We start from the raw sequence: 281,635 nt of genomic DNA, 5'->3' as shown, positions 1-281,635 counted from the left end.
GGGGAGGGGGAGAGACTGACTGCGGGGTGGGGGAGGGGGAGAGACTGACTGCGGGGTGGGGGAGGGGGAGAGACTGACTGCGGGGTGGGGGAGGGGGAGAGACTGACTGCGGGGTGGGGGAGGGGGAGAGACTGACTGCGGGGTGGGGGAGGGGGAGAGACTGACTGCGGGGTGGGGGGAGGGGGAGAGGACTGACTGCGGGGTGGGGGAGGGGGAGAGACTGACTGCGGGTGGGGGAGGGGGAGAGACTGACTGCGGGGTGGGGGAGGGGGCGAGACAGACTGCGGGGTGGGGGAGGGGGCGAGACAGACTGCGGGGTGGGGGAGGGGGCGAGACTGACTGCGGGGTGGGGAGGGGGCGAGACTGACTGCGGGGTGGGGGAGGGGGCGAGACTGACTGCGGGGTGGGGGAGGGGGCGAGACTGACTGCGGGGTGGGGGAGGGGGCGAGACTGACTGCGGGGTGGGGGAGGGGGCGAGACTGACTGCGGGGTGGGGGAGGGGGCGAGACTGACTGCGGGGTGGGGGAGGGGGCGAGACTGACTGCGGGGTGGGGGAGGGGGCGAGACTGACTGCGGGGTGGGGGAGGGGGCGAGACTGACTGCGGGGTGGGGGAGGGGGCGAGACTGACTGCGGGGTGGGGGAGGGGGCGAGACTGACTGCGGGGTGGGGGAGGGGGCGAGACTGACTGCGGTGTGGGGGAGGGGGCGAGACTGACTGCGGGGTGGGGGAGGGGGCGAGACTGACTGCGGGGTGGGGGAGGGGGCGAGACTGACTGCGGGGTGGGGGAGGGGGCAAGACTGACTGCGGGGTGGGGGAGGGGGCAAGACTGACTGCGCGGTTGGGGGAGGGGGGCAAGACTGACTGCGGGGTTGGGGGAGGGGGGCAAGACTGACTGCGGGGTTGGGGGGGGCGAGACTGACTGCGGGGTTGGGGGGGGGCGAGACTGACTGCGGGGTTGGGGGGGGGCGAGACTGACTGCGGGGTTGGGGGTGGGGGGCAAGACTGACTGCGGGGTTGGGGGAGGGGGGCAAGACTGACTGCGTGGTTGGGGGGGGCAGGACTGACTGCGGGGTTGGGGAGGCAGGACTGACTGCGGGGTTGGAGTGGGGGCGAGATTGACTGCGGGGCGGGGGGGCGAGATTGACTGCGGGGCGGGGGGGCGAGACTGACTGCGGGGTTGGGGGAGGGGGAGCGAGACTGACTGCAGGGTTGGGGGAGGGGGGGCGAGACTGACTGCAGGGTTGGGGGAGGGGGGGCGAGACTGACTGCAGGGTTGGGGGAGGGGGGGCGAGACTGACTGCAGGGTTGGGGGAGGGGGGGCGAGACTGGCTGCAGGGTTGGGGGGGCAGGACTGACTGTGGGGTTGGGGGAGGGGTGTGAGACTGACTTCAGGGTTGGAGTGGGGGCGAGACTGACTTCAGGGTTGGAGTGGGGGCGAGAGCGACTGCAGGATTTGGGGTTGGGGTGAGACTGATTGCGGGTTTTGGTGGGGATAAGACTGACTTCAGGGTTGGGGTGGGAAGACCAACTCTTGAGGGGGAGGCGTGGGAGAGAGTCTGACTGCAGGGAGGGGGTGGCCAAAGCGGAGGAGAGAGCCATTCTGGTTGGAAGGGGGGTGGGGTGGTGAGCATGACCAACAAGGAGAGGGGGTCGGGGTTGACCAACTGGGTGATCGTGTTGGGAATCATGTGGCAATGGCCGCTGACTTTTGGCACCAGTAGTTATTGCCTTGCTGAACCACAAAGCTCAGTCTGCTGCTGTTCCCATCTAATTGGCAGCCTCACAGAAAAGCAGCTCTACCCATATAGAACCTCTGGTGCCATCTACAGTGCTCCTGCTCAAACTTCTGTACCATTGCCTAAAAGACCGGTTCATCTTTGTCTCATTGTGCAACGTCATCACCCCTGGAAAAGTGAATTATACAGCATCGGTTTTCAACCTACTCACCCCCATGAACTCATTGGACTTTTAATTCTGGACTGTGGAACCCACGTGAACCAATTTTTCCCTGCTCTCTGGACTGTTAATCCTTCTTTTCTCCACCTCTCTCTTTACTGTCTGAGTGTGGAGGCAACATTGTGATGCCTCCTCCTGCAGTTTGAGTGGGTGCAAGAGTTCATCCCATCTCGAGTTTGTCGTGGAGTTATTATTAGAAAATCGGATCACACAAAAATCTGAAGGGTTGGGAAATACGCCACCACCTATAGAGAGGGAAACAAATCAAAATACCTTTCTGCTTATGGACAGGTTGTGAGGGGAGACAAGAGTGCAGTTTAAATTAAGCCCCTCCCCCCATCGCAATAATCTATATACTGGTATTGTGAACATTATACAGCGCATTTTTCAGGTCTATAGCGGAGGCTTTATGTTTGTGTTTCCTAGCTTGTGATTTTCATTCATTTTAAAGCGATACAAAGCTTTGCCAATCTCAAATCTTTAGCTCCAAAATCTCAAGTACCAACATAGAATATCAGCTGATCCTGGAGCAAATGAAAAATGAAGACATTCATACAGAAAATGTCACATTTAATTAAAAAAATACATTTCTGCCTATTGAGATATTGTACAGCGATGTATTATTACTAAAATGTAATTATAATTGGCAGGTAAAAATTATAACTGCTTTGGACGAGAATAAACTACACATTACAAGTTGCTGCACATTTAAATTAAGTAAATTACAATTGCATATAAATGGAAGAAAACCTCGTATTGTGACAAATTAATTTGGATTAAGTAAATTAATTCTGAAATAATGCAATTTATCCCCAAGTGTTGGGAACACAGAACATTTTCACAACTTGCTCTGATGTTCGAGATGCTTTCGCAGAAATGTCTGAATCTTTGGCCATAGGTCCAGCTGGGCTAATGCGTGAGGCTTCATTTCCCCTCCCCATACCACCGGCTGGCCCACAAGTCGATGAACAGAGGCATAGCAGAATGGAAAATAGGAGGGCTCCAGCAGATGTCCCGCCTCAGGGTAAGTGATAAGTTCGTAGTTCTCTTTGCCGTTTTCTTTCAGTTTCTCGATAGCCTGCTGAGCATAGAGTGGAGTTTTCCAATTCTTGTCATCCTCTCCGACCACAAACAGAAAATGCCCCTCAGCCTTTTCTATTGGGATAATACAGTCATTGTTAGCTCCATCCATTGGGTTATGCATCACCTCAGAGATATCAACCAACGTGGATTCGAGAAATTTGATTCTGTCTATGGATACGCTCAGGCCGGGAAGAGTTATATTTTTGTAGTGCAGGTTACCCAACGTGTTTGCATTGCATCCTCCGATACTAACTACTGCTATCACGTGTGGTAGAAATGCGGCCATCGATAAAACTAGGTCTCCTCCCTTTGATATTCCTATTGCACCAATTCCAGGACCAAGAACCTTCAAAAATGAATACACAAAAATGTAACAATTCAACAACTGCACTGTACGTGCCTCAAACAAATAAAGCAAAAGTAAATGTTTAGTCGCATCTAATTTCTTTCAAAAATAGAACAGGCCTTAAGCGGAACAAATTACTCCTGTTCCTATGCAACTAGGACGGCACGGCAGCACAGTGGTTAGCACTGCTGCTTCACAGCTCCAGGGACTTGGGTTCGATTCCCGGCTTGGGTCACTGTCTGTGTGGAGTTTGCACATTCTCCTCGTGTCTGCGTGGGTTTCCTCCGGGTGCTCCGGTTTCCTCCCACAGTCCAAAGATGTGCGGGTTAGGTTGATTGGCCAGGTTAAAAATTGCCCCTTAGAGTCCTGAGATGCGTATGTTAGAGGGATTAGCGGGTAAATATGTGGATATGTAGGGGTAGGGCCTGGGTGGGATTGTGGTCGGTGTAGACTCGATGGGCCGAATGGCCTCCTTCTGCACTGTAGGATTTCTATGATAACTAATTCCAAAGTCCAGCATAAAACTCTGCTTTAATCCATTGTCGTGCTGAATTTGGACATCTGATCCAGATGCTAGAATCTGAAACAAAAACAGTAAATGCTGGAAAACCTCGGCAGGCCTAACAGCATCTGTGGAGAGAGAAGAGAGCCAAGGTTTCGGGTCTGGATGACCCTCTGCAGTGTTCATTGGTTTTAATGTGACCTCTGGGATTACTGACTGGAGCTTGATTGGGATGATTGACAGTTTATGACATGTGGCTAGGGACAGCTCTGCTTCACAGAGAAGTCCAGTTTTAGTTTTGTTTTACTTATTGCCAGAAGCTGATGGAAGGCGGCAGAGACTCTCTCTCTCTCTCTCTCTCCTGAGACTTTCAGGAGAGTTCCAAGACTGGGGAGCCTCAGAGATTTAATCCAACATTCAAAGGACCAATTCACAGCAGCTGTTAAAAGCTGAAGATCCAGCAAGACATGAGAATACTTGCTTTTTGTGTTAAGTCTGAAGGAGGGTGTATGTCCATGGGATAGGTGGCATGGTGGCACAGTGGTTAGCACTGCTGCCTCACAGCAACAGGGTGACTGGGTGGATTTTTCACATTCTCCCCATGTCTGTGTGGGTTTTGTCCCACAGTCCAAAGATGTGCAAATTAGGTTGATAGTCCATGTTAAATTGTCACTTAGTGTCCCAAGATGCATAGGTTAGGGAAATTAGCAGGATAAATATGTAGGGTTACAGGGCTATGCTCTGTCGGGGAGTTGGTGCAGATTTGATGGGCTAAACGGTCTCCTTCTGCACTGTAGGGATTCTATGATTCTAACTTGGAATAACATGGATAGCTAGCTGTTACGAATCATGGAATCCTATAGTGCAGAAGGAGGCCAATTGGGTCATCAAGTCTGCACCGACCACAACCCCACCCAGGCCCTATCCCCATAACCGCACTTATCTACCCTACAAATCCCCCTGACACTAAGAGGCAATTTAGCGTGGCCAATCAAACCTAACCCGCACATCTCTGGAGTGTGGGAAGAAACCGCAGTACTGGAGGAAACCCACACAGACACGGGGAGAACGTGCAAGTTCCACACAATGACCCAAGGCTGGAACTGAATCCATACATGTACTGTGTTCTTGAATAAACTTTGTTTGATAAAAACTTCCTAGAGGGTCATTTGAATCATACCTGGCGTGAAACACCTTAGACTCACCTGTGCCAAAATCAAAGGTAAAACGTAGGATCTAGGCTAACTTCACAAAGTACCTTGGAGTTTCTGGCCTAGCTCTTAACAAACTGCATCCATATCAACGACTGCATTTTGTTGAATTGCCTTCAGGGATTTGAAAGGATGCTCTGGGAATTAGCTGAAGTTTTTCTTGTATGCCTCTCCCATGAGATTGTTTGACTGTGGGGTGGGGGTGGTGGTTGGACATGGGGTACGAAATGGTGTATACATTGCATTGTGTGAGAATGGGACTCGCCTTATGGACCAGTTGGTCTTTCCCTCTACTTTCTCATAGATTCTGTTGCATTCGTTTAGCACCTTACCTTTGGATGCTGTCCCAAGAAGTTCACAGCTTCTTCAAAATATTCCAGATCAAGATTGTTAAAATCATTTGGAAGGTCATCAAACCCAAAATATCCTAAAGCCAAAGTCAGAAATCCATGGTTTGCCAAGAGACTAGCTCGATGTTCCACCATCCCACCGACTGACCCATATAGATCAATGATCCCAGGAAATGGACCAGTGCCTGTAAAATTCAAACATTCAAATTGATTCTGTACTGCAAAGTGCCACAGAGATAAGGCTATTTGTTGACCAATTGAATACTTCTAGAAACGTTATTATTCAAAGCCCAGGAAGAACAAAATCATAGAATCCTACAGTGCAGAAGGAGGCCATTTGGTCAATCGCGTCTGCACCGACCACAATCCCACCCAGGCCCTATCCCCGTAACCCCACATATTAACCCCAGTTAGTCCTCCTGACACTAACGGGCAATTTAGCATGGCCAATCAACCTAACCCGCACATCTTTGGACTGTGGGAGGAAACCGGAGCACCCGGAGGAAACCCACGCAGACACAAGGCGAATGTGCAGACTCCACACAGACAGTGACCCAAGCTGGGAATCGAACCCAGGTCGCTGGCGCTGTGAGGCAGCAGTGCTAACCACTGTGCCACCCCCATAAAAATATAACTTGCATTTTTACAGCAGCTTCAACATTCAGTAGCACTTCACAGGAGGTTAACAAGATAAAACTTGACACTGAGTTAAAGGAGGAGCTGTTAAGACGTGATTAAAAGCTTGGTCAGAGGTTTTAAGTGTCTTCAAAGGAGAGTTGACAAGGTTCAGGGAGGGAATTTGAGAACTTGGGCCTAGATCGTTGAAGGCATGACTGGCGCGTGAAGGAAGTGGGGTTTGGAACAAGAGCTCAGATTTGGAGGAACGCAGAGTTCTCAATGGAGAGGCAGAGACAAGGAGGGGAAAGGCGGTGAAGGGATTTGAATGCAAGGGGAAAATTTATGGCATTCGGGAGCCATGAACTGCTGAGGTCAGTGAGAATATGGATGATATGCACACTGATACGCGGAGAATGTATCTTTAACTAAACTCAGAAAATTATAGATAATGGATCATTCATGCCAAATTGCCCCTTGGTGTTCAATGATGTGTATGTTACAGGGGATTAGCGGGGTAAATGTACATGGTTACGGGGTAAGATGCTCTGTTGGAGAGACGGTGCAGAGTTGATGGGCCAAATGACCTCCTTCTGCACTGCAGGGATTCTACGATGATGGGTGAATAGTTCTTGGTGCAACTTAGAATTCAGGCAACAGAATTCCTGATGAATTTAACTTTACAGTAGCTGAAAGATGGGTTGCTGGTTAGGAGTTGCAATAGAACAGTAAAGATGGATGCAAAGGCATCTTGTATTTTGTACTAGAATGTTTGGCTCCCCATTGAATTAAGTTGTTGGTGGAGCCTCCTGTCCTATTTACCTATCATCACCATTTATGATTGGATGTAGCATGACTGCAGAGGTTAAGAACATAAGATCTAGGAGCAGGAGGAGGCCATCTGGCCCCTCGAGGCTGCTCCACCAGTGAATAAGATCATGGCTGATCTTTTTGTGGACTCAGCTCCACTTACCCGCCCGCTCACCATAACCCTTAATTCCTTTACTGTTCAAAAATTTATCTATCCTTGCCTTAAAAACATTCAATGAGGTAGCCTCAATTGCTTCACTGGGCAGGGAATTCCACAGATTCACAACCGTTTGTGTGAAGAAGTTCCTCTCCAACTCAGTCCTAAATCTGCTCCCCCTTACTTTGAGGCCATGCCCCCTAGTTCTAGTTTCACCCACCAGTGGAAACAACTTCCCTGCTTCTATCTTATCTATTCCCTTCATAATCTTATACGGGCGGCACGGTAGCACAGTGGTTAGCACTGCTGCTTCACAGCTCCAGGGACCTGGGTTCGATTCCTGGCTTGGGTCAATGTCTGTGTGGAGTTTGCACATTCTCCTCGTGTCTGTGTGGGTTTCCTCCCACAGTCCAAAGATGTGCGGGTTAGGTTGATTGGCCATGCTAAAATTGCCCCTTAGTGTCCTGAGATGCGTAGGTTCGAGGGATTAGCGGGTAAATATGTAGGGATATGTGGGTAGGGCCTGGGTGGGATTGTGGTCGGTGCAGACTCGATGGGCCAAATGGCCTCTTTCTGCACTGTAGGGTTTCTATGATTATATGTTTCGATAAGATCTCCCCTCATTCTTCTGAATTCCATCGAGTTTGGCCCCAGTCCACTCAGTCTCTCCTCATAAGCCAACCCTCTCAACTCCGGAATCAACCTCGTGAATCTCCTCTGCACCCCCTCCAGGTTTGAGCTGATCTGGTGATTTGGGTTCCTTTAGTCTAAAGGACACTACTTCTACTGTTCAGATTTCAGTTTGAGGACAATTTGATGGGAAATCACTGGTTTCTGCTAAAACTTGGGTGAGCCTCCAATATACTGTGTGGCAAACTTGTTTTTCAAGATAGTGCTATCAGGTTGAACAAAGCCATAGTATTTAGAGATGAAACGTGTGTTTGACATGAAGGAACAGACCTTGAGAATTACACAGGTTTGATAAGGAGGAAGACAGCATCCCAACTGATGAAGCCTTACTGAATGAAGTGTAAAGAAGATTGACAGTCAGATGGGCTTTCTCAAACAAATAGCTCAGCATATAATTTTGCTTAAAAATGAACATTCATTGGACCATAGGTTACTGTCTTGTTCTTCCCCAGAACTAAACGTGGTCAATGATGCCCTCACTATGAGGGTGGTACTTTATCTCTACAAGGACCATATTATGGACAGAAACATCTGCAGCAAGTTGACAAGTGAATAAAAGTAGATAAAGGGAAAATAATTCCACTGGTGGAAGGGTTGAGTACCAGAGGACGTAGCTTTAAGATTACTGACAAAAGAACCAAAGGTGACACAAGAAGAACTGCTTTACGTGCGGGCGGCACGGTAGCACAGTGGTTAGCATTGCTGCCTCACAGCACCTGGGACTTGGGTTCAATTCTAGCCTCAGGTCACTGTCTGTGCGGAGTCTGCACGTTCTCCCCGTGTCTGCGTGGGTTTCCTCCGGGTGCTCCGGTTTCCTCCCACAGTCCAAAAGACGTTAGGTGGATTGGCCATGTTAAATTGCCCCTTAGCGTCAGGGGGATTAGCAGGGTAAAAAAATATTCTGGAAATTTATCAGTTCAGGCTGCATCTGTGGAGAGAAACAGAGCTTACATTTCATGGGGATGATGCAGGTTCGACCAGCCATACGGCTGTTATAATCACCATATGGACACAGGTTGAAGCACTAAACTCCATTAGTTTGTCACTACACACTAAATTGGAAGTCACGCTTAGGAAATCCCTCACCCACAGTAACAAACAGAACAATCAATACCAAAAACAATGTCAATAATCTGTATTGAGTAAGTTAGCTGACATACCGTTCTGGACAAAAGCAAACACAAATACACAAAAACAAACTGACGCAAACCAATAATTTGTACACATTGCCAAGAACACCAGCTACAGCATCTGCTGCCTTACCTCCTCGCTCCCCTAATGGTAACTGCAAGACTATATTCTGCACCCTATCCTTTCCTTCTCCCCAATGTACTCTATGAACATTATGCTTTGTCTGTATAGCGTGCAAATTCTGGATGGTGCCAGAGTGTGACAACGTCTTGCGAGCTATCCCTCTAATTCTATCTTTTACTCTCATTCTATGCTTTTAAAACTGTACTCTAACTCTTTCAAACTCTTGGATAGTATTCTACGCATCCCACTGCCTCGGAAAAGTAGCCAGCATAATCAGGGACTGCATGCACTCTGGACATACTCTTTTCCACCTTCATCCGTCAGGAAGAAGATACAAAAGTCAGGTCACCTACCAACCGAATCAAGAACAACTTCTTCCCTGCTGCCATTAGACTTTTGAATGGATCTACCTTATATTATAGATCTTTCTCTACACCCTAGCTATGACTGTAACACTATATTGTGCACCCTCTCCTTTCCTTCTCCCCCATGTATTCTATGAACAGTATGTTTTGTCTGTATAGCGTGGAAGAAATAATACTTTTCACTGTATCCCAGTACGTGACAATAATGAATCAAATCAAATATTCTATGACTGTTACACTATATTCCACACCTCATCTTTTCCTTCTCCGCTACGTACTCTATGAACGGTATGGTTTGTCTGCATAGCATGCAATAAACAATACTTTTCACTGTATCCCAAACCAATACTGGCAGCACGGTGGTTGGCACTGCTGCCTCACAGCACCAGGGACCTGGGTTTGATTCCCGGCTTGGGTGACTGTGTAGAGTTTGCACGTTCTCCCCGTGTTTGCATGGGTTTTCCTCGAGGTGCTCTGGTTTCCTCCCACAGTCAGAAAGACATGTTGGCTTGGTGAATTGGCCATACTAAATTTTCCCTCAGTGTACCCAAACAGGCACCAGATTGTGGCGACTAGGGCATTTTCACAGTAACTTTATTACAGTGTTAATGTAAGCCTACTTGTGACACATAAATAAACTTTAAAATTTGACAAAGGGTCATCTGGATTCGAAACGCAGCTGTTTTTTCTTTCCTTACAGATGCTGCCAGACTGCTGGATTTTGCAGCATTTTCTCTTTTCGAATAAGCTTTAAAACGTTTCAGTTTATTTATTAATCACAAGCAAGGCTTACATTAACACTGCAATTAAGTTACTGTAAAATTCCCCGAGTCGCCACAAAGCAGTGTCTGTTTGAATCAATCCACCTAACTCGCACATCTTTCGGAATGTGGGAGGAAACCGGAGCACCTGGAGGAAACCCACGCAGACACGGGGAGAATGTGCAGACTCCACACAGTGACCCAAGCCGGGAATCGAACCCAGGTCCATAGAGCTGTGAGGCAGCAGTGCTAATCACTATGCTGCCCACCATGCCACCCTATCTGTAACTGCAACAGTATATTCTGCACTCTCTCCTTTCCTTCTCCCCTATGTACTCTATGGACAATAAAGTTTATTTATTAGTTAGTCACAAGTAGGCTTACATTAACACTGCAATGAAGTTACTGGGAAAATCCCCTGGTCGCCACACTCCGGCACCTGTTCGGGTACACTGAGGGAGAATTTAGCACGGCCAATGCACCTAACCCGCACGTCTTTGGAAGTGTGGGAGGAAACCGGAGCACCCGGAGGAAACCCACGCAGACAAGGGGAGAACGTGCAGACTCCACACAGACAGTGACCCAAGCTGGGAATCAAACCCAGGTCACTGGCACCGTGAGGCAGCAGTGCTAACCACTGTGCCACCTTATTCATTTAATAATGAATTGATTACCCGGTGGGATGAAGAGGGTGCCTCGGACCCTGCCCTCTCTGACTGGGATCCTGCTAACCCCTTCCTTCATGAACCAGCGTTGGTTGGTGGCGGTGGCCAAAGGCTGGTGAGTGAGCTGCTCCAGGCTGCAGTGTCCATCAAACACCTGGATGTGGACAGAGAGGGGGGAAGAGGCCACGTCCCTCTTGACCAGGCGAGTGAAGGGGGTTTGGGGGCTGAGTGACCAGAGGAGCCCCATGGGCTGGATGCCGGTGTAGTGTCCCCCCAGGGAGGGGGAGTGAGCCGGGTCCAGCTCGCCCTCGCCGTCCGCCCGGTACAGGGCCGCCGACTGGAACAGCTGCCCCTTCTGGTCGCGGAGCCAGGCCTTCATGGTGACCGGCTGCAGCGGGGAGAGGCCGCTCACCCGCATCCGCAACGGCTCGTCGAACAGGGAGTCGGGGCTGGGCTGGACCCCGATGCTCACCGCCATCCCGGCTCGGTGAGGCAGGCGCTCCGGGCGACTCAGGACAGACCGGGAGCCGCTCATCGCCCTGAGCGAAGTCCGCATCAACATGGCAACCACACCGAACCACGCCCCCACCCACTGCGCATGCTCCTGACCCTGCCCTGAACCCCGGTGCAGCGGCACCTAGCGACCGCTCCAGAGAATGCAGCTCTGACCTTCCCTCCTCACCCAACACAGAGAACCCACTCTAATCTTCACCCAACACAAAGAACCCACTCTAATCTTCACCCAACACAGAGAACCCACCCTGATTTTCAGCCAACACAGATAATCCACACTGATCTTCACCCAACACAGAGAACCCACCTAATCTTCACCCAACACAGAGAACCCACTCTAATCTTCACCCAACACAGAGAACCCACTCTAATCTTCACCCAACACAGAGAACCCACTCTAATCTTCACCCAACACAGAACCCACTCTAATCTTCACCCAACACCCAACACAGTTAACCCACCCTAATCTTTACCCAACACCGAGAACCCTACAAAGATAGGTGGAGGGGCAGGTAGTTACAAAGATAGGTGGAGGGGCAGGTAGTATTGAGGAGGTGGGGAGGCTGCAGAAAGATTTAGACAGTTTAGGACAGTGGTCCAAGAAGTGGCTGATGAAATTCAACGTGGGCAAGTGCGAGGTCGTACACTTTGGAAAAAAGAATAGAGGCATGGACTATTTTCTAAATGGTGACAAAATTCATAATGCTAAAGTGCAAAGGGACTTGGGAGTCCTAGTCCAGGATTCTCTAAAGGTAAACTTGCAGGTTGAGTCCGTAATTAAGAAAGCAAATGTAATGTTGTCATTTATCTCAAGAGGCTTGGAATACAAAAGCAGGGATGTACTTCTGAGGCTTTATAAAGCACTGGTTAGGCCCCATTTGGAGTACTGTGGGCAATTTTGGGCCCCACACCTCAGGAAGGACATACTGGCACTGGAGCGGGTCCAGCGGAGATTCACACGGATGATCCCAGGAATGGTAGGCCTGACATACGATGAACGTCTGAGGATCGTGGGATTATATTCATTGGAGTTTAGGAGGTTGAGGGGAGATCTGATAGAAACTTACAAGATAATGAACGGCTTAGATAGGATGGACGTAGGGAAGTTGTTTCCATTAACAGGGGAGACTAGGACGCGGGGGCACAGCCTTAGAATAAAAGGGAGTCACTTTAGAACAGAGATGAGGAGAAATTTCTTCAGCCAGAGAGTGGCGGGTCTGTGGAATTCATTGCCACAGAGGGCTGTGGAGGCCGAGACGTTGAGCGTCTTCAAGACAGAAATTGATAAATTCTTGATTTCTCGAGGAATTAAGAGCTATGGGGAGAGAGCGGGTAAATGGAGTTGAAATCAACCATGATTGAATGGTGGAGTGGACTCGATGGGCCGAATGGCCTTACTTCCGCTCCTATGTCTTATGGTCTAACCCACCTAATCTTCACCCAACACAGAACCCACTCTAATCTTCACCCAACACCCAACACAGTTAACCCACTCTAATCTTCACCCAACACAGAGAACCCACTCTAATATTCACCCAACACAGAACCCACTCTAATCTTCACCCAACACCCAACACAGTTAACCCACTCTAATCTTCACCCAACACAGAGAACCCACTCTAATCTTCACCCAACACAGAGAACCCACTCTAATATTCACCCAACACAGTTAACCCACTCTAATCTTCACCCAACACAGAGAACCCACTCTAATCTTCACCCAACACAGAACCCACTCTAATCTTCACCCAACACCCAACACAGTTAACCCACCCTAATCTTCACCCAACACCGAGAACCCACTCTAATCTTCACCCAACATAGAGAACCCACCCTGTTCTTCACCCAACACAGAGAACCCACTCTAATCTTCACCCAACACAGAGAACCCACCCTAATCTTCACCCAACACAGAGAACCCACCCTAATCTTCACCCAACACCCAACACAGAGAACCCACCCTAATCTTCACCCAACACCCAACACAGAGAAACCACCCTGATCTTCACCCAACACCCAACACAGAGAAACCACCCTGATCTTCAACCAACACAGAGAATCCATCCTGATCTTTGCTCCTCACCCAAAACCAAATCACAGAAAATCTAATCTGATCTTCACTCAAAACCAACTCACAGAGAATCTAACCCAATTGTTACTCTTCACTGAGAACCAAATCATAGAGAATCTAACCTCATAGTTTCCACCAGCCATACATCTGATTCGTCCTCCTCCTGTTTTGATGCAGGATCACTTGTATCTTTAAATAGTTCCAATAGTTAGACTTAGTTTTAATTTAGTTAGTTTTAACACTGCCCCCTTCTGGGCAGGCAGTTCTCCATCTTTTGCTGAGTGAATTCCCGGTTACGGACTTTAAGAATCTCGTTAAGGTTACATTGGTGGTCAGACAAAAAAAATCCCTTTCAATTAGCTAATTAATTCTTTTAAACTTCTGTTGTTTTTCAATTTTCCACCCAGCGTTTGCTTTGTCCAATTATTTTCTCAAAAGTACTAAAGCTTTGTCATTCTGCAGTATTGTAAGAGGCCTCACAACACCAGGTCAAAGTCCAACAAGTTTATTTGGAATCTCGAGCTTTCGGAGCAGCGCTCTGAAAGCTCATGATTCCAAACAAACCTGTTGGACTTTAACCTGGTGTTGTGAGACTTCTTACTGTGCCCACCCCAGTCCAATGTCTGCATTTCCACATTCTGAAGTATTAATTTTAATTCAAGAACACAAATCCTTCCACATACCTCCATAGCACACATATTGATAGTATCTGAGACTCACTGTTTCAAGGCATTACACCTTTTGTTCCATAATTCGCTTGGAATACTGCTGTTCTGATACCTGTTGGTTAGATTCAGTCTAGAGGTTTAATTGGGATACTTCAAAGGTCTATGGCTGCTATTAATTCTCTGTTGTTAGTTTGATGTCCCAACGTCCCTTTAGCATCATCGGTCTGAGATTCTGACTCTTTTTTAGTAGGAGCAGTAACTTTCACAAAAGAATTACAGATAGTCATGGACAGTCATGGATTTTTATACATTATTTACTCAGGAGCATAGGAATTAGGAACAGAAGTAGGCAAATTCAGCCCTTTGAGCCTGCTCCACCATTCAATCAGATCATGGCTATTTGTTTTCTCTTGTATATTTTTAATTACAGCACCATCGAAATATTATATTTAAAACACCCAGATAACTAGCTTACCATGTGCAGTACAAGTAATATTCTCCCCATTTTTGTCACATTTCATCATTAACCATCGTGTCTTCGCAACATCGTAATGTTTAATAAGTCACGCCTAATCTCATGACATTTAGGATTCAAAGTTCAGTTTGCCTGAGTACCAAGTGGCACGGTGGTTAGCGCTGCTGCCTCACAGCACCAGGGACCCGGGTTCGATTCTCGGTTTGGGTCACTGTCTGTGTGGAGTATGCACGTTCTCCCCGTGTCTGCGTGGGTTTCCTCCGGGCGCTCTGGTTTCCTCCCACAGTCCAAAGATGTGGGGGTTAGGTGGATTGGCCATGCTAAATTGCCCCTTAGTGTCAGGGGGAATAGCTAGGGTAAATGCATGGGGTTATGGGGATAGGGCCTGGGTGGGATTGCGGTCGGTGCAGACTCGATGGGCCGAATGGCCTCCTTCTGCACTGTAGGATTTTATGATCCTATGTGCTCCAGTTTCCTCCTGCAGTCCAAAGATGTGCAGTTTAGGTGGATTGATCATGCTAAATTGTCCCTTAGTGTCCCAAGATGTGTAGCTTAGATTGATTAGCCATGGGATATGTGTGGGGTTGTAGGGGATAGGGCCTGGGTAAGATACTCTGTCAGAGAGTTGATACAGACTCGATGGGCCGAACGACCTCTTCTGCATTTGTAAGGATTCTATGCTTCTATGAACAAAATCACTGGACTTGACTGACAATGCCGGAGAGGGCAACACTTTATATCCAGTCTGGTCATTGCCTAATAGAAAATCAGCACTGAAGTGGGAAGTTTCGAATCAGTTAATAAGGTACATAACAAAATACATTTAGACACTGACAAGACTACCAGCAAAGAGTTAAATGATCCTTGAAACTAAGCTAATGAGACAAATAGTTTACACATATGTGAATACAGTAAGAAAATTAAACAAATCATTATGATTTTAAAATATATATTGCTATTTTAAGTATTGTATGAATCATTGCTCACTTCATCCGAAAGCAGGTTACCGTAAGGGATGATGGTAAAGGGGAAGAGTTCAGAGCCAAAGGCCTGGGAACCTGTGATTAATGAAATTCTTATCAGAAAGTTTCCGGTGAGGGAACAGATCTTGCAACATTATGAATAGGCTCAATTCATTGTCTAGACTAAAGATAAGAACATGCCTGGACACAAGACCACGTGTTCATCCTGGTTTGCAACATTCCGTTGGGAACATCCATTCTGACTCTTGTAGCAAATGTCTAGGGTAACCAGATAGCCAGGAAGTGACTTTAGTCAAGATGGGAGTTAGCGTCCGGATTAAATGGACAAATAAGTTACCACTATACTGGATGCTAGAATGCATTTGGTTGCGATGAATGTCAGAGATTATTATTGATGTGTGTATACTAAATGTAATTGATTTTAAACTAATGTAAGGCAGGAATAATTGATAAGAAAAACTATAATTGATCTGTTTTTGATTGTAAATGTTAGGTTCAATTCTGTTGCTCTACTCCAGAGCTACTTAACTCTTTTAGTGATCTCCCAACAGCTGCTTGTTGTGTTTTTGTTAAATAAATGTTACGTCGTTATACAGAGATATCTGCCTCGTGAGTTTTGTATTGTCTGTGGTTGAAGACAGTACCATCTCAATTTACCCCACAACAAACACCATTAATGGATGACTTTGACATAATTCCCACAACCATAATATTGGAAATTTAACCACATTTTAAATTAACTTTATGCAATGGAAAAGTTAAACAAATTCCTTATTTTTTAGCGAACCTTCTGAAGGGAGATTTTCATCACCTACCACCATGTGAACGGACCCTACATCTCAAAGGATATTAATTTTTCTGCCTACTTTACCGAATACGATTGTGGAGTCTTAACCCTTGAACATCAAACTTTCCTAATCCTCTGTGCTCTGTTTTTTTTCCAATAGTAAATTGTTTTGAAAGTTGCTTGTTTGGTACAAGCTCCCACTACTTGTATAGGACTTCAAAGAACAAAGAACAGTACAGCACAGGAACAGACCCTTCGGCCCTCCAAGCCTGCGCCGATTACATTGTCCTATCTAGACCAACCGCCAGTATCGCTCTAAACCCCGCCTGTTCATGTGTCTATCCAGGTAAATCTTAAATGTCGCTAACGTGTCTGCCTCAACCACCTCACTGGGCAATGCATTCCAGGCCCGCACCACCCTCTGTGTAAAAAACTTCCCCGCACCTTTCCACTGAACCTTTCCCCCCTTATCTTGAACATGTGCCCCCTTGTATTGTTATTTCTGGGAACCCTGGGAAAAAGCTTCCAACTGTTTAGCCTCCCTATACCCCTCATAATTTTATAAACTTCTATCAGGTTGCCCCTCAATCTCCATCTTTCCAGGGAGAACAATCCCAGTTTATTCAATTTCTCCTCATAACTAATACCGTCCATACCAGGCAACATCCTGGTAAACCTTTTCTGTACCCTTTCCAAAGCCTCCACATCCTTCTGGTAGTGTGGTAACCAGAATTGGACATAGTTTTCCTGGGCAGAATTCACCCAGAAAATGACCAAGTATCATCTCAGGTGGGAGAAGTGGTGAGATTGTGATCCTATTCTGTGACTGAACCCCCTGACTGCCAGCTTCATCCAGTGTCGAGCCTATCCAAAATCCTAGTTTTGACCCACTCCACCCAGCCTCATTTGCCCCAATGGGCACATATGTCCCTCAAGGGCTACTTTCACCCACACCAATTCTCCTTTAACAGATTTACAGATGCACCAAACTTTTATAGATGCACCATAGAAAGTATTCTTTCTGGTTGTATCACAGCTTGGAATGGCTCCTGCTCTGCCCAAGACCGCAAGGAACTACAAAATGTCGTGAATGTAGCCCAGTCCATCACGCAAACCAGCCTCCCATCCATTGACTCCGTCTACACTTCCCGCCGCCTCGGAAAAGCAGCCAGCATAATTAAGGACTCCACGCACCCCGGACATTCTCTCTTCCACCTTCTTCCGTCGGGAAAAAGATACAAAAGTCTGAGATCACGTACCAACTGACTCAAGAACAGCTCCCATTCCCATTCCCACTCTCATTCTCTCCCACTATCTTCTCCTTCCAGTTCTGATGCCTCCCACCTTCATATCCTCGCCCCCTTCCCCTCACTTTGTATTACTTTTAAACCATTTTCTCCTGCCTTCTTTCCATTACTATATTTTGGGTGGGGCATGAGACCAAAGAACCTACGACTCTCACCAAGCTTTGCAGATGCACCATAGAAAGCATTCTTTCTGGTTGTATCACAGCTTGGTATGGCTCCTGCTCTGACCAAGACTGCAAGAAACTACAAAAGGTCGTGAATGTAACCCAATCCATCACTCAAACCAGCCTCCCATCCACTGACTCTGTCTACACTTCCCACTGCCTTGGAAAAGCAGCCGGCATAACTAAGGACCCCACGCACCCCGGACATTCTCTCTTCCACCTTCTTCCATCGGTAAAAAGATACAAAAGTCTGAGGTCACCAACCGACTCAAGAACAGCTTCTTCCCTGATCAAAAAACCATCTGCCTTCTTTCGGGGGAGGGGGATGGTGGTGTTGGGAGGCAGAAGGTTCACAAAAGACTGTGACACTAATTAAGAGAAGGACGGGAATTCTGTCCAATGTCTTGGGCAGGATCTATCCCTTAAACAACCTCTCTAAAATAAATGATTTGGTTGTTATCACATTGCTGCTTGTGGGATCTTGCTGTGGGCACATTGGCTGCTGGACCTTCTACTTGACAATAGCAACCATGCTTTGAAAAGCACTTAATTGGCTGCAAAACACACTAGGACATTGTGAGGCCAGCCAAGGAGCTGTATAAATAAAAACTCCTTTATAGGGCAACATCAGTGGAGAGTGAAGCAGAGTTAATCGTTTGGGTCAATGATCCCTCATCAGCACCTGTGATGAAAGCTCACTGACCTGAAACTTTGGGGGCGATCTTACTGGCTCGCTCCGCCCATCGACCGGTGTGACGAGCGTTAAGGTCGCATGAGAGGCAAAAAATCAGGTTTGCGCCCAGTTTCTCACCTCTCGCAATGTTACCAGCACTGGATTGTCGGTGTGATCAGTCTCACTCCCAGGAAGGGCATCAAGCTGATTTCAATATTTACAGTCGAATTTAAGTATTATTAGTGAGCAGGAGTCGGAATTGTTCTGGGCTCACTTGCCTTAACAGTCTCGGTAGGGTGCCTGACAGATCTCTCGCTGTTCTGTTGAATAGAACAGAGAGAGAAAGAGATTGGCACATTCACGATAGCACTCTCTAGTGTGAGCAGCCGGCTTTCCAGTGAGAATAGACTCTGTCCACTCCCTCTACTGGCGGGAATCAGATTGTGCATCATTTTTTACACTTAGTGGCGTAAGATTTAATTTGTGGCCTCACGAAGAAAAATGGATCTAAAACTCATTCGACACTTAGAATCCTTTTGGTAAGATCGCCCCCGTTAACTTTGCTTCACCCTCCATAGATTCTGACAGACGTGCTGAGTATTTCCCACACTTTCTGTTCTTATTTCATGTTTCCAGCATCTGCAGTATTTTGCTTTGACTTTCTTGACAAGACATCAACTCATGTTAAACAAATTTGCCAATACAGAATGTGAACTTCAGTCTGAGAGTAAATATTTAACTGCCCACAGAGATTAAACTATCATGTGGGCATGTGATTTAGTAATCCAAAATACAGTGGCAGGATTTGGTTGCAGAGTCTTGTAACAGCCCTAGAAGGTAGGGTATGGTATGTGTGCTTTGTCCAAAGGCAAGCCCTTGGCATGTTCCACCCTGTGCTGTTTTCTTGGCAGTTTTTGTCAGTGGTGGTTTTCCATTGCTTTCTACCCTTGGGAATAGGGCAAGGAGGCAAATTCCAAGCCTACCTCAGCAAGAACAAGAAGTGAACCTGCGCTGTTGACATTACTTTGAACCACATGCTATCCACCGAGCCAACTGAACTAACCAACCCCTCCTCCCCCCACCCCCCACCCCAACTACTTGGATATTGAGCAGAGAAGTGTCAAATTGGACATTAGATAAACTTACAGGACTGGTCTTCAATGGTGGATCCTGTAATGACTTTAACAAGATAGCGGCACGGTAGCACAGTGGTTAGCGCTGCTGTTTCACAGCTCCAGGGACCTGGGTTCGATTCCCGGTTTGGGTCACTGTGTGGAGTTTGCACATCCTCCTCGTGTCTGCGTGGGTTTCCTCCGGGTGCTCTGGTTTCCTCCCACAGTCCAAAGATGTGCGGGTTAGGTTGATTGGCCATTCTAAATTGCCCCTTAGTGTCCTGGGATGCTTAGATTAGAGGGATTAGTGGGTAAATATGTAGGGATATGGGGGTAGGGCCTGGGTGGGATTGTGGTCAGTGCAGACTCGATGGGCCGAATGGCCTCTTTCTGTACTGTAGGGTTTCTATGATTTCTATGACAAGACCCACAATGTGGGTCACTTAGAATACGAGCTCCCTGATTAAGGCTGTCCAATCAGGGAGCCCTGCAGATGCGCATAATGTGGAGTGTCAGGGTTACTGGGACTCTGGGATTATACTCTGTACGAGGAAGTACCTGTCTGAGTGTTGCTAACTTTGCAAATATATAAATCCAAATTTGGTGAAGGTACACTGGCCTCAGGCGAATTATCGCAAACCCTGTAATGTCCCAAAAATGTAATAAACACCTCTGGACTTTGTTTCTTGCATAAAAAGTTCAATGCTGCATAAATCAACATCTTACACAGGTATTTGAAGCCAGCTACCGATACCTTTTCTTTCAAATCATACCCTCCCCCCAACAGGGTGGCACGGTGCCACAGTGGTTAGTATTGCTGCCTCACAGCACCAGGGACCTGGGTTCTATTCCTGACTTGGGTCACTCTCTGTGCGGAGTCTGCATGTTCTCCCCGTGTCTGCAAGGGTTTCCTCCGGGTGCTCCGGTTTCCTCCTACAGTCCGAAAGACGTGCTGGTTAGCTACCTTGGCCATGCTAAATTCTCCCTCAGTGTACCCGAACAGGTGCCAGAGCATGGTGATTAGGGGATTTTCACAGTAACTTCATTGCAGTGTCAATGTAAGCCGACTTCTGACACTAATAAATAAACTTTAAACTTACAACAAAAGCTATTACACTTAACACCAATATACCCTTTTACCTTAGTTCAATTCCTGGCTTGGATTATTGTCTGTGTGGAGTTGCACATTCTCCCCGTGTCTGTGTGGATTTCCTCTGGGTGCTCCGGTTTCCTCCCACAGTCCAAAAGACGTGCTGGTTAGGTGCATTGGCCTTGCTAAATTCTCCCTCAGTGTACCCAAACAGGTGCTGGAGTGTGGCGACTAGGGGATTTTCACAGTAAAGTAAAAGTAAAGTTTATTTATTAGTCACAAGTAGGCTTACATTAACACTGCAATGAAGTTATTGTGAAAATCCCCTAGTCGTCACATTCCGGCGCCTGTTAAGGTATACTGTAACTTCATTGCAGTGTTAACGTAAGCCTGCATGTGACCCCTAATAAATAAACTTTAAACTCAAGCCTTCTTAAAGAAGTCCCTTACTCAACCTTATGACAGTTGAAGATCAGTCTGAGTTCCAGTTTCAGCCCCTCGCACCATGCCTCACAATGGTATCAAATATGTGCTTGGAGGTATGGAGCGGGTAACAGTTAGTGATTCATGGCTTTGCGTTTGACAGCCTTGACTCAGAAGGGGTCACATGTGGAGCTTTAGTTCTCCGAAGATAAAAGCAACTGGTGGAAAAATAAATGACAGTGGAAGAAAATTTTAGACTTTCTTTACAACTCCGACCCGCAATTAAAACTTCACAAAACTCACAGCTGTGTGTTTGAGCCGTTAGATAGGTCTGGTTCAGTAAATCAAAAGCACTGCCTGTCTACCTCTGTGTATCAATTTCATACCCGCACTGCTGTTTCAACCAAATAAGAGGTACATTCACATCATTCAGGTTAACTTGCAACAAAAGGCAAGCATTCCAAATACCCAACTTTAATTTGACCTGTGCCGTTTGTGTATCATAAGACATAAGAACATAAGAACTAGGAGCAGGAGTAGGCCATCTGGCCTCTTGAGCCTGCTCCGCCATTCAATAAGATCATGGCTGATCTTTTCGTGGACTCAGCTCCACTTGCCCGCCCGTTCACCATAACACTTCCATTACTGTTCAAAAATTTATCTATTCATGCCTGAAAAACATTCAATGAGGTAGCCTCAACTAATTCACTGGGCAGGGAATTCCACAGATTCATAACCCTTTGGGTGAAGAGGTTCCTCCTCAACTCAGTCCTAAATCTGCTCCCCGTAATTTTGAGGCCATGCCCCCTAGTTCTAGTTCCACCTGTCAGTGGAAACAACCTCCTTGCTTCTATTTTATCGATTCCCTTCATAACCTTATATGTTTCTATAAGATCTGCCCTCATTCTTCCGAATTCCAATGAGTATAGCCCCAGTCTACTCAGTTTCTCCTCATAAGCCAACCCTCTCAACTCCGGAATCTTTTCTGGAGAAAAATAATTTCAATAAAAACAGAGAGGTCTGTATCAAACTGTAGATAGAACACACTTGGAATACTGTGAAGAATTATGCCCTCCCCAGGTTTATAGGGACACTGAGGAAGGTGCAAGAAATATTTATGAGTGTTAGGGCGCAGATCAGAGACTCCAAGGTAAGTTATGAAGTTAGCCTGGCCCTTAGCTCTTTTTGATTTTGGCATTAGTGTGAACATAAGATGTTTCACTCCAGGTATGATTCTATTGACCCACTAGGGAGCTTTTATTAAAACAAACTTTATTTAACAACACAGTTAAAATATAACAAGAAGAATCAGCATAACCTTTACCAATTGAGAGACTTAAACATGACAAGGTATAATTCTTAATACCTAGCTATCTCTATAGCTCCAATGTAAGCAATATCCCCATAGATATAAATCCCTCTTCAGGCTAAGTTAGCACAAAAAAAACATTGGCCGGGATTCCCTCCAAAAATTCTAACTTCCCAACATGTGGGAAAACAGGAGTAACTCCCGCTGGGTTTTTTTTTAGCATGATTTACAGAATGAATCTCTGGCACTATGTGCATCACGGATTACCCTAGCGGGATTCCCTCTGGAAAGTGGTGGGCAGCGGCTATTCCCGCCTGAGAATCGGCAGCTATCGTTGAACGGGCCACTGTGCATGCACCGATCTGTCAGCACGGAGATCGGCACATGCGCAGTGCACCCCCCCCCCCCCCCCCCCACCACCATTGCAGGCCAGTAAATCGCTGGCCAACCCTGCAACCCATCATCACTGGCCTTCCGACCCACCCCCCCAACCCCCTGATTGCTGGCACCCCGGAATGGGAATCCAGGAGAAATTGTTCTGCTCAGAGTATGTAGAATTTGGAACTTGCTACCATAGGAACCAGTCGCGACAAATAGCATAGGCACTTTCCAAGCTAGATAAACAAATGATAGTAAAAGGTGTAGAAGGATATGCTGATCAGGTTATATAAAAATGAGTGGAAGGAGACTAAGGTAGAGCGCAAAAACAGTAGCATAGTGGTTAGCACTGCTGCCTCACAGCGCCAAGGACCCCAGTTCGATTCCCGGCTTGGGTCACTCTCTGTGTGGAGTCTGCACGTTCTCCCATATCTACGTGGGTTTCCTCTGGGTGCTCGGGTTTCCTCCTGCAGTCCGAAAGACATGCTGGTTAGGTGAATTGGCCATGCTAAATTCTCCCTTAGTGCACCCGAACAGGTGCCGGAGTGTGGTGGCTCGGGGATTTTCACAGTAACTTCATTGCAGTGTTAATGTAAGCCTACTTGTGACACTAATTAATAAACTTCAAAAGAACTTAAAAAACTTTGAAAAATAGCATGGATCGAATGCCCTTTTTCTATATTGTAAATATATACGGCATGGTAGCACAGTAGTTAACACTGCTGCCTCAAGCGCCGGGGAACCAAGTTCAATTCCTCGGGCCACTGTCTGTGTGGAGTTTGCATGTTCTCCCTGTATCTGCGTGGGTTTCCTCTGGGTGCTCCGGTTTCCTCCCCCAGTCCGAAAGATGTGCGGGTTAGGATGATTGGTGCTAAATTGACCTTAGTGTCAGGGGGATTAGCAGGGTAAATGTGTGAGGTTATGGGAATAGGGCATGGGTGGGTTTGTGGTCAGTGCAGACTCAATGGGCCGAATGGCCTCGTTCTGTATTGTAGGGATTCTATAATAATACCTTACAGAGAGAGAAAAATTGCAAGCAGGGTCAGTTCTGGAGTACCAGAATATGGTCACAATCTCAGACTTTCTGACAGATTGAGGAATAATTGTGCCCTTGAATCTGTTCAAAACTCTGTTGACAATGAACTGGCACCACTCATTGCAAACAAGACTCCTCAACATTATTTCAGGGTAGTTTTGCCCAGTATAATGGTTGCCCGGGCACAGGAAACTCACTGAACCATATTATACGTGGCCAAGCATGATCATTTTTCCACGCTGGCTAAAACCATTCAGAGTAGCTTCTTCTCGCCGGATTCTCTGACATCCCTTGAGGTGGGTGTAGCTGGCTTCTGGCTGCTCTTCTCCAAATCCTGACGGCTCCCAAATCGTTGGCAGACAATTGGTATCAGAAATGGCCCAACGCAACCACAAGCACTGACAGCAATTGAGCAGCTAAGGGTTCATAAAGGAGCCTGGTTAAGAAGCTCTTCCAGAGAGTCAGTGCAGACTCGATGGGTTGAATGGCTTCCATCTGCACTTCCTCCCAGCACATCTTTGGGACTGTGGGAGGAAACCGGAGCACCCGGAGGAAACCACACAGACACGGGAGAACATGCAGACTCCACACAGACAGTGACCCAAGCTGGGAATTGAACCCAAGTCCCTGGCGCTGTGAGGCAGCAGTGCCAACTACTGTGCCACCATACTGCCCTAGTCCAAAACCCCTTTATTTACAAGTCTGACAACAGCGTACAGAATGCTTTCAGTTAGCAGCCTACCCTAGGAGTCCCATGCTGCCTCGGCAAAGCAGCCAGCATAATTAAGGACCCCACGCACCCCGGACATTCTCTCTTCCACTTTCTTCTGTTGGGAAAAAGATACAAAAGTCTGAGGTCACGTACCAACTGACTCAAGAACAGCTTCTTCCCTGCTGCTGTCAGACTTTTGAATAGAGCTACCTTGCATTAAGTTCATCTTTCTCTGCACCTTAGCTATGACTGTAACACTACATTCTGCACTCTCTCCTTTCCTTCTCTATGAACGGTATGTTTTGTCTGTATAGTGTGCAAGAAACAATGCTTTTCACTGTATGTTAATACGTGTGACAATAATAAATCAAATCAAATCACATCAGTGACCCAAGCCAGGAATTAAACCCAGGTCCCTGGCTCTGTGAGGCAGCAGTGCTAACCATTGTGCCACCGTGCCACCCTAGTCCTCGGAGGCAGAAGTCCCTTCACCAAAATCCCTTTATTTACAAGTCTGACAACAGCACACAGACTGCTTTCAGTTAGTAGCCTGCCCTAGGAGTCCCAGAGGAACTGACATGCCTGGTTAAGTACCAAGCAATAGGCTCCCTGATTGGCTCAAGAATTTGGCCCTTAATCAGGGAGTTCATATTCTAACAGGCCCACCTCAATTGCCTGATTAAAGTGGTTACAGATTCAATGGTTAGAGTTGAGTCGTTTGATGAAGAGCCTGGTAGGGGTCCATGGTCAGTGTCCTCTCCTGAACCTATTCTTCCTTCAAACAGCTCAACAGGCAGCCTCAGTGGACAATATTTGAACCATAACAAGAAACGGACACAGTTTCTGGTACATTCTGTGGATCAAGTGCATGGGCGGAGGAAAATTGGCCCCATCTGTTTTGTTTCTACCAACCAATATGTGTCAAAAGAACACTAGGTCAGGAGAAGGGGATATGCAGCGGGGTTAGGTGGACCCTGAGTGCAGGCTTCCAATTGCAGGGGAAGCGTGGCTGGCTTATCATTATCGGTAGCTGATTTCAAGTACAGGTGTACCTGCATGATAGAACTTATGGAGGGTGTTAGGAGATTACATCTGGACTCTGCTAGAAGTCGTAAATCGTATGATATTGTAAAACTACCTGTATTTAATCATTAGGTGGAAGTTAATTGCCATCAAGTGGAACAGAAAGCAAGACCACAACGGACAAGCTGTGCTCCATATTACAACTGCTGATGTCTCCTCCACCTGAGATTAGTGTCAAACTGTGTGATAGGCCAGAGAGCCTGCAAGGTTTAATGGAAACTACTGATAGTTCCTACTGATAGTTGGATTTCATAGCCCTGGAGTTCCCAGGCCCGGGAGAGCAATGTCAGGCAGGAATATATTCTAGAATGTTTTGGAATTCCTACAGTGCAAAAGGAGGCCATTCAGCCCATTGAGTCAGCACCAGCTTTCTGACAAAGCATCTTACCCAGACCCTCTCCCCTGCCCTATCCCCATATCCCCACTCATTTACCACAGCGAATCCACCTAACCTGCAGATCTTTGGACACTAAGGGGCAATTTACCATGGCCAATCCACCTAACCTACATATCTTTAGACACTAAGGAACAATTTAGCATGGCCAATCCACCTAACCTGCAGATCTTTGGACACTAAGGGGCAATTTACCATGGCCAATCCACCTAACCTGCACATCTTTGGACACTAAGGGGCAATTTAGCATGGCCAATCCACCGAAACCTACACATCTTTGGACACTAAGGGGCAATTTAGCAATGCCAATCCACGGAAACTTACACGTTTTGGACACTAAGGGCCAATTTAGCATGGCTAATCCACCTAACCTGCACATCTTTGGGCCGTTGGAGGAAACCGGAGCACCCGGAGGAAACCCACACAGAAACGGAGTGAATGTGCAAACTCCATTCAGACAGTCACCCAAAGCTGGAATTGAACCCAGGTCCCTGGCGCTGTGAGGCAGCAGTGCTAACCACTGTGCCACCGTGCTGCCCTTTTAAAAAATCTATCTCAGCCTTGAATATATTGAATGACAGCCTCACTGTACAGATGGCGTTGGAGCGAGGCGACTTCTTGCAAGCTGTGCTCAGCATACCTTCTAATTCTATCTCTTACTCTCGTTCTATGCTTCTAAAACTTCATTCTAACTCTTTTAAACTCTCTAACAATGTTTTAATGCAATTTCTTACTTTATCTGCACCCTAGCTATGAGCGTAACGCTACATTCTACACTCGCTCGTTTCCTTCTCTATGAACGGTATGTTTTGTCCGTATAGCGCGCAAGAAACAATACTTTTCAGTGTATGTTAATACATGTGATAATAATAAATCAAATCAAATCAAATCAAATCAAATCAAATCAAATCAAATCTACAGCCCTCTCCATAGGATTCATAGAATTCCTGCAGTGCAGGAGGAGGCCACTTGGCCCTGATGCATCCCCGTCCTTTTCTCACTTAGGTTCGTCAACTGTGATTAAATGTATTCCTGGAAGTTTCATCACATGACTTGCCTTCAAGCTCCAGCCAATAGTCGGCCAAGACATCCATCCTTGTGACACTGCCTTTCTACGTCAATAACATTCCTGATAACATTCCGGCAATAGTACTGAAGACGTGTGCTCCAGAACTTGCCGCCCCCCTAGCCAATCTCTTCCAGTACAGTTACAACACTGGCATCTACCCAACAATGTGGAAAATTGCCCAGATATGTCCTGCACACAAAAAGCAGGACAAATCCAACCCAGCCAATTACCGCCCAATCAGTCTACTCTCAATCATCAGTAAAGTGATGGAAGGGGTCATCGACAGCGCTATCAAGCAGCACCTGCTCAGCAATAACCTGCTCAGTGACGCCCAGTTTGGGTTTCGCCAAGGTTGCTCAGCTCCTGACCTCATTACAGCCTTGGTTCAAACATGGGCGAAAGAGCTGAATTCCAGAGGTGAGGTGAGAGTGACAGCCCTTGACATCAAGGCCGCAGTCGACCGAGTGTGACATCAAGGAGGCCTAGCAAAACTGGAATCAATGGGTACCAGGGGGCAAACACTCTGCTGGTTGAAGACATACCTGGTACATAGGGAGATAGTTGTGGTTGTGGAGGGTCAGTCAACTCAGCTCCAGGACATCTCTGCAGGAGTCCCTCAGGGGAGTGTTCCTCGGCCCAACAATCTTCAGCTGTTTCATCAATGACCTTCCCTCCATCATAAGGTCGAAGTGGGGATGTTCGCTGATGATTGCACAACACTCAGCATCATTCGCAACTCCTCAGATACTGAAGCAGTGCAAGTTCAAATGCACCAAGATCTGGACAATATCCAGGCTTGGGCTGACAAGTGGCAAGTAACATTTGCGCCACTCAAATGCCAGGCAATGACCATCACCAATAAGAGACACTCTAACCACCGCATCTTGACATTCAATAATGTTACCATCACTGAATCCCCCACTGTCAACATCCTTGGGGTTACCATTGACCAGAAACTCAACTGGATTCACCACATAAACACAGTGGCTACAAGAGCAGGTCAGGGGCTAGGAATATTGTGGCGAGTAACTCACCTCCTGACTCCCCAAAGCCTGTCCACCATCCACAAGGCACGAGTCAGGAGTGTGATGGAATACTCCCCAATTGTCTGGATGGGTGCAGCTCCAACAACACTCAAGAAACTTGACACTATCCAGGACAAAGCAGCCCCGCTTGATTGGCACCACATCTACAAACATCCACTCCCTCCACCACCGACGCTCAGTAGCAGCAGTGTGTACTATCTACAAGATGCACTGCAGCAATTCACCAAAGATCCTTAGACAGCACCTTTCAAACCCACGACCACTTCCATCCAGAAGGACAATGGCAGCAGATACATGGGAACATCATCACCTGCAAGTTCCCCTCCAAGCCACTCACCATCCTGACTTCATAAAATCATAGAATCCCTACAGTGCAGAAGGAGGCCATTTGGCCATCGAGTCTGCACCGACCACAATCCCACCCTGGCCCTATCCCCGTAACCCTACTTATTTACCCTACTAACCCCCTGACACTAAGGGGCAATTTAGCATGACCAATCAACTTAACCAGCACGTCTTTCGGACTGTGGGAGGAAGCAGGAGCACCCGGAGGAAACCCACGCAGACACAGGGAGAACGTGCAAACTCCGCACAGACAGTGACCCAAGCGGGAATTGAACCCAGGTCGCTGGCGGTGTGAGGCAGCAGTGCTAACCACTGTGCCTCCCCTAAATATATCGCTGTTCCTTCGCAGTCGCTGGGTCAAAATCCTGGAATTCCCTCCCTAACAGCATTGTGGGTCAATCCACAGAACATGGACTGCAGCGAATCAAGAAGGCAGCTCACCACCACCTTCTCAAGGGCAACTAGGGATGGGCAATAAATGCTGGCCCAGCCAGCGACGCCCATGTCCCACGAATGAATGAAAAAAACGCCAATTGGAAAGCAAAAAAACTCATTATCCAATTGCATGATGCCTGACTGCCATCTTTTCCCCACATTTTCAATAGTTTTATATCTGGTAAAGATAAATATTCAAAGAAAATGAATTTTAAAAAAAAGTCCCAATGGTTTTTCTCCAGGGTTGCAGACAGGACATTGTTGGCAACAGGATGGGCTGCTAGTAACGACGGAGCGGCACAGTGGCACAGTGGTTCGCATTGCTGCCTCACAGCGCAAGGAACCCGGTTCAATTCCCGGCTTCAGGTCACTGACAGTGTGGAGTTTGCACGTTCTCCCCGTGTCTGCGTGGGTTTCCTCCGGTGCTCCGGTTTCTTCCCACAGTCCAAACGATGTGCGAGTTGGGTGGATTGGCCATGCTACATTGCCCCTTAATGTCAGGGGGACTAGCTAGGGTAAATACATGGGGTTATGGGGATAGGGCCTGGGTGGGATTATGATCAGTGCAGACTCGATGGGCCAGATGGCCTTCTTCTGCATTGTAGGATTCTATGATTCTCGGAGACTCACCTTCAGGTGCAGGAGACTCCAGGCGAATCCTGGAGGATCCTGGAGGATTGGCCACTTTATTCTCACTGGGTTGAGAAATTCTACTGGGCGTGGGATACTGTCTGTCTCCCAACCACAACGCCCACCCAGTGCTGAGATCAGACGAGATAAAATGACCAGTTGCTGTTAAGAATTCTCAAACTTAGAAAACGGTATGCACTTTACAACATTTCATTGTTCCTTAGCAGGAACAGCCCCTTCCCAATCTTCCGATGGAATAACCCAAGCTGCCACTGGGAAATTCCTGTTCCCCACCCACCCGCCCTCTCAATGGGGAGAAGTCCAGGAAAGACTCCAGGTAGCAGCGGAGCCCAATCTTTTATGTAAGCGACCTTGACCTCAGGACTGGTCTTAGTCAAGACCCATCACATTGTTGGCAACAGAATGGGCTGCTAGTAATGATGCCTCCCATGTCTTTGTGGAAGTTGTAATCAATTGCATCAGGTTAATCAATTTCTAGAAATCAGTGATGCATAAACAGTTTCATAATCAGTGATATAGGTCTACAAGATTATGAGAGGCATAGATAGGGTGGATGGCCAGAGGCTTATTCCCAAGGTGGAAGTGTCAACTCCAAGAGGACACATGTTGAAGGTGAGAGGGGGTAACTTTAGGAGTTTTTCACACAGAGGGTGGTGGGTGCCTGGAATGCACTGCCAGTGGAGGTGGTGGAAGTGGGCACGTTAGCAACATTTAAGGCATATCTTGATAGACACATGAATGGGAGGTGAACAGAGGGATAGAAACTGCTTATGGGCACTAAGTAGTGGGTCTAAATAAGGATTAGGAACTGTTGCAACTTGTTGGGCTGACAGGCCTGTTCCTGTACAGTATTCATAGAAAGTATAGAATCATAGAAGCCCTACAGTCCAGAAGGAGGCCATTCGGCCCATCGAGTCTGCACCGACAACAATCCCACCCAGGTCTTATTCCCATCACCTCACATACTTACCCTGCTAATTCCTCTAACCTACGCATCCCAGGACACTAAGGGGCAATTGAGCATGGCGAATGCGCTGAACCTGCACATCTTTGGACTGTGGGAGGAAACCCACGCTTGTTATTCTTTGTTCTTTATTCTAATTAAAAGGGGTCAGTTTAGCTCAGTTGGCTGGACAGCTGGTTAGTGATGCAGAGCTGAGGCCAACAGCGTGGATTCAATTCCCGTACCGGCTGAGGTTAGAATCATGGAATCCTACAGTGCAGAAGGAGGCCATTCAGCCCATCAAGTCTGTACCGATCATAATCCCACCCAGGCCATAACCCCATGCATTTACCCTTGACACTAAGGAACAATTTAGCATGGCCAGTCCATGGCTATTCATGAAAAACTCATCTGAGGTGTGATGATGCTCAGGTTAAAATCACCACCTGTCTGGTCAGTTTTCTCCCCCTCAGCAGCACCTGGGCCTATGGCGACTTTACCTTTTTAATTGAAAGATGAGTCTTTTTGTGTCAGAGTTTAATGTGCGCCATACCACACAGGACTGTATATCCAACTGAATTTAACATCCTTCAGTCTTGGGCAGCACGGCGGCACAGTGGTTAGCACTGCTGCCTCACAGTGCCAGGGACCCAGGTTCAATTCCTGGCTCGGGTCACTGTCTGTGTGGAGTTTGTACATTCTCCCCGTGTCTGCGTGGGTTTCCTCCGGGTGCTCCGATTTCCTCCCACAGTCCAAAGATGTGTGGGTTAGGTGGATTGGCCATGCTAAATTGACCCTTTGTGTCAGGGGGACTAGCTCGTGTAAATGCTTGGGGTTATGGGGATAGGGCCTGAGTGGGGTTATAGTCGGTGCAGACTTGGTGGGCCAAATGGTCTCCTTCTGCACTGTAGGATTCTATCTATCACCTCTTTCCTTCAGCACCCGGCAGTTTTGGGTCCTTTTCTGTTTCAGCCTTTAGGTGGCAATGCAAAACCATCTGAAGAAGATTCCCAAGCATCATGTGGTTCTGGCAAATTGGCTGTAGAAAACCAAAAAGAAAATCGTTTGATTTTATTTTGATTTGATTTATTATTGTCGCATGTATTAACATACAGTGAAAAGTATTGTTTCTTGCACGCTATACAGGCAAAGCATACCGTTCATAGAGTACATGGGGGCGAAGGAAAGAAGAGAATGTAGAATGTAGTGTTACAGTCATAGCTAGGGTGTAGAGAAAGATCAACTTAATGCCAGGTAGATCCATTCAAAAGCCTGACAGCAGCAGGGAAGAAGCTGTTCTTGATTCGGTTGGCACGTGTCCTCAGACTTTTGTATCTTTTTCCCGACGGAAGAAGGTGGAAGAGAGAATGGGGTGCGTGGGGTCCTTGATTATGCTGGCTGCTTTTCCGAGGCAGCGGGAAGTGTAGACAGAGTCAATGGATGGGAGGCTGGTTTGCGTGATGGACTGGGCTACATTCACAACCCTTTGTAGTTCCTTGCGGTCTTGAGCAGAGCAGGAGCCAAACCAAGCCGTGATACAACCGGAAGGAATGCTTCTGCTGTTGACTCATGTGGTCACTGTCCTGCATTGTTGACAGCTTGATCTGGTGCACAGAGTCTATTCAGCCAAAGGGGTCGATGTACCGCAATAAACGGTCGAATGTATCTTTGGACAGGTTTATTGGACAGGTAACTAGCAGGTGTTATTTTGCCTGCCACGCGAAGTCTGAATAAGCTGAAACCTGCGCACAAAACCTCTTGGCTAACTGTGTGCCTTGGCACCTTGTGTGCAACACTGTATTTGATGTCCTGACAAATTACTCCAGAGCGCTAACTGGCAATACTTGTAGGAAGGGTCGGAAAACAACTGCTGGCCCCGGTCACATTTTCCTGGAATTTTGCACCAAAGTTTCAGGAACCAAAATATTATGTAGACATTTAAAGGCATGTGAAGTTCATTTATTCGTGGTAACAAATAGGTTGGGCGTGGGATAAACCGAAACCATAAAAATGTAACAGTGTTGAAATCCTGCGGTCATTGTTTGGTTCATTTTAAGGATACTAAATGCACAAAAACACGTCCCGTTGTAGAGTTGCAAGCAGCAGTACACAGAGTACTGAGCTACATTTTACTGCACCTGCCAAATACATAACGGGACTTCTGTCCACATGACACCACTCAATGAGTGCTGAGAGGGTGTCTTCCTCGTGGGAGAGATTAGAACTAGGAGGCAGAGTTTAAAAATGAGAGGTCTCCCATTTGAGACAGAGATGAGAAGATGTTTTTTCTCTCAGAGGGTGGTGAGCCTTTGGAAGTCTCTTTCCCAGAGTGCGGGTGACTTATGGTCAATGAATATTTTGAAGGTAAAGGTAGATAGATTCCTAGATTCATAGAATCCGTCAGCGCAGAAGGAGGCCATTCAGCCCCATCGAGTCTGCGCCGACCACAATCCCACCCCGGCCCTATTCCCATAACCTTGGGACGGCACGGTGGCACAATGGTTAGCACTGCTGCCTCACAGCGCCAGGGACCTGGGTTCAGTTCCAGCTTCGGGTCACTGTGTGGAGTTTGCACGTTCTCCCCGTGTCGGTGTGGGTTTCTTCCGGGTGCTCCGGTTTCCTCCCACAGTCCAAAGATGCGCAGGTAAGGTTGATTGGCCATGCTAAATTGACCCTAGTGTCAAGTGGATTAGTGGGGTAAATATGTGGGGTTACGGGAATAGGGCCTGGGTGGGATTGTGGTCGGTGCAGACTCGATGTGTCGAATGCTGTCCTTCAGCACTGTAGGGATTCTATGATTCTATGCATTTACACTAGCTAGTCTCCCTGACACTGAGGGGCAATTTAACATGGCCAATCGACCTACACCGCACATCATTGGAGTGTGGGAGGAAACTGGAGCACCCAGAGGAATTGTGCTACCGTGTCACTCCAGCAATACACTCCCTGGCCAGGAGCTAAAACAGAGGATAGGAACTTAAGGATGGGATTTTCCATGCAATCTGCTGAGCATTTTGTGGCAGCGGAAGGCAGCTCATCAATGGCTGGCAGCGGGATCTTCAGGTTATGCTGTTGCCAATGGGGTTTCCAGTTGAATGTAACCTCCACTGCCCATGACGAAGGGACCAGAAGAAGCTGCTTGAATGGCCAGAAAACCCTACCACAAGGTCTTCAAAACACGAGATGGAGTCAGGAAGGTATTTTGTTCATCAGGATGATGGGAGTTCTTGTGCAAGGCTGGGCTACATCGAAACCGAATTCTGAAATGAATTAACTGGCAACTAGATAAATAGAGAGGGGAGCAGTCATTTAATCCAGGATGGGATGTGGGGAAAGAGGGAAAGTGATACCAAGCAGCAAGGAGAAAAAAATGGGTAGATTAGCTGAATGTACAAGTGGAAAGTAATGGCATTGAGTGGCTTAACACAGAGAAAGAATAAAGGGAGTGAAGAAAATCAAATAGATCAACGATAATCTGAGGTACATGAATGATGTACAATTCTGGACCAAAAAAAGTAAGGAAAACAAGCAGTATATGAATATGGGAAGAATGTAAAGTGCATGTGTTGCTGTGCTCAGAGTGTGGGAATTAAACTGGGTGTATTAGAAGCAATTATATCGCAGGAGGATATAAAGTTTATTGATTATTGTCACAAGTAGGCTTACATTAACACTGCAGTGAAGTTACTGTGAAAATCCCCGAGTCGTCACACTCCTGTTTGGGTACACTGAGGGAGAATTTAGCATGACCAATGCACCTAACCAGCACGGTTTTGGATTGTGGGAGGAAACCGGAGCACCCGGTGAAAACCCACGCAGACATGGGGAGAACATGCAGACTCCACACAGTGACCCAAGCCGGGAATCGAACCCAGATCCCTGGCGCTGTGAGGCAGCAGTGCTAACCATTGTACCACCCATAGCACCAATGGGAACTTGACTCCATACTGGGCAGAGCTGGGAAATAAATACCGCATTGCAATATTTTTAAGAGGGACAGAATCGGTAAGAAGATGGATAGGGGAGCTTGGGGTGAGGCTTCAGTAGGAAAGACACTCCACACACTCACCTTCATACCTATTCTGTACCTCCTAAATATAAGCCAGTCTTTATTTTCCTCCTGAAAGGTTTCAACAACGAACCTGCCTCGTGTGAGCAGATTGGTCACGGACCCCTCATCCTGCCTCCATCGCAAATGTGAGCGTTGCATTTGAGGTGACTCGAATTCCTGCTTCAGTGTTTTAGCTTTTTAATTTCCCACCAAATGACATGACATAAATATTTTTAGGGGGGTGGGGGGTAGTGAGAGGTTTAAATTACCCCTGTAGAATCTAAACTAGGAAACATGAATTAGAATATTTAATTGCATGTAAAGGTGAGCTAAAGAGATGATTCTATGAAAGATTTTTTAAAAATGTATTCATTCGTGGGACATGGGTGTCACTGGTTGGCCAGTGTTTATCATGATGTGGAGATGCCGGCGTTGGACTGGGGTAAACACAGTAAGAAGTTTAACAACACCAGGTTAAAGTCCAACAGGTTTATTTGGTAGCAAAAGCCACACAAGCTTTCGGAGCTGCAAGCCCCTTCTTCAGGTGAGTGGGAATTCTGTTCACAAACAGAGCATATAAAGACACAAATAATTATTCATGTAAATTGAGTCTGTGTCTTTATATGCTCTGTTTGTGAACAGAATTCCCACTCACCTGAAGAAGGGGCTTGCAGCTCCAAAAGCTTGTGTGGCTTTTGCTACCAAATAAACCTGTTGGACTTTAACCTGGTGTTGTTAAACTTCTTAGAGTGTTTATTACCCATCCCTAATTGCCCTCGAGGTGGTGCTGGTGTATCGATTGATACAACTGAGTGGCTCGCTAGGCAATTTCAGAGGGCAGTTGAGAGTCAACCACTTTGCTGTGGCTCTGGATTCACACGTAGGCCAGACCGGGTAAGGACGGCCAATTTCCTTCCCTAAAGGGATATTAGTGAACCAGATGAGTTTTGTTTTCCAACAATCGACAATGGTTTCACGGTCATCAGTCGATTCTTAATTCCAGATATTTTTTATTGAATTCGAATCTGCCGTGGCGGGATTCGAACCCGGGTCCCCAGAGCATTACCTGAGTTTCTGTATTAATAGTCTAGCGATAATACCACTCAGCCATCGCCTCCCCACATGATGAGATTGAGAGAGATAAAAGTAAAACATAATATTTTAAATGGGCGAGATTCTCCGCCCCAAGACCAGAAACTCCACTCGAGTTCAATGGATGCTTAAACGGTCCGCCGAATTTTCTGTCTCGCCCACTGCGAATCCCATAGTGAGATGGAAGGATTTCAGATAAAATTTCCAAAGATAAAATCCTGAAGAAATCAAGCTGCACATTTGACATAATTAAATTCCCAGTGCCAGAGGATTTGATCACAATCAAGTCTGATTACACTGCTGAAAAATTCCTTTACTACCCGTAACAATTTTTTGGCTGTGTTTCGTGGTTATGTCATGGATAAATCCGATGACTTTATGCTCCTCATGTATTTTAATGCAGAGTCCATTGGCAAAGTGTAGATGTGCTGAGGTTTGTGGAGGAGCATCGGGCAGCAATTTCCTGATTTCCCCCTTTAACGGCACTTGTGCAGATGTTCCTGTCTGAATCACTTCCACTGGGCAGTGAGCACCGACAGTCTCACCATTACTTCCATTGCAAAATTCAGGCCAAGGTTCGTGTCATCTCTAGCCCAACAATCGCCGTGTAACTCGATTATCACATCCTCTTGGCCCTGCTTTTCAACCACATTCTGGTCTCTTAGATTTTTTAGGCCGTCACTAACTTCTTGTGGTTAAAGTATTTTTGTTGTTCTGCTTTGCATCTTCTGTCATATCCTTTTTCTTGGTGAAGCATAGTCACTGATCCTGGCTGAGTTACAGATAGGAGAAGAACTCTCTGAAGAAGTTAGTTAAGTACAAGCTGTTGTTGAGAGTCCTCCTCATCCTCCCTATCAAAGGGGCAGCACGGTGGCACAGTGATTAGCACCACTCCCTCACTGCGCCACAGACCCGGGCTCGATTCCTGGCTCGGGTCACTGTCTGTGTAGAGTTTGCACGTTCTCCCCGTGTCTGTGTGGGTTTCCTCCGGGTGCTCCGGTTTCCTCCCACAGTCCGAAGATGTGCAAATTAGGTGGATTGGCCATGCTAAGTTGCCTCTTAGTGTCAGGGGGATTAGCAGTGTATGGGGTTAAGGGGATACGGCGTGGGTGGGATTGTGGTGGGTGCAGACTCGATGGGCTGAATGGCCTCCTTCTGCACTGTAGGGATTCTATGGAAGACGCAACTCACCTTCTTTTGCTCAATTTCTCTACAATGCCGCAGCTCCAGGGCAATTCTAACTGTAGCTCCCGTGTCTGGTAACAACTGGTGGACTCAGAATCCTTCCATTAGGATACAACTTCTTCTGAAGTCCAGCAGCAATCATAGAATCCCTACCGTACAGAAGGAGGCCACTCGGCCCATTGAGACTGCACCGACAACCATCCCACACGTAACCCACATATTTACCCTACTAATCCCCCTGACACCAAGGGGCAATTTATCATGGCCAATCCACCTAACCCACACATCTTTGGAGTGTGGGAGGAAACTGGAGCACCCAGAGGAAACCCACGCAGAAACGGGGGGAATGTGCAAACTCCACACAGACAGCGATCCAAGGCTGGAATTGAACCCGGGTCCCTGGTGCTGTGAGGCAGCAGTGCTAACCACTGTTCTGCAATCTCTCTGCCAGCTCCAATGACACAGTACTTCCACAACCCTGTGTAGCAACAACCAGACTGCAAAAAACACCTCACCTGAAAGTTGAATATTGATACCTTTAAATAGTGCTGGTCTCTTGTGCTGTGCATATTAAAGTGAGGCACTAACAGGACAGCAGAGGTCTAAAATGGCAAATTAACCCAAGATTAATTTTAGATGCTGTCTGCCACCAAACCGCCCCCACTGTGCATGCTTCTGGTACACAAAGGACACACAAGCTCCACTGTATGGCTATCAGCATGGGCTAGGTCGGAGATTGTTGTGAGTGGACTCCTTACCAGACTTCCCCTCTCCCGGCAACCCTATGGAGCTCAATCTTGCAGCCTTAAATTTGTCTTCACTTACTTGTACACAGAGTACTCACACACTTGTATACAGCATTCATTAACTTGTACACAGAGTTTTCACTCACTTGTACACAGGGGTATTCGCTAACTTGTACACAGTTTTCACTCACTAACTTGTACACAAGAGTATTCACTAACTTGTACACAGTTTCCACTCACTAACTTGTACAGAGTATTCACTAACTTGTACACAAGAGTATTCACTAACTTGTACACAGTTTTCACTCACTAACTTGTACAGAGTATTCACTAACTTGTACACAAGAGTATTCACTAACTTGTACAGAGTATTCACTAACTTGTACACAAGAGTATTCACTAACTTGTACAGAGTATTCACTAACTTGTACACAAGAGTATTCACTAACCTGAACTTGTACACAGAGTATTCACTAACTTGTACACAAGAGTATTCACTAACTTGTACAGAGTATTCACTAACTTGTACTCAAGAGTACTCACTATCCCGTACATGGAGAAGAACATGGAGCAGGAAAACACCAAAGACAGCCAGAAAACTAGAATGTTCTGAAGAAGAAGTGAATTTCTAAGCTGACAATTCTGGAGTGCGATGACATTGACTGTTTATTTCAAAACTCATTACTGGCTGAAAAATGATCAAAACGTGCAGTACAATTCACACCGCAGAATGCTCCAAAACAAGGCCTGGTCAGACTGAAACGTACACGGTGATACGAATCTTCTTGAATTTTGTTTACGGACAGGTGTGTATAGCTCTTTAAACTCAAAATTGGTAACAAGTAAGCAAATCTTTCTCGCTGAACTTGACGATGAAACATTATTTTCTCATCACCGGATAGTTTGTCCTGGGCCAGAGAACAAGGATGAAGCTTTCTCTCGAGTTGTTAAAGTCGAGGTGACACAAAACTTTCATTGCGGGCAGGCGATTGCCTAGTGGTATTATCGCTAGACTATGAATCCAGAAAATCAGCTAATGTTCTGGGTTCGAATCCCATCATGGCAGATGGTGGAATTTGAATTCAATAAAAAAAATCTGGAATTAAGAATCTACTGATGACCATGAAACCATTGTCGGAAAAACCCATCTGGTTCACTAATGTCCTTTAGGAAAGGAAATCTGCCATCCTTACCTGGTCTGGCCCACATGTGACTCCAGGCTCCAGAGTCACAGCAATGTGGTTGACTCTCAACTGCCCGCTGAACAAGAGCAACTAGGGATGGGCAATAAATGCTGGCCAGCCAGCGACGCCCATGTCCCACGAATGAATAAAAAAAAAGCTTCTCGTAAGACGCTTGGAAAACAAGATTCATAAGACTTCCAGAACAAAAATTTATTTAAAATGAGTCAAAGCCTTTTTTAAACTTGTTACAACCTAGCTGTGAGGCCATGTGCATTTACAAGTGCCACTACACATTAACGTAAATAAATAAGCAGTTTAGATCTCTATGTCTCAATTGTAAAGAGTTAAACAAAAAAAAATCCATTAAGGACTTACATAAAAAGTACAGCAAAGGGGTTTATAGGTTTTGTTTAAAAGGGTATATAATCAGGCATTGCCTCAACAAGACTGCAGAATCAAAGAACTCTGTCACATCTTTGCAACTTAATTGGACTGCTGATCACAGGAACAAGTAGAAGTAAACAGAATCCTTAAGCCCTCTGCTATTCTTCTATACAGATTCTACTTAGATTAATAAATTAAGCTATCTGAAAAAATAAATTAAGAAACTCTCCTCCCTTTTGCTTAATTATCTGCAAACTAAGTATCTACAAAAATACTTGAAACTTCTTACAACTTAAAAAGAATTCATATGCTCACAGCCTGGTATCAATAGGGCTATTCTTTTTTAAAAAAATCCTTAATGTTATTAGTAACATTGACTACAAAGTGCCGTAGCTTACCAACTTAAATCCCTGTGCTCCCAGTTATTTTAAACCACCAAAGTAGTGACGCCATTTCACCCCCTTGCTTGACGCCTCAAAATACCGCTGATATTTTCGATAGTATTTTATTCTCAGCGCCTGGAGCACTTGCAGGTTAAGCCTGGGTGTAGCTAGAATTGCTTAGGGAGGTTACGTGCTCTCCATCGTTCGTTTCCCAACCGGAACTGAACTAATTCCCGCCTCCGTCCCCACCCTAATCGCCATGCTTCCAAAAACATTTTAGCACTGTCCCTTAGTCTATGGGTCCTCTCTACCTAGCCTTTGAGCAAGCGGCGTGGGGGGGGGGGGGGGGTGTGCTTATTCTATCTCAGGAATTAGATAACACCTTTAACCTAACGTTGCTAATACACTGCTTCCATGTTGGCTTATCCTGCATTTGGCATTTATACTGAGCTCGGTTATAGCCAGTTGTATACAGCCTCAATACTCAGTTTGCCTTTTTTTTTGTTAATGGAATGACACACTGACCACAAACAAAAATTGTGGGTACATTCAACATAATGAAAACATATACAGAGTACAGGTCTAGGATTCGATACAACACGCAAATCACTGCCATAGGCAAATGTTAACAGCGATATTAATAATACTACAATTAAATGCATCTCTCTGCAGCAATGATGTTGTGCAAAGAGCCAGATTATTCTGGCACCATCATCCTCTTTTTCCCCCCCCGCCCCATTTCCACAACTAACGTGGTGCTTTCAGCATTATCTGGTGGCCTCGAGGTGATAAGAAATTCCAGAAACTCACTGAAGGTTTGAACCTAGGTGTGTCCAGAGGGTGGAAATCAAATGACTGACCCATTCGCCTCCCCAATCATCCGTCTCCCTAATTCTGAGCCAAAAGGTTCCACGAGGAAAGAGAGAGGCCTCTCCATCCTAAGGAGAAATACAACTTTGAAGTCGCTTAGCTTCGGACATTAAGATAGTTCCACTACTCTACCGCCAACATTTCCCGGGGGAAAAAAAATCAATTTCGAACACAATAGAATCGTCCTGGGTTTGAAGGTGTTAATTTCTACAACGCTGGGGGCAATTTAAATGAAGGCATCGTTTGATAAAATTCTCCTGGCGTTAAGTGGTTACAATAAATGACCATCCGCTCGCTTGCTGTCTCCACACATACTTTCCCATCCTGTACCCCCCCATGATAAAAAACATCGCTGAAAAGTTTGGTATTTATTCGCTGTCTTTGAGACTTTTTTTTGTTTCCTTTTGGCAAGTTTGTCTGGACTCTTTTGGGCATTTTAAACGAACAGAAAGTCAGTGAAGACATATGGTTTTCAAAAGTAATAGTTATTTTGCAAGTACCTGAATCATACACAAATAACAAGCTGGAATCATTAACTTATAATATAATGGGAACCAGAACAAGCAAGGCTCTTGAATCGAGCACAATCTCTGAATTACTGCCAAAACTCCATCAGTTCATAAGCCAACGCTTTTTTTTTGCTTCATGTTTCTATCCAAGCAGTTTGTTTTGCTGGCTGTTGCTCTGTTTCTCAGCATGCACACTGTATTTCTCGTTGTACTGCGAGTCTGCTTCTGCCATTAGATCCATTTTGCAGCAGTTATTAACATTGTGTATCTTGCTGCCTTTCGCAGAGTCCACGTAGACCACTGTTTGTTTGTCAACTGGATTCTTCACGAACTGCGTCTGCCACAAAATAAGAGGAAGTGTTGAGTGCAAACCTTGGGTAGCGTGAAACAATTTTGGCCTCTGACAACTAACCGCGCAGGTACTAAAGAAAATTCTAAAGTAAAGTTTATTTATTAGTCACAAGTAAGGCTTACATTAACATTGTAATGAAGTTACTGTGAAATTCCCCTAGTCTCCGCACTCCGGCGCCTGTTTGGGTCAATGCACCTAACCAGCACGTCTTTCAGACTGTGGGAAGAAACCGGAGCACCCGGAGGAAACCCACGCAGACACGGGGAGAACGTGCAGACTCCGCACAGACAGTGACCCAAGCCGGGAATCGAACCCGGGTCGCTTGAGCTGTGAGGCAGCAGTGCTAACCACTGTGCCACCGTGCCGCCCTTTAATGAAGACGAAACAGACGTGGGCCGGAATTCTCCGGCCGTTCACGCCGGCGGGATTATCTGGTTCCACCGACAGCACACTCCCCCGCCCGTGGGTTTCCCCCCAGGGTGGGATGACGTCAAATGGGAATTCCCATTGACAGCAGCAGGACCAGAGAATCCCGCCGCTAGCAAACAACGCGCCACCTCCCGCCGGCAGGAAACACACGGCTGGGAGGCCGGAGAATCTCGCCCATGATCTATCCCCAATGAAGCACAACAGTTACAATTTGAATAATAATGTTTTTTTTGGTCAGATTTGATTTATTATCACATATATTGGGATACAGTGAATGGTAGTATTTCCTGCATCATATGCAGACAAAGCATACCGTTCATAGTCAGAATAATTTTCTCAGAGTAGCACGAATAATAATAGGGGGCATGCTCTTCAGGTGAGGGGGGAAAGTTCAAAGGGAATGTGAGGGGCAAGTTTCTTATTTTACACAGAGAGTGGTAGATATCTGGAACACGCTGTCAGGGGTGGTGGTGGAGGCAGATACGATAGAGGCGTGTTGGGATTTCCTTCCCTAAAGGATATTGGTGAACCAGACGGGTTTTTCCGACACTGGACAATGGTTTCACGGTCATCAGTAGATTCTTAATTCCAAATATTTTTTATTGAATTCACATTCGACCATCTGCTGTGGCGGGATTCGAACCCGGGTCCCCAGAGCATTATCTGAGTTTCTGGATTAATAATCATTGAAGGAGCCCAGGTGAGTACATCGCTCAACTGGGGGTTGTGGAGGGTACGGGAAGGAGGAAGAGACAGTGCTAGGGAGCATGTTGTGTATGTGAGTGTGTGTTTGCGTGCGTGCGTGCGCATGCGTGCTTGTGCGTGCGTGCTTGTGCACGCATGTGCATATCTGCGTCTGCGTGCGTCTGTATGTGCGTGCTTGTGCGTGCGTGCTTGTGCGTGCGTGCTTGTGCGTGCGTGCGTGCTTGTGCGTGCGTGCTTGTGTGTGCATGCTTGTGCGTGCGTGCTTATCTGCGTGCGCGGTGGTAGTTCAATTCTTACTTGTGTGTACTGGGGCAGCCTTTAAAAGTGGTGCCCCGATCTTTAAGAAACAAAGTTACTGAGCCTGCCTTGCCAGCGTGCCGTCGTGCAACTCATCCCTTGTCTTTTTTTTCAATCTCACTAACAGTACGGTGCAGAGTGCCGCAGCGGGGCCAACGGTTTCAATGCTGCTTTCCCCACCCACTGCCACACGCTGCATTAAAAGGGAAAATTCCACCCCACGTATAACCATTAATTATGTGGATTTTTCGTTGACTTTCTCTGTGTTTTACTGTTTGATAAACATGTATTTTGTTTATTTCTTTATTCATTCCTGGGACATGAGCGTCACCGGCTGGCCAGCATTTACTGTCCATTCCGAGTTGCCCTTGTTCAGAACGGCTGGAGAATGCCGACCCACATCTGTTTTGTCTTCATTAAAGAAAAGGTGCATGAGGAGAGTCAACCACATTGTGTGGCCCTGGAGTCACATGTAGGCCAGACCAGGTAAGGATGGCACATTTCCTTCCCTAAAGGACATTAGTGAACCAGATGGGTTTTTCTGACAATCGACAATGGTTTTATAGCCATCAGAAGATTCTTAATTCCAGATAGTTTTATACGGAATTCAAATACCAGCATCTGCTGTGGTGGGATTCGAACCTGGATCCCCAGAACATCAGCTGAGTTTCTGGATTAATAGTCGAGCGATAATACCACTAGGCCATCGCCTTCCCCATCACAAAAATGTCAGGGACATCCTTCACTGGTCTTCAAATCTTTCCTCACGTTAAACCAAATCGGAAATTGAGAGAAGGCGTTCCAAGTTTCCCTTCTGGGCATTTGGAATACCCTAGTGCTTAACATCAGCTGTACTCTTAACACCTGCACCCCTCTCAAAGAAAAATTCCTTCAATAAAGTCCGATATTGGCACCAAATAAAGTAGACATGAACAGGGGGGCATTTGAGCTTCCAGGCATATGGGTTAAGCAGGCAAATGTCAGAGACGTGCCTGTAATGCTAACTGACTTCTCGAGCCATACAAATGAGGTGCCCTCACATTGATTCCACAAGCATGATCGGTGCTGGGAATTACTGCATAATCAGCCAACATTTCCTCTTGGGTCACAAATGTTCCAAACCACTTCATTTTTACTCTACAGTGCTTTCATTATTTTCGAATCAAAGCATCGAATAGTTTTTCCCTGTTTCCCAATAAATTTTGTTCACGCAAATTAAAAACAGGACCAAAATCCGTTAAGGGTTCCCTTTGATGCATCCAACCGTCCTCTGTTGTTGAATTCAAGGATTTTAATACAATCCTGATTTGACTTGAACTAATCCTCTTCTGCGCAAGCTTAGACCATAAAATATAGGAGCAGAATTAGGCCATTTGGTCCATCGAGTCTGCTCTGCCATTCAATCATGGCTGATATTTTTCTCATCCCCATTCTCCTGCCTTCCCCCCGTAACCCTTGATCCCCTTATTGATCAAGAACCGATCTATCTCTGTCTTAAAGACACTCAATGACCCGGCCTCCACAGCCTTCTGCGGCAAAGAATTCCACAGATTCACCACCCTCGGGCTGAAGAAATGCCTCCTCATCTCTGTTTTAAAGGATCGTCCCTTCACTCTGAGGCTGTGCCCTTGAGTTCTAGTCTCCCCCACTCGTGGAAACATCTTCTCCACGTCCACTCTGTCTAGGCCTCTCGGTATTCTGTAAGTTGATGTTCTGATGTTCCAGTGTCAGCTGTCTTGAGGTTGTCGACACTTTGACTTCCAAGTCAGAAGATTGTGTGTTCAATACCCACTCTACAAAATCTGGGTTGACAGTCTAGTGGTGCTGCTGAGGGAGTGCTGCGCTATCGAAGTGCTGCCTTTCAGACAGACCGCGGAAGCAAAGGTCTGCTTCGCCGATGTAAAAAACAGTATTTCGAGCAGCGAGCGAGTTCCTTCCAGTGTTCCTGGTTGGTACTTATCTTGGAAACAACATCACAGACAAAAACATGATAATGTTGTTGTTTATGGGATCTTGCTGTGCACAAATTCACTGCGGTGTTGCCTACGTTAGAACTGTGGTTAATGCATGAGAGGCCGAAGTTTTCGGCTGGTCCCACCGACGGTGACCACCCCGCCCCCGTTGCTTTGGAAAAGCACCACAGAAAGCATTCTTTCTGGTTGTATCACAGCTTGGTATGACTCCTGCTCTGCCCAAGACTGCAAGAAACTACAAAGGGTCGTGAATGTAGCCCAATCCATCACGCAAACCAGCCTCCCATCCATTGACTCTGTCTACACTTCCCGCTGCCTTGCCAAAGCAGCCAGCACAGGATGCTCAAATCGGCGTCGCAGGTGGAGGCTGTGGTTAAGAAGGCGTATGGAATACTGGCCTTCATCAATAGAGGAATTGAGTTTAGAAATAGGGAGATAATGCTGCAGCTGTATAGGGCCCTGGTCAGACCCCACCTGGAGTACTGTGCCCAGTTCTGGTCGCCTCATTACAGAAAGGATGTGGAAGCCCTAGAAAGGGTGCAGAGGAGATTTACAAGGATGTTGCCTGCATTAGGTGGCATGCCTTATGAGGATAGGTTGAGAGAGCCAGGTCTTTTCTCCTTGGAGAGGCGAAGGATGAGAGGTGACCTGATAGAGGTGTATAAGATGTTGAGAGGTATTGGTAGAGTGGATTCTCAGAGGCTTTCACCCAGGGCTGAAATGGTTACCACAAGAGGTCACAGGTTTAGGGTGCTGGGGAGTAGGTACAGAGGAGATGTTAGGGGTAAGTTTTTCACTCAGAGGGTGGTGGGTGCGTGGAATCGGCTGCCGGTAGTGGTGGTGGAGGCGGATTCGATAGGGTCTTTTAAGAGACTTTTGGATAAGTTCATGGAAGTTAGTAAGATAGAGGGTAATAGGTAAGCCTAGTAGGCAGGACATGTTCGGCGCAACTTGTGGGCCGAAGGGCCTGTTTGTGCTGTAGCTTTTCTATGTTCTATGTTCTATATTCAAGGACCCCACGCACCCCGGACGTTCTCTCTTCCACTTTCTTCCGTCGGGAATAAGATACAGAAGTGTGGTCACGTACCAACCGACTCAAGAACAGCTACTTCCCTGCTGCCATCGGACTTTTGAATGAACTTACCTTCTATTAAATTGATCTTTCTCTACACTTTAGCTATGCCTGTAACACTCTATTCTGCACCTTCTCCTTTCCTTCTGCCCTATATACTTTATGAACGGTATGCTTATCCCTGTATAGCGCGCAAGAAACAATACTTTTCACTGCATCCCAATACACGTGACAATAATAAATTAAATCAAATCCAATAATTAACCCACTAACACAACCTGATCCAGTGTTGAATCCCGAGCTTGGGGTCTGTATGGCTGATCACAACCCCACATAGTGGATTTGCACAACAAACCATTCAGGAATCTGAAGGCCAATCCATGCTGTTATTTAATAAATATTGTGGTTAATGGTGGGCTCAGTTGATGAATTGTCTTCAGCGGATTTTCCCTCTTGGATGCCGGAGGAATTTAGGACACTGGGAATATATATTTGTAGCATTTATCTTTTCAACCCAACACATTCATCTAAATTAGCTGCAAACTTGGCCTGTAAGGGGGTTCGTTATATCACAACGGCTGCCTACTGCATCATTTACTATGAAGACTTTGGGAGTATTGACACCATTGCAGTGTAATCCTTTTGATACGACTGCTTATTCACATAAAGAGGGACCAAATTAGATGGCTGTAACCAAATTATGGCCAAGAGTTTAGAAATTACAGATGCAATGTTCGCTGGCCAGATTTCCTTCCAGTTCAGAAAGCATACGGCATGCTTGCCTTCATCAGCCAGGGCATTAAGTTTAAAAATTGGCAAGTCATGTTGCAGCTTTATGAACCTTAGTTAGGCCTCACTTGGAATATAGTGTTCAATTCCGGTCGCCACACTACCAGAAGGATGTGGAGGCTTTGGAGAGGGTACAGAAAAGATTTACCAGGATGTTGCCTGGTATGGAGGGCATTAGCTATGAGGAGAGGTTGGAGAAACTTGATTTGTTCTCACTGGAACGACGGAGCTGGAGGGGCAACATGATAGAAGTCTACAAGATTATGAGAGGCATGGACAGAGTGGATAGTCAGAAGCTTTTTCCCCAGGGTGGAAGAGTCAGGGGGCACAGGTTTAAGGTGCGAGGGGCAAGGTTTAAAGGAGATGTACGAGGCAGATGTTTTACACAGAGGGTGGTGGGTGCCTGGAACTCGTTGCCGGGGGAGGTAGTGGAAGTGGATACGGTAGTGACTTTTAAGGGGCGTCTTGACAAATACATAAATAGGATGGGAATAGAGGAATATGATCCCTGGAAGGGTAGGGGGTTTTAGTTAAGTCGGGCAGCATGGTCGGTGCAGGCTTGGAGGGCCGAAGGGCCTGTTCCTGTGCTGTAATTTTCTTTGTTCTTTGTTCACCAACTTTGTAGCAATTGTAGATTTGGATGTTTTTGTCTTACCTTATTTGGCGCATGATAGCAAGGCATCTGAAACCACTTCTTCTTTCTATTCATTACGAGGGTGGCTGTTAAGAAGATGATGATTGCAAGCAATATGGCTGCCAGAACCCATGCTGCTGATTGGTAGATTACAGCCATTTCGTTCTGCTGGGGGGGCACGTCTGTAACTTCTAAAAAGATACAAGAGGAGAAATGTAGAAAGTTATGTTTGCCGACTATAAGCAGAGAATCAAAACTATTGCAGCCTTGCGCGGTTTCTAGCTCTGCCCAAATCTCTTCTCCCGACTGTTCCATTCTCACTGGAACGACGGAGGTTGAGGGACGACCTGATAGAGGTCTACAAGACTCCGAAGGGCATGGACAGTGTGGATAGTCCAAAGATTTTTCCCAGGGTGGAAGAGTCAATTACCAGGGGGCACAGGTTTAAGGTGCGAGGGGCAAAGTTTAAAGGAGATGTGCGAGGCAAAATTTTTTTACACAGAGGATGGTGGGTGCCTGGAACTCGCTGCCGGGGAAGGTAGAGGAAGCGGATACGATAGTGACTTTTAAGGGGCGTCTTGACAAATACACGAATAGGATGGGAATAGTCGGGCAGCATGGTCGGTGCAGGCTTGGAGGGCCGAAGGGCCTGTTCCTGTGCTGTAATTTTCTTTGTTCTGTGTATATATCCATCCCTCCTCAGTGATCGCAGAGTGTACTATTTACACAGCAGCTCGCCAAGGCTTCATTGACAGTTCCTTCCAAACCTGTGACCTCTGCCACTTCCGCCTCAACTCACATTTCACTGTTCCTTCATGGTTGCTGGGTCAAAACCTGAAAAGCTCTACTCAACAACACTGTGGCAGTATCTTTACTGCACGGACTGCAGTGGCTCAAGAAGGGTACTCCCCACCACCTATCAAAGGCAACAGCCAATGGCCATTAAATGCTGGCCATTAATAGTTTATTTTAAAACTAATTCTGGAAATAACAGCCTCCTGTGACATTGCTTTTGCTGAGTCAATCATCATAGAATCCCACGGTGCAGAAGGAGGCCATTCAGCCCATTGAGTCTGCACTGACAACAATCCCACCCTGGAGCCCCATGCATTTACCCTAGCTCGTCTCCCTGACACTAAGGGGCAATTTAGCACCTAACCTGCACATCTTTGGACTGTGGAGGAAACCAGAGCACCCTGAGGAAACCCACACAGACACGGAGAGAATGTGCAAACTCCACACGGACAGTGACCCGAGGCCGGAATTGAACCCGGGTCCCTGGCGCTGTGAGGCATCAGTGCTCACCACTATGCCACCCATGGGCGGGATTTTCCAACCGCGCTCACCCCAAGACTGCCGGAGGTCAATGGATCTTTGTGTGGTCCTGTCCCCCCCACTACGATTCCTGTGGCGGGCAGGACGGGAAAATTCCGCCCAAGATGTTCATAGTGTTGAAGAATTTCATATTCCCAGAGAAAGTGATGGTAACACAGGTTAAAACAGAGAAAAAAATGTGTTCCATTGTAACACGGAGAAGAAAAGCTGACTGAATAAACTGGAGCCCTTAAATTGGTTTGGCTCAGTGGGCTGGACGGCTGGTTAGTGATGCAGAGCGACACCAATGGCACAGGTTCAATTCCTGTAACGGCTGCAGGTATTCCTGAGGGCTCCGCCTTCTTAACCTTGCCCCTCACCTGGGACTATGAACCTGACTATCCTCAGGTTCATAGTCCCAGATTGCCATAGGCTGACTGGTGGTCAATGGCGACTTTACCTTTATAGGGTGGCACAGCGGCACAGTGGTTAGCACCACCAGGGACCTGGGTTCGGTTCTAGCCTCAGGTGACTGACTGTGTGCAGTTTGCACGTTCTCCCCATGTCTGCTTGGGTTTCCTCCGGGTGCTCCGGTTTCCTCCCACAATCCAAAGAGGTGTATGTTAGGTGGATTGGCCATGCTAAATTGCCCCTTAGTATTCAAAGATGTGCAGATTCGGTGGATTGGCCATGCTAAATTGCCCCTTAGTGTCCAAAGATGTGTAGGTTAGGTGAATTGGCCATGCTAAATTGCCCCTTAGTGTCCAAAGATGTGTAGATTCGGTGGATTGGCCATGCTAAATTGCCCCTTAGTATTCAAAGATGTGCAGATTCGGTGGATTGGCCATGCTAAATTGCCCCTTAGTATTCAAAGATGTGCAGATTCGGTGGATTGGCCATGCTAAATTGCCCCTTAGTGTCCCAAGATGTGCAGGTTAGGTGGATTAGCAGGGTAAATAATGGGATTACGGGGATAGGGCCTGGGTAAGGACCTCTGTCGGAAGGTTGGTACAAACTCGATGGACCGAATGGCCCCCTTCTGCAGGTAGGGATTCTATGATTCTAAAACGGGTACATTTGGATCATGAAATCACAACCTACAGGAATGAACATGAGCCATTGATATGCTCACTCACACACAACAGCACGATGTGAATGATGAGTGAGTGACACAGCAGAGCCAGGCTGCTATCTGAGCCTTTGACAAATTAACAGAACACCAATCACTGCATTCTTTCAGCAATGAGAACCAACCAACTTACGAAGAATAAAGCAAACCAGTAGTAGTTACCCGTGAATGAATGGAGTTCCAGGCATGTCAATAAAGTAATGAATTAGCAGGAATCAGTGAGTTAATAAATTCATTCTGCAACTGGTCCCTCGGGAAATCAATGAATTGTTAGAGTCACTTGCACAGACGAATTAAGCAAACAGCAGTCGACAGCAAATTTATAAATTGATTGAGCATCAGGCATTCCAACAAGTCAATAAGAGCAGCTGAATAAATCAAGTGGTGTCACTGAAGGAATACCCTTTCTTCCTTATTCATTGCGACACCCTCAGGGTCAGGCACTGACTTCCAGTGACAAATTATTCCATATCTCCCTCCTTATTAACACCTCTCTCCCAAAGTGATAAAAGTGCAGACAACACCAACAGCGCGTCATGCAACAACATGTGAATTCAAACCTGTGTCGTTACCACTTGGTTGCACCAGGGAAACTCAGCTCAGCTTCAGAGAGTCAGAGAATCCCGACAGTGCAGAAGGAGGCCCTTTGGCCCATCGAGACTGTACCAACCACAATCCCACCCAGGCCCTATCCCCGTAACCCCACATATTTACCCTGTTAATCCTCTAACATTAAGGGTCAATTTAGCATGGCCAATCAACCTAACCCGCACATCTTTGGACTGTGGGAGGAAACCGGAGCACCCGGAGGAAACCCACGCAGACACGGGGAGAATGTGCAAACTCCACACAGACAGTGACCTGTGGCCGGAATTGAACCTGGGTCGCTGGCGCTGAGAGGCAGCAGTGCTAACCACTGTGCCACCCAAGTTCAAATAATCCCTTCCATTTAGAAGACTATTTTCAACAGCGATGTGGACCCTGCAACATCTCAAGGTCGCCTGAGGAAGGCAGAGAATGGAAGCAATGGACATCTCCTGGGACAGAAGGGAACAGGAAGTTAATCTGCAGAATTCTTAACTGCCATCTTATGGCTGGTTTAGAAACAGTTTGTTACCCTTTATATTTATTGGGGCATTGCACAGAACATTAGAGGGAAAGAGGAAATACTTATGACATGTTTAAAAGGGGAAGGAAGTGGATGAGCAATTAAATATACTTACCAAGGTCAAATCATTCTTTAGGCAGACATGTCAAAGATACATTTGAGGGGCAAAATATTCAGCTGCTCACTTTAGAGACAAGACCGTTACGGAGGGTAAATTGGGTCTGTAGAATCAAGAGTCACAGTATCCCTACAGTGCTGAAGGAGGCCATTTGGCCCATCGAGCCTGCACCGACAGCAATCCCACCCAGGCCCTATCCCCGTGACCTGACGTATTTACCCTGCTAATCCCCCTGATACTAAGGGTCAATTTAGCATGGCCAATCCACCTAACCTACACATCTTTGGACACTGAGAGGCAATTTAACATGGCCAATCCACTTAACCTGCACATCTTTGGACAGCAAGGGGCAATTTAGCATGGCCAATCCACCTAACCAGCACGTCTTTGGACACTAAGGGACAATTTAGCATGGCCAATCCACTTAACCCGCACATCTTTGGACTGTGGGAGGAAAGCAGAGCATCTGGAGGAAACCCACACAGACATGGGAAGAATGTGCAAACTTCGCACAGTCACCCGAGGCCAGAATCGAACCTGGGTCCCTGGCGCTCTGAGACAGCAGTGCTAACCACTGTGCTGCCCTAAAATGTAAACCGTTTCTATACCAGTGCAACAAGCAGCTTTCCCGTTACCTGTGAACGACGGCAGGTTCGGTTGAGCAGTTGTTGTGAGTATCCCTTTGCCTCCGAATCCCGTCGAGCTCTCCAGTGAAACATCGGCAGCCTCTGTTGTGGGCGGCAAGACCGTCGGCACATCTTGAGACAAGGAAAGGTTGAAAATAAATGAACCGGCCCATCCATACAGAGAGAGGGAAAATACCGCCTAGAATCCGCAAGTTCCAGACTGTTCTGTGTGAACTTGTTACTGACAATCAATACAGTCCCAAATACCACGGCTCAAGAGCCGGAATAATCTCTCAGCAAGTTGCTGAGAAATACCTAATTGTCCATCTGGATTCCGGCTGTCAAATCAATTTCCTACTAGGGATCTAAACTGTCCTCCAGATTAATCATTTATATGTTGGCACATTGCTTCAAATGAAGAAGCCTAGAAACATAGAAGATAGGAGCAGGAGGAGGCCATTCGGCCCTTCGAGCCTGCTCCCCCATTCATCACGATCATGGCTGATCGTCCAACTCAATAGCCTAATCCTGCTTTCTCCCCATAACCTTTGATCCCGTTCGCCCCAAGTGCTATATCCAGTCGCCTCTTCAATGTAATGTTTTGGCATCAACGACTTCCTGTGGTAATGAATTCCACAGGCCCACCACTCTTTGGGTGAAGAAATGTCTCCTCACCTCTGTCCTAAATGGATTACCCCGAATCCTCAGACTGTGACCCCTGGTTCTGGACTCCCCCACCATCGGGAACATCCTCCCTGCATCTACCCTGTCTAATCGTGTTAGAATTTTATAAGTCTCCATGAGATCCCTCCTCATTCGTCTGAACTCCAGCGAAAACAATCCTAACCTAGTCAATCTTTCTCCATAATCAGTCCCTCCAGAGACAGGTTGAAGATGATAATATACTCACTGCCAAATTTCTCAAGTCCAATTTTGACTGTGAAGTGGACAAAAATTAAACAGCAGTATTCAGGTCACTGAGGCAAATACATTTAATACCAAAAACACGTCTCCTTCAATATGGCGAGAGAAACTGTGGCCCTCTGGGGAGTAAGTATTTCTAAATCCTTTAAATCGATATTTTAAATTCATTCTCAGTAATATCACTAAATAAGCGCACACTGCTGCAGCTTCAGTACAGTTCTGGTCGCCACACTTCCAGAAGGATGTGGAGGCTTTGGAGCAGGTACAGAAAAGGTTTACCAGGATGTTGCCTGGTCTGGAGTGTATTAGCTACGAGGAGAGATTGGACAAACTTGGTTTGTTTTCACTTGAACGTCAGAGGATGAGGGGGGCGACCTGATGGTGAAATAAAATGGTGAGAGGCGTGGATAGAATGAGTCTTTTCCCCAGGGTAGAAATGTCAACTCCACACAGACAGTGACCCAAGCCAGAATTGAACCCGGGTCCCTGGCTCTGTGAGGCAGCAGCGTTAACCACTGTGCCACCGTGTCGCCCATTGTGGAACTGGGAAATGTCAGGACTCTGCACATCCGACCTGGAAGTGAAACTTTGGTTAAAGGACAAACACATGACTGCGCTACACTGATCAGCAATGGCCATGTTTGTTAGTGGATAAATATCTTCTCTATTACCCAGATCGATGAACCTTGTTTGTCAAATCTGCAAAAAAAAGCAACTTTCTGATCTGTGAGGCAGCTTCACATGGAAATGATTTATTCACTCACCCAAGCAGTACGGACAACACTGCCCTTTCCGTAGAACTGGTAGCCTGCATAAAGCAGCTGAACAGGTTTGAGAGAAGCACTGAATGGCACCATCTCCACAAATACAGCTCGTGCAGGCATTGGGTTTCCACGACTCTCCGACTAACAGGATATCCCCATCGCTGGACATGCAGTATCCAGACTCACTGCTATTGGTTGGCAATAGGGCTTTCAACTGATCTTCTGTCATGGAAATATTAAGAAACATACATTGTTAGGATTGGTGCACTGAGAGCATATTCACCCAGAAAACACGGACATTTATATCTACTAGTAAGGCTGCACCAAATAATCAGACACAGGACGTACAAGTGGGTGGCACGGTGGCACAGTAGTTAGCACTGCTGCCTCACAGCGCCAGGGACCTGGGTTCGATTCCTGGCTTGGGTCACTGTGCAGACTTTGCACGTTATCCCCGTGTCTGCGTGGGTTTCCTCCAGGTGTTCCGGTTTCCTCCCATAGTCCAAAGACGTGCTGGTTAGGTGCATTGGCCGTGCTGAATTCTCCCTCAGTGTACCCAAACGGGCACCAGAGTGTGGCGACTAGGAGATTTTCACAGTAACTTCATTGCAGTGTTAATGTAAGCCTACTTGTGACACTAATAAATACCTTTAAACTTACAAGAAGCTCACATAATGCTAATATCAAGTAATTATTTGCTCAGTAGTAGAATGCTTTCTGAAGGTCTGTGGAAATATCAATTGAACCTGTACAATCATAGAATTCCTACAGTGCAGAAGGAGGCCATTCAGCCCATCGAATTTGACATAGCATTTTACCCGGGCTCTATCCCTGTAATCGTGACACTAAGGGGCAATTTAGCATGGCCAATCCATCTAACCTACACATTTTTCAGACCGTGGAAGGAGACCGGAGCACCCGGAGGAAACCCACGCAGACACGGGGAGAACATGCAGAATCCACACAGACAGTGACCTGAGGGAATCGAACCTGGATCCTTGGCACTGTGAGGCAGCAGTGCTAACCACTGTGCCACCAGGTTGTCCCAGGCTGGATGGGCTAAATGGCCTAGTCCTGTCTCCACATTCCAAATACGCTAGGCCAGAAAGATGAATGCATCTAAAATACAAGAAGAAATGTTCCAAAGCACTGCAAAGAATAAAATAGCTCGGGATAATTTCACTAACAATGGCAATTCACAGGAAGCTTCTGAAGTAACAACAATGCACTTTGATTTGCAGTAACAGCTGCTATGCATTTCCAAAGAGGCTCACCCATTTTCATGAAAGCAACAAACTCGTTCCGATTATTAGATTTTTAAAAAAAGCAGCATCACTGTAATCAGGAGGACCCTTTCATGTAATCTCAAATGAGCTTACTTGCAGCAAAATGGTTACAGATGGCATTCCAAATAGATCACTCTTAGTGACAGTTTCATTCCACAGGTTAGTGTGTTTTACAATTAAAAGCTCAAACTAGTGCTACATGTTTATGTAGAATGACACAGAGCACTTTCTCCCTGTCTGGATTTTTTAAAATTCATTCGTGGGACATGGGTGTCACTGGCTGGCCAGCATTTTTTGCCCATCCCTAGTTGCCCTTGAGAAGGTGGTGGTGAGCTGCCTTCTTGAATCGCTGCAGTCCATGTGCTGTGGGTTGACCCACAATGCCGTTAGGGAGGGAATTCCAGGATTTTGACACAATGACTGCGAAGGAACGGCGATATATTTCCAAGTCAGGGTGGTGAGTGGCTTGGAAGGGAACTTGCAGGTGGTGGTGTTCCCATGTATCTGCTGCCCTTGTCCTTCTAGATGGAAGTGGTTTGGAAGGTGCTGTCTAAGGATCTTCGGTGAATTGCTGCACCTTGTAGATAGTACACACTGCTGCTACGAGCGTCGGTGGTGGAGGGATTGAATGTTTGTAGATGTGGTGCCAATCAAGCGGACTGCTTTGTCTTGGATTCCGTGGTTAAAATAGTTCATCAAAATGTAAATAGTGAAGCGATTTAAATGTACCAATAAAAAAATGCATGTATTACAGGGATTAATGCAAAAATATTCCCTTCCATAATTATTTCATAATTTTCCAATAAGATTTCCCATCGTAAAGACAATATTTATATCCTAAAGTAGTTTGTCTACCCAGTCACCTACCTGGACATGTTAGACAGCAAGCCCCCGATTCTTTGATCGGTGCTTGGCACAGGAGCGGTGGGCACACTTCGGTGTCGCAGAGCACACGCCCGCTGTGGCACGTGCATTGAGTGCAAATGTCAAGATTCCAAGTCTCACCCTCCAAATAGTATTCTCCTCCCGGAGCTTGACATACAGTGAGGTCAACCGTATCAGGCTGTCCACTGCCCACCTCATCTGTGGAAACAAGGAAAGTAGTTTCATGGCGGAGAATGTATCGCACACAACCTCGACGACTCACATCTGCCTATTACCCTTAATGAAGGTAGCTTTGGTAGCACTCGTGCCCCCTCCCACCACCCCCCTCCGTCAGAAGGCTGTGGTTTCAAGCTCCACTCAAGAGTTGAGTCCAAAATCTAGGCCCACATTTCGGTGTAGTAGTGGGGGACTGTCAGGGTCATGGGGTGGAATTTTACCACCGTCACCAGAAAATGCAGTGAGCCATTCAAAAGTCCTTCAATTTTGGCGAGATCGGAAAATCCCTGCTGGAGAGGGGGCCCGTAAAATTCCTCCCACCGTCTTTCAGACGGGATATTAAACCAAGGCTTGTTCAGTTCCTTCAAGTTATGCAGAAAACCATATTGCACTATTTTTTAAAAAAAATCAGCGGCATTCTCTTCTGTGTCCAGACCTATATTTATCTCTCAAATTAAACCATTATCTGACTAATTTGTGGCACAGTGGTTAGCACTGCTGCCTCACAGTGCCAGGGACCCGGGTTCGATTCTTGGCTTGGGTCACTGTCTGTGCGGAGTCTGCACGTTCTCCCCATGCCTGCGTGGGTTTTCTCCGGGTGTTCCGGTTTCCTCCCACAGTCCAAAGATGTGTAGGTTAGGTAGATTGGTCATGCTAAATTGCCCCTTAGTGTCCCAAGATGCGTAGGCTAGACGGATTATCCATGGTAAATGTGTGGGGTTGTGGGGATAGGGCGGGGGAAGAGGTCCTGGGTGAGATACTGTGTCAGAGTGTCAGTGCAGACATGATGGGCCGAATGGCCTCTTATGCACTGTAGGCTATGTTGCTATTGGAGGAAGCTTATTGGATGCCAGCTTTTCCACATCACAGCAGTAACTTTGCTTCAAATGCACGTCATTGGTTGAAAAGTACTTTAGGATGTCAAGACGTTGTGATATAAATGCAACTTATTTTTTTCACGTTGCAAGACATTTCACCAAGGGGCAGTTGGACATCCGGGCGAGTTGGAAAAGGATCAGCAAAGCTAATTGAAGGCCTGGTGAAGGAGGTAGGATTTAAGGATGGTTCCCGCGATGGGAAAAGATGTACCAAGGAAAAGTGGCGTGAGGATATTAAGCGGATCTATCTCTACACCCTGGCTATAACTAACACGACATTCTGCACCCTTTCCTTCTCCCCTACTCTATGCACGGTGTGACGTTAGTGTACCTTTAAGAGATGTTTTTTTAAATCATGATCTCTGCAACTCTCACAGTCAGTGTTTCTCAGCTCACAGCTTTAGCTGATGTGATTATGGCAGGGGTTTGACTGAAGATATCCTTTTATTGCTGCTTAAACGGGGGTTTGTTTCTTTTTACTGGGATGTTTCTGACTGCACTGTAAGGAGAAAAACTGGCCGGCAGGTCAGGTGATAGGAGTTTTTTTTCACTTTCAGTTTGGAGCTGCAGTTTTGAGTTTTAGTTTTTAGAAGGGAGTGGACATCAGACTGAAAGCAATCTCTCTGTCCCTGGTTTTGGGAAATTCTGCTGTTTGGCTGAAAGCCTTCCTGGAGTAGAAATAGCTTGACCAGAGAATCTCCCCGGTTTGGGAAGCTGTGCTGACTTCAAGCCGCTCTGAATCTATCCAGAGAACTGCAGACTTCATCCTAAGGACTCAAGTCCAGTATCACGTGAACATTAGTCTTTGCTGTGTTAAACCTGTGAAAAGGGTCTTTTGTCTACAGGATTGGTTTGATTGGAACACATTAGAGATATTCATTAAGAGTTGTACATTACAGTGGTTGTTCTGTTTTCTTGTTTGTAATTGATAAAAGTTCTTGCTAATTTTCTCACTATACATGTTAACTATATTCTTAAATAAACTTTGTTTGATAAAAGCTCCCTAGTGGGTCATTTGAATCATACCTGAAGTGAAACATCTCATGCTCACTCTAGCCCAATTCAAGAGGCAAAACTTATGATCCAGGTGGGCTCCATAAAACACTTTGGAGTTTCTGACCTGAACCATAACAACGGTATGTTTTGTCTGCCGAGCGTGCAAGAAACAATACTTTTCACTGTATCCCAATGCATGTGGCAAGAATAAATCAGATCAAAAGGAAATCACTACAGAGTCAAGGGCTACCTAGATGAATACAGTGAGCTGAGAGCAGATACTGGACATAGGCTGAATTGGGTGATCAGAGGGTGTGAGCCACAAGACAGGAGGAAGGTCCAAAAGGGAAGATACAAAGATCACACGGCGATTGTCAATGAGAATGGTTATCTTGAGCCAAGGGGGCTTTAGCGTACAGATGCAATTGATGAGGAACACACGGTAAATATCAAGGTGATGACAGTGGAGATACCAATCACCTCGTGTTGGGTAATTTGTAAGAAAAGAGGAAGATTCTCCCTAAGCTTAATAACAATGAGGTGCCTGAAAATGGGAAATAAAAGCAGCTATGGATCGAAGATTGAGGCATTACACAGGTGACTGTGCCGTCACAGGAGATAAGCCGTTTGTAGATGTGCTGGTTATATTGCAACAGGTCAGAATGTAATCGCAAAAAGGAGGTGCCACAGAGGAAGTGCTTCTAATCACAGTTCCAAAGAGGTTAAAGAGGATGACACACAATAGACACAGATAGAGGATATTGCAGCATGGACAGGAAGATAAGTGGATTGAGGAAACAAAATTTAAAAAAATTCTTTCATGGGGTGTGGGCGATGCCGTCTTGGCCAGCATTTAATGCCCACCTCTAATTGCCCTTGAGGAGGTAGAAAGGGCTTGGGTGGGATTGTGGTCAGTGCAGGTTTGATGGGCTGAATGGCCTCCTTCTGCACTGCAGGGATTCTATGATTCTATGAGGGTGGTGGTGAGCCGCCTTCTTGACCCGTTGCAGACCATGTGGTATAGGTCCACCCACAGTGCTCTTAGGGAGGGACTTCCAGGATTTTGACGCAATGACAGTGAAGTATTGGCAATATAGTTTCAAGTCAGGATGGTGAGTGGCTTGGAGGGGAACTTGCAGATGGTGGTATTCCTATTCCCTTGTCCTTCAAGGTGGTAGAGTTCACGGATTTGGAAGAAGCTGTTGGAGGTTCCAATGTGTTGTGAAAGGAGAGCGATTCACTGATTTATATGCTTATAAAGGTACATTTCTTGTTCCAGTAGCTTTGCCCTGTAATTCTTTTTTATTGATTCAAGGGACATGGGTGTCGCTGGCTGGCCGGCATTTATTGTCTATCCCTAGTTGTCCGAGGGCAGTTGAGAGTCAACCACATTGCTGTGGCTCTGGAGTTACATGTAGGCCAGACTGGGTAAGGACGGCAGATTTCCTTCCCGAAAGGACAATAGTGAACCAGATGGGTTTTTCTGACAATTGACAATGGGTTTCATGGTCATCAGTAGATTCTTAATACCAGATTTTTAAATTAAATTCAAATTCCACCATCTGCCGTGGTGGGATTCGAACCCGGGTCCCAGAACATTAGCTGAGTTTCTGGGTTAATAGTCTATATTAATAGTCTAGCGATAATACCACTAAGCCATCGCCTCCCCATGATTTAATGATTTCATAGAATTGAATCCTAGAGAGCAGTAGGAGGCCATTCGGCCCATCAAGTCTGCACCGACCACAATCCCATCCAGGTCCTATCCCCCATAATCCCATACATTTAGCCTAGCTAGTCCCCCTGACACTAAGGGACAATTTAGCATGGCCAATCCGCCTAACCAGTACATGTTTGGAGCAAACCGGAGCACCCGGCGGAAACCCACGCAGACATGGGGAGAATGTGCAAACTCCACACAGACAGTCACCCAAGCCAGGAATCGAACCCAGGTCCCTGGTGCTGTGAGGCAGCAGTGCTAACCACTGTGCTACCCAACCTCACTTCAACCTAAAAATAGTGTGCTCTTCACCTTAAATCTTTGACAGGCCACGGCGTACTCACTGGGATGTTCATTGCAAGTCTGATGAAGCTGGAACTCACCTTGACAGGTGGGGCAGCAATGCCCAGGTCTGACCAGGGGGCTGAGACAGTTTGGAACTGGGCACGTAATTAGCACACACATTTCTCTTCCTCCGTAACAATAACAGTCCCGGCAGCCGTCATGCCAGCCTTGTCCTTCCTTGAAGCGCCGCCCTGTCGCAGTGAGGCAGAAACTGGTTGGAGGCGGAGGAGCCGTTGTGCTAAGCTGAACATCAGTCTCTGCAAAAGTAACCAAGCGCAGCAATGTGAGCAAAGATTTTTTTAAAATCACACTCAACACAAAATTCACCAGGGTTGACTTGAACTTAAATCAGGTCATTTTTCTTTAGTGAGAATCTAAAGCATCACTCTACTTTATCAATACCTAGAACATAGAACAGTACAGCACAGAACAGGCCCTTCGGCCCACGATGTTGTGCCGAGCTTTATCTGAAACCAAGATCAAGCTATCCCACTCCCTATCATCCTGGTGTGCTCCATGTGCCTATCCAATAACCGCTTAAATGTTCCTAAAGTGTCTGACTCCACTATCACTGCAGGCAGTCCATTCCACACCCCAACCACTCTCTGCGTAAAGAACCTACCTCTGATATCCTTCCTGTATCTCCCACCACGAACCCTATAGTTATGCCCCCTTGTAATAGCTCCATCCACCCGAGGAAATAGTCTTTGAACGTTCACTCTATCTATCCCCTTCATCATTTTATAAACCTCGATTAAGTCTCCCCTCAGCCTCCTCCACTCCAGAGAGAAAAGCCCTAGCTCCCTCAACCTTTCCTCATAAGACCTACCCTCCAAACCAGGCAGCATCCTGGTAAATCTCCTCTGCACTCTTTCCAGCGCTTCCACATCCTTCTTATAGTGAGGTGACCAGAACTGCACACAATATTCCAAATGTGGTCTCACCAAGGTCCTGTACAGTTGCAGCATAACCCCACGGCTCTTAAACTCCAACCCCCTGTTAATAAAAGCTAACACACTATAGGCCTTCTTCACAGCTCTATCCACTTGAGTGGCAACCTTTAGAGATCTGTGGATATGAACCCCAAGATCTCTCTGTTCCTCCACAGTCTTCAGAACCCTACCTTTGACCCTGTAATCCACATTTAAATTAGTCCTACCAAAATGAATCACCTCACATTTATCAGGGTTAAACTCCATTTGCCATTTTTCAGCCCAGCTTTGCATCCTTTCTATGTCTCTTTGCAGCCTACAACAGCCCTCCACCTCATCCACTACTCCACCAATCTTGGTGTCATCAGCAAATTTACTGATCCACCCTTCAGCCCCCTCCTCTAAGTCATTAATAAAAATCACAAAGAGCAGAGGACCAAGCACTGATCCCTGCGGCATTCCGCTAGCAACCTGCCTCCAATCCGAAAATTTTCCATCGACCACCACCCTCTGTCTTCGATCAGACAGCCAGTTACCTATCCAATCGGCCAACTTTCCCTCTATCCCACACCTCCTCACTTTCATCATAAGCCGACCATGGGGGACCTTATCAAACGCCTTACTAAAATCCATGTATATGACATCAACTGCTCTACCTTCATCAACACACCTAGTTACCTCCTCAAAAAATTTTATCAAATTTGTGAGGCACGACTTGCCCTTCACAAATCCGTGCTGACTAACCCGGATTAATCCGCGCTGACTAACCCGGATTAATCCGCATCTTTCTAAATGGTCGTAAATCCCATCTCTAAGGACCTTTTCCATCAATTTACCAACCACCGAAGTAAGACTAACCGGTCTATAATTACCAGGGTCATTTCTATTCCCTTTCTTAAACAGAGGAACAACATTCGCCATTCTCCAGTCCTCTGGCACCCTCCCCGTGGACAGCGAGGACCCAAAGATCAAAGCCTGTCACAATACAAGGGGGCACAAGTTCAAGGTAAGGGGGGAAAGGTTAAGTGGAGTTGTGCGGGGCAGGTTTTTTTACACAGAGGGTGGTGGGGGCCTGGAATGCACTGCCAAGTGAGGTGGTTGAGGCAGTTACATTAGCCACATTTAAGACTTATCTGGATCAATACATGAACAGACGGGGGATAGAGTGATACAAGCAATTGGTCTAGATCGGACAATGTGATCAGCACAGACTTGGAGGACCGAAGGGCCTGTTCCAGTTCTTTGTCCTTTGATCGGAGATTAGCATGAGAGATTAGAGTTCTTGATTTCCTCACCTGGTACCAAGTAGACCCACTTATAGCCATAACTTGATGCAGAAAACAACTACTTTATTCGACCAATAAGCTCCAATTTCAGAAATGCAACCTGTTCTGGCCGCATTATGAATGCACCTTCCTTGTTCATTAAGTCCTGGGTTGGGATTCGGCCCTAGAGCTTTTGGCTCAGTCACAGAGATGCTATCCACTACACCACAAGACCTCCCATGTTGCCATTGTACTATTTTAAAAAGCACGAGGGTGAGATTGGAATCGGTGATTTTGGGGCAGTTATGATTTCCTGACACAAATCATTGAATCCCTACAGTGCAGAAGGAGGCCATTCGGTCCATCGAATCTGCACCGACTCTCCAACAGAGCATCCCACCCAGGCCCTATCCCTGTAACCCCACTAGTTCCCCTAACTTACACATCTTAGGACAATAAGAGGCAATTTAGCATGGCCAATCCGCCTAACCTGCACATCTTTGGGCTGTGGGAGGAAACCGGAGCACCCGGAGGAAACCCACGCAGACCCGGGGAGAACGTACAAACTCCACACAGACAGAACCCGGGTCCCTGATGCTGCAAGGCAGCAGTGCTAACCACTGTGCCACCATGCATGCCACGTGAGTTAAAATGTGTTTAAGAAAGTAGGGGCACCTTTTGGGTCTGAAGATGAGGAAAATAAGACAGAATCATAGAAGGAGGCCATTTGGCCCATCGGGTCTGCACCGCCAACATCCCACCCAGGCCCTATCCCGTAGCCCCACCTTCTTACCCTGCTCGTCCCCCTGACACAAAGGGGCAACTTAGTATGGCCAATCCACCTGACCTACACATCTTTGGAGTGTGGGATAGGGATAGCAGGCAACTCTTTCTGAAGTCCAGCAGCAATCATAGAATCCCCACAGTGCAAGAGGAGGCCATTTGGCCCATCGAGTCTGCACCGACAACAATCCCACCTGTAACCCAATATTTACCCTGCTAATCCCCCGGACACTAAGGGGCAATTAGCATGGCCAATCAACCTAACCCGCACATCTTTGGAGTGTGGAAGGAAACCGGAGCACCCGGAGGAAACCCACGCAGACATGGGGAGAAAGTGCAGACTCCATACAATGACCCGAGGCCGGAATTGAACCCGGGCCCCTGGCGCTATGAGGCAGCAGTGCTAACCACTGTGCCACCGTGCTGCCCTAATGTGGCAGCCTGAGTGACTCCTGCCCATTACAAGGTGGATGATCACAACTCTGGGATCAGGATGCTTCCTTCATCAGCAATAGAATCATAGAATCCTACAGTGCAAAAAGAGGCCATTCAGCCCATCAAGTCTGCACTGACCACAATCCCAACTAGACCCCATCCCCATAACCCCATGTATTTACCCTAGCCAGTTCCCCCTGACAATTAGGATCAATTTAGCATGGCCAATCCACTTAACCCGCACATCTTTGGAGTGTGGGAGGAAACCGGAGCACCCGGAGGAAACCCACGCAGACACGGGATTAACATGCAGACTCCACACAGACAGGACCCAAGCCGGGAATCGAACCTGGGTCCCTGACGCTGCGAGGCAGCAGTGCTAACCACTGTGCCACCGTGCCTGTGTGCGGAGGTGGAGGGATTGAGGAGATGAACTTAAAAGAGCGAAAAATAACTTAAAAATATCAAGTTACACTTTAAAACAACAGTCCTAACATACTGCAAAGTGCGAAATAGGTAACTTTATTCTGTTACCTAGAAGAATTGTTAGAAGGCAGACGGAAACTTCTTATAATAGTGAAATGGGTAACTGGGAAAGAGATGATGGTATAATCCCATATCTTGTAATATCAGAGCTACTGCTCGGGTCACTTTATTATGATCCATAGCTCCAACTGCGTCCTATTACGAATCAAGCACATTATTGGTTTACGTTCAGATGGATATTTAATTAGAGTTAAACTTGTTCTACAACAAGCAGCACGAGACACTCGTCTGACCTTGCCAGACGGAGCACAGAAAAGCAAAGACAAACACACAGACACAGAGACGGAAAGAAAGTCAGCGTAATCAACATTTATTTCATTTCTGATTGCTTGTTGGTTCTGCTCTTGTACATTGTTGTCGTGCATTTGAACAACTCAATAACAGACTGTTTAAAAAAGCCATCTTATTACAGATATCTTCCGCGATAACTGTGAGAGGTTCTCTCGAAAAGGTATAATTACACACAGGTAACTTTAAAATGACAAGTAATCGCAACCAGCATTTTCTGTAGGAGAGCAGATTTTCTAGAATAAGGCTTTGAGTATTTTGTCTACCTCTGCTAATATAAATTTGCCTTTTCTTGAAGAAAGGAGAGAATATAAAGGGTGTATAGAATAGATCATTCAAATTATGCACCTTCACATTAAGACTATACTGCAATATGTCTATATATGCTACAGTTCATTTTGCAAAATAGCGCTGAAACAATTAGGATGAGTAAGGTTAAGCCATCCTTTGGCTACAGTTGATTTTGCATAGCATCGCTGCAGTGCACAAGGAGGCCATTTGACCCATTGGGTCTGCACCGAATCTCCTACAGAGCATCCTACAGATCCCATGTATTCCCATGTATTTACCCAGCTAATCCCCCTAACATACACATCTTGGAACACTGAGGGACAATTTAGCACGGCCAATCCACCCAACCTGCACATCTTTTGACACTAAGGGGCAATTTAGCATGGCCAATCCACCTAATTTGCATGCCTTTGGACTGTGGGAGGAAACCCGAGCACCCGGAGGAAACCCAGGCAGACACAGGAGGAACATGCAAACTCCACACAGTCACCCAAGCTGAGAATCAAACTCGGGTCCCTGGAGCTGTGAGACAGCAGTGCTAACCACTGTGCCGCCCGTAACTTGAATCTGAACAGAATAATAGGTCTGCCCAGTTCAGTTCAGCACCTTTCCTTTATGTTAATGTGTTCTGGATCTTTTAATTCTAATCAAATGCAGTGCGTATTGATGGAAATAACAGGCACCTTTCCTTGGAGAACTTTTCAAACATTCCTGCCAATAAACAAACCTTTTCTACAATAGAACCTGTTGTCAGAGTTCAAATAAGTGTATTTTGTTCGGATCTATCCCAGGTGCAGAGCTTATTCTTTCCCCACATTCAGACAAGTCCCCCTTGGTAGATCTAAGCAGATCTGGTCATTGTGAACTCAGACAGGCATCGTGCCACTTTTATTTGAGGCAACTTGCCAGCCAGACCACAGGCACGTGCCAAGGTTCTGGCATCACGTCGATGCTACAGTCTGCGTGCTGCCGGGCATCATGCCAAATTTGAATAGGCATCCCACCATCATTAAAGCAGGCTTGCTGCCAACCATTTCTTTTCTAGCTTTCGTACTCTGCACTGGCAAGAGTGCAATGAGAGAATAACCACTATACAATCTGCTGCGGAGGAACTGGAGAGAGAAACTACAGTCGCATTTTATCAATCGATGGCTTCTCCCATTCCTCACCCAATACCAGTAAAACGCCAAAGCAAGCGGTGATTTTAGGCTATCCCTTCTTGCACGACAACATATGGTAACACCTCTTCAAAGGACCTAATACAGCTCTTGGGAATCTAATGATGTTCAGGCCCCATCTTGGTCAAAACATACTGTATGTTTTATTTAATATCTGGTGCTGGGTGAGTGCGAGTGATGTGAGTTTGTCCTTGTCGGGACTAGACCAGGCAAAAGGAGCCTCTTCCCTTTGACAGCTTGCTCAAGTGAAGGAAACCTCAATACGGGCTGTCACGTATGCAGCTTGTCATATTGTATCATCCTTCTTGCTTTCTGGAAATTTCCATATGATAAAGGAGCAGAATTAGGCCATTCGGCCCGTCGGGTCTGCTCCATTATTCAATCACGGCTGATAAGTTTCTCAACCTCTTTCCCCTGCCTTTTCTCCGTAATCTTTGATCCCCTTGCCAATCAAGAACCTATCTATCTCGGTCTTAAATATACTCAATGACCCGGCCTCCACAGCCTTCTGTGACAATGAATTCCACAGATTCACCACCCTCTGGCTGAAGAAATTCCTCCTCATCTCGGTTCCCTTTATTCTGAGGCTGTGCCCTCAGATCCTACTAACGGAAAAATCTTCCCCATGTACACCCTATCCAGGCCTTTCCATATTCTGTAAGTTTCAATGAGATTCCCCCTCATCCTTCTAAACTCCATCGAGTACAATTTCCTTGTCCTATTGCTTCCAGCTTTCCTTTCTGTTCTCTCTTCTCTGTCACTCTCCCTTTTTTTCCTGTCTGATTTCTAGTCATTGATATTCTCACTCACCTGATAGAAGGAGCAGCGCTCCGAAAGCTCGTGATTCCAAATAAACCTGTTGGACTTTAACCTGGTGGGGCTTCTTACTGTGCCCACCCCAGTCCAACACCGGCATCTCCACATCATTATTATAATAAAGAATGTGTAAAGGAGATGGATATGCGAGGAGGACGTTTAAAAAGTTAATTATCCGTCCAGGAGACACGTGATATTTTTATTTCATCTTCACACAGTGTGTAACCAAAATTCCTGGCTCGTCTTTGCCTGACTGAAAGTCGGTAAAGAATGTTAACCAGCGTGTGCTCCAGATGAATCATTCACAGATAGTTCAGAGGCTGCATTCAATTGTGAGATCTTCACAGGACAGCCCCGGGGTGTTGGGAGTCATTGGGACATAGGAACAGGAGGAAGCCATTCAATGAGATCATGGCTGACCCAAGTCTGTGATTTAATTCTGTCTTTCCTCTCCAGGGGAAACCCCACTTGTATAATACAGGCGGCACGGTAGCAGAGTGGTTAACACTGCTGCTTCACAGCGTCAGGGACCCGGGTTCGATTCCCAGTTTGGGTCACTGTCTGTGTGGAGACTGCGTGGGTTTTCCTCCGGGTGCTCTGGTTTCCTCCCACATCCTGAAAGATGTGCTGGTTAGGGTGCATTGGCCGTGCTAAATTCTCCCTCAGTGTACCCGAACAGGCGTCGGATTGTGACAACTGGGGGAATTTCACAGTAACTTCATTGCAGTGTTAACATATTAACACTATTGCATTAAGTTGATCTTTCTCTACACCCTAGCTATGACTACATTCTACCCTCTCTCGTTTCCTTCTCTATGAACGGTATGCTTTGTCTGTATAGTGCGCAAGAAACAATACTTTTCACTGTATGTTAACACATGTGACAATAATAAATCAAATTAAAATCAAAGCCTTACTTGTAACTAATAAATAAACTTTTGAACAGTTTCCTATGTGGTCCCAAGAGGCTGTGACGGTAATGCACTGCAGCTTTCATTAGTGCCACTTGAAACTCCTCCGTGGTACAAAAGATACTGTTGTGAAGCTGATGTTTATAAAGTTATTAAAAAATTGCAAAAGAGATGAAAATATTACACGGTCCCTTTAAAATGTGGTGTTATTTCTGTGTTAAAAAAATGTTAACAAAAAAGATGCAGATGCATATGCAGTACACAGACTGAAACATTGTATCAAAGGCCAAACAGCAGTGTTGCCAAGACAACAGGCTGATTTGAATTTTAGCCAATCAAGTTAAATTAGGCACTTGGATAACAGCAGCCTATTAGATTTAAATTTTATGTTTTGGTAACTTGAGAACCAATCCTATTGTGGGGATGATGGTATGTCATCAGGGGTATAAGAGATGGGGGGGCATTGGCACAAACTGAAGAGTACCTGCCACAGTTCACAGTTTGAGAGAGACAGCTACTGCCTCTGCCATAGCTCATTTATGTCTTAAAAGAAAGCCTCATCTCGATGGTGAAGATAGCAAAGAAGAAAGAAGACAGAATATTCCGGAAGGCGACAAACCTGGTTGTACTTTAGAGAGTGACTAAAAATTTGATTTTTTTTGTTAATAAGTAGGATCATCTAAATAGTATTCCATGAGAATAGTGTTTTATTCAGTTTGTTAATAGTTTAGTTAATATGTTCACTGTTAGTTCGATAAATAAGGTGTTACTTGTTGACTTTACAGAGAAAGCTTCAGGTAGTTATTTTGATTTAACCAATAAAAGTTGCTGAAGAGCAGATTGTACTATTTCTCACACATTCTCACAGATTATGAGGCGAGGTACTCCGCTTTGAGTGGTTAGGTGTTAATTCTCAGAGAGGGGGGATCCACCTCCGTTTTATAACAATACAACTTGACATATCATTAATGCAGACACTCCCAAGTTAAACTTCAAAGTCGGAGGTCCAAATTCTCTCCAAGCTTCTCCACACACGGTCAGAGGTGAAAGAAATGCAGACTCTTGCCATGAAAGACAATGAATTGGTTAGCACTGCTGCCTCACGACGCCAGAGACCCGGCTTCGATTTCGGCCTTAGGTGACCGTCTGTGCGGAGTCTGCATGTCCTCCCCATGTCTGCGTGGGTTTCCTCCGAGTGCTCCGGTTTCCTCCCACAGTCCAAAGATGTGCGGGTTAGGTGGATTGGTCATGCTAAATTCCCCCCCTCCCCCCCACCGAGTCTCCCAAGATGTGTAGCTAGAAGGAGGTCAGCGGGTTAAATACACGGGGTTACGGGAGAGGGCCTGAGTGGGATGCTTTGTCGGAGAGTCGGGGCAGACTCAAAGGGCCGAATGGCCTCCTTCTGCACTGTAGGGATTCTATGAATTGGCATCTCTGTAAGATGCATGCATTGACTTCATAAAGAGCTGGTACATCTTCCTACAAACTGGGGTGGGCAGGAACCAACTGAATTAGCCACAAAAAAAAAGGGCAAGAAACATCTTGCACTGAAAGTATATTTTGCCGAAAACTTTGAACGCCAATTATAAAAACGAGAATTTCCTGCCTTTGCTTTTTAATGAGGTTACTGACCATGATATGCATTAAACAGCAGACATTTCCATAAGTATACTTTTGGCAGATGTAACATTTGTGCAAACGTTCTGGATATTTTTGTCCAATGCTCCTTACCCCAGTGCAAATAACAACGCTAAAATCCGATGGAGCACTGACACCCCTGACATTATAAATTGTTTCCAAACTTTGGCAAAGTATTTCCTGTAATGAGTTAACGGTCTGGTACCTTTGCAGTGACACACTGAGCAGCCTTTCTTATTTTGTTCATATCCCACTGGGCAGTATTTGTCACAGGTGAATGGTGGGCACTTTACACAGCGGCACATCTCACAACCGTGCTTGTTTTTCCTGAAAGTCATCAAAAAAAAAAATATTAGCACGTGTTGAACGAGACTGGCCTCATTCCGGAAATTTCCACGGTCCAGCTATACGGAAAACACTTCACATTCGACATTTTAGTCCGGAATGTTACCACCGTTCATGCCGATGGGATTTTCCCATCCCGCTGCAGTGAACGGAGATTTGGCTGGGCGCCAATCAATGGTTTAAGACCATAAGACATAGGAGCAGAATTAGGCCATTCGGCCCATCGAGTCTGCTCCGCCATTCAATCATGGCTGATATGATTCTCATCCCCATTCTCCTGCCTTTGCCCCATAAACAACTGGTGAATATCTGTGTGTCTGCTCATCTGGGAAATTCAACAAGCGGTTAAAAGGCTGGTGGCGGGCTATTTTTTTGATTTGATTAATTATTGTCACATGTCCAGAGGGGAAGTTTGTTCACACAGAGGGTGGTGAGTGTCCGGAACGAGCTGCCAGAAACAGTAGTAGAGCCAGATACAATTTTGTCTTTCAAAAAGCATTTACACAGTTATGAGTGTAAGATGGGTATAGAGAGATATGGGCCAAGCGCGGGCAATTGGGACTGGCTTAGTGGTTAAAAAAATGGGGCGGCTTGGACAAGTTGGGCCGAAGGGCCTGTTTCCATGCTGTAAACCTCTATGACTCTATGTGTTGGGATACAGTGAAAAGTATTGTTTCTTGCGTGCTAGACAGACAAAGCATACTATTCATAGAGTACATAGGGGAGAAGGAAAGGAGAGAGAGCAGAATGTAATGTTACAGTCAGAATTATGGTGTAGAGAAAGATCAGCTTAATATAAGGTAGGTCCATTCAAAAGTCTGATGGCAGCAGGGAAGAAGCTGTTCTTGAGTCGGTTGGTACGTGTCCTCAGGCTTTTGTATCATTTTCCCAACGGAGGAAGGTGGAAGAGAGAATGTCTCGGGCTGCATGGGGTCCTTGATCGTGCTGGCTACTTTTCCGAGGCAGTGCGAAGTGTAGACGGAGTCAATGGATGGGAGGCTGGTTTGTGTGATGGACTGGGCTTTCTTCACAACTCTGATTCGGTCTACTTATTGGGAGGTTTCTGATGCACCTCAATGAGCACCCGGAAACAAGGCTTTAGAACTGAAGGCTTTAATACATTAACAATGAAACTACTAACACAAATTCACCCGTTCAGACTGAAGGGGTCCTGCCGGAGCAGGGGGTCTTATACCCTGCCACCGGAGGCGGGACCCCACTGGAGTGTGCCATGATAACACCCAGGACAGGTAAACACCCTATCCCAACAACATAGTACAACCCCCATAACAACAACACCCTAGCCCAACAGTAATACAATAACAACCCCAGTGGTGAACCAACGATGGTTCACCACATTCACCCCTCCTTTAGGAACCAAAGGTGGCGGGGTGGATGAAAACAGACAATGACAAAAAAAATAACAGGATTCACAAGTCCAGACGGTCTGGAGGACCACACCGACGCTGCGATCTTCTCAACACCGGTTGCGAAACCGGAGCAGGTGCTTGCGGTGGCTCTCTCAAAACAACATCTGGCTGTCCCCTCAAAGACTCCCGGGCCGGCCGGCCCTGATGAGGCGATGGTGTAGGGGATCCTGGGACGTTTGGTAGTGGTGGTGGTGGTGATGATGGTGGCGCCGATCTCCGAGTCTCAGGCAAGCTGTACATGGGAGTAAAAGTGTTATGCACTGGTCCCGGTGCTGACCGCGCCACGTCTGGGGAAGTAATGAGGAGTAGTGGATCTGTGACTGGGGGAATAGGAGCGACAGGAGTTGCTACGTCCCCTGCGGGCGCCAGGTCTCTAATGGAGACAGTGTCCTCTCACCCGTCAGGATATGCCACATAGGCATACTGAGGGTTGGCGTGGAGGAGTTGGACCGGTTCGACCAAGGGGTCGGACTTGCGAGCCCTCACATGGCGCCGCAGAAGGCGGGTCCTGGGTACGTCAACCAGGCTGGCAATGAGGTCCCCGAGGACGACTTCCGAGGGAATGAGAACATCCTCTCGTGGGGAGTAGCATTGGTTGCCGTACACAGGAGGGAGCGGATAGAATGGAGCGCAGTTGGAAGGACCTCCTGCCACCGGGAGACTGGAAGGCCCTTGGATTTCAGTGCCAGTAGGACAGCCTTCCAGACTGTAGCATTCTCCCTTTCCACCTGTCCGTTACCCCTAGGGTTGTAGCTCGTGGTTCTACTAGAGGCAATCCCGAATGAGAGCAGGAATTGCCTCAAGTCGTTGCTCATGAACGACGAGCCCCTGTCGCTATGAATATAGCAGGGGTACCCGAACAGGGTAAAAAGCTCACTGAATGCCTTGATGACGGTGGCAGTCGACGTGTCCGCACAGGGGAAAACAAACGGAAACCGGGAAAATTCGTCTATTATGTTAAGAAAATAGACATTCCGATCCGTTGAGGGAAGGGGGCCCTTAAAATCTACACTCAGCCTCTCAAAAGGGCGAGTGGCCTTGACCAAATGTGCCCGGTCTGGTCGATAAAAGTGTGGTTTGCATTCTGCGCAAATCCGACAACTTCTAGTAACTGACCTGACCTCCTCCACCGAGTAGGGTAGGTTGCGGGCTTTTATGAAGTGGTAGAGTCTGGTGACTCCAGGATGACACAGATCATTGTGGAGAGCCTTCAAGCGGTCCTCCTGCATGATGGCGCATGTTCCGCGCGAGAGGGCATCCGAGGGCTCATTGAGCTTCCCTGGACGATACATAATATCGTAATTATAGGTGGAGAGCTCAATTCTCCACCGCAAGATCTTATCGTTCTTGATCTTGCCCCTCTGCGTGTTACTGAACATAAACGCCACGGATCGTTGATCCGTGATCAGGGTGAACCGCTTACCTGCCAGGTAATGGCGCCAGTGTCTGACTGCCTCCACAATGGCCTGAGCCTCCTTTTCCACCGCTGAGTGTCGAATCTCTGGGCCTTGAAGGGTGCGGGAAAAAAACGCGACGGGCCTGCCTGCCTGGTTTAGTGTGGCGGCTAGGGCGAAGTCCGATGCATCACTCTCCACCTGGAAAGGGATGGATTCATCCACCGCGTGCATCGTGGCTTTCGAGATGTCGCTTTTCAAAACCTTGAAGGCCAATTGGGCCTCCGGCGTAAGTGGGAAGGTCGTGGACTTAATGAGCGGACGAGCTTTGTCCGCGTAGTTGGGGACCCACTGTGCATAATACGAAAAGAACCCGAGGCATCTCCTCAGTGCTTTCGTGCTAGCGGGCAAGGGAAGTTCAGTGAGTGGGCGCATACGGTCTGGATCAGGGCCAATGACCCCGTTTTCCACCACGTATCCGAGGATGGCTAACCTATGCGTACGGAATACGCACTTCTCCCTGTTATAGGTCAGATTCAGGCGAGATGCAGTGCGTAGAAAGTGTTGGAGATTCGTGTCGTGGTCCTGCTGGTCATGGCCGCAGATGGTGACGTTATCCAGGTACGGGAAGGTAGCCCGCAACCCGTTCTGGTCCACCATTCGGTCCATAGCACGCTGGAAGACCGAGACCCCATTGGTGACACCAAATGGAACCCTGAGGAATTGGTATAGACGACCATCCGCCTCAAAAGCCGTATATTGTCGGTCCTCTGGGCGGATGGGGAGTTGATGGTAGGCGGACTTAAGGTCTATGGTAGAAAACACTCGGTACTGCGCAATCTGATTGACCATATCAGAAATGCGCGGGAGAGGATACGCATCCAGCTGCGTGTATCTATTAATGGTCTGACTATAGTCGATGACCATCCGAGGTTTGTTCCCGCTTTTGACTACCACGACCTGCGCTCTCCACGGACTAGCACTGGCCTGTATGATCCCTTCCTTGAGGAGCCGCTGAACCTCAGATCTAATAAAGATCCGGTCCTCAGCGCTGTAACGCCTACTTTTAGTAGCGATGGGCTTGCAGCCAGGTACCAGATTTTTAAAAAGGGATGGTGTCGTGATCTTCAGGGTGGATAGATTGCACGCGGGGCGCTTTGGGCAATTTGGAGGCTGCGGCTGGTTCCCTACTGCCAGTGAAGGGAGTGGCCCACCGTACTGTAGGATCACACTCCTCATGTGGGCCATAAAGTTTAGTCCGAGGAGAATTGGCGCGCAAAGGTGAGGTAGCACAAGGAGCCTGTATTGCTCGTAAACTGTGCCCTGTACCTCAAGAGTTACCATACATTGTCCTTGGATCGGTACAGACCGGGACTGTGATGCCATGGAAATTGTCTGTTTGGCAGGGAGAACCCGGAGTCCACACCTTTTAGCAGTTTCAGGGTGTATGAAACTTTCGGTGCTCCCACTGTCAAACAGACAATTTACAGTTCTGCCACTAACCTTTACCTCCATCATGGAATGTTCCAGTCTGTAATGCCTGGTCTGATCCAGAGAGATCGACGCCACCGTTGGCCCCTGGGTGTCACTGCATGCTGCCGATGTGGATGCTGAGGACCCCTGCTGGTCGCTGCTGCATGCTGCCGATGTGGATGCTGAGGACCCCTGCTGGTCGCTCCTAGTCGTCGTGGACCATGATGGCCGCCCCCATGAATCGCATGTGGCCGAGGGCTCCAAGCGCAGCGACTCCTGGTGGTCTTCCTCCTCCTCTGTCTGCCACGATGGCGCCGTCCTGAGATCGCACGTGGTCGGACCTCGTGGGTACTGCAGCGCCGAAAGAGATGGTCTCCGTTCTGGAGGGTTACAAGCTGCACTGCCGTTTTTAGGTTTGGACCTGCAGACTTTGCCGTAGTGGCCTTTTTTACCGCACTGGCTGCAGATTGCCGTTCTTGCCGGACACTGCTGCCGTGGATGCTTGGCCCCACCGCAAAAATAGCATCGCTGGCCCCCTGGAGCTACCGCCGTCGTCGAATCGATCTGGGAGCGCGGGTTCGCGGGGCGAGGAGGGAGCAGAGCTTGCTCCAACCACGTTGACTGCACGTGGTCCTCGGGGTACAGCGCCAAGCTCTTCGACGCCGCCTCCAACCTCACGGCCATCCCCATTGCCTGGGTCAAGTTGAGTTTCCCCTTTTCTAATAATTTAAGTCTGATGTACGAGGACCCTACCCCTGCTACGAACGCGTCTCGGGCGAGGTCTTGCATGTACTGCTCGGCGGAGACGTCCTTACAGTCACAACCCCTGGCAAGCTGCAGGAGTTCATTGGCGTAGTCTTCTATGGTCTCGCCCGACTGCCGACGTCGTGTAGCGAGGAGATAACGAGCGTGAATCTCGTTGGGTGGCGTAATGTACCTATTCTTTAGGAGCTCGACGGCACCCTGGTAAGTGGAAGCTGCACGAATGGCTAGGTAAATCGTGTCGCTTACCCTTGCGTGGAGGACCTGGAGTCTATCACTGTCTGTAGTGATAGCTACCGAGGCTGCCAGGTAGTCCTCGAAGCACTTCCACCAATGTTCGAACGTGTTAGCTGCACCGACCGCACGTGGGTCCAGTGTCAGACGATCCGGTTTTAGGATCTGTTCCATATTCTCAGTTAATGTATTAAATTGATGCACCTCAATGAGCACCCGGAAACAAGGCTTTAGAACTGAAGGCTTTAATACATTAACAATGAAACTACTAACACAAATTCACCCGTTCAGACTGAAGGGGTCCTGCCGGAGCAGGGGGTCTTATACCCTGCCACCGGAGGCGGGACCCCACTGGAGTGTGCCATGATAACACCCAGGACAGGTAAACACCCTATCCCAACAACATAGTACAACCCCCATAACAACAACACCCTAGCCCAACAGTAATACAATAACAACCCCAGTGGTGAACCAACGATGGTTCACCACAGTTTCACAAATTAATCCATGCCGAGAAAATGAATGAGAAAAAAAAATGTTTTAAATGTCTGAATGATTTTTCTGCCAGATTTCTCACAGCAGTGCCCTGGCAACCAATCCTTATTTCTTGGATAATCCAGGACAGTTGACAACTCGTATTACATGGAGGTGAATGATGTGTGTAGAAGGTTGGAAGAAATACTTGTAAATAATTTAGATCTGCCATCAACAGGACCGACTCAAGAACAGCTTCTTCCCTGCTGCCCCACCAGACTTTTGAATGGACCTCTCGCACATTAAGTTGATCTTTCCCTACACCCTATCTGTAACTGCAGCGCTTTATTCTGCACCCTCTCCTTTCCTTCGCCCCTATGTACTCCATGAACGGTATGTTGTGTTTCCTCTGTATAGCACGCAAGAAACAATACTTTTCGCTGTATACCAGTACATGTGACAATAATAAGTCAAATTGAAATTGAAAGTTTAGTTATTAGTGTCACAAATAGGTTTACGTTAACACTGCAATGAAGTTACTGCGAAAATCCCCCAGTTGCCACACTTCGGCGCCTGTTCGGGTACACTGAGGGAGAATTTAGCATGGCCAATGCACCTAACCAGCACCTCTCTGTGGGAGGAAACCAGAGCACCCGGAGGAAACCCACGTAGACACGGGGAGAACGTGCAGACTCCACACAGTGACCCAAGCCGAGAATCGAACCCGGGTCCCTGGTGCTGTGAGGCAGCAAATCAATTCAATGATCAATGGGAAAATCAGGAGAAAATTTGTGTTTCCTTTTATTTACTCAATATAAATGAGCGCACTGTGCAACAATTGCAATTACTTGAATTGAGGTGGTTTTTAGCAACATGGTAATTCTCACTACCTGGCATGGTGGCACAGTGGTTAGCACTGCTGCTTCACAGCACCAGGGACCCGGGTTCGATTCCGGCCTTGGTCACTGTCTGTGTGGAGTCTGCACGTTCTCCCCATGTCTGCGTGGGTTTCCTCCGGGTGCTCCAGTTTCCTTCCACAGTCCGAAAGACGTGCGGGTTAGGTGCATTGGCCATGCTAAATTCCCCCTCAGTGTATCCAAACAGGCGCCGGAGTGTGGCAACTAGGGGATTTTCACAGTAACTTCATTGCAGTGTTAATGTAAGCCTACTTGTGACACTAATAAATAAACTTAAAAAGAAAACTTTATTTAAAGAGTTACAAAGTGATGAACTCGATGAAAAGGGTTTGACTGCACATGTCCAGTAACCTGGTTACGAACGGACGCATGAGAAAGGCCAATATGACGCATTGTTGCTCGGTGTTGATCTGCCGTACTTACGTGTAACCATAGGGACAATGCTTATTGCAGGAAAGCTTTCGGCATTTGTGTGGCTGTGGTCGACACTCACAGACTCTGCACTCATCCAAATCTGTCAGGAAACCATGGGGACAATCCAAGGTGCAATACGATGTCAAATCTGGACAGGGTTCCTCTGCAACAGAAAGATGCCATTTAACATCAGTCACAGCTCAGCACAAAACAATAAACCCTTTCATCAAAAAGCCAAGTTTATTTCTTCAATTCTTGTTAAGTATTCCTGTACCATTCTTAAAGTTTAAAGTTTATTTATTAGTGTCACAAGTAGGCTTACATTAACACTGCAATGAAGTTACTGTGAAAATCCCCTAGTCGCCACATTCCGGCGCCTGTTCAGGTACACTGAGGGAGAATTTAGCACCTAACCTGCACATCTTTCAGACTGTGGGAGGAAACCGGAGCACCCGGAGGAAACCCACGCAGACACGGGGAGAATGTGTGGATTCCGCACAATAACCCTAGGCTGGAATCGAACATGGGTCCCTGGCGCTGTGAGGCAGCAGTGCTGCCACTGTGCCACCGAAATTTGGAGCCGGTGAGAATGGTGAATTTGGTGCTCAGCCAAATCTCCATTCACCAGCAGCAGGACTGGAGAATCCTAGCCACGGACAAGGTTGGAGAATCCCGGCCATAGTTTCTAATGTGGGCGGCATGTTGGCACAGTGGTTAGCACTGCTACCTCACTGCGCCACGGACCCGGGTTAGAATCTGCGTGGAGTTTGCATGTTCTCTCCGTGTCTGCGTGGGTTTCCTCCGGGTGCTCCGGTTTCCTCCCACAGTCTGAAAGACGTGCTGGTTAGGTGCATCGATCCGAACAGGTGCCAGAATGTGGCGAATAGGGGAATTTTCACAGTAACTTCATTACAGTGTGAATGTAAGCCTACTTGCATCTAATTAATAAATGTTAGACAGTAAATAAACGTTTGATGATTAATAGGAATTCTTTTGCATTGTTGCTATTCCAATACCACTGTCTTTTATAGACTTCACTCGTGCCCAAATCAAGCTGCGTATCAGCCCCTCAAAAACATTCCCCGTGGAAAAGTCGACGCTCATGGATTTTTGGCCTGAATAAATTGGTCTCAAAAATTCAATTTTGACATGAGGATGGGTGGCAAGTTTGTGTTACATGACCACGTTTCGGCAGTGGATTATACCCTCTCTCCTCTCAACTCTGGAATTACCCCGGATGTTCCCCCGTTCCCTTCGGCATCCTTGGGAAAGGTCTGTCACTAACCACCATCAACCAGGAGCTGCTGATAGTTTGTACGTGCGTGGATATTTCCATTCCGATTGGATAATCCGAGGGCTTGGTGGTCATGTGCACCTGACTGTGCCCATGTATTTGGGACTGTGGTGGTGGGGGTGGGGGTGCTCTTCCATTTCATCCATTGATAACTCTTTAAGAGAGACACCCATGGCACTATGGCGGGCTGCAGACATTAGGTTGCAAACAATTGTGAAAATTAAAGTTCCATAATTGTCAAAAAAATCCGTCAAGTATTGGAAAATGATTATTAGCCAAACAAGGCCCTCAGTGAGGCCTTCAGTAATGTCGTTGGCAAGGCCAACGCTTACTTAAGGTAAGCGACTAAATCTAAAAAACCTTGTTCCATAAACACCGCATTCCAAGGCTAGGACAACAGGATAAAAACAAAGAATAAGTTACCATGACAATTACCAAATTGCAAGATATGGGGACATATTATGCAAATAATGGATTGGCAGGAGCCAGTTTTCTATTGGACGAGAAAGGGAAAAAGGCTATGCTATGATTTTTAAAAATTCATTTGTGGGATATGGGAGTCGCTGGCTGGCCAGCATTTATTGCCCATCCCTAGTTGCCCTTGAGAAGGTGGTGGTGAGCTGCCTTCTTGAATCGCTGCAGTCCATGTGCTGTGGGTTGACCCACAATGCCGTTAGGGAGGGAATTCCAGGATTTTGACCCAGTGACTGCGAAGGAACGGCGATATATTTCCAAGTCAGGATGGTGAATGGCTTGGAGGGGAACTTGCGGGTGGTGGTGTTCCCATGTATCTGCTGCCCTTGTCCTTCGAGATGGAAGTGGTCGTGGGATTGGAAGGTGCTGTCTAAGGATCTTTGGTGAATTTCTGCAGTGCATCTTGTAGATGGTACACACTGCTACTACTGAGCGTTGGTGGTGGAGGGATTGAATGTTTGTGGATGTGGTGCCAATCAAGTGGGCTGTTTCGTCCTGGATGGTGTTGAGCTTCTTGAGTGTTGTTGGAGCTGCACCCATCCAGGCAAGTGGGGAGTATTCCATCACAGTCCTGACTTGTGCCTTGTAGATGGTGGACAGGCTCTGGGTGATTGGTGAATATGTGTGCAAATGAAGGATTAGAAAAATTGCTCGTTTCTCATTTGCTGTAATTAACCATAACTGCTACATTTTCTGTATGAATGAACGGAGCACCCTGTAATGCTTTGCGTTGCATTGTGTTCTCACTTTTGCACAAGTTACGAAAGCCTGGAAATAGAATACTCTGGGTTAAAGTGTTCTCTGTACCCAAAGTCTATGACAGGGCCTCTGTAACCTCCAGAACTCATGAGGTGGGTTGAGTGAGGTGATTCAGTTTTGGACAGCCATTAATTCCTTACAGGATCTCTACGAGGCTGGGATATCCAGGATGCACCCCACCCCCGCTTATTCCATTGAACAGGCTGCTACAGCTATGTCAACCTCGGTTGCTGGTCAACTGAGGCGACCTAGGTTCAGCCGGTCAGTTTCACAAACTCGGCATTCCCTTGCCCGTGGCGACACCCCTCTGACAGAAGGTGAACAGGAGAGGGCAGAGTTAAAAGCGGCAGACAACTGGAAACTTGGAGACAGACATGGAAAAGATGTCCGTAAGGGTGACATTTCCTGGAAAGACCACGCTCACAGTCAACATTCCCAGCTGCTTGACGGATTGACACTAACCCCAGATTACAACTTGTTAGGTAGCTCTCAGGCTAAATTTAACAACTGTGGTCATTTGCACTGGCGGCCTGTCTGAAATGCTAGGCCTGATTCTACACAGTTTGGATGGAGAGCTTCAACCTGCGCCAAACATTTCAAATCTGTTGAATTCTGCTACAGGTTAAAACGTTTATGAAACATTTAAAAACAACAGCCTCCTGGACAGGCAATGGCTACTTAAAGGTTCAAATAATTAAACAAAGTTAACAGAGGATCATAGAATCCCTACAGTGCAGGAGGAGGCCATTCGGCCCATTGAGTCTGCACCGACAACAATCCCACCCAGGCCCTATCCCTGTAACCCCACAAATTGACCCTCCTAATCCCCCTGACACCAAGGGGCAATTTACCATGGCCAATCCACCTAACCCACACACCTTTGGACACTAAGGGACAATTTAGCATGGCCAATCCACCCAACCAACAATTCTTTGGACATTACGGGACAATTTACCATGGCCAATCAGCCTAACCTGCACATCTTTGGACTGTGGGAGAAAATCGGAGCACCCGGAGGAAACCCACGCAGACACGGGGAGAACATGCAAACTCCACACAGTCAGTGACCCGAGGCCAGAATCAAACCCGGGTCCCTGGTGCTGTGAGGCCGCAGTGCTAACCACTGTGCCTCCCCTTACTGATGATCCCATTGGGAATTCTTTCCTGGTTTCTACTAATCTGCCGACACTGTGCAAGTTTGGTGGATGGAGGCAAATCTACCGAGGGTCGTGGCAAACAGCATGAATAGACAAGGGAAATTCCGAGTCTGTGCGTCGGTGGTACATAGCATCAGTTGGTACATAGCATCCTTCCTTAGCTTCATTTCACTTCCTGCCATGTGGGAAACAGACTAGGATCAGGACTTCCCACTCGAGTGAAACCAGAGTCCTGCCCACCAAGAAGAACGCCCCTGGTCGCAGCTTTTTAAAAATTCATTTGTGGGACATGGGCGTCGCTGGCCGGCCAGCATTTATTGTCCACCCCTAGTTGCCCTTGAGAAGGTGGTGGTGAGCTGCCTGCTTGAATCGCTGCAGTCCATGTTCTGTGGGTTGACCCACAATGCCGTTAGGGAGGGAATTCCAGGATTTTGGCCCAAAAGACTGCGAAGGAACGGCGATATATTTCCAAGTCAGAACGGTGAGTGGCTTGGGGGGGAACTTGCAAGTGGTGGCGTTACCATTTATCTGCTGCCTTTGTCCTTCTAGATGAAAGTGTTCATGGGTTTGGAAGGTGCTGTCTAAGGATCTTTGGTGAATTGCTGCAGTGCATCTTGTAGATAGTACACACTGCTGCTACTGAGTGTCGGTGGTGGAGGGAGTGGATGTTTGTAGATGTGGTGCCAATCAAGCGGGGCTGCTTTGTCCTGGATGGTGTCAAGCTTCTCGAGTGTTGTTGGAGCTGCACCCATCCAGGCAAGTGGGGAGCATTCCATCACACTCCTGACTTGTGTCTTGTAGATAGTGGATAGGCTCTGGGGAGTCAGGAGGTGAGTTACTCACTGCAGTATTCCTAGCCTCTGACCTGTTCTTGTAGCCACTGTGATTATGTGGTGAGACCAGTTGAGTTTCTGGTCAATGGTAACCCCAAGGATGTTGACAGTGGGGGGTTCAGTGATGGTGACACCATTGAATGTCAGGGGGTGGAAGTTAGAGTGTCTCTTATTGGTGATGGAGGGAAGGTCATTGATGAAGCAGCAATTGTTGGGCCCAGGACGCTACCCTGAGGGACTCCTGCAGAGATGTCCTGGAGCTGAGATGACTGACCCTCCACAACCATCTTCCTATTTACCAGGGTTGAAAAGCTGATCTTCTCGGATCAAGGTCAGTTGTAATTTTAACTGGGCTGCCCAGCCTTTAGCTGGAGAGATGGAAGTTGGTTATGACAAGCTTCCGAGTTATGAATTATCTGGTCTTATAATTCTACTCTTGGCCATCAGTTCTGATGCTGGAAACCAGAGCCTAACTGGTGTCAACAGAAAACGCGTCACGTAGAGTACTCACTATCATTTGGGGCTAAGTATTAATACTCCCGTTCACATCTGGGCTGCTGAATTACTTGGTCACTGCTTCGAACACGAAGAGTGAGAGAGTGAACTGACGTGAGAGGGGAAATCGGCAAACACTTGCCGAAAAAAGTTCCACTACAATTTGTTGGGGTTTTGCCCGGTATTTTAGAATTTCGAAATAAAAACATGAAAGTATTGGAAAATAAACACAGCAGTTTGGCAGCATCTGAGGGTTAACATCTTGGGGTTAATATGATCTCCACAGATTCTGCCAAATAGAATCATTGAATCCCTACAGTGCAGAAGGAGGGCATTCGGCCCATCGAGCCTGCACCAATACTCCAACTCAGGCTCTAACCCCTGTAACCCCACACAATTCAACCGCTAATCCTCTTAACCCACGCATCTTTGGACACAAAGGGGCAATTTAGCACAGCCAATCCATCTTTGGACTGTGGGAGGAAACTGGAGCACCCGGAGGAAACCCACGCAGACATGGGGAGAATGTGCAAACTCCACACACAGACAGACAGTCACCTGAGGCTGGAATTGAATCCAGGTTCCTGGCTCTGTGAGGCAGCTGTGCTAACCACTGTGCCACCATGCCGCCCATGAACTTGGTGATTTTTTCAGCACTTCCTATTTGTATTTCCGATCTCCAGCGTCTGCAGTGTTTAGTTTTTATTTTAGTTTATAATTCTATGCACGTGTAACACAAAGATTACGGGCAGCATTTTCTGCAGCATCCCCCCCCCCCCCCCACCCACAGTGGCAGAGACAGCTCATGGTGGCACAGTGGTTAGCACTGCTGCCTCACAGTGCCAGGGACCCGGGTTCAATTCCCGGCCTCGGTCACTGTCTGTGCGGAGTCTGCACGTTCTCCCTCTGCCTGCGTGGGTTTCCTTCGGGTGCTCCGGTTTCCTCCCACATTCCGCAAGACATGCTGGTTAGGTGCATTGGCCGTGCTAAATTCCCCCTCAGTGTACCCAAACAGGCGCAGGAGTGTGGCGACTAGGGGATTTTCACAGTAACTCATTGCAGTGTTAATGTAAGCCGACTTGTGACACTCTACTTGTGATACTCCCCACTTGCCTGGATGGGTGCGGCTCCAACAACACCCAAGAAGCTTGACACCATCTAGGACAAAACAGCCCCGCTTGATTGGCACCACATCCACAAACATCCACTCCCTCCACCACCGACGCTCAGTAGCAGCAGTGTGTACTATCGACAAGATGCACTGCAGCAATTCACCAAAGATCCTTAGACAGCACCTTCCAAACCCACAACCACTTCCATCTAGAAGGACAAGGACAGCCTTTGAGTTCCATGAGATACATGGGAACACCACCAAAGCAAGTTCCCCTCCAAGCCACTCACCATCCTGACTTGGAAATATATCGCTGTTCCTTCGCAGTCGCTGGGTCAAAATCCTGGAATTCCCTCCCTAACGGCATTGTGGGTCAACCCACAGCACGTGGACTGCAGCGATTCAAGAAGGCGGCTCACCACCACTGTCTCAAGGGCAACTAGGGATGGGCAATAAATGCAATGGGCCAGCCAGCGACGCCCATGTCCCACAAATGAATAAAAAAACGAATAAATAAACTTTAAACCGTTGGCTGGCGGTGGGATTGTCTGGGGTTTCCTGTTGGGTGTGCCACCACAGGGGCTTGCCATCAGCAGAACTGGAAAATCCCACCAACAGGAACAGCCAGAAAGTTCCGGTCTACGTTTCCAGAGTCCGAGTTTCTGTACTTGGTAATGATTGGAGTACTTACTCGGCAAGCACTGGCACAGCAAACATCCTTTCTGGTCTTGCACAAAGCCGTACGGGCAATCTTTCTCTGTCAAAGTGCAGTTGATCAGCCTCTCGCACAGCGTGGGACTAACGGTCCCGTAGCTTGGCTCTGTTGGAACAGTGAAACACAGATTTAGTTTCTGAATGAATATCACTGTTGCCCTGTACAGCTCCAGAAATCGTAACATACGCATCTTCAATATTGTACACACACCAGGCGATCTACAGAGAGCAAAGAATAATACAGAAACAGAATTTGCTGGAAAATCTCAGCAGGTCTGACAGCATCCGTGGGGAGAGAAAACAGCCAACATTGAGTCTGGATGACCCTTTGTCAGAGCTAAGAACAAAGAGAATCAGGTGAGATTTATATTATGAGGGTGTGGAATGGGACAAAGGGAACGTAAATAATGATGAAGGAGGCTGAGAGAGGTGCTAAAAGTGTCCATTAAGTGATTGGAATGTGTGAATGGCAGAACAGAGGTACGGATGGTTAAGGGACTCCCTGAGGAATGTGGCAGTTGCCTGGAAAGGGAGGGAAGGGGGCAAGAAGGATAGCTGGTTCGGAGAAGTGGATGAATGGAAGTGAGAGAGAAGGAAGATAAAACGGATGAATGAGGTGAAACAAAATAAAATAAATGGAAATGGAGTGAAGGTGGAGGAGAGATGCCGGTGTTGGACTGGGGTGGGAACAGAAAGAAGTCTCACAACACCAGGTTAAAGTCCGACACGTTTATTTGGTTTGACGAGCTTTCGGGGCGCTGCTCCTTCATCAGGTGAGTGAAACTTGATGTCTGTGTTGATATGCGCGATCTTCTGGGAGATCCTCTCCACTTTGAGCCGGCGGTTTGCGGTGTCGGTGGTAGCCACTCACCTGATGAAGGAGCAGTGCTCCGAAAGCTCGTGATTCCAAATGAACCCGTTGGACTTTAACCTGGTGTGAGACTTCTTACTGTGGAGGAGAGGGTTCATCCTCTGAAGTTGTTGAACTCAATGTTCAGTCCAGCAGGCTGTAAAGTACCCAATCGGAAGATGAGGTGCGGTTCCTCCAGTTTGTATTGGGGTTCGCTAGAACAATGCAGCACACAAACAGGCCCTTTGGCCCACCAAGCCTGCGCAGTTATACAGATTCTATCCCTCTGTTCGTCTCCTGTTCATGCGTCTATCAAGATACACCTTGAATGTTGCTAATGTGCCTGCTTCCATCACCTCTACAGGCAGTGCATTCCAGGCACCCAACACCCTCTGTGTGAAAAACTTTCCCCTCATGTTTCCCCTAAACCTACCCCCTCTCACCTTAAACCTGTGCCAGATATCCAATTGAAGCACTTTTCAAACTGCTTCTTCTGGGGATGTTGGCCAGGCGAGGAAATCCACGTTATATTAACTTTCCCCCCGATGCCCCGAGGAGGTGCCTTGGGGCCTCACATTGAAGCATAGACCTGCGGTGATGCTGTCCGCTCGATGGTGTTGGTAGGGAATTCTCGGGTTTTAATTCCGCATCAGACCTGAAGGAATATTGTGGCGTGTGATTTGGAGGGAGAGGTGATGGTGTTCTTAAGATTTCGCTCTTCTAGTCCTTCTTGGATCGCGAGGTCAGAGAGCTGGTAAGTGCTGTAGAAGTCGCTTGGCGCTGCTACAGTGCAAGTTTCTAGAGTCATGGAGTTTTACAGCATAGAAAGAGGCCCTTCGGCCCATTGTGTTTGTACCAGCCATCAAGCACCTATCTATTCTAATTCCATTTTGCATAATCCAGCATATGCTCCTGTCTACATCAATGGGGACGAAGTAGAAATGGTCGAGAGCTCCAAGTTTTTAGGTGTTCAGATCACCAACAACCTGTCTGATCCCCCCATGCCGACGCTATAGTTAAGAAAGCCCACCAACGCCTCTACTTTCTCAGAAGACCAAGAAAATTTGGCATGTCAGCTACGACTCTCACCAACTTTTACAGATGCACCATAGAAAGCACTCTTTCTGGTTGTATCACAACTTGGTTTGGCTCCTGCTCTGCCCAAGACCACAAGAAACTACAAAGGGTCATGAATGAAGCCCAATCCATCACGCAAACCAGCTTCCTATCCACTGACTCTGTCTACACTTCCCGCTGCCTCTGCAAAGCAGCCAGCATAATTAAGGACACCACGCACCCCGGACATTCTCTCTTCCACCTTCTTCCGTTGGGAAACAGATACAAAAGTCTGAGGCCACATACCAACCGACTCAAAAACAGCTTCTTCCCTGCTGTTGTCAAACTTTTGAATGGACCTACCTCCCATTAAGTTGATCTTTCTCTACACCCTAGCTATGACTGTAACACGACATTCTGCACTCTCTCCTTTCCTTCTCTATGAACGGCATGTTTTGTCTGTACAGCGCGCAAGAAACAATACTTTTCACTGTATACTAATACATGTGACAATAATAAATCAAATCATTTTCCAGCACATGGTTCGTAGCCTTGTATGCTGTGGTGTTGCAAGTTCTCATCTATGTTGTGAGGGTTCCGCCGCCTCTCCCACCCTTTCAGGAAATGAGTTCCAGATTCCCTCTGCATGAAAAGCTTTTTCCTCAGATCCCCTCTAAATCTTCTGCCCCGTCCCTTAAATCTATGCCCTCTGGTTATTGAACCCCCTACTAAGGGGAAAAGTTCCTTCCTATCTACCCTGGCTGGAATTCTCCAACCCCATCTGCAACTGGGATTCTCCAGTCCCGCCGCTGCGAACGGAGCTTTGTCTGAGCGCCAAATTCTCCATTCTGGCTGGCAGCGGGAATGGGGCGTGCGAGATTGGAGAAATCCGGCCACTATCTACGTTCCTCTTTATGCTTCTTATTCAAAGGAAAGCTCCTGACTGTCTGCACAAGAACTGCATTTAATTTAAATAAATACCAGACGTTATTGCTCCGTTACCATCCTTTATGTAACAGTCTGAAAGAAGATCTATATTTATTCCCTTAAAAGAGGAACAAATGTCTGTCCCATACGGTACCTTTGGTATTCTCTCTCACTGTTAACAAAAGCATTCATTGGGCACTTGCCAATTCTCCCCACAGACAATGTATGTATGAACGGAGACACCAGCTGTATTGCACTGTCAGTGCTCTGATTCCACCCGTGCCCCTTGTCCGAGAAACAATGCTTCAAATGAGTACCGCATGATAAGTGGCGGGGAGGGGGGGATATCTGTGGTCATTCCTCGGAGTTGCTGCTACAAGAGTAGAAGCTGCCACGGCAAGAGTAATGTGGTTAATGTGTAGCCAAGTGCTACTTTAACCATTGTGCGTACTGTCTCTGGTTGTTAGTTGGAGTAAAAATGGAACTTGCTCACAGTAACAGCTATAGGCAAATCCAGCTGTATTTCGAACCTGAACCACCTGTTTCCTGCCCTGCCTTCGTTCCGATGGCTCAGTGGTGAGCACTGCTGCCGCACAGCGGCAGGGACCCGGGTTTGATTCCGGCCTCGGGTGACTGCCTGTGTGCACGTTCTCCCCGTGTCTCCGCGGGTTTCCTCCGGGTGCTCCGGTTTCCTCCCACACTCCAAAGATGTGCAGGCCTGGTGGATTGGCCGGGCTAAATTGCCCCCTGAGTGTCAGAGGGACCAGTAGGGTTAGGGAGATAGGGCCTGGGTTGGAATGTGGTCGGTGCAGACTCAATGGGCTGAATGGCCTCCTTCTGCGCTGCGGGGATTCTGTGTTGGCACAGTGGTATTGTCTGGGTTTTAGATTCTGCTCCGTCCAGTATTTGAAGTTAATCTCTTCTTATTTCGCTCTTCCATTCATGCACTCTTTTATCTTAACTGCATCACCGCAATCATTTCAGACAATAGCATCTTGATCCCGATTTCTCAGAAAACGGGACATTTGTACATCAACTGTCCCGGGATGTAACAGGAGCCAGCTGCCCTGTAGAAGGTCAATGGGAATGAGTGAAAGACTAGAACTGCGGATGTTCCCGTAAGAACCATTTGTTGGGTCCGATTTTACCATTTTGATTCTAAGTGCTGGGAGGACTTGAATCTGGGAGCGTTTCAGATCTGACTTTCAGACTCGCATTCTGCCTGAAAAAATATCAGCGATTCCGAATCGCGCTGCAGAAGCCTGTGGGCGGGGCTTAATGCGCCCAAAATCCTGCAGCGCCGATCGGCGCCTCCAACTGCGCACACACAGAAAAAAAGATAGAATGCTACTCCCCTGCCACCTCCTCCCGGGCCAGATAATGCCTCCCCCTGGCCCCCACAGACATTGCCCCACCCCCACAACATTACTGACCCCCTTATCCCCCCACCCTCTCCCGCCACCCAGACCGAACGCAGGCCCCCCGCCCCCCCAACCGATCACAGGCAGAGTGGCAGTGGACCCCCCTTCCCCCTCCACTGATCTTAGGCAGAGTGGCAGCGGACCCTCCCTTCCCCCGAACTGATCTCAGGCAGAGTGGCAGCAGACCCCCCCCCCCTTCCCCCTCCACTCTTCACAGGCAGAGTGGCAGTGGACCCACCTGTCCCCCCCTCCCCCACCGATCTCAAGCAGAGAGCTGTCGGATGCTCGGCACTTACCTCCTCACTAACTGGAGCACCCGAATCGGTCTTATGTGGAGCATGTCTGTTTTGCGCCGAATCTGGATGGGCGAACGTGGTGGTAAAGGGGGAGGTGCCGGTAAGGTTGGGTGCGCAATCCATTAAATCAATTTAAATGCATGCAAATGCATTTAAACGGCTGTCGCGCCCGTTTCGGGCACGGTCCCGATTGCGGCCATTTTCGGGCCTTGGTAAAGGGGGAACCAGCGCGGAGGTGGGCACGGCCACGAAAACGGGCACAACTTGATGGTAAAATCAGGCCCGTATTCTGTGATCATTTTATGCATTTTAATGCAATTTTAAGAATAACTTAGTCCCAATTTCTGAGACGCGTCTCGATTGGCCCAGTCTCTCTGCTCTTTTCACTGTTGGCTTAACTTCTTCACATTTATTTTCTTGTGGGTAACATAAACCAATCTGTGTTCATAACTCACCTTACTTGCCGACTTTTGAAAATGGCAAAATGTCTCTGCTATGGAAGTGGTTTGTTTCAGTCTGTTAACCAGCAATAAAACTGGGGCAACGCCGGTCTGATGTCTTGAGAAATCATTTGAAATCACGGTTTAATGCTCAAACCCAGGATTGGAACACGTCACAACAGTGAAATCAGACGAATAAGGGTGGATCTCATATAAACCTACAAAATTCTGACAGGACGAGAGAGGCTAGATAGAGGAAGGATGTTCCTGATGGTGGGGGAGATTAGAACCAAGGCTCCCAATCTAAGGATAGGGGGTAGACCTTTTAGGACTGAGATCAGGAGAAATTTCTTCACCGACAGTGGTGAGCCTGTGGAATTCGCTACCATAAAAAGCAGTTGAGGCCAAAACATTCATAGAATACAATCATAGAATCCTTACAATGCAGAAGGAGGCCATTCGGCCCATCAAGTCTGACCACAATCCTACCCAGCCCCTATCCCCGTGGCTCCACGTATTTACCCTGCTAGTCCCTCTGACACAAGGGTCAGTTTAGCATGACCAAACAACTTAACCCACACATCTTCGGACTGTGGGAGGAAGCCGGGGCACCCGGTGGAAACACATGCAGACACAGGGAGAACGTGCAGACTCCGCACAGACAGTGACCCAAGCCGGGAATCGAACGCGGGTCCCGGGCGCGGTGAGGCAGCAGTGCTAACCACTGTGCCGCCCACCATTGCGGCGGGAATTCTATCGTTCCGCCTGCCACGGGAATCGGAGTGGGCGAGGGGCGGACAATGGGAGGGTCCGTTGACCTCAGATGGGATTTTGCGGTTTCGGAGTTAGATATAGCACTTGGGCTGAAGGGGAATCAAAGGATACGGGATCATGGGAAGATGGGATCAGGCTATTGAGTTGGATGATCAGCCATGATCATACTGGATGGCGGGGCAGGCTTGAAGGGCCGAATGGACTATTCCTGCTCCTATTTTCCTAAATAGGACTACATAAAAAGAAATAAAGACAAAATGAAGCAAATATGAAGAACACAGAAAATGCTCAAAATTCGCAGAAGCTCTATTGACATGGAAGAGAGAAACTGAGTGAGCCAGCGGTTTCGGAGAAGTCTCTTCATAGGACAGACTAACACAATCCCAGGAAGGTCAAAAGTTTAGACATGCTAAGCATTTTAACAGGAAAGGCAGCTAATAGGCTTAACCGCCTGTAAATATCTTTAACAAAGTCGACAAAGGCCCTCTCAGTCAGAACTTACAAAAAGTCTTTGCAAGGATAAACATGGAGGGGAGGGCAGCTGAATACAGCCAGCAAGAAAACCAAGGAACACGTCTTCAATTAGCAGAGGGGTGAAGGATGACCAAGGTGAAGATGAGAACTTGTCGATTCCTTCGGAGTTTCAATTCATTCAGCAATTTCCTTGGGTGTTTAAACTCCCAAGAAATAATTGGAAAGAGAGGAAGACCTGATTTGGTTTGATTTATTATTGTCACATGTATTAGTATACAGTGAAAAGTATTGTTTCTTGCGCACTATACAAAGCATACCGTTCATAGAGAAAGAGACGAGAGAGTGCAGAATGTAGTGTTACAGTCATAGCTAGGGTGTAGAGAAAGATCAACTTAATGCAAGGCAAGTCCATTCAAAAGTCTGATGGCAGCAGGGAAGAAGCTGTTCTCGAGTCGGTTGGTACGTGACCTCAGACTTTTGTATTTTTTTCCTGACGGAAGAAGGTGGAAGAGAGAATGTCCAGGGTGCGTGGGGCCCTTAATTATGCTGGCTGCTTTGCCGAGGCAGCTGGAAGTGTAGACAGAGTCAATGGATGGGAGGCTGGTTTGCGTGATGGATTGAGCTACATTCACGACCTTTTGTAGTTTCTTGTGGTCTTGGGAAGAGCAGGAGCCATACCAAGCTGCGATACAACCAGAAAAAATGCCTTCTATTGTGCATCGGTAAAAGTTGGAGAGAGTTGTAGCGGACATGCCAAATTTCCTTAGTCTTCTGAGAAAGTAGCGGCGTTGGTGGGCTTTTGGCTCTCTTAACTATAGTGTCGGCAAAGGGAGGGTCAGGACAGGTTGTTGGTGATTTGGACACCTAAAAACTTGAAGCTCTCGACCCTTTCTATTTCGTCCCCATTGATGTAGACAGGGGCATGTTCTCCTTTACACTTTCTGAAGTCGATGACCATCTCCTTCATTTTGTTGACATGCATTTATCTATCACATTTCATGATCCCTGGACTTTTTAAAGCTTTTGACATCCATTGAAATACTGTTGAAGTGCAGTCACTGTTGTGGCGTAGGGAACACGGCCACCAATTTGGATACAGCAAGCTCCAACAAAAAGCAGTATGGTAACGACCAGATATTCTGTTTTGTGATGTTGATTAAGGCATAAATACTGACCAGCTCACCAGGGACAGATCCTCCACACTTCCTCGCAACAGCGTAATGGGGAAGACTCAATTTAATGTACCATTCAAAAACCAGTATCTCGAAGCTGGGACTCGAACCCGGGTCCCTGGCGCTGTGAGGCAGCAGTGTTAACCACTGTGCCACCCAGTACCTCTGTAAGAAGTCTCACAACACCAGGTTAAAGTCCAACAGGCCTATTTGGAATCACGAGCTTTCGGAGTGCTGCTCCTTCATCAGGTGAGTGTAGTGTGCCCTCGCCAGTCCAATGCTGGCATCTCCACATCATGCCCACTCCCTCACGACTGCACTGGATATGTTTTGTTTTGTGCTTGAATCCAGGACTGGAACTTGAACTCACAGTCTCGTGACTCAAGAGTCGAGTGTGTTACCCACTGAGCCGTGGCTGACAGTATTGTTTTAAAGTTTAGTTATTAGTGCCCCAGGTAGGTGTAGAGTGTCACAAGTGGGCTTACATTAACACTGCAATGAAGTTACGGTGAAAATCCCCTAGCCGCCATACTCGCCTGTTCGGGTACACTGAGGGAGAATTTAGCATGGCCAATGCACCTAACCAGCACATCTATCGGACTGTGGGAAGATACCTGGAGAACTCGGAGGAAACCCACGCAGACATGGGGAGAACGTGCAAACTCCGCACAGACAGTGACCCAAGCTAGGAATCGAACCCGGGTCCCTGGCGCTGGGAGGCAGCACTGCTAACCACTGTGCCATCCTGTACCACCAACAGCGCAGCACTCCTTCACGACTGCCCTGGAATTGATTTTTTTGTGCTCAAATCCAGGATTGAACAGCCTCGTGACTCATGAGGAATTAAGCCATGACTGACAGTATTGGAGACGGGGGGGGGAAAGGGCACCTGAGCAGAAGCAAGGTAAAAATACTGAAATCAGACATAAAGAAAGGTGAGCAGACCAGCAAAAGCAAACAAAAATCAAATGCAATTTCAAATGAGAAAAGAAGGAAGGGCATCTTAGGTGGAATTTTCCAGTCCTGCCCGCCACGGGAATCATAGAATCATAGAATTCCTACAGTACAGAAAGAGGCCATTCAACCCATCAAGCCTGCACCGACCACAATCCCACCCAGACCCTATCCCAGTGACCCCACATATTTACCCTGCTGATCCCCCTGACACTAAGGGGCAATTTAGCATGGCCAATCAACCTAACCCGCACATCTTTGGACTGTGGGAGGAAACCGGAGCACCCGGAGGAAACCCCACGTAGACACGGGGAGAACGTGCAAACTCCACACAGACAGTGACCCGAAGCTGGAATTGAACCTGGGACCCTGGCGCTGTGAGGCAGCAGCATTAACCACTGTGCCACCTTGCTGCCCCATGTAGCAGGTGGGGAGCGGGCCATGCAAAGGTCCACTGACTTTAGGCGGGATTTTCCGATCTTGGGGGCGAGTGTGGCTGGAAATTCCTCCCCCTTGGTGTTAACAGAAGTTTTAGTAACGTATTCTTCAAAAATAAAGATGCACTTCACAGGTCATTCCCACTTGCCACGCCAACAGACAGATTCAGCTGAACTGAACATCATTTGGACGAATCATTCTGGAACCATCAAACACTTGTAAATTTTTTAATCAGGTTTCATAGAAACATAGAAGATAGGAGCAGGAGGAGGCCATTCGGCCCTTCGAGCCTGCTCCGCCATTCATCACAATCATGGCTGATCGTCCAACTCGATAGCCTAATCCTGCTTTCTCCCCATAACCTTTGATCCCATTCACCCCAAGTGCTATATCCAGCTGTCTCTTGAATACATTCAATGTTTTGGCATCAACTACTTCCTGTGGTAATGAATTCCACATACTCACCTCTCTTTGGGTGAAGAAGTGTCTCCTCACCTCCGTCCTAAATGGTCTACCCTGAATCCTTAGACCGTGACCCCTGGTTCTCGACTCCCCCACCATCGGGAACATCCTTCCTGCCTCTACCCTGTCTAGTCCTGTTAGAATTTACTCAGTCTCTATGAGACTCCCCCTCATTCGTCTGAACTCCAGTGAAAACAATCCTAACCCAGTCAATCTCTCCTCATACATCAGTCCCGCCATCCCCAGAATCAGCCTGGTAAACCTTCACCGCACTCCCTCGAGAGCAAGAACATCCTTCCTCAGAAAAGGAGACCAAAGCTGCACACAATACTCTCAGTGTGGCCTCACCAAGGCCCTGTGTAATTGCAACAACAATTTCACTGAACTTAACTTTTTTCTATTGAGTGCAAGATGTTTGATGATACCTGGCGCGACATCACAAAACGTTCTGTGTCAAAGATAGTTTGCAGATTAAAACCTTGATGTTAGACCACAAGCTTCGGGATTTATACTCCCAATAAACCAATTAATTTGCCATCTGATTAAACAAGCAATTCATTTCATGCTCAGTTGATTTGCTTCGGTTGGTTTGAATTGGGGTTTGGCAGAATGCGGGGAAATAGCAACCGGCTATTCCCTCTGGAGAACCCGGCTTTCCAAAAGGAGGCGATCTGGCAACATCTGCAGGAGTCCAAGACAGAGCTCATAGTTCTGGCACTGGAACAGAAGAAACTGCAGTAGCTCAGGGAATTTCAGCTTCCTACCAGATTTCGGCTTAACGCACCCACCGTGGAACATCTGCACCTAATGCTCTTAGTACTTTGAACAAGGTGACGTGATTTGATTTGATTTATTATTGTCACATGTATTGGTATACAGTGAAAAGTATTGTTTCTTGCGCGCTATACAGACAAAACATACCATTCATAGAGAAGGAAAGGAGAGAGTGCAGAATGTAGTGTTACAGTCATGGCTAGGGTGTAGAGAAAGATCAACTTAATGCAAGGTAAGTCCATTCAAAAGTCTGACAGCAGCAGGGAAGAAGGTAATTCAACTTACTGAACTGTGCACAGGCACTGTGATACACCAAGGGGACATTTCTTATCCTTAATTCATTTTTCATCTCATCTGCAGTGAGTAATACGGTGGCACAGTGGTTAGCACCGCTGCCTCACAGCCCCAGGTTCAATTCCCGGCCTGAGTCACTGTCTGTGTGGAGTTTGCACATCCTCCCCGTGTCTGCGTGGGTCTCCTCCGGGTGCTCCGGTTTCCTCCCACAATCCGAAAGACGGGATGGTTAGGTATATTGGCCATGCTAAACTCTCCCTCAGTGTACCCGAACAGGCGCCAGAGTGTGGCGACTAGGGGATTTTCACAGTAACTTCATTGCAGTGTTAATGTAAGCCTACTTGTGACTAATAAATAAACTTTAAACTTCAATGTCAAACAACTACTCTCGGCCTGGATGTGACATCCATTCAGATGCTAACAGCATACAGTGAGCTACTTCTGTAATTATTTCATAGAACCCTTACAGTGCAGAAGGAGGCCATTCGGCCCATCAAGCGCGCACCGACTCTCCGTCAGAGCATCTTACCCAGGCCCTATCCCTGTAACCCACGTATTTAACCCACTAATCTGCACATCTTTGGACACCAAGGCGTAATTTAGCACGGCCAATCCCCCTAACCTGCACATCTTTGGACTTTGGGAGGAAACCGGAGCATCCGGAGGAAACCCATGCAGATACAAGGAGAACATGCAAATTTCACACAGACGGTGACCCAAGCTGGGAACCGAACCCGGGTCCCTGGCGCTGTGAGGCAGCAGTGCTAACCACTATGCCAGGATGCCGTCAAGAGCTAAACTCTTTGCCGCCTAACTACTATATAGCTTTTTTCTTCACAAAAAAGATTGGCATTTTACATTTTTAAAGTCTGTACCTTCCAGTACAAAGTTAATAAGGTTTGTAAATCTGTACATTACTACAAGGAAGTAGTACTGTTCTAGGAATATTATATACATACCTTACTGGGGAGGTGGGGCAGGCAGGGGAGCGGGTGGAGGGGCGATGGCATAGTGGTAATGTCACTGGACTAGTGAATCAGAGACCAGACTAAAGCCCCAGACACACAGGTTCAAATCCCCGTGGCAGCCGATGGAATATAAATGTCATGACTGTCGTGTTGCTTTTAGGCTGTTGAGGTGGCCTGAGTGGGTACGAAATTATACACCAACAAGGGACGGTTTCCAAAAGTTTGTTTGCCAACTCTGCGAATGCTACTCCAGTCAAGGTGTCACGATATTTGCAGAAGTTGAAAATGGCAAATAGCAGTCGGGCGCAAAAGCTAAGCAATGTTCCCGGAAGTTACCTGGCTGAAGATTGGTCAATGGTGGAGGGAAGATGGAGTGAGGAAGCGCCGTGGAAAGTGTGGCAGAATCACTTGTTACATCCTCTTGCCTGGTGATCACAGAGCAGGAGGGAGGAATGTCATAAATTAAAGAGGGAAAAGTGATCTGCCTCCCCAATTGAAGACAGCGAGGAGGAGGAGATGAAAGAGTTGAATGGGTAAAAATGGTCATTTTCTTCAATGGCCAGAAACAATCAAAGAGGTGGACGGCACGGTGGCACAGTGGTTAGCACTGCTGCCTCACAGCGCCAAGGACCCGGGTTCAATTCCGACCTCGGGTTACTGTCTGCGTGGAGTTTGCACATAGAAATCATAGAAACCCTACAGTGCAGAAGGAGGCCATTCGGCCCATCGAGTCTGCACCGACCACAATCCCACCCAGGCCCTACCCCACATATTTACCCACTAATCCCTCTAACCTACGCATCTCAGGACTCTAAGGGGCAATTTTTAACCTGGCCAATCAACCTAACCCGCACATCTTTGGACTGTGGGAGGAAACCAGAGCACCCGGAGGAAACCCACGCAGACACGAGGAGAATGTGCAAACTCCACACAGACAGTGACCCGAGCCGGGAATCGAACCCAGGACCCTGGAGCTGTGAAGCAGCAGTGCTAACCACTGTGCTACCGTGCCGCCCGGCATTCTCCCCGTGTCTGTGTGGGGTTCCTCCGGGTACCTCCCACAGTCTAAAGACGTGCTGGTTAGGTGCACCGGCCATGTTAAGTTCTCCCTTAGTGTACCCGAACAGGTGCCGGAGTGTGGCGACTAGGTAATTTTCACAGTAACTTGATTGGGGCGGCACGGTGGCACAGTGGTTAGCACTGCTGCCTCACAACGCCAGCGACCCGGATTCAATTCCGGCCTCGGGTAACTGTGTGGAGTCTGTACATTCTCCCAGTGTCTGTGTAGGTTTCCTCCGGGTGCTCCAGTTTCCTCCCACACTCCAAAGATATGCGGGTTAGCTAAATTGGCCATGCTAAATTACCCGTTAGTGTCAGGGGACTAGCGGGATAAACACATAGGATTGGGCCTGCATGGTATAGGTGCAGGGTCAAAGGGCCGAATGGCCTCCTTCTGCACTGTAGGGATTCTATGAAAAAGCATTTGAAACAGTTCAGTAACAAATTGCATCATATGCACATGTGGCAAAAGTAATCGTGGTGCATAATATGGAAACTTTCGTTGGCTAATTCTACAATGATGGCACCTCTTCAGATCGGCAATTCTCCAAACAAACACATCTCTGTATTTTTGTCTGTGGTCCAGTTACTTGATCAGTTGACAAGGTTATCAGTCAGCACATTCCCATTTCCAGTAATCACAGCCCAACTACGATGCAAGTATCATCTGAGAGCTCACTATGTTATCAACTGCGCAACAAGTCCCAAAGGTCACTGAGAGTTTGGATTTGGACAACAAACAATACTTAGTGTCTCTTCCTGTCAGCGGATTCCGACAAATACTTTATAACAGGGCTTCAAAGAAAACCATCCAATGGAAAACACTTCAACAGCCATGCTAAATTGCCCCTTAGTTTCCAAAGACGTGTGGGTTAGGTGGATTGGCCATGGTTAGTGTGCAGTGTTAACGTAAGCCTACTTGTGACACTAATAAATAAACTTTAAAAAAAAATGGACGTCACGGTGGCACAGTGGTTAGCACTGCTGCCTCACAGCGCCAGGGACCCGGGTTCAATTCCAGCCTCGAGTGACTGTCTGTGTGGAGGCTGCACATTCTCCCCGTGTCTGCGTGGGTTTCCTCCGGGTGCTCCGGTTTCCTCCCACAGTCCAAAAGACGTGCTGGTTAGGTGCATTGGCCATGCTAAATTTTCCCTCAGTGTACCCGAACAGGCGCTGAAGTGTGGCGACTGTGGGGGGATATGTCCCATCCCGCCCCCCTCACCTTCATTGCAGTGTTAATGCAAGCCTACTTGTGACACGAATAAATAAACTTAAACAGAAACCTAATTGGGAAGAACTCTGCAGGCAGTGGACATGGAATTTCCCCAAACCAAAGCTGTAATCTTTCTTGGGATCTGGTTTTGGGTTCACAGATCTTGAAACCTGCAATTTCGGTTACCACTAACTGTCAGAAACATACAGGGAGACTTAAGTGGCCGTGTCCAATGTTTAAAAAAACACGCAAATTAAGGTAATATAAATTAGCCAATTAGCATAAAACCGTATAGATGGAATGATAACTATGTTTTTTCTCCCCAAGAAAAAACCTTTTAGTTAATTATGTCCCTCACTAAGGTTTCCAAACGAGTGAGTGAAATTGAAACCACAAGCTCACTTTGTACTGAACCAGGAAGACAGATGTACTTAAACTTCTGATTATTCATCTGTTCTCCAAGAACAAAATATATTACTGTTGTGGTCTGGTCACCATGACCTTTGCTGAAGAGTGGAAACCTAAAATGATTCATTCGCCCTCTAGTTATTGACAAATTTTCTCCATTAGTGTATTTTTAAAAAAATGTTTATCATCTCTTTTTGTTCCAGAAAGTCGTGTTTATCCAGAGGAGTACACTACTGTTCAATGTTTACCTCAGCCAAGATATAGAAACACAAACTAGAAGCAGGAGGAGGCCATTCGGCCCTTTGAGCTTGCTCTGCCATTCATTTTGATCAGGGCTGATCATCAAATTCAATATCCTGATCCCCCCTTCCTCCCCATATCCCTTGATTTATTTAGCCCCATGAACTATTTTGACCATGGCTGATCATCAAATTCAATATCGGGGCGGCACGGTGGCGCAGTGGTTAGCGCTGCTGCCTCACAGTGCCAGGGACCCAGGTTCGATTCCCGGCTTGAGTCACTATCTGTGTGGAGTTTGCACATTCTCCCCGTGTCTGCGTGGGTTTCCTCCGGATGCTCCGGTTTCCTCCCACAGTCCAAATATGTGCTGGTTAAGAACATAAGAACATAAGAAATAGGAGCAGGAGTAGGCCATCTAGCCCCTCGAGCCTGCCCCGCCATTCAATAAGATCATGGCTGATCTGACGTGGATCAGTACCACTTACCCGCCTGATCCCCATAACCCTTAATTCCCTTACCGATCAGGAATCCATCCATCCGCGCTTTAAACATATTCAGCGAGGTAGCCTCCACCACCTCAGTGGGCAGAGAATTCCAGAGATTCACCACCCTCTGGGAGAAGAAGTTCCTCCTCAACTCTGTCTTAAACCGACCCCCCTTTATTTTGAGGCTGTGTCCTCTAGTTTTAACTTCCTTACTAAGTGGAAAGAATCTCTCCGCCTCCACCCTATCCAGCCCCCGCATTATCTTAGAAGTCTCCATAAGATCCCCCCTCATCCTTCTAAACTCCAACGAGTACAACCCCAATCTCCTCAGCCTCTCCTCATAATCCAAACCCCTCATCTCCGGTATCAACCTGGTGAACCTTCTCTGCACTCCCTCCAATGCCAATATATCCTTCCTCATATAAGGGGACCAATACTGCACACAGTATTCCAGCTGCGGCCTCACCAATGCCCTGTACAGGTGCATCAAGACATCCCTGCTTTTATATTCTATCCCCCTCGCAATATAGGCCAACATCCCATTTGCCTTCTTGATCACCTGTTGTACCTGCAGACTGGGCTTTTGCGTCTCATGCACAAGGACCCCCAGGTCCCTTTGCACGGTAGCATGTTTTAATTTGTTTCCATTGAGATAGTAATCCCATTTGTTATTATTTCCTCCAAAGTGTATAACCTCGCATTTATCAACGTTATACTCCATTTGCCATATCCTCGCCCACTCACTCAGCCTGTTCAAATCTCTCTGCAGATCTTCTCCGTCCTCCACACGATTCACTTTTCCACTTATCTTTGTGTCGTCTGCAAACTTCGTTACCCTACACTCCGTCCCCTCCTCCAGATCATCTATATAAATGGTAAACAGTTGCGGCCCGAGTACCGATCCCTGCGGCACGCCACTAGTTACCTTCCTCCAACCGGAAAAACACCCATTTATTCCGACTCTTTGCTTCCTGTCGGATAGCCAGTCCCCAATCCACTTTAACACACTACCCCCAACTCCGTGTGCTCTAATCTTCTTCAGCAGCCTTTTATGGGGCACCTTATCAAACGCCTTTTGGAAATCCAAAAGTGGATTGGCCGTGCTAAATTCTCCCTCAGTGTGCCCAAACAGATGCCGGAGTGTGGCGACGAGGGGATTTTCACAGTATCTTCATTGCAGTGTGAATGTAAGCCTACTTGCAACCAATAAATAAACTTTAACTTTTAACTGATTCCCCCCCACCCACATCGCCTTTAGCTCCAAGAGCTAGATCTAATTTCTTCTCGAAATCACACAATGTTTTGGCCTCAACCACTTTCCGTGGTGGTGAATTCCACGCATTCACCACGCTCTAGGTGAAGAAATTTCTCCTCACCTCAGTCCTAAAAGGTTTACCCCTTATCCTCAAACTATGACCCCTAGTCCTGGACTCCCCCACCATCCGGAACATTCTTTCTGAATCTACTCTGTCTAACCCTGTTAGAATTTTATAAGTTTCTATGAGATCCCCTCTCATTCTTCTAAACTCCTATGAATATAATCCTAACCGACTTAATCTCCCCTCATGTGACAGACCTGCCATCCCAGGAATCAGCTCGGTAAATCTTTGCTGTACTCTCTTTACAGCAAGAACATCTTTCCTCAGATAAGGACACCAAAACTGCACACAATACTCCAGGTGTGGCCTCACTAACGCCCTATACAATTGCAGTAAAACATCCCTATCCCTATACTCAAATCCTTGGAGCCAATGCGGGGCAGCACGGTGGCACAGTGGTTAGCACTGCTGCCTCACAGCGCCAGGGACCCGGGTTCGATTCCCGGCTTGGGTCACTATCTGTGTGGAGTCTGCACGTTCTCCCAGTGTCTGCGTGGGTTTCCTCTGGGTGCTCCGGTTTCCTTCCACAGTCTGAAAGACGTGCTGGTTAGGTGCGTTGGCCATGCTAAATTCTCCCTCAGTGTCACCCGAACAGGCGCTGGAGTGTGGCGACCAAGGGATTTTCACAGTAACTTCATTGCAGTGTTAATGTAAGCCTACTTGTCACACTAATAAATAAACTTTAAACAATGTCATTTTCTGATATAAAATGAAGAAGGGGATAGATAGAGTGAATGTTCAAAGACTATTTCCTCGGGTGGATGGAGCTATTACAAGGGGGCATAACTATAGGGTTCGTGGTGGGAGATAATAGGAAGGATATCAGAGGTAGGTTCTTTACGCAGAGAGTGGTTGGGGTGTGGAATGGACTGCCTGCAGTGATAGTGGAGTCAGACACTTTAGGAACATTTAAGCGGTTATTGGATAGGCACATGGAGCACACCAGGATGATAGGGAGTGGGATAGCTTGATCTTGGTTTCAGATAAAGCTCGGCACAACATCATGAGCCGAAGGGCCTGTTCTGTGCTGTACTGTTCTATGTTCTATTTAAAGCTCATTCATTTCTGAGCGTGGCAAAAATTCATGATAATATGCTGCTGCTATGCTTTCTTAGGGCCTTGTGTGGTTTTTTGAAAAAGATATAGATTGCAGTGACCTTCACCATCAAGAGGTAGCCTTCCTGTTCTTGATCATTGTTTAGTAAATTCTGTTACGGTTGATCAGACTGTGTTCATTTGCCAAATTGCGACCTTGGAGAAGGATAAACGGAACACCAAGTTCAGTCAGACTGTTGTGGACAGCTCAGTAACTTGGTAATTTATTCAGCTGATAATTCCTGGTATTTGGTCAATAAAGCCTCTTCGGAAATGTCACAGGCCCACAACGAAGCCAGATCAGTGAGTGGAAACAGGAGCTGGACACAATTAATAAACACTTCCCCAGTCTGACAGGAACATATCGATGGCTTGCATCAATAAAAACCCTGGAACAAGCCCAGCACTGGCTGATCAGGCTTCTGATCCACCTTACTGACCGGAATGTCACCTCTGAGAGGGCGCGTGCCTTGATACGCCAGCATTATCATGGTGACAGGTGACACTGTCGACCAGATGACCTATACCTCGTCAAGTCGTCCCAAAAGGTTGGTGCAATTGGCATGTTTTCAATCTGTCATCCCAATGTTAAGGTGGCCAGGAGCACAAGATTAAATCAACATTAAATCCAAGTCTCATGGGTGACAAACCTGTGTGTCATTTCGACTTCAGAATATATACCCCAGGAAACGTGCAGTAGAAAATGGCATTCCAAAGTTAAATCTCTACCACTCCGCTTTGAGTGGTACAGTGGTTAGCACTGCTGCCTCACAGCGCCAGGGACCCGGGTTCGATTTCTGGCTTGGGTCACTGTCTGTGTGGAGTTTGCACATTCTCCCCGTGTCTGCGTGGGTTTCCTCCGGGTGCTCCGGTTTCCTCCCACAGTCCGAAAGACATGCAGGTTAGGTGCATTGGCCATGCTAAATTCTCCCTCAGTGTACCCGAACAGGCGCTGGAGTGTGGCAGCTCGGGGATTTTCACAGTAATTTCATTGCAGTGTTAATGTAAGCCTACTTGTGACACTAATAAATAAATGAATGACTGAATGAATGAATGTATTGTTTGCAGTATTTACCTTCACAGAAGGGACAGCACTCTCCTGGGATTTTGACGGGATTTTGGCATGTCTGCTTGCATGCCATGGCCATGCAGTGATGTTCCCCATTGACGCACTGGCAGAAGGTGCAATCATCGTCTCGCCACTGATCGCCATGCGCTCGAATCTGACCCCTGGCCAAACAGCCCAGGCCATTGACGACTGGAAAAATTGGGTCTGCACAAAACAAAAGTGACAATGAATGAATGAGATTCAACAAAAACCTTCAGAGTCCACATGATTTATTCCAAAGTTCCGCTGCATTTCGATTGGAGGGGAAAGGGTTTTTTAAAAAAACGTTTCTTGAATCGGGAAGAACGACATTTTGTGGCTCTCCTGGAAGTTGTCTTCGGAATGAAGTTCTACAATAACCAATATAAAGAAAGAAATGGAGATTTCAAAGTTACTGTTTGCGATAGAAGAACTGAAACTGCTGGAAATTCACAGCAGGTCATCCAGATTCCGTGGCGAGAGAAACAAAAACAGAAAAATGCTGGAAAATCTCAGCAGATCTGACAGCATCTTTGGAGAGAGAATAGAGCAAATGTGTTGAGTTTCTATGACCCTTCTGCAAGGTTGAGTTCTGACAAAAGGTCATCCAGACTCGAAACGTTGGCTCCATTCTCTCTCCACAGATGCTGTCAGACCTGCTGAGATTTTCCAGCATTTTCTGTTTTTGTTTCAGATCCAAGCATCCGCTGTATTTTTCTTGTATCTCTGTGGTGAGAGCAACTGAGGACTGGGCTTTCCGGCGCTTTCCGCTGACAGGATCTTCCAGAGCCCAGGTCTTTACACTGGTCATTTTTGGATAATTTGTACAGATGTTGCTTCTTATCCAAGCCATGTTCTTATTCTGTCATTCTTGATTCTTTGCAGCCTGGTCACCGACAATAATCATAGAATCCCCACAGTGCAGAAGGAGGCCATTAGGCCCATCAAGCCTGCACCGACAACAATCCCACCCAGGTCCTATCCCCGTAACTCCACATATTTACCCTGCGAATCGTCCTGAAACTAAGGGGCAATTTAGCATGGCCAATCAACCTAACCCGCACATCTTTGGACTGTGAGAGGAAACCGGAGCACCCAGAGGAAACTCATGCAGACACAAGGAGAATGTGCAAACTCCACACAGACAGTGACCAGAGGTCGGAATTGAACCCAGGTCCCTGGCGCTGTGAGGCAGCAGTGCTAACCACTGTGCCAACTAATTCATTCCTCGCAACCAATTACTCTCTGCTGTCTGGTATCTTTCGCTTATCAACACTTGTCATGTCTCCACCATCCGATCCATATAATAATGTTTCATAAACTCTTGCCCTGTAAGAGAGTTACTCTGGAATTAAAAAGCAGAAATCAGCATTTACTTGAATAATATTTTGGTGGCTAAGGAAAAAAAATCCCTTTTAGAAATCAGTGGGACTTTCACTATGAAGGGTGACTAATGCACCCTGATTCGCACTTCGAAGTCACGTTGACCCTGCATGCAAATTCCTGACCTCTGATTTGTTAAATTTGACCTTTGATTTGTTAAATTTCACCACGTGCCAATCAGCAAATCAAAGTGTTCGGAGAGGGGGGAAAAAAGCCCCAACATTCATCCACTCTGAAATAAATTAGCTCAAGCGACAGATCACTTTCCACACAACTTTTAAATTTTCAACTTGTACAGATGCACCATAGAAAACATTCTTTCTGGTTGTATCACAGCTTGGTACGGCTCCTGCTCTGACCAAGACCGCAAGAAACTGCAAAAGGTTGTGAATGACTCAAGAACAGCTTCTTCCCTGCTGCTGTCAGACTTTTGAATGGACTTACCTCACACTAAGTTGATCTTTCTCTACACCCTAGCTAGGACTGTAACACTACATTCTGCACCCTCTCCTTTCCTGCTCCATGAATGATATGCTTTGTCTGTATTTCGCGCAAGAAACAATACTTTTCACTGTATACTAATACATATGACAATAATAAATCAAATCAAATCACGTGCTTTATAGCGACCAACTCAATAGCCTAATCCTGCTTTCTCCCCATAACCTTTGATCCCGTTCACCCCAAGTGCTATATCCAGCCGCCTCTTGAATACATTCAATGTTTTGGCATCAACGACTTCCTGTGGTAATGAATTCCACAGGCTCACCACTCTTTGGGTGAAGAAATGTCTCCTCATCTCCGTCCTAAATGGTCTACCCTGAATCCTCAGACTGTGACCCCTGGTTCTGGACTCCCCCACCATCGGTAAGCATGCAGGTGCAGCAGGCGATAATGAAGGCAAATGGTATGTTGGCCTCCATTGCGAGAGGTTTCGAGTACAGGAGCAGGGATGTGTTGTTGCAATTATACAGGGCCTTGGTGAGGCCACACCTAGAATATTGTGCGCAGTTTTGGTCTCCTTTTCTGAGGAAGGATGTCCTTGCTCTCGAGGGAGCGCAGCGAAGGTTTACCAGGCTGATTCCGGGGATGGCGGGACTGATGTATGAGGAGAGATTGACTAGGTTAGGATTGTTTTCGCTGGAGTTCAGACGAATGAGGGGGGATCTCATAGAGACTTATAAAATTCTAACAGGACTAGACAGGGTAGATGCAGGGAGGATGTTCCCGATGGTGGGGGAGTCCAGAATCAGGGGTCACAGTCTGAGGATTCAGAGTAGACCATTTAGGATGGAGATGAGGAGACATTTCTTCACCCAGAGAGGGGTGAGCCTGTGGAATTCATTACCACAGGAAGTAGTTGATGCCAAAACATTGAATGTATTCAAGAGGCGGCTGGATAGAGCACTTGGGGCGAATGGGATCGAAGGTTATGGGGAGAAAGCAGGATTAGGTTATTGAGTCGGACGATCAGCCACGATCGTGTTGAATGGCGGAGCAGGCTCGAAGGGCCGAATGGCCTCCTCCTGCTCCTATCTTGCATGTTTCTATGTTTCTATGACCGAGATGTGTTTTATATTAAGCAAAATGGAACAGTAAACAGGATTTCTCATCTCTCATCAGAGCAAGAGTTAGCAGAAAACATCCTTTCAGATGCATCATCCGTGTAGAACTCAATGGAAATGGCAAAGTTTAAAAAAATATCTGGACGAATTCCGTGCAGTTCCCAGCATCTGATTAAAAACTAAAACTTGTCCGTAACAAGAGATAAGCTTGCAGCCCACCAAAAGAGATGTTTAGTTAGCTTTCCTGTGAATTCCTTAGCTTGACATCACGATTTTAAATTCCTTCTGTCTCGTCACTCTCTGACTGAGGCTTCAAGGATCCGATTCCTGAAACAATCGATGAACTGTCGAAAGGAGGCCAGTGGGGGGACTGTAATTTAAACTATTCCTCAATATCACTTTGTTCACACTCAGATTTTGAACTTTGGAATCAAAAATAACAATTCCTAAATTTGCAGGTGACTCCAAATTTCCGGGGTGGCGACAGACAAGATGGAGGAAGATGGCAACCGATTACAGGGAAGGTTAAGAAAGCCCATCAACGCCTCTACTTTCTCAACAGGCTAAGGAAATTTGGGATGTCCGCTACGACTCTCACCAACTTTTACAGATGCACCATAGAAAGCATTCTTTCTGGTTGTATCACAGCTTGGTATGGCTCCTGCTCTGCCCAAGACTGCAAGAAACTACAAAAGCTCATGAATGTAGCCCAATCCCATCACGCAAACCAGCCTCCCATCCATTGACTCTGTCTACACTTTTCACTGCCTCGGCAAAGCAGCCAGCATAATTAAGGACCCCACACACCCCGGACATTCTCTCTTCCACCGGGAAAAAGATACAAAAGTCTGAGGTCACGTACCAACCGACTCAAGAACAGCTTCTTCCGTGCTGCTGTCAGACTTTTGAATGGACCTACCTCGCATTAAGTTGATCTTTCTCTACACCCTAGCTATGACTGTAACACTACATCCTGCACCTTCTCCTTTCCTTCTCTATGAACGGTATGCTTTGTCTGTATAGCGCGCAAGAAACAATACTTTTCACTTTAGACTTATACATGTGACAATAATAAATTAAATCAAATCAAAAGGGACTGTTGATAAACTTACTGAATGGGTAAATTATTGGCAAAGGTGTTGCATTTTGCTGGGCAGAATAGGGAGGTATTTATTATTTGGAAGGTGCAAGTCTCGATGAGATGGATGAACGAAGGATCTGAGCATAAATACATCAAGCTGCATCACAGGAATGCAAATCCATTAAAAAAAAGCAAGCCATGCACTAAGTTTTATTTTTACAGGGATAGTGTTGAAAAGTTATGAGGTTATGCTAAACCTGTATCAAACCTTAGTCAGGCCACAATTGGGGAGCACTGGGGAAGGCAGCATGGTGGCACAGTGGTTAGCACTGCTGCCTCCCAGGGACTCGGGTTCGATTCCGGCCTTGGGTCACTGCCTATGCGGAGTCTGCACATTCTCCCTGTATCTGCGTGGGTTTCCTCTGGGTGCTCCGGTTGCCTCCCACAATCCAAAGATGTGCAGGTTAGTTGGGATTGGCCATGGTAAAATTGCCCCTTGCAGCCCCAAGATGTATAGATTACGGTATTAGTGGGGTAAATGTGTGAGGTTATGGGGATAGGGTAAGATGCTCTTTTGGAGAGTCAGTGATGACTTGATGGGCTGAATGGCCTCTTCTTCACTGTAGGAATTCTATTGCATGCATTTCTGGTCATCATTTGTAAAACGAGGTGTCGAGATATCAGTGCCGATGCAGAGGGGATTGACAAGGATGATACTAAAACTGCATGGACCAGCCCGCGACACCCACATCCCATGAACGAATAAACAAACAAAAAAAATTGCTATATATAAACTCACCTTTTGTTTGGGAGAAGGATTGTGAACTTGTGGAAGTCACATGACAAAGGAAACATTTTTGTGTGTTGCTCTTAAAACAAGGTGCTACTTGCTGACAGAGCGTTTTGTTAAAATTCACCCAACTAGTTGCAAATCAACAAGCAGCCAAGGTGATTAACAGTAATACCTCGAAAGTGGGAGACCCCACCCAGGAGAAAGACTCATCAATCTGCTCCGGTTTAAGGTCACGTGAGAACAAATCTGCTGGAAATTCTGATAAGAACCCTCACAGAATCTCTCACTTTGAGCAATGTCTCTCCCACAATTGGATTCCAGGATTTTAAACATGGGACATGACAAACTCAGTGTGGTGAACCATCGTTGGTTACCACTGGGGGTTGTTATTATGTTACTGTTGGGCTAGGGTGTTGTTACTGTGGGGGTTGTACAATGTTGTTGGGTTAGGGTGTTTACCTGTTATAAGTGTTATCATGGCACATCCCAGTGGGGTCCCGCCTCCGGTGGCGAGGTATAAGACCCTCTGCTCCGGCAGGACCCCTTCAGTCTGAACTGGTGTATTCGTGTTAGTAGTTCCATTGTTACACAATAAAAGCCTTCAATATCGAAGCCTTGGTTCCACGTGCTTGATTGTCGCGCATCACTCAGTGATTACCCAGACCTCTAGGTGCCGTATTATTAGAATAACAAAATACCCCTGGTTATTTACTGTACAAGACACAAGGTATCAATCTGATGAGGGATTGGGTAAACACGCTGTGATTTATTAAGACTAGGTGCATGAGGTGGGCAGCATGGTGGCACAGTGGTTGGCACTGCCAGGGACCCGGGTTCAATTCTGGCTTTGGATCACTGTCAGTGCGGAGTTTGCATGTTCTCCCTGTGTCTGCGTGGGCTTCCTCCGGGTGCTCCGATTTCCTCCCACAGTTCGAAAGACGTGCTGGTTAGGTGCATCGGCCATGCTAAATTCTCCCTCAGTAATCATAGAATCCTACAGTGCAGAAAGAGGCCGTTCGGCCGTGCACCAACCACAATCCCACCCAGGCCCTATCCACATATCCCTACATATTTACCCACTAACCCCTCTAACCTATGCATTCTGGGACACTAAGGGGCAATTTAGAATGGCCAGTCAACCTAGCCCACACACCTTTGGACTGTGGGAGGAAACCGGAGCACCCGGAGGAAACCCATGCAGGCACAGGGAGAATGTGCAAACTCCACACAGACAGTGACCCGAGCCGGGATTCGAACCCAGGTCCCTGGAGCTGTGAAGCAGCAGTGCTAACCACTGTGCTACCGTGCCGCCCCAACCAGTGTGTTACAGAACCTCACCCCCACCACAAAATTCCCCTCTCACCTCCACACTCCCCCCCCCCCTCGCCTCGACGCTCTCCCCCCCTCGCCTCGACGCTCTCCCCCCCTCGCCTCGACGCTCTCCCCCTCTCGCCTCAACACTCTCCCCCTCTCGCCTCAACACTCTCCCCCTCTCGCCTCAACACTCTCCCCCTCGCGCCTCAACACTCTCCCCCTCGCGCCTCGACGCTCTCCCCCCCTCGCCTCAACACTCTCCCCCTCTCGCCTCAACACTCTCCCCCTCTCGCCTCAACACTCTCCCCCTCTCGCCTCAACACTCTCCCCCTCGCGCCTCAACACTCTCCCCCTCTCACCTGTCCACACTGTGTATCTCACCCTCTGCTATACCTGCACTGGAGATTCGTGTTTGGATAGTGTAGAGGGAGATAGTTTGTGTATCTGGGCCTGTGCTGCATCTACAATGAGGGTATTTGATGGGCGAGTGTAGAGGCAGCTTATCCTTGTAAATGTCTGATGGGCGCAAGCTTACGGATATCGAGCCTGAAGGTTGCTTGACTAAGTTGAACCTTCACTTTAGCAGCCATGAGGCAGCCTGGTCACACAGTTAAGATGGGGTGGGAGTGACACTGGACCTCTGTAGCCAACATTGGAGTGTTTGATGGGATGTTGCAGATGATGTTTGCTCCGTGTTTAAGGGCTGTCACCGTTCCCTCCGCACTCTGGCTGGCAGCGTGAGGGGACAGACTGACTTCACACCTAATCCCTGCAGTAAATATCCTGGGAGTGTTTGTTGGATCAGTGTGTATTGATATAACACCATGTTGTTCCCCTCTCATCTGAAAGCTCCCTCCTCACATCAACACACTCCCTCTCACCTCAGCAACCGCCTCTTACCTCAACTCCCACCGTCCACAGCAGCACCCCTCACCTCAACACTGACCCTCTCACCTCAAAATTCCCCTTCACCTCAACACTCTCTCTCTCACCCCACTCACATCAAAAATAGTGTACCCGAACAGGCGCCGGAGTGTGGTGACTAGGGGATTTTCACAGTAACTTCATTGCAGTGTTAATGTAAGCCTACTTGTGACACTAATAAAATAATAAATAAATTGAACAGTTATACATAGGTATAAAGCCTGAAGCTTTCAGAGCTGTGTGTACTGTGCTCTGCTCAAAGTAAAAGTGATACTAAGACACATTTGACGTATGACACATTTCCCTTCTAGTGGTGTCATGCTGATACCCTTAAAGGCATATTGCAACACAAGGAAATATTAAAATTTTGTCACAGTAATATTGCAACTTAATGATTTACTTAGACGTTCAATGTGGGCATGTTCTTCCATTGTGCAATTCCAGCACGAAAAGTCAATATATTTATTGTCCTTTAAGCATGTGTTTCAGTCACCAAAGAGATAATTCAGTCACCAAAGAGATAATGAGTGAATTAATGTGACTTAATATGCAAACATTACTGGCAATAAAACAGGCACCACAGTGGCACAGTGGTTAGCAGTGCTGCCTCACAGTGCCAGGGACCCGGGTTCGATTCCCAGCTTGCGTCACTGTCTTAGTGGAGTCTGCACATTCTCCCCGTGTCTGCGTGGGTTTCCTCTGCGTGCTCCGGTTTCCTCCCACAGTCCAAAGATGTGCAGTTTAGGTGGATTGGTCATGCTAAATTGCCCCTTAGTGTCAAGGGGTGTAGCTAGGATAAATATGTTGGGGCACGGGGATAGGACCTGGGTGGGATTGTTGACGGTGCAGACTCAATGGGCTGAATGATCTCCTATAGTATTGCAGGGATTCTATGAAACAGAGCTTCTAAAGAAATTACAAGCACATTAACTTATGAGGGAAACCGTTCATACTTGTCACTTTAAAAGTGTTGCAACACCAGTTTTGTGCTTGCAAGTCAGGCTTATTCCATTAATGTTCGCAATCAATTTGCCACAATACTGCAGTAATATTTGGCTATTTAGTTTTCTACAATGTGTGATTTAAGTGAATGAAATTTACAAAAATGGAATTGGGAATGTTGAAGACACAATATTGGTGTGAAGTCCGGCCCTTCCCCTTTTCCTCTGACGCATCAACATCAAGGCCTCAGCTTTCAGTTCTGTGGAAGGGATTTTTTGTTTGTTTCAAATTTGCTCTGGAAACAGTTTTCCATTTAAAGACTGAGGTACAATCACAACATAAATTCCAGCTGTCTGTGATATTGCTGCGAGGTAACTCAGCTGGTTTCAACACATTCCACGCCCCACTACTGCAGATCATAGAATCCTGCAGTGCAGAAGGAGGCCATTTGGCCCACCCAGCCTGTACCGACAACAATCCCACCCAGGCCCTATTCCTGTAACCCCATATATTTACCCTAGCTAATCCCCCTGACACGAAGGGGCAATTTAGCATGGCCAATTCATCTAACCTGTACATCTCTGGACATTAAGGGGAAATTTATCAAGGCCAGTCCATCTAACCGGCACATCTTTTGACACTAAGGGCAATTTATCATGGCCAATCAACCTAACTCACATCTTTGGGCACTAAGGGGCAATTTAGCATGGCCAATCCCCTAACCTGCACATCTTTGGACAATAAGAGGCAATTTAGCATGGCCAATCCACATAACCTGCACAACTTTAGACTGTGGGAGGAAACTGGAGCACCCGGAGGAAACCCACACATACATGGGGAGAATGTGCAAACTTGGTAGTTTTTGCAGATATCAGCTTATTCCCTCTATTGTGGGAGCTTCCCACGTTCCTACATGAAAACATTGTCCCTCTAAACATAACACAGTTAGTATCCTTTATCAACAAATGTCCAGTCTGAAGGTCTCCCTCATGGTTGTGCATTGGTTATGTAGTAATGTGAAATTATTTCAAGTTACTCAGTGGATTATACCATCTGCCCACTTCCTATAACTATCGACAGACAATGGATAGGCGTGAGCAATGTCATTTCAATGCAATGCACAGTACAGTGCGTTATTGCGGAATTTTATTTTTTTGCCGGAGGCACCTCTTTATAATCCAGACCTTCATTCCCGTCAGTGGAAACTTACCCTGACAAACCGGACAGCACTCTCCCTCGGGGATGTAATAGTTTTCACACTTCAGCTCTCCACACTCCGCTTTTGAACACAGCGAGATCCCACCCCGACAGCGGCAGAACCAGCAAGCCTCCATGCGGTACACCTCACCTTCTGCATACTCCGTGCCGTTGTACACGCATTTGCGAAGGGTTTCTGGAAGAAAATTAGACAAGAATATTTCAGCCAGGAGAGAAAACGCTGGAAAATCTCAGCAGGTCTGGCAGTATCTGCGAGGAGAGAAAAGAGCTGACGTTTCAAGTCCAGATGACCCTTTGTCAAAGCTAAAAGGCATAGAAAGTGGGAGAGCTAAATATTGTTAGCTAAGTAACATTTCAGTGCTCGGGGCACATCTGCAAACTTCTCCTCAAGTATCGCCTCCTGGAGAAGATGATTTAATTTGGCATGTCAGCTATGACTCTCACCAACTTTTACAGATGCACCAGAGGTTGTATCACAGCTTGGAATGGCTCCTGCTCTGCCCAAGACCACAAGGAACTAAAAAAGGTTGTGAATGTAGCCCAATCCATCATGCAAACCAGCCTCCCATCCACTGACTCTGTCTACACTTCCCGCTGCCTCGGCAAAGCAGCCAGCATAATTAAGGACCCCACGCACCCCGGACATTCTCTCTTCCACCTTCTTCCGTCAGGAAAGAATTACAAAAGTCTGAGGTCATGTACCAACCGACTCAAGAACAACTTCTTCCCTGCTGCCGTCAGACTTTTGAGTGGACTTACCTGGCATTAAGTTGATCTTTCTCTACACCCTAGCTATGACTGTAACACTACATTCTGCACACTCCCTTTTCCTTCTCTATGAACAGTATGCTTTGTCTGTATAGCGCGCAAAAAACAATATTTTTCACTGTATGTTAATACATGTGACAATAATAAATCAAATCAAATCAAATTAATTTCAAATAGAGTGTTTGGCCAATAGAGGTCTCCAGGACAGAATAACATTCAGACTACAGTATTTCTTTGACAGGTTTATTTTACAGATTGTCCCTTCAAGAAGCTACTCTGTTCTGGCAACTTTTATTGCAGCTAAGTCAGCAGTTTGAACAGCCAAGTTATTGAATCCCTACAGTGCAGGAAGAGTCCATTTGGTCCAGCGAGTCTGCACTAACTCTCCGACAGTGCATCTTACCCAGGCCCTATCTCCCTAACCCCATGTGCTTACCCCACTAATCCCCCTAACCATCTTTGGAATTCATTATCACAGGAAGTAGTTGATGCCAAAACATTCAGGAGACGGCTAGGTGTAACATTTGGGGCGAACGGGATCAAGGTTTTGGGGAGAAAGCAGGATTAGGCTATTGAGTTGGACGATCAGCCATGATTGTGCTGAATGGCGGAGCAGCTCGAAGGGCCGAATGGCCTCCTCCTGCTCCTATCTTCTATGTATCTATGACATGGAGGGGCAATTTCGGGCATGGCCAATCCACCTAACCCGCACATCTTTGGAATGTGGGAGGAAACCGGAGCACCCGGAGGAAACCCACGCAGACACGAGGAGAATGTGTAAACTCCACACAGACAGTGACCCAAGTCGGGCATCGAACCAGAGTCCCTGGCGCTGTGAGGCAGCAGTGCTAACCACTGTGCCGCCATGCTGCCCCATGTAGGAAACTTAGGGGCAGCACGTTTGCACGTTCTCCCCGTGTCTGCGTGGGTTTCCTCCGGGTGCTCCGGTTTCCTCCCACACTCCAAAGATGTGCAGGTTAGGTGGATTGGCCGTGCTAAATTGCCCCTTAGTATTAGGGGGATTATCCGGGGAAATGCATGGGGTTATGAGGATAGGGCCGGGGTGGGATTGTTGTTGGTGCAGACTCAATGGGGCTGAATGACCTCCTTCCACACTGCAGGGATTCTATGATTCTCTGAAATTCCAAACAACTTGGAAACACGGGTCACCATCATAACTACTAAAATACTTGCGTCCAAAAATTGGTTTGCTGCAAAACAGGAAAAGGCAGACTTGCATCCATGTAGCGCCTCTCACAGCCACTGGGCATCTCAAAGTGCCTTACAACCAATGAAGTATTGGAGTAGTCACTGTTGTAATTCAGGAAATGCAGCAGCCAATTTGCACGCAGTAAACTCGCACAACCAGTAATGTGATAATGACGCGATAATGTTGATTGAGGGACGGATATTGGCTCGGACAACCCACCCTGCTCTTCTCCGAACGAGTGCCACGGGATCACTTATATCCACACGAGAAAGCAGATAGGACCTTGGTTTAATGTCTCATCCAAAAGACAGCACCGCTGACAGTACAGCACCCTCTCAGTACTGCACTGGAGTGGCCAGCCTCGATTTCCTGTGCGCAAGTCCTGGCACTTGAACCTGGAACCTCGTGATTCAAGAGGGGAGCGTGTCACCAAATAAGCAATGGCTGACACTAAACAAAACAGCTCACAGATTTCTGGTGAGCCTAATCAGTGCAAACATTTGAAATGATAAGGAACTCGAGATCCAAGCACATTTTAGCAACCTAAACTTGACGGTTTTGAATTGACCTGTCTAATTTTCTCATTTCATGCAGTTACACCTGATTGAAGTTTGGTTTGTTGGCACGTAGAATGGGCGGCACAGTGGTTAGCACTGTGGGTCACTGTCTGTGCGGAGTTTGCACGTTCTCCTCGTGTCTGCGTGGGTTTCCTCCGGGTGCTCCTGTTTCCTCCCACAGTCCAAAGGTGTGCAAGTTAGGTGGATTGGCCGTGCTGAATTGCCCCTGAGTGTCAGGGGGACTAGCAGGGTAAATACATGGGGTTAGGGGGATAGGGCCCGGGTGGGATTGTTGTCGGTGCAGCTTCGAAGGGCTGAATGGCCTCTTCATGCGCTTCATTCTATGAATTAATCGGAAAGCCTTGGTGTGCAAATTCCTGGCCGTTCTCAGGGAGCGGAAAATTCACAATTCGTTTGAACTGCGTAATTCTGTGTAAAATGTTTGATGAACCCGTCAAATCGTTCTATTCAGTTTTCTCCTCACTGCGTCCGTGGCAGCGAAGGCTTTTTTGTGGATGAGTGCTCGAGCTGGGCCGAGAGAAAAGCACCTTCTCCAAACGGGTGGCGTTTGATGTCAGCTTGCTGTCAGTGCATTCATGTGGGCTTAATCTGCAGTGGGCTCACAAAAAGGGCAGCACAAAAGATCTTGACGCTGGTCAGAAAAGAACAGCAGACATTTATTATCAAAACACTGATCCCCTTCCTGTCAGCCACAATTAAGCCAGTACCAAGCGCTGAAGGGAATTATTTTTCACCCTTCGGATGGAACAAAAATTTAAAACCTTTCCCAACGTTGAACTGTTGAACTCGTCAGTGCAGGCATGTGACCCGGGCAAAAAAAAACCTGTTTAACTTTGCAATTTATTTCAAGATATTTTACTGCCTAAGCAGTTTTACAGTGACTGGCCTAATATAGCTTAGCAAGTCAATACGCTTATATCCACAGAAAAGAGCACAGAAATGGGGTTGCTATCACGTATCCCTAATAGGTTACTTTGATCTTCAAGTCTTGTACTCTGGTGGTTTGTCCATTCTCTCCTCCGCTTCAGGAATTCCCCCGCGATCTGATGCCCAATACATTTGCGCCCGGGCACCCACATTTAGGTGGGCCTTCCATGGCGGCACAGTGGTTAGCACTGCTGCCTCACGGCACCAGGGACCCGGGTTCGATTCCCGGCTTGGGTCACTGTCTGTGTGGAGGTTGCACATCCTCCCCGTGTCTGCGTGGGTTTCCTCCGGGTGCTCCAGTTTCCTCCCACAGTCCGAATGCTGGTTAGGTGTATTGGCCGTGCTAAACTCTCCCTCAGTGTACCCGAACAGGCGCCGGAGTGTGGCGACTCGGGGATTTTCACAGTAACTTCATTGCAGTGTTAATGTAAGCCTTACTTATGACACTAATAAATAAACTTTAACTTCCAGAATGTCTGCTTCGAAGACTGAATTTGCCTGGCGCCCTCTGCACGGCCACATTTCCGATCTGAACACCTTTCATTTTTAAAAGTTTTTGAAGTTTATTTATTAGTGTCACAAGTCTGGGCGGCACGGTGGCACAGTGGTTAGCACTGCTGCCTCACACTGCCAGGGACTCGAGTTCGATTCCCGGCTTGGGTCACTGTCTGTGCGGAGTCTGCACATTCTCCCCGTGTCTGCCTGGGTTTCCTCCGGGTGCTCCGGTTTCCTCCCGCAGTCCAAAGATGTGCGGGTTAGGTGGATTGGTCATGCTAAATTGCCCCTTAGTGTCAGGGGGACTAGTTACAGTAAATGCATGGGGTTATGGAGATAGGGCCTGGGTGGGATTGTGGTCGGTGCAGACTCAATGGGCCAAATGGCCTCCTTCTGCACTGTAGGATTCTATGGCTGGAATTCTACCGGCATGCCCGCCCTAGGCTGAGGCCAATGGAGGATGCTGTGCTGTGAACCAAAATCGGGGCGGGCGTGCTGGTGAAATCAGGGCCCATGACTCTATGAAAAATGCTTCCATCGACACTGCAATGAAGTTACTGTTAAAATCCCCTATTCGCCATACCCGGGCACCTGTTCGGGTACACTGAGGGAGAATTTAGCATGACCAATCAACCTAACTAGCACACCTTTCGGACTGTGGGAGGAATCCGGAGCACCCGGAGGAAACCCATGCAGACACGAGGAGAATGTGCAGACTCCACACAGGCAGTGACTCAAGGCCGGGAATTGAACCCGGGTCCCTGGCACGGTGAGGCAGCAGTGCTGACCACTGCGCCGCCCGCCCCACCCCCCCTTCCAACTCAACCTATGTGGATTCCAGTCGAATTTACTCCCTGCCTCTTTTTACGGATTGCTTTACGATCACGAATACCTCCGTGACCTTTCATCCGAGCATTTTGAGTAATTTGCAAACTCCTGTGTGTGATCGAGCGCTTGTCTCAGCAGCATCATTCCAGTCCACAGCATTGCCATCTTGGTCAGTGGACACACATCGCTCTTCAGATGAAACTTTACTCCCTCCTTTCAAACACAAAATAGAAACCAAAGGTGAAAGCTCTGCCACACAAAGACAAGTCTGCAAGAGTTCTAAACGGAAGCATCAACGATGGAGAACCCAATTCATCTGGTGTAAGGCAAGATGATACTCAAACATTTCATTCTGGGCATCAAGACAGGATAAAGATAAGCAATTTGATTTTTTAGCGTCCGGAAAGCAGCAGAGTGGGAAATGCCAACGTTCCAGGGTAAAGCCGATACATGATGGAGTCATCTTAGCTTCTTTTGTCATTTGCCTGGCATGGTTTGTAATCCTTTGCAGACAGAAAGGACACGTACACACATTGCACCTGTTTAGGTGAAACAAAACTCCTGATGCCCACGCTGGTTCATTCCTCAGGGTCGTGGCCAAAGTCAAGCCGCCCCGGTTTAAATTTTCAAACAATGCTGGGCAGTTAACTGTCAGTCATCATCAACTGGTGTATGCTGCATGGCGACACCTCGGCCAATCAGCACTCTCTTCTCACACAAAGTATTATTGGTATTCTTGCAATTGTCCTGATGAGTGTAAGACAAAAACTTCGACAAATGTCTTTTCTTTCAGCAATATATCCGCCAATATATCAGGCTTGGTGGAAATAAAACAGTCTTAGATTAAACTCAATTCAGAAACTTGCCACAAATAAAAAAAATCACATTTCTTGCTTTCCAAAAAGATTTTTTTTTTGAGCTCTTCTCTGTCCAGTTTTGATTTTCTAACACTAGAATGTGCTATTATTATTCATGTAAGATTTATGAATATGCTAAATCAACCCAGTAAACTGACTTTTAATTAAAAGGAAGCGAACCTACATTTGATGCACAAACCTCAACATAAAGAGCGGGACTTTCTGGCTTCGCTCACCCCGAAACCGGAAAATCCCACCTGAGGTCAACGGACCTTTCCATGGTCCCACCCGCTCCGATTCCCATGGCGGGCGGGACGGTAAAATAAAATTTGCCCCAAAGTTTCTATATTGAATCCCACAATTTTCCAAGATTGTTTTTTTATTTATCTGTGGGACATGGGCATCACTGGCTGGGCCAGCATTTATTGCCCATTCCTAGTCGCCCTTCGATGGCAGTTAAGAATCAATCCCATTGCTGTGGCTCTGGACCAGATGTGGAGATGCCGGCGTTGGATTGGGGTAAACACAGTAAGAGTTTTAACAACACCAGGTTAAAGTCCAACAGGTTTATTTGGTAGCAAATGCCATTAGCTTTCGGAGCGCTGCTCCTTCGTCAGATGGAGTGGAAATCTGCTCTCAAACAGGGCACAGAGACACAAAATCAAGTTACAGAATACTGATTAGAATGCTAATCTCTACAACCAACCAGGTCTTAAAGATACCGACAATGTGAGTGGAGGGAGCATTAAGCGCAGGTTAAAGAGATGTGTATTGTCTCCAGACAGGACAGCCAGTGAGATTCTGCAAGTCCAGGGGGCAAGCTGTGGGGGTTACTGATAGTGTGACATAAACCCAACATCCCGGTTTAGGCCGTCCTCATGTGTGCGGAACTTGGCTATCAGTTTCTGCTCAGCGACTCTGCGCTGTTGTGTGTCGTCAAGGCAGCCTTGGAGAACCCCTACCCGAAGATCAGAGGCTGAAAGCCCGCTGAAAGCGTTCTCCAAGGCGGCCTTCACGACACACGACAATGCAGAGTCGCTGAGTAGAAACTGATAGCCAAGTTCCGCACACATGAGGACGGTCTAAACCGGGATGTTGGGTTTATGTCACACTATCAGTAACCCCCACAGCTTGTCTCCTGGACTTGCAGAATCTCACTGGCTGTCCTGTCTGGAGACAATACACATCTCTTTAACCTGCGCTTAATGCTCCCTCCACTCACATTGTCTGTATCTTTAAGACCTGGTTGGCTGTAGAGATTCGCATTCTAATCAGTATTCTGTAACTTGATTTTGTGTCTCTGTGCCCTGTTTGAGAGCAGATTTCCACTCCATCTGACGAAGGAGCAGCGCTCCGAAAGCTAATGGCAGTTGCTACCAAATAAACCTGTTGGACTTTAACCTGTTGTTGTTAAAACTCTTGCTCTGGACCAGACCAGGTAAGGCTGGCAGATTTCCTTCCCTAAAGGACATTAGTGAACCAACAATCGACAATGGTTGCGCGGTCGTCAGTAGATTCTTGATTCTAGATGTGTTTATTGAATTCGAATTCCACCATCTCCCAGGTCCCCAGAACATTAGATGAGTTTATGGATTAATAGTCGGGTGATAATACCATCAGGCCATCACCTCCCCTGCGGACTTGCTGTCCGTGGACTGGGAAATAAAATTCCTCGTCTTGCAGTCTTTGTGAAGCTTTATTAAGCTCCCACCTGCTTCAGATGAGTAGCTTTCCAAGCAGTGGCACAGGCCAGATCGGAAACGGAGTGGGGCGAAAATCCATGGGCAACAGGTGACACTTGTCCTTGTAACATACAGTCAAGATCATAACAAAATACAGGCAGGGGTATCACGGGGACAAGGTCTTGGGCAGAGCAGGAGACATACCAAGCTGTGATACAACCGGAAAGAATGCTTTCTATGGTGCATCCGTAGAAGTCGTCGCGGACATGCCAAATTTCCTTAGTCTCCTGAGACAGTAGAGGCGTTGGTGGGGCTTTCTTAACTATAGTGTCGGCATGGGGGGACCAGGACAGGTTGTTGGTGATCTGGACACCTAAAAACCTGAAGCTCTCAACCATTTTTACTTTGTCCCCATTGATGTAGACAGGGGCATGACCTCCACTGCGCTTCCTGAAGCCGATGACAATCTCCTTCGTTTTGTTGACATTGCAGGAGAGATATTGTCGTTGCACCAGATTCTCTATCTCTCTCCTGTCTTCAAACGAGGAGAAACCATGGCAAGGTTTCTGCACACACGGGATACCCGAATCCAGGTCTCTAACAATGGCACTGCCTTTATTAGCACTAAGTTTCAGACCTTCATGCTTTCCATTGGAATCAAACATACTAGGAAAGCACCCTATCAGCCGTCCTCGAATGGGTTGGCTGAACGAATGGCGCGGACCTTTAAGCTCGGCATGAAGCAGCAACCTGCAGCATCCATAGAGGCCAAACTGGCGCGATTTTCTTTTGACTGCAAGGCTACCTCTCACACACTGACAGGAATCGCCCCAACGGAATGGCTAATGGGGACCGAACATCCGATAAGATTAAGTCTCCTGTTCCCAAACCTAGCTGGGAGGGTGGAGTTCCAACAAGAGAACCAGAAGAGGAACCATGATTCTGCAAGGACAGGAAGAATGTTCAAAACTGGCGACCCAGTCCATATGTGGAACTGTGGGGATGGCAAGGGTTGGATCCCCGGGATCATAATGGAAAAAATGATAGAATCCCTACAGTGCAGAAAGAGGCCATTCGGCCCATCGAGTCTGCACCACCCACAATCCTACCCAGGCACTATTCCCATAACCCCACATATTTACCCTGTTAATCCCCCGACACTAGGGTCAATTTGGCTTGTGGGGGCCTCAGGGCCTGTGTCTTATAAGGTCCAAGTGCCGGGCAAAATGGAAGCTGCCTGCAAATATTTCTGTGGCAAGTTTCGATATTGAATCTGTGTCCAAGTTTCTCATCTTGCACTCACGCAGGTGAAAACTGCCAGGAAACTCCTCAGGAGTAAGGAGCCAGTGTCAGTGCAGGCCTCATTACCAGCCACTGCCAAAGTCGACTGGAAGTCGACCCCACGCCTGCCCCCTTCCGGGTGATGAGGACACGGATTTCGAGATGGAAGCGGAAAGGGTTCGGCGCCCCCACTGAAGCGAGGCCTCAAGAAGACCCGGTGTCCGTGGCTCTACAGTGGTCCACTCAGAAGCAAAGGTTTCCAATCTGCTTCACACCGTCTGAGCCATCCACTGACCCCAGGCCAATAAGTGGTGAAAAAGCACCCCACCCCCACCCCTCCTGTGGTGGGTGTCAGGGGAAGAAACAGATTTGAGAGTGGAGAGATATGATGGCCGCAGGGGATCATCAATAGATCCCTCCATGGGCCCCTGTGGAATATGGGCTCCCCTATTAGTTGAGTGGAGGCCCGCCCAATAGGGAAGTAGCTGGGGGTTGGGGGGGGTTAAAACCAGCTGGAGTACAGTACACAGTTCTGGTCGCCACACTATAGGAAGGATGTGATTGCACTGGAGAGGGTACACAGGAGATTCACCAGGATGTTACCCGGGCTGGAGCGTCTCAGCTATGAAGAGAGGCTGGTTAGGCTGGGGTTGTTTTCCTTCGAGCAGAGAAGGCTGAGGGGGTACAAGATTGAGGTGTACACAATCACGAGGGGCATAGAGAGGGTGGATAGGAAGAAACTTTCCCCTTTGTAGAGGGGTCAATAACCAGGGGGCATAGATTTATGTTAAGGGAAGAAGGTATCGAGGGGATGTGAGGAAAAACCTTTCTCCTCAGAGGGTGATGGGAATCTGGAACTCAGTGCCTGAAAGGGAGGGAGAGGCAGAAACCCTCACAACACTTGAAAAGCATTTCGATGAGCACTTGAAACACCATAGCATACAAGGCTACGGCCAAATGCTGGAAATTGGGATTAGAATGGATAGGTGCTCGAGGGCCACGCAGAGACGATGGGCCAAAGGGCCTCTTTCTGTACTGTATGACTGCCCCTCCAATCACACAATAAAATCACAGCTGATCTGATTTCTCCAAATTCCCGCCTACCCCGATAACCTTTCACCCCCGCACTGATCAAGAATCTATCTAACTCTGCCTTAAAAATATTCAAAGATTCTCCTTCCACTGCCTTCTGAGGAAGAGAGTTCCAAAGACTCTGCACATAGAGGGGGAAAAATATTCTCCTGGTTTCTGTCTTAAATGAGCGACCCTTTACTTTTATACAGTGACCCTCTAGTGCTAGTTCCTCCCACAAGAGGAAACATCCTCTCCACTGTCAATATTCCTCAGGATCTTATATGTTTCAGTCAAGTCGCTTCTCACTCTTCTAAACTCCGGCGGATAAAGCCCAGCCTGTCCAACCTTTCCTCATAAGACTCCTCACCCATTCCAGGTGTTAGCCTAGTAAATCTTCTCTGAACTGCTTCCAATGCATTTACATCCTTCTTTACATAAGGAGACCAATACTGTACACAACACTCCAGATGTGGCCTCACCAATGCCCTGTATAACTGAAGCATAACCTCCCTACTTTTCATCTCAATTCCCCTCACAATAAACACTAATACTCTGTTAGCTTTCCCAATTACTTACTGCATCTGCTTTCTGCAACTCAACGCACAAATTGAAATACAACATAACAGTGATATTTTCAATGTGGTTATAAGTTTTGTCCAAGAAATATCGGGACGTATTTATTTATTAGTGTCACAAATAGGCTGCCATTAACACTGCAATGAAGTTACTGTGAAAATCCCCCAGTCGCCACACTCCGGCGCCTGTCCGGGTACACTGAGGGAGAATTTGGCATAGCCAATCCACCTAACCAGTATGTCTTTCGGACTGTGGGAGGAAACCAGAGCACCCGGAGGAAACCCACGCAGACACGGGGAGAATGTGCAGACTCCACACAGGCAGTGACCCGAGCTGGGAATCGAACTCGGGTCCCTGGCGCTGAGAGGCAGCAGTGCTAACCACTCTGCCACCCGAAACTTATCATACATTAGTTTAGCCAATTAGCCAACTAGAATGCATTTCTGTCTTCCACCAGTAGTTTTGATCTTGCAGTGTGTTGTAATAATGGATAATTGCAACTGAGCAAGGAAGTTCTATATGCATTTGGATGATATCAAATATAGAGTGTTAAAAAATGTTAAAGTAAAGTACTGAAGACGCTGGAAATGTGAAATAAAAATCCGAAAATACTGTGTGTCAGGCAGCATCAGTGTATAGAAAGACAGGAAATCTTAGAAAGAAACCATAGAAACCCAACAGTGCAGAAGGAGGCCATTCGGCCCATCGAGTCTGTATCGACAACAATCCCACCTACGCCTTATTCCTGCAACCCCACATATTTACCCCGCTAATCCCTCTAACCCAGGACACTAAAGGGCAATTTAGCATGGCCAATCAACCTAACCTGCACATCTTTGGACTGTGGGAGGAAGCCGGGCACCCTGAGGAAACCCACGCAGACACGGGGAGAACGTGCAGACTCTGCACAGTGACCCACACCCGAAATTGAACTCGGGTCCCTGGTGCTGAGAGGCAGCAGTGTTCACCACTGTGCCACCGTTTCAGGTTAATGACCTTTTGTTGGAATGTTAATAGAACACTCATGACTTTTCACGACAATCCTTGTTTACTAATGGAGTTATTCAACATCTTATTGGGTGCTGCGATGGAAGAGCTAGGATACGAGAGGGTTAAGGATTGAATGGCCTTCTCTTCCTTGGGCTTTTTTTCCCCAAAACACATCATTTGTGCAGCAAAGCAAGATATTGGGTGTAATGAGTTAATATCCTCTTATATTTTTTTTAATCATTCATGGGACACGGGCATCTCTGGCTGGTCAGCATTTATTGTAAGAAGTCTCACAACACCAGATTAAAGTCCAACAGGTTTATTTGGTAGCAAAATCCACTCACTAGCTTTCGGAGTGTTGCCCCTTTGTCAAGTGAGTCAGGTGACTCACTTGATGAAGGGGCAGCGCTCCAAAAGTTAGTGGATTTTGCTACTAAATAAACCTGTTGGACTTTAACTTGGTGTTGAGAGACTTCTTACTGCGTTTGCCCCAGTCCAACGCCGGCATCTCCACATCAGCATTTATTGCCCATCCCTAGTTGCCCTTGGAGGACAGTTGAGGGTCAACCACATTGCTGTGGCTCTGGAGCCACATGTAGGCCAGAACAGGTAAGGATGGCAGATTTCCTTCCCTAAAGGACATTAGTGAACCAGATGGGTTTTTCCGACAATCGACAATGGTTTCATGGTCATCAGTAGATTCTTAATTCCAGGAATTTTTTATTGAGTTCAAATTCCACCATCTGCCGTGACGGGATTCGAACCCGGGTCCCCAGAACATTAGCTGAGTTTGTGGGTTAATAGTCTAGCGATAATACCACTTGGCCATCACCTCCCCTTCAATACATTGCGTCTTTTCTCGAAAGTATTGTGATCAAAATTTAGCCACATTAACTTGAATGCCGGAATTTTACCGCCCTGCCTGCCACGGGAATTGGAGCGGGCGCGGGGCAGACCATGGAAAGGTCCGTTGACCTCGGGCAGGATTTTATGGTTTCGGAATGAGCAAGGCCGTACAATCCCGCCCGAAAGGAACAAAAGTCAAGCGTTTGCCATTTTTGAAGCAATACCTGGTCTGCACTCATACACGTCACAACATTCTCCGGGAATCCCCGTCGCTTCGGAAAGCAAAACTCGCTGATGAGTAAAGGGACAATTCTCTTCTTTGCAAGCTTCCTTGTTGCACTGGCAGGCACTTGGCGTTGGGCAGCACTTGCCTGGCGGTGTGTACCCTTTGATAAGTACTGAATCCTCAGGGCAAAGCGACTCAAATTGTACCGGGCAGCGCTCATTGGAGCAATCCAGTGTCTCCCCTGAATAGAGGGAGAAGAACAATGTAAGTGGTTGTATCCTACGGAACTGCTGAGTTAATGCAGCACAACACATCATTTACAAATACAGACTAAAATACATGGCATTTGTTTAGACCGAGGCAAACTATCAATGCAGAAAAAAATACATCAGTAACACATAGCAGTTCACCATTCATTGACTGTCTACACTTCCTGCTGCCTTGGCAAAGCAGCCGACATAATCAAGGACCCCACGAACCCTCCAGACATTCTCTCTTCTACCTCCTTCCGTCTGAAAAAAGATGCAAAAGTCTGAGGTCACGCACCAACCGACACAAGAACAGCTTCTTCCCTGCTGCCGTCAGACTTTTGAATGGACCTACCTTGCATTAAGTTGATCTTTCTCTACATCCTGGCTATGACTGTAACACTACATTCTGCACTCTCTGCTTTCCTTCTCTATGAACGGTATGCTTTGTCTGTGTAGCGCTCAAGAAACAATACCTTTTCACCGTATACTAATACATGTGACAATAATAAATCAAATCAAATCATTTTGAAGTCCATTGTTATTTAAACCTAACCCTGAGCAATTCCTTGTTCCATTTTTGCAACATAAAAGGCTTGTATCAGGATTTCAAAGGCAGACAATATCAACTCAGCAAGTAACAGACCAGCTTCATGGGTTTGAGAGTTAGGGTGTATCTACATCTCTTTCAGCTCAGAAACTCACCATACCACCTGATGTGGAGTTCAAGATGATCCCAATTTTAGTGAAAGCTAAATTATGCAGATTGATTAATTTTTTAAAAAAAGGTTCTTTGAACCGAGAATCCCAGAAAGAGGCCATTCAGCCCATCGAGCCTGCACCAACAACAATCCCACTCAGGCCCTATCCCTGCGTGGGATCCTCTGTATGGTTTGCTTCAGTTAAAAGACTTCATTTTAAGATATTTCTGCCTATGTAACTATGCTAAGCTTTAAAGCTAACTTAGCCACATTTTACAATTCAGCTGGGAATTCTGGGATGAGCTTAGAAATTGACTGCATTCTTTCAAAATGGAATGTTAGCAGAAATGATGCTAAACAAAGTTTTTCACAGCCACACAGCTGCCAGCTGTTTATGTAAGTTGGAGACTGTGTGCCAGCTCTTTCAATAATACAGATAAGAATCCACCATGGTTAGCGCTGCTGCCTCACAGTGCCAGGGGCCTGGGTTTGATTCCCGGCTTGGGTCACTGTCTGTGTGGAGTTTGCACGTTCTCCCCGTGTCTGTGTGGGTTTCCTCCGGGTGCTCCAGTTTCCTCCCACAGTCTGAAAGACGTGCTGATTAGGGGCTTTGACCCGAACAGGCGCCGGAGTGTGGCGACTAGGGGAATTTCACAGTAACTTCATTGCAGTGTTAATGTAAGCCTTACTTGTGACTAATAAATAAACTTTTACTTTTTATTGTAAGTGACAGCTATCTGTTTAGTTCAGTTGAGTCTTGTGCAAGTTTTCGATTGCGTCTGTATTGGGACCAGCTTCTGCTCTCTCTCTCTCCCTCCAGTAAATCAGATTTTTCCGCTTTCTGTTCTGTTAATTTTAAATGTTGCTCAATAAAAGTTCAACTTCAGGCCAGTTTTGCCTACGTCTAATCGAGGAAAAGAACAGATCCTATACCCTGGAACCCCAGATATTTACCCTCGCTAGTCTCCCTGACACTAAGGGGTAATTTAGCATGGCCAATCCATCTAACTTGCACATCTTTGGACTGTGGGAGGAAACCAGAGCACCCGGAGGAAACCCATGCAGACACGGGGAGAATGTCCACACAGACAGTGACCCAAGGTTGGAATTGAACCCGAGTCCCTGGCGCTGTGAGGCAACAGCGCGATCCACTGTGCCAGCGTGCCACTTGGTACCTGTATAACTTTGTGAACTTTGGAAATAAATGGTTACAACTCTGCCTTTGCATAGTGGTGGAGACTGTTACTTCAGTTACTGTCCATATCCGGACTTCACCCCGTGCAAACTTAATTTCTTAACCACCACATCCATCTTCCTCCCTGACCACTGTCTGAACCGGATCCTTCACAACCTTGGCACCCTGCATCACCGAGTTGAACATCAGGGTCATAGAATCCCTACAGTACAAAAGTAGGCCACTCAGCAACAATCCCACCCAGGCCCTATCCCTGTAATCCCATGTATTTACCCTCCTAATCCCCCTGACACGAAGGGGCAATTTAGCATGGCCAATCCACCTAACCTGCACATCTTTGGAGAGTGGGTGGAAACTGGAGCACCCGGAGGAAACCCACGCAGACACGAGGAGAATGTGCAAACTCCACACAGACAGTGACCCGAGCTGGGAATCGAACCCAGGTCCCTGGCGCTGTGAGGCAGCAATGCTAACCACTGTGCCGTCCACATTCCCATTACTGAGCCCAACGAACCTACACCCCTGCAAAATTGTCTATCGCTACCCCACCTCAGCTTAAATGCTGCCCAAACCCTCACCCGCACTTTTGTTCCCGTTCCAAAGCATTGCTTGGTTCCTGCGTAAAACCAGATCTGTTGTTAAGTTGTCATTTTACCCCACTGTACACACAACAATTTCCATTCCCCTACAACCATCAACAGTCAATTCCTGCCGAGTTTTGTGCTGACCATTTGGAACATCAGAGGGTGAGGCCTTTGTCTAGACTGGATTTAAATCCAAGTCTCAGAGCAGGAAGGGAAGTATTTAAACTCAACTCCCTCGCTGATTATTTGCTTAATTTATTGGCTTTTATTGGGTTATGCATAATGTAAAAGGAGGTCTATACAAGATCTGGATAACCCAATCTGATGTTATCTTGGGGTATTCACAGCAAAAACAGTCACAAGTGATCGGCCAAGCAATGAGAAACACCAATACATCTTTCTCTGCATTAGATTCACATATACATGGGAAATAATTTTCACACAATATGCTTCAGGCAAAATTAAGGAGATTGTTCAGTTATTTTCAAAAAAAAGCATAATATAATGTTGACCTAATCCAATTTGGACAATCACTTTACTTATTTAATTAACTGAAGCAGCAATAAGAACCTATTTCCTTGGCCATGTGGAACTAATACCGTGCACAGAACACTGGGCAATCGTATAAAGAGGCCAGCGCACTATTCTGGATTTCTCCAATTTGCCGAGACACAGGTTCAAATAAGGAGAAAGTTAGAGAGAGCACACATTCTTTGGAAGATTTGCATCTCAAATCCATTTGAATCTGAACTCGAGAAACTATGCCTTAAAGGAACATTCCGACAGGAGCTGCAGCCTTGTATGACACGAAGGCACTGAACAGCATTGCTCTCGAAACCTGCTCAATTAATGTTAACCGTTTCCTTCTCTGGACTGGAATAGTGTGTCCATGGAGGGACCAAAGTAAAGAAGGTAAAACGTCACCCCTTCAAAAACACACAGGCATTACAATCCAGTCGTGTACAAGCACTATCTGTCCACAAGACGTAGTCTGCTTCACAAAACTGGGGACCCGGTTGACTGCCCAGCTGAGGAAACCATACAGAGGCGGGGAGAGCTGTCTGCAAACTCCACACACACAGGGCCAGAATCGAATCCGGTCTCTGGCTGTGAAGCAGCAGTGTTAACCACTGTGCGACTTTGCTGCCCATTCATTAATCAACTTGGCATAGGTAGTGGGCCAGTGGCACATTCTACCCTCCTGGGCAATCAATGTAGTTCACGGCGCTACAGGAATGAATTCCTCCCCCACCATATTAGATTTTATTATTTATCCTTTCAATCATGCTGGTTCTTTTGATAATCCAGCCTGGTTAAAGGGGAGACAGTGGCAACGTGGTAATGTCACTGGACTGGTAATCCAGAGATGCGCTAACCTTCTGAGGACATGGGTTCAAATCTCACCTTAGTAGCAATTAATTAAATCTGGTATTGAAAGCTCGGAGTTGAAAGCATCAGTAACGGTGAACATTAACTGTCAAAAAAAAAACCTATCTGGGTCACTAATGCCCTCCTTATCTGGTCTGGTTGTGAGTGACTCCAGATAGACAGCAATGGGTGGCACGGTGGCACAGTGCCTAGCACTGCTGCCTCACAGTGCCAGGGACCCGGGCTCAATTCCTTTGGTGACCGAGCAAGCCACTCAGTTCAAAGGCAATTGGAATCCACAGAATCCCTACAGTGCAGAAGGAGGCTATTTAGCCCATCAAGCCTGCACTGTTTCTCCAATGAGTATCTTTTACCTTGGCCCACCCCCCTCCCACCTTTATTATGACTAATTCACCTAACTTACACATCTTTGGACACTAAGGGTCAATTTAGCATGGCTAATCCACCTAACCCGCACATCTTTGGTGTGCAGGAGGAAACCGGAGCACCCGGAGGAAACCCACGCAGATACGGGGAGAACGTGCAGACTCCACACAGACAGTGACCCAAGCCGGGAATCGAACCCAGGTCCCTGGCACTGTGAGGCAGCAGTGCTAACCACTGTGCCACCGTACCGCCCCATTCGGCAACAAACGCTGGCCTTGCCCATGATGCTCATTCCTATCAAAGAATGAATATCAAATCCGGAAGAATGAGAGAATTTCACTGAAGATTGTGGCAAACATCATCCTTTGAACAATTAGTCCCAGAACAGATGCTGAATGACGACTTTTAAATTCTGCATGGACAGTTGCTCATTATGGTTAGCACAGACAGAAAAGTTTGATGGGTGGTGGCAGCAAGTGGCACTGGGGCCCACCTATCATCGGACTAAAATTTTGAATTAGTGCATGTTACACAGGTTTAGAAAAGCAAGTTTATTTTATTAATTTCAAGTTTACTTTATTTTTAAAACTTTTTTTAAAATTAGTGTCACAAGTCGGCTTACATTAACACTGCAATGAAGCTACTGTGAAAATCCCCTAGTCACCACACTCCGGCGCCTGTTTGGGGTCAATGCACCTAACCAGCACGTCTTTCAGAATGTGGGAGAAAACCGGAGCACCCGGAGGAAACCCACGCAGACATGAGGAGAACGTGCAAACTCCGCATAGACAGTGACCCAAGCCGGGAATCGAACCCAGGTCCCTGGCACTGTGACACAGCAGTGCTAACCACTGTGCCACCGTGCCGTGCTAAAGTAAAATTTAGCATGGTCCATCCACCTAACCAGCACGCCTTTCGGACTGTGGGAGGAAACTGGAGCACCCGGAGGAAACCCACACAGGGGTGAACGTGCAGACTCCATGCAAACAGTGACCCAAGCCAGGAATCGAACCCAAGACCCTGGCTCTATGAGGCAGCACAGTTTACCACTGAGGCAAGGAGGCAAAATCTTTGACTGTATTAAGGCAGAAAAGGAACAGGACTCCAGAGTCACCACATGTACATTAATGAAATCTAGCCAAGGCAACGATAAAGATAAAATAATCCTGTTTAAGACGACAGATGTACAAGCGGGTGAGGCAAGTACAAAAAAAGTGCTCAGTGTCTATCAAGATGAGTATGGAAATAGTTTCGGACTGGTCAACCATGTTTTACTTTTGTCCGAGTAAGTCAGCCAACCCACCCATCAACTTTAATAAGTGCAATAATTGCTTAAATTAAATACAGGCAGGGATAAGATGTGACTACTGCACTTTATACAACATAACCAACTACAGACATACACTGAACAGGATCAAGAGAGTTACAGAACGCGGTCACAATCAGCCCGAGACAGGATAACTAAATTATCCTGCATTTTCATGAGTCATTTTACAATATTTGTTCAGATAAATTATGATAAGCTTAAGAAAGATCTGGCTCCCAACCGCAAACAAACCAGTCTATTAAACACCAGCCCCGTCAGGCTGGAAGAATGGAATGGCGTAGGGCCAGAACGGTTCAAACCGTTGAAATAATGGTGAGGAAAAGTTATCCAAATACCTTAAAAATGATCCAAATTCAGACAGGGGGGGCATATATTTACACAGTGAAAGGCACAATTTTCCAAATGGGTTAGATCCATAAAGCCCATGTTGATCACTTTTTGTGATGGCAAAAACTCCAGCCATATAATGTACACAAATTGGGAGACTTCCTCTAGAAAGCTTCTAGAAACTTCCAGCAAATTAACTTGCTTTAAAGTAAAACCTCGAGCCTTTTCAACAGCATCCAAGTGCCTTTAAATCTTGTTCCCCTCCCCCCCTCTCCAAATTAACACTAAAGTTTATTTACTGGTGTCACAAGTTGGCTTACATTAACACTGCAATGAAGTTACTGTGAAAATCTTCTGGCCGCCACACTCCAGCACCTGTTCGGGTACACTGAGGGAGAATTTAGCACGGCCAATGCATCCTAACCAGCACATCTTGGGACACTAAAGGGCAATTTGGCATGGCTAGTCCACCCACCCTGCACGTCTTTGGACTGTGGGAGGAAACCGGAGCACTCGGAGAAAACCCACGCAGACACGGGGAGAACGTACAAAGCTGGGAATCGAACCCAGGTCCCTGGGCGCTGTGAGGCAGCAGTGCTAACCACTGTGCCACCGTGCCACCCACAATGTACGTAATTCACCAAATTAACAATATTTCAGTGTCTCAAATCCGTCTATCTAAAAAACCAGCGGGGTCTGTAAACTGGGCATTTTTTTAAAAACAATACCATGCATGAATTTTTATAATTATTAGATGAGCAAAATTAGATATAGCTCTTGGGGCAAAAGAGATCAAGGCATACGGGAGGAAGACGGGATCAGGATATGGAATTTGATTATCAGCCATGATCAAAATGGCAGACTTGAAGGGCCAAATGGCCTACTCCTGCTTCTAGTTTGTATATTGCTATGTAAAATAATTTGCTGGCTATGTCAACTAGAATCATAGAATCCCTACAGTGCAGAAGGAGGCCATTTGGCCCATCCAGTCAATGACTTTGCGCACCTGTTTTTACCTGCATTCTGAGTGGTCCGCACGCTACTTGACACAATCCGAAAAGTGGCAGGTTTCAAAATGACCAAGGCCTTAGTCCTGGGGTTGCTGGTTTTATATATGTTATATGAACTGTGTATATATATATATATTATTATATATATATATATGTAAAATAGTTCATATAACATGCTGTACTCTATTGAGATTTCTGTTGATACCAATATTACCAATCACAGCCACTATTCACTCGGTGTACATTTGGAAAATGGGATAATATGAGTCAGGTTTTCCCTCTTTGATGTGTAATGCCAGGAGGCAGGCCATTTCCTAATGTCCCGATCCTGCCTCTCGAGTACCCTCATCCGCCCACTCCATTTTCACCCTGGTGGCACAGTGGTTAGCACTGCTGCTTCACAGCGCCAGGAACCCGGGTTTCAATTCCCGGCTTGGGTCACTGTCTGTGTGGAGTCTGCACATTTCCCCCGTGTCTGCGTGGGTTTCCTCCGGGTGCTCCAGTTTCCTCCCACATTCTGAAAGACGTGCTGGTTAGGTGCATTGATCCGAACAGGTACTGGGAATTTCACAGTAACTTCATTGCAGTGTTAATGTAAACCTTACTTGTGACTAATAAATAAAAACTTTAAACTTTAATTCCTGGCTTGGGTCACTGTCTGTGAGGAGTCTGCACGTTCTCCTCGTGTCTGCGTGGGTTTTCTCCGGATGCTCCGGTTTCCTCCCACAGTCCGAAAGACATGCTGGTTTGCTGCGTTGGCCATGTTAAATTCTCCCTCAGTGTACCCGAACAGGCACTGGAGTGTGGATTTTCACAGTAACTTCATTGCAGTGTTAATGTAAGCCGACATGTCACACTAATAAATAAACTTTAAACTTAGGCTGCTGTGCTGATTTATAATATTTATCTAAGTTGTATCTAAGATCGGGCGGGTGGCGAATAATCAGGTTCGTGCCTGATATTCGCTTCCCCCATCTTGGGGGGTGCGATGCCGACTTAAATATTAATTACATTCTTTGAGATGTCTGTGGGGGGGAGGAGGGTGTCCTGATGTCTGTGGGGAGGGGGCGGCGGGGGGGGGCGGTCTCGATGTCCGTGGTGAGGGGGGGGTCAGCAGGAGGTCTCCCGGATCCCGGTGCGTGTGCAATGGTGCCCCTAGTGCTCAGCAGCTGGCTTCATCGGCAGACTGAGGCTCCACGGCCCCTCCTCTACTGGCGAGAATTGCATCCTGGCACTTTTATTTTTGTCGTAAGTGCTGTAAAATTGCATTTTCAAACTCACCCAAAACAAACGAGTCTGAAACTCTCCCATTTTCTCGCTCTTTCGGCACTTAGAATTCCTTTTTGTTAAAATTCCCCCTTGGTGTCAATGGAGGTATCCAGGGTGTTTTTTTCATAAAACCCTCCCTTAGAATCATAGAATCCTAAAGGAGAAGGAGGAGGCCGCCATTCGGCCCATTGAATTTGAACCGAGCACAATCCCACCCAGGCCCTATCCCCATCACCCCACACATTTACCCTAGCTAGTCCCCCTGACACTAAGGGTCAATTTAACATGGTCAATCAACCTAACCCGCACATCTTTGGACTGTGGGAGGAAACTGGAGCACTCGGAAGAAACCCACGCAGACACGGGGAGAATGTGCAGAATCCGCACAGACAGCGACCCAAGCTGGGAATCGAACCTGCGTCCCTGGTGCTGTGAGGCAGCAGTGCTAATCACTGTGCCACCGTGCCGCCCCTCTTTCTTTTTACAACAATCCCACCCAGATCCCATCCCCGTAACCCCACATATTTACAGCCCTAATCCCCCCGAAATGAAGGGGCAATTTATCATGGCCAATCAACCTAACCTGCACATCTTTGGAGTGTGGGAGGAAACCGGAGCACCCGGAGGAAACCCACGCAGACATGGGGAGAACGTGCAAACTCCACACAGACAATCGCCCGAGGCTGGAATTGAACTTGGGTCCCTGGCGCTGTGAGGCAGCAGTGCTAACCGTTGTGCCATCCCCATACTGTCCACGGCATCCTTCTTGTATCACCCATTATCCCCGACAAGATTGCAAGTGGCACCTAAGTTTGTTGTTCCCTTCACTGGGTTGCTTGGAGGCACTCTGCAGCAGCCTGTGGAAATGTCAATGGTCTCCTGAGTACAGTATTTCTGTACAATAAGAGCTCATCCTATACACAGAGGTTTGCTTTGCTGTACATCTTGAAGCTGTATGGAGTTGTACGATAAGATAATAAACATCTTTCGCTGAACGAACCTCTTCTTAACTCTATTTCACAGGGACAAAGGTTACTGTAAGCACAATCAATCAATCAGATGCATTTTGTTTAAATAGCTATACGGGATAAGTATCTAATAATTTGGAACAAAAGTTGTAACTTTTAAGTGCAAAGAATGCTTTTGCTCATAAGGGGGGAAAAATGCCCAATACGACAAGTATTTAGCGTTTCACTTGGGTTTGGTTAATGTGGAATTCTGGAGCCAAGCAGATGTGGGTTTGGAAAATGGAAAAGTGACAAAAGGTGGGTCATGAGGATTTAACCCACGTTGACGGATGATCGCACTATTTATTTGCGGCCCGGCATACAGGGCCTTACAAATAAACGAGGCAATTTCTTTACCAATGTGAAGTTCCTCCAGCAGCTGTGGCGTAGCAGTGAGGTGTCTGGTGCGCAGAATGGTCTTAGTGGTTCACAAATTTGTGCATTTCCCCCTCTCTGTTTCATCATTTCAGCTCGGATGAAGACCCCCCCCCCCATCCCTCCACCCACCGTGAAGCTATTTTTGGAGACCCACTGCTCTCCAACTGCCATCTCGTTCAAGTTCCCAGCTCATCTTCCGTGACAGCTACTAATCACATGCTGTGCCTACATGTCTCTGTGCAGTTCCGACTTATTAATTAAAAGGGGGGGGGGGGGGGGGGTGCAAAGCGCTCCAATTAAATTGCGTGCCCAACTTCTGGTTAAGAGCAAATCGTATGGGACGGAGGGGCGGGGGTGGTGGCTACGTTAGTCATTTTGTCAGGGAATGTTTAAGTTAGAGAAAAAGAAAATAAAAGAAGCATTCTGCGTGCTTTAGAGTTTTTAAAACTCATGAAGAAAGTGTTTCCCTGGCTTGTAACTTTGACATGACATCGGCCAACCAGCAAACACGCTGCAGTATACAAACTGCTGTTGTTTGCATATGCCGTACAATGCGCCCATTGATAAATCCCCTGCTTTGGCTAATATTATGCATGAATGTGTAAAGCATCTATATTGAAAACTAGCCAAAAGCAGACCGTGCTTTCTTTACTGAGCTGGTCGTCACCCGAGCTAGATTCAAAGTATTCATCCATTGAATTCCCAGGGGCGCTGTAGTAAGCTGTGGCTTCAGCGATGTATTATAAAGGGACATGAACTCGCTGCAATTTTCACAATCAGACGAGGGGGGATGTGCTGGGTTCTGAGAGCTGGCACCACTTTCGCTTCTTAACCGCTTTTAATTAAAGCAACGTGTTTGGACACTGACTTCACCCGTGAAAAAGTAGGGGAGAAGGAGATGTCCAAGAAACAATGAAAATAAACTGCCCTGTTTTAAAAAGAAAATGTGATACACTCCGAACGAGGAGAACAGCATCAATTTTCAACAGCCTGCTTCACAGTATCCCGGCAGCGAGATGTCCGAATCGTACTCCCAAACTCTGATATTCTGCTCTGCAAAGTCCGGATAACTGAGACCTCACCGTGCTCATTATCTCACAGTAAGAAGTCTCACAACACCAGGTTAAAGTCCAACAGGTTTATTTGGTAGCAAAAGCCACTAGCTTTCGGAGAGTTGCTCCTTCGTCAGACGAAGGAGCAACTCTCCGCAAGCTAGTGGCTTTTGCTACCAAATAAACCTGTTGGACTTTAACCTGGTGTTGAGGGGCTTCTTACTGCGTTTACCCCAGTCCAACGCCGGCATCTCCACATCATCATTATTTCATCCATTACCAATCCAGAAACTCAACTAATGTTCCGGAAAACCCAGGTTCGAATCCCGCCACGGCAGATGGTGGAATCAGAAACTCAGCAAGGGGACCCCGGTTCCACGGCAGGTGGTGGAATCTGAACCTGAATTCGATAAAAAATATCTGGAATTAAGAATCGACTGATGACCGGGAAACCATTGTCAATTATCGGAAAAACCCATCTGGTTCACTAATGTCCTTTAGGGAAGGAAATCTGCCGTCCTTACCCGGTCTGGCCTACATGTGACTCCAGAGCCACAGCAATGTGGTTGACTCTCAACTGCCCTCCAAGGACAACTAGGGATGGGCAATAAATGCTGGCCCAGCCAGCGATGCCCATGTCCACGTATGAATTTTTAAAAACGTTGCATTTGTACTGTTTAGATATTGTGGCCCTGGAAATTGGGAATGGCCACTTTTCAAGTATTTCTGGAACAAGATCATTTAATTAAAAAAAATACTTTCATGGGATATGGGCAGGACAAACATTTCAAGGCCGTCCCCACGGTAGACACACACACACTGCGTATGGGTAGAGACACACACACTGCGTATGGGTAGAGACACACACACTTCGTATGGGTAGAGACACACACACACACTGCGTATGGGTAGAGACACACACACACACTGCGTATGGGTAGAGACACACACACACACTGCGTATGGGTAGAGACACACACACTGCGTATGGGTAGAGACACACACACTGCGTATAGGTAGACACACACACACTGCGTATGGGTAGAGACACACACACTGCGTATGGGTAGAGACACACACACTGCGTATGGGTAGAGACACACACACTGCGTATGGGTAGAGACACACACACTGCGTATGGGTAGAGACACACACACTGCGTATGGGCAGAGACACACACACTGCGTATGGGTAGAGACACACACACTGCGTATGGGTAGAGACACACACACTGCGTATGGGTAGAGACACACACACTGCGTATGGGTAGAGACACACACACTGCGTATGGGTAGAGACACACACACTGCGTATGGGTAGAGACACACACTGCGTATGGGTAGAGACACACACACACACTGCGTATGGGTAGAGACACACACACTGCGTATGGGTAGACACACACACACTGCGTATGGATAGAGACACACACACTGCGTATGGGTAGATACACACACACTGCGTATGGGTAGACACACACACACTGCGTATGGGTAGAGATACACACACTGCGTATGGGTAGAGACACACACACTGCGTATGGGTAGAGACACACACACTGCGTATGGGTAGACACACACACACTGCGTATGGGTAGAGACACACACACTGCGTATGGGTAGAGACACACACACTGCGTATGGGTAGAGACACACACACTGCGTATGGGTAGAGACACACACACTGCGTATGGGTAGAGACACACACACTGCGTATGGGTAGAGACACACACACTGCGTATGGGTCAAGACACACACACTGCGTATGGGTAGAGACACACACACTGCGTATGGGTAGAGACACACACACTGCGTATGGGTAGAGACACACACACTGCGTATGGGTCGAGACACACACACTGCGTATGGGTAGAGACACACACACTGCGTATGGGTAGAGACACACACACTGCGTATGGGTAGAGACACACACACTGCGTATGGGTAGAGACACACACACTGCGTATGGGTAGAGACACACACACTGCGTATGGGTAGAGACACACACACTGCGTATGGGTAGAGACACACACACTGCGTATGGGTAGAGACACACACTGCGTATGGGTAGAGATACACACACTGCGTATGGGTAGAGACACCCACACTGCGTTTGGGTAGAGACACACACACACTGCGTATGGGTAGACACACACACACACACACTGCGTATGAGTAGACAAACACACACACACACACACTGCGTATGGGTAGAGACACACACACTGCGTATGGGTAGACACACACACACACTGCGTATGGGTAGACACACACACACTGCGTATGGGTAGAGAGACACACACACACTGCGTATGGGTAGACACACACACACTGCGTATGGGTAGACACACACACACACTGCGTATGGGTAGACACACACACACTGCGTATGGGTAGACACACACTGCATATTGGTAGACACACACACACTGCGTATGGGTAGACACACACACACACTGCGTATTGGTAGACACACACACACTGCGTATGGATAGACACACACACACACTGCGTATGGGTAGACACACACACACACTGCGTATGGGTAGACACACACACACTGCGTATGGGTAGAGACACACACACACTGCGTATGGGTAGACACACACACACTGCGTATGGGTAGACACACACACACTGCGTATGGGTAGAGACACACACACTGCGTATGGGTAGAGACACACACACTGCGTATGGGTAGAGACACACACTGCGTATGGGTAGAGACACACACACTGCGTATGGGTAGAGACACACACACTGCGTATGGGTAGAGACACACACACTGCGTATGGGTAGAGACACACACTGCGTATGGGTAGTGACACACACACTGCGTATGGGTAGAGATACACACACTGCGTATGGGTAGAGACACACACACTGCGTATGGGTAGAGACACACACACTGCGTATGGGTAGAGACATACACACTGCGTATGGGTAGAGACATACACACTGCGTATGGGTAGAGACACACACACTGCGTATGGGTAGACACACACACACTGCGTATGGGTAGACACACACACACACACTGCGTATGAGTAGACAAACACACACACACACACACACTGCGTATGGGTAGACACACACACACTGCGTATGGGTAGACACACACACACACTGCGTATGGGTAGACACACACCCACTGCGTATGGGTAGACACACACACACTGCGTATGGGTAGACACACACACACTGCGTATGGGTAGACACACACACACACACTGCGTATGGGTAGACACACACACACTGCGTATGGGTAGACACACACACACTGCGTATGGGTAGACACACACACACTGCGTATGGGTAGACACACGCACACTGCGTATGGGTAGACACACACACACACTGCGTATGGGTAGACACACACACACTGCGTATGGGTAGACACACACACACACAGCGTATTGGTAGACACACACACACTGCGTATGGGTAGACACACACACACTGCGTATGGGTAGACACACACACACTGCGTATGAGTAGAGACACACACACTGCGTATGAGTAGAGACACACACACACACACTGCGTATGGGTAGAGACACACACACACATCTATAATATATAAGCAATAAGTAAGGAAAGTGGCACAATTCCATCCTGCTAACTGATTCTATTCGGAATATCCAGAAATCCAAATGTAAAAGAGATCTTTGGACAGCTTACAGAAAACACAAGTACAGGATTTTGAACGCTGCAAGGGACTTCCAGTATTCCAAGAATTAAAAAGCTTTGGAAAAATATTGAACAGGAATCAGATGGAGAAGTTTTCTATTCTCTGAATGAACACAGACTGGGTTATATACAAACTTGTGGATGGATTATGAATATATCAGATTCTCAGGCCACAGAATCTGTTTCAAGACGACTACGTGTTGTGTTTGGTTCATACTGTGGGAATGGCGTCCACTGGTATCGGTCGGGCTGAGTTGAATCAGCGCTTAAATCAAAACAACTCTCAGCTTTTTTTTGAACCATTGGAACTCTTTGCACACCTTAAACACATTGAGGTGTTTCATCACATATACCGAACCATTATATTGTATTCAAAAATACATTTCAGGAAAACACAAGAGCCGGAATTTTACCGCTTGCCCTCCCCAGAATCGAGGTGGACGAGGCTCACAGAACGGCATTCTCCATTGGCCTCGGGTGGGCGAGGCGGTAAAATTTCGGCAAAGGGCTAACAAGGACAACATGGCGGCACGGTGGTTGGCACCGCTACCTCACAGTGCCAGGGCTCAGTTCCGGCCTTGGGTGACTGTCTGCGTGGAGTTTGCACGTTCTCCCCGTGATTGCGTGGGTTTCCTCCGGGTGCTCCGGTTTCCTCCCACAGTCCGAAAGATGTGAAGGTTAGCTGGATTGGCCATGCTAAATTGCCCCTTTGTTAAGGTTAGGGGGAATTAGTGGGGTAAATATGTGAGATTATGGGGCAGGCCTGGGTAAGATGCTCTTTCGGAGTGTCAGTGCAGACTCGATGGGCCAAATGGCCTCCCTCTGCACTGTAGGGACTCTCTGAATCAGAGACGTTACAGAATGCTGAGCTAAAAGTGGTTTCATATGGCCACGAAACTGGCCAGAATCAACAGCAATCCCATAAAAGGACAACAAACAAATCTTCTCATTAGCCCGGAAAATTTCCATTGCACTTTTTGTCCCAAATATTTAAGAGTCTTAGATATCAGGATTGTTGCACAAAATCTTGGGACATTTAAGCATACAGACAAACAGCAACTTTATCTGCTGGCAGTAAACAACCCAACCTTTTAAACTTTACAATCCAATTGCTAGCTTGTAGCGTCGAGACTGGAAACAGACCTGGGGCTACATCCTGACAAGCATCTGCAATCACTTATCTCAACATATTTACTCAGGCTGAAACTGTAAAACGCACCAGCAACAATTCATCTGGAGCAAAGCTCACTGTAAAGATGGCCCGTGGAATGACTATTTGGGGGAGCAGTGGTTCGATTTTACCATCTCTCCTCCTCACCCCCATTGAAGATCTCCGTTTGGTGACGTGATGCCAAAACTTACAGGAAACTGAGAGGCCTGGTTAGAGTGGACGTGAAGAGGATGTTTCCACTGGTAGGAAAAACTAGAACCAGAGGGCACAACCTCGGGCTAAAGGGACAATCCTTTAAAACAGAGATGAGGAGGAATTTCTTCAGCCAGAGAGTGGTGAATCTGTGGAACTCTTTGCCGCAGAAGGTTGTGGAGGCCAGGTCATTGAGTGTCTTTAAGACAGAGATAGATAGGTTCTTGATTAATAAGGGGATCAGGAGTTATGGGGAAAAGGCAGGAGAATGGGGATGAGAAAAATATCAGCCATGATTGAATGGCGGAGCAAACTCAATGGGCCGAGTGGCCTAATTCTGCTCCTATATCTTATGCAATGTCTTCAAGGAAAATGGATCAAACATGGAACTTGAGGAACATCAGTAATTAGCCTCATTGGCTCAACAGCAGTGCAGTGTGAGAGAGTCAGAAGGTTGTTGGTCCAAGTCCCACTCCAGTGACTTGAGCGCAAAACCTGTGTTGGCCGTGCAGCTCTGCCTTCGTGAAGTTATTGGAAGCACCATCTTTCACACTCGATGTCAAATTGAGGCTCAGTTTGCCCTCTGCTGTGGGGATAAATGCCCCCCATGGCACAATTTCAGAAAAGAACGAGGGAGTTCTCCCCAGGCAGAATTCATGGGGCGGCACAATGGTTAGCACTGCTGCCTCTCAGCGCAAGGACCCGGGTTTGATTCTCGGCTTGGGTCACCACCTGTGTGGAGTTTGCACGTTCTCCCCATGTCTGCGTGGGTTTCCTCCGGGTGCTCCGGTTTCCTCCCACACTCCAAAGGTGTGCGGGTTAGGTTGATTGGCTATGCTAAATTGCCCCTTCATGTCAGGGGGACTAGCAGGGTAAATACGTGGGGTTATGGCTATAGTGCCTGGGTGGGAGTGTGTTCAGTGGAGGCTTGATGGGCCGAATGGTCTTCTTTTGCACGGTATGGATTCTATGCTTCTATGAGTTCAATGCGGAGTTTTAGTTGGAAAGACCTTTCCCAGTGCTTTTTCTTTTGGAGGGAAATGTGGCACATTTGGCCATTTTAACTATCCAATCATTAGTGCGGTGGGCCGAGAATGAACAACATTTGAGTTTTTGGCTTCCTGTCTGGTCAGAAAGGAAGTCCGTTGGAATTAAAGTTTGAATTGGAAAATGGGCAGAGCGAGAGAATTCTGCCCTTCTCCTCACATTATTGTTGGCTGGTTTAAAGGATTTCTAGTTATGTAAAGTCAATTCAGTCCATCTTCAAAGGTTAACATCGTTATTTTCCAAAGAGTGATTAAAATATCTTGAATCCCACTGAAAATTGTGGACTGTTCAGTGCTTCATAAAATCATCATGGTTTACAATGAAATTGGTTCAGTAGAGTCTTCATGTTGCACTTTGTAGAAGATAAGGCACACGCATACACGGACAAGCATGGGAGGCCTTGTGGCGCGGTGGGTAATATCCCTGCCTCTAAACCAGAAGCTCTGGGTTCGAGTTCCTCCCCAAGACTTGACGGCCAAGGAAGAGGTGTTCATCACGCAGCCAAAGAAGTTGAGTATCAACCTGTGAATCCTTGGAACACACATCAATGGCAAGAAAGGGCGGGAGAGATTCCTGGTTAGCCGTGTGATGGAAAGAACATTGGAGCCTCTACCATCCATTGCACCGGACTACAACATGTGTAGAAAGTGGCTGAACTCTGCTATCTTACCTATATGCCGTGTAATAACTCCAGGAGTCGGCTGTCAAGGAACCGTGCTTTTATTGCACAAATGAAAATAAACAATAACCACAAGCCTGTGGTGAACACAACAGGTCCCAACTGGGACTAAAATGTGAATGGACCCTCTCATGGTCTTGCTTTATATAGGGTTCAGTATACAAGCTCCACCTGGTGGGCTACTTACCAGTCCTCAGGGAGCTCGTATTCAACGAGCCCAGCTTGGAGGTCAATTAGTGATTCCCCATGCTGATCATGGGGGTTATCACATTCCGCTATCAGCACCTTCTTTAGTCTTTAACACTACCATGAATACTCCCTTTATCTTGTCCCATGATACCTTTGTCAATCTCTCCTTAACTCCCAACGATCCTGACCATCTATTCTGCTCCCCCCTCTCTCTAACTATTTTAACCCATCACATCAGTACCCCTCTTCAACTCTGAAGCAGCGATATGGAATTGAAACGTTAACTCGGTTTCTTTCTCCACAGAGGCCGTCAGGCCTGCTGAGATTATCCTGTATTTTCTGTTTTTATTTCAGGTTTCCAGCATTCACAGCGTTTCGTTTCTACCCTGATCTTGGGGAAGGTGGGGTTTGCTTACAGGGGACATTGAACTCCAGAGAACGCGGAGGGGATAGTTGAGTGGTATTATCGCTCGACTAATAATCCAGAAACTCAGCTAATGTTCTGGGCGCCCGGGTTCGAATCCCGCCACGGCAGATGGTGGAATATGAATGCAGTAAAAAATATCTGGAATTAAGAATCTACTGATGACCATGAAACCATTGCCGATTGTCAGAAAAACCCATCTGGTTCACTAATGTCCTTTAGGGAAGGAAATCTGCCGTCCTTTCCCGGTCTGGCCTACATGTGACTCCAGAGCCACAGCACTGTGGTTGATTCTCAACTGCCCTCCAAGGGCAACTAGGGATGGGCAATAAATGCTGTATAAGTATTCGCATTCCAACCATTATTCATGTAATCCAACGCTGGCATCTCCACACAATAAATGCTGGCCAGCCAGCGATGCCCATGTCCCAGGAATGAAAAGAAAATCTCCAACAGGTGTGAAATTGGTTTCTGCCAAGGAAATAGAACCATAGAGTCCCTACAGTGCAGAAGGAGGCCATTCGGCCCATCGAGTCTGCACCAACCACAATCCCACCCAGGCCCTATCCCCATAATCCCTTGCATTCGCCCTAGCTAGCCCCCCTGATACTAAGGGCACTTTAGTACAGCCAATCCACCTAACCCGCACATCTTTGGACTGTGGGAGGAAATCAGAGCACCCGGAGGAAACCCACGCAGACACGGCGAGAATGTGCAAACTCTGCACAAAGTGATCCAAGCTGGGAATCAAACCCAGGACCCTAGCACTGTGAGGCAGCAGTGCTAACCACTGTGAGGCAGCAGTGCTAACCACTGTGCCACCGTGCCGCCCATAATAATGCCACTTTGTTCTTTTGACAGTCCGCAGTTCTCTCCGACATGTGGGCCAGGCAGTCAAGATGGTTGCTATCCTCACAAAACAATTCCAGAAAAATGTACACCCGCATCATTCGTTGACTGAAAACCAATTTGCCCCCATGGTAAGCTGTAAATGTAATGCAAATGGGCAATGTTATGTAGCGCAAGAAACATCCTGAATGATCACAGCTCACACAATCCATTGAGACAGATGTATTGCACATTGTGCCGCTGTTTAATGCAGCTAGTGACACAACCAGCAGAACAGGCCAATGACTCACGGTGTGAATCACTTTGTTCGAAGGGGTGTGTAAACTGATCTTATCTTTGATTCCGAAGTAACAATAACTTGGGCAAAGGCAATCTTTCCAAACTTGACCATTACTATTTTAAAAAGTTAATCAAGCATTCCATCCAAAATCCTCTGCCCTATCTAATATGGAAATTATCCAGGCAAACCTCTGCTGTCCTGTCCAATTTGCCCTTTCATCTTGGGGTGACATGGTAGCACAGTGGTTAGCACTGCTGCCTCACAGCGCCAGGGACCTGGGTTCGATTCCCAGCTTGGGTCACTGTCTGTGTGGAGTTTGCACCTTCTCCCCGTGTCTGCGTGGGTTTCCTCCGGGTGCTCCGGTTTCCTCCCACACTCCAAAGATGTGCGGTGAGGTTGATTGGCCACACTAAATTGCCCCTTACTGTCAGGGGGATCAGGAGGGTTACAGGGATAGGACAGCACCTGGGTGGGATTGTCAGTACAGGACTGATGGGCCAAATGGCTTCCTTCTGCACTGTAGAGTCGATTATCTAAATTCTGGAGCATTTAAAGTTTATTTATTAGTGTCACAAGTAGGCAGACATTAACACTGCAATGAAGTTACTGTGAAAATCCCTCAGTCGCCACACTCCGGCGCCTGTTCAGGTACACTGAGGGAGAATTTAGCACGGCCAATGCACCCTAACCAGCGCGTCTTTCGGACTGTGAAAGAAAACCGGAGCACCCAGAGGAAACCCACGCAGACACGGGGAGGACGTGCAGACTCCGCACAGACTCTGCTGGTCTTCAGCCAACATCGAAACTTACACCTTTCCCGAGCCTTATTAATAATCCCTTTGACACCCCTTTAAATGGTTTGTATAGCTGCTCGAGAAGTCCAAAAGAACCGGAACTGCTGGAGCTAAGTGTCTGTTGGATTTTTATGTCACCAATTGCTTTATTAATACAATGAATGCCACACCTTGACCAGGTTTTATGGGAAATGATTGTGTCTTGCCTTTGGGTATCAGTTCAAACACGCCACGCTACACAGGCCACACGGACTGAAAGAAACAGAAGTAGACAGAGTGCGCATCACGGCGGTTAGAGAGTTTGGTCACAAAACAACTGGACATTGAGACGCTGCCGCCATTGTTTCAATTCCAAACTCAGGCCAAACGCGCTTCTGCTTCTAAATGCATGATTCAATTCTCACGAGACGGAATCTCAACACCACATAAATTTAGCAGATATAGAAATATAGAAACTAAAAGCAGGAACAGGCCCTTCGAGCCTGCTCCGCCATTCATTTTGATCACGGCTGATCATCGAATTCAATATCCTGATTCCCCCCTTCCCCCCACCATATACCTTGATCCCTTTCGCCCCAAGAGCTATATCTAATTTCTTCTCGAAATCAGACAACGTTTTGCCCTCAACTACTTTCCGTGGTAGTGAATTCCACACATTCACCACCCTCTGGGTGAAGAAATTTCTCCTCATCTCAGTCCTAAAAGGTTTACCCCTTATCCTCAAACTATGACCCTTAGTCCTGGACTCCCCCACCATTGGGAACATCCTTTCTGAATCTACCCTGTCTAACCCTGTTAGAATTTAATACGTTTCTATGAGATCCCCTCTCACTCTTCTAAACTCCAGTGAATATAATCCTAACCGACTTAGACTCTCCTCATATGACAGACCTGCCATCCCAGGAATCAGCCTGGTAAACCTTCGCTGTGCTCCCTCTATAGCAAGGACATCCTTCCTCAGATAAGGACACCAAAACTGCACACAATACTCCAGGTGTGACATCACCAGCGCCCTAGACAAGGACGGTTAGCACAGTTGCGGCCAACAAAACTGCAATCTCAGAAACAGCAAGTTTCCACTTTTCATTCACATTGATACTAAAAATTTTCAAAAATTAAACAACAATTTTGGCCTTACGACTTTCAGGCTGTGAAAACTGGCGTCATTATTAAAGGCAAAACCCTAATGTCTCTTCTCATAGTTGGAATGCGATTTACAATATCCTCTCCATACTAGACAATCCCACAAACATTCTGAAGGTCTTACCACTTAACAGTGTACCTGTACTGTCCATCACTTAACTACATTCTGCACCCTTTCCTTTCCTTCTCTATGTACGGTATGCTTTGCCTGTATAGCTTGCAGGAAACAATCCTTTTCACTGTATCCAATCACACAGAGAGATCCGGGAGTACAGATCCACAGATCCTTAAAAGTGGCAGTACAGGTGGGAAAGGTGGCGAAGAAAGCATATGGAATGCTTGCCTTCATCGGATGGGGTATCGAGTATAAAGGTTGGCAAACTATGTTACAGTTGTATAAAACGTTGGTTAGGCCACATTTGGAACACTGTGTCCAATTCTGGTTACCACACTACCAGAAGGATGTGGAGGCTTTGGAGGGAGTACAGAAAAGGTTTACCAGGATGTTGCCTGCTATGGAGGGAATTAGCTATGAGGCGAGATTGAATAAACTGGGATTGTTCTCCCTGGAAAGATGGAGGCTGAGGGGCGACCTGATAGAAGTTTACAAAATTATGAGGAGCATAGATAAGGAGAACTGTGAGAAGCTTTTTCCCAGGGCAGAAAGGGCAATCACAAGGGGGCATAAGTTCAAGGTCAGGGGGAAAAGTTCAGTAGAAATGTGCAGTGGGAGTTTTTTTACACAGAGAGTGGAGGAGGCCTGGAATGCGCTGCCAAGTGAGGTGGTTGAGGCAGACACGTTAGCGACATTAAGACTTATCTGGATAGCGGGATACAGGCGGTCGGTCTATATAGGACAACGTGATTGGCGCAAGCTTGGTGGGCCGAAGGGCCTGTTCCTGTGCTGTTCTTTGGACATGTGACAATAATAAATCAAATATATGCTAGTATAGTTCCTGGGTGTGATAACAGGATTATACTGTAACTTGAACTGGATATTTGCATCTATTGTCTATAGACCTGTTTATTCATTTCAAAGGGGGACTCTGTAAACACTTGCTCGGATAAAGCTAGATACGGATTGTTGAGCTGTTTCATTTATCAGTTGTTAAACTTTAACTTCAACACTTTAAACTTTAAGATGATTGGTTCATTTACTTAATTGTTGTATGCGGGAGGTTGCTGGGGACAAATTGGCTGCTGGGATTCCAGTGTGTCAGCAGTGATTACAGCTCATTGCCTGTGAAGTTATTTAGGATGTTCTGATGTTGTGGAAAAGTACCATATTAACAGTCCTTTCCTTAATCTAATTGCTATACTGTGATAATAATAATAAAGAATAGTGAATGTGTTATTACTTCATGCCAAACGATCGCTATAATCCCTGTGGAGATGGAGGTGTGGAAATGGTCAGGGTTTAAACAGACAGCCAAACACCCGGTGATTAACTGGGAGAAATTGCATCAAAAATCACCTTGAAGCAACTTTTACTGTATTTGGACGGCTGGATTGTTGGACCGTGGAGTTTTGTGAGAGCGAGCGTGCGAGAGAGCGAGATCTTTCCTTCTCCACGGGGGTGGTGGTGCGGGGCAGGAGGGGGATTGTCTGTTGGTTCTATATCCTGGTTGGCCAGCAGTTCCCATGATCTTAATGGGATTATAGTTGATTAAAGTCCAGCACTTTGCACTTCCAATATCTTCCTATATACTAGCCTTTTTGAAGTGGATCTGGACACCCCCAGGTGCAGAATTCCATGAGCAACATGTCAGAGCATGTCTGCAGTGCAATCTGTATAGTATCCATTCAGAAGTGGTTCAGTTATAATTCCATATATCAGGTGTCTTGTGGCAGCCATCGCCAGTCAGTGTCTTTTCTTGTATTTAAACAGTTCAGTATGTTTTTGGTTAGCTGGTAAAGTTATAGGTAAAGGTCACTCTGTCCAAATTTCTCATTGTCACGACAGTATCCAAAACAACATTCCACAAATTTCAATCGATGTTCAACAGTCTGAAAGGGTTTGCGCTATTCCGAACGGATGCAACATAAACTGTTACGACTCGACCAGATACTACAAGGCCATTCAAATGAACATTATGTTAGTGAAGTGTCTATACATTCTTCCACTTGCACCAACAAACTCAAATTATCCTTTCACACTCCTGAAAATAACGCTCATAACTCAAAATCATTCTTCACATCACAGACTGAAAACCATATCTATTACTGTAGGAAGCAGTAAAATGCAAAGTACGTTCCTCCGACTTATTGGAGGCTTTTACCTTGCTGACTGTGTAAATTCACTTGTATCCAACATTACCACATATCTTACTAGGTTCCTGTTTGCGCTCAGAGTAATCATTTTCTCACTATTCTAAAGAAAGCGACCCATTCTTCCCCCTTCACCTCCTCCCTCGAATTTGAATTGCATCTGAACTTCCATCAAACAAGTGAATTCTGGACACCCTAGAATGTACGATCTGAGGAGGATGCAGGGAGTGCATTTTGTTTTAAAGGTAAGCATGCATCTACATTGACAGGTAATGGCAGGTGTTTTCCTGGTTTCCTGTACCACTGTGCCGTGGTCAGTCAGGTCATCCATCCTGTGACCCCCATTCTCATCCAAGCAAGCTGAGAGAACCTCAAATCTGTTGGACAATTGCAGAGGCTGACACTCCTCCTCTCTTAACGGCCTTACCAACCTCTCAACACAGACACACCCGCCCGTCGCTGACCACTGACCAAATCACAGAATCCCTACAGTGGAGAGGGAGGCCAGTCAGCCCATTGAGCCTGCACCGGCCACAATCCCACCCAGCCCCTATCCCTATAACCCCATGCGTTTACCCGACTAATCCCCCTGAGACTAAGGGTCAATTTTGCATGGCCAATCAACCTAACCCGCACATCTTTGGACTGCAGGAGGAAACCGGAGCACCCGGAGGAAACCCACGCAGACACGGGGAGAACATGCAGACGATGCACAGATGGTGACCCAAGCCAGGAATCGAACCCGGGTCCCTGGCGCTGTGAGGCAGCAGAGCTAACCACTGTGCCACCCCAAATCAGAAGACCGTATCCTAAATGGGGTGACTGCCTATAAAGCGCCAAGGTGACTTTCCCCCCTCCCTGAGTGTGTCTGCAGCTCAGCCTCCAGCTCAATGACTCTGAGTCAAAGTTCCTTGGGTCGCAATGGTATCTCCCAGTTGTTGCAACCATGACACATCACCTGCTCTTCCATCCTTAATGCGTCTTAATTAATTACTTAATTATATTATCCACTTATTTTTTTGTGTTTTATTAACATTATTATCTACTATTTTAAACTTTAGGAATAAAATAGACCTTAACCATTTACCAGATATTCACCAAACAGCTAGTTTGGTGAATATCTAGTGAAACAGGAGACTAAGGAAATCTGGCATGTCAGCTACGACTCTCACCAACTTTTACAGCTACACTATAGAAAGCATTCTTTCTGGTTGTATCACAGCTTGGTATGGCTCCTGCTCTGCCCAAGACCGCAAGAAACTACAAAGGGTCGTGAATGTAGCCCAAGTCATCACGCAAACCAGCCTCCCATCCATTGACTCTGTCGACACTTCCCGCTGCCTTGGCAAAGCAGCCAGCATAATTAAGGACCCAGCGCACCCCAGACATTCTCTCTTCCACCTTCTTCTATTGGGAAAAAGATACAAAAGTCAGAGGTCACGTACCAACCGATTCAAGAACAGCTTCTTCCCTGCTGCTGTCAGACTTTTGAATGGACCTACCTTGCACTAAGTTGATCTTTCTCTACACCCTAGCTCTGACTGTAACACTACCTTCTGCACTCTCTCCTTTCCTTCTCTATGAACAGTATGCCTTGTCTGTAGAACACACAAAAAACAATACTTTTCACTGTATCCCAATACATGTGACAATAATAAATCAAATCGTTGGTTTCCCTGCATTTGAGCAAGAACCAATTCCTAGAAAAAGGAAAGAACCATTTTCTTCCCTTCATCATCAAACTCCCACTCCCACTCCTACACTTCCCCTGCCTCAGAAAACAACACTTTTCACTGTATGCATGTGACAATAATAAATCAAATCAAATCACTTGCCAAATTCCAAATATGCGCAGTTTCTCAACTGCGCCTGTTTCCCAAAGACTGTGCGAAGAAACCCTGTATTCAGAGCCAACTGAACAGGGGCTAGAGAAACCAGACTCAACCCGTTAGCTAATTAACTACCCAGCTCTCACAGCAGAGTGTGTTTACCCTGTCTACGCTGCAAGAAAGAAAGAAAGAAAGTTCATCTACCCACACAATACGTTCGGGCCAACTACAGATTAGATTAGATTTTAAGAACAAAATTTGGAATACTGTGTACAGTTCTGGTTACCCTATTATAGAAAGGACATTATTAAACTAGAAAGAGTGCAGAAAAGATTTACTAGGATGCTACCGGGACTTGATGGTTTGAGTTATAAGGAGAGGCTGGATAGACTGGGACTTTTTTCTCTGGAGCGTAGGAGGCTGAGGGGTGACCTTATAGAGGTCTATAAAATAATGAGGGGCATAGATCAGCTAGATAGTCAACATCTTTTCCCAAAGGTAGGGGAGTCTAAAACTGGAGGGCATAGGTTTAAGGTGAGAGGGGAGAGATACAAAAGGGTCCAGAGGGGCAATTTTTTCACACAGAGGGTGGTGAGTGTCTGAAACAAGCTGCCAGAGGCAGTAGTAGAGGCGGGTACAATTTTGTCTTTTAAAAGGCATTCAGACAGTTACATGGGTAAGATGGGTATAGAGGGATATTGGGCAAACGCGGGCAACTGGGACTAGCTCAGTGGTTTTAAAAAAAGGACAGCATGGACAAGTTGGGCTGAATGACCTCCTTCTGCACTGTAGGGATTCAATGATTCTACCGCTGCAGCGAGGTTGGAGAATTTGGCACCCAGCCAAATCCCCGTTCATTTTGATTTGATTTATTATTGTCACACGTATTAGCATACAGTGAAAAGTATTGTTTCTTGTGCATTATACAGACAAAGCATACCATTCATAGAGAAGGAAAGGAGAGAGTGCAGAATGCAGTGTTATACTCATAGCTCGGGTGTAGAGAAATATCAACTTAATGCGAGGTTGGTCCATTCAAACGTCTGATGGTAGCAGGGAAGAAGCTGTTCTTCGAGTTGGTTGGTAAGTTTAAAAGCCTGGGTGCAGAATTCAGTCAGGACAGTAAATGCAAAACAGCAGCTGCCTGGAGTGCGCTAAGCTTAATCGCTTAGTAATTACATTCTTAATTCACTGCTTTTTTTGTGTATATTCACTAACTGAAGGCACAGTGCATCAGAGAACGCTTGGACACCTTTTAACTTCGAATACATTCAAGGAAACATGAAGATCGAGAGTTTTCACCCCCACGACAGAAGCTGAAATGAACAGATTAGTAATTTATAGACTTTGCTCGAAATTGGATTCAGGAGGTTTAGCAAGATAGTCAATCACGTGACCAGCACAACAAATCTAAGTCACATGATCTGGCTCATAAATCCTTTCTGTGGTAGTAACTTCGGATAAATTTGTTTTAGTCATTTCTTAAAGTAAAGTTTAAGTTTATTTATAAGTGCCTCAAGTAGGCTTACACTGCAATGAAGTTACTGTGAAAATCCCCTCGTCGCCACACTCCGGCGCCTGTTCGGGTACACTGAGGGAGAATTTAGCACGGCCAATGCGCCTAACCATCCCGTCTTTCGGACTGTGGAAGGAAACCGGAGCACCCGGAGGAAACTCACGCAGACACGGGGAGAAAGTGCAGACTCCGCACAGACAGTGACTCAAGCCAGGAATTGAACCCGGGTCCCTGGCGCTGTGAGGCAGCTGTGCTAACCACTGTGCTGCCCCATTTATTGTTTCTTCTGCTTGTTTCTGAGTCTATTGAGGCTGAGTCATGGGAGAGCAAAGCATATTGCCCTTGGAAGTGCCGCAAATCATCGCAATTCTCAAATGTGAGAGTCACAGTAAATCACTATTTGCATCATTGAGTTTGAAGAGGTATTTCCAAGTGTTCTCTCACCGGGGCGTGAGATTTAATGCTATTACCTTGCAAATGACTTGTTACACCACAGTGGCTAGAATCAATCTACAGCCAGTTGCCTCAGAGTGACGGAAGGTGGGGGAATGGTGTCACTGAGTGTATGTGGAGGTTGTGCTGAGGCTCTGACTAAAATCCTGGCACCGGGCCAGGGAAGGGAATATTCCAGCCGGCGTATCAGTTACCAGGGGACCCTCGCTGAGAGCAAGCGATACCGTTTACATGGTGTTTGACACACTGGTGCAGCCAAAGGGATAAGCGAATATTCGCTCCATATGTGAGGCAGCAAGTTTTATTATCGTCACGGTGAAGTGGATGCAGCAGCAGTCGAAAGAGATCGCTCTCTCTCTCGCACTCGAGACTCATTCAGCCCACGCACTGAGAGACACACAATCTGCAAGTGAAGAACCGCGCTATTAGCCCAGTGTCTGGTGGTCTGTGAGGACGCACTGTCAATTCACGTTCGCTCTTCGACAAGGAACTTGACAATGTACGTTCTGTTCGCTAACTGCCTCTGGAACTAGATCAGGGGGGAAACAAAGCAGCTTCAGTGCTGCCATTCCCTGCGGTTTAGTAACTCCTCTGGTTTTATACGGTCAGCACACATAGGGATCTCAGAGCTAATTCTCATGTAAGTCATTCCAAATTGAATGACTGCCAATGGTAAGTTATAACACAACTTCACTCAATGTGACGCTGGTAAAAGTTCAAAACCATGCAGGCATTTTGAGGGAGAATGGTTGATTCTAAGCTCTTAGTGTCGAGACTTATCAATGGAAAGAGGAAACAGCAGCGGGACTAATGTTTGAGAGTCTGGGCCTCACAATTTGTACACAGAATGGGTCTGAAAGAGGGCCCATTGCGCAGCACATATCCTCAGTTTCAACACCGGGATTACAGAAGGTCACCTCAACCCCACAACGGGATCCAGTAACGGAACGCTGGCCCCTCTCAGGAGCCTGCAAAACAAAAATGAACCTTTACAAATACAGGCAGACCCCCGCCGCCGCCGTTCCCCCGCCTCGCAGGCATATGCAGAGATGGATCAGGCGAATTCTGAAGCCTGGAGCATCAACCGCCTAAGCCACGCTCCCCAGAGACGAGCGATATTTGCCTCAGTGCCATTTTACAGTCACGGGCGGCACGGTTTATTTATTAGTCACAAGTCGGCTTACATTAACACTGCAATGAAGTTACTGCGAAAATCCCCTAGTCGCCACACTCGGTTTGGGTAACACTGAGGGAGAATTTAGCACGGCCAATGCACCTAACCAGCACACCTTTCAAACTGTGGAAGGAAAACCGGAGCACCCGGAGGAAACCCATGCAGACACAGGGAGAATGTGCGGACTCCACGCTCACTGTCCCAAGCCGGGAATCGAACCTCGGACCCTGGCATTGTGAGGCAGCAATGCTTACCATTGTGCCACCTAACCAGCATGTCTTTCGGACTGTGGGAGGAAACCGGAGCACCCGGAGGAAACCCACGCAGGCAAGGGAGAGAACGTGTGGACTCTGAACACACTGTGTCCCAAGCCGGGAATCGAACCCGGGTCCCTAGTGCTGTGAGGCAGCACTGCTAAGCACTGTGTCACTAGGGCTGCACGGTGGCACAGTGGTTAGCACTGCTACCTCACAGCTCCAGGGACCTGGGTTCGATTCTCGGCTTGGGTCAATGTCTGCGTGGAGTTTGCACATTCTCCCCGTGTCTGCGTGGGTTTCCTCCGGGGGTTTCCTCCCACACTCCAAAGATGTGTGGGTTAGGTTGATTGGCCATGCTAAATTCTCCCTTAGGTGTGTTAGGGTAAATATATGGAGTTACGGAGGTGGGGCTAGGGTGGGATTGTTGTTGGTGCAGGCTCGATAGGCCGAATGGCCTCATTCTGAGTTTCAGGCAAACATTCTGCATATAGGTAAATATTTGTTAACTTTTATGGTTTTGATTGGGAATACTCCAACTCCATATTTAAGAGCACGGCAGAACATTTTCCCCAGTGGTTCCTGTCCATGCAGATGTTAAACAGCTCCCTTCTCGTCAAAATTGAAGAAAGTTTGCAATTTTGCATGTGTATATTTGTCCTGATGCTCTCTGAAAGAAAAGGTTTTTTGGAATTAGTGGCAAAATTTGATCTTTTCACAATCATCCGTTCTTGGAGACCGTGCCAACGAGTCGGTGTTGACTCTGGGACAGACGATGCATTCTGTTACCTGAAAGGCCCAAGTTGTATCAATTTTCCCGCAGGCTTAACATTGGCCAGAAACTGAACTAGACTGACCATATAAATATTGCGGCTGCAAGAGCAGGTTAGAGGTTAGGAATCCTGTGGTGTGTAACTTGCCTCCTGACTCCCCAAAGCCTGTCCATAACCTACAAGGCACAAATCATAGAATCCATGGATTCATTGAATCCCTACAGTGCAGAAGGAGGCCCATTGAGTCTGCACCGACCACAATCCCACCCAGGCACTGTTCCCATAACCCCAGTTTTTACTCTGCTATTCCCACTGACACTAGGGTCAATTTGGCATGGCCAATCAACCTAACCCACACATCTTTGGACTGTGGGGGGAAACCGGAGCACCCGGAGGAAACCCACGCAGACACGGGGAGAATGTACAAACTCCACACAGACAGTGACCCGAGGCCGGAATTGAACCCAGGTCCCTGGCTCTGTGGGGCAGCAGTGCTAACCGCTGTGTCACCGTGCCGCTCTGAGTCAGGAGTGTGATGGAATACTCTCCACTTGCCTGGATAACTGCAGCTCCAACACCATCCAGGACAAAGCAGCCCGCTTGATTGGCACCCCATCCACAAACATCCACTCCCACCACAGGCGTACAATGGCAGCCGTGTGTACCATCTACAAGATGCATTGCAGGAACTCCCCAAGGTTCCTTAGGCAGTACCTTCCAAACCCATGAACACTTGCATCTAGAAGGACAAGGGCAGCAGACACATAGAAACATCGCGACCTGGAGGCTCCCTTTCAAGCCATCCTGACTTGGAAATATATCTTAAGGTGCCTGGGGAAAAGTTTAGAGGAGATGTGCGAGGCAAGTTTTTTTTTACACAGAGGGTGGTGAATGTCTGGAATGTGCTTCCCGGGGAGGTGATGGGAGCAGGTATGATAGCAGCATTTAAGGGGCATCCAGGCTAACACACAAATAGGATGGGAATGGAAGGATACGGACTCCGTAAGCGCATACGGTTTTAGTTTAGGCAGGCATCATGATCGGCACAGGCTTGGAGGCCAAAGGGCCTGTTCCTGTGATGTTCTTTGTTCTTCTTTGTCACTGGCCCAAAATCTTGGAACTCCCTCCCTAACAGCACAATGGATACAATTACAGCGCATGGATTGCAGCGGTTCAAGAAGTCAGCTCACCACCTTCTCAAGGGGCAATTAAGGATGAGCAATAAATGCTGGGTCTAGCCAGCGACACCCACACCCCATGACTGAATTCTTAAAAAAGTTGTTAACTTTGCTTCCTTTAATTCCTATCTTTGAGATAAAGAACCGGGAAGTCAATGATGTAGCCACATCCTATTTAAATAGCCGATCCTTAGATCAGAGAAATGCCCAGTGAGAGAGGTGTTTCAGCTGAACTGATATCTAATACAGTAATTCAGTAGCTGTAGGACTCTTAAGCCACTCGGAGTCTGTTTGTTTGTAATTCACTCCACCCGTAATACAATCTTGTCATTATGCGTGCAACGAAATTCGAAGTTAAATGCAAAGTGAAAAGGGAGTGTTTTTGCCTCAAATGTAAAATATTCCAAAATCCCCTCGAGCCTTTGGCTAAAATCAAGTGCAGATTAAGCCCAGGATGGGGTGTAATGCCATATCGTGTCAGCTTGGATCTTGCTTATGGGGACCTTGGATTGGATTGAATTTGTATTTGGTTTTCAGAGCAAGCGGGGAATGGATTCGAATTTGCCCCGCTCTGAGCACTGGCTTTGTAACCTTAAGGATGGAGTAAAAAAATCAAAAAACTGTTCTTGCAGCAGTGGCTGACATGAGATTGTCTTTTGAGATCAGGGGAATAACTGTAAATAGCAAGAGTATCAATAATTCTAAATCACATAACAAGGAAAAGGACAAGAGCAAAGAACAAAGAAAATTACAGCACAGGAACAGGCCCTTTGGCCCTCCAAGCCTGCACCGACCATGCTGCCCGACTGAACTAAAACCCCCTACCCTTCCGGGGACCATATCCCTCTATTCCCACCCTATTCATGTATTTGTCCATTCGCCCCTTAACAGTCACTACCGTATCCGCTTCCACTACCTCCCCCGGCAACAAGTTCCAGGCACCCACTACTCTCCGTGTAAAAAAGGTGCCTCGTACATCTCCTTTAAACTTGCCCCTCGCACCTTACACCTGTGCCCCCTAGTAATTGACTCTTCCACCCTGGGAAAAAGCTTCTGACTATCCACTCTGTCCATGCCCCTCATAATCTTGTAGGCTTCTATCAGGTCGCCCCCTCAACCTCCGTCGCTCCAGTGAGAACAAACCAAGTTTCTCCAATTGAAAAGTAAACCTTGTCGCTGTCTGAGTGAGTCAGAGTGGGACAGACAGGACCAGGCTGGAGAGTTAGGAGATGAAACTGCAACATGAACATAGAAACTTGGAAACTAGAAGCAGGAGGAGGCCATTCGGCCCTTCGAGCCTGCTCCACCATTCATTTTGATCATGGCTGATCATCGAATTCAATATCCTGATCCCACCCTCCCCCCCCCGCCCCCAAATCCCTTGAGCCCCAAGAGCTATATCTAATTTCTTCTTGAAATCAGACAATGTTTTGGCCTCAACTACTTTCTGTGGTGAATTCCACACATTCACCACCCTCTGGGTGAAGAAATTTCTCCTCACCTCAGTTCTAAAAGGTTTACCCCTTATCCTCAAACTATGACCCCTAGTTCTGGACTCCCCCACCATCCGGAACATTCTTTCTGAATCTACCCTGTCTAATCCTGTTAGAATTTTAAAAGTTTCTATGAGATTCCCTCTCACTCTTCTAAACTCCAGTGAATATAATCCTAAAGAACAAAAGGAATCCTTTGAGTAACTCGTGTGAATGCTAAAGCCTCACATAGATTGCTGATATCGCTCTTAAGGTTTAGCCAGGAAGACAAATACTTATATTTTTAAAGTAAAGCTTCCCTGTGAGACACCGACAAAATAATTAATTATTAGAGGTTGAAACATAAAGTTTATTTATTGTCACAAGTAGGCTGACATTAACACTGCAATGAAGTTACTGTGAAAATCCCCTCGTCGCCACAATCGGGCGCCTGTTCGGGTGCACTGAGGGAGAATTTAGCATGGCCAATGCACCCTAACCAGCACGTCTTTCGGACTGTGGGAGGAAACTGGAGCACCTGGAGGAAACCCATGAAGACACGGGGAGAATGTGCAGACTCCACACAGACAGTGACCGAAGCCAGGAATCGGACCCGGGTCCCTGGCGCTGTGAGGCAGCAGCGCTAACCACTGTGTCACCGTGTCGCCCTGATGCCTGTCTCTGCAAACATCTCCGGTTACAAAATCAATTTGTGACAAATGCACTTGTACAGCGATGCTAATATTTTGGAACAATTATAGTAACAACCAATTGAAGATAATGGCCGGAATTCCCCAAATATCAAACGCGCCGCTGCCAGGGAGAACGGAGAATTTGGCACTGAGCCAAATCTCCGATGGCTGCAGCGGGACCGGAGAATCCCAGCCGCGGGCACGGTCGTAGAATTCAGTTCAACTCATAACGTGACTCATTTACACTTGCTCGAAGCAACGTTCTCTTCATAATCAGGGACCCACTCCCTGCAAACAGAAGGAAAATGTTCAAGCTTTACACCTTTTTAGAATCACCCGGGAACTTGGGGAACCTGTAGTTCTCCGTTGTTTTATCCATGGTAACATCTTGGCCAATCGGAGCCAACTTTCTGAACAATTGGCACCCTTTTGTCCAGTAGTGTAAACTGATGGTTTGAAATATTGACTTTATTCTGATGAGTACAAGATGAAAAACTTCAGCAATATGTATTTTTTTCTTAGCAAGAATATTTTTAAATCATAGTTTGAATAAAAGCTTAGATATATTTATACTGTGTTTTGGAACATTGAATCTGGTACAGTGTGGGCTTTCAATGACAGTCAGTTTGGTGACTTACTTGTCCTGTTCCCATTAGTGTCTGGTTAAGGAATGTGAGAGGAAAACAGTTTCTTTCCACTAATATATTTTAAATTGTTGGTTTTTCCAGTTGCAAATATTGGTAGGAAATCACGGATTTGAGCAGCACAATCTATTCCTGTTAATTGTATAACTAGTTTCCATTAATGAGCATTCACACTGGTACACCACTGAACACCTTCTGTAGATGCCCTGAATTGTAATTTAAGGGAATTCCCACAGTGCAAGGCATATTTGGCTTCTGACTTTGCTTCACATTATTAGCAACATTTTTGAATTTGAGGGAATTGTGGATTAGAAAATGTATGAGTCTATTCAAGAGTAACACCTGAAAATTTTACTCAACATTGTTTATTTCGAGTGGTGGCAGAGTGGTTAGCGCTGCTGCTTCACAGCGCCAGGGACCTGGGTTCGATTCCCGGCCTCGGGTCACTGTCTGTGCGGAGTCTGCACGTTCTCCCCGTATCTGCGTGGGCTTCCTCCGGGTGCTCCAGTTTCCTCCCACAGTCCGAAAGACGTGCTGGTTAGGTGCATTGGCCGTGCTAAGTTCTCCCTCAGTGTACTGAATAGGCACCGGAGTGTGGCGACTCGGGGATTTTCACAGTAACTTCATTGCAGTGTTAATGTAAGCCTACTTGTGACACCAATAAATAAACTTAAAATTAAAAAAAAAAATTCCCTTAGCGGGACCAAATTCAATGTGTCTGAATTGGCTATTGCTACTTGTTGAGAAATAGCCACATAAACGTGGTTGACACAGGATGGCACAGTGGTTAGCACTGCTGCCTCTCAGCTCCAGGGACCTGGGTTCAATTCCAGCCTTGGGTGACTGCGTGGAGTTTGCACATTCTCCCCGTGTCTGTGTGGGTTTCCTCCGGATGCTCCAGTTTCCTCCCGCAGTCCAAAGATGTGCAGGTTAGGTGGATTGGTCATGCCAAATTGCCCCTTAGTGTCCCAAGATGAATAGGTTGGATGGATTGGCCATGGTAAATGCATGGGATGATAGGGTGAGGAGAGAGGGCATGGGTAAGATACTCTTGTTAGAGAGTTGGTGCAGACTCAATGGGCTGAATGGCCTCTTCTGCACTGTCGGGATTCTATGGGTGTGATCGTAGCGGCCCCCACTCCCGCTGCAGCGAGGATAGAGAATCTGGCGCCCAGCCAAAACTCCATTCACTGCACCGGGACCGGAAAATCCCGCTGGCATGGATGGAGGTAAGATTCCGGTCCATAATTCTATGATTTCCCAGCATTATCCTGGAAATGAGAGGGATTCACTGCAATGCTTTATTTTGTCTCGTGTTTCTTGCCTTTCCGCTGGTTTTAATTTCCTCTTGCCGTCTTGAAGAGAACATAAAAATATTAACTAAGAAAGTTCTGGCTGATCTTATAATTCTGCTACATCAAACTCGTTCGTGACAGCAAAGCGTTTTGGAGTCTTTCTTTTTTAAAACGAGAAGTTTGCACCTCAGTAAATTCACTCCCCGATAGTGTAGAAGATCTCATGCTGAGAAAGGATTGCATTTGATGATGTACTGAGCTCAGGAAATGTCTGGAGGCGGGGGTTCTGTGCTTTGTTACTCTTTAAAAGCAGCCAGATCTGAACATCTTTCCAATTTTCTTTAAAGCGCTGGGTTTTAAACAAATGGCAATCCCATTGCAGCCGTAATCTCTGTGATCCTTTGTGTGTCGGGACTCTTGAGCGATGTGTGCCTCACAGGGCTCGGTTTACTTAGTTTTCTAAGGCAGGCAGTGAGGTCCAACTGGGTTTTCCTTTGGGAAGCTTCGGTGCACATTCTGGAGCTAGAAAAAGGAGCGGGGTTGGGGGGGGGGGAGAATTCCGGAAGTCTGCATCATCTACCTGAAGAACAAACCCTTTCTATTCTGCCCGTCAACCTCCCTCCACCAGGGACCAAGCACATAATCGCTGTATTCAAAATGCGTGGAGGCACTGCATGCGACTCCTGACTTATTGAGTAACATCTGTCGAAGAAAGAACATTTTGTACTGTGACCCTGTAGCAAATGTAACACGCAAATACAAGTCTGGTGCACACACACACACATCACTGACTGAGGTGACTGATCCCGAATGGTCCATTTCTTCAACGCTATAATTTCACAGGGTCGCGAAGGATTCTGTTTGACTGTCACTCTCTGGACTAAGGCGAGGCACTAGTTGGGATGAGTCACAGTAAGATTATTACAGTTTGTTTCTAGTGAAACTGCACACAAATTGTTCACACATGGACTGTCAGTTTCTCTGGAAATGAGGGGAGGTGGTGGCATTGCGGTATTGTCGCTGGACTAGCAATCCAGACACCCAGGGTAATGCTCTGGGGACCTGGGTTCGATGGATGGTGAAATTTGAATTCAATAAAACATCTGGAAATAAAAGACCATGAAACTATTGTCAATTGTTGCAAAAACCCATCTGGTTCACTAATGTCCCTGAGGGAAGGAAATCTGTCGTCCTACATGTGACCCCAAACCCACAGCACTGTCATAGAAGAATAGAAATCATACAGTGTAGAAAGAGGCCATTGGGCCCATCGAGTCTGCACCGACCACAATCCCACCCAGTACCTAATCCTTACATATTTACCCACTAATCCCTCTAACCTACGCATCTCAGGACACTAAGGGGCAGTTTTTAGCATGGCCAATCAACCTAACCCGCACATCTTTGGACTGTGGGAGGAAACGGGAGCACCCGGAGGAAACCCACGCAGACACGGGGAGAATGTGCAAACTCCGCACAGACAGTGACCCAAGCTGGGAATTGAACCCAGGTCCCTGGCGCTGTGAGGCAGCAGTGCTAACCACTGTGCCACCCTGCCATCCTACACAAGCGAGGCCATAAAGTCATGCCCCAAGTTACTGTGTAGGATGAACAACTCTGATGTTCTGGGTATGGCTTAAGGAAAATGTGTTTTTTTAAAAGTATATTAAGACAGGTTATTTCCAATGGTCTGTGGCCTCTATCTTTAACCTATCTTTATTTCAATTCAGTCACATTCAAATTAATTCTCAATCTTCCTCTGCTCCACCCTCTAACCCTCCTCTTTACTCGCTCCCTGTAACAATGTACATGAGTAACCTGAAATCATAACAATTGGTGTGAAATCATGACCTGGGTACAAGTTTCCAATTGGGAAACTCCAAAGATGTGAGGGTTTGGTGGATTGGCCATACTAAATTGTCCATTAGTGTCGGAGGATTAATTAACAGGGTCAATATATGGGGTTACAGGGATAGGGTCTGGGTGGAATTGTGGTCGGTGCAGGCACGATGGGTTGAATGGCCTCCTTGTGCACTGTAGGAATTCCATGATTCTAGGTTGACCCATTCTTTCTTTGCGAGAGAACTCTAGACCCAATCCCACTACCATCCCTCTTTTCCAACAGACCGGGATTTTCCTCTTGAAATATTTCTCCATTTTTCATTTCCAAAACGGCTGCATCTGGACCACTTGTTTCAGCAAGACGTTCTTTGCTCTAACGATCCTTCAAGCAAAGCAATTTCATCCTTGCACTGATTCCAAAGGTTCAGAAAATCCTCTTTCACGCTCAAAAACATAGTTTGATCAACCTCTACTAGATGTTGTCTTGGCGTTTTCGATTCTTGGGGAAATAGATCTCGAGTCTCCATACCCAGGAAATAGTTTCAATCCCAGGAAGCGTAGTGGAGGGCATGCCCCTGTCTACATCAATGGGGACGAAGTAGAAATGGTCGAGAGCTTCAGGTTTTTAGGTGTCTGGTCCCCTATAGAGACTGTGCAAACTCCACACAGACAATGACCCAAGCCACGGATCGAACCCGGGTCCATGGTGCCGTGAGGCAGCATTGCTAACCACTGTGCCACCGTGCCACTGAGGAAAAGAACATTAAAAATAAGTCTTGAATATTTCCATGAATGACATAAATTGATTTTAAAAATTAATGGATCTTTATGCAAGTTTCAAATAATAACAACTGATAATGCAATTTTCATCTAGACTGTTTAAATGTAGCAAAATTATTTCCATGACAGATGAAAATGGAAAGGCAAAAACCAAAATTGAGCATTTTAAGGTGGGCGGCACAGTTAGCATTGCTGTCTCACAGTGCCAGGGATCTGTGTTCGATTCCCGGCTTGGGTCACTGTCTGTGTGGAGTCTGCACATTCTCCTCGTGTCTGCGTGGGTTTCCTCCAGGTTCTCTGGCTTCCTCCCACAGTCCGAAGGATGTGTTGGTTAGATGCATTGAGTGGGCGGCACGGTGGCACAGTGGTTAGCACTGCTGCCTCACAGCGCCAGGGACCCGGGTTCGATTCCCGGCTTGGGTCACTGTCTGTGTGGAGTTTGCACGTTCTCCCCGTGTCTGCGTGGGTTTCTTCCGGATGCTCCGGTTTCCTTCCACAGTCTGAAAGACGTGCTGGTTAGGTGTATTGACCCGAACAGGCGCCAGAGTGGACGACTTGGGGAATTTCACAGTAACTTCATTGCAGTGTTAACGTAAGCCTTACTTGTGACTAATAAATAAACTTTAACTTTACTTTACCCCTACCCGGAAGCCACGATTAGCCTTTAGGTGACCCATCAGTACATTTCGAATGAAAAAAAGCACTTGCACTGCAATTGCCCCAATGCTTGAAAATACAGGGCCATTCCCTCACTAGCACACGGTAGGCATTCCTCACTTCGGGGTGAAGTGTCACACCACCTTAACACCATTGGCTTGCCAAACATAACACGTGTATGCATCATTCCTCAGCACTATGCCAACACACGATTTCTACTGGTCCTTCTCTTGGGACACGACTCATGTACTTGCAGCCGGTTTTTGATCATTACTCGAAAAATGTCACTTGGCTTCAGAATATAGAAGTCATCTGGCTGCTTCTGTCTGCCACTCAGGGTCTATCCTGTGAGTAATATGAAAGGCATAGTGCAGAGCTTATTCATGTATTGTTCCCATTACCAGTTTCATTCCTTTATTTATATTCAACTGCATTTCAATCATACCAGTGGACAATCATGTATCTTGATTGGCACCCGATCAAAGAGTCGAGGTTCAGCAGTAGAATAATGCATGATACGCGGCTGCGGGCCTTATGTTGTACTGTCTCCACCTGTAGACAAGGCCAGCGTGGCTTGGAACTCAAAACATGTGCGGTGTTCGTCTACAATAGAACTCTTCTTCTATAATTCAATTTTTTTCCCCTTGAACAGTGGACTTTTTGACATGCTCTATACTGAGGAATGCTAGGCAAAGCCGTCTGAATGACTGGCATATGTAAGCTTTCCTTTGAACAAAATTGTCTCTCAAATGATCCGCAAACTGCATTGTTTCTTAGTTCCCTCACGGCATTTTTTAAAGGATTGCATAGACCATAAAGCAGAGGAGAACACATTTTGGCCCTTGGGTGGCAGGGTGTTACAGTGGTTAGCACTGCTGCCTCATTGCGCCAGGGATCCAGGTTCAATTCCGGCCTTGGGTCAGTGTCTCTGTGGAGTTTGCACATTCTCTGCATGGGTTTCCTCTGGGGCTCCGACAGTCCAAAGATGTGCAGATAAAAGCAAATTACTGCGGATGCTGGAATCTGAAACAAAAACAGAAAAATGCTGGAAAATCTCAGCAGGTCTCGCAGCATCTGTGGAGAGAGTGTCGTGCCAATGTTTCGAGTCTGGATGATGAAGGGCCATCTAGACTCGAAACGTTGGCTCTATTCTCTCTCCACAGATGTTGTCAGACCTGCTGAGATTTTCCAGCATTTTTCTGTCTTTGTGCCAAAGGTGTGCGGGCTAGGTGGATTGGCCATGTTAAATTGCCCCTTAGTTACGTGGGGTTATGGGGATAGGGCCTGGGTGGGATTGTTGACATGCAGGCTCAATGAGCTGAATGGCCTCCTTCTGCACTGTAGGGATTCTATGGCCCAACTGGTCTATGCCAGAGTTTACACTCCACTCAAGCCTTCTCCCTTTTCCCCCTCATTTAACTCAACCTTCTCCCTGTTATACTTCCCCGTAAACGCATCTATACCATTCACTCAACAACTCCCTGGGTTAGTGAGTTCCATGTTTCACCACTCCAAAGTTTCTTCTGAATTCCCAATTTAATTTCTTGGTGACTATCATACATTTCTGCCATCCAGTTCCTGCTCTTCCTCAGATGGAAACAATGGGCGAGATTCTCCGGATCCCAGCTGAATGTTTCCCACTGGGAGAAGATGGCGCATTGTTTGCTAGTGGTGGGATTCTCTGGTCCCGCCGCTATCAATGGGAATTCCCATTGATGCCACCCCACGCTGGCAGGAAACCTGCGGGCAAGGGTGCACTGCCAGCGGGACTGGAGAATCCTGTTGGCGTGAACAGCTGGAGAATTCTGGCCATTCCCTCTGCATTCACCCTATCAAAACCCTTCCTCCTTTTAAACATTTTTTTATTCTTCATGGGATGTGGAAGGTCAGAGTTTGTTGGCCATCCCTAATAGCCTTTGGACGGAGTGTCTCGCTAGGCCATTCCCGAGGGCATTTAAAAGTCAACCACATTGCTGTGGCTCTGGAATCACATTTAGGGGAAGTGATGGCCCACTGGTATTATCGCTAGACTATTAATCCAGAAACTCAGCTAATGTTCTGGGGACCCGGATTCGAATCCCGCCACGGCAGATGGTGGAATTTGAATTCAATAAAAAAAATCTGGAATTAAGAATCCATCAATGACAATGAAACCATTGTCAATTGTTGGAAAAACTCATCTGGTTCACGAATGTCTTTTAGGGAAGGAAATCTGCCATCTTTACCTGGTCCGGCCTACATGTGACTGCAGGGCCACAGCAATGTGGTTGACTCTCAACTGCCCTCGGGCAACTCAGGATGGGCAATAAATGCTGGCCAGCCAGCGACGCCCATGTCCCATGAATGAATCTAAAAGTGTAGGCCCGACCAGGTAAGAGCAGCAGATTTCCTTCCTAAAGGACATTGGTGAACCAAATGAGTTTTTATGACAATCGATGATACTTGCCAAGATCACCATTACTGAGACTAGCTTCATAGTTAAAAAAAAGTTTATTTGTTAGTCACAAATAAGGCTTACACCAACTCTGGAATGAAGCCACTGTGAAGCTCCCCTAGTCACCACAATCTGGCGCCTGTTCGGGTCAATGCACCTAACCAAATAAGAGTTGCCACCGTGGGATTTGAACCCACGTCCACAGAGTATTAGCTTAGGCCTCTGGATGACTGGTCAGTGTCATTACCACTAAGCCATCATCTCCCCTCATTATCCATTAGCTCCAGTCTACTCTTTTCAAGAGAAGAGAGACCCCAGACTCTTTATCCAATTCTGAGAGTATAACTTTATGGTTCTCATTATCAACCTTGTAAATCTAATTTTGCACCTTCTCCAGTGGGGGTTCTCTGACCTTTTCATAACATGGCAACCAGTGCTCCAACTGTAATCTAAGGTTCAAAACAATCTTCGTCTAATTTCTCTACTCTTCAATTCTTGAAATAAATGTTTGTTTAGCTAACTTTTATAAATTGGCATTAATCTGCATCGCAACCTTTAGCGGTTTGTACAATAGTACTTCCAGATCCCTTCGTCCATATAAATTTTAATTTTTCAATATGTGACCTCTTTAAAAATGTAATAACTCACACTCAGCTACATTCAAATATATTTGCCAACAATATGGGCAAAATGTTCAGTTTTCATTGTCTTGTTATAGCAAAGATGTTCTTAAATTGGAGAGAGTGCAGAAGAGTTACAGGGAGAGATTGCCCAGGATAGGACTTTTTATTTGGAGTATAGGAGACTGAGGGGTGATCTTACAGAGGTATACAAGATCATGAGGGGCATGGATAGGGTGAATGCACTCAGTCTCTTTCCCAGGGTTGGGGAAATCGAGAACTAGAGGGCATAAGTTTAAGTTAAGAGGGGAAAAAATTAATGGGGACCCGAAGAGCAACTTTCTTACACAGAGGGTGGTACGTGTGTGGAATGAGCTGCCGGAGGAAGCGGTTGAGGCAGGGACATTGACAACATTTAAAAGGCGTTTGGACAGATACATGGATAGGAAAGGTTTAGAGGGATATGGGCCAAATGCAGGCAAATGGGGTTAGCTTAGATGGACATTTTGGTCGGCATGGACCAGTTTGGGTCGAAGGGCCTGTCTCCGTGTTGTAGATTCTATGAACAATATGTCCATGCTACAAATCTTCTTGCAATTTGTTGGAACCCTCCCTGTTATTGATCAATCCCTCCATTATTTGGTGTCATTGGCAAATTTAGCAAGTGTTTTTCATGCTCATCTGTACTCGGTGTTTAGAAGGATGAGGGGGGCATCTCACTGAAACTTCTAGAATACTGATACCAGCTTTGCTGCTAAAGTTAAAAGTAGTGACTACTTCCCTCAGTGGCTGCAGGGGGATGTACAAGCTATTGGAAATGAAATGACATTGCTGCCATGCCGTGCCATGGCACGGTGGCACTGCTGCCTCACAGCGCCAGGGACCTGGGTTCAATTCCAGCCTTGACTGACTGTGTGGAGCTTGCACGTTCTCCCCGTATTTGCGCAGGTTTCCTGTGGGTGCTCCAGTTTCCTCCCACACTCCAAAGTTGTGTAGGTTAGATGGTTTGGTGATGCTAAATTGCCCCTTAGTGTCCAAAGATGGGTAGGTTAGATGGATTGGTCATGCTAAGTTGCCCCTTAGTGTCCCAAGATGTGTAGGTTAGGTGGATTGGCCGTGCTAAGTTGCTCCATAGTGTCCCAAGATGTGTAGGTTAGGTAGATTGACCATGGCTAAGTTGCTCCTTAGTGTCCCAAAATGTGTAGGTTAGATGGATCTGCCGTGCTAAATGTGTGGGGCTACAGCAAAAGGGTGGGGGAGAGGGCCTGGATAAGATACCCTGTCAGAGAGTCAGTGAAGACTTGATGGGCTGAATGGCCCCTTCTGCACTGTAGGGATCCAATGATTCTGTGAATTGATTCTTTAATGTTATGTTAATTGACAAGCATCACATCGTTGAAAGGATACTTCTTCTCGAATCACATTCACATTACATACCCTGTTAAGTGTTGTCCAATGGAGATGTCCTATTATTTAGGAGATCACAATGGCAAAAACACTTTCAAAATAACATCAGATGCGCAACAACTAGTTAAGCAGATTTTCTTAAAAATTAGCACGGAAATGACTTGAAGCTTTGTTCCAATTTTTGGAATGAGGAGGAATTCTGTTGGAACAATAAGGATGAGTCACAACTTTCCATTATAATGGTTAGTTCCAAGAAAGCAGACCATTCCCACTCCCCCGAATAACTTGGGAGTTGAGAATGTAGCAATACATCCAGATAAATTCACAGGACAGACAGATGATGAACTAACTACAGCTTAATTTCCTTTGACCGTTGGCCTGTTAGTTTTTTTTTGCTTTTAACCATTTAAACATTACAGTGTTTTCATTTTGTTCCAATAAGGTGTTGTAATATCTCCCTTAGTATTTCATAGAAATCATAGAATCATAGAAACCCTACAGTGCAGAAGGAGGCCATTCGGCCCATCGAGTCTGCACCGACCACAATCCCACCCAGGCCCTACCCCCACATATTTTACCCGCTAATCCCTCTAACGTACACATCCCAGGACTCTAAGGGGCAATTTTTTAACCTGCCAATCAACCTAACCCGCACATCTTTGGACTGTGGGAGGAAACCGGAGCACCCGGAGGAAACCCACGCAGACACGAGGAGAATGTGCAAACTCCACACGGACAGTGACCCGAGCCGGGAATCGAACCCGGGACCCTGGAGCTATGAAGCAGCAGTGTTAACCACTGTGCTACCGTGCCGCCCTATTTGTCTTACTCTGAGACTTCAACCACAACTTGAAGACAGTTGAGGGATCCAGCACTGGGATTTTACGTCCTTCTAATTTTTTTTTCATTCACGGCACATGGGTGCGGCTGGCTGGCCAGCATTTATTGCCCATTCCTAGTTGTCCTTGAACGGCACGGTAGCACAGTGGTTAGCACTGCTGCTTCACAGCTCCAGGGACCTGGGTTCGATTCCCGACTTGGGTCACTGTCTGTGTGGAGTTTGCACATTCTCCTCGTGTCTGCGTGGGCTTCCTCCGGGTGCTCCGGTTTCCTCCCACAGTCCAAAGATGTGCGGGTTAGGTTGATTGGCCATGCTAAAATTGCCCCTTAGTGTCCTGAGATGCGTAGGTTAGAGGGGTTAGCGGGTAAATGTGTAGGGATATTGGGGTAGGGCCTGGGTGGGATTGTGGTCAGTGCAGACTCGATGGGCCAGACGGCTTCTTTCTGCACTGTAGGGATTCTATGATTCTAACTGAGTGGCTTGCTGGGCTATTTCAGAGGGCAGTTGAGAGTCAACCATATTGCTGTGGCTCTGGAGTCACATGTAGGCCAGACCGGGTAAGATCGGCAGAAAGTGGGGCTGAGTTGGGGTCTCCTGGTCCCTGAATCAACATTCGTCCTTCATCCAACACATTAGAAACGGATGATCTCATTGCCGCTTGGGGGAGCCTACTGCTTTCCAACAAAGATTAAAGTTTATTTATTAGTGTCACATGTCGGCTTACATTAACACTGCAATGAAGTTGCTGTGAAAATCCCCTAGTCGCCACACTCTGGCGCCTGTTCGGGTACACTGAGGGAGAATTTAGCCAATGGCCATTGCACCTAACTAGAGTGTCTTTCGGACTGTGGGAGGCAACCGGAGCCCCCGGGAGAAACCCACGCAGACACGGGGAGAATGTGCAGATTCCGCGCAGACAGTGACCCAAGCCGGGAATCGAACCCGGATCCCTGGCGCTGTGAGGCAGCTGTTCTAACCACTGTGCCACCGTAATGACATTACAAAAGTAGTTCCAAGGCGATGAAAAAGCGCTTTGGGAGTTGCTCAGGATGTGGAAGGCACTATATAAATGCAAAGATAAAAGCCAAATCCTGCGGATGCTGGAATCTGAAGCATAAGCAGAAACTGCTGGAAAATCTCAGCAGGTCTGACAGCATCTGTGGAGAGAGAATAGAGCCAACGTTTTGAGTTTGGATGCACCCAGAGTCGAAACTTTGGTTCTATTCTCTTTCCACAGATGCTGTCAGACCTGCTGAGATTTTCCAGCATTTTCTGCTGGTGTGTGATGTATGTAAATGCATGTCAAGCGGAACAAAGGAAAGTGTGCACAATTACTAACAATTGGGTTATAATTACAACTACTTTATATTAAATTGTTGAAATTGCAATTACATTTCTCTGCATACAGGAAGCATGAATCACCTTGTAAAGATGCAAGCCCAGTTTCAAGACTTAGCTTTTTAAAAAAAAATGCTGGCAGAAGAATTTTACCAAACCTAACTAAACTTTATTGCATATTAGGCTTCACGTTTTTGGAAAGCATTGGGAACATCTTGTGTGAAATATTGTGTATTATTTGTGATTTTTAAAAATTCATTCATGGGGATGTGGGCATCGCTGGCTGGGACAGCATATATTGCCCACTCCTAATTGCCCTTGAACTAAGTGTCTTGTGGGACTACTTAGGAGTCAACCTAATTGCTGTGGGTCTGGATTCACATGCAGATCAGACCGGGTAAAGATGGCTGATTTCCCTCCCCAAAGGGACACAATAGTGAACCAGATATTTTTATTTCATGGCAATCGACAATGTTTTCATGGTCATTAGACTTTCAATTCCAGATATTTTATTGAATTTGCACTATCTGCTATGATGGGATTTGAATCCAGGTCCCCCGAATGTCTCTGGATTTAAAATCATAGAATCCTACAGTGCAGAAAGAGGCCATTCAGCCCATCAAGTCTGCACCGACCACAATCCTACCCGGGCCCTATCCCCATAACCCCATGCATTTGCCCTAGCTCGTCCCCCTGACACTGAGGGGCAATTTAGCATGGCCAATCCAGCTAACCCGCACATCTTTGGACTGTGGGAGGAAATTGGAGCACCCGGAGGAAACCCACGCAGACACAGGGAGAGAGTGCAAACTCCGCACTGGCAGTGACCCAAGCAGGGAGTCAAATCTGGTACCCTGGTGCTGTGAGGCAGCAGTGCTAACCATTTCCAGCGAAAATACCACTATGCCACCGCCTTCCAGTGTTGGCCACTGGTCACTGTACAGGTAAAAGCAGAGACAGAGGAGAAAAGATGGCACTGACTCTTGGATCGCAACACTGTTTAAATCAATCCCGACAGTTCTCATTGGCAGAGTGCAAACACAAGACATACCTGAACTTTGAGTGGAATGTACAGAGTTCACGGAGAAGGTGAGGGAAGAGAGTCATTTGTATAGATCATGGGTCAGAATGATTAACTAGGCAGTTTGTAAATTAATGCACAACTCAAGGAAGTCAGTAGATTAATGGATTGTTGCAAGATTACGGCCTCAGTTCAAGATGCGAAAAGCAACAAAATGGTCTATAAATCCTGAATGTGGACCAAACTACACATTCCAAAGACAAGGGTAAAATACTGCGGATGCTGGAGTCTGAAACAAAACCAGAAAATGCTGGAGAAACTCAGCAGCATCTATGGCGAGAGAGTAGAAATTCCCCTCGTCGCCACACTACAGCGTCTGTTCGGGCCAATGCACCCTAATCAGCACGTCTTTCGGCCTGTGGGAGGAAGCCGGAGCACCCGGAGGAAACGCACGCAGATACGAGGAGAACGTGCAAACTCCACACAGACAGAAGCCCAAGCCTGGAATCGAGCCCTGGCGCTGTGAGGCAGCAGTGCTGACCACTGTGCTGCCCCAGGCTTCCTTTCCAAATGCAGGTTAAGAGTCAAACTTATCTTCTGAACCAGGTGGGTGCAAAAACGCAAGGTTGGCTGATGGTCAATTTGTCCACCGGAATTGGGAAGAGAATTGCCAATTCGCCATCAACCCCCGGAGGCCTCGTAGCAATGCAGCCTCCCACCTCGGAACAGGAAAAGCTGATGTTCTCGTTTTGACCCCGGCTGCACATTATGCATCTTGCCAGCACGAGTGACGGCTGAGTCTGAGAACTGGATCTTAGAACCTGGCTGAAAAGGTTGTGTGGAGACAAGAGGCTCCATAGGGGAGAAACTGTGTAATGGGAGAAAACAAATAGCATTAAAAAAAACAATGATGGAACTTTAAAGGCCATGATAAAGTAGAGTAATTACAATCTTGACTTTGGCAATGACATTCTGAAACTGTGTAAAAAAGGCAGAATCATTCAAGAGCAAGCAAAATTAACTATTGTTTCCATTTCCCTCATGTGACTCATCTTAGAATATTATTTTCACAATGACTAAATGCAACCAGACATTAAACTGAACGTCATTCCCCCCCTCCCCCACTGTCCCCATCAAAGACCCATTAACCTCCAAGAGTGATTCCTTGAAAATAATGCAGTTCAATTTTTTTTGGACTTCTGGACAGTCAGATAACAGTCGGGGCAGCACGGTGGCACAGTGGTTAGCACTGCTGCCTCACAGCGCCAGGGACCCGGGTTCGATTCCCGGCTTGGGTCACCGTCTGTGTGGAGTTTGCACGTTCTCCCCGTGTCTGCGTGGGTTTCCTCCGGGTGCTCCGGTTTCATCCCACAGTCCGAAAGACGTGCTGGTTAGGTGCATTGACCCGAACAGGCGCCGGAGTGTGGTGACTAGGGGAAATTTCACAGTAACTTCATTGCAGTGTTAATGTAAGCCTTGTGATTAATAAAGAAACTTAAACTTAACTTACTTATAACCAGTTAGTAAGTGGAGCTAGAACAGCAGTGGGCAACCTTTGGCCTAGGGGGGCCCATCAACAGTCCATCTGGGTTCTGGGTGAGGCCCAGGAGGCATCTTGTTGAATGGTGCCTACGTGCAGGGTTCCCACATTCTGCTGATTTCCAGCCGTACAGTTTTTTTCTGCTGGTGTGACTGAAGTGATTCGCGCGTAAAGCAAGGGTGAGTGAAGTGAGGTGTGTGCTGATCCCTCACAACACTGACTCTGAGAGCCGTGCGCTCCCTCTGTGTCCAAAGTGTCAATATTTCTTTGGTTTTACCATTTGAAGTTGATGAGGGTCTGATTAATATACGGACCTTTAAGAATTTTCCATAACATTATAAAATATTCGGCGTGTATTAAACGTATCTAATCTTCTGCATGGGGTGATGGTTAGTGAACAAACCCGATTTCAGTCTTGTGGCTCACTGAGATGGAGGGGGGGGCACTCATGGGTGGCACGTTGGCGCAGTGGTTAGCACTGCTGACTTACAGCGCCAGGGACCTGAGTTTGATTCCTGGTTTGGGTCTGTGCGGAATTTGCATGTTCTCCCCGTGTCTGCGTGGGTTTCCTCCGGGCGCTCCGGTTTCCTCCCACAGTCCGAAAGACGGGCTGGTTAGGTGCATCGGCCGTGCTAAATTCTCCCTCAGTGTACCCGAACAGGCGTCGGAGTGTGGCAACTAGGAGATTTTCACAGTAATTTAAGCCTACTTGTGACACTAATAAATGAACATAAACTCATGCAGCCCACTCACTCAGTTTAGTTTTCCCATCATTGAGCATAGAATCCATAGAATCCCTACAGTGCAGAAGGAGGCCATTCGGCCCATCGAGTCTGCACCAACCACAATTCCGCCCAGGCCCTGTCCCCATAGCCCCATGCCTTTACCCTAGTGAGTCCCCCTGACACTAAGGGGCAATTTAGCAATGGCCAATCCACCTAACATACATCCATCGAAACCATTGATGGTGGGACTCTCTTTTCTGGCAAAACCTGTTTTCTGAAGAAAATTATATCCTGGCAGTCAAGATTCCTTGGAATGCGACTGCTGCAAAATGCTACAATGCTGGTTGGGTTTCAACGTTTGAGCATTTGATCGCTCCGCTGGCCATCCGCTTGCACGCGTCGCGAGACCGTCTCCAAGACATTAAACCCCAGCTCCATCCTGCGTCTGAAAGACAGTCGCAGCTGTTTGCTATCACAGGAATGAAATAAGGTCAATACGTAGCAGAAACCTGCTGCAACAGATTATGGTGTTGCAATATGGATGATATTAGTGGCTTTTGAAGTGGAGGAAAGGAGACAGGGGCTGGATGGGCTGACTTATATCGGCTAGTTTGCAAATATTTTTGGAGATCTACCGGATTTCAACAGAGGGTAGAATCAAATAAAATAAATTCCAATCTCCATCTGAAATTACGTCAGCCAAACTTCAAAAGGAAAGCAAAGCGATGAAACAATGGTGTAGGGTTTAACCATCTCTATCCGTATACTGATTCCATCGTTAGGCTCTGGAAGGTCGTGAATGTAGCCCAGTCCATCACGCAAACCAGCCTCCCATCCATTGACTCTGTCTACACTTCCCGCTGCCTCGGAAAAGCAGCCAGCATAATTAAGGACCCCACGTACCCCGTACATTCTCTCTTCCTTCGGGAAAAAGATACAAAAGTCTGAGGTCACGTACCAACCGACTCAAGAACAGCTTCTTCCCTGCTGCTGTCAGACTTCTGAATGGACCTACCTTGCATTAAGTTGATCTTTCTCTACACCCTAGCTATGACTGTAACACTACATTCTGTTCTCTCTACTTTCCTTCTCTATGAATGGTATGCTTTGTCTGAAACAATACTTTTCACGGCATACAAATACATGTGACAATAATAAATCAAATCAAATCAAAATGTTATTAAGGACTGAGAGATAGGGGAGGTGAAAGGAGGTGAGGTTTGACTGGCAGTACTTGGCTAAGACTGATAAGAGGTTGTACATGTTAGTCACTTTGATATAAGGTGGCACATAACCTCATTTCCCTTGCATCTCTCCTATGCACCACAGAAAGCATCCTTTCCCTAGGTATCACAGCTTGGTATGGCTCCTGCTCCGACCAAGACCGCAAGAAACTATAAAGGGTTGTGAACGTAGCCCAGTCCATCACGCAAACCAGCCTCCCATCTATTGACTCCCTCTACACTTCCCACTGCCTCGGAAAAGCAGCCAGGGAGGCGATGGTCTAGTGGTATAATCGCTACACTATTAATCCAGAAACTAAGCTAATGTTCTGGGCATCTGGGTCCAAATCTCGCCGCAGCAGATGATGGAACTCGAATTCAATAAAAAATATCTGGAATTAAGAATCTACTGATGACCATGAAACCATTATCGATCGTCGGAAAAACCCACCTGGTTCACTAATGTCCTTTAGGGAAGGAAATCTGCCATCCTTACCTGGTCTGGCCTACATGTGACCCCAGATCCACAACAATGTGGTTGGTTCTCAATTGCCTTTGGGAAACTAGGGATGGGCAATAAATGCTGGCCCAGCCAGCGATGCCCATGTCCCCCGAATGAATTTTAAAAAAAACAAGGACCCCATGCGCCCCGGACATTCTCTCTTCCACCTTATTTCAAAAGGAAAAAGATACACAAGTCTGAGGTCACATACCAACCGACTCAAGAACAGCTTCTTCCCTGCTGCTGTCAGACTTTTGAATGGACCTAACATATATGAAGCGGATCTTTCTCTACACTCCAGCTATGACTGTAACACTGCTTTCCGCACCCTCTCCTCCCTTGGTCAGAACATTGAACATTGCTGTTGGACTTTAACCTGGTATTGTGAGACTTCTTACAGAACATTGAATACAGGAGTTGGGACTTCCTGTTGAAGTTGTACAAGGCATTGGTAAGGCCACACTTGGAATACTATGTACAGTTCTGGTCACCCTGTTATAGAAAAGATATTATTAAACTAGAAAGAGTGCAGAAAAGATTTACTAGGATGTGACCGGGACTTGATGGTTTGAGTTATAAGGAGAGGCTGGATAGACTGGGACTTTTTTCCCTGGAGCGTAGGAGGCTAAGGGGTGAACTTATAGAGGTCTATCAAATAATGAGGGGCATAGATCAGCTAGATAGTCAATACCTTTTCCCAAAGGTAGGGGAGTCTAAAACTAGAGGGCATAGGTTTAAGATGAGAGGGGAGAGATACAAAAGGGTCCAGAGGGGAAATTTGTTCACACAGAGGATGCTGAGTGTCTGGAACAAGCTGCCAGAGGTAGTAGTTGAGGCGGGTACAATTTTGCCTTTTGAAAAGCATTTAAACAGTTACATAGGTAAGATGGGCAGAGAGGGATATGAGCCAAACGTGGGCAATTGGGACTAGCTTAGTGGTTTTAAAAAAAGGGACGGCATGGACAAGTTGGGCCAAAGGGCCTGGTTCCATGCTGTAAACCTCTATGATTCCCCTTTTCCCTATGTACTCTATCAATGGTATGCTTTGTCTGCATTGTGCGCAAGAAACTGTACTTTTCACTTCAATACATATGACAATAATAAATCAAACCAAATCAATTCTCAGTAGCACTCGCAATGGCACTGCAGTCTGTTCACCTTCTCGGATGAGTAATGGGAATGGGATAAGATGTAAAGAAACTGAAAGGCTGGAACTGGATGGTGCAATGGGTAATAACAAAAAACTTTGTTTCTGAAACGAGGCTGAGCACTTCAGACTGAGTTGAGGAGAAATTTATTCACTCAGAGGGTTGTGAATCTCTCGCATTCTCTGCCCCTGAGGGTTGTGACTGCTCCATCGTTGAATACATTGAAAGGCTGGGATAGAATCGAGGGATGTGGGGCACGGGCAGGAAAGTGGAGGTGAAACCCAATATCAGCCATGATCATACTGGATGCATGGTGGCAAGTGGTTAGCATGGTGACACAGTGGTTAGCATGTTGGCACAGTGGTTAGCACCGCTGCTTCTCGGAGCCAGTGATCCGGGTTCGATTCCCGGCTTGGGTCACTGTCTGTGCCGAGTCTGCACTTTCTCCCCGTGTCTGCGTGGGTTTCCTCCGGGTGCCTCAGTTTCCTCCCACAGTCCGAAAGACGTGCTGGTTAGGGTGCATTGGCCGTGCTAAATTCTCCCTCAGTGTACCCGAACAGGCGCCGGAGTGTGACGACTAGGGGATTTTCCCAGTAACTTCATTGCAGTGTTAATGTAAGTCTACTTGTGACACGAATAAATAAACTTAACGAATGGTGGAGCAGGCTCGACAGGCCACCTGGTCTACTCCTGCTACTATTTCTTGTAGCTCAATTCAGCCTGGGCTGAAGGGATAAAAGTCCCATGGTCTTGTAGTTACGTGGGTCCCCCATGTAGACTTATCGGGTGTCCGATGGAACACATGGAAATAAAAACACCCCATTCCTCCAGTGGGAAGGTGATTTTAATGTCAGGACTAAAACAAGTATGTACATTTTTGGGTTGTAAATCTCTACCCCAATCATACAACACCCGGCATCAAAGAACCGGGAGGAATATAATAGCAACTCGTGATTTTCAAACAAATATATTTCTTAAATATAAATGCTGGAAAATTACATGACGTAATCGAGGAATACTTTGGGAACACTGTGTCAAGTTATATTAAAAAATAAAAACAGATGGGGCTTCATGTTTCCTGCCAGGATTACGGGGAGATGACTCCTAATACAATGATTCAACTCCATGCATTGATTTAATTTTCCTTCCACAATTCCAGCGTATTTGCCTCTTAAGATTTAAAAGGACAAAGTCATCGTCCATTCCTGGGCTGCGAGCCAGACATTTTTCATCCAAATACATGATTCTCAATGATTCACTCAGCATAGTGTGGGGGAGAGGGGGGTGCAGTGAGGGGACACTTCGGTCAAGCAATGTGATGGGCTCATGCCTATATGACCGATGCAAAAAGGTTGTATGAGTATCTTGTAGTGCGATCGGCATTGTTCGTTATCCACTGGAAGTGCCACGTTTCTCAGGGGGGCCAAGGAATTTCGGCATGTCCGCTACGGCTATCACCAATTCTTACAGATGCACCATAGAAAGCATCCTTTCCGGATGCATCACAGCTTGGTATGGCTCCTGCTCCGACCAAGACCGCAAGAAACTACAAAGGGTTGTGAATGCAGCCCAGTCCATCACGCAAACCAGCCTCCCATCCATTGACTCCGCCTATACTTCCCGCTGCCTCGGGAAAAGCAGCCAGCGTAATTGAGGACCCCACACACCCCGGACATTCTCTCTTCCACCTTCTTCCATCGGGAAGGGGACGTGATGGCCTTGTGGTGTTATCGCTAAACTATTAATCCAGAAACTCAGCTAATGTTCTGGGGACCCAGGTTCAAATGGCGTCACGGGCAGATGGTGGAATTTGAATTCAATAAGAAAAATGTGGAATTAAGAATCTACCGATGACCATGAAACCATGGTCAATTGTCGGGAAAACCCATCTGGTTCACTAATGTCCTTTAGGGAAGGAAATCTGCCGTCTTTACCTGGTCTGGCCTACATGTGACTCCAGAGCCACAGCAATGTGGTTGACTCTCAACTGCCCTGGGGCAACTAGGGATGAGCAATAAATGCTGGCCAGCCAGCGACGCCCATGTCCCACAAATGAATAAAAAAAAATACAAAAGTCTGACGTACCGACCGACTCAAGAACAGTTTTTCCCAGCTACTGTCAGACTTTTGAATGGTCCTATCACATATTAAGTTGATCTTCCTCTACATCCTAGCTATGACTGTAACATTACATTCTGACTCCCTCCTTTCCTTCTCTATGAACGGTATGCTTTGTCTGTATAGTGCGCAAGAAACAATGCTTTTCACTGTATACTAATACATGTGACAATAATAAATCAAATCAATTCATCCGCCATTCCCCTAAAGGGAAAATGGGACGTGAATGAGTTATAAATATCATATAATAACCTCGGCTGAGAAAAATACCCTTTATGTACAGCAGCAGAACCAGATAACAAGGGCAGCACGAAAAATATCAAGTGCATATTTCTCAGTCATCGCCACATGTTTGTACAGGAAAGCTGTGCACAGTAACAACAAAACACAAAGGGAAAGAACTCATGAAAAGACAGCCCCAACATCAAAAGGAATTGAAAGGATAGAGGGGGAAGATAAATCAGGGATCTGAGGATTCGGAAAGGATAAAGGAACAGTGAAGGACAGAGAAAGAAGACACAGGGAGTAAGGCAGAAAGCAGGGGGGGGGGGGGGGCGGGGGAATGAGGAGTGTGAGAGAGGGAGGGCAGATAACAAAGGGAGAGAGTGCGCGAGAGAGGGAAGAAGGGTGTGGGTCAGGGGGCGGGCGAGAGAGGGGGAGGGGGCGGGCGAGAGAGGGGGAGGGGGCGGGCCAGAGAGAGGGGGAGGGGGCGGGCCAGAGAGAGGGGGAGGGGGCGGGCCAGAGAGAGGGGGAGGGGGCGGGCCAGAGAGAGGGGGAGGGGGCGGGCCAGAGAGAGGGGGAGGGGGCGGGCCAGAGAGAGGGGGAGGGGGCGGGCCAGAGAGAGGGGGAGGGGGCGGGCCAGAGAGAGGGGGAGGGGGCGGGCCAGAGAGAGGGGGAGGGGGCGGGCCAGAGAGAGGGGGAGGGGGCGGGCCAGAGAGGGGGGGAGGGGGCGGGCCAGAGAGGGGGGGAGGGGGCGGGCCAGAGAGGGGGGGAGGGGGCGGGCCAGAGAGAGGGGGAGGGGACGGGCCAGAGAGAGGGGGAGGGGGCGGGCCAGAGAGAGGGGGAGGGGGCGGGCCAGAGAGAGGGGGAGGGGGCGGGCCAGAGAGAGGGGGAGGGGGCGGGCCAGAGAGAGGGGGAGGGGGCGGGCCAGAGAGAGGGGGAGGGGGCGGGCCAGAGAGGGGGGGAGGGGGCGGGCCAGAGAGGGGGGAGGGGGCGGGCCAGAGAGAGGGGGAGGGGGCGGGCCAGAGAGAGGGGGAGGGGGCGGGCCAGAGAGAGGGGGAGGGGGCGGGCCAGAGAGAGGGGGAGGGGGCGGGCCAGAGAGAGGGGGAGGGGGCGGGCCAGAGAGAGGGGGAGGGGGCGGGCCAGAGAGAGGGGGAGGGGGCGGGCCAGAGAGAGGGGGAGGGGGCGGGCCAGAGAGAGGGGGAGGGGGCGGGCCAGAGAGAGGGGGAGGGGGCGGGCCAGAGAGAGGGGGAGGGGGCGGGCCAGAGAGAGGGGGAGGGGACGGGCCAGAGAGAGGGGGAGGGGGCGGGCCAGAGAGAGGGGGAGGGGGCGGGCCAGAGAGAGGGGGAGGGGGCGGGCCAGAGAGAGGGGGAGGGGGCGGGCCAGAGAGAGGGGGAGGGTTTATAAGTTTATTTATTAGTGTCGCAAGTAGGCTGACATTAACACTGCAATGAAGTTGCTGAAAATTCCCTAGTTGCCACACTCCAGCACCTGTTCGGGTACACCGAGGGAGAATTTAGCATGGCCGATGTACCGAACCAGCACGTCTTTTGGACTGTGGGAGGAAACCGGAGCACCCGGAGGAAACCCACGCAGACACATGGAGAATGTGCAGACTCCGCACAGACAGTGACCCAAGCCGGGAATCGAACCCGGGACCCTGGCGCTGTGAGGCAGCAGTGCTAACCACTGTGCCACCGTGCGGGCAGGCGAGGCATGGATAGAGAAAACATGAGAGAGAGAGAGAGAACAGGAGCGATGGAGAGAATGCAAGAGGGAGAACAATTTAGCATTCTGCCAGTTTGGTTTCATGCAATGAACGATTACTGATGCTGTTGGCAGGAATGGGTTTCTTTGTTGCTGCCAAAAAACTATTAATTAGTGCTGGAGCCAAAAATTAATTTAATAATTGTTTTCATTGGTGCCTGAAAAATTGTCATGAACAATCTGGCACATTTGTGTTTGCAGTTTGCTCTGCTTTCAATATTTCACTGAATAAAATTCGTCCCGTTTAATCTTCAGAAGCTGAAATGTTTCGAACATTTTTCACGGAAACTCGATAATGAACAGACTCAAGCACCTTCAGGATGATTCAGACTTGGACTCATTCTGGGAATAATTAGTTAAAGAACCACACATCTGTTAGAGAGACAGAACATATAGTAACAATTCAGAATCTAAATCCATAAACTAGTTAGGAAGGCAAATGCAATGTTCGCATTCATGTCGAGAGGGCTAGAATACAAGAGCAGGGATGTACTTCTGGGGCTGTATAAGGCTCTGGTCAGACCCCATTTGGGGTGTTGTGAGCAGTTCTGGGCCCCGTATCTAAGGAAGGATGTGCTGGCCTTGGAAAGGGTCCAGAGGAGGTTCACAAGAATGATCCCTGGAATGAAGAGCTTGTCGTATGAGGAACAGTTGAGGACTCTGGATCTGTACTCATTCGAGTTTAGAAGGAAGTGGGGGATCTTATTGAAACTTATTGGATACTGAGAGGCCTGGATAGAGTGGACGTGGAGAGGATGTTTCCACTAGTTGGAAGAACTAGAACCAGAGGGCATAACCTCGCACTAAAGGGATGATCCTTTAAAACAGAGATGAGGAGGAATTTCATCAGCCAGAGAGTGGTGAATCTGTGGAACTCTTTGCCGCAGAAGGCTGTAGAGGCCAGGTCATTGAGTGTCTTTAAGACAGAGATAGATAGGTTCTTGATTAACAAGGGGATTAGGAGTTATGGGGAAAAGGCAGGAGAATGGGGATGAGAAAAATATCAGCCATGATTGAATGTCGGAGCAGACTCGATGGGCTGAGTGACCTAATTCTGCTCCTATGTCTTATGGTCTTAATCAATTCTCTATTCAATTCAAAATCCTTCCATTGACGCAAAATGCTGGTTAGCTCACAGGAGTCTGGCGATGTTCTCTTATCAAACCCAAGTTCAGAAGCCAGCTCTGCTAAAGAGAGCAAAGTGCCTCTGTATGTGCAGGAAATTGATTCACCCTCAACTGGAGTATTGCAGATTGAGAAGATTGAAAGAGTGCAGAAAAGATTCACAAGAATCTTTCCAGGGCCGAGGAAGTTCAGCTCACATGGAAAAAAAAAGCCAAGATGCACTAATTCCTCCAAGGGTGAGATTCTCCAGCCTCCAAGCCACGTGCATCTCGACAGCGGGAGGTGGCGTGCTGTTTGCTCGCGGTGGGATTCTCTGGTCCCGCCGCTGCCAATGGGAATTCGTATCAACGTTACCCCCACACCGGCGGGAAATCCACGGGTGGGAGTGTGCTGCCAGCGGGACTGGAGAATCCCGCCGGCATGAACGGCCGGAGAATTCCAGCCTTTAAAGAATCATAAGAATGCCAGGACTGGATAAACTGATTACTAACGAGAATGAAGGAAGCTGGAAAAACCCAGCAGGGCAGTTACTCAGATGAAGACCTGGATTGTGAGAATTCCAGTTCCTTCAGGATTTAAAGTTGTAGAGATCACGGAGAGAAATGGCTCAACTCATCCATGCCCTCCCAGGTTTCCTAAACTGAACTAGTCCCATTTGCCTGTGTTTGGCTCATATCCCTCTAAAGCTTTCCCATCCATGTTCCTGTCCAAACGTCTTTTAAATGTTGTAATTATACCCACCTCTACCACCTCCTCTGGCAGCTCATTCCATACACGCACCATCCCGTCTGAAAAAGTTGCTCTTTTAAATCTTTCCCCTCTCACCTTTCACCTATGCCCTCTAGTTTTGGGCTCCCCCTACCAAGAGGAAAAGACCTTGGCTGTTCACCTTATCTACACCCCTCATGAATTTATAAACCTCTATAAGGTCAGCCTTATTTGGGATCCAGTTTAGATTTTCAGCTTGCAAAGTTAATGAACTCATTTATTCCACAGTTCCAAACAAAAATCAGCTAACTCAGAATTCCAAAATGGCAGCCACCCCAATTGCTTTTAATTGTTTTACATTTCCATACCTCTCAGTCTGTGGGGAAAGAAATACCTGTATTTACACAACACATTTTTAAGACCTCACGATGCCCCAAAGCTTTTTTCAGCTTTTTGACGTGTGGTAGCTCTTCAGAACTTTAGTTCGGCCACATTTGCAATACTGCATTCAACTCTGGTCGCCACACTACCAGAAGGAGATGGAGGTTTTGGAGAAGGTACAGAAAATGTTTACCAGGATGTTGCCTGGTTTGGAGGGTATTAGCTATGAGGAGAGATCGGACACACTTGACTTGTTTTCACTTGAACGTCGGAGGCTGAGGGGTGACCTGATAGACATTTACAAAATTCTGAGAGGCACGGTTAGACAGAGTCCTTTTCCCCAGAGTGGGAATGTCAATGACTAGGGGACATGGGTTTAAGATAAAAGGGGGAAAGTTTAAAGGAGATGTGCGAACATCCTCCCATCAGCTCAGATACACGCACCTCGGTGGGGCTTCCAAGGCAGTGACCCACAACCACGCATCACAAATGTGTGGGGGAGGCGATGGCCTAGTGGTATTATCACTCGCTTATAAATCCAGAAACTCAGCTAATGTTCCGGGGATCCGGGTTCGAATCCCGCCACGGCAGATGGTGGAATTGGAATTCAATCAAAAAAACATCTGGAATTAAGAATCTACTGATGACCATGAAACCATTGTCGATTGTCGGAAAAACCCACCTGGTACACTAATGTCCTTGAGGGAAGGAAATCTGCCATCCTTACCTGGTCTGGCCTACATATGACCCCAGAGCCACAGCAATGTGGTTGACCCTCTACTGCCCTCGGGTAGCTCGAGGTGGACAATAAATGCTGGCCAGCCAGTGACTCCCATGTCCCACGAATAAAAAAAAATGAACAGGTCCAACATATTAATGGGTATTTTCTTCATGTGCTCCCTAGTACAACACTCATCCTGCCACCACTATAGACCGGCTAAGTGTCACTCATTTGGAGTTCCAGCTGTTCAACATTTCAGTTAAAAGATCACAGGGTCAATGTCACAGCACAGGAGGAGGCCCATCAGCCCATCAGGTTGGTACTAGCCCTCTTTAGGAGCAATTTACCTCCCTCGCCTTCTCTCCATGGTCCTGCATGTTCTACCTCCCCAGGTAATGACCAATTTTCACGAACATTGCTTTACTTTTTAAGCAGGAAAGGGGAAGAGTTGTTTACATTTGATTAGGCAGCAATCGCCCACTCCGATAATCTTTCCCGCTATCCTGCCTGGGTGAAGACAACCCATGTACAATAGGCTGATCCTCACAGTGGCAGCTGCTGATCTTAATGCAAGCGTTACTCAATCGTGAGTTATGCTTTAAAAAAAAATCTAAAGCACACCACATCTATAATGATTGAAACCATGAGACATTTAAGGAGCATAGTTTAGAAAGCCAATTCTGAGAGCATCCGATCTCTTTCATGACAGCCCTGCCACAAAGCAACATCAGCAATAACTCAATCACAACGAGGAAAGTAAAGTATATACATCTTTAGAATGAATTTTGATCATGCGTTTACAGTTCCTGTTGTAAAATAAATCATACACACGATAACAATCCTTTGAAACAATTATTCAAAAACTCTGTGTTGTAGAGTGGCGCGCAAATGAGATGAGCTGCCAGAGAAAGCGGTTGAGGCAGGTACAATAGCAACGTTTAAGGGCACAGTGGTTAGCACTGCTGCCTCACAGCACCAGGGACCCAGGTTCGATTCCTGGCTTGGGTCGCTGTCTGTGCGGAGTCTGCACATTCTCCCAGTGTTTGCGTGAGTTTCCTCCGGGTGCTCTGGTTTCCTCCGACAGTCCAGAAGAGGTGCTGGTTAGCTGCATTGGCCGTTCTAAATTCTCCCTCAGTGTATCTGAACAGGCGTCAGAGTGCAGCAACTGGGGGGTTTTCATAGTATCTTCATCGCAGTGTTAATGTAAGCCTAGTTGTGACACGAATAAATAAACTTTAAAAACTGAAGCATTCGGCTTAGTACATGGATGGGAAAAGATTAGAGGGATTTGGGCCAAACATGGGCAATTGGGACTAGCTGGGAAGGCATCGCGTTGGCATAGTGGTTTTAGCACTGCTGTCTCACAGCACCAGGGACCCAGGTTCGAATCCCAACTTGGATCACTGTCTGTGCGGAGTCTGCACGTTCTCCCCGTGTCTACATGGGTTTCCTCCGGGTGCTCCGGTTTTCTCCCACAGTCTGAAAGACGTGCTGCTTAGGTGCATTGGCCATGCTAAATTCTCCCTCAGTGTACCCGAACAGGCGCTGGAGTGTGGCGACTACGGGCTTTTCACAGTAACTTCATTGCAGTGTTAATGGAAGCCGACTTGTGACACTAATAAGTAAATAATAAACAAACAAACCATGGTGGGCATGGAGCGGTTGGGCCGAAGGGCCTGTTTCCGTGCTGTATTGCTCTGAGACTCTATTGTTCGAGTAGAGATAGAGCACGATAGAAATGACTGTGTGACCGGGACAGAAGATTGAAAACTTTGTTCGAGAAAGTAATCTTAACTTCGACTCTGCGCAGCTTCTGTTAAATTAACCCAGAGACAGACAGAACAGTGATGGCACTTGTTTGAAATCAAAACCAGATTCTGATGTGGTTTGAAATAATTACGCACAGATCAGTTCAAAAACAAACCTTTTAAAGTGCGTTAAAGTGCAAGGCATTTTAAAAGCTTCCCGGATTAAAAAGCTGTTTACACATAAAAGAGACAAAAGTACACTTTTACATGACTAAACGGGAACCAATAGATGATAAATAAATCATCCAATTACCAATGCAAAAGATGTTAGTGCTTAATAAAGTGAGGTGTTCTTATAATGTCTTCTGCAGATCAAAAGCGGTACCGTAGGTTCTTGAATCACCACATGTGGCATGGGCTTGCTTTTGCCCTACTGGCGAATAATTAAAAACCATAATTCCAGCGTGTTTTATCTCGAGGAGCTCAAACCTCTGCATCTTTTGACTCTTTTTCTAGAGGGAAACATTCCGGGACATTTGCTCAAACCCCATTAAGCCTATTTAAATAATCAGTCGCGGCATGGCCTCCGATTCCTAATCTGATAGATTTAATGGCAGTGGTGACTTATTTTGTCGGCGAATAGAAAGCGAAGGAGACACCAATTTGAAACCTCGCTTGGCGTTAATGAGGGAGTGTTGGCGGCAATGTCACGAAAAGCCAGGAAAGTTCAAAATCAGGAACCACTATCGGGTGAAAACTGGCAGGCAATCCAGTTTTTAATCAACGCGGCTAATCTACCGAGCCCCTGCAGCTTCAGCGATCAACCTCAATCGCTTGCTTGCTTCCTTGCTAATCTGAGGAGCTGTGCCCTGCCCTCTGATTCATCAAGATGGTTGATGCTCTCCATTTCCAAACCCAGTGACCAGTTAAAGTAACCTGTATTTCCACCCCTTCCTGCTATCATCAGCTGGATACTGGAGACACAATTTTAGATTCCACTGTCACACTTTGTTCATTCGCTTTTCAAATTAACATTCTTCCAGCCCCACAGCAAACAAACTTTGCAAATTACATCTGCGCCTTTCTTTCTGTATTCTTTCACAGGATGTGGGCATCGACGGCAAGGCCAGCACTTGCTTGCCCATCCCCAATTGCCCCTGAACTGAGTAGCTTGCTGGGCCATTTCAGAGGGGCCATTAAAGAGTCAACCACGTTGCTGTGGGTCTGGAGTCACATGTAGACCAGACCAGGTAAGGGTGGCAGATTTCCTTCCCTAAAGGAGATAGAATCATAGAATCCCTTCAGTACAGAAGGAGGCCATTCAGCCTGTACCGACCACAATCCCAGCCAGGCCCTATCCCCGTAACCTCACACATTTGCCCTACTAATACCCCTGATACTAAGGGACAATTTAGCACGGCCAATCAACCTAACCTGCACATCTTTAGACAGTGGGAGGAAACCTAAGCACCCGGAGGAAACCCATGCAGACACGGGGAGAATGTGCAAACTCCACACAGACAGTCACCCGAGACTGGAATTGAACCCAGGCCCCTGGCGCTGTGAGGCAGCAGTGCCATCGTGCCGCACCTGATGGGGGTTTTACAACAATCGCTGATTGTTGCCATGGCCACCATTACCGAGACTAGCTTCCAATTCCAGATTATATTAATTGAATTTAAATTCCACCAATTGCCATGGTGGGATTTGAACCTACGTTCAAGGTGATGGCTTGGTGGTATTATCGCTAGACTATTAATCCAGAAACTCAGCTAATGTTTTGGGGACCTGGGTTCAAATCCCAACACAGCAGAGGGTGAAATTTGAATTCAATAAAAAAAAAAATCTGGAATTAAGAATCTACTGATGACCATGAAACCATTGCCGATTGTCGGAAAAACCCATCTGGTTCACTAATGTCCTTTAGGGAAGGAAATCTGCCGTCCTTACCTGGTCTGGCCAACATGTGACCCCAGAGCCACAGCAATGTGGTTGACTCTTAACTGCCCTCAATCAACGAGGATGGACAATAAATGTTGGCCCAGCCAGCGATGCCCAAGTTCCAAGAATGAATTTTTAAAATTGTCCCCAGAGCGTTAGCACGGTCCACCGCATTACCAATCTAGTGGCATTATCACTACACCACCATCTCCCTCCTACTCACCTGTTTGTAGGTGGCTGCATGATTTAATCTTGAAGTGATGGCCCCGTTTCATTTCCCACTATGAATTTCCCCGACACCAAAAGAATCATGTGCCTCAGTAGCAGGTCGGTAGTAATTAGACAAACTATCAGGAGGACAAACTCCGACAGAGAACATCAGCTAGGCTTCGATGTTGAATGTACCATTGTGTGGACATTGAGCAAGCGCGGGTCAGGGCGTGACTATGATATTGGGAGAGTCCACCAACACACATGAATAGTGGTCAACTGAGCTTGGTACCAATGTTGTGAAGTTGCATATATAAGGTTAAAAATGTGGTGTTTGGCAAATGTAAATATTGAAAAGAAGTGCTAAAACCAAAAGAAAAAAAATCATATAGCATTGTCTCTTTAAAAAGCATGTGTCTGTGTGCTTGGGATTTTAAACTGCAGAAAGCAGGCTGCAGCAGCCAATTTTGCAACAGTTGTATCCAAAGCAGCAGCCAGAGTTCCAGCAGAGCAAAACAGGCTTTTGAATTGGACCAATGATTTTTTAAAACAAGCACTCAAAGACACAGAAGCAATTGCATTCAAACTTGAGTGTTGTTGACAGCCTCAAGCCACTCAAATTGCAGGAAGGCTGTGGGGTAATTCTAGGTATTTAAACCCGGACAAGGGGAAGTAACGGTTAGAGCAACCTTGCCACCTCTTTAGAGCGAAGGAGGGAGAGGAGAGTCTCTCATATGAAATCCTGCAGTAATATAGATAGCTTCATCAAATCACCATCTAAATAGAAGAAGAAACCAACTTAGAAAGTATCCCAGACCGAAGCATCGGAAGAAAGTTCATACTTCCAACAGATGCCTGGTATTATATTATTTGAGGGTGACTATATTCTTAGATCATAGAATCATAGAAACCCTACAGTGCAGAAGGAGGCCATTCGGCCCATCGAGTCTGCACCGACCACAATCCCACCCAGGCCCTACCCCCATATCCCTACATATTTACCCGCTAATCCCTCTAACCTACACATCTCAAGACACTAAGGGGCAATTTTTAGCATGGCCAATCAACCTAACCCGCACATCTTTGGACTGTGGGAGGAAACCGGAGCACCCGGAGGAAACCCACGCAGACACGAGGAGAATGTGCAAACTCCACACAGACAGTGACCCAAGCCGGGAATTGAACCCAGGTCCCTGGAGCTGTGAAGCAGCAGTGCTAACCACTGTGCTACTCTGCCGCCCATATTTTGTAAGGATTTATTTTATTATTCCTGAATGAGTCTTGTAGCATTCTACTGGGGAGTTTATTCAGTTTGTTAATTGTCTTAATAAAGTTGTCACCAATTATAGAGTCATAGAGGATTACAGCATGGAAACAGGCCCTTCGGCCCAACTTGTCAGGCAATACAGCAGGATATAGATAGGCTGGAAAATTGGGCGGAGAGGTGGCAGATGGAGTTTAATCCGGATAAATGCGAAGTGATGCATTTTGGAAGAAATAATGTAGGGAGGAGTTGTACAATAAATGGCAGAGTCATCAGGAGTACAGAAACACAGAGGGACCTAGGTGTGCAAGTCCACAAATCCTTGAAGGTGGCAACACAGGTGGAGAAGGTGGTGAAGAAGGCATATGGTATGCTTGCCTTTATAGGATGGGGTATAGAGTATAAAAGCTGGAGTCTGATGATGCAGCTGTATAGAACGCTGGTTAGGCCACATTTGGAGTACTGCGTCCAGTTCTGGTCGCCGCACTACCAGAAGGACGTGGAGGCGTTAGAGAGAGTGCAGAGAAGGTTTACCAGGATGTTGCCTGGTATGGAGGGTCTTAGCTATGAGGAGAGATTGGGTAAACTGGGGTTGTTCTCCCTGGAAAGACGGAGAATGACGGGAGATCTAATAGAGGTGTACAAGATTATGAAGGGTATAGATAGGGTGAACAGTGGGAAGCTTTTTCCCAGGTCGGAGGTGACGATCACGAGGGGTCACGGGCTCAAGGTGAGAGGGGCGAAGTATAACTCAGATATCAGAAGGACGTTTTTTACACAGAGGGTGGTGGGGGCCTGGAATGCGCTGCCAAGTAGGGTGGTGGAGGCAGGCACGCTGACATCGTTTAAGACTTACCTGGATAGTCACATGAGCAGCCTGGGAATGGAGGGATACAAACGATTGGTCTAGTTGGACCATGGAGCGGCACAGGCTTGGAGGGCCGAAGGGCCTGTTTCCTGTGCTGTACTGTTCTTTGTTCTTTGTTTGTCCATGCCGCCTTCTTTTTTAAACCCCTAAGCTAATCCCAATTGCCCGCGTTTGGCCCATATCCCTCTGTACCCATCTTACCCATGTAACTGTCTAAATGCTTTTTAAAAGACAAAACTGTACCCGCCTCTACTACTACCTCTGGCAGCTTGTTCCAGAAACACACCACCCTCTGAGATAAAATTGCCTTTTGTATCTTCCCCTCTCACCTTAAAAATATGCCCTCTAGTTTTAGACTCCACTGTCTTTGGGAAAAGATATTGACTTTCTAGCTGATCTGTGCCCCTCATTATTTTATAGACCTCTATAAGATCACCCCTCAATTCTAAAATAAAGGCCTGTTAACTGTTCATGATAGAGAGTGTCAGATCTTGCTTTAATTTACCTAAACTAGTAACTTCCTACCATCTCACACACACTTACATAAGATTACGAAGCAAGGTGTATCCATTTGGGGGGGTTCCAAAATCGCGCAGAGAGAGACATCACCTCCGTGTCATAACACCAATGCCCAAAACTTGTCAAATCACACTATAGTGAGATCTAGCATCATCAGGATGAAGAAAATAAAACTGAGAAATAAGCCACACTGTGACCCAAAATAACTTCTACTTTTCATAGAATCCCAATGGTGCAGAAGAGACCATGCGACAACCTCCCTTTTAAATTCAAAATCTGTTATAACCAACTCAGGGGTGGGACAAAAGAGAAGTTAGCTCACCCTTGCGGACGTGGTTGCAACACTATGGGTGGGATTTCATGGCCTCGCTTGACCCGAGACGGAAAATCCCGCCCGAAGTCAATGGGCAATTCTATTGCCCGCCCTCGCCCGCTCCAATTCCGTGGCGGTAGAATTCCAGCATACATTATAAGTTCGTAAGATATAGGAGCAGAATTAGGCCATTCGGCCCATCAATTCTACTCCGCCATTCAATCATGGCTCTTCATCCCCATTTTCCGCCCTTCTCCCCAACAGCCCTTCTCCCCATCACAAACTTAAAGTATTACACATAAAACATTGAAGCAGATTTGCAGAAGGACCAATTTATTCATATATTCCTCGATTAGAATGAAAGATTTAGTGCCAATATGCCCTGTTTTCTTTGCTGCTGTAAAATTCTAAGTAACGGCTGCAAGTAAGAAGTTCCAGCTGGTCAATAAATTACATTTTCCTTGATTTATTCTAACTAATTTACTGGCACAAACCTCATGTGGTGGTGTCTGACATACATTATACAATCATAATATTCATGTCCTGTTAATACAACACAAGGGAAATAATTGACAGTTGCTTCAGGACTTAAAAATAATTCTATCAAAATGATATTAACAGCATCTCTCTGTGTTAGACAACTGATCCAAAATATAATCTCGATTAAGCCTTCATTTCCTTTGGCTGAAAAGACTGAAATGATCTCCTTCACCTGCCCCCACCACCATAAACTCAATATACCCTTCACACCAAGCCACGTTCCTCCATAGTCAATGTCTCAGGTCGAACCAGGCCATTTATAACATGGCCCCCCCCTATCTGACCATGTACTGAGCCTCAGATTCCATATCGTCTCTGTCACAAAGTCTGCTGACTTCCAATTCCAGAGTATCAGCTATCTCCACTTCCATATCAGCTGCTACCAAAACCCTTACCCATGCCTTGCCAGCCTGGCACCCTCCTGGTGCCAGACTTCATTCAACTCATTCAAAATCCACCTGGATGTCCTGCAGACCCATAATTACTGTCCAAACTGACCTACTGCAGTGGTTAGCACTGCTGCCTCACAGCGCCAGGGACCCGGGTTCGATTTGGGTGACTGTGCGGAGTCTGTACGTTCTCCCTGTGTCTGCGTGGGTTTCCTCCGGGTGCTCCAGTTTCCTCCCACAGTTCAAAAGATGTGCAGATTAGGTAAATTGGCCATGCTAAATTCTCCCACAGTGTACCCGAACAGGTGCCGGAATGTGGCGACTGGGGGATTTTTCCAGTAACTTCATTGTGGTGTGAATGTAAACCTACCTGTGACTAATAAATTAACTTTGGACTTTGACTTGTACACATTTATGGTTCAGTATTGACTCCTAATTATTTCATTTGATTTGATTTATTATTGTCACATGTATTAGCATTAGAAAAGTATTATTTCTTGTGCGCTATACGGACAAAACATACCGTTCATAGAGAAGGAGAGGAGAGAATGAAGAATGTAGTGTTACAGTCATAGCTAGGGTGTAGAGAAAGATCAACTTAATGCAAGGTAGGTCCATTCAAAAGTCTGACAGCAGCAGGGAAGAAGCTGTTCTTGAGTCGGTTGGTACGTGACCCCAGACTTTTGTAACTTTTTCCCGATGGAAGAAGGTGGAAGAGAAAATGTCCGGGGTGCGAGGGGTCCTTAATTATGCTGGCTACTTTTCCAAGGCAGTGGGAGGTGTAGACGGAGTCAATGGATGGGAGGCTGGTTTGTGTGATGGACTGGGCTACGTACACGACCCTTTGTAGTTTCTTGCGGTCTTGGGCAGAGCAGGAGCCATACCAAGCTGTGATACAGCTAGAAAGAATGCTTTTTGTGGGGCATCTGTAAAAGTTGGTGAGAATCGTAGCGGACATGCTGAGTTTCCTTCGCCTCCTGAGAAAGTGGAGGTGTTGGTGGGCTTTCTTAACTATATAATAATGATAATTCTTATGATCTTTGCAAGCATGTGAACAATATGCAGTAACTTTGTCATGCGTTGCCATATTTAACAATATTATCTATCAGTGCTCTCAATAAGATATAGTTAAGCTACCGAGTGGAGCAGCCATATGTTTGAAAATGTAATGTAGAATGCCAGAAAGACTTAGAATCATAGAATCCCAATGATGCAGAATCAGGCCATTCGGCCCATCGAATATGCACCAACCACAATCCCACCTAGGCCCTATCCCCATAACCCCATGCATTTATCCTAGCTAATCACCCTGACACTAAGGGGCAATTTAACATGGCCAATCCATCTAACCTGCACATCTTTGGATTGTGAGAGGAAATCGGAGCACCCGGAGCAAACCCTCATAGACATGGGGAGAACGTGCAAACTCCGCACAGACAGTGACCCAAGCCGGGAATCGAACCCGGGTCCCTGGCGCTGTGAGGCAGCAGTGCTAACCATTGTGTCACCGTGCTGCCCTCTTGCAGAAACTTGCAGAATTTTGAAACTAATTGCTGGAAGTTACTGCTAATCTCTGTTCGCTGCTTTCCCCCAGTTTGGAAATGGTGTTGAAGTAGCTGGATCTTTTATTTACTGCCTCATGGTCGCCGTGTAATGGTGCCAACCTCGAACTCGGGCTGTGGGCTATATTGAAAGATGTGCTCGCTAACTATTGAATTTTGCCAGTAGTGCGTGCTTCTCTGCCTTTGATTGGAAGAGCTTGTGCCTTTTTCAAGTTTTGCCCGCCCCTCCACAATTGCCGCTGGGTTCTTTGACTCTGCTGCTGGATCGGGATTTTGCAAGGACCACCGCGTGCCCTTGCAGTAAGCTAAATTGTTGATTTCTCTCCCTGCCACTCAGCCTCCATGTCCCAGGGTCGGGAACATCTGGGAGCTTTTGCGAGGAGGGTGGAATCGAGATCTCGGGGAATAGGCCGGGTGAGGAGGGAGGTGTGGAGGTTACTGGGCCTTAGTTGGGGCAAGGGCAGGCTTCAGATTTGAGGTCCTGCCCATCCCAGCGCCAAATCGCAACCAGGCCAGGACGGGCTGGATCCCAGAGGGAATCCCCTCCATGCAGTTTCACCCTCTATCCAACCTCCACTCATCCCCACCTCCAAACCTGCCAGAGGGAGAAGCGGGGAAGGGGTAGAGAGAGGGAGATGGGAGAGCAAAGTTCTGGCCAATGTTTTGAGTCAATCTGTTGAGTATTTCCATCATTTTCCCCTTTGTGTCTCAAAATTCCGACATCCACAGTATTCTGCTCTTAAATTTTCGAATCTATTAAGTTTGATGATATGCAGTGACCTCCATCTCTTAACCAAGAGCTTAAAAAAATTCCAAAAGAATGCCAAGACTCCACAATTTGCCATTGCACCAGGAATTTATCCTGCAAGTTAAGTCTTTTTCTGGAAGGGAGTACTTTGGTCAAGTACATTGCTTTCCCTGTTTTATGACCACCCTCCCTGTCTTTTATCAGCATTGTTAATATTAGCTGTAGCTGTATTTGGTACAACCACAAATCAGTTAGCATCTGTGCGATTTGAAAAATTATAAATCTCAGTGATACTTTTCCAAATACACAAAAATAAATCTGGCTTCTTCCCAGGATTAATATTTAGCACCATAACGGCCTGATCCCCTCCGGATCAAGTCCAGTGTAAAATCGGAAACACAGAATACAGAGTAAACAGAGAGTCTGTGATCTCACTGCCGTTCTCATGACTTTAGACCACATTAGTTTGATATCTTTATAAATTATCTATGCCCTGGCATTTCACTCGATGTTGGTACTTCATGCACTTGTGCGGACTTGCGTGAATGAGAAAGTTCTATATACAGAATGTTTCTTTTGAAAAAAAACCCCACAATTTTCCTGCATTTGGAATTTTGTTTAGAAGTGTTTTTCATTTTTTTCTAGTCTACTTTTCGTTTTGAGAAAAATGAAATTATTAACCAGTTAATAATGAGCCTATAGAGTCTGATAAAAAGGAGGAAGGATGAATGAAAAATGATCATAATTGTTACTAATTAGTGCTATTTGACTTCAGACAATTCAAATACCAGACGGATGTGGAGGCTTTGGAGAGGTTACAGAAAAGATTTACCAGGATGTTGCCTGGCATGGAGGGCATTAGCTATGAGGAGAGGTTGGAGAAACTTGTTTTGTTCTCAGTGGGAGGACGGAGGTTGAGGGGGTGACCTGAAAGAAGTCTACAAGATTGAGGGGCATGGACAGATTGGATAGTCAGAAACTTTTTCCCAGGGTGGAAGAGTCAATTACTAAGGGGCACAGGTTTAAAGGAGATGCAAGTTTTTTTACACAGAGGGTGGTGGGTGCCTGGGGAGGTAGCGGAAGCAGATACAATAGTGACTTTTAAGGGCGTCTTGACAAATACATGAATAGGATGGGAATGGAGCGATATGGTGCCCGGAAGGGTAGGGGGTTTTAGTTCAGTCGGGCAGCATGGTCGGTGCAGGCTTGGAGGGCCGAAGGGCCTGTTCCTGTGCTGTAATTTTCTTTGTTCGTTGTAAATATGAACAACAACATCTCGAATGTGCTAGAAACTAGGCGTGGTCATGAATCATCATTGCTGTTCAATTGCTGCAGACACAATGGACGGGACTTTACGGTCTCGGTCGTCCTGAAACCATAAAGTCCCGCCTGAGGTCAACAGACCTTTCTATTGTCCGCCCCTCGCCCGCTCCGATTCCCGTGGCGGCTGGGACGGTAACATTCCAGTGAATTACTTTGCTTTTGTTGAATAGCAGTACTGATTCTTACCTAATGATTCTGATATGTAATTATCCTAGATATTGAAATATTCCAAGATTGTATTGAACTGGAATGAGTTGAGACTTGTTAAAAAGTTGATTTGATTTATTATTGTCACATGTATTGAGACACAGTGAAAACTATTGCTTCTTGCACGCTACACAGACAAAGCATATCGTTTATCGAGTACATCGGGGAGAAGGAAAGGAGAGGGTACAGAATGTCATGTTACAATCGTAGCTAGGGTGTAGAGAAAGATCAACTTAATATAAGGTAGGTCCATTCAAAAGTCGGATGGCAGCAGGGAAGATGATATCCTTGAGTCGGTTGGTTTGTGATCTCAAACTTATGTATCTTTTTCCCGAAGGAAGGTGGTGGAAGAGACTAATTCTGCACAAGTACCACGAAAGAGACCTGATGGACACTGAATGATTTTATTTCTTTCTCTCTCTTCCCTTTGTCAAAGGGCATACTGGAACAGTAGCTAAGGACTGAGATTGGGTGCAAGTCTAAGTGCAAATCACTTGTGTTCCACGTAAGAGTGTTGGCTGAAGCATCTCTTAACAGTTGTGAGTGGGAGAAGCAGAGCAGTTCCATTTTCGAAGATCATAATTGCCACCGTACTTAAAGCAGATTCATGTAGAACACTGAGCGTCAAACCAAAGTGTTGGGAGTGTTCCCTTTTTAGCTTTTTTTCCCCCCTTTTGAGTTGGTTCATAGAACCATAGAATCCCTACAGTGCAGAAAGAGGCCATTCAGCCCATCGAGCCTGCACCAACAACAATCCCACCCAGGACCTATCCCTGTTACTCCACACATTTACCCTACTAATCCCCCTGACACTGAGGGGCAATTTAGCATGGCCAATCCACCTAACCCGCACATCTTTGGATTGTGGGAAGAGACCGGAGCACCCAGAGGAAACCCATGCAGAGACGAGGAGAACGTGCAAACTCCAACACCGACAGTGACTCAAGCCGGGAATCGAACCTGGGTCCTTGGCGCTGTGAGGCAGCAGTGCTAACCACTGTGCCACCGTTACTCTAATTCTCAAGAGCCTGCCGCAGACTGCTGTAACAAATGTACACCAGCATGTTTTCATTTATCGTGCCTTTACATTACTATTGTCAAGTGAACATCTATCTACATGTGATAGAGAAGACTCTGGCTGTTGCACGAATGAGCGAGAACACTTTGATGAGCGACCAAATTTGATTTCTTTCAGGGAGCACATTCCACAACTCTGCTGAGGATAGTTTTCTTTGTGGCCAAAGAAATCCTATTCTGTTTTTATTAAAAATATCATGAGATTTTTACTGGTGCTTTGAGATTGTGATCCAGAATCTCATCAGTATTGCACCAAACAGTACTAATCATGACCTTTCATATCAGATTTAAATTGTACAGTCATAGAATCCCTTCAGCGCAGAAGGAGGCCATTCGGCCCATCGAGTCTGCACCGACCACAATCCCACCCAGGCCCTATCCCCGTAACCTCACATATTTACCCTACTAATCCCCCTGATTCTAAGGGACAATTTAGGATGGCAAGTGGCACAGTGGTCATGCTCCAGGGACCCAGGTTCAATTCCAGCCTTGGGTGACTGCCTGTGTGGAGTTTGCACGTTCTCCCCATGTTGCGTGGGTTTCCTCCGGGTGCTCCAGTTTCCTCCCACAGTCCAAAGATGTGCAGTGGATCAGCCATGCTCAATTGCCCCTTATTATCAAGGGGACTAGCAGGGTAAGTAGGTGGGGATAAGGCCTGGGTGGGATCATTGTCAGTGCAGGCTTGATGGGCCAAATGGTCTCCTTCTGCACAGTAGGGATTCTATGATTCAATCAACTTAACCTGCACACTCTTTGGAGTGTGGGAGGAAACCGGAGCACCTGAAGGAAACCCACGCAGACACGGGGAGAATGTGGATACCCCACACAGACAGTGATCCGAGGCTGGAATTGAATCCGGGTCCCTGGGGTTGCGAGGCAGCAGTGCTAACCACTGTGCCACCGTGCTGCCCATTTTGCCATCATTTATATTTCACTGCAAAGCTCCACAATATGTATGCAAAATGTGGGATAATCTGCATCTTTTACCAATCAGATATAAACTAATATTTTACAATGAGATAAACCAACATTATGATTCAACTTTACAAATATCTAGACAGTTCATTTTATCCACTTGGTTCACATTGTAATGTTGTACTGCAGACTATCTAGGTCAACTCATACCGGTAATTCCATCTCAAGTTTGATCCTAATTGGTTTCTGGACAGAGTTCTTTCCGATCTGCTTCCTGTACAACTTTGCGAACTCGTGTCTCTGACAGAAGCTTCTGTTTTGATGGATTGCCCATTCTCTGAACCCATCTTAGCCATGGAACTAGCCACAGCACTATGATTCCAGCAGCTGCCTGCTAGATCAATCTATTTTCAGTAAATATTGGGTGAGTGCCATTTTCTAACCCAGAAAGCTAAACAGACCTCATCTAGCCCACCCATCACTGACGAGCAGTAGCAATTGTCAACTGCAATGGTTGTGAGTGCCTTCTATTTCCTGGTATAGGTATGTAGGGGATTTTCACAGTAACTTCATTGCAGTGACACTAAGAAATAAACTTTAAACTTAGGTTAAGCAATTCTTCTATTTTTCGAAGACTTAACTAATTGGTCCAAAGATGTGCGTGTTAGGTGGATTGGCCACACTGAATTGACCCGAGTGTCGGGGGGACTATCCAGGGTAAATGCATGGGTTGTGGGAATAAGGCGTGGATGGGATTGTGGTCGGTGCAGACTCAATGGCCCGAATGGCCTCCTTCTGCACTGTAGTATTCTATAATTCTATGATTTCTCCTTCACTCAGGCAAGGAACGGCACGGTGGCACAGTGGTTAGCACTGCTGCGTCACAGCGCCAGGGACCTGGGTTCAATTCCCGGCTTGGGTCACTGTCTGTGCAGAGTTTGCACGTTCTCCCCGTGTCTGCGTGGGTTTCCTCCGGGTGCTCCGGTTTCCTTCCACAGTCCAAAGACATGCTGGTTAGGTGCATTGGCCATGCTTAATTCTCCCTCAGTGTACCCGAACAGGCGCTGGAGTGTATCGACTGGAGGATTTTCACAGTAACTTCATTGCAGTGTTAATGTAAACCAACTTGTGACAATAATAAATAAACTTTATTTTAAAAAGTAGATATCAGTTGCTTTAAATGTTTGAAATGTAAAAAGGATATTATAAATTTGGGAGTTAAAATTCTTGCACGTAACAGGCAGGATATTTTTTAATTCATTCATGGGACATGGGCGTCGCTGGCTGGTCAGCATTTATTGCCCATCCCTACTTGTCCGAGAGCAGTTGAGAGTCAACCACATTGCTGTGGTTCTGGAGTCACATGTAGGCCAGACCAGGTAAGGACGGCAGATTTCCTTCCCTAAAGGGCATCAGTGAACCAGATGGGGTTTTCTGACAATCGACAATGGTTTCATGGTCATCAGTAGATTCTTAATTCCAAATTTTTTTTTATTGAATTCCAATTCCACCATCTGCTGTGGTGGGATTCAGACCCGGGTCCCCAGAACATTAGCTGTGATTCTGGATTAATAGTGTCGTGATAATACCACTGGGCCATCACCTCCCCTTAACTGGCAGGGATGAGAATGTGCAAGAGTGAATAATGGATAAAGGAGCAACATGAAACAGCAACTATTCGAAACGGAAACTGGAAAATGCTGGAAAACGCAGGAGGTCTGGCAGCATCCGTGAAGTGAGAAGTAGGTGACGGGATTCTCTGGCCTCCCCGCAGTGTTTTTCTCGGTGAGGGGAGGTGGCGTACCACTCACTGGTCACGGGATCCTCTCGTCCCGCCGCTGTCAGTGAGAATTCCCATTGAAGCCACCCCACTCTGCAGGGAAACGCGCCCGGGGGAGGTGGGGGCAGTGCCATCTGCGGGATCAGAGAATCCCATAGGCACAAACAACCGGAGAACTCTGGCCAGAGTTAACGTTTCGAGTCTGTCTGATTCTTCCTCGGAGCTAAAGAGTGTTCGGAACTTTCCACATATCTGGGTCAAATTTGTGTCTGCGACAGAATGTTTGTAGCGGGAAGTTCAGTGTCTAAAACTGTGATCCATTCTAATCTCGTGATCGAGTAATCCAACAGACACGATTAAACAACACTACTGCTGCCTTGACATTGGAATGGGCTGATGGGATGTTACAGTAAACAAGATGGCGGCTATGCTATCATTAGCACAACCTGGTTCCCACTGATTACTTCAAATATTTCCTGAGGGAAATGATTTTTTCTTTATCTGAATATTATTTGTCTAAAATTAAAGGGGGTGCGGGTCGCACTGTTGGCTAGATGGCTAGCACGCGCTTCAGCCAACAAGGGTTCAATTTCTTTCATTTGATTTATTATTGTCACATATATTAATAGAATCATAGAATCATAGAAACCCTACAGTGCAGAAGGAGGCCATTCGGCCCATCGAGTCTGCACCGACCACAATCCCACCCAGGCCCTACCCCCACACATTTTACCCACTAATCCCTCTAACCTACACATCTCAGGGGCAATTTTTAACCTGGCCAATCAACCTAACCCGCACATCTTTGGACTGTGGGAGGAAACCGGAGCACCCGGAGGAAACCCACGCAGACACGAGGAGAATGTGCAAACTCCACACAGACAGTGACCCGAGCCGGGAATCGAACCCGGGACCCTGGAGCTGTGAAGCAGCAGTGCTAACCACTGTGCTACCGTGCCGCCCCGTGAATATCCAGTGAAAAGTAGTTTTTCTTGCAGGCTGTACAGACAAAGCATGCCGTTCATAAAGAAGGGAAGGAAAGAGTGCAGAACATAGTGTTACAGTCATAGCTAGGGTGTAGAGAAAGATCAGCTGAGTGTGAGGTAGGTCCATTCAAAAGTCTGGTGGCAGCAGGGAAGAAGCTGTTCTTGAGTCGGTTGGTACATTACCTCAGACTTTTGTATCTTTTTACCTACGGAAGAAGGTGGAAGAGAGAATGTCTGGGCTGGCGTGGGGTGCTTTATTATGCTGGCTGCTTTTCCAGGGCAGCGGGGAGTGTAGAGTTCAATGGATGGGAGGCTGGTTTGCATGATTGACTGGGCTTCATTCACGACCCTTTGTAGTTCCTTGCTGTCTAGGGCAGAGCAGAAGCCATTCCAAGCTGTGAGGCAACCAGAATGGATGCTTTCTATGACTTCCCATGTTGGGTAGGCTTGGCACCTGCCTCCTCACCTGCCCAAACGCTTGATGCGGACTGGATGGCCCTTGAGTTTGACAACCAATTATCTCTCTCTATTAGAGAGACACTTTGGCTCCCTCCTGGCTGCAGCTAATTACCGCCCTGCCTAAAATGAGGTTTCCCTTCATTCTTTCGTAGGATGTGGGTGTCACGGATCGGGCCAGCATTTGTTGCCCATCCCCGATTGCCTTTGGAAGGCAGTTGAGAGTCAACCACATTGCTGTGGCTCTGGAGTCACATGTATGCCAGACCGGCTAAATTGCCCCTTAACATCGGGGGGGGATCAGCAGGGTAAATCTGTGAGGTGATGGGGATAGGGCCTGGGTGGGATTGTTGTCGGTGCAGGCTCGATGGGCCAAATGGCCTCCCCCTGCACTGTAGAGATTCTATGATTCTTTCTTAACAATTGCCTCTGGCCCCAAATGGCCTGTTTATCTTTGCATTTTCCTTGAAAAAGCTTATACTCATTAATTTTTTATCATTAGACAAGTCACAAATTTCACATCTCCTGTCAAAAACCAGATTCAAATCACAAGCAAAGGGACTTTAAGGTTCTTAGGGTATCTCTCATGCCCCAAGAATGAAAAAAATAATAAGTCATCAACTGGGGTAAGAAGTGTAAATAGAGTTGGTTTGAATATTTTCGATTGGTTAAATAGGATCATTCACGATCCTCTGGAACAAACCCCCACACTCTCCTTCCAGCGAAACTCAGGCCTCGAGTTGGACCAGAGATGGTTTTCTAACCTGCCTTTCTTGGCAAAACAACAGATTCTTAACCAAAAGGAAAGCAGAGCTGCCAACAATCTGTGCGCTGCCGCTGAGGCCGGAATCATGAAAGCTGTGAAAATGCTTGCATGCCATCTGCCAAGGTGCTGGTGGGGTTAGGCCCCATCTGGGGATGTTCAGCTGGGTTTTGAGGGAAAAGGCAAACTCATTCAGCATTCTCTTTTCCACCAGAGGTGAACAGAATTCAGTTGTGATGACTGAAAACTTGCTGAAATCATGAGAAGTGCCCGACTCTCTCCTTCATATTTTCACGTTATCTTTTTACTGCCATGACTATAGATTCCAGTGCAGAAGGAGGCCATTCAGCCCATCGTGCCTGCACCAACCACAATCCCACCCTATCCCCGTAGCCCCACATATTTACCCTGCTGATCCCCCAGACACGAGGGACGATTTAGGATGGCCAATCAACCTACCCCGCACATCTTTGGACTGAGAGGGGAAACTGGAGCACCCAGAGGAAACCCACGCAGACACGGGGAGAATGTGCAAACTCCACAAAGATAGTGACCCGAGGCCGGAATCGAACCCGAGTCCCTGGCGCTGTGAGGCAGCAGTGCTAACCACTGTGCCACCGTGCCGCACTGGGCATTTAAAAATATCTCTATTACTTTAGCCCCATTAAAAATATCAGGCTCTTTTATCCTCGTCAAGATAACTGGCTGTGTGTTTCACTCTCATAGAATCCCTACAGTGCAGGAGGAGGCCATTTAAGTTTAAGTTTTTATTTATTAGTCACAAACAAGTAGGCTTACATTAACACTGCAATGAAGTTTCTGTGAAAATCCCCTAGTCGCCACACTCTGCCACCTGTTCAGGTACGCTGAGGGAGAATTTAGCATGGCCAATACACCTAACCAGCACGTCTTTCGGACTGTGGGAGGAAGCCGGAGCACCCGGAGGAAACCCACGCAGACACGGGGAGAATGTGCAAACTCCACACAGAACAGTGACCCAAGCTGGGAATTGAACCCGGGTACCTGGCGCTGCGAGGCAGCAGTGCTAACCATTGTGCCACCGTTCTACAATGATACCAAAGTTTATCTCATTTAACTATTCGAAACACAGTCTTAACTGACAATTAACTATACATTTCCAAAAAAACCAACTGCTTTTGTTCAGGGAATAGCACCTGATTGAATTAGCAGATCAGAAAGTTCAAACTCCATGGAATATTTTGTTATCCCACAACGTGGCTTTCTGTGAGAAATAGAATATCCCAATGGATTTTATTTCCATTATAGCACTGAGACCCATTGGTAATCAGCAGATCTTTAAGATTTGATATGCATTATATTTATTTACACAAATACTGCAAAAATAGAAATGTTTTTGTCTCAATGGATTATGAAGTGATGGTTTGTTCTGAAAGATTACCAAATAGGGCAGAAGCTTGAAGTTCCTGCAGGATCTCACCATAACAAATATGTGTCCTTTCCTTGAGAAAACTGCACGATAGTGGGGAAAGGAATCCAACCTCAACAAGGCAACATCGCACAAACAGTCCCCCAAGGGCTTGTGCGAGCAAGGTCTGTACTATTAGACGTGAACACTGAGAAATTGAATAAAACCCTGGAGTGGCACGGTGGCACAGTGGTCAGCACTGCTGCCTCACAGCACCAGGCACCCGGGTTCGATTCCCGGCTTGGGTCACTGTGTGGAGTTTGCACATTCTCCCCGTGTCTGCATGGGTTTCCTCCGGGTGCTCCGGTTTCCTCCAAAGATGTGTAGGTTAGATGGATTGACCAGGCCCCTTCGTGTGCCAAAATGTGTAAATTAGGGGGATTAGTGGGGTATGCACATGGGGTTACAGTGATAAGGCCTGGGTAAGATGCTCTGTCAGAGAGTCAGGGCAGACTCGTTGGGCCGAATGGCCCGCTCTGCAGTGTAGGCGTTCTATGATTCTACAGGGTTTGATTGGAAATCCAGTGATCTATTTGTTTACGCACTGATTCTCCCTCCCGTTCCAGCCACTGGCTTACACAGCTGGCCAATTCTTAGCAGACCAATAGTACAATAGCCAAATACCTTCCTCTATCACCTCATTACTAACATGCCCCTGTATGGCTGATCAAACATAAAACCGAACGCCTTGGTGAGCAATCTATAGAGAAAAGAGACAATTTATGACGTCTGGCTGCTCAGAAGATGCTTATCATAATCCTCAGGCATTTCTTTCTGCTATGTTGTTATGTTAAGATCCACGCAGCTCAGTTCAACAATTTTTATAAGACTAGTTAAGCAAAAGACTATGTCAGTGAGGCCAAGGTGAGGATTTTCAGAGAGTAGAATCCATAGAATCCCAACAATGCAGAAGGAGGCCAATCGGCCCATCGAACCTGCACTGACAACAATCCCACCCAGGTCCTATCCACATAACCCCATGTATTTACCCTAGCTAGTCCCCCTGACACTAAGGGGCAATTTAGCCTGGCCAATCCACCTAACCCGCACATCTTTGGAGTGTGGGAGGAAACCGGAGCACCCGGAGGAAACCCACGCAGACACGGGGAGAATGTGCAAACTCCGCACAGCAGTGACCCAAGCCGGGAATCGAACCCGGGTCCCTGGCGCTGTGAGGCAGCAGTGCTAACCACTGCGCCGCCCCAATTGGATTGAATTGGAAATTGATTTTTTAGAGCAAGCAAGGAATGGATTCAGGTTTGCCCGGTCCACTCTCAGCATTGGCTTTCTAACTTTAAGGACGGAATTTTAAAAAAGGACACATTAAATCCTGTTAATACTCCTATCAATGTAGTCAGCAGCGAAAAGGCATGTCAGAGGGCGGCACGGTAGCACAGTGGTTAGCGCTGCTGCTTCACAGCTCCAGGGACCCGGGTTCGATTCCCGGCTTGGGTCACTGTCTGTGTGGAGTTTGCACATTCTCCTCATGTCTGCGTGGGTTTCCTCCGGGTGCTCCGGTTTCCTCCCACAGTCCAAAGATGTGCGGGTTAGGTTGATTGGCCATGATAAATTGGCCCTTAGTGTCCTGAGATGCATAGGTTAGAGGGATTAGTGGGTAAATATGTAGGGATATGGGGGTAGGGCCTGGGTGGGATTGTGGTCGGTGCAGACTCGATGGGCCGAATGGCCTCTTTCTGTACTGTAGGGATTCTATGATTCACAGAACCGCTCCCAATAATACGACTCAGTCCTGGATCCTGTGGCAGAACACTGTTGAATGTGAAATCTCATTTGTTATTGAAAAAGTGATACATTGCAAGGTGTATTGCCCACATACACCAAAGATTTCAACCTTTTTCCTCTGTTGGTGCCAAGTGTTGAGCTGCCAGTCATTCCGAAAAGTGGCCAAACCGTAAGTATCCCGACAAAAGGCCACTGTTTGCTTTTTCTAACATTTGATTCCAGTCTGCCCATTGAAAGAAGCTGGTCTTTGTGGAAGGGAATACTCTAAAGGTAGCAAGGTTACTGGTGGAATCCGTTCCTGTAGAATGACTTCAGGCATGTGTCTCAATCCATCAACTTTAAAAAAAAATCATTTGTGGGACATGGGTGTCGCTGGCTGGCCAGCATTTATTGCCCATCCCTAGTTGCCCCAGAGGGCAGTTGAGAGTCAACCACATTGCTGTGGCTCTGGAGTCACATGTAGGCCAGACCGGGTAAGGATGGCCGACTTCCTTCCCTCAAGGACATTAGTGAAGCAGATGGGTTTTTACAACAATCGACGATGGTTTCACGGTCATCAGTAGATTCTTAATTCCAGATTTTTTTGACTTGAATTAAAATTCCACCATCTGCCGTGGTGGGATTCGAACCCGAGTCCCCAGAACATTAGCTGAGTTTCTGGATTAATAGTTTAGCGATAATACCACTAGGCCATCACCTCCCCGTCCACTGCTGTCCATTTGATGTCCTGCATCTCTGCTATTCAGAGACGCAGGACATCAAATGCACAGCAAACTCTGATCAAGAGTCCCAGCAAGCTTTGCAAAGTGACAATCGTTAAAAAGAAAGTGCCACAATACTGCAGTGAGAGGTTTGGACATCATCGTGTAGCCCAGTAAAGAATACTGAGGAAGTTGTCCCCTCGCAGGCTAACACATCCTGGGATAAACATTCTGCACCAATTGAATCCTGATGCCCTGAGAGAATTTCACTGAGTTTTTCCATCTTTGCCAATCGACTCCATCTTATTAAAATGGATACAGTCTGTTTTATTATCTCATGGCTCCTTCGTGAAACTATGTAGCCGTACAGAGCATTGGTAAGACAACATGGAATCCATAGAACCTCTACAGTGCAGGAAGAGGCCATTTGGCCTATCGAGTCTGCACCGACTCTCCAAAAGAGAGACCTGGCCCTCCCCTCCGTCCTATCCCCATTACCTCACGCACTTACCCTGGGTAATCCACCGAGCCTACACATTTTTGTGGCTGAGCCGACTTCTCCCAGAATGTTCCTCTGCTGCCTCTGTGGGATGCTCTTCCTGCTGTTTATCACTCGGGGGAGGGGGGGGGGTCTTCTGCTACCCACTTTTCAGTCGAGGTGACTGAGCCAACTTCTCCCAGAATGCATCTCTGCCACCCATTCTCCATTTTACCTCGGCTAAGTCCTCCCACATCTCTCTCTCCCAGTTTGCCACATCACTCTCAGCACTGATTAAAATTTCTCTCCAATGCTCACAACGCAATTCTACTTCTCATAATATGCCTTTAAGGATAAGCAGCATGACATCACTGGAAGGGAAGTGTGTCACGTGATCCAGTCTCAGTTTCACTTTGGCCGGGGAGCTGAACACAGCACAGACAGCCGCTGCTGCCGATGTCTTCAAGCTTCCTATCCGTGTATATATGTTCACATGTGCCTGGTCTCAATAAATAAACCCACAACATGTTTACAGAATCCTGTATGAGTGATTGGTGCATTTATATCATTATACAAACACAACACTAGTATCAGTCAGATTTCTGATGGAGTAATCAAGTTAGACTAGTTACTATAAAAGGTCACATTTCTTATTTTTTTACAAAAATGTTTGCTTGTTTTGTCCCCCCCATAAAGTGGTGAGCATCACAACAGCACAAACATCGGGCGGGATTCTTCAATCTTGTCCAGACGCTGCCAGCGAGAAGGGAGAATTTGGCATTCCGGCTAAAACTCCATGCATTTTCAGCGGCACTGGAGAATCCCAGCTGCCAACAGGGACAGACATTTTTCAGGCGATTGTGCCTCGAAGAATTGTGAAAAATACACCGACATATTCACCCTCGCACAGGGGAGATATAGAACAACAACTTGCATTGATATAGCCTCTTCGATGTGGTAAAATGTCCTCAGGCAACCCACAGGAGTGCAATCTGACAAGGATTAGCATTGAGCTCAAGGAGACGACATTCGGGCAGTTGGGCCAAAGAGGTTAAAAGTTAAGTTACAAGAAGTCGTCTCACAACACCAGGTTAAAGTCCAACAGGTTAATTGGAATCAAAATCCCCTAGTCGCCACACTCCAGCGCCTGTTCGGGTACACTGAGGAGGAATGACCAGTGCAACTAACCCACACGTCTTTCAGACTTGTGGGTTAGTTGGGCTTGGACTTTGTTGACCCTCGAATAATTGAGGATGCTTCCTGGAGAAGAGGTTTAAGAGGGAGGGAATTCCAAAGTTTGGGACCTAGGCAGCTTAAGACGGATGTACACCACAAAGATCTCTTTCTTCATGTACGCTGAGTTGATAAGCAGCAAGCTCAGGACATGGTGCAGCATATATACATCCTTGACAAAAGGCCTCATTTATGCCAATTCTACGACAAACAGAAATTTCTAGAACACATCTGAAATACTTTGTGGAACGCAATGACTCACTTCGGTTTTCACAAACTTGCAAAACAAACAAATCAGGGGGTTTTGGCAGGTATGTGCTTGTTATTATAATGTGGAGATGCCGGCGTTGGACTGGGGTAAACACAGTAAGACGTCTAACAACACCAGGTTAAAGTCCAACAGGTTTATTTGGTAGCAAACGCCACTAGCTTTCGGAACGTGCTGCTCCTTCATCAGGTGGAGTGGGAGATCTGCTCACAAACAGGTCAAGAGTTTTACCAACACCACGTTAAAGTCCAACAGGTTGACTGACGAAGGAGCAGCGCTCCGAAAGCTAATGGTATTTGCTACTGAATAAACCTGTTGGACTTTAACCTGGTGTTGTTAAAACTCTTACTGTGTTTACCCCAGTCCAACGCCCGCATCTCCACATCAAACAGGGCATACAGAGACACAACCTCAATTTACAGAATAATGATTAGAATGTGAGTCTTTACAGCTAATCAAGTCTTAAAGGTACAGACAATGTGAGTGGAGAGAGCATTAAGCACAGGTTAAAGAGATGTGTATTGTCTCCAGACAGGACAGCTAGTGAGATTTTGCAAGTCCAGGGGGCAAGCAGTGGGAGTTACAGATCGTGTGACATGAACCTAAGATCCCGGTTGAGGCTGTCCTCGTGTGTGCGGAACTTGGCTATCAGACTCTGCTCAGCGACTCTGCGTTGTCGTGTGTCGTGAAGGCACCTTGGAGAACGCTGACCCGAAGATCAGAGGCCAAATGCCCGTGACCGCTGAACTGCTCCCCAACAGGAAGAAAACAGTCTTGCCTGGTGATTGTCGAGCGGTGTTCATTCATCCGTTGTCGTAGAGAAAAGAATAGAATTGGACTCCTCCGGAAGGCCGCTGCCCTCGACCTGACATGTATGCCCAAGCCATCAGGAGGTGCGTCAACACCAAATTCATCAGCCGCACTCACAAGACAGCCCCGAACATCACCCAAGCACAACGCAACGCCATCCACGCTCTCAAGACCAACCGCAACATTGTCATCAAACCAGCAGACAAAGGAGGGGCCATCGTCATACTGAACAGAACGGATTACTGCAAAGAAGTGTACCGACAACTGAACAACGAGGAACACTACAGACAGTTACCCGCAGATCCGACCAAAGAACACACCCGTCAACTCAACACTCTGATCAAGACCTTTGATCCGGACCTTCAGAGCACCCTCCGTGCTCTCATCCCACGTACTCCCTGCGTTGGAGATCTCTACTGCCTCCCGAAGATACACAAGGCAAACACACCCGGCCGTCCCATCATATCGGGCAATGGGACCCTGTGCGAGAACCTCTGGCTACGTCGAGGGCATCCTGAAACCCATTGTACAAAGAACCCCCAGCTTTTGTCGCGACACTACGGACTTCCTACAGAAACTCAGCACACATGGAGCAGTTGAACCAGGAGCACTCCTCGTCACAATGGATGTCTCGGCACTCTACAACAGCATCCCCCACGATGATGGCATTGCTGCAACTACCTCAGTACTCTACGCCGACAACTGACAGTTTCCAGATTTTACAACTCATCCGCTTCATCCTGGACCACAATGTCTTCACCCTCAACAACCAGTTCTTCATCTAGACACACTGAACAGCCATGGGGACCAAATTTGCACCTCAATATGCCAACATCTTCATGCACAGGTTCGAACAAGACTTCTTCACCGCACTGGACCTTCAACCGATGCTATACACTAGATACATCGATGACATTTTCTTTCTTTGGACTCATGGTGAACAATCACTGAAACAACTATATGATGACATCAACAAGTTCCATCCCACCATCAGACTCACCATGGACTACTCTCCGGAATCAGTTGCATTCTTGGACACACGCATCTCCATTAAGGACGGTCACCTCAGCACCTCACTGTACCGCAAGCCTATGGATAACCTCATGATGCTCCACTTCTCCAGCTTCCACCCTAAACACGTTAAAGAAGCCATCCCCTACGGACATGCCCTCCGTATACACAGGATCTGCTCGGATGAGGAGGATCGCAACAGACACCTCCAGACGCTGAAAGATGCCCTCATAAGAACAAGGGATATGGCGCTCGACTCATCGATCGACAGTTCCGACGTGCCACAGCAAAAAACCGCACCGACCTCCTCAGAAGACAAACACGGGACATGGTGGACAGAGTACCCTTCGTCATCCAGTACTTCCCCAGAGCAGAGAAACTACGACATCTCCTCTGGAGCCTTCAACATGTCATTGATGAAGACGAACACCTCGCCAAGGCCATCCCCACACCCCCACTTCTTGCCTTCAAACAACCGCACAACCTCAAACAGACCATTGTCCGCAGCAAACTACCCAGCCTTCAGGAGCACAGTGACCACGACACCACACAACCCTGCCACAGCAACCTCTGCAAGACGTGCCGGATCATCGACACGGATGCCATCATCTCACATGAGAACACCATCCACCAGGTACACAGTACATACTCGGCCAACATTGTCTACCTGATACGCTGCAGGAAAGGATGTCCCGAGGCATGGTACATTGGGGAAACCATGCAGACGCTACGACAACAGAAAAATGAACACCGCTCGACAATCACCAGTCAAGACTGTTCTCTTCCTGTTGGGGAGCACTTCAGCAGTCACGGGCATTCGGCCTCTGATCTTCGGGTAAGCGTTCTCCAAGGCGGCCTTCACGACACACGACAGCGCAGGGTCGCTGAGCAGAAACTGATAGCCAAGTTCCGCACACATGAGTACGGCCTCAACCGGGATCTTGGGTTCATGTCACACTATCTGTAACTCCCACAACTTGCCTGGACTTACAAAATCTCACTAGCTGTCCTGTCTGGAGACAATACACATCTCTTTAACCTGTGCTTAATGCTCTCTCCACTCACATTGTCTGTAACTTTAAGACTTGATTAGCTGTAACGACTCACATTCCAATCCTTATTCTGTAAATTGAGTTTGTGTCTTTGTGCCCTATTTGTGAACAGAACTCCCACTCACCTGACGAAGGAGCAGCGCTCCGAAAGCTAGTGGCGTTTGCTACCAAATAAACCTGTTGGACTTTAACCTGGTGTTGTGAGACTTGTTATTAGAAACAGGACATTTACTTTTGTGCTCTATCCAGAGTGGAAGCAAATATTTGGTTCGGAGAATTTTTTCCATTGTTTAAACAGGGGAGCTGACTTCACCAAGGCCCACGAGCGAAGAGGGAAAGACCAACTGGTCCAGTGCACTCCCACCTCATTCAGCCATGAAGAAGCTGGAAAGCACCATTACCCCTCACCCATCCCGCAAGGAGATAGTCATCTGCAAGTGGAGGACATTCCCCTGTCTACAACAATGGCGACAAAGTGGAAATAATCAAGAGCTTCAAGTTTTTAGGTGTCCAGATCACCAACAACCTGTCCTGGTCCCCCCACACTGATACCTCTACTTTCTCAGGAGGTTAAGGAAATTTGGCATGTCCGCTATGATTCTCACCAATTTTTACAGATGCACCATAGAAAGCATCCTTTCCAGATGTATCACAGCTTGGTATGACTCCTGCTCTGTCCAAGTCCGCAAGAAACTACTAACGGTTGTGAATGTAACCCAGTTCATCACACAAACCAGTCTCCCATCCACTAACTCTGTCTACACTTCGCGCTGCCTCAGAAAAGCAGCCAGCATAATCTAGGACCCACACACCCTGGACATTCTCTCTTCCACCTTCTTCCATCGGGAAAAAGATACAGAAGCCTGAGATCATGTACCAACCGACTCAAGAACAGCTTCTTCTCTGCTGCCGTTAGACTTTTAAATGGACTTGGCTTGCATTAAGTTGATCTTTCTCTACACCCTCGCTATGACTGTAACACTACATTCTGCACTCTCTCCTTTCCTTCTCTCGTGTACTCTACGAAAGATATGTTTTGTCTGCATAGCACACAAGAAACAACACTTTTCACTGTATCCCAATACATGTGACAATAATAAATCAAATATTGTCACATAAACCCTCCAGAAAACTAGGCCAATTAGAATAATAGAATTCCTACAGTGCAGAAGCAGACCATTTGGTTCATTATCCGATGGAACATCCCACCCAGACCCAATTCCCTTAATCTCATGTATTTATCTAAATCCCTTTTATCGACACATGATGGGACAAGGAGGAGCAAGTTAGTACGGCCAATCCACCCAACCTACCAGAGCACCCGGAGGAAACCCACGCAGACATGGGGAGAATGTGTAGACTCTGCACAAACAGTGACCCAAGCCGGGAATCGAACCCGGGTCCCTGGCGCTGTGAGGCAGCAGTGCAAACCACCATGCCACCCAATCCAAGGATTCAAGATTTGTGGATTTTAAGAAGCACCATCTGAGGAACAGTGGATATATGAGAAGCAGTTAAATAATGGTGCCAGAGAGGGCACAATAGCAGTAACCCAGTCCAAAGACGTGTGGGTTAGGTGCATTGGCCATGCTAAATTGCCCCTTAGTGTCCCGGGATGCGTAGGTTAGAGGGATTAGCGGGGTAAATATGTGGGGTTACAGGGATTGGGCCTTGGTGGGAGTGTTGTTGATGTAGTCTCGATGGGCCAAATGGCCTCCCTCTGCACTGTAGGGATTCTATATACATTGGGGTTGCAATAAGTAATGGGGAGGTGAAATAAATATCCCAAATTGTATAGAAAATGCATTTGATGAGTAATAATTATTTTTTACAATTACGTGTATATTTTAACCGAATTGCAATACATTAAGAAGCGTATTGTAGGAAGGTGTGAATAACAACACCACACAAGGTGTTTTTTTTTTAGACCCTATTCTGAATTATCAGTCTGGTACGGACATCGACATGTAATTAAAAGCAGAGAACTGAAGTCGTGCGGGGAAAGGTTACTCCGCGTGCATTCATCAAGAATTTCTGTTGCACCATCTGTCAACAAGAATCTCATTGTGGCCGTTCCAGGCAGAACTTAATTCAAACTGTGGGTGAACGTGTACCCCCCACCCCCCCAACACCCCTCCCCCCACCAACACATCTCCCCACCACTGCCCCGGCCTAATGTTCATTGCAGACCACAATGAGCCTTATTTAGTATATCAGGTTGAAACAAACTTGAATGGAACACCAAAAACTGTAACAAGACATTCTTTTCAATATTCTCTACAGGGGGAAATTAAGCCGCTCACATTGAGAGGCTGTCAGAATGAATATCTCAATGCGCAAGATGCTTTCAAGATCTAGACATGGATACTTTAAGTGAAGGTTACTTGGCCTGTTTTCCATGCTTCCCCCTTTGACAAGTTTATCCTGTGCATGCCCACACAAGTGCCTTTGTGCAAGTGTACCTGTGTGTGTATTTCTCACATACTCTCGCCCTAGTTCAGTTCCTGTTTAAACTTTGTTCAGTAATGTCTTCTGGCTCTGCTCAATCGTCCAGGCTTTGGACACAAACTCATCCATTCTCCTCACAGTCCCGAAGACGTGCAGGTTAGGTGGATTGGCCATGGTAAATTGACCCGCACTCGCCCCGAAACCGGAAAATCCCACCCGAGGTCAACGGACATTTCCATGGTCCACCCCTCGCCCACGACGATTCCAGTTGTGGGCAGAACGGAAAAATCTGCTCCTCAGTGTCTCAAGATGTGTAAATTAGGTGAATTGGCCATGGTAAGTGTGTGGGGTTACAGGGACAGGGTAGGGGAGAGGGCCTGGGTCAGATACTCTGTCAGAGAGTCAGTGCAGACTCGATGGGCTGAATAGCCTCTTCTGCACTGTATGGATTCTATGATCCTATTGTAGGGATTCTATGATTCTACTGTAGTTTAAAGCTTTAACAGATCATAAAATCATAGAATCACGACAGTGCAGGTAGAGGCCATTCGGCCCATTGAGTCTGTACCGGCAACAATCCTACCCAGGCCCCATCCCTATAACCCCATGTATTTACCCTGCTAATCTCCCTGACACTAAGGGGCAATTAGGCATAGCCAATTAACCTAACCCGCACATCTTTGGACCATGGGAGGAAACCGGAGCACCCGGAGGAAACCCACGCAGACACGGGGAGAACACGCAAGCTCCACAGAGACAGTTATCCGAGACTGGAATTGAACCTGGCTCCCTGGCATTGTGAGGCAGCAATGCTATCCACTGTGCCATTGTTTTGCCCCATGTGATATGCTGATATGTAATGTAGATGATGATGTACTACTGAGAGAGAGGTTGGAACTCCATATCTAGGAGCAACATGCCTACTCTGTGACCTGTTTGGATATAGCATTAATAAACAAGTGTTATATATTAAAGCATGTGTATATTATATATATATATACATATATATACACAACATATATATATACCAAAGGCAGTAGTAGAGGCAGGAACAATTTTGTCTTTTAAAAAGCATTTAGACAGTTATATGGGTAAGATGGGTGTAGAGGGATATGGGCCAAATGCGGGCAATTGGGACTAGCTTAGTGGTAAAAAAGGGCAGCATGGACAAGTTGGGCCAAAGGGCCTGTTTCCATGCTGTAAATCTCTATGATTCTATGTCTATCAACCATGTTCCGCGTATAAGAGTCCACAGATAGAAGGACCACTTCAGAAGCCCTACCTACTTTGATTTGTGTTCCCAACAGTTCCTGCTTTAGCTTCAGCTAAATGAACACCGCTCGACAATCACCAGGCAAGACTGTTCTCTTCCTGTGGGGGAGCACTTCAGCAGTCACGGGCATTCAGCCTCTGATCTTCAGGTAAGCGTTCTCCAAGGCGGCCTTCACGACACACGACAGCGCAGAGTCGCTGAGCAGAAACTGATAGCCAAGTTCCGCACACATGAGGACAGCCTAAACCGGGATGTTGGATTTATGTCACATTATCAGTAACCCCCACAGCTTGCCTCCTGGACTTGCAGGCTATCCTGTCTGGAGACAATACACATCTCTTTAACCTGTGCTTAATGCTCCCTCCACCCACATTGTCTGTATCTTTAAGATCTGGTTGGCTGTAGGGATTTGCATTCTAATCAGTATTCTGTAACTTGATTTTGTGTCTCTGTGCACTGTTTGAGAGCACATTTCCACTCCATCTGACAAAGGAGCAGCGCTCCAAAAGCTAATGGTATTTGCTACCAAATAAACCTGTTGGACTTTAACCTGGTGTTGTTAAAACTCTTACTGTGTTCACCCCAGTCCAACGCCGGCATCTCCACATCTTAGTTTTAGCTATGCAGCATCTGTGGTATAATACTAAAATATTATAAGTGATTTTATATCTATGTTGGCCATGGACAGCAGATACCTCTTCATATTGCCGCAACAAAGGCTGAATAAACTATTTCAAAGCAACACAAAAGGACATTCCATTCCACAAGTTACTTTTAAAAAGGTAGCTTAACGACTCAACAATAATTGGTCGGCAAATCTACAATCACATTCACAACCTTAGACAAACTAGCAAGAAACAAAACAACTGCATCAGTTCTAGGGGCAGGGAGCGAGAAAATGAGATCTACAATTTTCTAAAGAGTGAAGCAAAAATTCTAAGTGATATTTTTTCACCAGTTATTCCACAAAGCCACTGCAACAAAGGAAGCTAAAATAAACTGCTTAAAGCACGTAGCTTAATGACTACCGAAGCTCTCCCGGCATCACACTACCACGAGTGTCAAAGGCAAATCTATAGCCCGCAAGAGCTAAGGTAAAACTCCAGTCCCGTTGGAAAATTTTCCATTGGGATATTTATTTTCTTCCGCAGGTTATACAAGGATACACAGAAGAGATTGGCTAGAAAACGAGGTACTTAGTGGGCCATTTTCACTGTGCAGAGTTCATTACACGTACTGATTGGTTTATATTGATGTCATTATCTAACCACGTATCCAACATGCAAAAAAATGAATTCGTACAACCTCCTGCAGAGTGCTCATCCGCGATTGCAAACTGATTGTACCTGGGACATGTCCTGAGGAAGCAGTACAGGCATCCAGATCAGGGTACGTGAACAGGTTGACACAGGAGCGTGCGACTTCACAGACACACTGCCTATTCAGCAGGTTACAGCCAGAGATCTCGGGACACAGGTCGTGTTGTGGTACCACATCTTCAATAAATTCTATCTCTGCAGGAGGAAGGAAAAATTGCAATTACAGATCTGGAGCACAATGCAGATGCTAAACATCAGCCATTCTTTACAGTGCTTATATTCATAGATACATAGAATCCCGACAGCGCATAGAACAAAGAGAACAAAGAACAATACAGCACAGGAACAGGCCCTTCAGCCCACCAAGCCGGAGCCAAAACACAGTTTCTATCCCTCTGTTCAACTCTAGTTCATGTGTCTATCAAGATACACCTTGAATGTTGCTAACGTGAAGAGGAGGCCACTTGGCCCTTCGAATCTGCACCAACTCTCTGACAGAGTATCTTACTCAGGCCCTCCCCCCGACCCTATCCCCGTACCCCCACACATTTGCCATGGCTAATCCATCTAACCCATACATCTTTGGATACTAAGGGGCAATTTAGCATGGCCAATCCATCTAACCTACACATCTTTGGACGCTAAGGGGCAATTTAGCATAGGCAATCTACCTAACTTGCACATCTTTGGACACTAAGGGACAATTTAGTATGGCCAATCCACCGAACCGGGACATCTTTGGACTGTGGGAGGAAACCGGAGCACCCGGAGGAAACCCACGCAGACACAGGGAGTATGTGCTAACTCCATAAAGTCACCTGAGGCCAGAATTGAGGCAGCAGTGCTAACCACTGTGCTTAATCTTTGCAAGGTTGAAATTACAAGAATGAAACATTGTTTAAATTCTTCAACTATCAACTATGGAAGGGGTTCCATAAATGTGCGTCGCAATGCCACCCTGAGGGGATGGCAGAGGTCACGTTTGGGGTCGTGGGTTATCCCTCCTGGAAGAGCACTGACGACCGTGGGGAGATGATGGCCCATTCTGTTGGCTCTGATCGGACAACACTGGACCGATGCTCCTATACAGGACGGGCTAGATGCCGAGGCCAAAATGATCTATAACTTCCAGAAGCACCTCTGGCGGCGAGTTCGAGTGGGCTCAGGATGTCTGTGCGCTAACTCAGGCCACTGAATTTCCGACTGAGGGAAAAACCGGGGTCTCCTGGTGTGAGTCTGGTGGGCGAGTGGCAGATTTAAACTTTGCATTTCCCATACAGGCACCTTACCCCAGGGTAACAACTCTGCTTCACATGGAAGACAGGATGGTGAGTGAGTGGGGTAGTTGGAAAGAGGTCTGTCTGTGTGTGTGCGTCTGTGCGCACGCATGCATGTGGAGGTGGGCAAAAGAGGGAGAGGGCCTTCACCGAGTCTTCTGTCACCAGGGAATATGGAGAGCATGGCTTTTTAAAATTTATTCACTCATGGGACATGGGCGTCGCTGGCTGACCAGCAATTATTGCCCATTCCTAGTTGCTCAAGAGTCAACCACATTGCAGTGGCTCTGGAGTCACGTAGGCCAGGCCAAGGATGGACGGCAGATTTCCTTTTCTAAAGGACATTAGTGAATGAAGTGTGGTTTTACGACAATGGCTTCATGGTCATCAGTAGATTCTTAATTGCAGATTTTAAACAAAATTGAATTCTAATTCCACTATCTGCTGTGGTGGGATTCGAACCCGGGTCCCCAGAACATTAGCTTAGGATCTGGATTAAAAGTCTCGTGATAATACCACTAGGCCATCACCTCACCGATGTAGGCTAAAACCTACACAAGAATATAAAGTAATAAGCATTTTTACAAGGTTCTTTAAAACAGATTTTAATATTTATTTGATGCATTATATCTTGATCTATAATACACAAACTTTAGTAATTATATACGGAGTGTTACTATTGCGGTTTTGTTTTTGCTGGCATCCGGGTCTCCACGATTGCCAGCAATCTGTCACTTGATGCTGAAATAAACACCCACATTGCGAAAGTTGCAGCTGTTGTGTCCAAGCTGAGTAAGCGAGCGGGAAACAAAAACAACCTGAGAACGCCAAATTGTGAGTCGACCCAGCCAATGACCTCAGCGCACCCCTCTAACTGGGCAACGTACGCCAAGCCGGGGAAATTACTGGGGAGTGGCACGGTGGCACAGTGGTTAGCACTGCTGCCCCACAGCACCAGGGACCTGGGTTCGATTCCCGGCTTGGGTCACTGTCTGTGTGGAGTCTGCACGTTCTCCCCGTGTCTGCGTGGGTTTCCTCGGGGTGCTCCGGTCTCCTCCCACAGTCCAAAAGATGTGCTGGTTAGGTGCATTGGCCGTGCTAAGTTCTTTCTCAGGTGTACCCGAACAGGCGCCGGAGTGTGGCGACTAGGGGATTTTCATAGTAACTTCATTGCAGTGTTAATGTCAGCTGATTTGTGACACTAATAAACAAACCGAGAAATCTTCGCTGCCTCAGATATCTCTTCAGCATCTCCTGGCAGGATGAGGTCACCAACTCAGAGCTCTGGGGCGTGCTGGTTCCATCAGGACACACTCATTCCGAAACATCTACCTCCGCACTGCCTCGGCAATGTTAATGTTGCCGTATACCCAAAGACCGTCTGTACAGTCAACTGGGACACGACCTCACGGGTGTCCATGCCTCCACCACAAGGACACTTCCAAACAAGATAAGTTTATGTTTCAGTTTATTTATTAGTGCCACAAGTAGGCTCACATTAACACCGCAATGAAGTTACTGTGAAAATCCTCTAGCCGCCACACTTCGGCACCTGATGTGAAGGTGGCGGCCATTGCTGACAGCTGTGATCTCTTGAGGCTGACAATTTGGAAGAGGTGAGAAAGTTCAGCCGGTTGAGAAGAGGACCCAGGGAAAACAGAGGCCAGCGAAACGGACACCTTCTGTCTTCCTCTCCAGTAAAGGTGGCAGAGACTGCCACGCCAGAGAGGAGCCCCGGCGATATTTAACCCAGGCCACCACCATAGCACAAACCATCATCTTGCATTGTGGAAAGCTGCCACCAGTGCCAAGTGGAGCTCCCATTTCTTTCTTTGAGCAAGAGTGACAACATGTTTTGGGACCAATTCCCTATCTAGGGTTATAAGCTCATCGACTTCAATACTTGGAACCCAGAGTACAATACTTGTAGTCGTTTGGTAGATGGTGGTGATGGTGTTCCCATACTTCTGTTGCCTTTATTGTTCCAGGTGGTAGAGCCGTGGGTTTGTAAGGTGCTGTCGGAGGGCTTTGATTAATTGGTGCACTGGAACTTGCAAATGGTACACCACTGCCACTATGGAGGAAGTGGGACAGCACGGTGGCACAGTGGTTAGCACTGCTGCCTCACAGCGCCAGGGACCCGAGTATTGTTGGGTCTTGAACTTGAGTTTTGCTGAAGAAAGAAAGACATCTTTTGTTGAAGCTTTTCATCTTGCACTCATCAGGAGAATCACATCGCATTCTTGCGACTGTCCTGATGAGTACAAGATGAAAAACTTTGGCAAAAATTGTCCCTTCTTTAAAGCAATACTACAATACTTGTGCTCAGTTAATTTATAAGTTAACACTGGAACAAGTAAAAGTTGTTTTGAAGGTTTGAGAGAGCAGGTACATTTAGGAAGACAAATTTACGGTTACACCGCATAGAATTTAATTCTGAAGGGACTCTTTCAAGGTGACAACTGTTCTTTTCAGACCAAAATTTACCTAGTGTAAACAGAGGTTTGACTTCCTCAATGGTACAAAGTAGTCATTGAAAACGTCAGCCTTGATGTTCAACAATCTTACCAACACCGAATCTACCACTGACTCAATTCCGGTGGGGATTAGCATTGCACAGAACCTCTAACTGGACTGCTCAAGTACTGTGACTCCTAGAGCAGCCTTCGCGACCTTCCATGTCGTATACCCAAAGACCGTCTGTACAGTCAACTGGGACACGACCTCACGGGTGTCCATGCCTCCGCCACAATGAGCGGCCTTCGCAACACACGACGCCGCAGAGTCGCTGAGCCGAAACTGATAGCCAAGTTCCGCACACACGAGGACGGCCTCAACCGGGATATTGGGTTCATGTCACACTATTTGTAACCCCCACAGTTGCCTGGGCCTGCAGAGTTTCACTGGCTGTCTTGTCTGGAGACAATACACATCTTTTTAGCCTGTCTTGATGCTCTCTCCACTCACGTTGTTTTGTTTCTTAAAGACTTGATTAGTTGTAAGTATTCGCATTCCAACCATTATTCATGTAATTTGAGTCTGTGTCTTTATATGCCCTGTTTGTGAACAGAATTCCCACTCACCTGAAGAAGGGGCTTGGAGCTCCGAAAGCTTGTGTGGCTTTTGCTACCAAATAAACCTGTTGGACTTTAACCTGGTGTTGTTAAACTTCTTACTCCTAGAGCAGACCAGAGGCCAGGAATTCTGTGATGAGTATCTCACCTCAGCTTCTCAAAATCTGTCCACTATCTTTACAAATGTGTAGGTTAGGGGAATTTACGAGGAGGTTATGGGGATAGGGTGGAGTGGGCCTAGGTAAGATGCTCTGTCGGAGAGTCGGTGCAGACTTCATGGGCCAAATGATGTCCTTCTGCACTATATGGATTCTATGATCTATAAGTCACAAGTCTAGTGGACTGAATGCAGCTCCAGTAACATTCAACAAACTCAACGTTCCAGAACAAAGAAGCCCACTCGATCAGTACCCAAGTTACCACCTAACATTGATTTATTAGTGTCACAAGTAGGCTTACATTAACACTGCAATGAAGTTACTGTGAAACTCCCTTAGTCACCACACTGAGGGAGAATTTAGCATGGCCAATGCATCTAACCAGCACGTCTTTTGGAGTGTGGGAGGAAACCGGAGCACCCGAAGGAAACCCACGCAGACACGGGAAGATTGTGCAAACTCTGCACAGGCAGTGACCCGAGCCGGGAATCGAACCCGGGTCCCTGGCACTGTGAGTCATGATGTGGAGATGCCGGCATTGGACTGGGGTAAACACAGTAAGAAGTCTCACAACACCAGGTTAAAGTCCAACAGGTTTATTTGGTAGCAAAAGCCACTAGCTTTCGGAGGGCTGCTCCTTCGTCAGGTTAGTGGGATTTCAGTTCACAAAGCAGCAGTGCTAACCATTGTGCCACCGTGCTGCCCCACTCCCTCCACAGTGGCAGCGGTGTACCAGCTGCAAGTTGCGCTGCAACACTTCATCAAAGCCCTCCGACAGCACTTTGCAAACCCTATATCTACCACCTAGAACAATAAAGGCAGCAGAAGCATGGGAACATCATCACCGCCATCTGCCAGTGTGCCTCCAAGCCACAGACCATCCTGCCTTGGAACTACATCGCCAGTCCTTCTCTGTGGCTGCAATAAAACACTAGAACTCTCTCCCGCTCTGCGTATATTTCTGCCACAAGGACTGCAGAGATTCAAGGAGGTGTCTCACCATCACCCCAAGGGAAATTCAAATGGACAATAAATATTGGCCTTGTCAACAGCACTAGGGAATTCATGAAAATAACGTCCCGGGCAATCAGAAGAAGTGGTAAATTTGTTCGCAAAGATATTCCATTCATAACGGGGCAGCACAGTGGTTAGCGCTGCTACCTTGCAGTGCCAGGGATCCGGGCTCGATTCCCAGCTAGGGACACTGTCTGTGTGGAGTTTGTACATTCTCCCGGTGTCTGCGTGGGTTTCCTCCCACAGTCCAAAGATGTGCGGATTAGGTGGATTGTCTATGCTCAAGTGCCTCTTAGTGTCAGGGGCCTAGCAAGGGTAAATGTATGGGGATAGGGCCTGAGTGGGGTTGTGGTCGGTGCAGGCTTGATGGGCCAAATGGCCTCCTTCTGCATTGTAGGTTTTCTATGAGAGAGTTCTTAACGATATTCAGCTCCAAGAAGGATCCAGAATGCCCCCAGAACTTAAGGCAGGAAATGAATGCTTACATTCAATAAAAAGCAAATAAAGGTCATATTAGGAGCAAATTGTCATTTTGCTGAGCGACAAACAGATGCGGGAAGGTTTTGCCGCATACCAATTTAATCAACAAGCATCTGAAACTTTGATTAGAGGAGAAAGTGGCTTAAACACCAAGGGAACAGTTTTAAAATGCACAATACATCTTGGAATCCATTAAAAGTAATCACAGATAATGCAGCATTATGAATTGTTTGAAGCAAAACTTTCTCTTTCATTTTCTCATGGGATGTGGGCATCACTGGCAAGGCCAGCATTTGTTGCCCGTCCCCCATTGCCCTTGAGTAGTTTGCTGGGCTATTTCAGAGGGTAGTTATGAGTCAACCACATTGCTGCGGGTCTGCATTCACAAGTAGGCCAGGTTAAGGACAGCAGATTTGCTTCCCGAAAGGACACGAGATGGGTGCTCACAATGATTCATAATGCTTTGTGGATCCATTACTGAGACTTTACAATTCCATATTTATTAATCGGTAAATTTAAATTCTACCAGTCCCGTGGTGGCATTTGAATCTGGGGTCTCTGGATTTCCAGGCCAGTGATATTATCAGAATGCCACCAACACTTCTGACAGAGTATTGCAGCAAAAGCCAATTTTGAGCCCCAAATTGTATTGCGACATTAGCACAAACCCACAGGCCCCGAAGTTAACACACTGCAATGAAGTTACTGTGAAAATCCCCTCGTCGCCACACTCCAGCGCCTGTTCGGGTACGCGGAGGGAGAATTTAGCATGGCCAATGTACCTAACCAGCGCGTCTTTCGGACTGTGGAAGGAAATCGGAGCACCCGGAAGAAATCTACACAGACACGGAGAGAATGTGCAAAGTCCACACAGACATTGACCGAAGCTGGGAATCGAACCCGGGTCCCCAGCGTTGTGAGGCAGCAATGTTAACCATGGATGGTGAGTGAGTTCTTGAACCGTTGCAGTCCATGTGGCGTAGGCACACTGATAATGCTGTTAAGGAGGGAGTTCCAGGATTTTGACCCAGCGACAGTGAAGGAATGGCCGATATATTTCCAAGCCAGGATGGTGAGTGATTTGGAGAGAAACTTGTAGGTGGTGGTGTTCCCATGTATCTGCTGCCCTTGTCCTTCTAGATGATAGTTTTCATGGGAGGTGCTGTCTAAGGTGCCTTGGTGAGTTCCTGCAATGTATCTTGCAGATGGTACACACTGCTGCCACCGATCGTTGGTGGTGGAGGGAGTGAATGTTTGTGGATGGGTTTGCAATCTAGCGGGGCTGCTTTGTCCTGAGTGGTTCCTGGTTTACTTATCCAGCAACAATCGCAGCACGCCATTGCTTCCCTAACTGAAATATGGAATAAAACGGAGCTGATACTTTCTCAGAAGACTAAGGAAATTTGGCATGTCAGCTACGACTCTCACCAACTTTCACAGATGCACCATAGAAAGCATTCTTTCTGGTTGTATCACAGCTTGGTATGGCTCCTGCTCTGCCCGAGACCGCAAGAAACTACAAAGTGAACGAAGCCCAGTCCATCACGCAAACCAGCCTCCCATCCATTGACTCTGTCTACACTTCCCGCTGCCTCGACAAAGCAGCCAGCATAATCAAGGACCCTACGCACCCCGGACATTCTCTCTTCCATCTTCTTCCGTCGGGAATAAGATACCAGAGTCTGAGGTCACATACCAACTGGCTCAAGAGCAGCTTCTTCCCTGCTGCCATCAGACTTTTGAATGGACCTACCTCGCACTAAGTTGATCTTTCTCTACACCCTAGCAATGACTGTAACACTACATTCTGCACACTCTCTTTTCCTTCTCTATGAACGGTATGCTTTGTATAGCGCGCAAGAGATAATACTTTTCACTGTCTACGAATACATGTGACAATAATAAATCAAATCAAATAAGGGAGACTGGAAAATCTACAATGACATCAAGCAAAGACAGTGGGATTTTACACTTCCGCGGGATGCCTGGGCTGAATTCCTCCCGTGTTGCCCACTGTTGGAATCGTAGCGGATGAGACAGATGACTCAGCAGACCACTTAAAGGTCTGTTCAGCTTGGGTGGGAATTTCTGGTCTTGGGGTGTGCTCGGCCAGAGAACACCGCCCCTGATGTCTTCTCAAACCAATTGGTAACAAAATGGACATAGTAATCTGTTTGCAGATATATTGCGCAGTAAGTGAATGAATTGCAAAGACTATTGCGTGACAGGTTTTTTTCCGCTCCCCAAAAGAAAACTTGCCAGAAAGTGTTTTTTTTATGAGAACAGTACTCTTTTAAAATCTAGGTCTCTCAAAAAGTGTTAATCCAGTTCATGCCAAGAGCTTCCAGAAGGGTCTGTGTGAAGTCTCTGTCTTTCTCTGTCGAACTTCTATGTGCCAGGGGTCCAAGTGTTTGCAATTTAAAAATTCTGCACTAGGCACATGACTGAGAGGCTGTGTGGAGAAAGTACATCGTGTGGCCAAGAATTCAAATGAAAATGTTATAGACGGTATGAGAAACCTCGACTGAACCACACAGGAGCTGCTGCAGGTTTGTGAAGATGTTGCAATCAGGCCTAATTATTGAAAAACTTATGGATTTTGTTTCTAAAGTTAGTCTTTGTGCTCACTAACTCCCAGCATTCCCAGCTAATGTCAAGTTGCAGACCACAGTGGCACAGTGGGCTAGCACGGCTGCCTCACAGCGCCTGGTTCGATTCCAGCCTCAGGTCACTGTCTGTGCAGAGTCTGCACGTTCTCCCCGTGTCTGGGTGGGTTTCCTCCGGGCGCTCCAGATTCCTCCCACACTCCAAAGATGTGCAGGTTTGGTTGATTGGCTATGGTAAATTGTCCCTTAGTGTCAGGGGGATTAGCAGGGTAATTGTGTGGGGTTACGGGGATAGGGCCTGGGTGGGATTGTTGTCGGTGCAGACTCGTTGGGCTGAATGGCCTCCTTCTGCACTGTAGGGATTCTATGACAATGCTCACATCAGAATTTAAGAAAAGAAATCCATCTATATCTCAAACATAATACTAATAGACAACAAAAATGTGTGCTGAGTTTTTTATTTGATTTGATTTATTATTGTCACATAGAACAAGGAATAAATAATAATATAGCATAGGAACAGGCCCTTCGGCCTACCAAGCCTGGGCCAAAACGCAGTTTCTCTCCCTCTGTTCGCCACCTGTTCATGTCTAACAAGATACACCTTGAATGTTGCTAACGTGTACTGGGATACAGTTAAAAGTATTGTTTCTTGCGCGCTATACAGACAAAGCATACTGTTCATAGAGAATATACGGGAGAAGGAAAGGAGAGGTTGCAGAATATAGTATTGTAGTCGCAGATAGGGTGAAGAGAAAGATCAGCTTAACATAAGGTAGTACCATTCAAAAGTCTGATGGCAGCAGGGAAGAAGCTGTTCTTGAGTCTGTCGGTCTGTGATCTTAGACTTTCGTGTCTTTTTCCCGACAGAAGAAGTGGAAGAGAGAATGTCCGGGGTGCGTGGGGTCCTCGATTATGCTGGCTGCTTTTCCTGAGGCAGCGGGAAGTGCAGAAAGAGTCAATGGATGGGAGGCTGGTTTGCGTGATGGACTGGGCTGCGTTCACAACCCTTTGCAGTGTCTTGAGGTCTTGGGCAGAGCAGGAGACATACCAAGCTGTGATACAATTGGAAAGAATGCTTTTTATGGTGCACCTGTAGAAATTGGAGAGAGTTGTAGCCGAATTTCCTTAGCCTCTGAGAAAGTAGAGGCGTTAGTGATGCAAGCTTGATGGGCTGAATGGCCTCCTTCTTCACTGTAGAGATTCTATGATTCGCATTTTAGTGCCCTGAATTGCTTGGATGTTGCACAGAATGATTTTGGAACCTTGAAGTAAAAGCGTTGTTAACAATTATTCACCCCTCGCTTTCTCTCCCCTCAGCCCACCCTCCCTCCACCCTCCCCCCACCCACTCTGCCCATTTCTAACATCAGAAAAGCGAAATTTCATGAAGCGATTTTCTGCCCAAAATGCCGACGCTCAAACTGACTACGCCAACTGTGCGATACACAAAGGCAACGTGTCGTCCTTCCTGAAATAGTCCTTTTCAGCATTGGCCGTCAGCCCTGTTGCTTTAGAGAGTGCCTCATTTACATAGCAGCGCTGCTGCTCCAGCAGTGTGTCTGACTTTACAACAATGGGTGTGTGTGCCAGTGCAACTGTCCAGGCCACTAAAACACCACAAAATAGGCAGCAGCCATGGCCAGACCAAGCAACCAAATCCAGGGGTTCAGCTAACAACACAAAATACACTCTGTGCCTCGGGACTCTGAGTACCTTGGGTGTAGGGCAGTGGGAAATGTGGCAAACCCATTGCATTCAGTTTTAAGTTTATTTATTAGCGTCACAAGTAGGCTTACATTAACACCGCAATGAAACTACTGCGCTGCTCCTTCATCAGGTGAGTGGAGAGATAGGTCCACAAACATGGCATATATAGACAAAGACACAATCGCAAGTTAATTACAGATTGGAATGTGAAGAATGGTTGCAGTGCGAGTCTTTACAGGTCCATCTCCGTAATCATAACCCAAGTTTTTATTTAGTGTCACAAGTAGGCCCACGTCTTTCGGACTGTGAAAGGAAATCGGAGGAAACCCATGCAGACACGGGGAGAAAGTGCAAACTCCGCACAGACAGTGACCCAAGCCGGGAATCGAACTCCGATCCCCAGGCACTGTGAGGCAGCAGTGCTAACCACTGTGCCACCAGTTACCTAACCGGATTTCTCAAGGTATTGACACAGAGTATGAAGAGGTCCATAATGTAGAGGCACAAAGAAAGTGTTGTGATGAAGCAGTGATGCACTTTCACCTCACTCTATCTGCCAGCCCTTCAGTGAGCACCCTAGCAGAAAGACTAGCTGGGATAAGTGCATGGGGTTACAGGGATAGGACCTGGGAGGGATTGTGGTCGGCGCAGACTTGATGGGCCGAATGGCCTCCTTCCGCAATGTGGGGATTCTATGATTCAAATATTTCCCGGGCATACAAAAAAATATTTTGGCTTGCTCTGCTATACCTCATTGTAGGTAAAAAAAAGCCTTAATTTCTGCAGCCAGGAATAAAGCTATAGCCCTCGAGTTGCATCCACTATTTGCTCCCTGTGATGTTACGAGTACAGCTAATATAAATATATACGTGCTTTTTTTTCTTTAAGGAGAATGTTTAAAATTTCAGATTTATTTTGCCAAGAGCCGGTGTGACTGGAAAATATTTCAGATCGAGGGGGTGAAGGCAAGTTAACTCATTTTCAGCTTGGAAATTGCTACTGAGATAGAGCTCATGGACTAGTGCTTGTATAAGATGTTCCCCTGGGATTCCTGATTAAAGTTGATTGACAGGGTCATGTGATAAACTGGGTCGGTAGCAGAGAGAGGGGAGCTTTTGCAGTTTTGGAGTTGTAGTTTTAGCTCAGAGTTTGCTGAAGACTGCTCTAAAACTCATTTTCTGTCTTAAAGCTTCAAGACCGTTAACACAATTTGTAGCAAGTATATTTGTGGTTGCTAACTGTATTTAAAGCGGCATTTAAGTCTCTAAGAGGAATGTTGTTTATTTAAACTCCGCACAGAGTGACCCAAACCGGGAATTGAACCCAGGTCCCTGGCATGGTGGCATAGTGGTTAGCACTGCTGCCTCACAGCGCCAAGAAGCCAGGTCCAATTCCTGGCTTGGGACACTGTCTGTGCAGTGTCCATACGGTCTCCCCATGTCCACGTGGCCTTCCTCCGGGTGCTCCGATTTCGTCCCACATTCCGAAAGACGTGCTGGTTAGGTGCATTGGCCATGCTAAATTCGCCCTCAGTGTACCCGAACAGGCGCTGCAGTGTGGCGACTAGGAGATTTTCACAGTAACTTCATTGCAGTGTTAATGTAAGTCTACATGTGACACTAATAAATACACTTCAAAAAAACTTGATGCTGTGAGGCAGCAGTGCTAAACATTGTGCCACCGTGCCGCCCCCAAGGAAGGAAGTCTTTCCCTGGTCTGGCCGACATGTGTACTCCAGAGCCACAGCAATGAGATTGACTCCTAACTGCCCTCGGGCAACTGGGGAATGGGCAATCAATGCTGATGTGGAGATGCCGGCGTTGGACTGGGGTAAACACAGTAAGATATTTAACAACACCAGGTTAAAGTCCAACAGGTTTATTTGGTAGCAAATGCCATTAGTTTTCGGAGCCCTGCTCCTTCGTCAGATGGAGTGGATCAATGCTGGCCAGCCAGTGACGCCCATGAACCACAAAGAGAGAAACCTGGTAGTTATTGAAATGTACCAATCCTAAACGTCTGGGAAACCATTTCCATTTCTCCCAGGAGAAGCATATTGCCTCTTAAGAGCCTCTCCGTATCCAGTCATGCTTTTATATCACTGCAGTAAATGGGGCTGTCACTCATTGAAGGGTTACGATGGCTTAACTTGGCCACTGACCCTGGATACTTGATTGAAGAATACTTTGTGTCTATGAGATGTGCCGCCAGTAGCAACAAGAATCAAAGAGGATGGGGCCCAGAATACACAAAATAACCGTCCCACCATTGCTTCGATAAGTTTGGCTGAAGGGAGCCGAACCTTTGTAAACCTCTGGCTCCGGCTCAGAGTCTGCACAGTACTCTATTGAAAATTGCTCCCACAGATATACAAATAGCCTTTTTAGGCAGGCAGGAGATAAAATGGCTGAGCAGCTGCCAATGTGTGGGTGGAGTGTTGGGAAAGTAAACAGCGGAGAGTCACTTGTGGCACTTTCTGCGTTCAAAAGGCACAAATATTTTCCTTGGCAGAAAACCGACAAATTTACTTCAGAATCCGACAACTGTTGATGCAAAATTGCGACACCGAGTTTGAAAAACACCACGGAAAGAAGAAGTAGCCCTGCTTTCCACTGTAGGAGGGCTTACTAATTTCCAAAGTCGATGCTCCAGAAAGGTCACTTTTGATACAAGGCCTTTGACAAGGTCGACAAGCCTGAGGCAAGTTCTGTACCTTTAAAGATAGTTAGACCAAGAATAATTTTATTTGCGATAGACAACAGTTAGATTCTGGGATTGTGGTCGGTACAGACTCGATGGGCTGAATGGCCTCCTTTTGCACTGTAGGATTCTATGATTCTACAGATAGCATTCTTTTTGATTGTATCACTTGGTATGGCACCTGCTCTGCCCAAGACTGCAAGGAACTACAAAAGGTCATGAATGTAGCCCAATCCATCACGCAAACCAGCCTCCCATCCATTGACTCTGTCTACACTTCCCACTGCCTCGGCAAAGCAGCCAGCATAATTAAGGACTCCACACACCCTGGATATTCTCTCTTCCACCTTCTTCTGCCGGGAATAAGATACAAAAATGTGAGATCGCGTACCAACTGACTCAAGAACAGCTTCTTCCCTGCTGCCGTCAGATCTTTGAATGGACCTACCTCGTACTAACTTGATCTTTCTCTACACCCTAGCTATGACTGTAACACTACATTCTGCACTCTCTCCTTTCCTTCTCTATGAACGGTATGTTTTGTCTGTATAGTGCACAAGAAACAATACTTTTCGCTGTATGTTAATACATGACAATAATAAATCAAATCTTTGCAGTGTGGGAGGAAACCAGAGCAGACAGACAGTGACCCAAGACCAGAATCGAACCTGGGTCTCTGGCGCTGTGAGACAGCAGTGCTAACCACTGTGCTGCCCCTTGAGCAAAGGGGATCAATAGAAACTATGGTAAATGTGCAAGATGCAGAGGGAGAAAACTGTGCAAAGATCCAGACATCCAATACAAATTTAAAACTAAATGTAAAAAAAGACTTGTATTTATATGGGCAGAATTCTCCGGCAGTTCACGCCCCGCTGCCAGAGGATGGAGAATTTGGCTATCAGCGGGAAGGGAGGATCCTACTGGCGTGAATGGCCGGAGAATTCCATAGTCCTCTTCCTGACCACTTCACAGCCAAGTGTGGTAAGGTAGGAAGTGGCTTTCACTCCATGAACGCCATTGATAGTGACCAGATTATCTGTTTTTAGAATTGACTGAGGGATAAATATTGGCCAGGACACTGGGAGAACTCCCTTGCTTTTCTTTCTCACATTACCTCATAGATATCATAGAAACCCTACAGCACAGAAAGAGGCCATTCGGCCCATCGAGTCTGCACCGACCACGATCCCACCCAGGCCCTACCCCCATATATTTTACCCACTAATCCCTTTAACCTACGCATCTCAGGACACGAAGGGCAATTTTAACATGGCCAATCAACCTAACCCGTAAATGTTTGGACTGTGGGAGGAAACCGGAGCACCCGGAGGAAACCCACGCAGACACGAGGAGAATGTGCAGACACCACACAGACAGTGACCCGAGCCGGGAATCGAACCCAGGTCCCTGGAGCTGTGAAGCAGCAGTGCTAACCACTGTGCTACCGTGCCACCCCTGGCAATCTTTAACATAGAAATCATAGAATCCCTACAGTGCAGAAGGAGGCCATTTGGCAGCCAGCATAATTAAGGACCCCACACACCCCGGACATTCTCTCTTCCACCTTCTTCCGTCGGGAAAAAGATACAAAAGTCTGAGGTCACGTCCCAACCGACTCAAGAACAGCTTCTTCCCTGCTGCCGTCAGACTTTTGAATGGACTTATCTTGCATTAAGTTGATATTTCTCTCCACCCTAGCTATGACTGTAACACTACATTCTGCGCTCTCTCGGTTCCTTCTCTCCAATGTACTCTATGAACGGTATGCTTTGTCGGTATAGCGCGCAAGAAACAATACATTTCATTGTATCCCAATACATGTGACAATAATAAATCAAATTAAAAATGTCAATTCATATCTATTACGTGTTTCTTTTAACCGTAACAATATAATTGACAAAACATTAAGGCAACAGGCCCACAGTACTACCGCGGGAGTGCCAGCCTTTTTTGAGATTGAATTCTGGGGAGAGAGGTGGAATCTTATGACTCAAAGCAAGAGTGTTACCCAGAGCCATGGCTGCTATGCTAAACAAGACATCTAGAATACAAACCCGACAGGTGTCTGGCCGCACGCCCGACAGGTGTCTGACCGCACGCCCGACAGGTGTGCAACAAGATGAGTCTTTTACAGAGAGTGTTTTAAGCCTTTTGAATGTTGTGACTTTTCAAAATGGACCTAAAGCAGGATTTCAGGCAAGTTCAAGAAAACGTTTATTCATCCTGAAATGTAAACTTAATGAAAAACATTCACTCCTTCACACACACACACACACACACACACACACACACACACAAAGTAAAGAAGAATTCTAGAGATGAAGCTTGCATTTAGTTTAACAGAAATATAAGGAGAAAATTGGATTTAAATTTAGTCCATTAAGATACACCCGATGCAGGTCTGGAATGGTTCTCTCACATATTTCTTTGGAGGAATAGAAGTTGGAAGCCTTTCGGATTCCAGACAAAAATATGGCTGAGTTTCCGTGGAGATGAACCTTTGCAGGCAAACTCAAATTAGAACATAGAACAGTACAGCACAGAACAGGCCCTTCGGCCCACGATGTTGTGCCGAGCTTTATCTGAAACCAAGATCAAGCTATCCCACTCCCTATCATCCTGGTGCGCTCCATGTGCCTATCCAATAACCGCTTAAATGTTCCTAAAGTGTCTGACTCCACTATCACTGCAGGCAGTCCATTCCACACCCCAACCACTCTCTGCGCAAAGAACCTACCTCTGGATATCCTTCCTATATCTCCCACCACGAACCCTATAGTTATGCCCCCTTGTAACAGCTCCAGCCACCCAAGGAAATAGTCTTTGAACATTCACTCTATCTATCCCCTTCATCATTTTATAAACCTCTATTAAGTCTCCCCTCAGCCTCCTCCGCTCCAGAGAGAACAGCCCTAGCTCCCTCAACCTTTCCTCATAAGACCTACCCTCCAAACCAGGCAGCATCCTGGTAAATCTCCTCTGCACTCTTTCCAGCGCTTCCACATCCTTCTTATAGTGAGGTGACCAGAACTGCACACAATATTCCAAATGTGGTCTCACCAAGGTCCTGTACAGTTGCAGCATAACCCTACGGCTCTTAAACTCCAACCCCCTGTTAATAAAAGCTAACACACTATAGGCCTTCTTCACAGCTCTATCCACTTGAGTGGCAACCTTTAGAGATCTGTGGATATGGAGCCCAAGATCTCTCTGTTCCTCCACAGTCTTCAGAACCCTACCTTTGACCCTGTAATCCACATTTAAATTTGTCCTACCAAAATGAATCACCTCACATTTATCAGGGTTAAACTCCATTTGCCATTTTTCAGCCCAGCTTTGCATCCTATCTATGTCTCTTTGCAGCCTACAACAGCCCTCCACCTCATCCACTACTCCACCAATCTTGGTGTCATCAGCAAATTTACTGATCCACCCTTCAGCCCCCTCCTCTAAGTCATTAATAAAAATCACAAAGAGCAGAGGACCAAGCACTGATCCCTGTGGCACTCCGCTAGCAACCTGCCTCCAATCTGAAATATTTTCCATCGACCACCACCCTCTGTCTTCGATCAGACAGCCAGTTACCTATCCAATCGGCCAACTTTCCCTCTATCCCACACCTCCTCACTTTCATCATAAGCCGACCATGGGGGACCTTATCAAACGCCTTACTAAAATCCATGTATATGACATCAACTGCCCTACCTTCATCAACACACTTAGTTACCTCCTCAAAAAATTCTATCAAATTTGTGAGGCACGACTTGCCCTTCACGAATCCGTGCTGACTATCCCGGATTAATCCACATCTTTCTAAATGGTCGTAAATCCCATCTCTAAGGACCTTTTCCATCAATTTACCAACCACCGAAGTAAGACTAACCGGTCTATAATTACCAGGGTCATTTCTATTCCCTTTCTTAAACAGAGGAACAACATTCGCCATTCTCCAGTCCTCTGGCACTATCCCCGTGGACAGCGAGGGCCCAAAGATCAAAGCCAAAGGCTCTGCAATCTCATCCCTTGCCTCCCAAAGAATCCTAGGATACATTTCATCAGGCCCAGGGGACTTATCGACCTTCAGTTTATTCAAAACTGCCAGGACATCCTCCCTCCGAACATCTATTTCCTCCAGCCTATTAGCCTGTAACACCTTCTTTTCCTCAAAAACATGGCCCCTCTCCTTGGTGAACACTGAAGAAAAGTATTCATTCATCACCTCGCCTATCTTTACTGACTCCATACACAAGTTCCCACTACTGTCCTTGACCGGCCCTAACCTCACCTTGGTCATTCTTTTATTCCTCACATAAGAGTAAAAAGCCTTGGGGTTTTCCTTGATCCGACCCGCCAAGGACTTCTCGTGTCCCCTCCTAGCTCTCCTAAGCCCCTTTTTCAGCTCATTCCTTGCTAACTTGTAACCCTCAATCGAGCCATCTGAACCTTGTTTCCTCATCCCTACATAAGCTTCCCTCTTCCTTTTCACAAGACATTCCATCTCTTTCGTGAACCATGGTTCCCTCACTCGGCCATTTCCTCCCTGCCTGACAGGGACATACCTATCAAGGACATCCAGTATTTGTTCCTTGAAAAAGTTCCACTTTTCATTAGTTCCTTTCTCTGACAGTTTCTGTTCCCAACTTATGCCCCCTAATTCTTGCCTAATCGCATCATAATTACCTCTCCCCCAATTGTAAACCTTGCCCTGCCGTACGGCCCTATCCCTCTCCATTGCAACAACAAAAGACACCGAATTGTGGTCACTATCTCCAAAGTGCTCTCCCACAACCAAATCTAACACTTGGCCCGGTTCATTTCCCAGTACCAAATCCAATGTGGCCTCACCTCTTGTTGGCCTATCCACATATTGTGTCAGGAAACCCTCCTGCACACACTGCACAAAAACTGCCCCATCCGAACTATTCGACCTACAAAGGTTCCAATCAATATTTGGAAAGTTAAAGTCCCCCATGACAACTACCCTGTGACCCTCACACATATCCATAATCTGCTTAGCAATTTCTTCCTCCACATCTCTATTACTATTTGGGGGCCTATAGTAAACTCCTAACAACGTGACCGCTCCTTTCCTATTTCTAACCTCAGCCCATATTACCTCAGTGTGCAGATCCCCCTCGAAGTGCCTTTCCGCAGCCGTTAAACTATCTTTGATTAACAATGCCACTCCTCCACCTCTTTTACCAGCTTCCCGACACTTAGTGAAACATCTATACCCCGGAACGTCCAACAACCATTCCTGTCCTTGTTCTACCCACGTCTCCGTAAAGGCCACAACGTCGTAGTCCCAAGTACCAATCCACGCCCCAAGTTCATCTACCTTGTTCCGGATGCTCCTTGCATTGAAGTAGACACACTTCAACCCACCTTCCTGTCTACCGGTACCCACCCTTGACCCTCGCTCTCTGGCTGCCTGGGTCAACTAGTGGTTCCAGTTCTATTCTTTCTGGAGGAAGGGTCCATCTTGCCATGTTGGTTTCCACACTGTTCAGCCTCTGGCTGCTTCTTGGTGTAATCTGAAGTCAGTTTTGATCATGTGACCACATGATCGATGCTGCTATTGGCCACACAGAGGATTCAAAGTTAGAAGCCATTGTTACAAAATGGGGGAATAAATAGTTGACATTCACACCTACTTGTGATAAACTGGTTTCCCTGCATCTCTCTTTAAACGTTCAGCGAGCAAACACCAAATCTGGGGAGGGTTATTGAATTTAAGTTTCGGTAAATACCCAGTCAAAAGTGTCACATCTGGGATGGGAAGAATGTGCAGTTTCTCTGGCTAACTACTCCATAGGTTGCACCATTAGTTTAAAAGTTTAGCTCACTCACCAAAATGGGGTGGCACGGTAGCACAGTGGTTAGCACTGCTGCTTCACAATGCCAGGGATGCGGGTTCAATTCCGGCCTCAGGTCACTGTCTGTGTGGAGTTTGCACATTCTCCCCATGTCTGCGTGGGTTTCCTCCGGGTGCTCCGGTTTCCTCCCACAGTCCAAAGATGTGCAGGTTAGATTGATTGGCCATGCAAAATTGACCCCAGTGTCGGGGGATTAGCAGGGTAAATATGTGGGGTTATGGGGAATAGGGCCTTGGTGGGATTGTGATCGGTGCAGACTTGATGGGCCGAATGCACTGTAGGGATTCTATGATGTTATGATTCTATGAAAATGGCCAATTATTTACTTCTGTTCGGATCAGAATAAAAAAGACTTTAATCAGACTTCTTCTGATAAAGTAAGTTGTAAGAATTGGTTACATACAATTGCGCTCTGGAAGTCTATTCATCTATCTCTTTTAAAAATGCCCCCACACACACTTCTGTTAGGTCATCTCTTCATCTTCCTTGACTTCCTGTCCTTGCAAACATTCCTTGGTTCATTGCACCCCCGCCAACTGTTGAAAACCTGAACGCTGCTTGAAGCTATCTGTGCTGCACCGTGTTTTCCGTTCCACAATGTCCTGTCCAACCCTACTGCCCTTCTATCCCGGTGCCCCATACAGAGCACTGACACGGAGCGGACATGCTCTGGATCAAGGAATGGGAGACTCGGGAACACTGACAGTGACAAACCCCATCTGTCGAGTGGCAGGCTTCAAACCACTACCACAATGACGCTGGTCATTGCTAAACATGCACCCATATAAACAAACAAAGGACAAGCAGATAGGGTCTCTGCAGAGATAGCTTTATAAACTCAAGGATAAGGTTGGGATGGTTTTGACGCTGTCGATCTGGAGTTTACTCATGTGTTCTCAGTAGATGTCTGGAGGTTCTCACCGTTGGAGCTTCGATGTGGAGGTGAATACAGCCAGAACAATCCCTCTTGCCTCAGTCTCTCAGGTTTGCAACAACAGACAAGTTCCACCAATTTGAGAATTCTTAAATGGATACTGCCAATTGCTTTCTTTCAGGCAAGGAAAATCGCACCCAAAATCTTTACTGGACATAACAACTTTAATAATGGTTTGCTCATGATTGCTTAATTTATCAGAGCATACAATGCTTCAAGTTAACTATCTGTAATTCCCAAGTTACGCTCGATATTATTACTGTTTTGAAGGGTAGGGCTAAGGTCAACATCATTTCAAGTTGAGTAGAATAAGCTTTCTTCTGTTACAATACATATTCAAGTTTAATCTGAAAGGTCTGGGGATGTACCATAGAATGAGTTTGTATGATCAATAAACATCTCCGATATTTTTAGCCATATTACAAACACAAGGTACCTTTCCATAATGCCATAGATAAACGGAAATGATTTTTTTTCGGTTATTTGTGGGACATGGACGTCGCTGGCTGGGTCAGTATTTATTGCCCATTCCTAGTTGCCCTTGGAAGGCAGTTGAGAGTCAACCACATTGCTGTTGCTCTGGAGTCACTTGTAGACCAGACTGGGTAAGGACGGCAGATTTCCTTCTCTAAAAGGACATTAGTGAACCAGGTGGGTTTTTCCAACAATCGACATGGTTTCATGGTCATCAGTATAGAATCATAGAATCCCTGCAGTGCAGAAGGAGGCCATTCAGCCCATCGAGTCTGCACCGAACACAATCCCACCCAGACCCTATTCCATAACCTATTCCATAATATTTCATATTTACCCTGCTAATCGCACTGACACTAGGGTTAATTTAGCATGGCCAATCAACCTAACCTGCACATCTTTGGACTGTGGGAAGAAACCGGAGCACCTGGAGGAAACCCATGCAGACACGGGGAGAATGTGCAAACTCCACACAGTCACCCAGAGCCGGAATGGAACCCCGGTCCCTAGCGCTGAGGGAGCAGTGCTAACCACTGTGCTGCCCAGCAGAATCTTAGTTCCAGATACTTTTTATTGAATTCAAATTCCACCATCTGCCGTGGTGGGATTCGAACCTGGGTCCCCAGAACATTAGCTGAGTTTCAGGATTAATAGTCTAGTGATGATACCACTAGGCCATTAGATTTTGTAGTCTTCGTCAGAGCTATAAGTGCAGGGTTTTACTTGGGCAGGACAAGTTGATCATGTAGAGTTGATGGATTTACTTGGGCACAGTAGAGGGAGCTTTCCCCTTCTGTTTAACTTTGGCTGCACCAGACTGGCAGAACTTCAAAAATAAATTAGCGACAGTAACTCAACAGCACCAAGTCCAACTTTTTACAAAAAGGACAAATAACTTTATAACAGAGTTATAACATTTGTGGCATAGAAAATGTGGTTTGGCCAGTAGGCCTGTTTTCATAGTCATAGAATCCTACAGTGCAGAAGGCGGCCATTCAGCTCATCGAATCTGCACTGACCACAATTCTACCCAGGCCCTATTCCCGTAACCCCATGTATTTACCCTAGCTAGTCCCCCTGACACTAAGGGGCAATTTAGCATGGCCAATCAACCTAACACACACATCTTTTGGACTGTGGGAGGAAACCGGAGCACCCGGAGGAAACCCACGCCGACATGGGGAGAAGGTGCAGACACCACTCAGACAGTGACCCAAGGCGGGAATTGAACCCAGATCCCTGGCACTGTGAGGCAGCAATGCTAACCACTGTGCCACCGTGCCGTCCCCGATAAGTCTGCAAGAAGCCAATTAAGCCTCACTCCCCAGTGTTTTCCCCACAAGCTTGGTCTTTTCTCCTTGGAGAGACGAAGGATGAGAGGTGACCTGATAGAGGTGTACAAGATGTTGAGAGGTATAGATCGGGTGGACTCTCGGAGGCTTTTTCCCAGGGCTGAAATGGCTGCTACGAGAGGACACAGGTTTAAGGTGCTGGGGAGTAGGTACAGAGGAGATGCCAGGGGTAGGTTTTTCACTCAGAGGGTGGTGGGTGAGTGGATTCGGCTGCCGTCAATGGTGGTGGAGGCAAACTCGATAGGGTCTTTTAAGTGACTTCTGGATGAGTACCTGGGACTTAATAGGATTGAGGGTTATAGGTAAGCCTATATATAGGCCTCGGTGGGTAGGGACATGACCAGCGCAACTTGTGGGCGAAGGGCCTGTTTGTGCTGTAGTTTTTCTATGTTCTAAGACTGCTAACTATTTTCCTTCAATAACATGTCCATTTCAAACTTCCAAAGGCACTTGTGGTTTCACTGATCTTTCAGGTCTTGTACATCAGATCTGACCAACCCTCTATACAACCAATAAAAAACTTCCCACTTCCTTTCAATTCTTTTGCCAAATATTTTAAATCTTTGGTTACTGATTCATTTGCCAGAGGAGACAGTTTCTCTCTACTTGTGCTCATCAAAAAAAACCCCAGCAAATATTTTTGATTTCCTAGATTTGGTCTCCCGTCAAGTTTTCTCTACTCAACAGAGGACGATCCCAACTTCTTCAATCTCTCAATAGTCCTTGGGATCATCCTGGTAAAACTCCTCTGTACCGCTTCCAATGTCGTCCTGAAATGTAGTGTTCAAAATTTCACTCAACATTCCAGCGAAAACCTAACCAGCGATTTACCTTTTGTATTCAGTGGCCCGAATTCTCAATGACAACACTCACCTCCTCACCCCCCCCTCCCCCGGCCCTAACCCCGTAACCCCACATATTTATCTCACTAGTCCCCCTGACACTAAGGGGCAATTTAGCATGGCCAATCCACCTAACCCACACATCTTTGGACTGTGGGAGGAAACCGGAGCACCCGGAGAAAACCCACACAGACACTGGGAGAACGTGCAAACTCCGCACAGACAGTGACCCGAGGCCGGAATCGAACCAGGGTTCTTGGTGCTGTGAGGCAGCAATGCTAACCACTGAGTTGATTTATTATTGTCACATGTATTAACATACAGTGAGAAGTATTGTTACTTGCGCGCTACACAGAAAGCATGCCATTCAAAGAGAAGGAGAGGAGAGGGTGCTACTGTAAAGAGTTTAATGTTTATGTATTAGTTTCAAGTAGGCTTACATTAACACTGCAATGAAGTTACTGTGAAAATCCTCCAGTCGCCACACTCTGGTGCCTGTTCGGGTAGACTGAGGGAGAATTTAGCATGGCCAATGCATCTAACCCGCACGTCTTTTGGACTGTGGGAGGAAACCGGAGCACCCGGAGGAAACCCACGCAAACACGGGGAGAACGTGCAAACTCCGCACAGTCAGTGACCCAAGCCGGGAATCGAACCTGGGACCCTGGCGCTGTGAGGCAGCAGTGCTAATCATTGTGCCACTCTAAACTACAGATTAGGTCCAAATGCAGCAATGGAACCAACTGGAAAATAGGAGCTTTGATTTATTAAAATATTTTCAGCCAATTTTGTGATCAAATTGAATTGATCTTAGTGGTTGGATAAAATTTAAATGTTGAGACCCGGTGTTGACAAAACCCATTCCTGAGTTTGGTGCCACAGGAGTTAGGCAGAGGGTAAAACTCCCCTTTCAATGCCCAAGCAAATATTTCTCAATTCCACATCATAAACTCCCGCACTCCCATTTCCTTATGACCTCTCTGGGAAGGCCGACTGGAGCATATTTAGTTTTGCATGGATCTGCGCCCACTACAATCTGGGCCAAACCAGGCAAGCTTTGTTTTAGTTTGATCTCTAACTCGGGAATAGATCCAAACTTGGGTCCCAGAGATCATCAGTTCACAGAATCCCTACCAGAGCAGGAAGAGGCCATTCAGCCCATCAAGCCTGCACTGGCAACAATCCGACCCAGGCCCTATCCCTGTTACCCCACGTATTTACCCTGCTAATCCCCCTAACACTAAGGGGCAATTTAGCACGGCCAATCCACCTAACCTGCACATCTTTGGAAACTAAGGGGCAATTTAGCATGGCCAATGCACCTAACCTGCACGTCTTTCGGAGGAAACTGGAGCACCCGGACAAAACTCACGCAGACACGGGGAGAACGTGCAGACTTCACACAGACAGTCACCCAAGGCCGGAATCGAACCCGGGTCCTTGGCGCTGTGAGGCAGCAGAGCAAACCACTGTGCTGCCCACCAAGTCCCTTGTTGTTGAATCATATTGCTTCGTCTCTTTGGTATTTAAGAACCATTTCTCTATCTTGGATCAAACAATTACAGAAGAAGAAGAGAAAACGGAAATACATTTCGAATCTTACGCCAAACTGCAAATAATTATTTAAGTGAACTCTTTCAGAATTTGTGAAATGAAAATGAGATGTAATAATGAATGTGAAGGAGAGTGTATGAAGTAAGGTTTTATTGTCAAATGACGGATATTAATTAGACCATGAAGTAAAGTGGAGCCTAGAAAAGAAACCACTCTGGCAATGGGGAATCCAAAGAACCTTAAAATCTTTTGTAGGCTCATCACTGTCCTTCACATAACTTAAGTTTATTTATCAGTGTCACAAGTAGGCTAACAATAACATTGCACTGAAGTTACTGTGAAAATCCCCTCGTCGCCACACTCCGGCGCCTGTTCGGGTACACTGAGGGAGAATTTAGCATTCCAGTGCAGGTCTTTGGGACTGTGGGAGGAAACCGGAGCACCCAGTGGAAACCCACGCAGACACAGGGAGAATCCTGTGACCCAAGCCGGGAATTGAACCGGGGTCCATGGAGTTGTGAGGCAGCAGTGCTAATCACTGTGCCACCCTAAAATGAATGAAAGTAAAAATGAATGTACATATATTTCCCCTGCTCACTTAAACCTATCCATTTTAAAATTTCGTTCATGGGACATGGGTGTTGCTGGCTGTACATACTTTTGTATCTTTTTCCCGATGGAAGAAGGTGGCAGAGAGTATGTCGGGGGCGTGTGGGGTCCCTGTTTTTTTTTACTCATTTGTGGGACATGGGCGCCGGTGGCTGGCCAGCATTTATTGCCCATCCCTAGTTGCCTGAAGGCAATTGAGAGTCAATCGCAATGCTGAGAGTCTGGAGTCAGATGTTGGCCAGACCAGGTAAAGGCGACAGATTTCCTCCACTAAATGACATTAGCGAGCTCGATGGGCTTTTCCGACGATGGTTTCATGGTCATCAGTAGATTCTTAATTCCAGATTTTTTTTATTCAATTCAAATTCCACTACCTGCCGTGGCGGGATTCGAACCTGTGTCCCCAGAACATTAGCTGAGTTTCTGGATTAATTCTTGGGCAAGGTAGAGAACGGACAGACAAAACCTGCTTCTGGGTGCCTGCCAGTCGTGCTGCGTAATTGGCTACAAAGTAACGTCCAAAATGCCTGCCAATTTGTTTTTAATCTCCCTCCCTGTGGAGTTGACTTGGCTGCTGTAGAGCGCCTTCCCTCTCTTTGTCAGTCAGCATTAGGAACCCGTGTACAAAATGGTAAAGTGGCGCTGTTCTTAGACTTTTGTTTCGAGATCTAAATTAAGATCCTTCGCTTGTAAATAGGTAAATGTGGGGGAAAAGGCAAATTAAGCACAGCATTGATGTGGAATGCCAGGTCCCTAAAATAGGAAGGCAACGTCACTTTCAACTTTTACATATATGACCCCTGTACTGCCAAGAGGGACATTTGGAGCATCATCTGTCAAAGACAGCATAGATAAATGTATTCAAACTCCCTGGATCTTTACCAAAATCCAACTTTAACATTAAAAAGTTGCAATGGCGATGAAACTTTCGGCACCATAGAAAGCAATCTTTCTGGTTATATCACAGCTTGGTATGGCTCCTACTCTGCCCAAGACTGCAAAAAACTACAAAGGGTCGTGAACGTAGCCCAATCCATCACGCAAACCAGCCTCCCATCCATTGACTCTGTCTACACTTCCCACTGCCTCAGCAAAGCAGCCAGCATAATTAAGGACCCCACGCACCCCGTTTGCCATTCACCAAAGATCCTTAGACAGCACCTTCTGTGGTGAACCATCGTTGGTCCCCACTAGATAGTACTGAGCCAGGGTCTGGCCAGTACTACAAGTATGTATATATGTTGCTGTTGGGGTTAGGGATGGGTTGTTCTACTTGTTGCTGTTGGGGTTAGGGTTGGGCTGTTACACCTTGTATTATAGTTATTGTGGTACATCCCAGTCGGGCTCCGCCTCCTGGGAGAGGTATAAAGGTCACTGCTCTGTCTGGGACCCCTCAGTCTGGGATCGTGTATATAATTAGTAGCTTCGTTGTAACAGCGAATAAAAGCCTTTATTTCCTGAGCATCTCAAGCCTCGTGTGTGATAACGCGCATTACCTTCCAAACCCACCACCTCTTCCATCGAGAAGGACATGGGCAGCAGACACATGGGAACACCACCACCTGCAAGTTCCCCTCCAAGCCACTCACCATCCTGACTTCGCAGTTGCTGGGTCAAAATCCTGGAATTCCCTCCCTAACGGCATTGTGGATCAACCCACAGCACGTGGACTGCAGCGATTCAAAAAGGCAGCTCACCACCACCTTCTCAGGGGGAACTAGGGATGGGCAATAAATGCTGGCCAGCCAGCGACGCCCATGTCCCACGAATGAATAAAAAGAAATTCTCTCTTCCACCTTCTTCCGTCGGGAAAAAGATGCAAAAGTCTGAGATCATGTACCAACCGACTCAAGAACAGTTTCTTCCCTGCTGCCATCAGACATTTGAATGGACCTACCTCGCACTAAGCTGGTCTTTCTCTACACCCTATCATTGTAACACTACATTCTGCACTCTCTCCTTTCCTTCTCTATGAATGGTATGCTTTGTCTGTATAGCGCGCAAGAAACAACACTTCTCACTGTATCTCAAAAATGTGACAACAATAAATCAAATCAAAAAAACATCAAGTTGAATCGCACCATGTCAGGCAAAATATTCTTTAACATCATTACTCACAATCTGACAAACCACAAAGAAAAGGTCTCGGAGTATAAAGCTGAAACTACACGAGTAGGTTTCAAGCAAACATCTTGGACCATTCAAACCAGTATTATACATGGTGTATCTGGAGTCACACAGCACCTCCAATTTCCCTTTCTTTGTCACCATGTTTCCAGAAATAATTTGGTATATCAGCTATTTCTTGCTGCCATGGATGAATGTCTATGAGCTGTATGCATGTGTGTATGCGTGCATATAGAAACACAGAAGATAGGAGCAGGAGGAGGCCATTCGGCCCTGCTCTGTCATTCATTACGATCATGGCTGATCACCCAACTCAATAGTTGATCCCACCTCCCCATACCCTTTGATCCCCTTCACCTCAAGTGCTATGTCTAACTCAATGTTGTGGCCTCATCTATTTTCTGTGGTAGCAATTTCCATCGACTGACCATTCTCTAGATAAAGATATTTCACCACATCTCTGTCCTAAATGGTCTATCCTGCATCCTCAGACTGTCACCCCTGGTTCTGGACACCCCCATCATTGGGAACATTCTCCCTGCACCTACCCTGTCTAATCCTGTTAGAATTAGTATAGGTTTCTATGAGATCCCCCGCCACATTGAGCTTCAAGTTTTTAGGTGACCAGATTTCCAACAACCTGTCCTGGTCCCTCCATGCCGACGCTATAGTTAAGAAACCCCCCACGCCTCTACTTTCTCAGAAGACTAAGAAAAGTTGGCATGTCCGCTACGACTCTCACCAACTTTTACAAATGCACCATAGGAGCAGAATTAGGCCACTCGGCCCATCGAGTCTGCTCCGCCATTCAATCATGGCGGATACTTTTCTCATCCCCATTCTCCTGCCTTTCCCCCATAACCCCTGATCCTCTTATTAATCAATGACCTATCTATTTACCCCACTAATCCCTCTAACCTACGCAGCTCGGGGCAATTTAGCAAGGTCAATCCACCTAACCCGCACATCTTTGGACCGTGGGAGGAAACTGGAGCATCCGTGGGAAGCCCACGGGGAGAACGTGCAAACTTTACACAGACAGTGACCCAAGGTGGGAATCGAACCCAGGTTGCTGGAGCTGTGAGACAGCAGTGCCACCCAGAGCATTCACCAGAGCAAACTGACGTGGGCTAGGTTTACCATTTCACCCAACAGACGCCACTTCCGACAGCGCAGCATGAAGGCTCTAAACCATGAAGCTAAAACCAAGACACAGAGCTCTTCCTTACTGGGAGTTTATTGACTTGTTCAGTCTCACCGCTCTCTTCCCACACAATCCAGTGTCCCAGCCATCCCCTATTTATACTCTTAACCAGAGGGGAGGCAGCCCCTGGTGGGGCACTCTAAAACAAAACATCAAAGGAAGCTTATCTAAATTAAACTATCCCTTACTCATATGTGCTCATCAACATTCACAGATGCACCATAGAAAACATTCTTTCTGGATGTATCACAGCTTGGTATGGCTCCTGCTCTGCCCAAGACCGCAAGAAACTACAAAAGGCTGTGAATGTAGCCCAATCCATCACGCAAACCAGCCTCCCATCCGTTGACTCTGTCTACACTTCCCGCTGCCTCGGGGAAAAGCAGCCAGCATAATTAAGGACCCCACGCACCCCGGACATTCTCTCTTCCACCTTCTTCCGTCGGGAAAAAGATACAAAAGTCTGAGGTCACGTACCAAACAACTCAAGAACAGCTTCTTCCCTGCTGACATCAGACTTTTGAATGGACCTACCTCGCATTAAGTTGATCTTTCTCTACACCCCAGCTATGACTGTAACACTACATTCTGCACTCTCTCCTTTCCTTCTCTATGAACAGTATGTTTTATCTATATAGCACGCAAGAAGCAACACTTTTCACTGTATGCTAATAAATGTGACAATAATAAATCAAATCAAATCAAATCATTCTTCTGAACTCCAGCGAATACAATCCTCACTGTCATAGAATCCCTACAGTGCAGGAAGAGGCCATTCGGCCCATCAAGCCTGCACCGACAATAACCCAGGTCCTATCCCCGTAACCCCATGTATTTACCCTGCTAATCCTCCTGACGCTAAGGGGCAATTTAGCACGGCCAATCCACCTAAATGCACATTTTTGGAGTGTGGGAGGAAACCGGAGCACCCGGAGGAAACCCACGCAGACATGGGGAAAATGTGCAGACTCCACACAGACAGTGACCCGAGGCCGGAATTGAACCCGGGTGCCTGGTGCTGTGAGGCAGCAGTGCTAACCACCGTGCCGCCCCTATTCTGATTCAATCTTTCCTCATACACCATCCCAGGAGTCATACATACTGATATATGTGTGCATAAATCGCTAAGGCACACTCCTGTGTACTTTGAAGAAGTAACAATTGCAGTTTGGTTTCTATCTGGGAATTATTCACATCAAGATAATGCAAAGGATTGGTGTGGGAACATTTAATCATTTTTGGAACAGCAGGAACAGTTACATAGCCAGGCTTTTACTGTGCAAGGCAGTAACCAGAACATGTCTTCCACAATGCCTGGTTTACTGAGGCAACATAACTACGGTGGCTATGGAGCAAATAAAAATGTTTAAAGATCTTCCTGGATTCCAAAGATAGAAGCTTCAGGAATGGGAATGCTTAACCTCCATCACAATTCAATGTTGGCTGGATGACTTCTCCTCATGCACATCAACACTGTACTTGTTATATTCACTCACGGATGCGAGTGGCACTGGAAAGGTCAGCATTTGTTGCCCATCCCTGTACTACGATCTTGCCTGAGGGGGGACTAATCTTCAGGGCTTCAAGGGAAACTAGATTGTGCCAGCGTTGGGCCAAGGGGAAAGTAGCAAAGATTGACCCACAAAGCATAGTGGTAAACATTTAAACACTTTGCCACGGGTGATAAGGGGAGGGCAGGAGGACAGGATTTGGAGCAAGAATTTTGCTGAAAGAGAAACAGAAAATGCTGGAAAATCTCGGCAGGTCTGACAGCCTCTATGGAGAGAGAATCAAGCCAACGTTTCCAGTCTGGATGACCCTTTCTGTGGAGAGAGAGAACGGAGCTATCATTTTGAGTCTCAGCTCTGACGAAGGGTCATCCAGGAGTTAAGGTACAGGCCAGTTGAGATCTAACAATGGTAGAATAGGTTCGAGAGGTTTCCTGCTACAGTCCAAAGATGCGTGGGTTAGGTTAAATTGCCCTTTAGTGTCAGGGGGACTAGCTGGGGTAAATGCATGGAATTATGGGGATAGGCCTGGTGTGATTGTGGTCGGTGCAGATTCGATGGGCCAAATGCTTTGTAGGATTCTATGATTCTATGATGTTGATTTTCTCCCTAACATTCACCACAAAATATTGACTAATTTATCAACCAAGGGCAACTTATAAACATAATAATGACCCCTTGTACTCTGTATTGCCCTTCCAGTTCGAAGTATAGCTTTGCATTCAGGGTATGGGTGGCACAGTGGCACAGTGGTTAGCACTGCCACCTCACAGCGCCAGGGACCTGGATTCAATTCCTTCCTCGGGTGACTGTCTGTGCGGAGCTTCTTCCCATATCTGCGTGGGTTTCTTCGTGGTGCTATGGTTTCATCCTTCAGTGCTGGTTAGGTGGAACGGCCTTGCTAAATTGTCCCTTGTAGTGTCCAAAGATATGTAGGTTAGGTAGATTGGCCATGGTAAATGCATGGGGTTACGTGGATAGGGCAGGGGGTTGGGTCTCGGTAAGAAAGTTGTTGCAGACTTGATTGGCCAAATGGCCCCTTTCTGCACTGTAGGGGTTCTATGTGATTCTATGTATGAATATCATTTGTATGGAAGCCTTGTGCCATCTCTGCGGATCTGAACACAAACCCTCTGGATCGATCCTGCACCAACATAATCTCAAGTAATGAAAGTTGCTAAAGCCCCAGAGGACCATGGGCTGCTCTTCCCCTCAAAGGGTCACCTCACCTCAGGCGAGGGTTAAGGTGGCTGGGCCTTTGAGAATAACCTCAGCCGGTACGGGAATTGAACCTGCGCTGTTGGCGTTGCTCTGCATCACGAACCAGCCAGCTGAGCTAACTGACCCCGACTGACTTTCAAGCACTGCCTCGGGGGGAGACATCCATAAATGTTTACACAAAATTTGTTCCAGATTGGTAGAAGTCATAAATAAGCTATCAAGCAGCCAATGTGAATAAATCTGGAGTGAATTGGGAGCCATTATGCACAGTGTACCATAACCCCACACAAATCAGTAATGCATTTGCCTTATCAGTAATACTTATTAAAGAAAAGATATGAAAAGTGAGTAGGAGTATGTTTCACGGAGATTGAATCTTAAAAAAGAAATGGTGATAACATATTACAATGTGAGCAAATAATGGAGGTTAAAATAAGTTCAACTTGATCCACATTACAATAAATTTACCATGATGGAAAACATCAGTAGAACTTTATTCATTTTGAGCCATATCAAGTTTTAATGCAGGTTGCTTCAAGAGGCGGCTAGATGTAGCACTTGGGGCAAATGGGGTCAAAGGTTATGGGGAGAAAGAAGGATTAGGCTATTGAGTTGGACGATCAGCCATGATGGTGATGAATGGTGGAGCAGGCTCGAAGGGCCGAATGGCCTCCTGCTCCTATCTTCTATGTTTCTATGCTTTACTCACTGAAGATTTGCAACACGTGAGATTTATTCCACAGACTTTTCTGAGTTAACCAAGTCTCAGGAAACAGAGGTCATTTTAAAATAGTCCACATTTGTATTTGTGGAGATTACAAATAAGGCATAGCTTTAAGCAGAAACTAATGGCAAAACTCTTGCACTTTTCCAGCATATTCTGTTTTTGTTTCAGATTCCACCATCCAGGATATTCTGTTTTTATTATAGCTCAAAGCAAGTCGTGGTTCTGAATTTGAAAGGGTTAATGACTTCGGTTTGGTTCAGATGCCTCTGTGGCAATGAAAGTTTACCACAGGAAAGCAAGCAGAGTTTAATGGAAAACTAGGTTGTTGCTTAGCAACCAGGGGCCACCCTAGGACAGGAGATAACATTTGAATTTAATTTTAGGCTGGACCGGACCATGGAACTGAGAGAAGAAAAGACTTCCCAAAGGCAATTCCAAAAACCAGGAAATTGGGACAAAAGTATGTCTCTGCATGACAGTCAAGTTAAAGGAACAAAGAACAAGAGGTTGAACAAGGTGCTGTTGGGTAAAGTTAAAGTAAAAAGCAGGCAAGTGCTCCGAATTAAAGAGACAGCTGCAAGAACCAGATTTAAAGTCAGATGGGTGAGAAGTCAGACATCCAATGTAAATCAAAAGTTTGGTGACATCTTAATACATCCTGGGAAGCAGTGATGTTCTGATGGCATGACTAGGTACCTGAGGGTTCTGTGGAAGCTGGAATGCACGTGACAATGCAAGGCAAAGGAATACCAAAAGGAGAGATTGAAATCCTGGAAGTGGATCCTTGGTGAAGGCATCCGAGAGAGAGCATTGTTTGGGAGAAGATTCCAAGGCATTCGAGAGTGGCATTTGGCAACCCCTCATGTGAAAGTCAAAGTTCCCATGATACCAGTTGGCTCACTGTGTGACAAGCATCTGGGGGGGGGGGGGGGGGGGGGGGGGGCGGCGGTGGGATTTGATGAGAAATCCACAAAAGTTGTTTCAGGTGGCATCTACCACTTGGTTTCAGAGTGTTGTGTGTCTGACCATTTTGCCTAATGGTTTACATGGACTGTGTACCTACTGAGAACATGGGGGTACAAGGTCTATTTTGTAACGCGTGTTATCCTTACAAACCTGTGTACATCCGCAAAGATATAGATGGGATGAAGGAGCTGTGCATTGTACTTAAATCTTTACTTGTTTAATCAACGTTTTACTCTTTTCTTAAGAGTTAATTGCCAGTCCTGCTACTCTATTCATCCACATCTCTGAACAAAATTAAAGTTCGGATCTATTGAGCCAGGGTTCTGGTCTGGGGACCTGGGTTCAAATCCCACCACTGCAAGGGGTAAGGACATGTAGGCCCCCGCACTATATTGGGTGCCAAGGTGTCCATTTTACACCTGTAAAACAGGCGTCAGGCTAATGAATTTCTGGTCCCCAGTGTACAAGGTCCAAGATCATTTGAGTTTTGAACATTAGAAACACATCGCTTCATGGGGTGTGGCCTACACAGGCATGGAAAGCATTTGTTGCCCATTGCTAATTGCCCTCGAGAAAGTAGTAGTGAACCATCTTCTTGACCATTGAAGTTCGTTCTACGGTGGTTGGGACAACAATGTGCTTTGTGTTTCAGGGGACATTTAAGAGTGAACCATATTTGCTGGAGTCACCTGTAGGCCAGACCAATAAGGACAGCAAATTTCCTTCCCTAAAGGACAATAGTGAACCAGATGGGTTTTTATGATGGTCAGTGATAGTTTCTTGGATACCATTCATGGAGACTAGCTTTCAACTCCAGTTGGCGGTACGGTGGCACAGTGGTTAGCACTGTTGCCTCACAGCGCCGGGGACCCTGGTTCAATTCCAGCCTCAGGTCACTCTCTGTGTAGACTTTGCATGTTCCCCTCGTGTCTGCGTGGGTTTTCTCCGGGTGCTCTGGTTTCCTCACACAGTCCAAAGATGTGCAAGTTAGGTTGATTGGTCATGCTAAATTGCCCCATAGTGTCAGGGGGATTAGCAGGGTAAATGGGAATATGGCCTGGGTGGGATTGTGCTTGGTGTAGACTCGATGGGCTGAATAGCCTCCTTCTGTAGTGATTCAATAATGAACTGAATTTGAAATTCCTTTAACTGCCATGGAGAGATTTAAACATGTGTCCCCAATTGCCTGGGCTGATGGATCACTAGTCCAGTGGCATTACCATCATGCCACCATCTTTGAAGGCTGCCTCGGAAAGATGTCACGGATGTACACAAGGCACAAACAACTTGAAATTCAGTGCGGCGTCTCAAACCTCCAGCAGAAGACTAGCAGAATTCCTAACGTTATCTCAAGAACCCCAGAGTACACCAAGTTTTTGTCATTTTTGATCAGAGACCACGAGAAATCATAGAATCCCGACAGTGCAGAAGGAGGCCATTCGGCCCATTGAGTCTGCACCGACAGCAATCCCACCCATGCCCTATTCCCGTAACCCCACATATTTACCCTGCTAATCCCCCTGACACTAAGGGCCAATTTATCCAGGCCAATCCACCTAACTTGCACACCTTTGGAGTGTGGGAGGGAACCAGAGCACTCGGAGGAAACCCACGCAGACACGGTGAGAACGTGCAAACTCCACACAGACAGTGACCCAAGCCGGGAATCAAACCCGGGTCCCTGGCGCTGTGAGGCAGCAGTGCTAACCACTGTGCCACCGTGCCGCCCCAAACACCCATCATATGTCAGAACCACGATATTTAATGATATAGTCAGTCCGAGAGGATGACAGATGTGAAATTTCCTTCTCTTTTCCCCTGAAGGGGGAATTTTTATTTTTGCACGGTTATAATTTATGTTAGACAGCCTCTGGCAAGAAAAATCCAATTCTTCTCATTTTACCAGCAAGGACTCCCTAAAGCTTTGCCATTAAAATTAAACCATAACTTCCACATTGAAGATTTTCCTTCAGACTGCGGCTGCAGCTCAAGGAGGTTCAGCGCTCCTCTGACGGGCGGCGCGTCATCGCGATTGCTGAAGCTACAGTTCGAACATAATAACAGAACTTGAAACGAGAAAACTGCGCAAGATTGAGAGAATTTTCCATTCAACGATGAGCTCAAAATCCTTGGAGGCATCGTCAACTCCAGAGGATCAAATGAAATTTTGTCAACCGTTGCATTGCAAATTTAATTGGTACAGCTTATAAAACGGCAAAGAGCATCGTGTATACTGTAACTGTGCTTCTCTTAAGAAACGCTGTTTGTTGAAAATGCTACTCGATTAATAAGAATGTTCAAACTAATTCGGGATGGTGGGCATTTTTGTTACCAAGAGAAAAACAGATGTTCGTAATCCTACAGATGGTGACAATCTGAATTTCATGTTCAGATGTCACACAAGCTACAGATGTTGGACACACAGTACAGCGGTTGTGTGTAGTTAGCCTCTTCCTGCTTCACTCCGGTCAATACTTTGTTTTTATTTAAAAGACTATTTTTCAGTCCTTTAAATAGAGGTGAAAGCTGGCCAGCTGTCCTGGTTTACTTCAGGGAGAACACGGTTCAACAGAAACAAAGAGAAAAACAACACCAACTCGCATTTATGCAGCACCTTTCAAGAACTGAGGATGTCCCAGAGTGCTCAATAGTCAAAGAGACACTTTTGAGTAGAATCTCTACAGTGCGGAAGGAGGTCATTCGGCCCATCGAGTCTGCACCGACAACAATCCCGCCCAGGTCTTATCCCTGTAATCCCACGTATTTACCCCACTCATCCCCCTGATAATAAGGGGCAATTTATCTTGGCCAATCCACCTAACCCGCACATTTTTGGATTGTGGAAGGAAACAGGAGCACCCGGAGGAAACCCACGCAGACACGGGGAGAACGTAGAAAGTCACCCAAGGCCAGAATCGAAGCCGGGTCCTTGGTGCTGTAAGGCAGCAGTGCTCACTACTGTGACACTGTTGTACTTCACAAAGAGGGTGGTTAGCACTGCTAACTTGCAGCACCAGGAACCCAGGTTCAATTCCCAGCTTGGGTGACTGCGCAGAGTCTGCACGTTCTCCCCGTGTCTGCGTGGGTTTCCTCCGGGTGCTCTGGTTTCCTCCCACACTCCAAAGATATGCGGGTTAGGTTGATTGACTTTGCAAAATTGTCCCATAGTGTCCCAAGATATATAGGTTAGAGGGATTAGAGGAGTAAATATATGGAGTTACGGGGTAAGCCTGGATAAGAGTTGGTGCAGACTCAATGGACTAAATAGCTTGCGTGGGTTTCCTTCAGGTGTTCCGGTTTCCAATCCAAAAGGTGTGCTGGTTAGATGCATTGGTCTTGCTAAATTCTCCCTCAGTGTACCTGAACAGGCGCCGGAGTGTGGCGACTTGGGGATTTTCACAGTAACTTCATTGCAGTGTTAATGTAAGCTTATTTGTGATACTAATAAATAAACTGAGAAACCTTCGCTGCCTCAGATGTCCTTTCAGCATCTCTTGGCAGGACGAGGTCACCAACTCAGAGCTTCTGGGACGTCAGCACACACTCATTCCGAAACCATCTACCTCTGCACTGCCTTGGTAATGTTAGTGACGGCCGTAAAGCCAAAGGCCGCCTGTACAGTCAACTGGGTCACGACCTCACAGGTGTCCAACTTCTAAACTAGAGTAGTAAATGGCCATTACATTCAACCCAGAAGAGTGGCAGCTTCACCAAATTATTCACAAATACTCATTAACGGTTAGTTTTATGAGGCAAGAGCGAGACACTATCATCTTACAACAGCTCCTGAAAATGGATAAGGGGAGAATAGGAGAAAGCAGGGAGCATTAAAATTAATTAAACACTTTATATGGATGATGTTGAGCATCCTGTTTCCATACAGTCTAAACGATGTGGGCACTTCATTATCATGTCCCGCATTATCAGCTTATATTCCGTTCCACAGAATGCCAGCTGGGTGACATTTGAAAGCATACTGAAAATTATCAATGCAAATTAATATCAGTTTTATTGACAAAATTTCATACCCATTCTATCACTCTCAAAAATCAGGCTTAAATTAATCCGACATGACGTTACAGACTGGGCCAGACTGTGTGGCCAAATTCCCCTCCAACTTGATTTTCAAGTTTGCTGACGACACCACCGTAATGGGTCAGATCTCAAACAATGACGAGACAGAGTACAGGAATGAGATAGAGAATCTGGTGAACTGGTGCGGCAACAATAATCTCTCCCTCAATGTCAACAAAACGAAGGAGATAGTCATCGACTTCAGGAAGTGTAAAGGAGAACATGCCCCTGTCTACATCAATGGGGACGAAGTAGAAATGGTCGAGAGCTTCAAGTTTTTAGGTGTCCAGATCACCAACAATCTCCCCTGATCCCCCCCATGCCGAGACTATAGTTAAGAAAGCCCACCAACGCCTCTACTTTCTCAGAAGGCTAAGGAAATTCAGCATGTACACTACGACTCTCACCAACCTTTACAGATGCACCATAGAAAGCATTCTTTCTGATTGTATCACAGCTTGGTATGGCTCCTGCTCTATACAAAACCGCAAGAAACTACAAAGGGGATGAATGAAGCCCAATCCATCACTCAAACCAGCCTCCCATCCATTGACTCTGTCTACACTTCCTGCTGCCTCGGCAAAGCAGCCAGCATAATTAAGGAACCCACGCACACCAGACATTCTCTCTTCCACCTTATTCCGGTGGGAAAAAGATACAAAAGTCTGAGGTTACGTACCAACCGACTCAAGAACAGCTTCTTCTCTGCTGCCATCAGAATTTTGAATGGACCTACCTCACATTAAGTTGAACTTTCTCTAGCTATGACTGTAACACCCTACATTCTGCATTCTCTCCTTTCCTTCTCTATGAACTGTCTGCTTTGTCTGCATAGTGCGCAAGAAATAATACTTTCCACTGTATCCCAGTACATGTGACAATAATCAATCAATTTGCCGAGAGTCAACCACATTGCCCTGGCTCTGGAGTCACATGTAGGCCAGACCGGGTAAGGGCGGCAGATTTCCTTCCCTAAAGGACATTAGTGAACCAGATGGGTTTTTGCAACAGCCGATGACAGTTTCATGAAACAAAAACAGAAAATGCTGGAAAATCTCAGCAGGTCTGACAGCATCTGTGGAGGGAGAACATTTTGCCTGCGCCTGCCGCACAGTCTGTTTTAACCCTTATACAGTGGACAAAGAATTGCGAGTAGACTTCTAGTTAGTGCAATAATATTTATTCACACACACCATTGATATTAATCACCCACACAATCAATACTAGGTTATTTACAGAATACTAATGTTCAAGTCCAATACTAGACCTTGACTTAACTTTTGCATGACTGGCAAGTACCCAGGCAGACTTTGGCCTTTATCTGCGTGTTGGTCTCCATAGTCCTCTGCATAGTCTGGTCCTTTGTCCTGGTCTGATACTCTGGCTCTGGTCTTCCTTCCTTCTTTGGTGTGGTGGCTCTCCTCATTGCTGGCAATGGTCACCGTTGTGGTTCGTTCGTTGGGGAGAGAGAGAGAGAGAAATTCTTCTGTTGTGCAGCACCCTTTATACCTTGTTGGTTTCCCCCCTTTTTGGTTATTGCCAATGAATTGATCAGAGCTTGGATAAAGTTGGATAAAGTCCAACTGCCATGTCTGTAGGTGCCAAAGGCATGTACATCACATACCTCCCAAATAAGGGATTAGGGCGCCCATGTGTCTGGTAAACAACTCCGTTTGACCAGAAAGTGTCCTTTGTCCTTGAGATGGCCTATATTCTGTGTACTCCAACATCTGTAGCTGCAGCCTGTTTACCTCTGTTCTTTGAACTGCAGCCTGTCAGTTACTGTACTCGGCCAATTATCCCAGCATGCTTTGTAAATCGCCATCTTAGGTGGCCCGTTTGGCCACATGAATCAGGATGTTTTGTTTCAGATTCCAGCATCTATTGTATTTTGCTTTAATGATAGTTCCATAGTCATCATTAGACTCTTAATTCCAGATTTTTATTGAATTCAAATTTCACGATCTGCCACGGTGGGATTTGAACCTGGGTCCCCAGATCTTGCTCTGGATTACTAGTCAAGTGGCAATCTCACAGCGCCACTGTCTCCCTTACTATGAATATGTCAGAAGTGACACTGGGGTTTCCAAAGTCAAAGAATAAAGAACAGTACAGCACAGGAACAGCCCTTTAGCCCACAAAGTCTGTGCTGACATAGGTGCCTCTCTCTAATCTAATACTTTCTTGCCTCGATGTGGTCCACATCCCTCTGTTTCCTGCCTATTCATGTATCTATCCAGATGCCTCTTGAACGCTGTTGTAGAATCTGTTTCCACCACCTCCTCCGGCAGCGCGTTCCAGACATTCACCACTCTCTGTGTGAAAAACATACCCCTTACATCTCTTTTAAACTTTCCCCCTCTCACTTTCAACCTATGCCCCTGAGTAACTGACCCTTCGATCCTGGGAAAAAGACTCTGATTATCCACTCTATCCAAGACTGTCATAATCTTGTAAACCTCCATCAGGTCCCCCCTCATCCTCCGACGTTCCAATGAAAAGAATCCAAGTTTGTTTGACCTTTCTTCATCGTCCATCTCCTCCAAACCAGGCAACATCCTGGTAAATCTCTTCTGAACCCTTTGCGATGCATCAACATCCTTCCAGTAGTGTGGCGACCAGAATTGTACACAATACTCCAAATGTGGCCTAACCAAAGTCTTATACAGCTGCAGGTCAGTTCCAAAAACAAATTGTTTAGAATCATAGAATCCTACAGAAAGAGGCCATTCGGCCCATCGAGCCTGCACCAACCACAATCCCACCCAGGCCCTATCCACATATCCATACATATCTACCCACTAACCCCTCTAACCTATGGATCCCGGGACACTAAGGGGCAATTTAGAATGGCCAATCAACCTAGCCCGCACATCTTTGGAAACTCTGCTCATAAACTCAATTCCTAAGTCACCAATCCCTTCGCCCTCAGTGGAAGCAGGTTGAGGCTGATCACGGATTAGGGTTAGAATTGTGGATTTTTCCTTGCAACTTGTCTCTCCCTGTTTCCCAAGACCAAGGCCTGGAGGCTTACGACTGCTTCTATTTTCAATGTAAATGGGGGGAGGGAAGGTCCAAAAATGTGCATGTTAGGTGGATTGGCCATGCTAAATTGCCCCTTAGTGTCCAAAAATGTGCATGTTAGGTGGATTGGCCATGCTCAATTGCCCCTTAGTGTCCAAAAATGTTAGGTGGATTAGTTATGGTAAATGCGTGGGGTTACAGGGATAGGGTAGGGGAAAGGACCTGGATAAGACGGTCCGTCAGAGAGTCGGTGCAGACTCGATGGGCTAAATGGCCTCCTCCTGCACTGTCGGGGTTTTAGATGATCCCAACAGCGTTTGTATCGAATTCCTCGAGAGCACTAACAAAAGGTATTTCATCACGCAGTTTTTGTTTTAAAAAAGCTTCAAAATATCGCAATGGCGTCAGAATTTGCAGGACAGGTGATAGAATGGAGCAAATTATAAAGTCACAGGAACAACCTCCCTTTTGTGCATCTTTACTGGAAGAATTAAAGCTACACCAGACCCGCAGCTCCAGGCAAAACACGATGCTGCAGTGGCTGGAATACAATGGCAAGGAATGTGATTTACGCTTGTGTACAGCTCACACTGAGCTGAAAGAAATGATGAGGTGCGGGGAAATCCAAGACAACCTACTAACCTCAGCTTCCGTTTCCAAGAGTTTTACTCAGTCCGTAGGGAAGAGGAAAGTTAGGGAGGGCTTTACAAACTAGTTTGCACTTTACTCCACGTTTTGTGTTGATGCTTCACTTTGACACAATGCTGCCCATTTGCGGTCGCTTGGCAGAAAAATTAAGACCATTAAACAGATCGCCTCATACTGCTTTGCATTACGCCAGCTCCAATCCAACTGCAACTGGTGCAGAAGTGACACTTGAAAAGTTGCCAGCAGATTCAACGATAGTACGAAAACAGACAAATACCATTTCCGAGACTGCAACATGAACGGTGGCACAAGTGGTTAGCACTGCTGCCTCACAGCGCCAGGGACCCGGGTTCAATTCCCGGCTTGGGTCACTGTCTGTGTGGAGTTTGCACGTTCTCCCCGCGTCTGCCTGGGTTTCCTCCGGGTGCTCCGGTTTCCTACCACAATCTGAAAGACGTGCTGGTTCGGTGCATTGACCCAAGCAGGTGCCGGAGTGTGGCGACTAGGGGAATTTCACAATAACTTCATTGCAGTGTTAATGTAAGCCTTACTTGTGACTAATAAGTAAACTTAACAAAAAAAAAAGAGGAGCTCTCATAGAAACTTATAAAATTCTAACAGGGTTAGACAGGGTAGATTTAGAAAGAGTCCAGAACCATGGGTCATAGTTTGAGGATAAGGGATAAATCTTTCAGGACTGAGGCGAGGAGAAATTTCTTCACCCAGAGGGTGGTGAAGGTGTGGAATTCACTACCACAGAAAGTAGTTGAGGCCAAAACGTTGTGTGATTTCAAGAAGAAATTAGATATAGTTCTTGGGGCTAAAGGGATCAAGGGATATGGGGGGAAAGGCGGGATCAGGATATTGAATATGATCAGCCGTGATCAGAATGAATAGCGGAGCAGGTACAAAGGGCTGAATGGCCTACTCCTGCTTCTAGTTTCTAGCATTGGAATGAGAATGTTAAAAAAGTTGAGGGGTTGCTGAATTGGGAACCAATGCAGGTCAATGGAGGAGGTGGCGATAGGCGAATGGGGCTTGGTGTGGTGGGCAGCAGAGTCTTGGGTGAGGGCAATGAAAGGATGGCAGAGGGGTTAGGCTTAAGTTGAAGTTTATTTATTAGCGTCACAAGTAGGCTTACATTAACACTGCAAGGAAGTTACTGTGAAAATCCCCTAATCGCCACACTCCGGTGCCTATTCGGGTACATGAGGTGGAGATGCTGGCATTGGACTGGAGTGGGCACAGTAAGAAGTTCACATCACCAGGTTACAGTCCCACAGGTTTATGTGTAATCATGAGCTTTCGGAGCGCTGCTCCTTCATCAGGCGAGTGGCTACCACTGACACCGCAAACCGCCGCTCAAAGTGGAGAGGATCTCCCAAGAAGATTGCGCATATTGACACAGACATCAAGTTTCACTCACCTGATGAAGGAGCAACGCTCCGAAAGCTTGTGATTCCAAGTAAACCTGTTGGACTTTAACCTGGTGTTGTGAGACTTCTTACTGTGTTCGGGTACACTGAGGGAGAATTAAGCATGGCCAATTCTTAATCAGCACGTCTTTCAGAGGAAATGGGACACCCGGAGGAAACCCACGCAGACATGGGGAGAACGTGCAAACTCCGCATAGACAGTGACCCAAGCCGGGAATCCAAACCCAGGTCCCTGACGCTGTGAGGCAGCAGTGCTAACCACTGTGCCACCGTGCCATTTCCAGTCCAAATACTTACCGGCAGAAAATAAGTTTAAATAGCAGCAGTGCCAGTGCACGAAATGAGTTTTGGCTGAGATTAAAGCAGGCAGATGTATGAAAATTCTGTTTACATTACCAGAAAGTCAATTTCATTCCCACATTGTTAATTGGTTATAACAGCATCCTCTGTTGTTCCGTGTAATGAATAGAATCCCACTGTATTTTTTCAAGTTGATTATATGGAAAAGATAGATCTTTGAAGCAGTAGGTTTTTTTTAAATATATAAATACAACCACGGTTATAATGCACCATTATATTCCTCAAAGAATAATAAACTAAACCATCAGTTTTTCATAATAAGCATCTGAAGCCTTATCCATCCACAAATTGGCCTGTTAAATTCATGGATTTGTACTCTGCTTTGTTTTAAGGCTTTGCTAAATGAGATCATACAGCAGAGCCTTAAAGCTCACTTCATTTGCTAACACACTGTATACATTAGGGTTTTTTTTTATCCATCCGTGGGACATGAGCATTGCTGGCTGGGCCAGCATTTATTGCCCATCCCTAGCTGCCCTAGAAACGGAGTGCCTTGCTAGGCCATTTCAGACGGCAGTTGAGAGTCAAAGAACAAGGAACAGTACAGCACAGGGTCAGGCCCTTTGGCCCACCAAGCTTGCGCCAATCACATTGTCCTACCTAGACCAACCACCTGTATCCCTCTAAACCCCGCTTGTTCATGTGCCTATCCAGATAAGTCTCAAATGTCGCTAACATATCTGCCTCAACCACCTCACTTGGCCAATTAAGTCAGCCACATTGCTGTGGCTCTGGAGTCACATGTAGGCCAGACCAGGTAAGGATGGCAGATTTCCTTCCCTAAAGGATATTAGTAAACCAGATGGGTTTTTCCCACAATCGACAATGGTTCATCAGTAGATTCTTAATTCCAGATTTCTTTTTATTGAATTCAAATTCCACCATTTGCCATGACAGGATTCGAACCTGGAGGGTTAGCAGGCATTTAAAAACAAACTTTGTTGCATTAGTCTGTGGTGCAGGCTCGATGGGCAGAATTGCCTCCTTCTGCACTGTAAGGATTCTATGATTCTATGTTACAGGAGGGAAAATGTACAATTGTGTACTTCATTTACACAATACTAATCTAAAGTTTTAAAGTTTATTTATTAGTGTCACAAGTAAGACTTACATTAACACTGCAATGAAGTTACTGTGAAATTCCCCGAGTCGCCACAGTCCGGCGTCTGTTCGGGTCAATGCACCTAACCAGCACGTATTTTTGGACTGTGGGAGGAAACCGGAGCACCCGGAGGAAACCCACGCAGACACGGGGAGAACGTGCAAACTCCACACAGACGGTGACGCAAGCCGGGAATTGACCCCGAGTCCCTGGCGCTGAGGGGCAGCAGTGCCAACCACTGTGCCACCGTGCCGCCCAAATCTAAACACATTCCGCCCCCCCCCCCCCCCCCCCCCCCCCCGTATGTTATGGTCCCGGGTGGCACTTTTTCTCTCCACAGTTGTGAGCAGTGTTATTGTTGTAAGTTACACTTCCCACACCACTTGGATGATTTTATCTACAGTTTGGCCTCTCTCTCTTCCTAGACGCCGACAGCAAGCACCAGTTCGACTGGAACAACCTGGCCCGACAACACCTCCCCTCTCACTTTCACAGGGTATAAAGAAGCATGTTCAGAACTGGCTACCACCTCCACCTCCCCCCGCCCCCCCAACACGTTGGGGCCTCCACCAAGTGACGACTACCCAGCCCAAGACTACCCTCCAAAGTCAGAGGAGAATAAGAAATAGGGTAGGCCATTCAGCCCCTCAAGCCTGCTCCACCATTCAAAGAAAGATTGTGACTGATCCGATTGTGTCTTTAACCCCACTTTCCCAACTGCCAATGTTCCATACACCTCCATAACCCTCGACTCCTTGTCAGTCGAAAATCTATCCAACTCAACCTAGGATACACTCAATGACCCAGTCCCCGTTGCTTGCTGGGTAAAGGAACTCCAAATAGTCACGACCCACTGAAGAACAAATTCAACCTCATCTCTGCTTATATTAATACTGTGCCCCCTCGCTCGAGGTTCCCCCACGAGGGGAAACATCCTTGCAGCACTCGCTCTGCCAAATCCCCTCAGGATCTTGGGTTTCAGTAAGATCGTCTCCCATTCCAAACTCTGATGAATAAAGGCCCAACCTGTCTAACCTCATCTCAAAAGTAGTTCATGAAGATGGCACACCACCACCTTCTCAAGGGGCAATTAGGGATGGGCAAGAAATGCCAGCCTAGCCAGCAATACCCACATCCCATTAATGGGAATCAGTCTAGGATGAACCTTAAACTGAATCACAGCAAAACATCCCCTGGCTGCGATATCCAACAGGCATGCAAGGGACACCAAGCACTTCCTCAGCATTTTAAAATATTTAGTCGTATTCAAGTATGGTTAACCACCTACCCCCCCACCCCCCTCCCTTTCCCCTTCTCCATGGAGCTCAAAACCCAATAGAAGGCATTTTTATCTGGAGCCCAGCACTTTACAATGTTGGAAGAAAATGTCCCTCACAATCCTGATATTCTTTTTTAAAATTCATTCGTGGGACATGGGCGTCGCTGACTGGCCAGCATTTATTGCCCATCCTTAGTTGCCCTCGAACTGAATGGCTTGCCAGGCCATTTCAGAGGGCAGTCGAGAGTCAACCACATTGCTGTGGCTCTTGAGTCACAAGTAGGCCGGACCAGGTAAGGACGGCAGATTTCCTTCTCTAAAGGGCATTAGTGAACCAGATGGGTTTTTCTGACAATCAACAATGGTTTCTTGGCATCAGTAGATTCTTAATTCCAGATATTTTTTATTGAATTCAAATTCCACCATCTGTCGTGGCGGGATTCGAACCCGGGTCCCCAGAACATTAGCTGAGTTTCTGGATTAATAGCCTAGCGATAATACCACTATTGCCTCCCCAGCAGAAAACTGTGACAATGGAACATGTGGTACCCAAATCCTTCCACCTTATAGACAAGTAACCAGGACTCACTAATAACTAATAAGGGCATGTAGTTAAAAAATCCCACTGTACCTTTTCAAGTTGATGATATGGAAAGGATATATCCCAATGAATTCAAACTAGAATTGAAACTGTTCAAAGGGCAGTTAAGATACTATAATAACAATAGCGAGTGCCACCCGGATATCTGACAGGCAGATACATCATTGCTCAGTCTGCTTTCCTCATTACGTTTGCAGTTACATAGTTAAGTTTAAAGTTTATTTATCAGTTAGATGTAGGCTTACATTAACACTGCAATAAGTTACTGTGAAAATCCCCAAGTCGCCACACTCCAGCGCCTGTTCGGGTACACCGAGGAGAATTTAGCATCACCGATGCACCTAACCAGCGCGTCTTTCGGACTGTGGGAGGAAACCGGAGCGCCCGGAGGAAACCCACGCAGACACATGGAGAACGTGCAGACTCCGCACAGACAGTGATCCAAGCCAGGAATTGAACCCGGGTTCCTGGCGCTGCGAGGCAGCAGTGCTGACCAGTGTGTTGCCCACACCACTGCGCCACCATGCCATGCACAACTGAGCACAGGGAAAACAGAAAGATGAGTTGAATGTGGCAACTGCAGGTGAGCCAAGTCGGAACAGGCGCGCGAGAAACGATGAGGGACTCTACCTCTTGATAAGGGAAATTTGTAAACGCCGCCAAACATCATGTGATCCAATCTCCAGGATTAAAGCCACTTAGCGTTGGCAACCCTAGCTGTGTGGGATCAGGAACTTGCTGTGGGAAGGACTCCCAACCATTGAGAAAAGGGCTTGACCAAGATGCAGCGCCAGTCAACACCCAAGGACTGTCGCTGTGTATTTCGACAAGAGATCATTTGGGAGTTTATATAACTCATATACACGTTAGTGACCTCTAATCTTTCATCATATTCAGCTGTTCAGCTGTATTCCAGCCTTCTTGTTGACATTTTTGATAACTTCATAGCTTATCAAATAGACCAGTAATTGCCAAGCTTAAATGTCTGATTGTTAATTTAATAGAAGAGAGATTGTTTCAACTTTACAAGCGCCCAACTAAAAATAATTTCCAACGCAACACCGTGCGTATGTAAAACAACCATTTTCTCTGTCGCCAGGGGCAACCATCTCAAATTAAATCAATTTTGGAGTTAAGAAAATATTTGAATGGAATGCAGATTGAACTAAAAATCTCTTCTGCCCAATTTGTGATGAGGAAAATCCAAATCCACAAGTGGTTCCGAAGCCCTGGAACAGTGGTGGCACCAGCTACATTTACAATATCGTGTTCAATTCTGGTCGCCACACTAGCAGAAGGATGTGGAGGCTTTGGAGAGGGTACAGAAAAGGTTTACCAGGTTGTTGCCTGGTATGGATGGCATTAGCTACGAGGAGGGGTTGGAGAAACTTGGTTTGTTCTCACTGGCACAATGGAGGTTGAGGGCCGACCTCATAGAATCATAGAAAGAATCATAGAAACCCTACAGTGCAGAAGGAGGCCATTCGGCCCATCGAGTCTGCACCGACCACAATCCCACCCAGGCCCTACCCCCACATATTTACCCGCTAATCCCTCTAACCTACGCATCTCAGGACTCTAAGGGGCAATTTTTAACCTGGCCAATCAACCTAACCCGCACATCTTTGGACTGTGGGAGGAAACCGGAGCACCCGGAGGAAACCCACGCAGACACGAGGAGAATGTGCAAACTCCACACAGACAGTGACCCGAGCCGGGAATCGAACCCAGGACCCTGGAGCTGTGAAGCAGCAGTGCTAACCACTGTGCTACCGTGCCGCCCCATGGAACCTGATGGAAGTCTACAAGGTTATGAGGAGCATGGACAGAGTGGATAGTCAGAAGCTTTTTCCCAGGGTGGAAGAGTCAGTTACTAGGTGGCATTGGTTTAAGGTGCGAGGGGCAAGGTTTAAAGGAGATGTACGAGGCAAGTTATTTTTTTACACAGAGTGGTGGGTGCCTAGGAACTCGCTGCCGGGGGAGGTAGCGGAAGCAGATACGATAGTGACTTTTAAGAGACAAATACATGAATAGGATGGGAATAGAGGGATATGGTGCCCAGAAGGGAGGGGGTTTTAGTTCAGTCGGGCAGCATTGTTGGTGCAGGCTTGGAGGGGCGAAGGGCCGGTTCCTGTGCTGTAATTTTCTTTGTTTTTGTTCTTTGTACATGACTCAAGATGGTCTCTGATGATCACTGAACACCTCCTCACCTTTGCTGACAGACTCAACTGCAAACAAGGGCCGCGAGTAGATCACACAAAAAATGCTGCTCACATCCTGGCTGGAGGGTCGCAATTGGGTGGAGGATGAGGGGGCAAAGCCTCATTCACAATCACTAACACTGAATAAGCTTTAAAAGCAAAATACCGCAGATGCTGGAAACCTGAAATAAAAATAATAAAGGCTGGAAAAGCTCAGCCAATCTAGCAGCATCTATGGAGAGAGAGACAGAGGTAATGGGTGGGATTATCTATCAGAGAATCCCTACAGTGCAGAAGGAGACCATTTGGCCCATCGAGCCTGCACTGACAACAGTCCTACCCAAGTCCTATTCCTGTAACCCCATATATTTACCCGAGCTCATTCCCCTGACACTAAGGGGCAATTTACCATGGCCAATCAACATAACCTGCCCATCTTTGGACTGTGAGAGGAAACCGGAGCATCCGGAGGAAACCCACGCAGACACGGGGAGAACATGCAGACTCCAATTTAGCATGGCCAATCCACCTAACCCGCACATCTTTGGACACTAAGGGGCAATTTAGCACAGCCAATCCCCCTAACCCACACATCTTTGGACATTAAGGAAATGTGAGCACGTGACAGAATTATCATGGAATAAGATTTAGTTGCTGCAGAGAATTCAGCTGGTGAGGTACCACCCACCAACAACGCAACGCCAGCCCCCCCCCCCCCGCCCCCCCTCCGCCACCCCCCACCACAACAAGCCGGCTTGCCCCCCTCTCCCACCTCCTTTCTGATACAGCCACACAGCACCCAAGCTCATTCACTTAAGGAATGCCTCGGAAAGTTCATTTGACTTAAAAAAAAAGGAAACCGGCCAGTCAGAACTTACCTGGTGAAACGAACAAACACTGGAATTAACACACAGTCATTCAGTTAGTGTTTGGACAGAGAGAATCATGTTTTAGGTGCAGACCCACCCAAAGGAACATTTTTTGTTTCAAGATACTGATGCAGATTTGATGACAGATTAAGTAGGTAGTGTACAGTATCCTTTTCTACACAAACATCAGAGCGCCAAAACAATTCTCAGCAAAGGTGCAAACGTTGCCAAGTTTGCTACAAAACGTTATCTGTGTTCTTGTGTATTTGTGTGTGTGTGTGCACGCATGTATGTACGCGCCTCTTTCTGTCTGTGTCGGTAACACAAGGAACTTGCTATCATATCCCTATGCAAACAGTGGTATGGAATTTGAATATACATTGCCGAAGTTTCTCATCCTGCACTCGTCAGGACAAAGGCAAGAATGCCAAATTTCAAAAGTTCACAACAATTTATGTTCTGTAACCTCCTCTCTCTCTCCAAGAACTGTGCACTTCTTCAATTCTGACGTCTTGCATATCTGATTTTAATTACTTTGCCAGTAACATGCAGAGGCTCCAAGCCCTAGAGTTCCTCCCTATAGTCTCCCTACACCAGCTCCTTCAAGACACCCTTAAAAATGTACTTCTTCTGTCCTATCAACTTACAAGGTTCAATGGTAAATTTTGATTGGTAACTTTCAAAGAACAAAGAAAAGTGCATCACAGGAACAGGCCCTTCGGCCCTCCAAGCCCGTGCCGATCATGATGCCCTAACTAAAAAAAAAACCTTACTCGGTCCGTATCCCTCTATTCATGTACCCATCCACATGCCTGTTAAATGTTGTTAACGTGCCTGCTTCCACCACCTCCTCTGGAGGCGCGTTCCAGGCACCCACCACTCTCTGCGTGAAAAACTTCCCCCGCACATCTCCCTTAAACTTTTTCCCCCCTCACCTTGAACCTGTACCCCCTTGTAGTTGACACCTCCACCCTGGAAAAAAAGCCTCTGACTATCCACCCTGTCTGTGCCTCTCATCATTTTGTAGACCTCTATCAGGTCTCCCCTCAGCCTCCGTCATTCCAATGAAAACAATCCTAGTTTATTCAACCTCTCCTCATAGCCGATACCCTCGAGACCAGGCAACATCCTGGTGAACCTTCTTTCCACTCTCTCCAAAGCTTCTACATCCTTCTGGTAGTGTGGTGACCAGAACTGCACACAATACTCCAAATGCAGCCCAACCAAGGTTTTATATAGCTGCAATGTGATTTCCCAACTCCTGTGCTCAATGCCCCGGCTGATGAAGGCAAGCATGCCATAATCAGCTTGGCCACTTACGTTGCCACTTTTAGGGAACTGTGGACCTGCACGCCCGGATCCCTCTGTACGTTAATGTTCCTGAGAGTTCTGCCATTTACAGTATAATTCACACCTAAATTTGATCCTCCAAAATGCTTCACCTCACATTTGTCTGGATTAAACTCCATCTGCCATTTCTGTGCCCAAGTCTCCAATCTATCTATCTGTTGTTTCCTCTGACAATCCCTGGCACTATCAGCAACTCCACCAAAGTTCGTGTCATCCACAAATTTACTAATCAGATGACCCAGATCATTTATATATACTACAAACAACAGTCACAGCACTGATCGGTGCGGAACATCACTAGCTACAGATCTCCATTCTGAAAAACACCCTTCCATCGCTACTCTCTTCTTCCCTGTGAAGTTCCTTGGCACGTGGTGTTGTAATAAATGCAAGCTTTTGTTGTACATATTTTTTTTCCAGTCATGTTGCATGATGGAAACAAGTTTCCTCAGAAGTCCAAGGATGCACAGTGGTTAGCAGCCAGGGACCCGGGTTCAATTCCGGCCTTTGGGTCACTGTCGGTGTGGAGTCTGCACATTCTCCCCACGTCTGCGTGGGTTTCCTCCGGGTGCTCCTGTTTCCTCCCACAGTCCAAAGATGTGCAGGTTAGGTGGATTGGCCAGGCTAAATTGCCCCTTAGTGTCAGGGGGACTAGCTAGACTAGCATGGGACGATGGGGATAGGGCTTGGGTGGGATTGTGGTCGGTGCAGACTTGATGGGCTGAATGGCCTCCTTCTGCACTGTAGGGATTCTATGATTTCTGTTCTTTGTATCACTATATCACTACATATGACTGGGGTCAGCACGCGTGTGTGTTAGCGCATGTGCATATAGGATCCTAACTGAATGTTGCAAAAAGATAGCAGGAAACAGAAATGGAAAGAAAACACTGATTCAACGCACCTTCTATTCACGAATGCTCATTTTGCTTAAAGTAGCTGGACAAGTCTTCAACTCCCGGCTCAAGTCTTTACAGAATAGAATCTCAGAATGGTTACAGCACAAAAGGAGGCCATTCGGCCGGTCACTTCCATGCTAGCTCTCTGCAAGAGCTGCTCTGCCTGGTCCCACTTCTCCACCTTTTCCCCGTGTTCCTATAAATATTTTACCTTCAGATAATGAACCAATCCTCTAGTGAAGGGGATAACATGTTGTTCAGAAGTACAACGGCCAATACACTTTACCATCAGAATCAAACATTACTGAAAATCAAATCCTCGCAAGTCTGTGAAAGTAGTTTTGACATGTCACGGTCATTTTTTTTACGCTTTTACCACAACTAAATTAAAACTTCCAAACTGCCCACTTTTTCTTGCTGCTAACCGCCATATTTAAACAATGGACAAACCTCTCACATACGATAACAACTGAGTCTAGACTTTTTAAACTGGATATTCCAGAAGCGAAATTTGGCAAACTGACTTGGGGATGTAATTTGAGCATTTCAAATAAATTACTTGAATGCATTTAACTCCCTGTACATTTCATCAAGTTGTTTAATTACCATCCCATTTTGGTGGGACCATGTACAATTTCCCTTCCAATAGACTGCTAGGCCAATCGGAAGTTTACACCAATACTACCAACAATTTTCCCTGGTTAACATCCTATTTAGTTTTTCACACCTCGGAGAGGGCAGTACTGTAGTGATAATGTCATTGGACTTAGTAATTCAGAAGTCCTAGCTATTGCTTTGCGCACATGGGTTCAAATTCCACAATTGCAGCTGCTGGAATTTGAATTTGGTTAATTTGTGAGGGTGGCACAGTGGTTAGCACTGCTGCCTCACAGCGCCAGGGACCCGGGTTCGATTCCCAGCTTGGGTCACTGTGTGGAATTTGCATGTTCTCCCTGTGTGTGCGTGGGTTTCCTCCAGGGACTCTGGTTTCCTCCCGCACTCCAAAGATTGCCCCTTAATCAGGGGAACACATGGGGTTGCGGGGATAGGGCATGTTGTCCGTGCAGGCTAGATGGGCCGAATGGCCTCCCTCTGCACTATAGTGATTCAATGATTGTCGCAATGTTTAACTGTTAGAGCTGTGCACAGGAGAAGTATCACAGCAAATTAAATCATAGAATCCCTACAGTACAGAAGGAGGCCATTCAGCCCATCGAGTCTGTACTGAACACATCCCATCCAGGCCCTATTCCCCCAACCCTACACATTTACCCTGCTAATTCGCCTGACACTAGGGTCAATTTAGCATGGCCAATTAATGTAACACGCAAATCAGTGGTTAAGCAAAGGTTAACAAGCAAGCCTGAAAAAGACCTTGCAGTGTCAGAACCTCAATTTGACCGCAAGTTAAAAGAAATGGGACTAATTGAGGTACTGCCCAGTACAGCATTGGCAAAACCTAGAACCTGTTGCCGGCAATCTGCAGGTGAGCATTTTACTGCAGAGAGATTGAAATGCTTGCTATTCAGTGTAAACCTATACAAATAGGAATGAATTGTCTCCAACTTGTCTGTTGTGTCAGAGAAAGTTAACCGAGAAGTGTTCTAACTACGTATTTGAAGTTATTTCGTTTGATTATTTTTAGAATCAAACGATCAACAGATCTTTGGTCCCTGCAACCCCACTGGGAGCAGTGGCCTCACCTGGGACAACGGGAAGTCCGCAAAGTCGAGAAGCCATGGATCTGGAGATCCAAAGACGCATGGGTTAGGTGGATTGGCCAGGCTAAATTGCCCCTTAGTGTCAGGGGGACTAGCTAGCTCGAGTAATTGCATGGGGTCATGAGGATAGGGCTTGGGTGGGATTGTGGTCGGTGCAGGCTCGATGGGTCGAATGGCCTCCTTCTGCACTATCGGGATTCTATGATCTATGATTGTGTGTCGGGTACTGTGGAGGGTTTGGAGCCTTGGTTGGGCTTAGGATATCTGAACATGAGGTGATCTTCCCTCCACTCCCCACAATCCCTCCTCACCTTCAAGCCTACAGAAAGTCTGTCAGGCTCCACCTCATGGCCTCGCCACATGGTGTGGACACTTCTCTGCATAGCCGCAGAGGCAGGAGGAGGCCCGCGGGTTGCCTTCGAATGGCCAAAAGATTTGGAAACCGAGATAACTGCACAATGAAATGTGCTGAAATGTAACCGAATGGATTGACTTTCCCAACCAGACAAGACTCTTATTATTAAAATCTGGAGAGAGTTAGGGGATGGATAGTTACTGACACATGCTTCTTTGGACCTCCAGAATAGTCGCTGATTCAAGAACAAATTCAACGTCTAATTGCTAGCGAGGGGGGGAAATGATTTTGCGAATTAAGGTGAGGGCAAGAGACAAAAGCCTACAAACTCCAGGGAGCAATATTTCTGTCACAAAAACTTTATCCCTGGTATTCATTTAGTGCTTTTCTCTTTGCCATTGATCTCCAGAGCTGCTTTGGCAGCCTCATGCCACCCCCCCAAAAAAAATCCTGTTTATCCAGAGGCCCCACAACCCTGGAATATATGACAGAGAGAGAAAAAAAAATCCTCGCGATTCCAGTCATTTCAACTCATTCAGAAAATAGTTCACGGCAGTGAAAAAAAGAAATGTTTTGTGATGTGTCTCAGAGCCAAAAGAACTCTCTGCTCCTTATCCCCGTAAGGAACAAAGATTTAACTAAGAGTGGCACCACAGTACGGATTCCCCATTGAAAGGGAAGCTGAAACGTTCCATTCAAATCTACCAAACATAAACTGAATTTCGTGCCCCGTGTATAATATTTCCAGGAAAAGTGTATCCAAGCTAAGAGCATTGTAAGCAGCTCTATTTATCCTGGCCAGATCCCATACTTTGTCCCTTTTCTGTTCCAAAGATACAGATGTTGCTTATTTAACTCAATGTCCATCTCTTAAGACAGGCTGCCTTGCTGTCCAAGATGTTTATTTTATATTAAGAACACAGCATGACTCGCGTCCCAGTTAATAACCTGGCTACGTGTGGGGTCACGGTGGGGAGATAGGTGCACAGTGATAAGCTCCGATTCTTCCCTCGCGAACACGGCCAGGAACCTGGCCTACAGATCACCGGAAACTTTAATTTGTTTCAGGACAATGTGGTACATTGTCAACAGTATCTCATGACTTCTGTTACAACTTCTATTGTGTGAAAGTACGCGACAGGTGGAATTTGGCACTATTCCCTATCAATTGCATCCAGGATTCACAAATTATATTCAAATAACACGCTAAATATTTAAATCACCTCATCCCCTTTATGGGCGCGAGGCTGGCTTTGCCAGCACAACAGGGCTGGTAACATCTCGAGAGGTGGTAACCGGGCAGGAACCCCAGTTTTTTCACCTCTCACCCGATCTTAGCTGCTCGCCACTCCGATCGACTGGCATGACCGGTCTGTAAGATTGCCCCCTTTATAACTTTAAGCCACAATGCACCCGCCATTGGCTACCTGGACAGTAATCATCATTGATGGCCACCTGTACCAATGTACCAAGGGAAGCAACCAATACCACAACAACCAGCAACAGAATTATAGGATCCCGACAGTGCAGAAGGAGGCCATTCGGCCCATCAAGTCTGCACTGACCACAATTCCACCCAGGCCCTATCCCCATAATCCCATGCATTTACTTTGCTAATCCCTCTGACACCAAGGGGTAATGTAGCATGGCCAATCCACCTAACCCGCACGTCTTTGCACTGTGGGAGGAAACCTATGCAGACACTGGGAGAACGTGCAAACTCCACACAGACAGTCACCCAAGCCAGGAATGGGTCCCTGGCGCTGTGAGGCAGCAGTGCTAACCACTGAGTCACCGTGCCACCCTCAAGCTCATTCCTAATGTTGGTCATTCTCCCTAACCTGAAGATGGGTGGAATGGAAAATTCAACTTATGCTGAATTGTACTGATTTCTATTATACCGCCCCCACTCCATGCGTCCCCCGCCCACCCCCATGCCCCTCACCCACACGTCCCCTGCCCCCCTCCACACTCCCCACCCCCCCCAGAATTCCAGCCGAGAGCACCTACCAGATGGAGAAATGTACAGAGGAATCCTCTCAATACATAACCTTCTTGAAAAGTATACAGTGGATGGCACGTCAAAAATACTTCACTCACTGTAAAGTACTTTTGGGCATCTAGGGTCTAGTGCAAGGATATGTATGCAAGTCTTCTCTTTTAAGAAAACACTGGCATCAAAACTAAATGGACGGTGCAGCAGTAAACATCCTGAATTCATATTTTGCTTCATATCAACTTCATAGAATGAATCATAGAATCCTGACAGTGCAGAAGGAGACCATTCAGCCCATCAAGTCTGCATCGACCCTTCAACAGAGCATCTTACCTAGGCCCTATCCCCTTAACTCCATATATTTACCCTGACCTACACATCTTTGGACAGTAAGGGGCAATCTAGCATGGCCAATCCACCGAACCTGCAAATCTTTGGACTGTGGGAGGAAACCGGGGCACCCGGAGGAAACCCACGCAGACACGGGGAGAGAAAAGAGCTTTGACAAAGGGTCATCTGGGCTCGAAACGTCAGCTCTTTTCTCTCCCTACAGATGCTGCCAGAACCTGCTGAGATTTTCCAGCATTTCCTCTTTTGGTTTCAGATTCCAGCATCCGCAGTAATTTGCTTTTATCCAGGCACGGGGAGAACGTGCAAGCTTCACACAGGCAGTCAGCCGAGACCGGAATTAAACCCGGGCCCCTGGCGCTGTGAGGCAGCAATGCTAACCATTGTGCTGCCCTAAGTGCATCCTAATCCACTGAGTTACTTGCTTTTACCTGCATGAGTTGGGCTACACTTCCTCTCTTAGAAAGACAAAACAGAGGATTGTTTACAAGAAGGTGGAACCAGTATTTCAGTGCTTTTGGAATAAACATCCAACTCGCATACTTATAATCAGCCTATCTCATGTTAGATTAAAGCTGATGTGTAACCTCCTCTATTTATGTTGGATTTCTCCCAACTTGTTGAGACATCTTGGAGCTACTTGAACTATTGTTTTCTGTTTGATGATAGTTTGAGCTAATCCCATTCAAACAGATCCATGGCATCATTCTTTCTCCTTTTAAATTTGACTAAAAGGAAAACTAGGCAGGACCGTGGGGAAGGAACAGGGGGTCAGGGCTAAATGGAGAACACGTTCAAAGACGCAACATGTCGATGATGGCCTCCTGTGATGTATGATTTTACTATTGCTCACTAATCCAGATGTGTCGCTTAACCTATTCTATTTTTCGAGCTGTACTATTCCCCGCTTTAATCTCAGAACATGGTCAGTCAAATTGTCAATGCTTTGTCCTAAAATCTAATACCCGTCTTGTCCACACTCTTCCTGAACAAAGAACAAAGAAAAATACAGCACAGGAACAGGCCCTTCGGTCCTCCAAGTCTGTGCCGACCATGATCTTAGAATCCCTACAGTGCAGGAGGAGGTATTTGGCCCATCGAGCCTGCACCGACAATGATCCCACCCTGGCCCTATCCCCTGCTCCCCACATATTTACCCTGCTAATCCCCTATCACTAACGAGCAATTTAGCGTGGCCAATCAACCTAACTCCACATTGTTGGACTGTGGGAGGAAACCGCAGCACCCGGAGGAAACCCACGCAGGCATGGGGAGAATGTGCAAACTCCACACAGACAGTGACCCAAGGGTGGAATTGAACCTGAATCCCTGGCACTGTGAGGCAGCAGTGCTAACCGCTGTGCAATTCCCTCCCTATTCACGTACCCATCCAGATGCCTCTTAAGTGTCACTAATGTGTCTGCTTCCACCACCACCTCTGGCAGTGCGTTCCAGGCACCCATCACGCTCTGCATGAAAAACTTCCCCCGTACATCTCCCTTAAACTTTCCCCCTTCAACTTGAACCCGTGCCCCCCTTGTAATTGACATTTCCACCCTGGGAAAAATCCTCTGACTATCCACCCTTTCCAAGCCTCTCATAATTTTGTCGACCTCTATCAGGTCTCCCCTCAGCCTCCGTCTTTCCAGTGAAAATAATCCTAATTTATTCAACCTGGAAATCATGGAAACCCTACAGTGCAGAAACAGGCCATTCGGCCCATCGAGTCTGCACCGACCACAATCCCACTCAGGCCCTACCCCCATATCCCTACACATTTACCCGCTAATCCCTCTAACCTACACATCTCAGGACACTAAGGGGCAATTTTAGCATAGCCGATCAACCTAACCCGCACATCTTTGGACTGTGGGAGGAAACCGGAGCACCCGGAGGAAACCCACGCAGACACGAGGAGAATGTGCAAACTCCACACAGACAGTGACCCGAGCCGGGAATCGAACCCAGGTCCCTGGAGCTGTGAAGCAGCAGTGCTAACCACTGTGCTACCGTGCCGCCCTCTCCTCATAGCCTCTCCTCATAGCCAATGCCCTCGCGACCAGGCAACATCTAGCTGCATTCCCTGCACTTTCTCCAAAGCTTTCATGTCCATCTGGTAGTGTGGTGACCAGAACTGCATGCAATACTCCAAATACAGTCTAACCAAGATTTTATAGCTGCAACATGATTTCCCAACTCTTGTACTCAACATATGAGGGCCCTCGTACATCAACGCAGTCAGAGACAGGTACACCAAATGGGCGATTTTTCATAAGTTCATAAGATATAGGAGAAGAATTATTCCATTCGATCCATCGAGTCCGCTCTGCCTTTCAATCATGGCTGATATTCTCCCCATCCCCATTTTCCTGCCGTCTCCCCATAACCCTACAAGCCATTACCAATTAAAAATCTGTCGAACTCTCCCTCAAATTTACTCACTGTCCCAGCATCCACCGCACTTTGTGGTAGCGAATTCCACAGATTCACAACCCTTTGGGAGAAGTAGTTTCTCCTCAACTCTGTTTTAAATTTGCTACCTACCCCTTATCCTAAAGCTATGACCTCTCGCTCGAGAATGCCCCACAAGAGGAAGCATCCGCTCCACGTCTACTTTATCCATACCTTTTATCATCTTGTATACCTCAATCTGATCTCCCCTCATTCTTCTAAATTCCAGAGAGTATCGGCCTAAACTGTTCAATCTCTCTCCATACGACAAACCCCTCATCTCTGGAATCAATCTAGTGAACCTCCTCTGAACTGCCTCCAATGTCACTGCATCTTTCCTCAAATAAGGGGACCAAAACTGTGCACAATATTCCAGGTGCAGCCTCACCAATGCCTTGTATAGTTGCAACAATACTTCCTTACCTTTATATTCTATTCCTTTAGCTATAAATGCCAACATTCCATTCACTTTCTTTATTATCTGCTGTACCTGCATGCTAGTTTTAGTTTTTTAGTTCAATTTCTATTAAATACTAGTCAAAGTAAAGTAAAAGTTTATTTATTAATTAGTCACAAGTAAGGCTTACATTAACACTGCAATGAAGTTACTGTGAAACTTCCCTAGTCGCCACACTCCGGTACCTGTTTGGGTCAAAGCACCTAACCAGCACATCTTTCAGACTGTGGGAAGAAACCGGAGCACCCGGAGGAAACCCAGGCAGACACAAGGAGAATGTGCAAACTCCTCACAGACAGTGACCCAAGCTGGAAAATGAACCTGGGTCCCTGGCACTGTAAGGCAGCAGTGCTAACCTGCTAACCACTGTGCCAGCGTGCCACCCCGTAAATCAATGTCAGGCATGGGATTCAAACCAGCGCCTCCAGAGGAGACTGCAACCTGAACGCAGCGCCTTAGACCACTCGACCATCCTGACTCCCTTCATAGTGAGCCACCCCTGATCCGGACTGTATCTCAAAAGCATAGCTCTGGACGGTGATCTCTGGATCACTTCAGACTTAGTGGTGTTTTCTCTTTCAAAGTTTGCCATGTCGCTCTTTGCAATTTAAATCCCCCAAAATATTTAAAGTCAGAAGCAAATAAGACAGCAACGAAAGAGGTCATTGCAGGATGGGTCAAATCACAAGTCACGGGGAGTCCTTCAGACATGCCTGAAAACACTTTGGAAATAGTTGAACTCCACACCTGGAAATCTTATTGACTTTCTGTAAAAAGGTGAGTAAAATACATTAAGGGATGATGTGGATGAACCGAAGAATGTCTGGCTTCAGGGAGAACCATCATGTTATACGAACATTCCTCTTGTCAGAATTCTGCTGGTATATACTCCAAAGAATGCACAACGAGATAACCAGACCTTTGCTTACATTCACAATCTTGATTTATAGCCTAATGAAAAGGCAAGACTTGTTGACCAACATGAGGAGTTTGTTCGGTTTATGGCGGTAATGTTAACTGGAATATCTATTAAAAAGAAAAAAAATCTTCAATTGTACAGAGCATTGCATGCCCCAAGGATAGCTGGAAGCATCTTGCTGTCTGTAAAGTACTCTAAGAGTAATCGGCATTATTCAATGTAGAAACTGATTTGATTTATTATTGTCGCATGTACTAATATACAGTGAAAAGTATTGTTTCTTGCGCGCTATACAGACAAAGCATACCGTTCACAGAGAAGGAAAGAGTGCAAAATGTAGTCTTACAACCATAGCTAGGGTGTAGAGAAAGATCAATTGAATATATGATTTATTCTTGTCACATGTATTGGTATACAGTGAAAAGTATTGTTTCTTGCGCACTAGACAGACAAAGCATACCGTTCATAGAGAAGGAAACGAGAGAGTGCAGAATGTAGTGTTGCAGTCATAGCTAGGGTGTAGAGAAAGATCAACTTAGTGCGAGGTAGGTCCATTCAAAAGTCTGATGGCAGCAGGGAAGAAGCTGTTCTTCAGTCAGTTGCTACGTGACCTCAGACTTTTGTATCTTTTTCCCCGACAGAAGAAGGTGGAAGAGAGAATGTCCGGGGTGCACTGGGTCCTTAATTATACAGGCTGCTTTTCCGAAGCAGCGGGAAGTGTAGTCAGAGTCAATGGATGGGAGACTGGTTTGCCTGATGGATTGGGCTGCATTCACGACCTTCTGTAGTTTCTTGCAGTCTTGGGCAGAGCAGGAGCCACACCAAGCTGCGATACATCTGGAAAGGATGCTTTCTATGGCGCATCTGAAATCTGTGGGTTCCAATTTGGGAAAATCAAGATTCCCCCATCGACAAAGTGAGAATAATCACTAATCCTTTTAGTGACATTGGTTGGTAGATGAATATTTACCAGAACACAGGGGAGAACATCCTTCCTCTTCTGCAAAATAGTGCCAGGTGATCTTTTACATTCGCCTGACAATGAGAACATTAGAAATAGGAGTCGACCACATGACCCCTTGAGCCTGTCCAAATACAATCATGGGTGAACCTCAATCTCACTTTTTCATGCAATCCCCATATCTTCCAAAAATCTAAATGCTGTCCATGGAAACCACAGAAGTGTTGCAGTACAGTAGGAGGCCATTCGGCCCATCTTGTCCATGCCAGCCCGAGGACTCCCAAATGCCCTTTTCTAATCCCACCTTCCTGCATCCGGCCCATAGCCCTGTAGTTTACAGCACTTAAGGTGCAGATCCAGGTACTTTTTAGAAGAGTTTAGGATTTCTGCCTCCAGCACCAATTCGGGCACCTTCAGCGTAAAAAACGTTCTTCCTCATGTCCCCCCTACACTTACTGCCACTTATCTTGCATCTATGTCCCGAGACATAGGTTCTAGAATTTTCTACCAAGGTAAAGAATTTTATCCTGTCCACTCTATCTCTTCCCCTCAATTCTGTACACCTCAATCAAGTCACCCCCTCAGCCTTCTTTGTTCCAAGGAAAATGACCCCAACCCATCCAATCTCTCCTCTTAGTTACACTTTTCTATCTCTGGCAACATTCTTGTGAACTTCCTCTGCATTCTCTCCAAAGCAATTACGTCCTTCCTGTAATATGGGGACCAGAACCGGAGAGGCTAGCGGGCCAGGAGACTTCAGTCCTGAGCCCGCTCATGATATTCAAATTGTTTTTGAATCCTAATTTAATTAAATTATACAGCTCCGCACCGATTTCTGGCGCAGAGTTGACGGCGTCAGAAATCCGGAGACTCAGAGGCTGAGGTGCCCAATGGGAAGCCCAATAAACGGCCTCCGCTTGAGTCTCCCAGCCCGTTGCACTGCAAAAGCAACACAGCGGGCTGGGAAAATCGCCTCCTTAATCTTTACAGTACCTCATCCATAATAGCCTACCAACCTGATAATTATTCATTTATTCCTACTCTCACTTCCGGTCTTGTAACCAATTTTCTAACCTTGCCATTATACCGGCCTCAAATCCATGAGCCCTTAATTTGTTCAATAACCTTTCATATGGCATCGTACCAAACGGGCGGCACAGTGGTTAGCACTGCTGCCTCACAGCGCCATGGTCCCGGGTTCGATTCCTGCCTGGGTGACTGTCTGTGTGGAGTTTGCACGTTCTCCCCATGTCTGCGTGGGTTTCCTCCGGTTTCCTCCCACAGTCCAAAGATGTGCGGGTTAGGTGGATTGGCCATGCTAAATTGCCCCTTAGTGTCAGGAGGACTAGCTATGGTAAATGCATAGAATTATGGGGCCTGGATGGGATTGTGGTCGGTGCAGACTCGATGGGCCGAATGGCCTCCTTCGGCACTGTAGGGATTCTACACTTGCTGAAATTTCAAACCTACGACATCCACAAATTCCCCTTTATCCTCAGAAACGTGTAATAGTTTTGTCAACCATGATTTCTCTTTCATAATTGTTTTAAGTGTCCTGCTGCCACTTCCTTAATCATGGATGCTAACATTTCCCCCACTATCTGATGCCAGGTTGAATGGCTTGTAGTCCCCTGTTCTCCCTCTTCTGCCTTTCTGACAAGGCAGGTGTTGGCTTAACATCTTATCTGAAAATTAGCATCTCCAACAGTGTAGCACTCACTTAGTACTGCATTTGACTATCAATTTAGAATTAGCATATCGAGATAATGACAAAAGTATCTTACTTAAATTAAACATCAAAGTGGTAACTTATGCTATGTAATACTTGGTTATGTAATGTGCGGCACAGTGGTTAGCACTGCTGCCTCACAGTGCCAGGGGCCCAGGTTCTATTCCAGCCTTGGGTCACTGTCTGGAGTTTGCACATTCTCCCCGTGTCTGCATGGGTTTCCTCCGGGTGCTCCGATTTCCTCCCACAGTCCAAAGATGTGTGGGTTAGGTTGATTGGTCATGCTAAATTGACCCCAGTGTCAGGGGGATTAGCAGGGTAAATATGTGGGGTTATGGGGATAGGGCCTGGGTGGAATTGTGATCGGTGCAGATGTGATGGGCTGAATGGCCTCCTTCTGCACTGTAAGGATTCTATGAATACTCAATCCACCTTTAGAACCAAATTAATACTGCACCAGAACTTGCTGTCAAAATAATGGTGACTCCGATGGTTATTTATATGCAGATTGTACATCACTTTCAGACTGTTTTTAAATTTAAAGTTTATTTATTAGTCACAAGTAGGCTTACATTAACACTGCAATGAAGTTACTGTGAAAATCCCCTAGTCGCTACACTCCAGCACCTGTTTGGGTACACTGAGGGAGAATTTAGCATGGCCGATACACCTAACCTGCACATCTTTCAGACTGTGGGAGGAAACCCATGCAGACACGGGGAGAACATGCAGACTCAGCACAGACAGTGACCCGAGGCCGGAATTGAACCCGGGTCCCTGGCGCTGTGAGGCAGCAATGCTAACCACCGTGCCGCCCCATCACTGTACAGCAATTTCAGAGTCGATGCACAATTAAATGCCAAAATTAAAAACATTTCTAAGTGAGCCATTTGCTATTCTCCTTTTTCTGGAGTTCCCAGTCTGAAGGCAGGTCTGACCAACCTGCTCCGCCGCAGGTAGGCCAAGAAGCCATGTCCTAAATCTCCAACCAGAATGGGAATCGAACTCTGTGCTGTTGCCGCTGATCTGATCCGCACCAGCCATCCAGACAACTGAGCCAACCAGTCCCCCAAAGAGTCCAGGTTTCTGTACCATCTGTATCTCCATAACTTACATGTATGTCATAGCCTTAAGCTATGGATAGTGATGGCAAAGGCTCCAATGCTCCTTCCATCAAATAGCTGAATAGGAGTCTCTCCTGCTCTTACCGCCTGCCACTGGCTTGTTTTGGAAGATTTGCCAGTTGATACTTGACCTGTTATGAATGCATCTTACTTGGCCATCAAGTGCTGGGGTGGGACAAGGAGGCCACCAGACCTCCTACCCATTAATCATTAGCTTTGCAGAAATAGCATTCTGCTGTCTCACCATATAAATACATTAAAGGGCATGAAGATGGTGCCTTTGCACATTGGTTATGAACAAAACCCAGCACAGAAAGTGAAATCTTGTCATTTCGATGTATGTATCCTTTTAATGAAAATGATTAGTTACTGTAAGTCAACCTCTCTGACACTGAAAAAATAATTACTGCGGCATTTCATTCCCTTAACTAGCAAATTTTGGTTAGAGATTTTTAAAATGCAAATTTTAAACTTTTCCAAACTTCCTTTATGCCTTTTCATCCAATATTTCTTTCCCTCTCTATTTCGCTTTCTGTACCCGATTCGGAATTGAATACACTCAGTCGAACTTACATTTCCTTTTGAATTCTTCAGAGTTTGTTGTTTAATCTTTCCATCGAAGGCAGCACGGTGGCACAGTGTTAGCACTGCTGCCTCACAGCGCTAGGGACCCAGGTTCAATTCCAGCCTCGGGTGACTGTGAAGTTTGCACAGCCCCCCCCGTGTCTGCGTGGGTTTCCTCCCACAGTCCAAAGATGTGTGGGTTAGATGTATTGGCCATGCTAAGTTGCCCCTTTGTGTCAGGGGGATGAGCAGGGTAAATACGCGGAGTTAAGGGGATTGGGCCTGGGTGGGTCATTGTTGGTGTAGGCTTGATGGGCCAAATGGCCTCCTTCTGCACTGTAGGGATTCTATGATCTGATGGATTAAGGAGATAATACGTTGTCTACTGTGACCTCAGGAACCTCAGAGAGCCAGATGTGTCCCTCCCAGCTCTCACTTTCAGCAAATTGGCATGCAAAAATAAAGGTTTGTATACCAGTCTAACCAATGGCAGATGTGATCATATGCCCGTCAACCAGAGATTATAGCCCGGTATTTAAGGTTCTACCAAGGGCTGTGCACTTCAGGAAAGAACTGTCCCTCACCAGTACTGAACACGATTGACACTTATGCACAATACAATTCACTCATTCTTGTGACACTTGCCAGTTCCAATTTAGGATCAGACGGTGCAGGAGGAGGCCATTCAGCCCATCGAGCCCACACTGACAACAATCCCACCCAAGAGCTATCCCCAAAACTCCATGCATTTACCCTGCTAGTTTCCCTGACACTGTGGGGTAATTTAGCATGGCCAATCCACCTAACTTACACATCTTGGGACACTAAGGAGCAATTTAGCATGACCTATCCACCTAACCTACATATCTTGGGACACGAAGGAACAATTTAGCATGACTAATCCACCTAACCTACACATCTTGGGACACGAAGGAACAATTTAGCATGGCCAATCCACCTAACTTTCGCTTCTTGGGACACGAAGGAACAATTTAGCATGGTCAATCCACCTAACCCGCACATCTTTGGACTGTGGGAGGAAACCGGAGCACCCAGAGGAAACCCATGCAGACATGGGGAGAACATGCAAACTCCATACAGACGGTCGCCCCGAGGCTGGAATCGAAACTGGGTCCCTGGCGCTGTGAGGCAGCAGCGCTAACCACTGTGCCAGCCAGATTTATGACCACAACATTCATTAACAAAATATTGCAGATCATTCTCTTTGTATGGATTATTCTAGAACAGCAGCAGGTTTTGGTTTATAATGAATGAAGTATCCATATTCTTTCGATAGTAAGAAAAAGAAGTAAAATTATTCTTAACAAATCTAAGACTCAGACAATGGAATCCCACTTTTTGATCCCTTGCCGGAAATAAAAGGAAGCTTTCACAGTCAGGTAGCGATCAATCCCTAAATTTTGTACCATTGTTTAATTCCCCTCTCTCAAAAGTACTCTTCACAAAAGAACTAACTGTGGAAACCCAGTATTTTAAACCTGCAATAACAGGTTAAAAAAAAACATGCAGACTTGTTTCAAAGTCATTAAACAGTCGCTTTAAAAAAATACTTAACATCTGAAAATATACTTGCTGCAGATTTCCAGTATGTTGTACAACAGTGGAATGTGACAAATAAACACAATGCTACTTCACTGGGAGCACCCTTGGGGTGCATCAGGACTTGCCCTATTTATTTTGATCACCCTCTTTTGCACAGATCATTCTAGAACGGCAGCAGGCTTCGGTTTAAGATCGCTTTACCATCTGCCATCAAACACAATACGTTGTGACAAGCTGAAGCACAGAGAAGCGTCTATTAACCCCGCCAGCTTGTGTTCCATTAATGCCCCTTCAGCAGTTAGCTTTCCAGACCAAATTTATACAACGCATGGTGCTCTTGTGTGTTAACTGGCTTTTAAACCGGTTGCAAAATTGAGACGACAGTCTGCTTCACTGGGACCCAGAGCTTGGACCCCCGCTGTCTGCAGCCCAGACAAATCTGAATCACAATCTCTGGTTCACCCAACTTTGAAATGTGTCTGCCAAACACTGCAACCTACTTACATTGAAATGATAATTGCAAACAAGATTCACGAGACATGCAAAAAAAAATTAACTCGACATGGAAGAGGCGTTTACACTTGAGTCCTGACTTTTAATGTAAATATACATTACATTTTTACCCCATTCTCATTTGCAAAGCCAATGCACAGAGTGAACAGGGTTAACACATCTCCTTAAAGTTTATTTATTAGCGCCACAAATAGGCTTACATTAACGCTGCAATGATGTTACTGTGAAAATCCCCTAGTCGCCACACTCCGGCGCCTGTTCGGGTACAATGGGGGAGAATTTATAGAATCGAATACCTACAGTGCAGAAGGAGGCCATTCAGCCCCTCGAGTCTGCACTGACAACAATCCCACCCAGCCCCTATCCCCAAAACCTCACATATTTACCCTGCTAATTCCCCTGACATCCCCTTGACATTGAGGAGCAATTTAGCATGGCCTATCAACCAAACCCGCACATTTTTGGACTGTGGGAGGAAACCGGAGCACTCGGAGGAAACCCACACAGACACAGGGAGAACGTGCAAACTCCGCACAGATTTTGACCCAAACCGGGAATCGAACCCGGGTCCTTGGCGCTGTAAGGCAACAGTGCTAACAACTGTGCCACCGTGCACTGGCCAGTTCACCCAACCAGCAGGCCTATCAGACTTGCTCCAAATAAAAAATTCAAACTGAATCCAATTCATGGTCCCCACAAGAGAGACCAACAAGATCCAAGCTGACAAGATAAGGCATTGTACCTGATCTTGGGCTTGATCTGAAGTTTGATCTTAGCCAAAAGGCTGATATACATTAGGAACTGACCACATTGCTACTTGCTGAGGTGTTCCACACAGCCAGCTCACTAAAATACAAGCCCACTTTTACACTAAAAAATGTAAGCTTTGGTCGATCTTAGCTAGCTTCTTTCTACCTGAACCACCTCATCCTTCACTAACAAGTGACCAATCATTCATCACGATTAAAACCAGTATCACTACTTTCAACACCAGCCTCTGATAGAGGCACATCGATGCGGATGGAGATTGGAGCTCAACTTAGAAATCTGGACAAGATTTCTTGGTAAGAAGTTTAACAACACCAGGTTAAAGTCCAACAGGTTTATTTGGTAGCAAAAGCCACACAAGCTTTCGGAGCTCCAAGCCCCTTCTTCAGGTGAGATTTCTTGAGCAACTTCTTAAAAGGGAGCGGTACAGTGGTTGGCACTGCTGCCTCACAGCGCCAGGGACCCAGGTTCGATTCCTGGCTTGGGTCACTGACTGTGTGGAGTCTGCACATTCTCCCCGTGTCTGCGTGGGTTTCCTCCCACAGTCCGAAAGACGTGCTGGTAGGTACATTGGCCGTGCTAAATACTCCCTCATTGTACCCGAACAGGCGCCGGAGTGTGGCGACTAGGGAATTTTCACAGTAACTTCATTGCAGTATTAATGTAAGCCTACTTGTGACACTAATAAATAAACTTTAAAAATAACTTTAACACAGTTTGGTCGCTTTATCCCGGGCCAATACTCGTGTTCAGGTGAGGAAAGTGACAACCAGCCTGAGTAACAACATTTTGGGATCAAAACAAAGCCAGTAGCAATATTCACTCAATTACATTTTACTCGAGCTTGTTACAAAGCAGATCAAAGCACTAGAGGTGGGAGAGAAAGGCAATTGATTTTGTGTATGTGTGTGTGTGAAACTTGTTTGCTTACCTTTACAGACCCCCAGAGAGGGTCCACGGTCAAGTCCGGAGCTGCTCTCACCGTCCTCCCCTTCCTCGAAGCCAGCCAGGCTCTCGCTCCGTACGCACCACAGTCCAGTGTCACAGCGGGGAGCCGGCTCCCCGCAAGCCTCCCCCTCTCTCCGGGCACACACCGGGCAGCAGCCGCAGGAGTCCAGCAGCCGGCCGCCGGGGCAAGCCGGAGGCTCCCCGCACCTCTCCCGGCGGCAGGGCGGGCAGTCCCGGCTCCTTCCCCAGCAAGTGGACCACAGCAAGCAGACAGCCAGCAGCCCGGCACCTTCACATCGTTTCTTCAACATGACCAGCCCCAGACAGAGAGAGGGAGAAAGCCAGACTGCTAAAATTCAACAATAAACTTCCTTTAACCTCCCTCTCTTTCTCCCCCAAAAAACTTCAGAACTCCAGTGACAATTGCAAATAAATTTTGAAACAATCCCTCCCCTCTTTCGCCCCCAAAATACTTCAGAACCCTAGTGACAATTCCAAATAAATGTAACAATTTCACCCCCCAAAAAACTTCAGAAATCTGGTGCTAATTCCAAATAAATATAACAATCTCTCCCCCCTCTTTCTCCCTCCCAAAAAAAACTTCAGAACCCCAGTGACACTTCCAAATAAATACAACAATCCTAAACAAGAAATTCACAATGTTCAAAAGGATTATTTCCTCTCTGTTAAAAATATATCTCCCCCTGACTCTATAGCTCCTGGTTTTTGCAAGCACTGTCAAAACAGTCACAGCTTCAGACTGTGCATTGACTGAAGCTCAAACGTGAATGTCTACCTCTCTTTCTGTGTGTCTCTCTCTCTGATTGAGCCCAGCCAGTGACGCCCTCTGATTGACAGCTCCAGCGACCCGCCTGCACCCAGCCCACAAGCAGCGGCAGCAGCCCCTCGCCTTTGCCCTGCCCTCCGCCTGCTGCCACTCACACGCCTCAGCAGCAAGCAAGGGGTGGGGAGGGAGAGAGAGAGAGACAGACTGTCTAAAGTCCTGTTGCCAGCACAAGAGTTGCACCCAAGTGCCCTAACCGCAGGGCAACCTTGCCCACTTTTGTTCCCATTATGTTTGTTCAAACTCTTTCCCCCCCGCCCCCACCACCTTCAGGGGATAAGGGAACAGTGATTAAACCAGAGAGCTGAACAAGAGCTGGACTGGGATGAAAACATTCAGAGATAATCTTAATGAACACAAATTAAATCGCTTGCAACCAAGTGCAGTTTCCTTTCTTACATTGTTGATCCGACCTTGTTGTCTCCACTACCCTGATCTCACGCCATCATGGTAACACTGGGGTAGCACGGTGGCACAGTGATTAGCACTGCTGCCTCACAGTGAGGTAGCAGTGTGAGCCACTGTGCCACCGTGCCATCCTCTTTGTGAAGTACAACAGTGGCACAGTGGTTAGCAACTGCTGCCTCTCACAGTGCCAGGGTCCCGGGTTTGACTCCGGCCTCGAGTGACTGTACATGTGGAGTCTGCACATTCTCCCCATGTCTGCGTGGGTTTCCTCCGGGTGCTCCCACAGTCCAAAGATATGCAGGTTAGGTGGGTTGGCCATGCTAAATTGCTCCTTAGTGTCAGGGGGATTAGCGGGGTAAATACATCGGGTTATGGGGATAGGGCCTGGGTGGGAATGTTGTCTGTGCAGACTTGATGGGCCAAATGGCCTCCTTCTGCACTGTAGGGCTCTCTGAATGCGCTCTTCCAGAGGAAGGCTTGATGGATGGTTTGTTTCCATCTGTCGTGGTCCCCTGACCTCCTTACAGTGGAGAAGGTGCCCATATCATGGGATCATGGAATCCCCACAGTACAGAAGGAGGCCATTCAGCCCATCGAGCCTGCACCAACAACAATCTCACCCAGGCGCTATCCCTTTAAGCCCACATACTTACCCCAACACTAAGGGGCAATTCAGCATGGCCAATCCACCTAACCCGCACATCTTTAGACTGTGGGAGGAAACCGGAGCACCCGGAGGAAACCCACGCAGACACGAGGAGAACATGCAGACTCCACACAGGCAGTTACCCGAGATTGGAATTGAAGGTACACAAGATGATAAAAGGTATGGATAAAGTAGACGTGGAGCGGATGCTTCCTCTTGTGAGGCATTCTGGGACGAGAGGTCATAGTCTTAGGATAAGGGGCAGCAAATTTAAAACAGAGTTGAGGAGAAACTACTTCTCCCAAAGGGTTGTGAATCTGTGGAATTCGCTACCCCAAAGTGCGGTGGATGCTGGGACAGTGAGTACATTTAAGGAGGCGTTAGACAGATTTTTAATTGGTAATGGGTTGAAGGGTTATGGGGAGAAGGCAGGAAAATGGGGATGAGGAGCAGATCAGCCATGATCGAATGGCGAATGGGACTTGATGGGCCGAATGGCCTAATTCTGCTCCGTTATCTTGTAAACTTATGAACTTATAACCTGGGTCCCTGATGCTGTGAGGCAAAAGCGATAACCATTGTGCCACCGTGCCACCCTTTCTGTTTCCAGCAAATATAGACCTGTGTAATACCCGAATGATGGACATCACAGAGCGGTTTCAGCGAAGCTACAGTGGCCCTGGGTGACTGTGTGGAGGCTACACAGTGTCTCCCCGTGTCTGCGTGGGTTTCCTCCGGGTGATCCAGTTTCCTCCCACACTTCAAAAATGTGTAGGTTACGTTGACTGGCCATGAAAAATTGCCCCTTACTGCCCCATGATATATAGGTTAGAGGGATTAGTGGAGTAAATACATGGGGCTATGGGGTAAGCCTGGGTAGGAGTTGGTGCATACCTGATGGACCAAATGGCTTCCTTCTGCACTGTAGGGATTCTATGATTCTCCATGTGACTCCAGCCCCACAGCAATGGGGCCCTACCCTGCCCTGCAACCACCTCTCATGATTTAACCAACATACTTAGATCATGCACTGTCATGGAAGTTGCCTGGGGAGACACATCTGAAGGAAGAGACAGTTGGATGATGAGCTGTTGAAGTATTCTTTCCATTTCTT

The 281,635-nt window shown here is 46.8% G+C and overlaps 2 protein-coding genes across 2 annotated transcripts; both read right to left on the bottom strand.

The window, feature by feature from the left end:
* Positions 1-2,511: 2,511 nt before the first annotated feature.
* Positions 2,512-11,360, bottom strand: LOC144506937 (acyl-coenzyme A thioesterase 1-like). The gene is made up of 3 exons (XM_078233338.1): positions 10,776-11,360; positions 5,432-5,634; positions 2,512-3,386 (listed from the first exon to the last, which is right to left on the bottom strand). Exons 1-3 carry the CDS (start codon positions 11,326-11,328, stop codon positions 2,796-2,798), a joined length of 1,347 nt encoding a protein of 448 aa, XP_078089464.1. The 5' UTR covers positions 11,329-11,360; the 3' UTR covers positions 2,512-2,795.
* Positions 11,361-38,886: 27,526 nt separating this feature from the next.
* Positions 38,887-279,432, bottom strand: LOC144506947 (cysteine-rich motor neuron 1 protein-like). The gene is made up of 14 exons (XM_078233359.1): positions 278,607-279,432; positions 211,979-212,146; positions 122,583-122,825; positions 110,239-110,421; positions 101,015-101,212; positions 82,738-82,866; positions 75,933-76,086; positions 68,686-68,807; positions 59,436-59,654; positions 55,225-55,440; positions 53,072-53,293; positions 51,393-51,515; positions 47,110-47,279; positions 38,887-41,174 (listed from the first exon to the last, which is right to left on the bottom strand). Exons 1-14 carry the CDS (start codon positions 278,932-278,934, stop codon positions 40,980-40,982), a joined length of 2,670 nt encoding a protein of 889 aa, XP_078089485.1. The 5' UTR covers positions 278,935-279,432; the 3' UTR covers positions 38,887-40,979.
* Between the last annotated feature and the right edge of the window lie 2,203 nt (positions 279,433-281,635).

The sequence above is a fragment of the Mustelus asterias genome, chromosome 18 (genome assembly GCF_964213995.1).
Source record: "Mustelus asterias chromosome 18, sMusAst1.hap1.1, whole genome shotgun sequence".
NCBI classification, from domain to species: Eukaryota; Metazoa; Chordata; class Chondrichthyes; order Carcharhiniformes; family Triakidae; genus Mustelus; species Mustelus asterias.
This window is presented reverse-complemented; position numbering and strand designations above follow the sequence as displayed.

Coding starts and splice junctions, on each gene's coding strand:
- LOC144506937 (XM_078233338.1), bottom strand. CDS start 11,328: ATGTTGATGCGGACTTCGCTCAGGGCGATGAGCGGCTCCCGGTCTGTC. Junction 5,635..10,775: donor CACCCTCTTCATCCCACCGG/GTAATCAATTCA, acceptor TGAATTTTACAG/GCACTGGTCCATTTCCTGGG. Junction 3,387..5,431: donor TCTTGGGACAGCATCCAAAG/GTAAGGTGCTAA, acceptor TCATTTTTGAAG/GTTCTTGGTCCTGGAATTGG.
- LOC144506947 (XM_078233359.1), bottom strand. CDS start 278,934: ATGTTGAAGAAACGATGTGAAGGTGCCGGGCTGCTGGCTGTCTGCTTG. Junction 212,147..278,606: donor CTCTCTGGGGGTCTGTAAAG/GTAAGCAAACAA, acceptor TTCCTCCTGCAG/AGATAGAATTTATTGAAGAT. Junction 101,213..110,238: donor GTGCTGTCCGGTTTGTCAGG/GTAAGTTTCCAC, acceptor TGTTTTGTGCAG/ACCCAATTTTTCCAGTCGTC.